Genomic DNA, 243,793 nt, shown 5'->3' on the forward strand with positions numbered 1-243,793 from the left:
GACAAAGAGGTCTCGCGATTTACGATGGGTCTCACCAGTATAGAGGAGGTTGCACTGGGAGCAGCAGATACAGTAGACGACCCCAACAGATTCACAGGTGAAGTGTTGCTTGACCTGGAAGGACTGTTAGGGACCCTGAATGGATGTGAGGGAGGTGGTGAATGGGAAAATGTAAAACTTTAGCCACTAGCAGTGTTAACTGCCAGGAGGGAGACTAGTGGAGAGAAAAGAATGAATAGAGGAGTCACAGAGGGAGCGATGCCTGAAGAAAGCAGGGCATTGGGGGGTGGGGGAAGTAAGGATCTTTTCGGTGGTAGGGTCCTATTAAAGATTGCAGAAGTTGCAAAGACTAATATGTTGGATGTGGAGGGTCATAGAGTGGTAGACGAGGACAAGAAGAACTCTATCCCTGGTAAAATGGTGGGGAGATGGGTGAGCTCAAATGTCTGGGAAATGGAGGAGATATGGTTGAGGGCAGCATGACTGGTGGAGGAAGGGAAAGGAAAGCAACATCCTGGGAAGATGTGTGGCAGAGATGATGGAACTGAGAAATGGGAATGCCATTTTTTACAGGAGACACGTGGGAAGAGATACAGTCAAGGTAGCTGTGGGAATCAGTAGGCTTATAAATTATATTGGTAGACAGTTTGTCTCCAGAGACAGAGAGTTCAAGAAAGGGGAGAGATGTGACAGAAATGGACCAAGTGAATTTAAGGGCAGGGTGGAATTTGGAGGCAAAGTTGATGAAATTGATGAGCTCAGTATGGATGCATGAAGCAGAACCAATGCAGTTGTCAATCTAGCACAGAAAGAGTTGGGGAGCATTACCACACAGCCAGCAAAAAGCCAGGCATAGCTGGGGCCTATGCAGATGCCCATGGCCACACCTTGAGATTGGTGAAAGTGGGAGGAGTTGAAAGAGAAGAACCTATTCCACGGACAGAGGAGGGTGGAGTTGGAGACTCTGTGGAGATACTTCCACAAAACTGGGAAGGAGACAAATGAAGCTTATTAAGCAGCCGGGTGGAGGCTGTGACAGGGAAAACTCGGTTGACCAGGGCAGGAAGATGTGAAATGGGTTACCTGATCATTGGGTGAGTGGGGACAGACAAGAGAACAACAAGAAAAGGATGTGGGAGTTGTAAAATACAGAGCAGGAGGACAAACCTGGCACGGCTCAAACTCCCAGAAAGAAAACCGAATTAGAAGAGGCAATATTGCAGATGGATGACTGAAATAAACCAAGAAATCAAATTACCTGAAGTTGTAGAATTCAGTGTTGTGCATATCAGGCTGCAAAGCACATTCAGCCTCATTGTAATATCTAAATTAAATCACACAAGGCATTTGCGCATCTATCTTTTCTTCAGAGCCAAAATAAAACACTAGTTTCAAAATACTGAAGAAATAGTATAGTGCATCTAACCAACAGATGCAAGAGAAGTCAACACCCTTGATCATTAAGTCCGCCATGCTGGGTCTAAGACCAAATGTAAATGAAACAAAAGTGATGAAAATAAGCTGCACCAGCAATAGACCCACAGTGATGAGCGATACAACCCTGGAAAATGTAAACTCCTTTATCTGGGAAGAATTGTGAGCGTATATAATGGAATGGGTGAGGATGTCAAAGCCAGGAATAACATGGGCAGTGTATTTTTCAACATCTTGAAGAAAGTGTGGACATCCAGAGTCATAACAAGGAAAACCAAAATCAGAATCTTCAACTCCAATGTTAAAATCACTCCTAGTTGGCTATGAAACCTGGGGAGCAACAAAGCAGGCACTACAAGAACTGCAGGCTTTCATCAACCAGTGCCTGAGAAGGATCCTAAATATCAATAGACAATAGACAATAGGTGCAGAAGTAGACCATTCGGCCCTTCAAGCCTGCACCGCCATTTTGAGATCATGGCTGATCAACTACTATCAATATCCGGTTCCTGCCTTGTCCCCATATCCCTTGATTCCCCTATCCATAAGATACCTATCTAGATCCTTCGTGAAAGCATCCAGAGAATTGGCCTCCACTACCTTCCGAGGCAGTGCATTCCAGACCCCCACAACTCTCTGGGAGAAGAAGTTTTTCCTTAACTCTGTCCTAAATGACCTACCCCTTATTCTCAAACCATGCCCTCTGGTACTGGACTCTCCCAGCAACTGGAACATATTTCCTGCCTCTATCTAGTCCAATCCCTTAATAATCTCATATGTTTCAATTAGATCCCCTCTCAATCTCCTTAATTCCAGCGTGTACAAGCCCAGTCTCTCTAACCTCTCTGCGTAAGACAGTCCAGACATCCCAGGAATTAACCTCGTGAATCTACGCTGCACTTCCTCTACAGCCAGGATGTCCTTCCTTAACCCTGGAGACCAAAACTGTACACAATACTCCAGGTGTGGTCTCACCAGGGCTCTGTACAAATGCAAGAGGATTTCCTTGCTCTTGTACTCAATTCCCTTTGTAATAAAGGCCAACATTCCATTAGCCTTCTTCACTGCCTGCTGCACTTGCTCATTCACCTTCAGTGACTGATGAACAAGGACTCCTAGATCTCTTTGTATTTCTCCTTTACCTAACTCTCCACCATTTAGATAATAATCTGCCTTCCTGTTCTTACTCCCAATGTGGATAACCTCACACTTATTCACATTAAACATCATCTGCCAAGTATCTACCCACTCACCCAGCCTATCCAAGTCACCCTGAATTCTTCTAACATCCTCATCACATGTCACACTGCCACCCAGCTTAGTATCATTAGCAAATTTGCTGATGTTATTTTCAATGCCTTCATCCAAATCATTGACGTAAATTCTAAACAGCTGTGGTCCCAAAGTCGAGTCCTGTGGCACCCCACTAGTCACCACCTGCCATTCCAAGAAACACCCATTCACCGCTACCCTTTGCTTTCTATCTGCCAACCAGTTTTCTATCCATGTCAATGTCTTCCCCCCGATGCCCTGAGCTTTGATTTTACCCACCAATCTCCTATGTGGGACCTTATCAAATGGCTTCTGAAAATTGAGGTACACTACATCCACTGGATCTCCCCCCGTCTAACTTCCTGGTTACATCCTCGAAAAACTCCAACAGATTAGTCAAGCATGATTTACCCTTGGTAAATCCATGCTGGCTCGGCCCGATCCTATCACTGCTATCTAGATATGCCACTATTTCATCCTTAATAATGGACTCTAGTATCTTCCTCACCACTGATGTCAGGCTGACAGGTCGATAGTTCTCTGTTTTCTCCCTCCCTCCTTTCTTAAAAAGTGGGATAATATTAGCCATTCTCCAATCCTCAGGAACTGATCCTGAATCTAAGGAACATTGGAAAATGATTACCAATGCATCCGCAATTTCCAGGGCCACCTCCTTTGGTACCCTAGGATGCAGACCATCTGGACCTGGGGATTTGTCAGCCTTCAGTCCCATCAGTCTTCTCATCACCGTTTCCTTCCTAATGTCAATCTGTTTCATTTCCTGTTACCCTATGTCCTTGGCCCATCCATACATCTGGGAGATTGCTTGTGTCTTCCTTAGTGAAAACAGATCTAAAGTACTCATTAAATTCTTCTGCCATTTCTCTGTTTCCCATAACAATTTCACCCAATTCATTCTTCAAGGGCTCAACATTGTTCTTAACTATCTTCTTTCTCTTCACATACCTAAAAAAGCTTTTGCTATCTTCCTTTATATTCCTGGCAAGCTTGCATTCATACCTCATTTTTTCTCCCCATGTTGTCTTTTTAGTTGAGTTCTGTTGTTCCTTAAAAACTTCCCAATTATCTGTCCTCCCAATCAGATGGACTGGCAAAGTAACAAACTGGGAATCCACAGAGATACAGATACGCAAACAGAAAAGAAGTTGAATTGGCCACACCGTGAGAGGAAGCTGATCAACATCGTCACTAGGCAGACATTAAAATGGAATCCTCCAGAGAAGAGGAAAAAGGGACATGGCAAGAACACATGGAGAGGTTGAGGCTGAAAATAGATAATGGAGCTACTCCTGGTGCACCCTTGAGAAAATGGCTCAGAATAGAGGCTAATGGAGACAGGAGCTCATCTATGGCCTAAGAAGACTGCATCTAAGAATGTATAATAAAAAGTTTTACACGAGACAAAAGAAGCACAGGTGCACATAATAACTTTACACTCTAGCTATTACGGCAGCAATGTGATCATGGTTTGATTGCTTCGTGAGTATTTTGAACTGTGGAATAACTACCACACCCTCTGGGTTTCAGCCAGGACAGAGGGATCCCATTCAGATAAGTTACTTTTAACAACTTTCCACTTTAGGGAAAGGTCTTCGACCTGCGGGGAAAATTCTGTTTCACCCACCCCAGCAGACGCTGCCTAACCTGATGAGAATTTTCAGTATTTCCCTTCTTCATTAGTGAAAGATGTCGATGTCTAGATGTTTGGGCCGAGACACTGCTCCACTACTGAAAAGTCATTTCCAGCCAGTTTGATAGCACTGCTAGATCACCTGATTCTAGGGGAGGGGGCGGATCCAGGTGTTAGGGGACTGGGAAAAAAAGGAGAAAAATCTTTGTTAGGTAAACCTTAATGCTGAGTGTTGGAGAGAATGTAAACTGTAAGATATAGGACCAGAATTAGGCCATTCAGCTCATTGATAAAAGAAATGCTATAACCCTAAAACAAAATCAGGAAATGCTGAGAGCTCATCAATCTGGAAAGTGCTGTTTCTCCTCTATTGATGCTACCTGATCTGCTGAGTGTTTCCAGCGTTTTCTGTTTATATATCAGGATTATAACGCTACTGGCAGAAGGGCCTCTTATTTTGATCGGCCAGTGCATAAAGACTGCCATTGCAGAGCACTGGAGCGAAAAGGAAAGGGCGCCTGGGTCCGATTTACACCCTCCAGGAAGTCGAGCTCCCTCTTTCTAACCGGGGCACCTTGTGGCTCGGTGGAAAAAACACAATAACAAGCGGTTGGCCACCTGCGCGCAGGCAGTCTCAGCGGGAGCTTTGCGCTGTCACCCATCACCTGGGCTTTGTGACGGCTCTCATTGTGGCGGCTTCTCTTAAAGAGTGGGGGTGGGGGAAGAGAGAGCGATGGGGGGCAGGCGGTTGGGAAGACCCTCCACCTCCCTGCTGCGTCTCAGCTGCATCGCGTCCAAGAAACTGACCGTCGGGCTGTCTTGTTTCCTGCAGTTGGGCAAAGAGCGACTGCGGGCCATGTTCAAGCAAGTGAAGCAATGGAAATCGATGTGCAAGGGGCTCGTACTGGGGACTCTGCTCACTACCTGTATGATCTTACTGTACTCCTTCGCGGCGCCGCCTCACCAATTCAGCCTCCAGGAGTAAGTCTCTCTCCTCATATTTTCCTTAACTTGACTGTTGGATGGTGATGTGTGCGTTTGGCGAAGTGCGACCTTTTCAGGATGGCATGCTCCGTTTGGAATGGGGGTCTCCAAATTATTGGCGGCGGGTTATGTTTATTCTCTGCTTGTGTGCACTGAATGTCACTGAATGCCCAACTCCCCAACGATTGGCGTACGTTTCACTTTAACCCCTCAGCCGACAGAGGTCGGTCTCTGCGTGGTCTTCACGGTCAAAGTTTACACATTTCGAGAAATACAACTGGGGCCGAAATGCGTCTGTTTCGTTATTGCTTCCTTTCCAAGTATTTCTTCCCATTAGTTTGGTTTAAAATTCTTTTGAAAATAAAAGCTTTTTATTAAAAGGCTTTTTAAAATTAAAACCACTTCATAATAAGGACTGTTTATTTAAAAAATTAAATAATGAAAAGTTTTGGATTGTTGAAGCGACTTTCATTTCTATAATAATTTATAACTAAATTAATAACCTCACTCCAAGAAGGCCATAACCTTGTAGGATTTGGAGGCTTGCGTGCCTCAATGACCCGGAGAGCTGTGTTGGCTGGGTCAGTGCTTTGGGCTTTAGGCTTCGGCTCTTGGTAGGGTCACCCGTGCCAAACAGATCAAAGGGCAGATGCCAGACTAGGAGAGGTCTGCCGGGCCTCCAGGTTCGGGGGTTCAGCTCGGGGCTGACAATCCTGTCTGGTAACGCAGAACTGTTACGGAAACAACAGTTAAGAATCCTTCCACATTTGAGTGTGACGGTATTCCCGAGTCTCCATCCCGGAGACATGACTGACGTGACGATGGAAACCCGGAACGCCACCAGAGATGGAGGACCTTCATTGCTGCCCTCAATGCCAGCGGCGTAATGGGCAGATAAGATAATAAAATTAATAAAGGCGATAAATAATATCGACGCATTCAAAGGTACTTTATCTCTTTTTTATTTTTGCGCTCCCTTACTTAACCTGCTCAGGTTACCGACACGCGTTTTCTATTACATTTATGTATAGTACCTGGATTTAGTAAAAATAAATAGCGTATAGCTTACGTTATATAAGTGCATCATAACACGAGGCGTGATCATGATGGAAAAAAAACATTGTTATAAACAGTGTTTTAAGAGGGCTTGGGGGAGAAGGTTGGAAGTATTCTTATACGCAAAAAGAACAGAAAAGTTCTAAGTAAATTCAAAATGCCTTTCATCAATGTACGTATATGTCACCTTATCTTACCCAGAGATGAATCTTCTTGCGGCATTCACAGTGGATACAAATAGAAACAATGAAAAACGACTCACAAACAACCAATGTGCAAAAAGAAACAAATATATAAAAGTAATAATAATGACTAAACAAGTAATAAATAATACTGAGAACATTCGTTTCAGAGTTAGTGAAGCTGAGTCCATCAGTCGTGGAATCCGTTCAGTGCCGGAGTGAGTGAAGTTATCCGTGTTGGTTCCTGTTGGCCTGATGGTTGGACGTTTGCACCTATTGCGGATGCGATAGGGTCTTTTAAGAGCCTCTTAGATAGGTACATGGAGCTTAGAAAATAGAGGGCTATGCACTGGGGAAATTCTAGCCAATCTCCAGAGTACGTTACATGGTCAGCATATCATTGTAGTCCGAAAGGCCTGTAATGTGCTGTAGATTTCTGTGTTCTATTCCTGAACCTGGTGGTATGGGACCAAGCTCTGGAAGTACAAGGACTTAATCTGCACTTTAAGTTGCTGGTTTCAGTTTAAAAGTTTCAACATAATTCTACCCTAACCTTAAAATTCAGATTTGACAGCTTGCTTGTAGAAGAGACAACCCCTAACAATTTAGTGAGCAAGTGAGTCTGGGGCATTGTACTGGGTTTGATAATGGCATTGTGCCTTTTCTGGGGATATTGAGGTGGATATCCAAGGAATGGGTCTTTTAAAAGAAAGAGTGGTAAAAGATGAAGAAAAGGTGGGAGTAGCAGCAGTTTTAGAAATAAGATATGAACAGTATAAATTACTACTGTCAGCAAACCCAAGATCATTAGAAAGAGGTGGGGGTATGAATTACTCTCACTTGAGGATAGGAAATGAGGGAGGGCAAATGGTTCGATTTAATATCAGGGAATATATTAGTGTGCAACATGAAATTCTTACTCTTCACAGACATCCACAGAAGAGAAAAGAAAGAATGAGTGACAGAAACATCTGAACCCCCCAGCACAAGCAACAGCAGAAGCACTAACCCTCCCCCCACTTACACCAGTAAAAACACTTCCCCACACCCCCCCCTCACAATGCAATGAATAGCAAAAGCCATCAAAATTCACCAAGTTCATTAAAAACTACAGTCCATCCCAACACTTCAGCATCTTAGACAGGCATCTGGGGGGGGGGAGGGGTGTATTAGAGTAATTGTTTCAAGAGGTACAAAGGCTTGGACAGGAGTTTCAGAAGCACTTAAACTGAAGGTGACCAATGATGCAGCAGGTGATTTTGGAGATAGTGTGGATGACGAAGTTTGATACTCACCTCAGAGTTAGATAGCACAACAAGCTTATGCCAGACAATGGAATAGAACAGATGATTTGTAAACAGTTGTGAGAACAGAAGGCAATGGAATTTGTTACCTCATCTTCATTTGGCAGAAACTTCTCATACGTTACTGAGCCCTTCCCGTCAGAGGTGGTACTGAGATCGAGCAGGGTTACATCCACATCTTTATATAATTTGACAATTTTGGATGCTATTACTGGAAGCCTGTGTGTAGATGTGCAATAGGAGAGGGTCAGAGATAATACTGCAGGAATCAGAAGAGAAGGAAAAAAATCAGAAAACTGCTGGAAATCTGAAATAAAAATAAATATTTCTGGAGATACTCAGCAGGTCGGGCAGCATCTGTGGGTAGAGAAACATCGAGAGCTGAAGCACTGTGGTTGGATCCAGATCTGAAACTGTAACTGTTCTTTTATTCCTCAGATGTGACTGACTTGCCAAGTGTTTCCAGGACTTTCTGTTTTTATTTTTCAGGAAAGAATGTTGTAGCAGGGACTTCCGTGGTGAGAGCTAAATAAGTGAGAGTGGAACAAGTCAGGGAGTTACAGAGGTAGTGAAGAGAGATATGGAACAGTGTTGGAAGTTTTCAGACAGCTTGAAGGAAGGGTCCTGAGTTTAATCACAGGTTTATACTGAGAAAACACCCTTAACTGCAATGGCTGAGGATGTTTTGGCTTCTGTTCATTTGCTGTCAGGTTCTTGGGAGAGATTGTTTTCAGAGCTGTATCTATTAACTCACTGAAAGTGTCACAATGTGCACTGGCATCGTTGGAACCCGAGTGCAGAGGAAAAACAGGTAGAGACGGCAACCAGAGTTTACTCATAGGAAATCCAACAAAACATCAGTGGCTTAGCCAAGCGACACCGCGAGAAGTGACATTCTCAAAACTAGGACCCCGTGATTAGTGCTAACCAGGCATCCGCTTAAATATGCAAGTAACACAGAATTCCTGGGCCTATCAAAATAAACTTGTCAAGTCTAAACCGGAAGCATTAGGAGACTGCATTACAAAGAAAAAAACCATAAGGAACTCCAGATGATTAATGGCTGATTAAACAGCAGTAGATCAATTCAGGTGCTTTAAAAACCTCACAGACCATTGCTGTCTGGCTCCCTACACAAGCCTGAAGAGGAAGTTCAGTGAATTAAATGAAAACAGCATTGGGCTTAGCCTGATGCATCTTGCATCAGATAACTTGTTTAACACGATGAGCTGTTTGAAATAATTGTAGACAATCTTTCTGGTATTTTTTTTTTGATGAGAATAAACAAATGACAAGATTAGATTTGTCCTGGTTTTCATTGACAGGAATAGCTGATCAATTATCCATTTGGTTGGTTGGCTGTAGTGAAGCACAGCCAGTTCCAGATCCAAACCTCCTACACTATGGTCTTGCTACTTGTATATTCACATTTGCTTACAACGTTGAAGGCCCATTTGAGTATACGCTAGCTCTCAAAGCTTTTCTATCCATCCATTTATGAATCTGTAATTGACTGTCTCACAAATGGCCATCTGTATTTCCCACCATGCACCCACCCATGGGGAAATTTTGCAATAGTCAATTAACCTAATAACCAGATTTGGGAGGAAACCAGAGTGGCCAGGTGAGACCATCACAGTCACAGGGAGAACATGCTAACTCCACACAGACAGCATTGGAGGTCAGGATCAAAGCCAGGTCACTGGAAGTGTGAGATCCTGCATTATCTGATGCAGCACACTGACACCTTTTGATTTCCTTTCAACCAATGCCATAGTCATAGAATTGTACTGCACATAAATAGAACTGTCAGCCCATCACCTCAATGTTGACTATCAAGTATCTATCTATGCTAATCCCATTCACCAACACTTGGCCACTGTCCCTCGGTATTTCACATTATTGTCTGCTGCAAGAGACTTGGCCTCCACTATCCCCTCAGAGTCAGGAAATTTTGGGGGAGGCTTGGCCCTAACGCAGAGCAGCGGAGACAACTTAGCTGTGAGCAATAACTTTAATAATAAGCTGCAAAATAACAAGCCACAAGGTTAGAGAGAATGGATGCTTCAACACAACGAGGACCACTGAAGGCTTGGAGCAACAGGCTGAGGCTGGCTGATTCAATGAGTGAACAAGGATTGTGGGTGAGAACTGGGTTCAAATAGGCTGCAGGTGATGCGTTGGAAGTGAGTGGCAGGTGATTGCTGTTAGCTGAGTGGAGATTGGGAAGTGCCTGTCTGTGCAGACCTGATGCTTAGGTAGTGTTTTCTAAACTCTAATCACTCCCTTTGTGAAAACAAAATCCTCCTCGGATCCCCTCCAAGCATTTTACCCCTTAGTCTAAAATTATGCACTTGCTTTAGACACTGTTGATGAGAGACTAAGTTTCCTTCCATTTATGTCCCTCATAGTTTTGTTTACCTTAAACATATCCCCCACCCCACATGGTCACCTCTTGCTCCAAAGAAAACTAACTTAGCCTATCAGGTTCCTGAAATGCTCCATTCTACCACCATCTTGGCAAATCTCCTCTGCTCATTCTCGGTACATGTTTCTCATATAGAGTGGCAACCAAAACCGTCCACAGTACTGCAGCTGTGACCCAAGCTAAGTATAATGAAGTTATACCACGACCCTGTTGCCCTTATATTCTGTAATCCAGTTCATAAAGACAAGTATCTTGTATAAAGACTTGAAAGTCTGTAGATGCTGGATATCCAAAGCATCACACACAAGATGCTGGAGGAACTGAGCAGTCAGGCAGCTTCTACTGAAATGAATAAGCAGTTGACAGTTCAGGCTGAGACCCTTTTTTAGGACTGAGAAGGAAGTGGAAAGATGCCTGAGCAATAAGTTAGGGGAAGAGGAAGGCTAGCTGGAAGGTGATGGGTGAAGCCAGGTGGGTGGGAATGGTTAAGGGCTGGTGAAGAAAGAATCTGATAGGAGGGGAGAGTGGACCATAGGAGAAAGGGAAGGAGGAGGGAATTCAAGGGTAAGCGAGAGGCAGGTGAGAAGGGGTAGGAGGTCAGTGAGGGGAATAGAGGAAGGTAGCATTAATTTGTTAACTGGAAGGAGAAATCGATCAGGTTGGAGGCTACTCAGATGGAATATAAGGTGTTGCTCCTCCACCCTGAGGGCGGCCTCATCTTGGCTCAAGAGGAGGCCTTGGAGTGACATGTTGGAATGGGAATTGGAATTGAGATGTTTAGCCAGCGGGAAGTCCGGCTTACAGCAGATGGTTGCGAAGGTGCCCAACGAAGCGCAACCTCCCCCCTCCCCCCCCCCCCCACAGGTCTGACCAGGCACAATAGAAGATGCGAACAGATTCGCAGAAGCATTGCCTCACTTGGAAGGACTGTCCGGGGCCCTGAATGGGGGTGGGGGAGGAGGTGTGTGGGTAGGTGTAGCACAGGCCACTTGCCAGGATGAGCGGCAGGTGGGAGGTTGGTAGGGAGGGATAAATCAACGAGGGAATCACGAAGGGAATGATCCCTGCAGAAAGCGGAGTGGGATATGTTTAGTGGTAACTTGTATGCCTTCTTCACTGCCTTATCTAGCCATGCTGCTAACTTTGGGAACCTTGGACTTGCTTCTATGTTCAATACACCCTAGGGCCTTAGGGTTGCAGGGAACCATTGCAGAGGAGTTAAGGCAAGCAATGATCATATAGAATGGCAGGGTAGGATTAATGAGTCTGCTGACCTACTCCCGATCCTATTTTCTTGTGCTCTTGTGCCACTGATTGCCTCTGCACTGCTCTGATTAGCCCTCCCAAAGAGCATCACCTTATACTCATCAGAATTAAATTCCACCTGCTTTAAGTTCTGCCTGCCTTAGAAACTGACCAGCAGCTATCTAATGCATCATCAGACAGCACAACAAACAGGCATCATTCTGGACACACTCTCAGTAGAGGCTTACAGCCCCAAAGGTACATCACATTTTATACCCTTAAGATCAAAGGTAACAGTAGGTTATTCCATGCAATTTCAATAGTTACAATTGCCTTGTTTACTTCAGTACTTTAGATTGACTAATGGTTCTGTTGGGATACAGTATATAATGGAAGCACGTTGTAAATGATAAAACACCTCTGAAGGTCCAAACCCCTTTGGGAGTAACTAATGAACACAAATATTCGAAAACCTTTTGAAGACAGAGAGCCAGACTCCCAATATTAATGCCAGGGCTGTTTCCCAGTACACAAATATGATAACTACACGAAAGTATTGGTTTTCTATATCTGTGACCATGCTTGATATGCTAAGTGACAACATCTGCCTGGTCTGTCAGCTTGCACTCAAATCACGATGGTGCAAATAACTTAGCCAGTGTTGCCTGGTTTGATGCAAGCCAATTAACACAGCCCCATTGTCTTAATGTTTGGCTCTTGCAGATACTATCTCAGTCTGTGGAGCATCTGTGCTTTTAACTTCGATTTACTGCTTGCAATTTACAATAAGAACAGAAAGCTGATTGCAAGCTTCCTAAACATTTACATTTACAATTAAAATGCAATTTTGTTTGAATTAATTGCTGCTAAATTCACATAATGCCAGAATACTCCCAAACACCACAGCTGGGGCCTTTAAAATGACTTTTGCTTCTGTTCTTTGTGCCTATTTATTAAACCAAAGATCCCACATGTTTCAACAGAGATTAGACAACATCCGCCTTGGGTTTCTCACTTTGTGAAAAACTTCTCTCATTTTGCCCGGGTTGCCTTTCCTGTCATGGCTGATTGATGTGTGCTTAATGTGTTTCTACAAAGATAAGTGTTGGATGACGTGGATGCAATTTCCATCTAAGGGGCATGGAGATCTGCTGAAGTCAAGGGAACTAAATTAATGCAAAACAAATGCAGTTGCCATTTAGTGCTGGTGGCTGGGACAGCCTCATCAATAAATTTATGAGTTTTTCATTTCACCTTTTGTTTGATTTGTTTTGTTAATCATTGTCTAGATCAGCATGAAAAGTATTCCATTTGCAAAGCTCAGCTGGAGGAACAGAAGGACAGTTGTATTGACTTGTGGCAGAAGCGTTTAAATACAGTTGGGGTGTTTAGCAGATGGAGCATTGATCTTACATGGCTTTTTCAGCTGCTCCAATTTTGTGCAAAGTGTCAGCTGGTGTGCGGGTTGCAACATGCAGAATTAGTCTGGAGGGCTTACTGGAATGAATGGCTGCATTTCTGAGTTATGGTGATTTCATTGTACTGCGGTCCTTCAGAGGACTCAGATACCACCAATGGCGATGAGGATGCAAGGCCACGAACGTTCAAAGCAGAGGAAATGAGGTCGAGTTAAAGAAAGTTGTGACGAGTCCAAGGGACAGAGTTCAGCAGGACTGGCGAATTACGAATGGAAACTACCCCCGGGGTACATGGTAGACCTGAATATTCTGGAACTTTAGGTAGAACACATACTTCAAGGGCTAGACCCTGGAGGACTATGGTCCCAGCGCAGGCCATTGGGAGTACACAGTTTAAATGGTTTCAGCATGGACTAGATGGGCTGAAGGGCCTGTCTCTGAGTTGTGCTTCTCTATGACTCTGAGAACATAGAACATTAGAGCATGTACAGCCCTTTGGCCCACAATATTGTGCAACCCTTTAACCTGCTCCAAGATCAATTTAACTCTTCCCCTACACATAATCTGATAAGTTTTTATCTGCAATTTGAGAAGGATAAGGGCAGCTTGGAGGTGTCAGTGTTGCAGTTGAACAGGGGAGACTATGGAGCCATGAGGGGGAAGCTGGCCAAAGTTGACTGGACGGATAGCCTAGCAGAAAAGACAGTGGAACAGCAATGGCAGGTATTCTTGGGAATAATGCACAAGGTGCAAAATCAGTTCATCCCCCAGAGAAGGAAGGATTCAAAGGGGGGAAAGGGGCCACAGTGGTTGACAAAGGAAGTCAGAGATTGCATAGCATTAAAAAAAAGGAAGTATGACAGAGCTAAGGTGAGTGGGAGGACAGATGATTGGGAAGTTTTTAAGGAACAACAGAACTTAACTAAAAAGGCAATACGGGGAGAAAAAATGAGGTACGAACGCAAGCTAGCCAGGAATGTAAAGGAAGATAGTAAAAGCTTTTTTAGGTATGTGAAGAGAAAGAAGATAGTTAAGAACAATGTTGGGCCCTTGAAGAATGAATTGGGTGAAATTGTTATGGGAAACAGAGAAATGGCAGAAGAATTTAATGAGTACTTTAGATCTGTTTTCACTAAGGAAGACACAAGCAATCTCCCAGATGTATGGATGGGCCAAGGACATAGGGTAACAGAGGAAATGAAACAGATTGATATTAGGAAGGAAACAGTGATGAGAAGACTGAAGGGACTGAAGGTTGACAAATCCCTAGGTCTGGATGGTCTGCATCCTAGGGTACTAAAGGAGGTGGCCCTGGAAATTGCGGATGCATTGGTAATCATTTTCCAATGTTCCTTAGATTCAGGATCAGTTCCTGAGGATTGGAGAATGGCTAATGTTATTCCACTTTTTAAGAAAGGAGGGAGGGAGAAAACAGAGAACTATCGACCTGTCAGCCTAACATCGGTGGTGGGGAAGATGCTAGAGTCCATTATTAAGGATGAAATAGTGGCATATCTAGTTAGCAGTGATAGGATTGGGCTGAGCCAGCATGGATTTATCAAGGGTAAATCATGCTTGACTAATCTGTTGGAGTTTTTCGAGGATGTAACCAGGAAGTTAGACGGGGGGAGATCCAGTGGATGTAGTGTTCCTCGATTTTCAGAAGGCATTTGATAAGGTCCCACATAGGAGATTGGTGGGTAAAATCAAAGCTCAGGGCATCGGGGGGAAGACATTGACATGGATAGAAAACTGGTTGGCAGATAGAAAGCAAAGGGTAGCGGAGAGTGGGTGTTTCTCAGAATGGCAGGTGGTGACTAGTGGGGTGCCACAGGGCTCGGTATTGGGACCACAGCTGTTTACAATTTACGTCAACGATTTAGGTGAAGGCATTGAAAATAACATCAGCAAATTTGCTGATGATACTAAGCTGGGTGGCAGTGTGACATGTGATGAGGATGTTAGGAGAATTCAAGGTGACTTGGATAGGCTGGGTGAGTGGGCAGATACTTGGCAGATGACGTTTAATGTGAATAAGTGTGAGGTTATCCACTTTGGGAGTAAGAACAGGACGGCAGTTTATTATCTGAACGGTGTAGAGTTAGGTAAGGGAGAAATACAAAGAGATCTAGGAGTCCTTGTTCATCAGTCACTGAAGGTGAATGAGCAAGTGCAGCAGGCAGTGAAGAAGGCTAATGGAATGTTGGCCTTTATTACAAAGGGAATTGAGTACAAGAGCAAGGAAATCCTCTTGCATTTGTACAGAGCCCTGGTGAGACCACACCTGGAGTATTGTGTACAGTTTTGGTCTCCAGGGTTAAGGAAGCACATCCTGGCTGTAGAGGAAGTGCAGCGTAGATTCACGAGGTTAATTCCTGGGATGTCTGGACTGTCTTACGCAGAGAGGTTAGAGAGACTGGGCTTGTACACGCTGGAATTAAGGAGATTGAGAGGGGATCTGATTGAAACATAAAAGATTATTAAGGGATTGGACAAGATAGAGGCAGGAAATATGTTCCAGATGCTGGGAGAGTCCAGTACCAGAGGGCATGGTTTGAGAATAAGGGGTAAGTCATTTAGGACAGAGTTAAGGAAAAACTTCTTCTTCCAGAAAGTTGTGGGGGTCTGGAATGCACTGCCTCGGAAGGTAGTGGAGGTCAATTCTCTGGATGCTTTCAAGAAGGAGCTAGATAGGTATCTTATGGATAGGGGAATCAAGGGATATGGGGACAAGGCAGGAACCGGATATTGATAGTAGTTGATCAGCCATGATCTCAAAATGGCGGTGCAGGCTAGAAGGGCCGAATGGTCTACTTCTGCACCTATTGTCTATTGTTTATTGTATATTTCTCTTTCATCGATGTGCCTATCAAATCTCTTAAGTATCCCTAATGTATCTGCTCTACCACCACCCCTGACAGCGCACCCACCACTCTCTATGTTATAAAACTAATGTGCGATGTACTCGCCTACTTTCCTCCAATCATCCTAAAAGTATGCCCCCTTCTAGTAGCCATTTCTGCCCCAGGTAGAAATCTCTGGCTATCTACTCGATCCATGCCTCTTATCAGCCTGTACTCCTCTATCAAGTCACCTCTCATCCTCCTGCGCTCCAAAGAGAAAAGCCCCAGCTCGCTCACCCAGGTGGCTGTGTCAAAGCACAGGACAGGTTCAAGTACGTATTTGGATTGAATGGAGGCATTTCTCCATGCAAGCAATTATATAAAACGAGCAGGAGCAAGTAACTCCAACTAAACAAAGTGGTTTGCAAGTAGAAGAGGCATTGCAATGGAAATGTTGTTGAAGGATGTTTAGAAGTTACGTTGGTCCATGGTCTCCTCTTGTGCCAATAGGAGGCCACCCTCAGGGTGAAGGGGCAACACCTTATATTCTGTCTGGGTAGCCTCCAACTTAATGGCGTGACTATCAATTTTTCCTTCTGGTAAAAATATTTCCCTCACCCTCCCCTCTTCCTCTGGCCTTTTAACTCTTCTCACCTGCCTCTCACTTCCCCCTGGGTTCCCTCCTCCTTCCCTTTCTCCTACCAGATCCCTTCACCTCCAGCCCTTGACCTTTATCTCCCGCCTGGCTTTGCCTGCCACCTTCCAGCTGGTCTCCTCCCCCACCCTCCCACCCTTTTGTTCTGGCTTCTTCCCACCTCCCTTTCAACCCCAAAGAAGAGTCTTGGCCTGAAACATGGACTGTCTCTCCATTCCCATAGATGCTGCCTGACTTGATGAGTTCCTTCAGCGTTTGTGTGTGTCGTTCAGCGAGTGATGGAGACGTCCCATGTGTCAGTTGACAGATGTAGTAACAAGCGGAACTTCTCACTGGATTCTGAATCACATGAAAGGCAGGACAGCCTGTGACTATCATTAGGACCACCGTTCATCTCAGTTCTCCCCAGAGGAGGCAGCTCACAGTTCCCGCCATAACAAAGAGGGATACATGGTGCAAGTTTATAAAGGCAGACAAAACACACGTCCCCTGTGAGGGTGGAGGTTAAGAATGAAGCTGATGTCAGGTGAAACATCAGACTGCATGAATTGCCAACAAACCAAGGGTGTATTAGGAGGGGACAGGTTCTCGTCGGATGGAATTGCTGTCTTCTAGGTGACATACAGGACAACACCAGTGAGTATGACCCAGAGGAGATCCTGATGGACTGTTGGCTCAAAGTAGGCTTAAAGCTGGTGAGACCAAACCTGGAGCAGAGAATGTTGAATTCAAGGAAATTCCCAATCGTTACTGAAAAAAAAATGAAATCACTTTTGAGTGGTTTCAAAGATTCAAAGTGCATTTATTGTCAAAGTATGCACACAGAGTACAACGTTTTGATTTGTCCTCCGGCAGGCAGCCACAGAACAAAGAAACAAAGAAACACCTTGGAACCTGTTCAAAGAAAACATAAAACACCCAACGCGTGAAAGAACAAATTGCGCAAATAGTGAGTGGAGAATATCAAACATCACAAACCAGGAGTCCAGGAGAAGTCAGTTTCATTCAGTTCAGCGCCGTGCCGATAGCCAACTACAGGCCGCATAGCCAGTCTGCACCAAAGTGCCGCAGTCCATTTCATTCACCCCGAAGGACAGGGTGTGAAGATCTAGATCTCTTGGCCTATAATGGAAGGCAACAATGAACACAGAGAGCTACAGACAAAGGAGCTGAAGAAAACATACAGTGTCCTGAAGCCAGAGTAAACATTGCGGTGACGTCAGGCGTACAGGATCTGGTGATAGAGTTCAGGAGCTGAAGTTTCAAATCTACACTTGTTAATGTTTACTGCCCTTTTACTTATGTTAAAGAAAGTAGTGTGATTTTTTTAATTGATTGTAAAAGGGAAATAATTTGTTGGAGGTCCTGAACATTGATGAATTGAATTTATTACTTACATCCTTCATATACATGAGGAGTAAAAATCTTTATGTTACATCTCCACCTAAATGTGCAATTTATAGTAATTTATAGTAAATAGTATGTACAACAGGACAATCAATATAACACAGAAATACAATTGTATCAGCGTGAATTAATCAGCCTGATGGCCTGGTGGAAGAAGCTGTCCTGGAGCCTGTTGGTCCTGGCTTTTATGCTGCGGTACCTTTTCCCATACAGTAGCAGCTGGAATAGATTGTGGTTGGGGTGACTCGGGTCCCCAATGATCCTTTGGGCCCCTTTTACACACCTGCCTTTGTAAACGTCAACACTTCCCATTATAGTCAGTGAACCTAACTTCTTGTTTCAAAATTACCAGCACCTTATAGCGAAAACCATGTATTTACTTATTGGGATATGGTACAGAATAGGCCCTTCCAGCCCTCTGTGCCACACCGCCCTGCAACCCCCCGATTTAACCCTCGGCTAATCATGGGACAATTCATAATGACCAATTACAAGTTGATCTTTGGACTGGGGGGGACCAGAGCACCCAAAGGAAACCCACGCGGTCACAGGGAGAACATACAAATTCCTTACAGACAGGGATGGGAATTGAACCCCGGTCACTGGTACTGTACAGCATTGTGCTAACCACTACACTACCATGTTGCCCTATTGTACAATTTTAAATATAGTGAAAGTTTCAATGATAAATCCTTTTATAGAACAAATGGATTCTTAATGAAGATTTAATTTGGAAGAATGTTAATTAGTATCGAAACTTGTAATATCTATTTCTAATAATATGTTTTGTCTCTTAACAGAGTTCCAGTTCCTTACTCCTGCTCGTACAAACCTGCACAATCCAGGAATTTACCCCAAATAAATAATTCCTATTCCACCCAAGAGCTAAGAAAGACCTGTAGTCCCCAGGAAGATATCATGTTTATGAAGACACATAAAACTGCCAGTAGCACCATCCTCAACATCCTCTTCCGCTTTGGTCAGAGGCACCGGCTGAAGTTTGCTTTCCCCAAAAGCAGGAATGATTTCTACTACCCATCCTACTTCGACAGGAGCCAAGTGAAAGACTACAGGCCGGGTATCTGTTTCAACATCATTTGTAATCACATGAGGTTTAACAGCGCGGAAGTCCACAAGCTGCTGCCCGAAGATACCGTCTATTTCACCATCCTTAGGGACCCCGCTTTTCTATTTGAATCGGCGTTTCATTACTTCGGCCGCGTGATCCCTTTCACCTGGAAAATAAGCGGGGAGGACAAGCTGGCCGAATTCTTCAGGGACCCCAACCGGTACTACGACCCAAACGGCTTTAACTCCCACTACTTGAAGAACCTGTTATTCTTTGACTTCGGTTATGACAACAACTTGGATTTTGATGACCCCAGAGTAGAGAAGCATATTAAAGCCATAGACGAAAGATTCGATCTGGTAATGCTTCTCGAACACTTCGACGAGTCCCTCATCCTCCTGAAGGACGTCATGTGCTGGGGCATGGATGATATCCTGTACTTCAAGCTGAACGTGAGGAAAGATTCCACCGTGTCAAGAATGAGCGGGGCGTTGTACGACAAGGCGACGAGCTGGAATAAAATCGACTCCATGCTGTACAAGTATTTCAACGCTACCTTCTGGAGGAAGGTGGGAGAGTATGGTTTTGAGCGCATGGAGCGCGACGTGGAGGCGCTGCGGAAGCGCAATGACCACATGCAGTCCGTCTGCATCGATGGCGGGCGCCCGGTGGACGCCAGCGCCATTCAGGAGGCGTCCCTGCAGCCGTGGCAGCCGCTGGGGGAGCGCTCCATCATGGGCTACAACCTCAAAAAGAACATCAGCAGAAAGCACAGAAAGCTCTGCCGGAAGATGCTCACCCCCGAACTGCAATACCTGACAGAACTGGGAGTTAACTTGTGGTTGACAAAGCTGTGGTCCTATATCAGAGATCTGTTAAAATGGTAGCTGGCCGGCTTTAAAGCTGGGCGCCCTACTCGTGCCTTTGGCGTGACTGCCAGGAGTCGTCGCAGAGAACGATTGTTGCCACAGATGTATGGGCGTTACATTGCAGATTGCCCGTAATTGTAAGGCAATCATTAAAAATGTAATATATCAAACAGAACTGGATTACAGTCAATTAATTTACATTAGTAAAATAGTCATTAATTTGGAACTAAAGGTTCCACTGTACAATGCTCTGTAAAATATCACTCTCTATTTACTGTCCCAGCGATACCTTGTGAATGATCAAAAATTAAATAACTGTGAATTAATAATGTAATCAGAGGAATCAGAACTTCAAGCTGTATGATAGGAGTGCTTAAACATCTATGGCCAGCGCCTCCATGTAGACCCAGGAAAGGCAACAATGAGCCATTAACTTGATTCTTAGCAAATAACATAGACTTTAGAAAGTAAATATTTATAATGAATTTTCTACTGGCCCTTGAAATCCAGACTGCGTTTGTAATTGCAAATAAGGCATTGGCGGTTCAAAAAGACTGAATTCAAAACTGCTTTTTCACATCTTATTACCAGTTTTGAAGGCTTTATGTTATTTCTATGTATGATCATATCAGTGGCAATTCTAAGTCACATAATCACATCCGTAGCATTGCATTGCATTACAGGTTAACAACTCAGTGCATTCTTACAATAATGTAATTTTCCATTGGTATGAAGTTCTCAAAAAATTAACTGAACAGATCAAGCTCATAGTGCACATGTCTCTTTTTTAAATTTGTTTGTTGATATCCCAGGCAAATGTAAAATATTTATTGCATTATCTGCAGAATAATTCTATAGTTTCAGATTTGCTCAATGGAAACATTGGGGATAAAATACAACTCACCCCAATGTGAAATATATATTTCTCTATTTTCAAAGGTTTGGATTAGCTGAGTGGCTAGGATTAATGAACTGGCTTAATGCCCAAGGTTAATCATTCATTTGATCCAGTGGACAGTGATTCAAATTTACGCTGTGCACATACTAACCTTATCACTGATTACTTGCAGCCTGATTACATATAAATAGTTAGCAACAAAATGGAAATTATTTTCATTCATCCTTTTTCCTTATAATAAGTCATCAATCACTTATAAAGTGCCTTTGACACAGTAAGCTCTTATCAGGAACATAATCAAAGTTAAGAGTTTATTAGGTAAATTAGCACTGAGATGAACTTCCCAGTCAGCAGAAGTCAGCAAGGTATTCACCAGAAAGCCAATGCCTTTGTAACAGCAACACTCACAATCATCTATCAGATCTTCATGTGGACCATAAGAATTTGGCCATTCGGCCCATCGAACCTGCTCTGCCACTCATGGCTGAGACCAAGATGTGCATCTCAAAAGAGGGAAGTTGAATCTGAAGCATTAATTTGCCCATGCACTTGGAACGTGTTTGTATTTCAAATCACGTAGCTGAAGCAGTGTTATTTTTATACAACTCAGTATTTTGTATTTCTTTCAGACTCGGACATTGATTATTTGTATAAAATAATTCCGGTGGAAAGGAGAACAGAATTTGTAAGTGAACGTCGTTAGATTTGAAAGTAGTCTAGAAAGTAGTCAAACAGTAGTGGCCTTGTTCTTGAATTAGTTCAAGAACCTCTCCAGATATTTAAGAAGATATTTAAGATATTTAACATAGTACAATCCTCCAAAGCTTCACGAAGGAAATGCTGCTCCTTTGAATGGGTCATTAAACCAAATCCCTTCCAGTCGGCATGAAGACTCTCTAGGACAAGCTCAAAGATCAGAGGAGCTAGGCAAGGTTCATTTGTCAATCAACAAGAGCTGGTCAGGCCACTGCTGTTAGCACAACCCTGCTAGACTTTAAAAACTGCCACATTCCTTAAAATGCAACAGAGGCTGCACTTCAAGAGCAGTTCAAGTGTAAGACACTTTGAGTCGTGAGATATGAATGGCTGACAGAAATGCAAGTTCTTTCCTTGTGCCTTGTCTTGTAACAGACTCACCAACCACCTGCAGAGCAGATATCAGCTTGAACGTCACTCAACTCTTTCATTAAAGGTAGAGAACATTTAAAAGTCTCAGGGTCAGTGTGCAGAGTTTGTTATTGTCTGGAAGTGGTGGATGGTGGGCAGAGCACCTACTTACTCTGTGTTTTGTCCTTCCATTTCTGGGTTTCTGGTTAGAAGTGGTTAGTTACTTTACGATAGAGATGTTCCAGTTTAATTTGAATGGGCATCTATTGAAATACTAAGGAATTAAAAGGTTAAAGCAATGGAAATATGTCAGGATAAAGTAGTACAAGGATACTTATAAATAATTCTTGAACACTTCACAGTAAGACAGACGTAGCTCATGGTTTGTTACTGAAGAACGACTGAAGGCATATGTCTGTTATTATCATCATTATATACCATGTTGTATGACGTGGGCGATCATGGTCTTTCATGACTGTTCTTGGCAAATCCTCCTACGGAAATGGTTGCCATTACCTTTTTCAGGGCAGTGTCATTATCAATACTCTTCAGAGATTGTCTGCCTGGTGTCAGTGGTCACATAAGCAGGACTTGTGATCTGCACTGGCCGCTCATGCAACCATCCACCACATGCTCCCATGGCTTCACATGAACCTGATTGGGGGGCTAGGCAGGTGCTACACCTTGCCCAAAGGTGACCTGCAGGCTACGGTATGGAAAGAGCACCTTACACCTCCTTTGGTGGCGACATACTGTTATTTGCGTATAACCCTGCCCACTGTTATTTGAGCATCTGTTATACACTTAAATAATCATATTGTTCATTAAAATAGTACGATTGTTTTGAAATAATATAAACAAATGGTGCTAATTTATCTCAAATTAAAAACTTCAGAACTATATAATACATTGAATTCCTCTTCAATAAATACACTGAGAAGTACTGCTGTAGTCATGGTTACAAAACACTTAAAATAATGATAATATTAGCTAGGTATCAGTTAATTAACAATGTGTCAGAGAGTACTGTTTCCCTTTATATGAACAATTCAACAAAAGCGTTATTAAAGTATGTACATTGGCCGTGTATATTTACCCAGACATTATAAATACTGACTGACAAATTGCATTGCAAAGGAGTTTAACCAAAGTGTACTTATGGAAGTGAATTAATAAATGAACAGGGCCAGGTGACCATGCCCACATTCCCACAGGATTTATCATTGAAAATGTGACTATATTTCAAATTTTACAATAGGGCTAGTGGTTAGCACAACGCTCTACAGTAGAGCCCAGCACTGCCTGTAAGGAGTTAGTACATTCTCCCCATGGCCACGAGGGTTTCTTCCACATGCTCTGGTTTCCTCCCACAGTCCAAAACCACTTCTCACAGGTCACACTGCACCTTCCATGCATCCGCTCCAAACCAACAACGACCATTGTCATGCTACCAATTCCATTTGTCTTCAACATTTCTTTAAATTTTAATTTATACACATGACAGCTTTGTAATAAACATTATTTATAGTGACACAATTTTAACATCAGAAAGCAGCATAATATTATTTAATAAAGGATAATTATCTATTATTTATGATCAGACTTCTTACTGACACAAACAGACTTTGCATTGTGATCTTGTTAGTGTTTCTTTTCTTTTACGGTGGTTTGATTTATTTTTAGCAGAGAAGCTTACTAATAACCAAGCAGAAATAAATACTCTGAATGTTCCTCGTTGGTGCATGGCACTTTCATAAAGTGATTCCTGATAATAATACAAGGAATCAAAATGAGACTTGTAGACAGTATTAATGTTTGTTAGCATTTGCTGTTTAACCACTTGGTACTTGCTTGTATATTTGCAATGTAATTTATTCAATAAAATGATATTTTACAATAACAAGCACCTGGAGAATGACTTTGAAAGTGAAATTGGATATTTCATTACTATCCAGACATCTGAGTTCTTCCTTAAGTCGTTTGCTTCACATACCTAATCAAAAGATAATGTTCTGCTCATGATTACCTGATAGAGGTTATTGCATGTATCAGTACATAGGTAACAATCAAAGCCAAAATTGAATTCACCAAAGTTACACAGCAAGTGGTTTTAATGAAGATACCAAACCGTCTATAGGACACAATCAAAATTCAAAGTAAATGTATTATCAAAGTACAGATGTGTCACCATGAACAATCCTGAGATTCATTTTCTTGTGGACATACTCAATAAATCCAGAATAGAATAATAGCTATTGTGGAATCAATGAAAGATGGTACTAACTTGGGCATTCAACCAGTGTGCAAAAGACAATAAACTGCAAATACAAAAAGAAACAATAATAATAAATAAATAAGCAATAAACATCAAGAATGTGAGATGAAGAGTCCCTGAAAGTGAGTCCATAGGTTTTGGGAACATCTCAGTAAAGGGGCAAGAGAAGTTGAGTAACGCTATCCCCTTTGGTTCAAGAGCCTGATGGTTGAGGGGTAATAACTGTTCCTGAACCCGGTGGTGTGAGTCCTGAGTCTGCTGTCCCTTCTTCCTAATGGCAGCAGCGAGAAGAGAGCATGTTCTGGGTGGTAGGGGGTCCCCAATGATGGATGCTGCTTTCCCGTGATAATGATTTGTGTAGATTTAAAAGAAAGATTCAAGTTGAGGGTAAGGTTCAGTTTAATATATAGAAATGTACCTGGCTGATGGCTGTCAATTTTGTATCTGGGGGAAGATGATGAGATTGTGGGGTGAATTAACCTGTAACTGGGTGGTTGATGGTTGTACTAGACTTGATGGGCTGAAGGGCCTGGTTCTAAAATGTATCTCTCTATTATATTTATGACTATGACTCTTAAGTAGAAAAACATACACTTTGCCTAACTGTACCAGATGTCATTAAAAGCATTTTGCAAGAGTTACTGGTTGAAAGTGACATAGCAGCGAATGAACTGACTATTATTGGCTTGAAAAATGTCACACTAGAATGTTAGCAGAAGAAGACATTAAAAATTCTATAGTATTCAAGACTGGGGAAGGATGATCAAATAAGAGATTTGATAGCAAATCTCATTTCGAAACACGGAGCTACAGGTGTCCTCAGAGGAGTGGTCCTGACAGGGTTGGTGAAAAGCAATTTACGATTGTTTAAGGCAACATGCACAAAGTGCTGAAGGAACTCAGCGGGTCAGGTAGCATCTATGGAAAGGAATAAGCAGTCAACATTTTGGGCCAAGCTACTTCATCGGGACACAAAAGGAAGACGAGAAGTCAGAATAAGAAGGTGGAGCAAGGGCAGGAAGAAGTACAAGGTGGTAGGTGAAACTGGGAGAGGGGGAGGGGAAGGGGTGAATAAAAGAGCTGGGAAAGTGATTGGTGAAAGAGATAAAGGGCTAGAGAAGGGGGAATCTGATAGGAGAGTGTAGAAGTCCATGGAGGAAAAGGAAGGAGGAGGTGCATGAGAGGGAGGTGATGGGCAGGTAAGGAGATAACGTGAGAGAGGGAAACAGGAATGGGGAATGGGGGGGTGGGGGGTATTACCAGAAGTTTGAAATTAGTGGGGAGGAATGGATGGACAAGGGAGTCACAGAGGGAGCCCTGTCAAAAGATGTGTTTGGTGGTAGGGTCCCTTTAGAGACGGTGGACACTAAGGAGAATGATGTGCTGGCTGGGGAAGCTAAGGTTAGGACGAGGACAGATCCGTAGGGATTCCAGTGGGGGAGGTGTGCGTTTCCAGTTCAGTCGGAGGCCGCAGGCTTCATGCTCCGATATATTCGACTCAGACTGCTAACAGATGAAGAACCTAGTAAGCACGGTAAGCAAGGCTCTCCCACTCTTCCACAAACTGGAGGCTAACTTATGCTTAGTTCTGTCTTGGTAATTACAGAACTATTCTGAAGCAGCTGCCTTAAACCAAACTTTACATGTTAATTAGCTGCTGGCTTGGGGAACAAGTCTGTATATTCTCGGGGACAGTGTGCTGGTGTTGGTAGGAAGGAAGGACTTCACTCTCTCTCATTGACCTAACGTGAGAGCGAGCTGGGAAGTGGGGATACTCAGTCAGAATCAGTGACCTAGTTGTGGTGCTCTGCAGGCCAGGGCTATCGACAGGAACAGAAAGGGTTATGGGTCCGAAGAGAGAATAGCTCTGCGTGTCCCCACTTCACAGTTGGCAATTGGGCCCTGTTGTATTCACCTTCAATTCTGACTAGCCAGAGGTACTGGGGGTCTCGTTCAGAGAAGCCTGGGTGTGCAGCAAGAATCGGCTAGAGTGGATAGACAAGGTTAAACAGAAATTGGGACAGGAGAAGTTCACCCTTCTGTTGCTCAGGTCCAGGGTGTTTGCGATGAATGGTGCACGTCCTGCACCATGGCAGTTACCCGAAGCACCCTCTGTTTCAGCTGGAGATTCCAGGTGGTGCACGTCTGCCATGTTACGATGCACAAGTTCCCAGGAAATGGGGAAAGAAGCATGCCCAACATTGTCCCCGTCCTGGTGACCACCTTAAGGTGTGGCTGCGCCAAGCTGTGAGTAGAAGTGAAGAATGCTGACGTGCTGAGATTTTACCTGTCCCCGGCGCTGTGAAGGATGGGCCTGGCCTTGTTGCCACATAATGTTCTGTCCAGTCAGACTTGGCTGCATTACCCACCCCTCGTAGAAAGCTTTCTGCAGAGAAGCTCCTTTGTCCACAGGTGCGTCAGGAGCAGTCAGTGTGATTTTCCTGCAGAAGGATACAGTCTAGGCAGTGGGATCGTTCCCCGATCAGATTGCCAAGGACATTTAGCATGATGTCCTATTGCCAGAGTCACCAACAAATGCCAAGCCCCTGCCTGTAGCAGTGAGAGAAGCCGTCTCTTCCTGCATGGTTGAGGAGACCTGGACAAAGACGCGAGGTTCTTTATTGTGGTTCCTTCCATAAACACTCAGGACTATGGGCTGTTCCCAAGGACGTACACTGAGGCAATCAGCAACTCAGTGAGAGATAGCAGCGGATTCTGCTACCTGGAACTTCCTGGGATGCAGGAGGTGCTAAGGAAAGTCTGAACACTAAGGCCTGGTGCAGCCACTGCAAAGGTTTTGCAGGGAAGGGCTGAAATCAGACGTTTCACAGGCTCTGAACACTAAAGGGCTGGATCCTGTATGACATCCTCTTAAACATGTAATGGGTGCATTGTTCAACAAAACCACAGAATGTATTGATTGGGATGACACTATGAGTGAAAAGAAAGGCATGCACTTATTGTATTGTGTTTCTTCTGTGTATCTTTTTATGAATAACGTTCATTTTTGAAGGATAATTTCCTGTTTATCTCACACACCGACTTATGGGAAGAGGTGAGTCTGAAACAAAGGACAAGCCTGAACCAAGGAGAAGCTATTGTAGAAAAGGTCAACAAGTGGTTCCGATTTCATCAGGTGTTGAGTGGAGCTTTCTGATTGTATGGAATTCCTGATTTATAATCTCATTATATTAGGCATCTCTGTGTGAGAAAATGATTTGTAAAATTGACCTTCAAAGCACAGTCTCAAGTGAGTTACTTATTGAGATACAATGCGGAGCCGGCCCTTCCAACCCTTCGAGCTGCGCCCCCCCCCCCCCCCACTTAATCCAAGCCTAATCACGGGGCAATTTACAACGATCAATCAACCCACCAACTAGGTAGGTTAATTTGGAGTGTGGAAGGAAACCGGAGCACCCAGAGGAAACCCACACAGTCACGGGGAGAACGTGCAAATTCCTTACAGACAGCGACGGGAATTGAACCGGGGTCACTGGTACTGTAAAGCATTGTGCTACCCACTATGCTACCAGGTCATGTTTAACAACCAGCTAACACGGATCCTTTTGTTCTGTAACCACTAAGTAAGATTAAGTAATAACAATAGCTCCATTAAGTCTGTCATATATGGTTGAGTAGCCATCTTAAACTAGGTGGTAGATTAGATGCCATTTTGCTTGGATGAATTTAGTGTTGGATCGGGGGGCATCCACCAATGAACTTGAGTTTTTTTCGTAGACGGTCCTTTGAAGTTGAAGGTGGCTTGCTTCATGTTCTGTGTGGGTTCGAAGGTGATAGGACCAACGTAGGAATCAAAACTTTATCCACAATGGGGCAGGAGATGCTGGTGTGGTGGGTGGGTGAATAGTTTGCCAAGTGGTCTATTCCTTGCACCATTTTCCTAGGATGTTATATGGGGTCCAGCGTTAGGTGAGAAGGTAACTTGGGTGTGCCCAATGCAGCTAATTGAATGTAATTAGGGCCTCAGTCCTGGTGACTTTGGCCTAGAAGAGAACATTGACATTGGCTCACTTGTCCGGCCTGTGGATTTGGAGGATTTTGCCAAGTTGCATTTGGTTGCATCTTTCCAGTAGAATGATTTATGCAGAAAAAAACACATTTGACCATTAATCCAGTGGGTAGTATCCCAACCAGACGGCAGGATGTCTCATTCCCAGAACTCACCAACAAGACCTTGCTTGAAGCAGTTAGAGAAGACCTCCCTCTCAGATCCTTCCCGCACGGTCGAGGTGTTCTGGAAGAAGATGCGAGGTTCCTTGTTGTGTGACGTTCCAGGCTATGGGCTGTTCCCAGAGAAGCCTGCTTGCTGTTTGTGGCCCAGGTCTCAAAAGAACAGAGGAAGGCAGTGATCATGAGGTTAGTGTCAGGTCCAAGATCTTGAACTTCAAACATCTTTTCCCTCGATCTACCAAAGACTGTGCAAGAACGTTGAAGACAATGGTAAATTTCATCATTGAAATCTGAGCTCTGGTGTGCTGCATTTAGATCGAAGAAGTAAAACATGTTTTCCATGCTCTCACTATGAAATTTATGGTTGGGGGTCCAGCGGGGACAGGGTGGGGGAGGACCTTTGTCTTGCTGATGTTTGTCAAGTGTCTGGTCCATCCTTGACTTTGGGGCAGCCCAGTAGTGTAGTTGTTAGCACAATGCTTTACAGTACAGGTGACCCGGGTTCAGTTTCCACCGCTGTCTGGAAGGAGTTTGTACATTCTCCCCGTGACCCTCACAATCCAAAAACATACTGGTTGGAAGGTTAATTGGTCATTGTAAATTGTCCCATGATTAGGCCCAGATTAAATTGGGGGAATCGTTGGGCGGTCTTGCTCGATGGGCCAATTTTGCGCTGTATCTCAAACAATCGATGAATGAATGAACGATAGTTTTGAGTTTGGTTTCCCCAGTGCACGCACATACTAGCATCATCTGCATCAACCACCAATCAGCTGCTGATGATCTTAGAGCAGTCATCAAAGGGTTAACAGTTTCCCGCCGGCCCTGTTGATTTGTTCCATTCCTGTGGGAAGTTCACTGAAGTGGGAAAAGGTGGAAAAAGAAGTGCCTCGGTTGACACCAGCCTTCACTGAGAGGGCTCAGTTGGTTAGCGATTAAGCCATCATGAAGCACGCACAAGATGCCGAACTGAGTGCACGCTGCAATGTGTGCTCTTCCAGATCGATGGAGTCAAGGTTAAAAGAAGCGGTCATGTGCGGTGACTGGTACCGCCCGCTGCCTTTCACTCGGAGCCGTGCACTGAGATCATGTCCACAGCGCCTCTCGACGGACAGAACCTGAACTGCAACTCGGGGACCATCCAACTTGCTTATCCCGGTACATCCTCCCCTTCCCGGGCAAGGACAGTGAGGTTGTAGATCTGTGACTAACAGTTCCTCTGCCTGGTTTTGGATCCATTCTACTGATATATCAATTCTAATTGATTAGCATAATAATATTAAAGTTTGATATATTTAAGTTTTGAACAAATTATTAGCAGCATTTCAGCTATTCCTTTTATAGAATACATCTACCAGTGCCATAAGTGACACCTACTGACCTGGACTAGTTATTTTCTTAATTCTCAGGACCTGGGCATCCGTGGCAGGTCAGAGTTTATTGCACATCCTTAATTTCCCCTGACAAAGTGTGAGTGAACTTCCTTCTTGGACAGTTTCAGATCTAATAAAGCCTCTCCCACTGGGGTGCTGAGGAGGGGGCAACAGCAGAGACAATGAAGGGATATGAAGGGATTTTTCCAAGTAACAACGAGTATACTCTTCAACAGAGCCACCATGTGGTGATGGTTTCATATACAGTACCTGAAACCTTTGCCCGTTGTGGTAGATGGCATGAACATCAATTTCTCAGACTCCCGGTAATGCCCCCCCCCACCAACCCCCGTTCACTATTTCCCATCCCCTTTTCCCTCTCTCACCTTGACTCCTTGCCTCCCTCTCATGCTCTTTCCCCCTTTTCTTCCTTCCATTGCCTTCTGTCCCTTTCACCAATCAACTTCCCAGCTCTTTGCTTCATCCCTCCCCCTTAGGTTTCACCCATCAGCTTGTGCTTCTCTGTCCCCTCCCCCTTCCCATCCCACCCTTCAAATCTGCTCCCCAGCTTTTTTTTCTCCAGTCCTGCTGAAGCGTTTTGGCCTGAAACATCAACTGTACTTTTTTCTATAGATGCATGTACATTTTGTACATGTTGTACATGTTGCTCGGATTTCCAGCATCTACAAATTTTCTCTTGTTTGTGGTAGAGGCTGGGGGTTTTTAGAGGTACTGCCAGGTAATTGTGGGCAAATAACTGCAGTATAATTTTATACGTGTGCACGGGGAGTACAGGGAGGGGTAACGCCTCTGGTGAAGGGGCTCATTGTGCCCATTCCGGGGCAGTTCACTTACCTTTGGTCCCCACTGGACTCTCAGCTCTCACCTGTGCATCCAAGTAGCCGTTTGCATGCAACGGCGGCCTCACCCCAATACGCCCCTGCGACAGGCGGGTTAAACCAGGTGAGGGCAGCCGGTGGACCTCATACCCCAGTGAGATAGGGACACGCCTGTCCCCGCTTCTCAGCTCTGGTGGATGACATCAGATCCAACAGCTAGGAAGGTGGTGCTGCAACGCCCCGTGGAGATCAATGGGCACGACAAGGTACAGAAGACATCACGGTCATCCTCTGCAACCAAGGAAGACCCCAGTTTGAGACGCTTGTTCGTACCACTGGACTTGGATTTCCAAGATCAGGAGAGTGAAAATGCCCCAGTACACTGTAAAATCCCTCCTACACAGGTTTCCATTCGACCATGAGATATAGGAGCAGAATTAGGCCATTTGGCCTATCGAATTGGCTCTGCCATTTCATCAATGCTGATTCAATTTTCCTCTCAGCCCCAATCTCCTACCTTCCCCCCCCCCACTCCCCACCATATTAGAAACATAAAAAACCTTCAGCCCACAATGCCGTACCAAACACATACTTACTTCAGAAATTACCCAGGGTTACCCATCGCCCATATTTTTCTAAGCTCCCTGTAACCTCTCCAAGAGTCTCTTAAAAGACCTTACTGTATCCGCCTCCACCACCATTGCCAGCAGCCCATTCCATGCACTCACCACTCTCTGCATAAAAAAACTTACCCCTGACATCTCCTCTGTACCTACGTCCAAGCACCTTAAAACTGTGCCCCCTCGTGCTAGCCATTTCAGCCCTGGGATAAATCCTCTGACTATCCACACGATCAATGTCTCTCATTATCTTGTACACCTCTATCAGGTCACCTCTCATCCTCTGTCACTCCAAGGAGAAAAGGCCGAGTTCATTCTATCTATTTTCATAAGGCATGCTCCCCAATCCAGGCAACATCCTTGTAAATCTCTTCTGCACCTTATCTTTCATATTCCTTCATGCCCTGTACAATCAAGAACCTGTTAACCTCTGCCTTAACTATACATAAAGCCTTGGTCTGCACTGCTGTTTGTGGCAAAGAATTCCACATTCACCACTCTCTGCCTTGAGAAATTCCTCCTCGTCTTCGTTCTAAAAGGACACCCCTCTATTCTCAGGCTGTGTCATCTGGTCTTAGACTCTTCCAGCTCTCCACATCCACTCTATCAAGGCCTTTCACCATTCGACGTGGTTCAATGAGGTCACCCCTCATTCTTCTGAATTCTAGTGAAAACAGGCCCAGAGCCATCAAGCACTTCTCATATGACAAGCCTTTCAACCCTGGAATCATTTTCATGAGACTCTCCAGCACATTCTTAAAGATAAGGGGCCCACAACTGCTCACAGTACTCTACTTGAGACCTTTATAAGGTCTCGAATTACATTCTTGCTTTTCTATTCTGGTCCTCTCTCATTAATTGCTAACATTGCATTTGCCTTCCTCACCACAGACTCAACCAGCAAATTAACCTTTGGAGAATCCTGCACAAGCACTCCCGAGTCCCTTTGCGCCTCAGTTTTCTGTATTTTCTCTCCATTTAGAAAATCGTCAAACTTTTCATTTCTTCTACCAAACCACATGACCACTTTCCGACACTATATTTCACCTGCCACTTCTTTGCTCCTTCTCCTAATCTGTCTAAGTCCTTCTGTAGCCTCTTTACTTCCTCAAAACTATCTGTCCCTCCACCTATCTTCATAATGTCTGCAAACTTTGCAACAAAGCCATCAATTCCATCACCCAAATCATTGACATATAATGTAAAAAGTGTCGGTCCCAACACAGACCTCTGTGGAACATCACTAGTCATTGTCAAACAGGACGGACAACCACCGTATTTTATAAATGGTACACAATGCAGCCACTGTGGCAAAGGGAATGAATAAGCATTTATTCAATCCTAACTTAGGTGTTTTCATAACTTATGCCCAAAAATACCCCACTTGTTATCTTTAAAGATATACGCTCCTGAAACCTCTTTCCCATATGGAAAGCATTTTTAATTTGGCATGAATTGTATTGGCATATTTAAATTTTTTAAATATAGACACTATCATTTGCCTCTAAATTCTCTTCAGTTAACCAAGTAATTGACAAACACCAATCTGCAAGAAGAAACAGCCACTAATCCAACTAACTGGAATAAAACTAACAGCCCCAGTAGTGTGATGCTATTACAGTTAGGGGCGCCGGAGTTCGGAGCTTAATTCTGGTGCCTTCTGTAAGCAAGTTTGTGTGCACATGGGTTTCCTCCGGGTGCTCTGGTTTCCTCCCACAGTCCAAAAACGCACCACTTAGTGTTTATTTTAATTTATTTAGCGACAGGCCCTTTGAGTGGAGCTACTCCAACTCCCCAAGACTCTGATTAAACCCTAACCTAATCACAGGGCAATCCACGATGGCCAGTTGAGGTACCCAGACAAAACCAGAGTGCCCGGGGGAAACCCCTGCATTTGAGGACATCCAGACTCCTCACGGATGACGCTGGAATTGAACTCTGAACTCTGCCGCCCTGAGCTGTAATAGAGTCACGCTAGCCACTCTGCACCCCAAGGTTAATCAGTCATTGTAAATTGTCCTGTGATTAGGCTAGCTTTAAATCAGTGGGTTGCTGGATGGTGCTGCTTGAGGGGTCAGAGAGGCCTGCTCCACACAACATCTCTAAATAAATAAACAAGTAAATAAATAAATGTGCCATTAATAAGAAAACTGTAATTCACTGGCTAAGTTGTAAGGTTGAAGGCATACTATTGGAACGCTATACCTAATGATAACATTGGGGAACTAGAACAGAAGAGTGCCTCTCAATACTGAGATCTCTGCACTGAGGGTCCAATTGTTTGAAAAAAGAGTGAACTGAATTCAGATGATGGCAGAGGTTCCTTTGGGCGTGTTCATGTCCCCAGCTCTGCCAGCAACGGAACCTAAGGTTGCTTTTTGTCCTAATTTCAGATTGCTTGCGTCAAAGTTTGCACTCCTAGCAAAGGTACAAGAGTTCGATTTTATTAACCCACGTCTATTATGTCACGTTAACTCAAAGGGAGGAAAGGCTTTGGCATTGGCCTTCTGTGGCTGATCACAGGCTCCACAATAGCACCTGACAGGTCCTAAATGGTGAATAATGGGGCAGTTTACGTGTGGAGTAAAATTAAGATGCGGCATTGCACCTTTGCTGGTTCTTTGTAAAAGTTTTCCATGTGGAGTTTCGTGCCACAGCTGACTGTAGTGGTCAAGTCATTTGGGATATTTTAAGAAGTGGATTGGTTTTTGATTAGTAAGGGTGTCAAAAGAAGGCAGGAGATTGGGATTGAGGGGAATAATAAATCAGCCACGATTGAATGGCAGAGCAGAATTGATGACAGAATGAGCTAACTCTGCTCCAATATCATATGGTCTTACTGTCTTCCAGCTGGCCTCTCCCTGTAGTGATTTTCCCCTTGTCAAGTATGTATCCAACTCCTTTTTGTCACCTATTCTGGGAGTGCATTACAATCTATAAAAACACGTTGCAACAAAAAGATTTCTTCTTAGCCCTACTGGTACATTTAATTATTAATCTAAGTTTGCCTCCCCTGCTTATGTACCCTCCTGTCAGTGAAATAGTTTATCTTTACTTATGGAACAATTCATAACTTGCAGCAAAATGTCTTACAAGTCTCATTGTTTCACAAAATGAATTTGCCTCCACTTGTATGAAAAAGGTGAAAAATATTCAAAATGCTGTATGAAAGGAACCGTTGGTAAGGATCTGGAAACACACGTTAATTACAACAAAAACTTTTATTTCTTGTTACTCTTAATTTTTCTCACTTACAATTTCTACTTGTTATCTCTTGTCTTTGATCCCCTTCACCAAAGGGTATGGTCTCCCATCATCCAACCCTTTACCTTTCCTACATGCCTGGCTTCACCTATCACTCCAAGTGGATAAGGCATTGGTCTAGTGATCTGAAGGTCGCTAGTTCAAGCCTCAGCTGAGGCAGTGTGTTGTGTCCTTGAGCAAGGCTCTTAACCACACATTGCTCTGCGACAACACGGGTGCTAAGCTGTATTTGCCCTTGCCCTTCCCTTGGACAACATCGGTGGCATGAAGAGGGGAGACTGGCAGCAGTAACAACTGCTGGTCTTCCATACAACTCTGACCAGGCCTGCGCCCTGGAAACTTTCCAAGGCGCAAATCCATGGTCCCTCGAGACTAATGGATTCCTATCATGTTCTAGCTATCCTACTTCCCCCTGTCCCCACCTTTTTATTCTGTTGTTTACCCCCTGCCTTTCCAGTCCTGATGAAGGGTGTCAGCCTGAAACATTTAATGCTTGTTCATCTCTATCGATGCTACCTGACCTGCTGAGTTCCTCCAATATTGTGTTGTGTGTTTGCATTGTCTGCTTTGCCCAGATTATCAAATCCTCCCCCCTTAGAATTCTTTTCTCTGAAGAAAATAGTCCCAGCTCCTTGAATCTATTTTTGTAAATAAATCCTTTTTAAACAACTTCACAAACTTTCTATGAAGTGGGACCCAAAATAAACACTAGCTGAAGGTGTGTTATAAAGGCACCAGTATAACTTTGCTGCTTTTCCACTCTGTGCTTGTATTGATAGATCCCAGAATTGTACATGCCTTACTAGCTGTACTTTCATTCTGTCTTCTATTTATTTATATAGTTTATATATTTATTTTTGTTTAGTGATGCAGCACAGAGTAGCTGAGCTGCCTCAGCAGCCCCTAGCAAACCCTATTAACTCTAACCTAATAATGGGACCATTTCCAATGACCGATTAACCTACCTGGTACATCTTTGGAGTCTGGGAGGAAACTGAAGGACTCAGAGAAAACCCACGCATTCTGTGGGGAGGACGTACGGAGACACCTTAAAGAGTGGCGCTGGAAACAACTCCGAGCTCCAGTAAGTCCTGAGCTGTAATAGCGTCGTGCTAACTGCTACATGATGTGTGTGTGTGTGTGTGTGTGTGTGATTCAGCCCACCAGAATGCATTTCTTCATATTTTCCACTTTAAATTTCATCTGCCTCTATGCCAGCCCATTGCACCCGTCTCTTCATTTGGCTCCATTCAATCAATATCCTCTTCACAGTTTACAGCACTGCCAAGTTTTGTGTAGTCCAAATTGTATATATATATTGGATGAAGCATTCTTGTTCCTTTGAATAATTCATTATGAGTTATATGTATAAATACAGGTATTTTATATGCCATCACACTACCGCTTGATACATGCACGCCTCGCTTTTAGTAAACCTGAATTCAGACTGCATTTTGGACTCCCATGTCTTCTTTTGATCTGATTTAACATTTTGAAGTTACAAAAAGCAATGGCGTAACTCCAATCTCAGGGGGACACCACCATTATCTTCCCCCATATGGAGAGGTAACCATTAAACACCACTCCTGGCAATCTGCCAACTTCCTGTCCATGTTATCAATGTCTCTTTTATGCATATACTTCAACTTCGTTGATACACCTCCAGGTGACAACTTATCAAAAGCCTCAGGAAGCCCGTACAAACCAATTCAACTGCATTAGTCTCATCAGTTCTGTTGCTTCATGAAAAAAAATCAATTAAGTTACTTAAGTATGAGTTACTCTCAAATCAATTCATCCCATTTGCCTAATTTAATTTATTTTCCTCCAGATGACTGTTGATTGTATCCTGGATCAATATTTCTAAAAGTGTTCCAACCTCCAAGGTTCAATTGTCCAGTTTATAGTTCTGCAAACTACCTTTATCCACCCTTTTGAATAAGATTAACATTTGATAAGCTGGCACCACTTCCATATCCAAAGAGTATTAGAAGTGGTTGGTCTGTACACCTGTAAGTTCCTCCACTACTTCTGTTAAAATCCTAGAAGACTGCCCTTCTGGTCCTGGCATCCTAACTTAAGTTCAACTAATTTTTTTAAAACCGCCAAGTGTTAACATTTAATGCATCCAGGATCTCAGCTATATCCATCGTCAATATTACTTTGAAAGTACTTTTAAAAAAGAAGAAAAAAAATAGGAACAGGACAATGCTATCTGGCCCATCGAGCCTGCTTCACTATTTCATAACATGATGGCTGAACTGGCCACGAACTCAAGCTGCCTTTTCCCCATAACCCTAAATTTCCATTCTATGCAAAAAAATCTATCTAACTGTGTCTTAAATATATTTAATGAGCTAGCCTCTACTGCTGCTACGGTCAAAGAATACCACAGTTTCACTTCCTTCTGAGAAAGAAGTTTCTTCTCATTTCTTCTCCTGAATTCCTTAAATCATGAGATATGCCCCCGATTCTAATCTTACTTACCAGTGGAAATAACTTTTCTGTCTCTGTTTATCCCTTTCATAATTCCACATGATTCTGCAAGATCCTTTGAATTCCAGTGAGTGTAGTCTGAGGCAACTCAAATCTCTCCTCATAGGCCAGCTCCTTCCCCAGAATCAACCTGGAGAAGCCCCAATGCTCAGCCTCCAAAGCCAGTACATATCCGCTCAAGTAAGGAGACCAGAACTGGTGAATTTTCCTGGTGGAAACAGAGGCAGAGTGTTGACTTCGTACCTTAACACCGCCCTCCCCTGAGCGTGCATGTTCACTTTCTTTTCCATAATGACCACAGTCTTCCGTGCACTGCTTCTAACTCTGTGCAACACCTCTAAATTTCCAGTTACATTGGCAGCTAATATTCTCTCCCTGCTTCTTTATTTACATTTCAGTCATCTGATTCTCTTGTAATCAACATGGTTCTCACTGGAACATATATCTCAAAACTTGACACTGTTCCTTGCTTTTTTAAAAAAAAGTGCATCTCTTTTATTTGCCACAGACCTCGAGGTTTGTTTGTTATCCATTGGCCTTTATGGAACTGTGCTTCAAAGCCTTGAAGATTTGCCTGTCCACTTTCAGTTCCAATTTACCTGGGCCAGCCCCACTGTCAACCTTTTAAAATTAACCGGCATCCATTCAATTAACTCTTACTTTGCAATGCATTTTCTCCTTTTCTCTAGAGATCATAGCATCTTATTATGCTGTGATCACTATTCCTTAAATGTTCCCCAGCCTGGACTTTGTGTTCTTGATCATTTCGTTTCCCATAAATAAGGTCGAGAAATGTCTTCTTCCCCGATGGACTTGAAGGTTATCCTGAATGTTGCTGGTCACCAGTCTGACTTCAATACTGTTATTACCCAAGGTTGCATTGGGCTAGTCAATGTCTTTGGTAACAGCTACCTGGCAGTTTTTGCATTTCTCTACACTTCGCCTGGATATTTGCTCATCTATATCTCTCCCATTTGTTTGTGACCTCTAGACTACAACCAAACTTTCCCACTAACGTTTGTCCTAAACAAACAGATTCTGTCTTTGACATCTCTCTGTGGATGTAGGATGCTTGATCAGTAAGTCTGCAGATGACACAAAGATTGGTAGAGTTGTTGATGGTGCTGGGGGTAATCTTGGGCTACAGGGTGATATTGATGTGTTGATGAAACGGGCTGAGAAACTGCAGATGAAGTTTAATCCAAACCAATGTGAGCTGATGTATTCTCGGAGTATCGGTGAGGTAGGACATACACCATGAGTGGTAGCGTCGAGGAACAGCAGAACCTTTGTGTAGAAGGTCCTTGAAAGTGGCAGCAAATGTAGTTAATGTCATTTTGGAGGCTAGCCGTCATTAGTTGGGGCTCTGATTACAGAAGCAGGGAGGTTGTGTTCCAGCCCTCAGCTAGAGTTCTGCATGCAGCTCGGCTCACCACACCACAGGGAAGATGTGGTAGCTCTGGAGGGGTTGTAGAGGAGATTCACCTGGATATTACCTGGGATGGAACAGTTCAGCAACAGGGAGAGACCAGCGAGGCTGGGGTTGTTTTATCTGGCGTGGAGAAGATTAGACGAGGACATGATTGAGATATATAAATTATGAGGGTATAGATAAGGCAAATTACTAGAAACGCTACCCCCTATTTGAGGTGAATAAAAGTAGAGGACATAGATTCAAAGTAAGGAGTCAGAGACATCAAAGGGATTGGGGGAGGGTCTTTTCACTCAGAGAGTGGAATACTGAGAGAGTGGTGGAGACAGAGTTACTGACAGTATTTCAAAAGAATTGAGAGGAGGACTTGTGTGACTTCAGCCAAGTGCTGGAAGACAGGAACAATACAGTTGGGTAGCCACTGCTGGGATGGGCTGAATGGCCTGTTTCCCTGCTGTTCCACTCTCTGGGCCATGGCCTTTGACTCTTCACTCTCTTCAAGCTCCGCAGTAAGATCTTTGAGCCCGGCCCCACTGGAGGCAACCAACCACTCTGGAGCCCGGGAGCCTTGGCTACGGCCTGTAACACAATACAGCGCCAGGCACATTAGCCCACAGTCATCGGGGTTATCGCTGTACCAGGCTGAGCCGACGTGGGTGCAGGAGCAATCAATCAGATCAAACTTTGGCATAAAGAGCAGTATTAAATGGCACCGCCTGGCAGTGTTCGGATATCCTGTGCCAAGTAACGAAATTCTATGAGATGAAGGGCTGCCCATTTTTTTCAGCTAACAACTGACACTGACAGGCTGAAAATGGTAATGAAGTAACTCATGACAAAATAGTGGAGTATCTTAGGATGATATGTAACTACTCCCTTTTAATTAAAGTATGTAAATCCTTCGCGAACAAGATGTTAATCGCTTTGACCTGGCACACTGTTGGCAGTGATACAACGGTGAAGCAACTGCGGGTACTGATTTTAACTCTCTTTCCACCTACTGACTCCTTCCAGGATGTGTTGGTGGTGTGTCCGGATCAGACCTTTTGCTCTGGCTGTGCCATATCTGCTGCAGGAAACAAGAAGAAGCGAAGCCTTCTCGCTAGCCCCCTCCCCACACACCTTTTTATTCCGGCGTCTTTCTCGTCCTGACGAAGGGTCTCGGCTCGAACTGTCGACTGTTAATTCATTTCCATAGCTGCTGCCCGACCCGCCGAGTTCCTCCAGCGGTTTGAGTGTGAGATGCTTTCGAGTTTCAGCATCTGTAGCTTTTCTCGCGTTTCCAGGCAATGTGCGGCCGGACAAACTTGGGCAACACACACACAAAATGCTGGTGGAATGCAGCAGGCCAGGCAGCATCTGTAGGGAGAAGCGCTGTCGACGTCTCGGGAGTCCTGACGAAGGGTCTCGGGGCCCGAAACATCGACAGTGCTTCTTCCTCTAGATGCTGCCTGGCCTGCTGTGTTCCACCAGCATTTTGCGCGTGATCCTTGAATTTCCAGCATCTGCAGATTTCCTCGTGTTTGCTGGACAAACTTGGGTTGTTTTCTCTGGAGCTTCAGAGGCAATGGGGGCGGGGGGGGGGATCTGATAGAGGTTTATAAGATTACGAGAGGCATAGATAGAGAGTATCTGTTTCCCAGGGGTGAAATGTCGAATACCAGAGGGCTTGCATTGAAGGCGAGAGGGGGTGTGACGGGCAAGTTCTTTACTCAGGGTGGCGGACGCCTGGTATGGTGACCAGAGGCGTTTAGAGTGGCACATGGATGCGAGGAAGATGGAGGGATGTGGACATTGTGGAGGGAGGAGATCTGGTTTTCAGTTGGGTCGGCACAACACTGTGGGCCGAAGGGCCTACTCTTATGCTGTACTGTTCTATGTACAGCGAACAAACGTCTTGTGCGGTGAGAAAGGGTTACACTCTCAACGGCGACATCTCAGGGACCTCGTTGCGCGTTGTCAAATTAGGGACGGCAGCGAATTCCTGCGTGCCCCTCCTTCCGTCCCTGGGCTTAAATGTTTTGATCTTGACTGGCCCAGTAATTAGACCAGCAGCTGTCTGGCTGAGGAATTTTAATGAGCTAGTTAGTAGCGCCTGGTGTTTGCGGGCAGTTTCCTCGTTGGTGAAGATGGTTCTGGTGGCGAGTTTAGCGGTGCTCTTGGTGGCCGCCGTGATGGGACAGGAACAGACAGGTTGTTTGGATTCTGGTGCTTTGTAGCTTCAAACTGCGGCGTGCTCTGTTCCCCAGTGTCACTTTCCTTTTCATTTCAGCTCTTCCGCCAGGTATCGCATACTCCTGCGGTAATTCTACCCTGACGGTCTTTGTAGAGACAACCGTGTTAGCTGACGCTCCCGCCTCGCTCCTGCGGCTGGGAACCTGCCCTCCCTCCGGCTTCAAATCTCCCCACGTTATCCTCTTCCAGTATGGACTCCGGGATTGCTGGGGCGGCCGGCTGGTGAGTGTCACCCTTCCTGCTTTAGTCAAACCCCAACTTGCCTGCCTTTCCTATTTCCCGTTTTGTGTTTTTTTTTCGATCAGATATCGGATACGGAGATAATTTTCTGGAATTACCTGAAATTTGAGGAGAGCCCAGCCCTTGGGATGAATCGGCCACGGCTCAACGCTCGCCTAGAATGTCGCTACCCAGTGTAAGGACTCGGCGCGGCAGAGAAACCCCCGCCGCTGTCTACTCGGTCAAGTAGCTAACGTGGAGCTCGAGTTTGTCTGATTTACAACTCGGTGGGATAGAGGCCACTCGCGATGGGGCAATTTGGTTAAACATGGGAATATTTATACTACTCAAACGGGAGGGATTTTGCAGTTGGTGGGAAATCTTGAGCGCCACTGGCGAGGTTGGAGGAACTCGGCAAGTCGGACGGTATCTCTGAAGGGGCGTTTCAGGACGAGACTCTTCATCAGTTTTGATGAAGGGTCTTTGTCTGAAACGTTGCCTATTCATTCCCCTCCATTGATGCCTCCGAGAGAGCCACAGCCTTGTAGGGTTTGAAGGCTGCGTGCCCCAATGACCCGGAGAGCTAAATTGGCTTGAATCGGGGCTTTTTACTTCGGATCTTGGTAGGGTCACCCGTGCCAAACAGATCAAAGGGCAGAGGCTAGACTAGGAGTGGTCCGCCGGTCCTCCAGGTTCTGGGGGTTCACCTCAGGGCTGGCAACCCTGACTGGTAAAGCAAAACTGTTAGCGAGACGGCATCGAAGAATCCTTCCACATCTGTGTGACGATATTCCTAAGTCTCCACCCCCGGGTCTGGCGTGACTGACATTAGTGAAAACCGAGAGGAAACTACGGGCTTGAAGAAAGCCCTGAACACCAGAGATGCCCCACAATGGACATTAAGTTTAGATGTTGCCTGACCTTGCGAGTTCCTCCAGCATTTTGAGTTATCCTGTTTTAACCAGATGTTTCGTGTTTAAATTTGCCGGTGAAACTCCCATTGAATTGAGGACTCCTCTCTCCCTAGGAATGAGATACCGACGCCTGAGCCAACAGTTCCAGTTACTGGTGTACTATCCGGAGAGGGCAAACTGATCTTTTCCATGAAGATAATGACAGGTGAGTTTTGGTTTAGATTGTGGCATCTCTTGTACCATGTACCTTGAAGTACTTCTTGCACTTCTGTGCTTGGAGTACCTGGCCGCTGGCCTTGCATGGGATCGTCCTGGTGGTGTTTAGATGAGCTTAATGTACTGGTCAAGTACAGTAATGTTCAACTATTAATCTTTCAAATAGGTCTATGAAGTAGGTGGATGTTGTATATCTGGGTTTCCAGAAGGTGCTTATATGGCACATGAAAGATTTATCCATGAGGATGCATGGAGTTGGGGGCAGTTTATTAGCATGGAAGGAGGATTGGTTCACCAGTAGAAGGCAGAGTTGGCTGTTTCTCTCATTGAGCAGAGTGCTGCTGGGGTTGGTGCTGGGCCTGCCACTGTTCTCAATGTACATGATTTGGAAGAGGGATCCAAGCGTAGCCTACCTAAATTTGCCAATGACATAACATTTAGTGGAAAAACAAATTGTGAGGAACTTCTGGAAATAGAGTAGATAGTTAAGGGTCTTGCAGAGGGAGTACTGCTTGGGAAGGAAAAATAACTGATCAGGTTTTTAAAATGGAGAAAGATTGCAGTATGTTCTTATGCAGAGGGATTTGAGATTGTAGATATCAAGAAGGCAAACGGGATGCTGAATTTCATTACTGGAGGGATTGAATTTAAGAGCATAGAAGTTGTGCCACAGCTGTACAGGGTACTGGTAGGCCACTCCTGGATTCCTGTGTAGTTCTGATCTCCTTGAAGAAAGGTGTACTGGTGTTGGGCGTGAGGCAGAGAAGGTTCATCAGCTTGATTCTGGAGGTGTGGCTAACTACTTGGGAGAGATGGAGTTAACTTCACTTCAGACAGCTCAAGCCTGGCTGTGAAAGGAGGGTTGGGCATTGGGATTAGCAACCACATCCTGTAAAATCAGCTACAGAAGTTCCAAAGACCTCATCCCTGGAGAGGAAGGATCTTTGATGGGCTCCACCATGGGACAGCTTCAAAGACTGGCCCAGGACTGGGGAGTCTGAGCTGCTGTTGGTGGCCTATGCCTCAGGACGGGTGATGAGCTGAAGCAGTTGTCTGGGGCTATGCTTGCTGGACTTCAGAGCCATGAGGAGGATTTACAGAATTGTATAAAATTATGAAAGGAATAAATAATAGTGACAGGAAAGTTGTATTAAGTGCAACTAAAACTAGGAGACAACCTTAAGATTAGCACAGGTGAGGAGAAACCGCTTTTCCTATAGCAGTGAATGTGGAATTCTCTGCCCAAGAATGTAGTAGAGGCTACCTCACTAAATATATTTAAGACAAGGTTTTGCATAGCTGGGGAATTAAGCATTATGGGAGGAAAATAGGCAGGTAAATGGAGCTGAGTCTGTGACCAGATCCACAATGATCTTAACAGGTGGTGGAGTGGGTTGGATGATTTACTCTTGCTCCTGCTGTCCTTGAGGTGGGGGACTAAGGTTACTGTTGCTTTGGTCCAGTCGAGTAGTGACCTTTTCTGCACTGCCTTTGCAGTAGGAGAGGCCGTGACTGCATTCTTTACCCTTGTTTAGCTACTTTCCTCTCTCAGTTGCACTTTGTTCCTGCAGCTAGAAAGCTCAATGAACACTGAGGGGAATGCTTATCTAAACAGTTGTCTGGCTTGGCCTCTTGCTGGAAATACTCGCCTCGAGTCTAATTCGATGTATTTTTCGTCTGCAGCAACTCGGAGTGATTGATATGTTCGTGGCCTGTGGAAGGAGTCAATTTTAGAAAACCTAGCGCATTTATTTTTCAACATAGTCTCCTCCTACTTTTACACACTTAGTCCAGCGGTTGTGAAGCATACAGATCCCTTCTTTGTAGAAGTGGTCCATAGTGGGGGTGATTGATAAATTCATGGCCTAAGGTAGAAGGAGATGAGTTGTATAGTTTTCATTACATGCACGTGCAGTTCAACTATGAGTAAAAATGCAGAAAGTTTGAAGTTAATAACTCATCTCCATGAGCTTATCAATCACCCCATGCTTTGGTCCACTTCTGGAGGTCCAAGACGCTGACTTCTACAAAAAAGGGATCCGTATGCTCCAGGACTGCTGGATTAAGTGTGTAAATGTAGGAAAAATAAATGTGCCAGGTTTTCTAAAATGATTCCTACCTTAGGCCACAAACTTATCAATCACCCCTGCTGTGGACCACTTCTACAAAGAAGGGATCTGTACTCCTCGTAGTTTGGCTGGAACCAACACTTTGGATTAAACCCTGACAGATTTTTTTTGCCCCCTGTTGTAGGGATAACTTGTATGTAGCCTTGTAGCAAAATCCTAATGATACAATTTCTGCTGCAGATGACTGGGCCGCTGAACGGCCAGATTCTCTGTTCTTCCTGGGAGCTTCCATTAACCTACAAGCCTCGGTCCTTGCCACATATCACCAAGCACTTCGCCTCTACATGGAGGAATGTATTGCCACGCCAACAAGCTCACTGGGAAAGTCTCTGGAGAACTATAGCATCATAAACAATCATGGGTAAGAGTGAAAAAGTAGAATCACTTGATTGGTTGTTAACTTGACTGTGTCTTGCATACAAGACCACAAGACATGGGAGCAGAATTAGGCCATTTGGCCCATTGAGTCTGTTCCACCATTCCATCATGTCTGATCCACTTCCTTCTCTGCCCCAATCTCCCGCCTTCTCTGTCCCTTCATGCTTTGACTAATCAAGAATCTATCAGCCTCTGCTTTTTAAATATGCTTAATGTCTTTGACCGCCAGAGCTGTTTGTGGCAATGAATTCCACAGATTCACCACTCTCTGACTAAAGAAATTCCTCCCCATCCCTGTTCTAAATGCACATCCCTCTATTCTGAGGCCACCCCCTGCTCTTGGGCTGCCCCTCCATAGGAAACATTCTCTCCACATCCATTCTATCGAAGCTTTTTGACACACAATGCTTCAGTGAGACCCCCCCCCCAAAACCCCCATTCCAGTTAATAGAGGCCCAGAGCTATCAAATGCTGCTCATACAATGAGCCTTTCAATCCTGGAATCATTTTTGTGAACCTCCTTTGAACCTTCTCCGATCTCGGCACATCCTTCCTTGCATAAGGGGCCCAAGGCTCCTCTCATTATTCAACATTGCATCCTTCTGTTTGTCTTCTGCAGCTGTCTAATTGATGGGAAAACTGGAAACTCCAAGTTCTTGCCCAGAAATGATGGGTCACTCCTTCAGTTTGTTGTGCAGGCATTTAAATTCAACAGTCGAGAGGATGCTGATGTGAGTTGGAAAAGTTGTTCAAGTCTAAGGGGGAAGAAACTCTTTATTGGTCAATATAACTGACAGGTGTTTGAGTTTCTTTTGGCATTGTATCAGAATGCATTAACATTGATTAAACAGATTCTGACCACTTTAAGAATCTGAGCAAATGTAGTATTTCAAATCATTATGTACACAGTGCAAGAGTTAACATGAACGGCACTGCATTTTATCTTCCAGATTTTCATCCACTGCAAAGCCTTGGTGTGGGACCCCAAGTGGGATGACCTGTTGCACAAAGCTTGCTCTTTTGACCAGCAAACAGAAAGGTGACTAAGATTTTCAATTTGGTGGACTCCAGCAGGAAAGCCTGCTTTAAGCTTGAAATTATGAAGTGAAGTTCCCCTTGCCAACCCACCTACAAAATCACCAAATTGCCTTCCCCAAGTTCCAATTATTGACGTCTTAAGTTTTGCTTTTTTCTTTCCTTAGTTGGCAGCTTTTGGATGCCCCATTACAAAGCTCCTTGTGTGACTGCTGTAATGCAGTCTGCCAGCCTATCCAGTCCCGTCATAAACGATCCAAAGGTAATATTCCCATTTCTGACGATGGTTTGGATATTGGCTTTCGTGACATTACAATAATTTCTCTTCTTTTAGAAGTGGAGACCAGTGTTGGTCACGTAATCAAAGTGGGTCCCTTGAGAGTAATCAGCAAGCAATCTAGATCCAAAACATTGGGTAAGAAACAAGATCTAAATTTTGTTTAATATTACATTTAACTTCATTTTAACCTAGTACGCATCTGGATTTATGGAATCAATGACACTGAGACTTCAAGACCAAATTTTGGATAGATCCATTAAGCAATTCTTGACTGACTTTTTTTTTCTCACACAGAAAATCAAAGGGTTCTGCTTTTGGCTACACCATTGATAGCTTGTGTTTTGGGAATTGTGCTTCTATTCCTGTATAAATGGAAGATCAGGCATGTACAGCATAGCTGTTGAAATAGAAAAGGCTGAATTGCAGACAAACTTAGTCCTAACTGTGGATTTAATGCTGGTGTTTGAATAAAGTCACATTTTGCAGACTTGTGCATAGTTTCCAGTTTTTTTTAATTTATTTAGCCCTTAACTCCGAGTGGAGTTGTCAGGATGCCATCGTGACTTTTTTTTAAGCAGGCTTTTGTATTTTTACGAGGCAGAGTTGCTAGCTCAATGCTCAACCCAGCACAGATGGAAAGTGTGCAAGGGAGCCAGTTCCCAGTTTTGGCTCTGTTTTAATCAGTCTACCTTTAGATCAGTGAACTTTACACTATTTGAACGGAGGCTTGTTTCGTTACAAACTTTCAGCCAAAGTTCTGAGTACTTTAATCTTGTAACTAATTGTTTAATATTGGATTAGTTCCTTTTAAATGAGCAGTTCTTATGACTATTTGCAAATATCTGCTGTAAGGCCTAGTTTGAACATTTGACTCTGATTATGGCTAGCCCTGGGCCATGACTCCTAGCTACAAACACCAGGCCACTGCCTTCTATGCAGGCACATCTCTGGCACTGCAGGAGATCTCCCTTCACGAGCAACCTTAAACTTCCTTCTGTGTCTCAGATTTACAACCAGAACTGTCCTGAGAGGCCCATTGTTCGTCTGCTTCTACCCCCTTACTCCCATCATTCCTCAATTCAACTGTCTCTCCCCTTCCCCAACCCCCCCAGTGTCTCTCCTTTACTGTGGATGTCCACTCTAAAGCTAAAGCCATCCACTTGCTGCAGTGAAGATCTGACGTCCTACCAACTGCCCTTTTGATTCCTTTCCCTACAAATCAAAGGTGACACTGGGCCCCAGTTACATCTTTCATGGGCTACCGGGAACAGTCTGTGTCCCAAACCTACAGTACCACTCCAACTGGTAACTGGCCACAGGAGAGGTACTTCTGCACAGAACTTGTCAATTGTATCACCAAAACTACTAGTGTCCACATTGCTTTGTTTTGCTTGGATCATTTCTGTCCCTCTTGTCCCCCACCTAAACTTCTGCCACCTTGAACCAAATTTTGGTAGATGAACTACCAACTGACAAGTGCTGTAACTCCATTTATCATTTCTGTCTTGGCTCCATCCACTTCCAAGATGCAGCCTTCCATTCCACACATCTGAAATGTAGATCCTTAATAACAATGGCTACTGGTCTACAGTGAATGATGCAGCATTTCCCCATAAACTTCTTGCCTGGTTCTCATGCTGCTCATTTCAGACTTCCAGCATTTTTTGGACCTATTTCTTTCATTCTTTGATTCATTGCCATTTGTTACTAGACCGGTAGACCTACCAGTTGGTGGGTTGATTGGTCATTGTAAGTTGTCCTGTGATTAGGCAAGGGATTAAATTGGGGGATTGCTGGGAGATTTAGCTCAAAGGACCTACTCTGCACTGTCTCAAATAAATAAATTTTCCTTTATTTTAGGTTTTCTGGAATTGTATCTCAGTACCATTCTGATAATGAACCTTGGAGAAATAGGAGCTTGTATATGGGGCATTTTGCAAGTAATGGTGGACTTTGCACAAAGGTGTGCTGGTTCTCAGCTGCCCATTGGACATGGCATATTTTACAACATTCCTTCTAAGTCCCAGTCTCTAGGAAATTCTGCTTGTAAATTGTGGAGTTCCTGGTTCAGTAGATTAGGCTTTTTAAAGGCATTAAATGATTAATGGAGTTGATTAGATTTTTGAGTTGGTATAGAATCAGTGGGCTGAATGGCCTCCAATAGCATAGGGAGATGTACAAAAGTTGCTTTCAAGTAATCTTGTCCCCTTGGGGGGCTGCTGGTTGTTAGTGTTTTACTACAGGAACAGGCTTTTTTCAGCCCACAATGTCTAAGCATGTGATGCAAATTAATCCTATCTGCCTGCCCATTGTGTATATCCATCATTTTCTGGTTGTTTGTGTACCTAAAAGCTTCAACATTACTATTGTGCCTGTTTCTACATATACCCAAAAACAAACTTGCTTTGAATCTCCTATGCCTGATATTTCTATCCTGGAGAGAGGGAAGAAACACTTATCAACCCTTGTCTATGCCTTGTGTGATTTTGTATTGTCTATCAGGTTACTGCTTGGCTGCTGATGCTCCAGAGAAAACAATCACAGGTTGTTCAGCTTCCTTGGTTAATGCTCCCTAATCCAGGCTACACCCTGCTGAACTTTCTCTGTGCCTTCCCTCCTACAAAGACCCCATGTCCTTCGTGTAAGGTGGTGATCAGAACTGTGCACAATACTCCAGATGTGGCCTAACCTAAAGTTTTATATACAGCAGCAACATGACTTCCTATCTCCTATACTGAAGTGTATGTGGAATGCCTTTTTTTTTAAAACCACACTATTTGTGCTGCCACTTTCAGAGAGCTTATGAATGTGCACGCCAAGATCCCACAATATGCAACTGAGTGTTCAGTAATACAAAAAGAAACACTATTGATGGGAATACTCTGAAGTCGGGCAGCATCTGTGAAGGGGGAAATCTGAGCTAACTTAGACTGGTGTCCTTTCATCAACCAGAGAACTGTTCTACATGCATTTCAAGTATTTACATTTTTGAATATCTGCAGTATTTTTTGCCGCAAGCTCAAATTTAAACACAAATGAAAATGCAGAACACACTCTCCTGACATTAGTTCAAATTATTACAGCTTAATCCATGAAATTATTGAGATTTGCTGAGGCTAAAAAAATGAAATTGTGGACATGTCATCATGCTGCATCATCATGTGCCGTCATATGATGTGGGGGATCATGGTCTCCACGACCGTGATTATCCTTGCCAAGTTTTTCTACAGAAGTGCTTTGCCATTGCCACCTTCTGGGCAGTGTCTTTACAAGATGGGTGTCCCCAGCCATTATCAATACTCTTCAGGGGTTGGCGTCAGTGGTCGCAGAACCAGGACTTGTGATATGCACCAGCTGCTCATAGGACCATGACCCTGATTGGCAGGGTGAATAAGCAGTTGCTACACCTTGCCCAAAGGTGACCCGTAGGCTAGCAGAGGGAAGGAGTGCTTTACACCTCTTTTGTGGAGACATATCTTCATCTAGAGATAGATAGGTTTCCATATTAGGTTGTACTGTAACACTGCAGGGTCTGGCATGTGGCCAAGTGGTTATGGCATTGGACTAGCAATCTGAAGGTCGTGAGTTCGAGCCCCAGCCGAGGCAGCATGTTGTGTTCTTGGACAAGGCACTTAACCACATATTGCTCCACCTAGCTGAAAAAGGGTACCAGCTGGGGGTTAACCTCGCAATGCACTGGTGTCCTATCCAGTTGGGGGAATCTTGTACTCTGTCGCTTCATGCCATGGAAACCAGCATAAGCGCTGACCTGATGAGCCTATAAGGCACGGGACAGACTTTAATTAACTCAATAGGATAACTGCAGCTCAAGCAATTCTTTTCTGCTAAACATTAAAAGATTCTTTCCCCCGAGCCACACTGCACTGGACAGGAAGGAATGGTTGCTTTTGTATGTGTCATGCTGACATTTCAGTTTATTTCCCTTTTTTTTTGCAGTTTACAACCTCCATCTGTTTTCATTGAAAAAATAGTTTACAGGAAGCTATTGTAACTTTTATGTATGTTTATAAATCTCCATTTAGATATATTTTTAATTGCTTTTTCAGGATCAGGCTGGTAGGGGTGCAACCCACACCTACTGCCTATCCCAACTTTCCTTGAAATGGAGGTAGAGAACATGTCCTGTCAAGTTGCAGTAATGGCTCAAAGGAGTAGACTAATGAACCATTTTAGAATTCAACAGCATAGGATGCATCTGGAGTCAAATATGGATCCAATGGGGCAAAAAGAGCAGAATTCCTTCCCTAGTGCTGATGGAATACTTTGGTAGCTTTGCAATCTTGGTAACTAAGCAGTAGTCATTTACAGAATTCCAACTTATGAATCAAATATAAATCCCACCATGCCGTAGTGGAATTTTCTAGTTCAAAGTGAATTTATTATCAAAGTGTATATGTTGCCATATACAACCCAGAGATTTGCTTTCTTGTGGGCATGCTCAGTACACCCAAGAGCCATAATAGATTCAATGAAAGACCACACCCAACAGGGCAGGCGGACGGAAAAACAACCAACCTGCAAAAGACAACGAACTGTGCAAATACAAAAGGAAATAATAAACAAATAAGCAATAAATAGAGAACAAGATGGAGAGGCCTTGAAAGTGAGTCCATAGGATGTGGGAACAGTTCGGTGATGGGGCGAGTGAAGTTCTCCCCTCTGGTTCAAGAGCCTGATGGTTGAGAGGTAATAACTGTTCCTGAACCTGGTGGTGTGAGTCCTGAGTCTGCTGTCCCTTCTTCCTAATGGCAGCAGCGAGAAGAGTGATGGGAGTCCCTGATGTTGGATGCTGCTTTCCTGTGAGAGTGATCCATGTAGATGTGCTCAACAGTGGGGAGAGCTTTACCCATGATGGACTGGGCTGTTTCCATACCAAGCTGAGAAGCAACCAGTTAATATATTCTCCATCAAATGTCTATAGAAGTATGTCAAAGTTTTAGATGTCATGCCAAATTTTTGCAAACTTCTAAGGGATTAGAGGATTTGCTGTGCCTTTGTTGTAATTGAACTTGTGTGCTGGGCCCAGGATACATTTTCTGAAATGATAACACCAAGGAATTTAAAGTTCCTGACCCTCTCCACCTCTGATCCCTCGATGAGGACTGGCTCATGGACCTCCTGAAGTCAATAATCAGCTCCTTGGTCTTGCTGACACTAAGAGAGAGATTGTTGTTGTGGCAGCACTCAGCCAGTTTCTCAGTCTCCCTCCTATGCTGATTTGTCTTCACATTGGATTTGGCCTACGACAAAGTGGTGTCCACAGCAAATATAAATATGGCATTGCTGCTGTGCTAAGCCACACAGTCGTCAGTGTAAACGGAGCAGAGCTGGGCTAAGCACACAGACTTGTGGTGCACCTGTGCCAATGGAGATCGTGGAGGAGATGTTGTTGCCAGTCCGAACGGACTGTGGTCTGCAAGTGAGGAAATCCTGGATCCAATTGCACAGGGAGGTACTGAGGCCAACCTTATTGCTTAGTTTTGTGAGGATGCCGAGCTGTAGTCTGTAAAGAGCATCCTGATGTATGCACCTTTTCATTGTCCAGATGTTTCAGGGTTGAGTGAAGAGCCAAATGAAATGGAACCTGCCGTGGACCTGTTCCACCAGTTGGCAAATTTGAGGAAATCCAAGTCATTGATGTGATTCAATGCCAAACTCTCAAAGCACTTCATTACAGTGGATGTAAGTGCTACCAATGATAGTCAATAAGGCAGGTTATCATGTTCTTCTTAGACACTGGATAATTGAAACCTCCTTGAAACAGGCGGACACTTCAGACTGCCAAAGTGAGAAGTTATAGATTTTGGTGAACACTCCAGCCAGTTGATCAGCGCACGTCTTTAGTACTTAGCCAGATGCCTTCTGCAGTTCCACCCTTCTTCTGTCAGCCTCGGTGACTGAAATCACAGGGCCGTCACGGGCTGCGGGTATTCGTGAAGGTTCCTCCATATTTTGAAGGTCAAAACAAACCTAAAAGGCATCGAACTCAACAGCAACCCTCTTGTCACCCATGTTGCTTGATCTCACTTTACAAGAGGTGACAGCATTACAGCTGCCAGGCATCTTTCAGTGGTTCAAGTTTAGTCCGAAACTTTCACTTCGCATACGAGATGGCTTTCTGGAAATTTCTGGACCTCTTGTATTCTACTTGGTCACCAGACCGGAATGACACTGACCTGGCCCTCGGCAGATTGTGAATCTCATGCTTCATCCAGCGCTTCTGACTTGGGGAGGACTCTGGATGATCATGTGGGGGCACACTCACCTGCAACTGTTTTTATAAAGTCTGTGACAATTGGGACTCAGGTCATTCAACCCTCACCCCAACTACCCTCACAAATCTCAACATAATCCTATATTAATACTCTCACCATTCCTCCCCCACCCCTGCATGCAAATCATTATTCATTCCACTTAGCCTTTCATTGTGATTAATAAAATTGGTCACTGAAGCTTATTGCAGAAGCATTTGCATTGTAGTTCTACTCCTAGTACAATCGTAACTGCAGCTATAGGTGTGCAAGGTTGTGTCTGAAGTTTAGGTACAGGCAAACAATCTCCCATTTTGGTGATTTAGCTGTACAGAAGACAAAGTTCTACTTTATAGTCAGTGGGAAGTCACAGATAAAGACAAGCACAGAATGTTTAGACTTCAACTGCTGGCTTTTTTCCAGACGGCATTTTTGTTTACATTTGTACGATGAACCGACACATCTGTTCATTAAGGCCTGATGTAAAGGGAGTCCTGTCTGAATCTTTTTCATGAAGTATAGCTGTCTAGAAAAGTAATACAGTCTGAAACTCAAGAATTCAGCTCTGTTCTGAATCAAAAAGTGTTGTCTTCTGATGTGTCTAATTTTATTAAGCTGATAAACTTCTGAGCCTAAGAGGCTTTCCAAGGTATTATTGTTAAGATACAAAATTCCTTCTTAGGGTAATGGTTCAGTATATTAAGCCGCTAATAAAACATCTGGTTTCTTTGGCTCTACCTAAGAATTTGTCCATCTCCAAAACCATAACATTCAAACTAAGAGAATAAAGCCCTTCCAATGATCTTGTGGGTAAATGACTTTACGATGAGTAGTTCATCAAAACCACCCATCTCAAATGATATTAGACAAGGAAATTGGTTTGACTCAGAAAGTAATATACATTTAGACTAAGACAAAACTCTAAAGGCTTTATAAGGCATTGGTTAGACTACACGGAGTATCGTGAGCAGTTTTGGGCATCTTATCTAAGATGTGCTGGCATTGGAGAGGATCCAGAGGAAGTTCACGAAAATGATTCCAGGAATGACACGGTTAATGTATGAGGGGTGTTTGATGGTTCTAGGCCTGTACTCATTGGAGGAGTTTAGAAGAATGAGGGGAGGATCTCATTGAAACCTATTGAATATCAAAAGTCCTAGACAGGATGGATGTGGAGAGGATGTTTCCTATAGTGGGGGAGTCTAGGACTCAGAATGGAGGGGCACCCATTTAGAACAGAGACGAGGAAGAATTTCCTTAGATGGTGGTGAATCTGTGGAATTCATTGCCAAGTCATTGGGTATATTTAAAGCTGAGGTTGATAGGTTCACAATTAGTTAGGGTGTCAAGGGTTTTGGGGAGAAGGCTAGAGAATGGGGTTGAGAGGGATAATATATCAGCCATATTGGAATGGCAAAGCAGACTCAATGCGCTAAATGGTCTAATTCTACTCCTAAGTTTTAAGGTCTAAACTTAGCTAAGAGGAGTTAATACAAGTTGATAATTAACAATATACTCATGATGAGAAAGTAACATTTTCTTAACTAAATTGGACAGATGTTGTCATCACTTGAAAGTCTGAACCAATCTTTGGTTGCTAATATATTGAACGCTAACTGTACTTGTTATTCCAACTGCTTATAAGCACTTTGTGACACACAGATCTATGTCCGATTTCTCCAAGAGAGGATGCTGTTACAGAGCTGACTTCTCCAATCATCTCCAGCCACTATAAGAGTTACATTTCTTCCAACTTTATTGAGGTATAAAGGCCGAGGTAGTGCATACTGTACAGTGGACAAAGAGGGATTATGAGCAGTTCACATTTACAACACAATTGTGGCATGTTGTTGTGTTTATTTTCTCTTTAACACATTAAATTGTGCATCTTTAAGATAAAGAACAGTTGGAAGCATCTTTATATAACTTGTGCAAGTGAAGATACTATTAAACTTAGAAGTCACTGAGTCTGTGAATTGCTTAAAAGGAATGGAGTAGTTAACGAGGATGGTACAAGAAACTAATTACCTTATGTGAAAGCTGATGCACTGTTTCCCCCATTAATAGGTTTGAAACATAATGTAGATACAATTGTTTCAGCAAGTTGCTTTGCACGGTGTTAAATCATACAACCATAACTGATTCCATTTTTATTAACATTGGAGTTTTGATCCATACTCACACTCATGACTAGCAGCTCCGATGGGCCGTGCCCCTGGTGTCAGATAAGAGACTGTATAAAACTTTAAAACAGATATGTGGCGACTTCAACAAAACTCTGGCAATTACGCTTAGATGGTTAAAAATAACCAAACCTGTACATTTGTTATTTTAATTGCTATATAAACAGAGTATCTTTTAAATAGAAGAGCTCTTTCTGTTCAATTATCTGTCTATTGATTTTAAAAAATCCTCTTTTCATGTATATTATATAGTATATATATTTATTAGAATCAAAGTTATAATATATATAGAAAGGCACATAACTCTATACTTTGGTAACAGATTTCAATAATGTATCAAGCACCTGGATCTTCATGATAAATCACCTCACACTCACTTGATTGGAAAAAATACAGGTCTCCAGACTTGGAGAACAGGGATCAATGTCTTGCAATGTTACCTAAAGCTACCGCGTATACGAATCTCGCTGTTAAAATTGGCCCATGGCAGAAGTTCCATTTGCCTTGGTTATGGCTTGTGTTCTTCCGTTCCATACAACTTCCGTAACGTAGAATCCAAAAGAAAATCTACTGACCTGGAAGTAGCAATAAGAATGTACTTTAAAAAACACACACACACACTGCTGTAAACCACAGGCTCCCACCCTTTTTTATGCAACGGACCCTTACCATTAACTGAGGGGTCCATGGACCCCAAGTTGGGAATCACTGCTGCAAACAGAGGCACATTGGAATGAGGTAATGTAATTACCCAAAGTACTGCTTTCTTAAGGTTTAATAACTTGCAGAAATGACAAATGACTTCCCCTTACCACCACCTATTGGAATAAAATAACTGATCTTCTCAATAGTTATTTACTTGGGAGAAAATTGTTGAAGGTAAAATCCAAATGCATTCAGGTTCTAAGTGATAAAACAGCATTCTAACTTTCATATTTATCAGGCAACTTCTGCTTCAAAGAAGACAATTCTAACTACATTTTCTTACAACACAGGTGGCCAGTTGGCCCACCAGTTCCCTACAAACTCAGACTGATCCCCTTCTCCCACTGTTGACACTGTAGCTGCCCTCTTCATATGTTCATCACCTTCACCCTGACTTGTCTGTCACCCACTTTCACCTGCGGTCATTTACTGTAGCAATTAACCTACTGGCATGTCTTTGGAAAGGCCTCAAAGCTCTCCAATTCTTTCTCAATCAAAGAAACAGCCACCACCACCCGCCTCCGTCTGGTAGAACTGGTTAACAACTTTTTTTTCAACTCCTCCCACTTTCTCCAGACTCAAGGGGTAGTCACGGGCACCTGCATGCACCCCAGCTCTGCCTGCCTACGTTCCAAGCCTTCCCCAGTAATGCTTCCCAACTCTTCCTCTGTTACATTGATAACAGCATTGGTGTTGCTTCATGCACCCATGCTCAGCTCGTCAATTTCATCAACTTTGCCAACTTGCAACCTGCCCTTAAATTCACTTGATCCACTTCTGAGACCTCCCTCCCCCTTCTCGAACTCTGTCTCTATCTCTGGAACCAAAATGTCAGCCAACATCTTTTATAAACCCACTGATTCCTACAGTTATCTTGACTATACCCCTTCCTACCCTGTCTCCTGTAACAATGCTATTCCCTTTTCACACTTTTTGTCTCCATGCACCTGTTCCCAAGTTGAGGCTTTCCTTTCCGAGACATCTGAGATGTCCTCCTTCTTCAAAGAAAGTGGTTTCCCTTCCTCCACCATTGATACTGCCCTCATGTGAGTTTCCTCCATTTCCTCAACATCTGCTCACACTCCATCTTCCCGCTGCCTTAACAGAGACGGAGTTCCTCTTGTCCTTACCTACCACCCATTGAGTTTCCACAGCCAGCAGATCATTCTCCGCAACTTTCACCATCTCCAAAGGGATCCTACCACCAAATATATCTTTATCTTCCACCCCACCCCCGCTTTCTGCAGGGAACTCATCCTCCATGATTCCCTTGTCCATTCATTCCTCCTCACTAATCTCCCCCCGGCACTTATCCCTGTAAGTGGCCAAAGTACTACACCTGCCTATATACCTCCTCCCTCACCTCAAGGCCACAAACAGTCCTTCCAGGTGAGGCAACACTTCACCTGCAAATCTGCTGTGTGTCTGGTGCTCCCAAAGAAACCTCCTCTGTATTGGTGAGACCCGTCATAAATTGGGGGGGCACTTTTTCAAGCACCTCTGTTCCACTTGAAAAAAGCAGAACTTCCTGGTGGCCAAATATTTTAATTCCGATTCCGAGTCCTGTTCTGACATGTCAGCCCATGGCCGCTCCTTGTGCCGCAATGAAGCCACGCTCCAGGTGGAGGAGCATCACCTTGTATTTTGTCTGGGTAGCCTCCACCATGATGGCATGAACTCGATTTCTCCTTCCGTTTAAAAAAAAATCCTCTCCCCCACCCCTCTTCTTCCAATCCCCACTCTGACCTCTCACCTCTTTTCACCTGCCTATCACCTCCCCCCGGTCCCCTCCTTCTTCCCTTTCTCCTATGGTCCACTCTCCTCTGCTATCAGATTCCTTCCTCTCCAGACATTTATCTTTCCCACCCACCTGACTTCACCCATCACCTTCCAGACAGCCTCCTTCCTCTCCTCCCACCTTCTTATTCTGACGTCCTCCCCCTTCCCTTCCAGTCGCAAAGAAGGGTCTCGGCCTTGACTGCTTACATAGGTTCCACAGATGCTGCCTGACCTGCTGAGTTCCTCCAACAGTTTGTGTCTGTTGCTTTGGATTTTCAGCAGCTGCAGAATTTCTGGTGTTTTATGTCTTTGGGTGGTTGGAGGAACTGCCAGAAGCGATTGAGGCATTTAAAAGACACTCAGAAAGTACACAGACAGGAAACGTTCAGAGGGATGTGGGTCAAACGCAGGCAAATGGGACCAGCTCCGTGTTGATGGGTTTGACTCAGGGGGCTGTTTGTGCTGTATTTCTTAACGGCTCTCAAGGAAAATCTGATTGTGGGGAAAATGTGCAACTTCCACGCGGACAGCAGAGGCTGGGACGGAAAATGGGTCACTGGAGCTAGGCAAGTGTGACCTGTTTTGCCACTGTTCCCAACCTGGGGTCCATGGACCCCTTGCTTAATGCTTTCGGTCCCTGGCATAAAAGAAGTGGGGAAACCCCTGTGTTAAACAGATCCTTTCAGGCTTTGAAAAGCAAAATTACCAGCTGAATGGGAGGATGAATTACGTAGACAACTAAATAGAGTTCCAGTGTGGTTGTGAATTGAGCTTTATAAATGGGCTGATGAGAGCTCGTGTTACATGTGGAAACTTCTTTCTAACAAAAGACAGAATCGGTCAATCCCATGTAAATTCCATTCACCCATGTCTACTTTAAAAGCTAAGCTTCCTTTTAAACTGCAGGTCTTTGATCTTCAATTTTTATGAATCAGACCGAAATGTATACCCTTGTCCCTGGTGGCAACTGTAGAAGGATAATGATTCGATTAGCAGCATCTACTATTACCTTAGCTCAAAGATTAGCTGCACTGAGAAAACCTGTTTAGTGAATCTGTACCAACAGGATAAAAGATCATCCGTATCCTGTTTAACCTAATTCCAGAATCAATTCATTAAAAGTTTTCAAAGCCCTATTTTGAAGATTAAAGATCTTGGTAGCAAACCAGCTACCAAGTGGAACGTGGGGGTAAAACTGACTCTGGTATCAGTAGGGAAGAGATTCTTAAGAACTGAGCACGTAGGATGTTAGAAATGTAATGTGGAATCTCAGCACATCAAGCACATACTTTGGTCCCTCCAATTTTTTTTTGCCCCTCTCCTGAGTTTAGCCTCCAAGGGGACTACAACCTTGTCTTGGTTTGGAGGCTTCTGTGTCTCAAAGACTCGGAGAGCTATGGTGGCTGGAGTCAGGGCTTGATGCTTTGGCTCTTGATAGGGTCACCTGTACCAAACAGGTCAAAGGGTAGAGGCCAGACTAAGCATGGTCCACTGGTCCTCCAGGTTCGGAGGTTCAGACCAGGGCCAACGACCCTGACTGTTACAGAAACAGCAATGGAGAATCCTTTTACATCTGAGTGTGACAGTATTCCCGAGTCTCCATCCAGGATTTGCATGACTGACAGTGGTGAAAACTGAGCTCCTGACACGATGAAGGAAGCTCTGAACACTGCCAGAGATAGAGGACCTTCATTGCTGCTCTGCGCACCAGTGGCGTTACAGGCAGTAGGGAGAGTTTAGGTTCTGCGAGTTGACGGGTCCAGAGGTAGAGGCTTGAAGATCGAGTCTGCAAGTCCCAGCTGGGGGCTGGAGGCCCCATGTCTGCCTGTTTGAGAGTTCGAGGCCAAGGACTGGAGGCCCTGAGGCAGCCTGTCCTGGGCTGAAAGGACGGGTGCTTTGGAGGGTGGGAAAGGGGCTTGTTTTCCTGAGGTGGTCTTGTTCTGTTCTGTTGCAGATGTTCGCATTGTTCTACTGAAAATTGTGGGCGAGCCACACCTGTGGGCTGCACCTCCCCCCCCCCCCCAAAACCGCTAGGGTGTGTTGGTTGTTAATGCACGCGATGTATTGCACTGTATGGTACACTATGTGTGTGAAAAATGAGTTGGAATCTGATGGTAATCTCCACCAAAAAGCTGTGGCGGGCTTTTGATTCGTGAGGTCAAACGTGGCTCAAGACAAGGCCTTACCTGTCGATGGGAGTTATGATAACCGGAATGGCAGACAGTCCAATTGCCGTGGTTGTCCACTTCCTCACAGGCAGTGGCCACCTCGTAGTTTTCCGCAGGAGAAAAAGGGAAGCTGCGCACAGTCGATTGATGGTGAAACCTGGAATCGCAACTGATGCCAAAGCCTGCCAGATAAAAGTATCCACGACTGCTGCACCAACCTTCAGAGTTTTCCCAGGCCTGTCTCCGTGAGCCTGGGGAGGGGTAGAGTGAGGACGGTCAGCTTCAGAGACACCATCAAAAATATTAAACCTTAAATCAGTTTTTTTGGCAGCAGCACATTATGACTCTCTGCTACATTATTGCAATTGCACTGCAGAAGTTAACAATAGTGAGCTTTAAGATTCCATTACTGTTGAATGGTGTCTATCTTTACTTTCTCCCAGTATAGTGCTTACTTAGCAATTGTCTCTTTCCTGCCTCGGCCCGAAACGTCGACAGTGCTTCTCCCTATAGATGGTGCCTGGCCTGCTGTGTTCCACCAACATTTTGTGTGAATTGTCTCTTTCCTCTCTGTTAAGCTGGCCCCATCTTACATTCTTGCTGTGAGGTTGTGTTGGCACTGAATATCCCAGTCACTCAGCTCCCTTACATACTTCACAAACTTTAACCACTTTTAAGTTAGCTCTTTAACTGTTTAAGTTAGTCAGCTGCTGTAACAAATCACCAACATTGCTTCTGTGACTTAGCTCACAAAACAAGGAGAATTTGTGAGCGCTATATACAGATTCATGTGATTCCCCCATTACATCTAACTCGTTACCAGGTGCTGCATGGAAACTGTACAGAATGTGCATTGCCATCACTGCACCGGTTAAAGACCCTACAGTACGGCAAAGTAGCAGTTAGCCTAAAGCTATTACGGAGCCAGCCGTAAGATCGGGGTACGATTCCTGCTGCTGTCTACAATGAGTTTGAATGTTGTCCCTGTGACAGAGAGGGGTTCCTCCCACATGCCGAAGACATACGGCTTGGGGCTAGTAAGTTGTGGGCACGCTCTGTGGGTGCCAGAAGCAGGGCAACACTTGCGGGCTGCCCGGCACAATCCTCGCTGATTCGACTTGACGTAAAACAACGCATTTTGCTGCACGTTTCAATACAGCAAATACCGCTAATCTTTAGGCATTCTGTGTGGGACGGATTGTTCAAAGTTCATTGTCATTTAAACAAATACCTGTATGCAGGCGTGCAATGGAAAGTTGAGTTCCTTACGAAAATGGTTTAGTTTCTTTTTCTTGTGAATGCTGTTTTATGAGCCTGCCTGTGATGCTCAGTGTGAAAGCCTCTGTATCCTGGGTTTGGCTGCTCTTATTTCCCCCTATTTTATGAACTTTCCTACATTGTTAAGTTCTGTCTACAACCTATTGTGAAAGACTGTAAATGCTTCAGTTTACGATGAATGCATAAAGTTACACAGCTCATTGTTCGCAACTTTGCTTACCTAAATCAAAACCTGTAATGAGCTCAAGTACAAACCATACTCACTGCTTTCAAAGTGGTTAAATTAAAATATTTTCATGTTTTATTAAAATCTATGTTAAGGACCATAGAGAAAAACATTAAAGTTCAAAGTACATTTATTATATACTTTATACAACCTTGAGATTTGTCTCCTTACAGGCACCCACAAAACAAAGAACCCCAATAGAACCCATTAAAAACAAAAGATCATAAAACACCCAATGAGCAGAGAAAGAAAAAAAACCAAATCATTATTTATCAAAGCTAAAATATTAATGAGAATTACTCCTGACACTCTTGAATTTCTGGCGTACTGCTGGTGTCTTTTACAGTGAAGACTGATGCAAAATACTTAAGTTTATCTGTTATTGTTTTTGTCCCCCATTACCTCATCTCCAGCGCCATTTTCCAGCTGTCCAACATCCATCTCGTCTCTTTTACTGTTTATATATCTGAAAAACACTTTTGCTATTCCCTTTCACCTTTACAACATTGACCCATCTACCTGCCTCCTGCATCTCAGGAGTGACTACCTCCCAGTAGCTTCTATCACCTCCTCATTCCCTTGTATGAGCCGAACGTCATTGAGTTGCAGCTCCAGTTTCTTACTGTGATCTCTAAGGAGCTGCAGCTGAATGCACTATGCAGATGCAGTTATCACAGAGACTGAAGGTCTCCTTGAATTTCCACATCCCACACAGAGAAGTAACCCTGGGTCCATTCTCAACACACTAGCTATGTGCTAGTAGACAAAGAAAGAAAAATAAAAACTCAGCAGAAACTTATTCAGAGCATTCACCTGTTCTCACTGAAGCCTGTTGAGCCAAAGTCTCTCTCTCCAACCCTATTGGCCTTTACTATACAGGTAGTCCCTGAGTTACGAACATCCGACTTACAGACAACTCGTACTTACGAACCAAGGAAGGAGAACGCCATCCGCCATTTTAAGTCGTTGCTGTTGACACTGTGTTAACTTTGTATTTGGCTTAAATTTTTCTTAGTAAGATTCACACTGACCACCCACCCGCTCCGGTCCGGCTGGTGGCGCAGTGAGATCAGTGCCGGCTTGAGAACGAAGGTCCTGAGTTCGACCTAGTGACAGACCGCTCCCGTGCCGGGTTGATGTCAATCCTCTAACTCCCATACCATCTGTGCCGGGTTGCTGTCGAGCTCACAACTCGACCTCATAAAAATAAACACTGCCACCTCCAGTTTAAATTCCCACGCAGAATATTGTGGAGGATCAAATACCCAAACCCAGCACAGCCCCCACTTGTCCCATTTAGCCTGTCTCAGTGCGGTGGTCCTTAGGACCCAGCGGACCTCGGGAGCCGCTGCCCGCAGTGTTTCTGTTCCATTGACGGGAAGCTATTGCAATTGAAAATAAAGTGGAAATAATAAAGCGTCTGGAAAGAGGTAAAACGCCATCGGTCACTGGAAAAGTGTTAGGCTACAGTCGGTTAATGATCGGAACAATTTTAAAGGATAACGGATAAAGTGAGAATAATGGAGCATGTGAAAGGCCCTGCCCCGATGAAAGCTACAATTATTACTGAGCAACGCAGCGGTTTAATTATTGGAATACATGCGTTTAAGTGTTTTATATGCAAAAGGTAAGATATATACTATAGAAAGGTAAAATATATACTATATACGAAGACAAATGTTTGACTAACACTAAATAATACCAGATGTACTTGTTCCGACTTAAAGACGGATTCAGGAACGGAACCCGTACGTAACCCGGGGACTGCCTGTATCACTAATAACCCAAGCAATCTTCCGCTCCACAGACAAGCTATACTTGTAGGTTACAGCTCTTCAGGAGCTTGTCTACTTTCTGAATACAACGGGGATTCCTACCAAATCCTCAGCAACTGTTTTTCCATTAAATTAATTACAAGAAGGGGAAACAGTATCAGATGGTATATTTCTCTCATCTTGAATGCCTCTTGTCTGCACCAAGGTTGGCTCTGAGCAGAGCAAATTTCTTTCTGACGCAGAACGGAACCTATGACCTAAACTGTTCATGCTGGCTCTAATAGCTATCAACCCTAATCCTATTTGCTTACAGTAGGCCTGAATTCTATCCAAATACCTTTGTAAACGCTGTGATTTTATCTGCCGCCACCCCTTCTGGCAGGTTGGTTGAGGATCTTTATTTTGAAGGTGTTAACTGCAAAGTCCATCCTATAATTTGTTTATAGTGAGTAATTTGTTGACTTACCACACCTCCAGGTTCAGCAGCAGTTGTTATCCTACAGCCATCAGGCTCCTGAGCCAGCATTAAGTATAAACAGAGCTTGGGGCCTTTCGGCAAGCTTCAATCTTAATGATCTATTTAGGCACTTGGCGACGGCCAATAGAAGGAAATGAAGTGCAGGTGGAGCAGCCATTGTGGGAGCGGACTAGTGTTACACTGGTCAGGCTTTCGTTCAGCAAGGGAGGTAAATCTGAGACTCTAGTTTCTGTTTGCCAAGGTTTGGAATGTCAGTGGGGATGCCTTTTGCTCCCAATCTCTTCTTTACACTTCGTATATGGCTTTTCACTGTCTTGTCAGTCACAGGTGACAGCAAGGCTGGACAAGATAGTTTGCAGAGGGGAGAGAGTTGGGGACACGTGTAAAGGTCAGTAACGATTAAGTATGTCTTCACCTTCCTTGGTCCCCCAAGTTCACTTTCATTCACGGGTCTCGGCAGAATGAGCCCCTGGATATTTGGACCAGGGATGGCCTTAGAAAATCCATGTCATTTGGGGTTTTTAATTTGTAAAATGTTTTGAAAAACTAATTTAAAAAATTTAAAAAAAAGAAAGAAAGAAAGAAAGAAAGAAAGAAAGCAAATCCGGAAAATCCGTGTCTGCCACTGGAGAACTTGAGGCAGAGCTGTGGATCTAATCCTGTCGGGATACTTTGATGCCAGGGTCAGAAATGACGCAAGTCACTGGAAAGGTGTGTTTGACAAAGAAGTCAGCTCGAAGTGGAAACTCTAGCAGCATCGAGGGAAAGGAATTGGGCACCTGCAGGCTGAGGTCCAGCAGAAGGTCTATGATCTAAACAATACACGGTGGAAGAAAAGAGACACAGTTTCTTACTGAGTAAAACTACTGAAAAAACAAATGGGATCTACTGAGGTAGAGTTTGGGAACAGGTTCGAAAGTGTGAAACAGTAGGTCCGTAGGTACTGCACTTGTTGTAGCCTCGATCGTGAGCATCTAAGTAGCAGATGAACAGAAAATGCTGAACTTTGGCCAACCTAATTTAAAATGGCCTGCTGATAGGAATGTAAGAAGAAAAGCAATAGTGTTCAACAGGTTAGATTTTGTACACCAGTACTTACGGCAGCTGCTTTCTTTCCCTTGTCCACTGCATCAGCTGTCACATATGCAGTTGATATTCCATAACTGGCCCAGACCAGACCTACAGGTACCAGTGCCCGGAATGCTTCACCAACTTCATTAGCATATCCTAAAGCAAAGAGAAGACAGTAAAAAATTTGCTGCAATGAACAGTTCTATATGTCTAATAAGATACATTTTGCATTCATGGAGTCACAGAATTGTAACCATCACCACTAATCTTGTTCCCCAAAGCAGAAACCAGGAGATGCAACCCCTCTTGAAGTCCAGGACTGTGGCATTCAAGTCAAGTGACCTTGACCTTTACAAGGAATTGAGATATGACCTCCATTAAGCTATCAGGGAGCCCAAGAGACCATGCCAGTCCAAAATAGAACTCCAGACCAGCGGTCAGCTCTGGCAGGGCTTACCTGCTATAATGGGCTACAAAACAAAGTCAGACAGCATTGCCGACAACAGTGCATCGCTTGTTGGCGAGCTTGACGCATTCTATACCCATTTTGAATGGAAGGGGATTGGAACGTCACCACCTGCCCCAACAGCTTCCATTGCAGACCCAAGATCAGTCTTTCGGAGAATGATGCTCCAGAAAGCCCCTGGCCTGGATGGTGTTCCTTGATCCTGTTTACATCCGCATGAGGATACGCAGATATTTTTAACCTCTCCCTGTTTCAATCTGTAATTCCCACCTGCTTTAAGACCACTATTACCTCAGTATCCAAGAAAAACCAGGTAACCTGCCTTATGACTACCACGCAGTGGTTCTGACACCCAACATCATGAAGTGTTTTGAGAGGCCGGTCACGGCACACATTAATTCAAGCCTTGCAGACACTTCAACCCTGGCTATACTCCTCTCTGGAGCTTCTGGACAGTAAAGGCGCCCGTGTTAGACCACTGTTTATTGACTACAGCTCCAGCTTCAACACCATAACTCCAAGCAAACTCATCTCCAGACTCTGAAACCTGTTATTCAAAGTAAATGTTATTATCAAAGTACACTTATGTCACCTCATACAGCCCTGAGATTCATTTTCTTGTGAGTGTACTCAGTGAATCTATAGAAGAATAACCATAACAGATTCACTGGGAGACCGCCCAATGCGGACATTCAACCAGAACTGCTCAATAGCTCCCTTTGTAATGGTATCCTTGCCACCCTGATCAAGAGACCACTAACACTTCCACCATGATGATCCTCAGCACTGATACTCCACAAGGCTGCGTCCCCTGTTCTAACTCCATCTACAAGTTTGCAGATGATACCACCGTAGTGGGTTGTATCTCAAGTAACAATGAGTCAGAACAGGGAGGAGATTGAGAGCCTAGTAACATGGAGTCATGACAACAACCTTCCCCTCAACGTCAGCAAAAAAGGACCAGTCATTGACTTCGAGAAAGGGTGGGGTGTGGGCAGAGCACGTGCTCCTGATTATGTCAACAGCGCTGATGTCAAGAGAGCTGAGTTCCAAGTTTTTTGGCAATGAACATTACCACATTACTCTTTACCTGTGCTGTGCACTTCACGATTTTTGAATTATATTTTATCATTTTATTTGTGGTAATATTTTATGAGGGTGCACTGTGATCCAGAGGAACTGAAATAAAGAGGCTGGTCTGGAGAGGCAGAGCCAAGTGACACAAGCTGTCCTGGGGAAGAAAACCAAATAACACGAACCACTTCCAATCCTTTCCATGATTAGAAAGACAAATTATGTTCGGAAAAATATTTTGGCATACAGTTTTGGGGCTATAAAGGATACAACATAGAATAGTAGAGCACATTACAGGCCCATCGGCCCACAATGTTGTGCCGACCCTCAAACCCTGCCTCCCATATAACCCCCCAATTTGAACAGATAGACAGACTTTATCCAGGATTGAAATAGCTAATGCCAGGGACCATCATTTTAAGGTGATTGTAGGAAAGTTTGGTGGGGTGTTGGCAGAGGCAAGTTCTTAATACAGTGCATGGTGCAGGTGCATTAGGGACATTTAATAAACTCTTGGATAGGCACATGGATGATAGAAAAGTGTAAGACGGAAGAGTTAGAACATAGAACAGTACAGCACATTACAAGCCCTTCGGCCCACAATCTTGTGCCGACCCTCAAACCCTGCCTCCCATATAACCCCCCACCTTGAATTCCTCCATATACCTGATTGGTAGTCTCTTAAACTTCACTAGTGTATCTGCCTCCACCACTGACTCAGGCAGTGCATTCCACGCACCAACCACTCTCTGAGTGAAAAACCTTCCTCTAATATCCCCCTTGAACTTCCCTCCCCTTACCTTAAAGCCATGTCCTCTTGTACTGAGCAGTGGTGCCCTGGGGAAGAGGCACTGGCTGTCCACTCTGTCTATTCATCTTAATATCTTGTACACCTCTATCATATCTCCTCCTTCTCTCCAAACAGTAAAGCCCTAGCTCCCTTAATCTCTGATCATAATCCATACTCTCTAAACCAGGCAGCATCCTGGTAAATCTCCTCTGTACCCTTTCCAATACTTCCACATCCTTCCTATAGTGAGGCGACCAGAACTGGACACAGTACTCCAAGTGTAGCCTAACTAGGGTTTTATAGAGCTGCATCATTACATCGTGTCTCTTAAACTCTATCCCTCGACTTATGAAAGCTAAAACCCCATAAGCTTTCATAACTAACCTATCTACCTGTGAGGCAACTTTCAGGGATCTGTGGACATGTACCCCCAGATCCCTCTGCTCCTCCACACTACCAAGTATCCTGCCCTTTAGTTTGTACTCTGCCTTGGAGTTCGTCCTTCCAAAGTGTACCACCTCACACTTCTCCGGGTTGAACTCCATCTGCCACTTCTCAGCCCACTTCTGCATCCTATCAACGTCTCTCTGCAATCTTTGACAATCCTCTACACTATCTACAACACCACCAACCTTTGTGTCGTCTGCAAACTTGCCAACCCACCCTTCTACCCCCACATCCAAGTCGTTAATAAAAATCACAAAAATTAGAGGTCCCAGAACAGATCCTTGTGGGACACCACTAGTCACAACCCTCCAATCTGAATGCACTCCCTCCACCACGACCTTCTGCCTTCTGCAGGCAAGTCAATTCTGAATCCACCTGGCCAAACTTCCCTGGATCCCATGCCTTCTGACTTTCTGAATAAGCCTACCATGTGGAACCTTGTCAAATGCCTTACTAAAATCCATGTAGATTACATCCACTGCACTACCCTCATCTATATGCCTGGTCACCTCCTCAAAGAACTCTATCAGGCTTGTTAGGCATGATCTGCCCTTCACAAAGCCATGCTGACTGTCCCTGATCAGACCATGATTCTCTAAATGCATACAGATCCTATCTCTAAGAATCTTTTCCAACAGCTTTCCCACCACAGACGTAAGGCTCACTGGCCTATAATTATCTGGACTATCACGACTACCTTTTTGAACAAGGGGACAACATTTGCTTCCCTCCAATCCTCCGGTACCATTCCTGTAGACGAGGACATAAAGATCCTAGCCAGAGGTTCAGCAATCTCTTCCCTTGCCTCGTGGAGCAGCCTGGGGAATATTCCATCAGGCCTCAAGGATTTACATACAAGCCATTTTATACTTGTAAATTTAGTATCAAAGTAAATATATGTTATCATATACAACCATAAAATTCATTTTTTCACAGGTACTTCCAGGAAAAAAATAACTACAATATTGCCACCGTTGGTTTTCCGGTGACATCATCGTCGAGAATGGCAGCTTAATTCACAAGCTCCTCCGGAAAAATGCGTATTAAGCCCCATTAACTCGTCAAATATAATATTTTTCAAAAAATATTTGAACTGAAAAGAGGGGCAAGAATGGGGAGAAGAAATGGAAATAAAAAAGCGACACTGCAGAGCCTGCGTCCGAGAGGAGTGCAGCGAGCGGCTCTCCAACCCGACCGCGTGCGAGCGAGGCAGCCGCTGGGCCTCATTCAGTCAAAGCAGCGAATGTCTTCGAAATCCTGAAAGAAATAATGGAGGTCCAGAAAGATATAAAGCAGCAGCTCCGTGATATTAAGGCAGAGCTCGCCAGCGTTAATCAAAAAATCGTGGTGGCAGAGACTCGCATTGAGAAGGTGGAAGATCGCGTTCAAAACGTGGAATGGATACTGAGGAAGACAATATAAATCATACATCACCAAGAAGGTAAGCTGCTTGATCTGGAGGGAAGATCACAGCAGAAAAATATCAGAACCTATGACGTTCCCAAAGGAGTGGAGGGCCCATCTATGACAGAGTTTGTCGGAAAGTTACTGCGGGACGCACTGGAGCTTCCCCCGGCTATGAAGCTGGAAATCGAGAGGACGCACCACGTGCTCATCCCAAAACCTACCCAGGATAGAAAGCCACGATCAATTATAATTAAATTCCTTCTGTACAGCACCAAGGCGGAGATTCTACAAAAGGCCTGGGGTAAGAAGAGAGTGTTTTATGACGATAAATTAATATATTTCAACCAAGATTACCCCCCCCCCCCGCTGTCCTCCAGAAACACAAAGAATAATCCGAAGTAAAGCGAGTATTAAAGCAAAATAAGATTAGATTTCAAACTCTGTACCCTGCTAAACTTCGAGAGTTTTATGACAACAGGACGCAGTTGTACCAGACAGTGGAAGAGGCAACTACAGACATGAAGGCCAGAGGGTTTCCTGTCAGTATGACCAAACGAAAGAAAGCCTGGATGAGGAATTGTCTCGCTGAGCTTGGGAAATTGTGCGAGAATCGAGAAGGCAGGAGACGGGAGGAGGCCGAGAGAAACATATCAGGAAGAGACCGGGAGTTTCCCAAAGACAGTCCTCACCCCCTTCAGAAGAGCCATAAGGTTTGGCTAACTTTAAAAATGTTGAGAAGCTAAACAGAAGCAAAAGTACACGGTGATATACCCATCTCGAGAAATACTTATTATAATGTGGATTTTATATTACTTAGTTGTTATTCTTTACTCGCTCACTTACTCCTTTTCCCCACCAAAATGAGAATATATGTGTGCATATATGTGTATGTGTGTAATGTGTGGGTGTATATATATATCTGTGTGTGTGTGTGTGTGTTCATATATGTATGTATATATATATATATATATATATATATATATATCTCTGTGTGTGTGTGTGTGTGTGTGTGTGTTTATATATGTATGTATATATATATATCTCTGTGTGTGTGTGTGTGTGTTTATATATGTATGTATATATATATCTCTGTGTGTGTGTGTGTGTGTTTATATATGTATGTATATATATATATCTCTGTGTGTGTGTGTGTGTGTGTGTGTGTGTGTGTGTGTGTGTATATGTGAGTACACAGGGAAATCTTTTCTGTGTAATGGTTTTGTTCACTGACTTTTATGAATACTGCAATGGGGGCCCCTCAACTCACAAATGGGAGGGGTTATCCCCCACAGCTAAACATTTCCTCTAGCTCAACGCAGGGTCATTTACTAGAGACCTCAGCCTTGGAATCACACGTTCGTTGCCATTTATGTTATTATTTGAGTTTCTTGGTTCTTATTTGTTCAGGGAGTAGATCGATTAAGTTTTATTCTAATTTCAATAATACATTAACAGATAAATACAGATGGCTAAGGACAAGGTAAAATTCATTTCTTTTATTGTACATGGGCTATTAAATCCAATCAAACGTAAGAGAATTTTATCCAAAAGGAAAAAAGAACAAGCCCATGTAGTATATTTACAGGAAACTAATTTAAGTGATAATGAGCATAAAAAACTAAAGAGAATGGGCTTCACTAATCTGTTTTTCTCCTCATTTAAATCAGGACATAGGAGAGGAGTTGCTATTCTTATCTCAAGTAAGCTAAATTTTGAAAAAATATTCGAAATGGGAGATAAGGAGGGCAGATATATTCTGGTAAGGGGGAATATAGACGGCAATTCAGTTACTCTATTGAATATATATGCATCCCCGGGAAGTGATATTGGTTTCTTTCAGAAAATTACTGATATTATGGTAACGGAAACAGAAGGTCTCCTGATATGTGGGGGACACTTAAATTTACAATAACAACCAAACTTAGACTCTTCCAATAGAAAAACCTATGAAACAAAATCTTTACATAAGAAAGTTAATTCACTTTTTGAGGATGTTGGTTTAATTGATATATGGAGGGACCTTTTCCCTGACAGAAGGGATTACACTCATTATTTTGCTCCACATTCTGTACATACAAGAACAGACTATTTCATAACATTTGGAAAAGACAAAGGCAAAATAAACACCTGTGGAATTGGGACAATAGATGTAAGTGACCATGCACCTATATATTTATCTGTTGATTTTGACCTGCAACCAAAGAATACTATTTGGAAACTAAATTCAAGTCTACTCAATGATCTGTACTTTAAGGAACAAATTAAAAAAGAAATTGGTCTCTACTTAGAATTTAATGATAATGGAGAGGATTCACCTCCCATTTTATGGGATACTCTGAAGGCGGTCTTAAGAGGGAAAATTATAGCGATATCTTCATATAAGAAAAAAATAAGGAATAAAACATTAGAGGAATTACAAAATAGGCTGAAGGAACTAGAGAAAAAACACGAATTGAATTTGGCACAGGATACATTAGGGGAAATTAAAAGAATTAGGAATGAAATAAATAATTTGGCTACGCAAGAAATTAGGAAAAACTTAATGTTTCTGAAAGAGACATTATGAAAGTGGATCGAAATCTATGAAAATACTGGCATGGAAACTGAAAAAAAAGATAGCAGAAAATACAATTCATAGTATTAGGGACTTAAGAATGAAAATGATAAAAAAATAAGATAAGTGAAATTCAAGAAGCTTTTGAAGTGTTTTATAAAACGCTATATTCCAAAGTTCCAGGGGGAAGCATAACCCAAATTGACACCTTCTTGAATTCTCTAGAGTTACTCACTTTAAGCGAAGAACAAAATAGAATGATGACTGCTGACATAACTGAAGTTGAATTAAAAGCTGCAATTAGTCGGCTTAAATTAAGCAAGTCACCAGGATCAGATGGTATACAGCAGAGTGGTACAAAGAATTTAAAAATGAGTTCTTTCCTGTTTTACTCCCCACACTGAACTGGGCTCTAAAAAAGGCACAAATGCCACCCAGTTGGAAGGAAGCGATAATCTCAGCTATACCGCAAGAAGGCAAAGATAAAATGGAATGCGGGTCATTTAGACCAATATCCGTTCTTAATGTAGATTATAGGTTATTTACCTCCATCATAGCCAAACGATTAGAGGAGTTTCTACCCATACTGCTACGTAATGATCAGACAGGTTTTATACGACAATGCCAGACACAAGACAATATACGAAGGACATTTCACATTATGGATCATATACAAAAAATAAAATCGAAGCAATAGTGATAAACATGGATGCTGAAAAAGCATTTGATTCGGTTAATTGGAATTTTCTTTACAAAGTTTTACATAGATTTGGTTTCCAAGACACAATTATTAAAACTATACAGACACTATATGACAATCCTACTGCTAGGATTAAAATCAATGGATATTTATCAAATAGTCTTACCCTAGAAAGGGGCACGAGACAAGGTTCCGCATGGTCACCACTACTCTTTGCGCTATATCTAGAACCATTAGCTCAATACATCAGACAAAATGAAGATATCAGGGGAATTACTATTAAAGGGACAGAGCATAAATTGGCTTGTTATGTGGATGACATTTTGATCTATCTAGGGCGGGGGTCGGCAACCTGCGGCTCCCGAGCCATTTGTGGCTCTTTCACCTCTGTGCTGCGGCTCCCTGTGGCTTTGGGAAATAATTGGTCAGTATTTAATTAAAATGTATTTTATGTTAGTTTGTTAGCTTTTGAAATGTAATTCTAAATTTGAAGATTATGGTGATCTTGTACAATCTAAGTGTGGCGACACATTTCCTCACAATTAGCCAGCATTCCGGCTAAGGGAGATAGCCTACGGGGGTTTGTGAGTACGCGTCTTTTGCAGCATCTGCGTCCATGGGGGCTGGGTTGAGGGAGGCTTAAAAGCAAGGCTGTTTAGTTCGAATAAAGTTATTCGACTGCAGTTTACTGACTGCGTGAGCACACCGCTACAACGTGTTTTTATCGCTATTAATATACGTCACCACTGCCAATACCTGACACCCGCCAGTGCGCGATTTCTTTAATTTTTCGATCCAAGGTAAGCCAACTATGGAGAATTCTAAAAAAAGAAAAGTGACTGAAGAAAACAGAACGTTTAATGATACGTGGACAGATTCATTTGCTTTCACTGTTGACGAGACTGGTTTACCGGTATGCTTAATATGCAATGAGAAACTAGCAAACAACAAAAAGTCAAATGTCGCAAGGCATTTCCAGAATAAACACGCAGCCTTTGCTCAAAAATATCCGGATGGAGATGAGAGAAAAAAAGCCGTTTCGGAACTGATGCGGAAGGTTGATCTGAGCAAAAATCATTTCCAGAAATGGATGAAGTCTGGAAAATCAATGACATACGCCAGTTATATTGCCGCTCAGGAAATAGTCAGGCACGGGAAGCAGTTTACAGATGGTGAATATATAAAAGAATCTTTCATTAAGATTTCAGAACATCTATTCACGGACTTTAAAAACAAGAGTGAAATTGTGCAGAAAATCAGGGATATGCCCCTCTCTGCAAAGACTGTCAAAGACAGAACCATAAAAATGGCAGAAGACATCACAAGACAGCAAATTAAAGACATCAATTCAGCTGTGGCCTACTCGATTGCCTATGACGAGTCTAAAGACAAAGGTGATATTGAACAAATAGCGTTGTTCTGCCGGTATGTAAACTCTGCCGGGCCACAGGAAGAACTGATTGAGTTGATACCTCTAAAAGACCAAACACGGGGGGAGGACATCTGTGAGGCTGTCTTGAATTGTTTAAGAGCCAAAGGAATAAAGACCACCCATCTGGTGTCAGTAGCTACTGATGGGGCGCCGAATATGACGGGAACGCACAAGGGATTTGTGGCTTTACTGCAGAAGTCGCTGGACAGAAAGCTGCTGACTTTTCACTGCATCTTGCACCAAGAGGCACTGTGCGCTCAAACATTTCCTCCGGAATGCACAGAAGTAATGGATGTTGTCATTCAGATTGTCAATAAAATAATGGCAAAAAGTTTAAATCACCGTCAATTCCGTTTGTTACTGGACTAGCTGGAAAGCGCATATTCTGATCTCCTGCTGCACAACAAAGTCCGGTGGCTGTCCAAAGGGGAGGTGCTGAAACGCTTTGTCGCGTGTCTGGAAGAAGTGAAAACTTTCCTGGGCAGCAAAGGGCTCACCTTTCCTGAGCTGGAACAGCCAGAGTGGCTGGAAAAGCTACACTTCATGGTAGACATGACAGCACACCTGAACACGCTGAACACAGCTCTTCAGGGGTAAGGACGTACAGCCCTGCACATGTTGGAGGATGTTTTGGCATTCGAGCGCAAGTTGACAGTGCTTGCCAGAGATTTACAGAAAGGCACATTGTCTCACTTCCCCAATTTGACAAGAGTTCAAACAAGGTCACGACATGATAATTTCGGAGTATTTACATTCTGCAATCATCGCAATGCAAACATCGTTTGGGAAACGCTTCTGTGAGTTCAGAGAGGAAAAAAACACATTATCCTTCCCGGTCACTCCCTTAAGCATCGATCCTTCCCTACTGAATACAACTGCATTGGCAGGTGTGAGTCAACCTGATCTTGAGATGGAACTGGCCGACATAGCCGACAAAGACATATGGGTGTCCAAGTTTAGACGCTTGACAGCAGACCTTGAAGATGTTGCCCGTCAGAAGGCCGTTCTTGCTCAGAATCACAAATGGAGTGATATTGAAAACCTTCCAAAACCGGACAAACTTGTGTTCGAAACATGGAATGCTATGCCCGACATTTATGTAAACATGAAAAAGTATGCGCTTGGAGTCCTGTCGATCTTTGGATCCACATATGTATGTGAGCAGGTGTTCTCCAACATGAACTTTATTAAAAACAAACATCGAGGAACACAATTTCCTCATAATCCAATATTATTTTTACTAGGTGATATTGAAGGGATAAAACCGAAACTCAAACTAAATAAGTATCAGAAAGAATTTATAAAAATTGCACTGGCAGTAGCCAAAAAAGCTATTGCAGTTACTTGGAAATCGGATTCACATTTAAGTATAGATTCTTGGAAGAAAGAAATCTATGGTTGTATTCCATTAGAAAAAATTACTTATAATTTAAGAGATAAATATGAAACATTTTTGAAAATTTGGAGCCCTTATTTACAAAAGACAGGATTAAATATATAGATGCTTTTAAGATGAAACAATTGGTTACTAGGGGAAAGAAATAAATATACATATTAAAATTATTACGAACTCCATGGAGCATGTGGAGATCTTCCAACCACCAGGCATTCTTTCTTTCTTTCTTTCTTTTTTTTTCTAAGGGGTAGTTAGGGGGGAGGGGTTAAGGGGAGGGGGTATGGGTTATATACATTGTTTTTTCATACTTTGTAATCATTTAAAAATGCAATAAAAAATTATTTAAAAAAAAACAAACATCGCGCACGCCTCACAGATGACAGCTTGCGATCCTGTGTAAAGATGAAGGTGACGTCATACAGCCCTGATGTGCAGACGCTGTGCGCTGAGGTCCAGGAGCAGAAATCCCATTAACCAAGTATGATAAATATTTTAATTGCCTATTATTTTACGTATATTCATATTTTTTCATTGTTCAGTGAAATAGTCCTTTAATTTTTCAGGCTGACAGCTGGCTGATGTTATTTTTGGTTTGCTGCTGGCGGAAAATTTAAGTTCGGCGTTTTTCATAAATACAAGAAGGACTCAAATAGACATTGAGTATTTTACTTAAAAGTAACCTTCAACCCAACGTCTTTTTTTCGGAGTTCAAAATGTTTTTGTTGCATGCAGAAATGTAATTTCGTTTTCTCTGCAGGAGTTCATCAATTTCATAAATGCAACACATTATAGTTTGTTTATACATAGCATAAAGGCAAAAAAAAACGTTGTATGCAGTGTTATTTCATTTTAAATGTCAAACGGGTTTTGCGGCTCCCAGTGTTTTCTTTTCTGTGGGAAACGGGTCCAAGTGGCTCTTTCAGTGGTAAAGGTTGCTGACCCCTGATCTAGGGCAACCAACATACTCTTTACCTAAATTGATGCAATCGTTTGAACAATATGCTCAATTATCAGGATACAAGATCAACATAGATAAAACCCAATTACTTCCATATAACTATATCCCACCAAGAGAAATTGAAAGTCGATACCCCTGGGCATGGCACACAGAGTCTTTCAAATACTTGGGCATCATTATGCCAAAAGATTTGGCAAAATTATCAGAATGTAATTATCAGCCTTTATATAAAAAAATTAAGGAAGATGTGGCAAGATGGAGCCTGATTCCTTTTTTCAGTCTCAGTTCAAGGATTGAGTCTATTAAAATGAATATACTGCCCAGACTGTTATATCTCTTTCAGACCCTACCAATAGAGATTAATCAAAATCAATTCAATGAATGGAACAAGATGCTATCAAGGTATATTTGGCAGGGTAAAAGGGCTTGCCTTCTCTTAGAGATTATTATTTTGTAGCACAGTTGAGAGCTGTGATATGTTGGTGCAACCCATCATATGACACTCAATGGAAAAACATTGAGGAGCGGGTACTTCCCATCCCCATGCAAGCAATTTTGGCTGATAACAACCTGCAAAGGTACATAAATACTATTGATAACCCATGGGTGAAATTGACTCTTAAAATATGGAAAACCACTATAAAAGAATATAATCTAGAGGGAGATATTGCAATTCTTAAATGGTGTGCATATGACTCTGATTTTACACCAAATAAATTGGATGCTAGATTTAAGGACTGGACAGCTAAAGGAATAACAGTTCTTTGCAACATAATGAAAGAAGGAACACAGTTCAGTTTTGAAATGCTTAAAGAGAAACACTTGTTAGAAAAACAAGATTTTTATTGGTATTTACAGATGCGACAATATGTTAATAAGACGCTTAAAAATTTAACCAAGGCAAATACATGCTTGATAGAGCTCCTTAGAAAAGCATATAATTCAGATAATGGTAGTAGAATCATTTCAAGCATGTATAAGGGGTTGTCAAATCTTAAAACACATTCAACTTCATACATTAAAACAAAATGGGAGAAGGAAGGAGGGATAATTATATCTGAGGAAGAATGGACAACAATATCAATGGAAGTGTACCAATTCACAGAAATGGAGGGAGTTTGGATGGAAAAACGATAAGATATTTTATTACACCCTCTCAGAAATCCGATTATGACAGTAACCTCCCTGTTTGCTGGAGAAATTGTGGAAATCAAAATGCAAATCATTATCATAATTTTTGGGACTGTCCTGTTATCAAAAACTATTGGAGGGGGGATACACAATGCCCTACATCTTTAAATGTGAAATACCCTTGGAGAGTAAGACCATATATTTTGGATATATACCTCAAGAATGGTTGAAAAGAGATAAATATTTAATGAATATACTGTTGGTGGCTGGTAAAAAGACTCTTACTAGGAAATGGTTATCACAGGAGAACCCAACTTTAAATACATGGATGGAAATTACAATGGACATTTACAAATTGGAGAAGATAACAGCATCTGTTAATCATAAGCTGGAACAATTTGATTCATACTGGGAAAATGGTTTAACTACATAATGCCTCATGGGCCTGATTTTATTCTCACAAATCAATGAATCTGTTGTAAAAAAAAAAGGCACTCCCTGCTTGTACATAGTTCTTTCCTTTTGCTTGTTTTTTCTTTCCACTCTTTTCTATAAGTATATACCCCAGATAAATACTTTGTGGAGATTTGTGATATATATGATCATATGATGTATATGTACAATGTCTGAAATCCATCTTATTGAAATGTTTGTTTGATAAACTTCAATAAAAAAATAAATTACAAAAAAAAATATTGCCACCGTTGTCTGTAAGGGGTTGGCACGATTTCCCCGTGACTGCGTGGATTTCCTCTGGGTACTCCAGTTTCCTCCCACAGTCCAAAGATGTACTGGTGAGTAGGTTAATTGGTTCATGGTAAATTGTCCTATAGTTAGGCTAGGGTTAAAATGGGGGATTGCTGGGCGGCATGGCTCAAAGGGCTAGAAGGGCCCTCTCTGCACTGTATCTCAACAAATAAAATAGAAGTCAATGAAAAACTATACATAAACAAAGACCGAAAAACAACCAATGTGCAAATAAAAATAATTCTCATAAGTAATATTACTAACTTCAACAGCAGCTATTCATATATAAGTAGTATTTTGTCTGAAACTTAGGCATACAAATTTCAGCTTCTTTAATGAAGATAAATATCTTCAATCAGGAGCTTGAATTAATGTATGAAATTATTGATGCTGGTGTTCTAAACTAAAAGCTGAAATAGCTTGAAATACTTACAGTTTTAAACAGCAGATACAAATTAATGACATTTCAGTTTGGTTAACTTTTCTATTTCCAGGATGTACCTTAACACTTCTTTCTTGTTTATAAGGCACTAAACCCCAAACAGATCAGATACATAGGCATTCTGATACTGCTTCAAGTTGCTAATTGCAATTGTGCATAGGTGTATTTGCACATCGACAATAAATGACTTCTGATTTGACTTGCTTATGCAATGTAAACTGCTGATGTGATGTAAATTGGTTTGGAAATAAGAAAGAGAACATGAACCATTTTAAAATCACTGTGATCTATCGCAAGGGTAATGCTATCCGATTCTATGATAAACCAGCAAAAGATAAATTGGACATGTTAAAAATGATCAAATTATAGGCACATGGGAAAGGTGAAAATTGCATTTCTCTTCCAGTCAGAATCAATCTAAATGGTCTCCTTCACTGCCAAAAGATTCAAACTTATTAGGTAACTCACCTGATGCATATCATAAATTGTTATCACTTATATCACCTTAGTATCTGGGTATTTTTAGTTTATGTTAGTGTTGACCACATACTGAATGGTCACAAGATAATGATGACAGAGGAAATAATTCAGACTATTTTAATTCAAGTATGCAGAAATACCCTAAGTTTCCTCATTGTGCAACTAATTGGTTCTTCATAAACACAATAAGGTCTGCTGATGCTGGAACTCCAAAGCACCACACACAAACTGCTGGAGGAACTCAGCAGGCTGCCTGACCGGTTGAATTCTTCCAGCATGTTGTGTATCAGTTTAATTGGTTCTTGAAAGATTCCAAGTTCTCCATTTTCTGCTTGGAAGTCAGTGCATTTGTGATACTTTGTGCCAAGAACCCCCAGAATTTAAATATGAAATTTGCTTTTTATTAGGATAAAGTTCCAAATTAATTTTTGTCTTGAAGTATTTCTAAGATGTTGCCTTATTCTCTACAACTCCCTTAAGTTTCTTTTTAACTGCAATCTGGCTTCCGCCACTGGCAAAAGCAGCAATTATTTTCCATCCCTTTGGTTAATGGTTAGGGTCCATGGCAGATAAAAGTTGGGAACAGCTGCAGTAAACTTTGTTGAACCTATAAAATGACACAAAAATGAGTTGGTTAAACTATACAAATGGGTCTTCAGTTGAAGAACCTCAAGTTCCTTTGATGAAGATCCTCCGACAATGCTACTGGACAGGAAGTTCTAGTACTTAAAACAGCTGTAACAAGGGTCACTTCCAAGTCAGGATAATGTGTGACCAGAAAGGGAACATGCAAAGAATACTGTCCCCACAGGCTCGTTGAACCTGTCCACACAAGTGGTGGATGTCATTAGAATATCACGTGGCGAATTATAGTTTGCTTGTGAAACTTTATCTTGTAATTATACCGTCAGCAGAACTGCGTGGTGATCTTCAAAAATGGGACTGCAGATATAGACTATGAATTAGCTAGCATCGTTAACCTGTTTCTTTCAATAATGCGCAGGTGGCACCAAAGGTTAATCTTGGGACCACAATCAATTTACTGGTTAATTTTGCCAGCAATCCCTGTCAAAGAGCAATAGAAGCAGGAGTGCGGAAAGCAAAGTTGAACGACATGTACAAGTGGAAAGGTTCTGTTAAGGAATGCTAGAAAAAAATGGCTGAAGTGTGTATTGTAAAATCCACACTGCAAATAAAATTAACTGTTCTTGCAGAAAGAGGATGTTTAGTGTGGAGGATCAGCTGTTTTGTAACTCTACAAATTACATTTATGATTCTTCCATATATTGCACCAGAACCTGGAGAAGTCCCTTGCCTCTCAGTGACAACAAAGAGACACAGGCAAAACTAATACTACATGTTAATAAACATGATGTTTGCAGATGACGGAAATCCAAAGCAACAGTAACAAACAAATAACGATTCGGGCCAAGACCCTTCTTCAGGGCTGAGAAGGAAGGGGGAAGACCCCAGAATATAAAGGTGGGGGGAGGGGAAGGAGGCTAGCTGGAAGGTGAGAGGTGAAGCCAGGTGGGTGGGAAAGGTTGGGGGCTGGAGAAGAAGGAATCTGATGGGAGAGGGGAGTGGACAATATGAAAGAGGGAAAGAGAAGAGGACCTAGGGCGGTGAAAAGCAGATGAGAAGAGGTAAGAGTGGGGAATAGAGGGGGGGGGGGGAGGAGATTTCCTATATATTTAATATTCTGGCTCTTATGTTTAGCATTGCTGACAAATGCTATTGATTAACTGAACATATCAAACATAAAACTGTTGCAAATTTTGAGGCCTTTCATGTCCTGGAAAACGGTGTACCACCCACTTCTCTGAGCTATCCATAGATTGAACAGTCAAATTTCGTCTAGTCTTTACTTTTAATTACAGTATTTTACATCCACTCCTGGTATTTGATGCCACAAGAGGTCCAGGTACGATCTGCAGAAGGCCAATGTCATGGGCACATTGTTGCAGGAAAGCAGCATCCATCATCAGAGACCCCAGCCACCCAGGTCTGCTCTCGTCTCACTGCTGCCATCAGGAAGGAGGTACAGGAGCCCCAGGAATCACACCACCAGGTTCAGGAACAGTTATTACCCCTCAACCCCTCAGAGGAGATTTACAAGGATGTTGCCTGGATTGGGGAGCATGCCTTATGAGAACAGGTTGAGTGAACTCAGCCTTTTCTCCTTGGAGCGATGGAGAATGAGAGGTGACCTGATAGAGGTGTATAAGATGATGAGAGGCATTGACTGTGTGGATAGTCAGAGGCTTTTCCCTGGGGCTGGAATGGCTAGCACGAGAGGGCACAGTTTCAAGGTGCTTGGAAGTGGGTAGAGAGGAGATGTCAGGGGTAAGTTTTTTACACAGAGAGTGGAATGGGCTACTGGCGGTGGTGGTGGAGGCAAAAACGACAGGGTCTTTTAAGAGACTCCTGGATGGCTACATGGAGCTTAGAAAAATAGAGGGCTATGGGTAAGCCTAGGTCGTTCTGAGGTAGGGACATGTTCGGCACAGCTTTGTGGGCTGAAGGGCCTGTATTGTACTGTAGGTTTTCTATGTTTCTAACCATCAGGTGGAGGGAAATAACTTCACCCAACTTTATTTCCTCCATCACTGAAATGTTCCCACAGTCTATGGACTCACTTTCATGGACACTTCATCTCATGTCCTTGATATTCATTGCTGAATAATAATAATTCTATTTTTCTTTTTGTATTTGCACATTTTGTTGTCTTTTGCACTCTGGTTGTCCACCCAACTGGTGTGCTCTTCCATTGATTCCACCATGGTTACTGAATTCATTCAGAGTGCCCACAAGAAAATGAATCTCAGGGTGGTATATGGCGACATACAAGTAATCTGACAATAAATTTAATTTGAACTTTGACCTGGAGTTTAGTATTTTTGCAAATTGAAATAAGTTGTATTGATAAGTGGTTTTAACGAGCTTCATTTTGATGCTCCCACCCTTAAACAGTTCGCCTCAACAAACATTTTAAACAGCTGAATATATTGCAAAAGGTATCAGCAGATAAAACTTATCTACTGACTAACACAGTGGTGTTAACTGATACACATAGCTTTGTACTAGTGTTCAGTTCTGTCCCAGGAACAGTCATTGGCCTAAAATATTTAATTTCTCTCTCCATAGATGCTTCCAGACCTTTTGAATATTTTCCAACAGAAGCTGTTCGGATTTTTAAAAAATCCATTCTCGGCTGAGTAACAAGACCTCCAGAATTTATAATTACCAGGGAGGCTAAAACAATTAAGGGTTTTAGTTCTGCATATAAAGAGGGAAGAGCGTGATTCCGGGCCGGAGAGCGGAAGCGTTTGGTGTCCGAACTTCTCAGTCACTCAACACAGGAACTTTTACACAACAAACAAGAACTGGGATTTCTGAGAAGCGACTGCAGACCGCAGATTAACTATCAGTGATTTTAGGTTAAGTCTCATTAATACATGTTTGTACACAGTGCTTGGCCGGGACTCGCAACATCTCCGAGTTCAGGGCCGGGCTTGTTCGGCGCACACAACTGCAGACAATCTTTATACGTGAATTATACGGGTGATGCCGGAGGGTGGGAGGACCGAAATGAATTATCGTATCATTTGCTAGCTGAGGCCGCCAAGGAGTGCGGCCTTACAACTAGCTTTACTTGAGGCCATTTGCTGGACAAACGACTGAAGGATTGGGCCGTGAGTAAAAATTAAAGGCGTCCCTTTCGAGGGGGGACTAGTGTTTAGCGGGCCGGGATTAGCCCGATTTATTACGGATTCCTCTCTCTACCCCGAACGCCGATCCTTTCCACTCAAATTGCCCCAGCACCCCTTACCAAGGAAGCGGACCCACGTGTCTCGGTAGATGTCGACCTTCCGCTCGCCGGCCGCAGATTCTGGGCCGTCCATCCCGAATCCTCTCACTGGACTCCCCGTCCCACCCAAAGTGAGCGCCGGGGCCGCGGTTACTTCCTGCCCAGAGGCTCACGTCGGAAATACCTCCGCTCTGGAGTGCCGACTCCTTGCCGGACGCCTCCCCGCCCCGGTTTAAAACAAGTTCTGAGTCACTCGATGGCGCTGCAGCCGCTGTCGGGGATGCTGGATCGGGCGAGCGTGATCTATTCCAGTCGCAACGTGCCCGCGCACATTTAATCCCAATGACCTTGATGAACACACACGTTTACACAGAGCAACAGCAAAAATGAGGCTCACTCAATGAGCGGGCGAGGACAGCCCATTGAAGAGCCCGCTGCAGGAAACGTAATGCATCCTCCCTCATCACCCAGCTCCCTCTCACCAGTGCAGTGCTTGCAAGATCAGTGGAAAGTTAGATGCCAACGGGCACCCCCGAAGCTAGCCCAAGGCAATTTCTCCATTTCTGTTGCACCATTTATAGGGATGGCCCCTCTCACTCGTGTGCTTCCCATTTTCTTTCGTGAGGTAACTCCCTCATCGTGGTTGGCGGAGCTCTTCCATTCATCACGCCCCGGCAAGGAGTCGCACTCCCTCCCACCCCAGCGACATTAACACTTAACCTCCGTCATTTTCACCCGGTTTACATCTCCAGGCGTGTAATCGGCTTTCTGCGTCATTCCCATGACAAATCAACCCAATTAACACAGGAATTCCCCTCTTCCCAAATAGACTTTCCAGCTAAATCGTTGAATTTGTTTCAATGCAGTAGATCGCGCCTGCTGCTCACAATGACACTCCTTTACACCGAGGCGGCCAAACGCAGACTGGGTGGGTTGCCTGTCGTTTGCAGATGTGATGGAGGCGATTTTAATCCGCCGAACGCTTCTCTCATCTCAGCAACACATACATAATGCTGGCGGAGCTCAGCAGGCTGGGCAGCAGCTATGCAATCGACGGTTCGGGCCAAGACCCTTCGGCATCCTGGGAAGATTTAAACTTCTTCAGGGTAGGCATCCGTGAAAGGGACTTCACAGCGTAGTAAACCATCAACTTTGATCCCTCTGTCTTCACTCTCCTGTACCACAACGTTGCCATGAAGATCAACCTTGGGACAGTATGTCATCTTTTAAATGGACATTTTGAAGTCCTTTGGGCAATAATGAGTTCAAGAATTTCGGATACAACCAATGCCTCAATTTTCTTTCAGTCTCAATTACTAGTATTTCCATTTTCACCTCTTCCAGGCCTTTACTGTGTTTTAACCAGTCTCCCTTACGACCGTTTGCCTTGGAGGATCATGAGCTTTTGAGGTTAATTGAAGTATCATGGCAGATATTTTCTTTGACTGCCACTGAAGTTAAAATCGTATTCTTAAATGCACAGAAGTACAGACAGCATATTACTTCAGTGAAATATTTGATGAAACTTCCATCAGAATTTGGAAAAGTTAGAAGTACATTAGTTTAAAAGTGAGTTCAGGGGAACTGTATTGGTAGGTGGGGGTAGCAGTACTGTGCACTGCCCCTTGGTTTTTTTCCTTCCCTAACTTTCTCCCAGCTCTCTCCTAAATTACTGTATTTCTAACCTGGTTTCCTCCACGTGTCCCAGTTCCCTCTATTTTCCAAAGACATACAGGTTATTGTGTTAATTGGGCACATGGGTGTAATTGTGCATCATAGGGTTGTTGGGTTGGAAGGACCTGTTGTCATTGCTGTGTCTCTAAATAACAACTTTTCCTAATTCTGATGAAAGGCCGTTAACTAAGTTCACCTCTCCTTCCTTCCTCAGTGATGAATTGGGATGGTTTCAACAGAGTCTTCCAGCTGTTCCCAAAGATGCTGCGCCTGGACAAAAACAGCTCCAGTTGAAGTTAGGGATGGAATCAGATGTACATCAGCTCTGGCTGGGTATGCAGGCGAAACCTAACTCCCAGATGAGCTCAACGCCTTTTATGCACACTTTGAAAGGGAGAGTAAAACTACAGCTGTGCAAATCCCTGCAGCTTCTGGTGACCCGGTGATCCCCATCTTGGAGGCCAATGGCAATACATCTTTCCAGGGGGCAAACTTTTGCAAGGCACCAGGGCCCGATGGTGTACCTGGCAGGGCTCTGAAAAGCTGTGCCAACCAACTGGCGGGATTGTTCAAGGACATCTTCAATCTCTCACTGCTGCAGTCGGAGATTACCACCTACTTCAAAAGAGCAACAATCATAGCAATGCCCAAGAAGTACAGGGTGAGCTGCCTCACAACTATCACTCAGTGGCATTCACATCTATGGTGATGAAGTGCTTTGAGAGGTTGGTCATGGCCAGAATCTTCTACTCCCTGTGCACAGACCTAGACCCAATTCATTTTGATGTTTCCACAATAGGTCTATATTGGATGCTCTCCACTCAGCCTTAGATTACCTGGTCAATAGTAATACCTACATTAGGCTGCTCTTTATTGAATACACCACAGTGTTCAACTGTTATGTACCCCGTAACTGGGTCACTTACCAGCAAAGATAGAGAGGTCCGTTGACGTCTGATGGTACTATTTTTAACAGTATTTATTGATAAAAATACACAAAAATAATATCAATGCAAACATACAGATAATATATGTAATCAATACTAAATCTAAAAACGTGGGTATAATAATAATCGATAAGGAATAGCTCTATCGTTGTCTAGGGGATAATGTAGTGTCCGATGGAAATATAAAAGTCACTTTAGTTCATTCAAGCTGCAACTTTTTGGTTGGAGAGAAAGACGGGTTACAACTTGCCCGTTCCTTTTATGATGTCAATCCTTCGAGAGTTGTTGGGAGTTGATTTCCCCGTTGTTAGCTAAAAACCGTTCTTCCGTGGTAAAGGCCCACCGATTCTGGGGCAAATGGAAACAGACGCACATGGCCTTCCCACCGGCTTTCGCTATTATGGGATTGCTAGCGTTTCTTCTGGTGCATCTGAGGGGCTGTTCCCACAGACCCTCTTTTTATCCTGACTCACAGGGTCTCAGATGTCAATCAGGTTGGGATGATGCAAACCCTCCACCAACCTCCCCCTCGGTTCATTGCCTGGGGCTTCAATGCATCGTACAGGATTCAATACACAATTCCGTCTCCAAGAGACAATAGCCAGTATCAGTGGTTCCGCCTTTCCGAGGCCAGGACACATTCCAAACTCTTTGTGGATTCTGCATGTCTTTCTCTCATTTCCTGGGTCTCCTGAACTGACTCAATAGTGATCTTGCGATTCTCAAAAAGGAGGGGGCTACCCCGCACCCTTCGGCCCCTCAGAGCTGTGGCACATTTGTAACACAACACAATCATACTCTCATTTCTAATCAATAAGCTCCAAACTGTGAGCCTCTGTACCTCCCTCTGCAAATGGATCCATGACATCCTTACTGGGAGACCACAGTCAGAGCAGATTGTGAATAACATCTCCTCCTCGTTGACAATCAACACTGTCATAACTCAAGGATGCTTGCTTAGCCCACTGATTTAACCTCTCTACACCCACAGCTGTGTGGCTGGGCACAGTTCAAACACCATCTATAAATTTGCCAATGACACCACTATTATTGGCAGAATTTCATATAGTGATGAAGTGGTGTACAGGAACAAGATGGATCAGCTGGCTCCTTAACTCTACCTGCAACAATTCTATATTTTTTTCCATCCTATCTCCCCTCTTTCTAAGAATTTAATTTCATTTTTTATCAACAGAGCCACAGCACCCCCTCTGCCTACCTGCCTGTCAATACAGTGTGTATCCTTGGATGTTAAGCTTCCAACAATAATCTTTTATCAGCTACGACTCAGTGATGCCCACAACGTCATACCTGCAATCTCTAACTGTGCTACAAGATCATCTGCCTTATTCTGTATACTGCATACATTCAGATATAGCACCTTCAGTCCTGTATTCATCACCCTTTTCAATTTTGTCCCGTTACATTGTATCTCATTCCACTGACTGCAACTTTACTTTATCATCTGCTTGTGCTTCCTGCTGGTCTCATTACACATTACCCCTGCTGGTATACCAATTGCTCCATCCTCAGCCCTATGATGCAGTTTCCCATTCCCCTGCCAAATTAGCTTAAGCCCTCCCCAACAGTTCTTGCAAACCTGCCTGCAAGGGTATTGGTTCCCCGTGGGTTCAGGTGTAACCCACTCCTTTTGTACAGGGCAAAGATTCAAAATACATTTATTATCAAAATGTGTATACAGAATACAACCCTGAGATTCTGGTGAAGTGTCATACCTTCACTAGAAGAGATCCCAATGATCCAGAAATCTGAAACCCTGTCCCCTGCACCAGTTCCTCAGCCATGCATTCATCTGCCAAATCGTCCCACACTTGCCCTCACTGGTGCGTGGCCAGTGATTACTACTCTGGAGGTGATGATTTTCAGCTTTCTACCTAGCTCCCTAAGTTCTTTCTTCAGTACCTTTGTCATTGGTGCTCACCCTTCCCCTCTAGAACGCTGTGCTCCCGACCTGAGTCATCACTGACCCCGGCGGCTGCAAGCCAACAAACCATCCGGGTGTCTCTATTGTGTCCTTAGAATCTCATGTCTACTCCTTGAATTCCCTATCATCATTGCCATCTTCCTCCCTCCCCCCCCACTTCCCTTCTGAGCCTCAGTGCCAGAGACCCAGTAAGTAGCTCCCCCCCCCCAGTAGGTTGATTTCCTCCCTCCCAACAGTATTCAAAACAGTATACTTATTATTGAGAGGAATGGCCACAGGGTACTCTGCACAGGCTGCTCATTTCCTTTCCCACTCCTGCCAAGTCATCCAGGTACCTGCCTCCGGCAACTTAAAGGGTGACTATCTCCATGTAGCTCCTATCTATCATTCCCTCAGTTTCTGGTATGAGCCAAAGCTCATTGAGCTGCAGCTCCAGTTTTTTTACCATGTTCCCTGAGGAGCTGTAGCTCAGTAGACATGGTTATCTGGAAGGCTAGAGGTCTCCCAGAATTCCCACATCTCACAAAAAGAACACAAAACAGCCCCTGGAGGCAGTCTCACTGCTCCATTTACAAACGAATGAAGAATGAAGAAGAAACTTCCCAGAAATCAGAAACTTACCTCGCTCAAGCCCATTCTCGACGAAGCCTGATGAGCCAAAGCCTCCTCACTCTAACACTGGTTCACTCCAACAATGGCCGCTCTGCTTGTCCCTGCCTTATTTTTATTTGCCCTTGCTAACGAATCGTGATTTGATGGGGCTGCCAGAAAATTCCTAAAGTCCATGAACATTGCCTCTTAAATCTCACTCATGGACCTGTGAGTCATCTCCTCTCTTGCTCCTGTTTTGATCGAGTCACTGGAAAAATGCTAAAAGCTGGCGAACACTCCTTTTAAACCTCACTTGCAGAACTGTGAGTCATCTCCTCTCTATCAGCCTTGGATGATCAATCTAATATTTACACAATGAGGAAAAGATTTTTTAGGGAGGAGGTTTTGGAATATTACAGATTCAAAGACTGCTGAATTGTGAGAAGAGTTGAAATTATTGTGATCATACTAGAAATGCAAAATGTTCAAAGTAATCCTAAAATGCAGTAGATCCGAATGGTAAACGCAAACTGATTTATAGGGAGGGGAGAACAGAGGTCATGGCTAAATGAATGGAGAAAAGCTATAAACAAAATGGACCTGCCAAAGGAACTCGGCCCAAAATGTCGACTGTACTTTTTTCCATAGATGCTGTCTAGCCTGCTGAGTTCCTCCAGCATTTTGTGTGTGTTGCTTGAACTAAACTCAGTATAAGAGGCAACATCCTTGCATTTAAAATTGTCTTATTTTGACCAAATACCATCTATTGGATATATTTTTTTTACATATTTTTATTTACAGTAGAAGATCAAAAACAGAAAAAATGTTGAAAGATCTGATTCTCCGGGAAAGGATATTAGAGGCCATTAGATCATCTGAATAGTTTTTATTCCACTTCCACATTCTTGTTTTGGAAATCAAACCAGATACAGTAATGGTTAATCCAGATCAATTGCATATTATTTCTCTGTAAACAGCAGCACAGATATGACAGTCTGATAACTCTTCTGTGACCGTAAAATTGAGATACACATATTCAAAACAGCAGTAATTCAGAAACTGGGTTATTTTAGATAAAAGTGAACTCCTGGTGGCTAATATATTAATTAACTGACTAACATAATCCAAAATGAGTCCAGCAAATACTTTGAAGAGTACATTGTCATTCAACTTTGCAGACACAAGATCATGATACAATGATTAAGATAACAATTACAGAAAACATTACTCAGCCATACTATAAGTAATGCATTTAAGGATCTGGAAAAAAACAAGCTCAGATTTTTGGAATTCTAATAAATTATTCTTGATATCTGTGATCTTATAAGAACCAAGGCTCTTATACCATAGTATTTCAAAATTACCTGATGTCAATAATCCATTCATATTGTCAAGTAAGAAAGTAAACCTGGAGAAATTCCAAAGTCTATTTTTTAAAAAATATCTCTTCATTACAAATTACCCTTCAGTTTTTTTTAATATTAAATTACAAAGTCTCAGTCTAGACACATAAATATTAGGTACTTATTCTTTTGTAGATTTTGCATTAAATAAACTCCAAAATTAATGGCACTTCAAATAACAGGGGTAATGAGATGAAAACAGTTATGTATAATGGGATCCTTTCAGTACTGTGCAATGCACATCTGCAGCTTCAAATCAATATACTGATGCAGAACCAACTGTTGTCAATCCTCTGCTCTCATTCACCTGAAGCCAAACTTTTGATTACTTTGGAATGTAGTTGCCAATAAAGAAAATAAGCATAAATTATATGTGTTGTTCTTGCAGGGAGAGCTTGCATTCAGAATGAATGATTACAACATATTAAGCCAAATTAGTCCTCCTGTTAGGTGAAAGGAGAGCTGGAAATTTATTATCAATAGTCTATTTCTTTAAAGGTAATGACTGGCATGCAACTTTCATAAAATGAGGGAAAGTAATAGCTTTTGATATCCCTGGTGTTCCATTTTCTTTTAATTTCTTGATGTTGTGGGTGCATGCTGAATAGACAATACCACGAATATCAATCCTTCACCACCTTGCCCCAATGGTCATTCAGTCATGAATCTAGATAGGAAGGTCAGCAGGATAACAAATAGAAGAGCAATGAGGCCAAAGCAAATCAAGTGGCACCATCTTCTGATTTGAGACCAGCCAACTCAGAATACTGCAGAAGAATACTTGAAAACTCCTATAGGGAAGATATGAACCATTGAGACAGATAGAATTTTTAATTTGGCCCCAAGTTGGAGCACCAGCAAATTAAATGAACTTTCTCTTGGAAAGGCACAGGCCATTGTTGCTGATTTATATCAAGCAGTTATCAGTTACATAGTCTTGATGAGTAAACAAAAGTAGTGCAGCTGTAGATTTAAAGACTTTGAGTACTTGTATCATCCGTGGCAGTCCTCTGTTAGAACTTGGTGCACTAGAGTAAACTTTCTCAGTCTAAGCTTAGTTAGCCTATTCATTGCAGATCAGCACTAAGGCAAGTATACTATTAGTGCAAAACAAAGTCTGGCTTAATTTGGAGGTCTCAATCCAGCTACAGACCCTGGAAATTATTAATGCTGTTTGTGCCGATCTACATAGCCTCACCTATCATTTCTTACTGAATGGAAGAAGAGAAAGCTCAGTAAATATTGATGTATCAAACCTGAAAAGAAAAAATAAATGATCCTTACAGTTTCTTAAACAATAGAGCAGCTTTAAATGTCTACTGAACTAAAATCCTTCAAATAGAATAATTCCTAGCTAGAGACATGTACTTAAGTGCAGGATTGTTATGGAGTTAATTCAATACATTTAGTTTACCTAGTCAATTATTTCTCATGTTGCAAGCTGTGGGTCCAACAACAGATTTAAATTTTTTTTTGAAGTATGAAGTTGAGAATGTGAAGATTTTAATGTAGTGGATAATTAATGTAAAAGGTCATAAGTCTGAAGGACCAATTCCAATGCTGCCTGACATTTAGCTAGAGATATAAAGATTTTTACTCCTCATGTATGTGAAGGATGTAAGAAATAAAGTCAATTCAATTCATATCTATGTTTTTTTCAGCATTTCTGTTTTTCAGATTTCCAACATCTTGGAATTTTACTTTTTGCAAAGCGAGACCAGATTTCCTAAGGAAAGATGCCTGATAATTTAATCCAGTTGGCATTCATTAAGACTTTGAAAGACAACTGAACATGTTGTGTATTGCCAACGGTACTGATGGGTAGAATAAATGGACCAGGCAAGTGCAACAGTTAAGAGGACAAGTAATATATTGGTCCCTATTGTAAAATGGTTGGAACTTAGAAAACAGGGAAATTTGTAACTATTGCACAGGGTGTTGTGGTCCCCTTACCAAAAAAAGGATATAGTAGCATTTGAGGTGGTTCAGAAGAGATTCACTAGGCTAATTCCTGAGGTGAAAGTATTGTCCTGTCAAGAGAAGCTAACAGGCTGGGCCTGTATTCTTTGGAGTTTAGAAGAATGACTTTCTGAAACATATAAAATCCCAAAGAGAGCGTGACAGTAGATATTAAGATATTTTCACCAATGGGACAGTCTCATTTAAGGGGATGTAGTTTAAAGATAAGGGTCCAGTCATTTAAAGTCAAGTTAGATGACATGTCTTCTTGCAAAGGGTTGTGAATCTCTGAAATTCTCTACCCCAGAGAATAGTGGAGGCTAAATTTTAATAAGTATTTAAAGTAGAGGTAGTGTTTTTTTTAAAAAAAACAAGATCAAGGGATTTGTCATTGAGGAGTTGAGGCCTGGAGTGGAACAGCATAACTTATTAACTGACGTAATAGACTCAAGGGGCTGGATAGTCTATTCTAGATCCAAGTTTCTTGTGTGACTTTGCAGCTATAGTTATTCATGATCTGAAATTTGACAGCAAGAAGGGGCATTGAAAGGCATTAAAATGAGCCAGTGAATAGAAAAGTTCTCTATTAATAAAGAATTTGATCTATGTGGAAAGATATGTTTATAAGTTACTAGAAATCCATAAAGAAACAATTAATTGTGGTAATATTTTTGTTAATACCTCAAGACCAATTCGTCACTGCCCATTTAATTTGACACAGTAAAATGCATCAGTAATCTTTGCAAATCCTTCTACATTGGATCATAGGTAGGCCTCCAAGAGAAATGAGAGAGGGACAATGGGATTGTTGCAGATGGCTGGTTGGTAATGGATGGAAGAGCCCATTTCTATCCTGAACAACTATGACTATGGCACTAAACAGTTCAAAAGCCAAATAATTCTAATATATTCATAACTGCAGACCAATTTGGCCATTTAGTTAAAAATAATAGACTCAATGCAGAATCTTATATGAGGAAATACTTGTCAAAAAGGTTTGGTGTATCCTGTTGGTCCTATTTATGGTAAAATTAGCATGCATAATTTATATATTCCAACTTTGGCTCAATCATTGTAATCCATAGCTCTGCCACGGCCGGTCCCAAGCCCAGCTGCAAAAGGAGCAGGGTTGATCATGGGGCTAGCAACTCTATCCTGTAAAAACTCAGAGCTGCAGAAACACCAACCAAAGCTCCAAAGACCCCATCCCTGGGAGAGGAAGATCTTTGCCTCAAAGCCGAATGAAGTCGCATGGTGAAAGCGGAAGCCACAGAGCCAATCAACCTTCAGTGCAGGACAGGGGACCCTGGCGAGCTGCTGTCAGCAGCCTATGCCCCAAACAGGGGTGATGTGCTTCAAAAGAAGAATGATAACCCATGGATTATTCAACAGCATCCCACTTAGGACAAAATGTACACGTTACTGATAGCTTTTCACGAATCATTACTACATGCCATTGCAGTCACTGTCCACACAGCACTAAAATAAAAGTCAATTCATTGTAAAATAGCCTCACAGACTCCTTTAATCATGATGTTGCAATTTTTCATTGACATCCATTTCTTTTGTCTTCTTCCCAAGGTCATCCATCTGTGCTTCCGACCCCTTATCCGGCAGCAGCACTTCCACTGAGTAGCTAACCTTCTTGGAATGGATGATGCTGTATGTATTGTCAAACCTTAAAACATCTGGGGAAAATCAAATCAAAATGACAATAAGACAAATGCTCTAATTTATCACTTGTGAGGTCATTTAAATAAATCAATGAAATTCTGCACAGTTTTTATTAGGACTATTTATTCCTTTAGTGATACAGCACAAAGTAGACCCTTTGGGCCATGTTGCCTCAGCGATCCCACAATCCTGTTAATCCAGACCTAATCATGGGGCAATATACAATGACCAATTAACATTAGGACTGTGAGAGGAAACCAGTGCACCTGGGGAAAACACATGTATTTCACGTGGAGGACGTACAGAGACACCTTACAGAATGGCGCTGGAATTGAACTCCAAACTCTGGAAGACCCTGAGCTGTAATAGTGTCATGCTAACTGCTACGCTACCAAGGCAATAATTTAAAAAAGGAAAAGAAAATGATAGTTGGTAAAGTATTATTCTTAAATAACTTGTGAGTAGTGTGCATAGATTGATGATTAATTTCCACAGTCATGCTGTTTGTATTGGAGATGGTAGGTGTTGGTGCATTGATATAGGATTCAAGCTCAATTTCAAATTCATTTTATTGTCATTCAGCTATACACATGTATAATTGCCAAATGAAACAACGTTCCTCTGGACCAAGGAGCACAACACAGTACATATAACTCACACACAACACAAAGTAATATTACCACAAATAAATTAATGAATAAATGTATATACAAGTTAAAAATAAACACCATAACACTAATGGTGCTTCATACATGATGAGACGTGGGTGGTGGTTGGGAGTGCAGTAGCCTTATGGGCTGGGGCAAGAAGCTGTTTCGCTTCCGAAAAGTTCTTGTCCTAAAGCCATGGTACCTTCTGCACGATGGTAAGGGGTCAAAGAGATTGGTGGACGGATGGGAGGGATCATTGACAATGCTAAGAGCCCTGCATGGTTAGTTCTTTTTGTCAAGCCCCTGCTATTTCCTTCAAAGTTGGTATGCCCTCTCAATGGAGGTATACCTGTGTCATATCTACCCATCTGCATTAATTTAGAATACTGTGCTGAAGCCAGTGATCAATGAACAAAGCATGAGAAATCAGGATGTAAATCTGTCGTGATGTTAAAATCCATCTGGACTTTTTCCAGAGGTGCACATTAAATGGCAACTTTTTGCTGGCAGTTGAGAGGGGATAAATAGAGAGGTAACTAGAACAAAAAAAATTACTTTAAAAACATTGGGGACAATGTGCTGGTTAAATGATCCTATTAACTGAAGATCACACCTCAGTATACTTTGAGAAATTGCAAGATGAAATTTACATTTGTAACCAGCCGCTGAAAAACTTTACTACCTATAAAGTTCAAACCTGATCAGATGTAAAGAAGCATGTTTAGGTAATGGTGCAGGATCTGAAAATAATGGACCTCCTGCATCATCATGATTTTCAGCACATGGTGCGTTTGGTCTCTATACATCAACGTACAGAAAAATGAAAAATAACAGTGAATATCTGGAATTTGTAATGATCAAAAATGTGCTAGAGACAGTGTGCACTGAATTGTTTAGAACATAGAACTGTACAGCTTAGGAACAGTCTGCACAGCCCGCAATGTCCACACCCTAATCCTGTACTGCACATTTCTACCTCCTATCCAACATTCACAAACAAAACTGTTCAGGTAGGCCCATTGTTTCTCTCTGCTGTTGCTCTATTTAACTCTTCTCTTCATAACCATATCTTGTAGCTCCTTAAATAGTCCCTCCCAGCCCACACCAAAAACACCTCACATGCTCTCCACTATTTTAACAACTTTCAATCCCTCAGCCATCTTTCCCGTCCCTATACACTTCCTTCCTCCTTCAGGAAAGCTTTGGGGCTCTCGGATTCTTCCTAGAATATTTCTTCCACATCAGATGAAGGGTCCCTCCACAGATGCTGTCTGACCTCCTTTCCTCCAGCAGTTTGCTTATCGCTCAAATGTATGCAAATTGTTTATAATATTTACATATTATTTGTCTCCTTCCAATCATATGAATAGAACTAGCTTGACATTGTCAGCCAAATGTACGGGCAGTTTTTCCGATGGTAAATGTTGGGCAATTACTGCAAATTGACAATCTGATGCTGAACAACAAGAGGTATCCTATTTATATATTGACATACTGTACACTCTTTCCAGTCCCTCGATCCTCATCGCCCAGCAATCCCTGATTTAATCCTAGCATAGTCACCGGACAATTTATAATAACCAGTTAACCTACCAACCGTACAACTTTGGACTGTGGGAGGAAACCCACGCAGCCACAGGGAGAATGTACAAACTCCTTACAGGCAGCGGCGGGAATTGAACCAGGATCAGATTTGAAGAATACCACTTAAACCCATTTCCTCATCTGTAGCATAACCTGCAGTTTAAGCATTCTACTCTGAGCACTAAACGGTAAACAAGGGATTTTATTGATACATTCTATAGTTTACCCAATCTTACTCCAGTTAATTAAAAAATTAATTACATTTACTACCAGCAGCTCCTCTGCATTTGCCAGCACAAGTGAAACAAAAACTAGATTGAACATTGCTGTGGAATGACTTTCAGAGGTTCCCCTTTCACTTCTTGCCTTCATACTGGTACTTTCCTTTGTTCTATTCACACCCTCTGCAAGTTAAAACAAGCTTGTTTCCTCTCTTCCCAATTTTTGACTTGAAATGTTAACTAAATTTCTTTTTCAACATCCACTGCACAACCTGACAAGTCAATCATTTTATTTTATATTAGATTAACATCATCTGCAAATATTTTTTTTCAAATGACAGAAGGAAGTTGCAGAGGGGGATACAGACATAAAGGACAAAAGGAGTCATCTCTGTGATCGGCTGGAGAGCAAAGTTGCTCAAGTGACACCATGCTTTTGCAGTGACCTTATTGATCTGATGAATGTGAGACTGAGATAATGATTAATTGAGAAGGGAGTGGGGGGGGGGAGAGGGGAGGAAGAGAGCGAGAGAGAGAGAAAGAAAACAAAACACTTTGCTGCATACATCAGAGAGAAAAACCGTGCTTAAGGTGGATATTTATACGGTAGAACTGGCTAGTCCTGAGACAAACAAGAAAAACCAGTAAGCTGAAATTGCTGAACCTGATATTTAGTCCTGGGGGTTGCTATGTACCTAGGCTGAAGAGATTTTCTAGAATAGTGCAGGAGGCCAGAGACAGAGAATCACAGTGGAAGCATAGTGCACAATTAAAGTGACAGGCAATTGGAAGCTGAGAGTCACACAGGTGGACTGAAAGGAAGAATTCAGCAAACTGGTCACACCCAAACTGCATCTGGATACTCCAGCGCAGAAGTTCATACATTATGAGTACTGAATGCAATACACTAAACTGAAAGATGTCCAAGCTGCTTCAGCTGAAAAGATTATACAGATCCTTGGATTGTGGGAAAGCTGTACAACTAGTAGAGCTGTGTGGAAAGTGTAGAGACAAGGGAAGTGGCTGGTGATGATGGAAGAGCAAAGCAGAGAGTCACAAAGGGAAGAGTCCTTTCAGAGTGCTGAAAGAGGAGGGCAGAGGAGGTGTTTTCAATGACAGTGAGGTCAATTAGGGAGGATGATTTGTTAAATTTGGAGGGTGGTGGGCCAGAGGCTGAGGACAGTGGGGAACCTTGCTATGTTCTACATTAGATGTCTGGAGAGATACAAGAAGTTGATGGCAGATTTGGAGAAATAGAGATATAATTGAGAGACAAGTTAAGGTGAAGACGTATCAGAGACACTGAAAACAGATATAATGCAGAGAGAGAACCTGGGAGAATAGAGTCGTTAGAAGAAGCAAGAGCAGGGGAAGATGCTATTGAGATGCACGTTTTCATACTCAATCTTTTTATAATGAAAAATATGAGTGGAGTTAAAGGAAAAGTTATTCAAGATATGAATAAGTTCAGTCAGATGAAGGAATGTAAAGGATGAGGTAGAATGGCTAGCCATTGAATGAATAAGTAAAGGATCCTCAGTTCATCTCTGTGTAGGATAAAGATGTAGTCTCGAGAAATAGTACATCTTGTGAAGGTAAGCCAATTGCATCCTGAAAGAGCTAATATGTAGAATGGTGGAGGACATCAGAGGTGTCACAAACAATGACAATAAAACAATACAATAAAACAATACAAACAATAAAACAATGACCTCTCCTTGTCCCAGAAAACCCAATACCAACAATAGTCCAAAAACCACTCTTTATGCTGAAGTTTAGTGAGCATTTTCCTAGGAGAGGTCAGATATCAATTAAATGAAGGCATTATCTGGTAAAGCAAGTAGTTGGCTTGCTTTAGTAATTTGCCCAGCCTTCTGCCTACATTTATGAGTTCACTACAGAAAGAATTAATCAATGAATTGGTCAGTAGGCTAAGGCCTAGGTCCTAACTAGTATGATGGCTGTTTTGACAATTAGATTGTTTTCATAACAGACCTCATTACAGAAAAGAGATGCTCAGCCCAACATTAAATAAAATTGGGGTTGAGCTATAATTTAACTTTGGTTAACTAAAATCTACCAGTTTCATGTTTAAAGTTAACAATTGATCACTTGTCATTCAGAAAATGCTTCCCCACCATTCGCTACCACAAATTATACCATGCTTTGCAGACTTATGCTCTAAATTCACTTCTGGAAAGACTAACCTCACTTTTTAGACAATGAATTCTAGCCCCAGAGTTTCAGCCAGTAAAGTAGATCCATTGTGTTATATCAATTAAGTCGCACCCCAACCTTTTACGCTCTAAGGATTTCAACCTAAATTTGCATATTATTCTCTTGTAATTTAACTGCTAGGATTCTAAGTATTTTCCACAAATCTACGTCACACTTTCTCATAAGACCATTACCGTCTGACACCTAAAACATTTCCCCGTACACAGGACATGGTCTAATTATGGCTCTGGATAGTTGTCACAAGAATTTTTTTTCTATTTATTCTAGTTCTCTAAATATATGAACAACAGTATTCCTTTCCTTTTGATAATTTACTCTTCCAGTCCATGATCTTCAAGTTTCTTTGAATCTCTATACGTTTAAATTGACAAAATCAGCGCAGACACCTGGTGCACTAGACACCTAGTGGACTACTTTCAAACACTGCTTATGATGACTGCATCCTCCAACTCTTCATTTTCATTTAATGTTCAGATGATTGTTGATACCTTCATATTCTTTGTAATTTCCAACTTGAAGGAGTGCAATCATTTCATTTTCACTCCTGGCCTTTTATGGCATCTTTAGGAGGGATAATGGCACCTAACAGTGACTCCTTTGCTTACATCTTCAGAAACAGCTCTATTTCTACCTTTAATATCTTTATTTTTTCCTTTCAGGGTTCTTTTGAAGACTCTTATCCTGGCATTACATGCAGGCTTCAGTTCTTTGCGGGAATGGGACCCGTTCTTGGGGTTCCACGACTGGCCGTTATTTGACATGCCATGTTTGGCCTGGAAACCTAAGATCTCGGGGCTCTGGAGACGGGCAGATCGAGGGTTGGTGTCACGGCAGGAGACTTATGTGTCATGAGGGAGGCCAGAAGATCTTTCGCTGTGGGCCCAAAGACCCAAGGTCTTTGCGATCTTTGGACACAGAGCTCAAAAAAGTGACAAAACAGACTTTTAACATCGTAAGCCAGTGGGTTGTTGTTATGTCTCCCACTCGCTCTGAAAATGGGGGGACACCTCCCTCTCCCTTATTAGGGAGAGAGAGAGAACCTGTGGTTTGTCGAATTTTGGAAGAAATGCAAAGCCTTTGGGGTGACTTTGGTCTGTGTCTTTGCTATTGCTTAGCACACGTTTGGTCTCGGTGATGGTACCGATGCACTTTTTTTTGCCGTTGGGGGGAGGGGGAATCGTTGCTTGCAGCTGCTTATGCGCGGAAGGGGGAATCTTGGGAGGGACTTTGGGGTTCTCACGTTTAACTGTTTTTCATTCTTTGGAGCACTTCTCTGTTTTTGTGAATGTTTGCGAAGAAAACATTTCAGGATGTATATTGTATACATTTCTCTGTCATTAAATTGGACCTTTGAAACTTTGATCTTTGAACCTTTAAGCCTGAATGCTTGAAACACAGTCAGCAAACCAGTTCTGATTGTCTTACTCTTATTACAAGCTGAGTACCCCTTATCCAAAATCATAAAATCCAAAAATGTTTGAAATCTGAATTAAGCGCTGATTTGATGTCATAAATGGAAAATTCCACAAGGCGCTGAGAAGGATGCTGGGTCTCTGCACATCACAGACTGTTCTGAGAAATGACTTTACATATGTAAGGAACAGAAGTTAATGAAAAACAGAAAAACACTGCATAAAGCAAAAAATGAAGATCTTGATCGTGTATCCTCCATGTCAGAGTGAACATATGCCGCTTAAAGGTATGCTGATCATGAAACAAGCAAAGATCTATCACAACAAACTGAAAATTCAAAGTAACTGTGAATATTCAGCAGGCTGGTTGCAGAAATTTAAGGAAAGGTACAACATTAATTTTTTAAAGCATCCGCTGACCATGAAAATCTAGCACCAGAACAAGTCTAAGATGCTGGTTATTTTTATACTTTAAATAATGGCATTAAATTCTTTAAGTGTCGCTGATTAAAATCTAACACCAGAACAAGTCAGCAATGCTAAATGATTTTATACCTCACATAAAACCTAGAAAAAAAGTAAAATACAAATGCTATGTACTGTAACCTTTTAATCAAAACACAGCATCGTGGATGGAGACAGAAAGCCTGCTGTTGTGTGTTATTGTTCAACAGCTGATACTTCTGTGCTGCTTTGGTTACAATGCATATGTTATATTTTCATTACATTAATGGTATGTATTAATTTTTACTGTTAAATATGTATGTGTGATGAACAAGTGCAAGACAAAGACTGCTTACCAGTAGCACAAAAGTTCAGAATCAGAAATGGTGGTGATCCCAAGCTATCTCATTATATATTCTAAAAATCCAAAAAATCTAGAAATCTGAAGCAGCTTAGGCCCCAAGCGTTTCAGATAAGGGGTACTCAAACTGCACCTGCCAACTCTCAGTGACAAAGATCATGGCTTTTTGAACACATACACACGCAAGTGACCTTAATTAAAAACTGTTCAGTTCAGGTGAACTTCAGTAAGGTGAAAACACCTTGTATTCCCATCTCCATCAAGGGAACGGGTGTGGAAGTCATCTGGGACTACAAATACCTGGGAACTCACCTGGACAATAAATTGGACTGGACTGAAAATCCAGATGCTCTGTACAAGAAAGGACAAAGCCAACTACACTTCCTGAGGAGGCTCCAGTTATCCAATGTCTGCAGTACTATGCTGCAGATGTCCTACAACTTAATGGTGGCCGGCATTCTATTGTGCGCCGTAGTCTGCTGGGACAGCAGGGTGAGAGCAGCTGATGCCAAGAAGATCGATAAGCTTGTCAAGAAGGCTGGTTCTGTTCTGGGGATGGAAGTGGATTCCCTGATGGTTGTGTCTGAGTGAAGCTGCAGAAGCTATGCAACATTATGGACAATTCCTCTCAACCCTGCCCTAACATACTGGACAAACAGAGGAGCACCTTTAGTACAGACTGATTGGACCAAGATACACCACAGGATATCCTTTCTCCCTGTGGCTATAAGATGCTACAACTCCTCCTCCTTCAGTATATAAATATATGGTTTCAATGCACATCTGTATTTTGCACTATTACTTTTTAATGCACATTTTGTTTTTTTCATACCTCACTGCTTATATTTTGTATTTTAAAGCATACATCTCTGATTGTGCAATCCTGCAACAATAATTCCCTTTGGGATAAGTAAAGTTCTATCTTATCTCATCTTATCTTCACTCCAGGCACAATGCAGTGTCTACCAGCCACACAACCTGTAAATGACTGACACTAGTTAGAACCTGTTGGACAACAATCTCCTGTCCCAATTAAGTGGCATAGTATCCCAAATAAACAGAATCCCAGCTATTTGCTTGATTTGTTTTTGTTCTTCAAGAGTTGTCCTAAATAAGTGGCTGCCCCGATTAATCGATGGCCCAACTAAACAGAAAAAACTGCATATACAGTGGATTCCGGTTAACTGGGACACCTCAGGACCAGTACATTTGGGCCCAATTAAGTGGCTGCCCCAAACAGCTGAAGTTTCATTGAAATAGTTTTTAAAAAGCTACCATTTAACTGAGTAACAAATTAAGTATTTAAATGAAATACAGAACAAATTAGAACACTACCAAAACCACTACAATCTTATTAAAACTGTGTATTAGTTCCTAATAGTTATCAACGGCAGATTTAATCTAGTGCATGCTGATGTATTCTTTTGATTGACTGTAAATGAACGAAATCAGCATAGCCTAGACACCTAGTGCAGATAATGGACTGCCTTCAAACAATGCTTTCGACAATCGCATCCTCCAAATCTTCACGTTTATAGCAACATTCAAGGTGATTGTAGTTGCCTTGAAATTCTTTGTAGATCCTAACTTGCAGTAGTGCAATCATTTCATTTTCACTCCTGGCCATTTCTGGCATCTCCATGCTTGAATGCTTGAAACTACAGTGAGCAAAACAGTGCTCAATTGTTTAGTTGCTTAACACTTGCAAACTATCAGTGACAAAAGTCTCTGCTGCTTGAACACAAACACGTGCAAAAAAACACTATTTAAAAACTGTTCACTTTAAGCACAGTGTCTAATGGCCACACAATGTGCAGGCAAATGATGCTAGTAAGAGATTAAAACACACAAAATGCTGAAGAAACTCAGCAGGCCAGGCATCAATAGAAAAGAGTACAGTTGACGTTTCGGACCCTTGTCTTGGCCCGATATGTTGACTCTACTCTTTTCCATAGATGCTGCCTGACCTGCTGAGTTCCTCCAGCATTCTGTGTGTGGTGCTTGGATTTCTAGTATCTGCAGATTTTCTGTTGTTCGTTCCTAGTTAGAAACTGTTCAGTAACAGTGTCCTGTCCTAATTAAGTGGCAGAGTGTCCCAAATAAACAAGGCAAATCCCAGCTACTTTCTCAATTTTAGTTCTTTAAGACTTGTCCCAAATAAGCAGGTGCCCTGGGTAACTGATAGCTCAATTAACTGGAATCCATTAATATAAAAAACCATCCATAGATACTTCTTTTTCCAATTTAAAAAAATTAAAAGTACAACGTGCTTTGTCAAGCATAACAATAAAGAATACTATTCCATTGCCACCTTGACTACAATGGAATTAAAGTTATCAAAACATTACCATAGGTCTAAGAACAATTCCCTGGACTTGCTTTACTATTATAAACAGCAAAGCATCAGTGGGAGAAAATGTTTAGAAACTGTAACCATATAACAATTACAGCACGGAAACAGGCCATCTCGGCCCTTTTAGTCTGTGCCGAACCGTGCCATAAATGTTGATGATCAAGTATTATCAAAATTGGCAAATACAGTATGTCAAGGTATTATAAATACACTCAAAAGTTTTTAGAAGTACTACAGTAACTGAGACCTGAAAACACTGAAAGGATCTGGTTTGGAATTGAAAGAAGGCACATCATTGTTAAGCTTACTGACGTACAGATTCCAGGTTCCACGCAGGTGAGTGTTCCATCCTCAGGGACCAGGTGACTATTGTATCGCTGGTTGGTAACCATTTCCACCATTTCTCCAGCCTTTTGTCGTTCTCCAATCTTTGTCTTCAGATATACACCAAACCCAATGTCTGCATTCTCAGTCATGAATTGCCACCTAGAAACCCAGAATAAGAAGTCAGAGACCATGAAACAGCCCGCCACTTTATAGTTAAATTTTCACCACTGTATTTCAAAACTTCTCTATCCTTTTAACATTCTTCAGTTCTATAATCTTCCATGAAATGCTGTCTTCTAACTCTATCCAACTGTGCATCTCATAATCTTGTTGCCACACCATTAATAGATGTTCGAGGATATTTGACTGTCTGCAACACAAACTCTGGAATTTCCCATCGATACTCATCTTTTTCAGAATGATTCAGATTCTGGACATTTTCCTGTCCTCTCCTTTAATCTGATGTTGACTATTCTCAAATTATAGTACTAATTCAGTAAAATATATTTTCAGAACTACTGTATTGACCGAATAAAAACAATGTATAACAAATTAAGTCATTATGTAAGCATGCAGAACTAATTAAATATAACCATGAGTTAGATCTATAGTAAATAATAAATTTGTAATTTGAATTCTTCTGACACTCCAGTCCACATAATTCTGCTACTGTTACTATTCTTCCCCTTAGCAAGAAGTGAAGAATTCTTTGCTCAGAGCTGCCTGTTCTCTGTAGTTTGCAGAAATTTCCATTTTATCTGACTGCCCAATAGGTGTCTCACTATCTAACAGATAAGAACTTTAACTGTGGGAGGTGCCAAGATTCATGTGCCAGTGAAGCATAAGATTCAAACTCAGCCACTGTATAGCCTTTCAGAGAGTTGAATGGTATTTCTATAGGGGGAAAGTGGAAAAATACATATTGAAATAAAAACAAGTAACAATTCCAAGCAATATTTAGAATTTCTCTATCATTTTGATACAACCTTCAGGAAGAGTTTTTTCATTGTTGATACAGGATGCAAAAAGCATACATTTTAAGTATCATGGAAAAACATTTATTCTGCCAAGAACTTCAACACAAATAGTACAATAGGCTTCATCTCACCTCAAAACACAGCCAGGGAAGAGAATCTCATATTCAGATTGAAAAGAAGATCCTCTGTTCACTGTGACTATGTTGTCATATTGTTGTTTAATAGACTCAAGGATGTAATATGACTTTGGTACATCACCACCAACGTTTATCTAATTAATGAAACACAGATTTTTAATTGTATACATTTCAATATTTTTAGAGGCGACTTTTAAGTGAGCATGCATGGTTGCTAATATGAACTCTGTACACGTACCATCTTATTGTCCTGTTGTGTTGGGCCTATCTTCTAATTTAAAGGCATCACGTAAATAGAAATCGTTTTTGAAAATACTATCTCTACATTTTTATTAACAGCAATGTTTGAAGTTGCTCACAAAAGAAGCTTATTTGCATATATATCCATGCCATTTACTAGAGCAAAATGCTTTACACAAATTATTTTCCTACATCTTTGACGTTCGGTCTAATTTTTGCTGTAATTCAATTAAGAGGCTCAGGGTTTTTGTTAAACATAATATCGAAGAATAGTTCTAAAGAAAAAGGAATAAAGCTATACTGGCAATCTGATGCAATGCTAAGGAAGTGCTGCACTGTTGGAGATACTACAGTTTGAATTAGATGTTGAAGCTTTTTTCTCCCCATTTTCAGATGAATCTAAAAGATTACATGACATTATATCAAAACTATGAAGAGCTATCCTTGATTTCATAATCAATGTCAATTTCTCAAGCTATATAATTATAATAATAGTTGTATGGGAACTTGCTATTTGCAAACTGGCCATTGCATTCCTAAACTACATGAATACTTGCACACAAATTTACTGAATGTAAATGGCCCAAAACTTCTCCTTTATTAACTACAGCAAAATGTTATGGTCAGATTTAGTTATCAATAAATAGTATTAAAAGCTAATTTGTTCTAAACATTAACCAGAACATGTTGTCAACCAAGTCTACTTTTCCTTCCATTTCTAAAGATAGTACTTTCAAAACCAATAGGTTTGAAGTAAAGTGAGACAGTTTCAAAGAGGTTTATTTCTTGCGAATTTACTTTTTGGATTTCCTAATTTACAATTCCGTACATTCACTATTGAGCATGCACTTAACTTGAACATTTGGCTGCAGTTCTCAATAACGTTCACATGAAAGCCATTGGTGCCTCAAAATTTAACTTTAATATTCAAAGTTCAAACTGAATTTATTATCAAAGTACATGCTTGTCACCATATACAACCCTGGATTCATTTACTTGTGGTCATGCTCAATAGATGCAATAACCATAATAGAATCAATGAAATACTGCACCAACCGGGTGGACAACCAGTGTGCAAAGATAACAAACTGTGCAAATATACAAATAAATAAATAAAGCAATAAATATTGAGAACATGAAGAACCTTTTAAAGTCAGTCATAGTTATGATTTGAAAATATAACATATATATAAATAAATTTCCTCTAAAACTAATCAGAATTCCGGTGGATAATTCTTTATTGGTGTGGTTAAGGAGTTTTTGTCCAATCTTACACTCCATCATAAATCTCAAGTTTATAAGTTTCCTGATGTTGACAGCTTTTCCCCAGAGACAGAAGGAGTAATGGACAATTGGTAAGTTTAGTCATCTTTTTCTCAATGTGGGACAGAATCAGACCTCTGCTCACCTAGTGGCACAATCAAAATCTGGAATTCATCAACTGATGAGCAACTGTGTGAATTCCTGTTTTATCACTAGGTAAGTTATTGCATCAGTGATTCTGTGATAGACAATTACATGCTTCCTACCACCTTTTCATTTATATAACTACATGTTATTGAAACTGTTAGTGCCTATTCTATAGGAGGTAAGATTACAGCAAAATTAACTGAATTTAGGGATTAAAAGAAACACTAAAACTTGTTCATAAATGAACACATTATTTAATGAGTTGTCAATTTCTGCAAAATCATTCCAAAGAGAAACTAGGTATTTACAGGAGTGAAAAGTGAAAGTTGAAATGCTAAAGAAGAGAGAATGGAGCTAGACTTGTGAAGTTTGGGTTAGACAGAACCAGCCAGACTGGTTAGACTAAATGTACCAATTTCTTTGCTGAGACAAGAACAAGCATATCAAACTCTAATGATATTTGTTAGTTTTTGTTTATTGAAATACTACAAAATTTGTTGTACACTGATACAACAAAGGTCTTAGCTTAAACTATTATGAATATTGCTTATCCAACACATTCTATAAATCTCCCTCTCCACCCACCCCATAAAAAGGCATACCAACACAGGCAATGTTTATATACACAACTTAGGAAGTGCCATTTCTCAGTTAACTAACTTATGTTGCACTGCAGATCTAGAATACAACATTGAACATCTTTTAAGATCTGTGTCAGGGACATAGTGTATTAGAACTGACTGGACTCTGAGATTTAATTTAATGAAATAACAGGACTAATAGGATAAGAATAACAAGGCATAAGGAGTATGGGTTTGGCAACTTGAAACTAAGATGAACATTAATCAAAAGTTTTTTTCAATAATATTAATATGGATTTTATTGAGGAAAAATGTACTATTTTGTTAGATTCTTCAAAGAGTACAACATAGATAGCATTTCTCAAAACCTGTGGGTATTCTTCTGTCCACAAGGAGCTTCAAAATGAAGAAAGAATTTACCTTGGATGTACACCGAGGATTGCCATCTGGATCTGTAAGAGTTCCACCATAATAAACCGGAAGTTGTTCTGCATCAATATTTTGTAATAGGACCTCCTTCCAATTACCTGCAAATCAATAACAAAGTACGCAGGGACTGAGGACTGAGCTGCAGGTTAGCACAGATAAAACAGTGTCACTTGTTTTTAAATTAGCTGTAACACATTCCTGCCAGAGATGAACGTGCTCACTACTGAGCCCCCATCTGCCTGAAAGTACTTTTGCCCAGGAGGAGCTGTTCATATGTTCAAACCCAACATGAGGTGAATTCCAATGTAAAAGGTTCAAAAGAAAGGGAATGATTGTTAATGTTGCTTAAATATAAAAATATTATTGTACATATACAAGGGCCTCTATTGGATTGTGAGGATTTTCTAACTCAGGATTGGTATAAAACTGGATTACACTCTACAATTTCACAAGGAAACAGTTTCAGATTGCACTTCTAGAATCCATTTGACATCCACATGAAATCCAGATCTCTTTGACTGATGACCTGAAGCCTCAAGTATGTTACCACAAGAGCCTTGCCTAAACACCTGCTCAAACAATTCTCCCAATAATTATCACTCCCACAGAGTAGGATAAGGCCCAATAACACACTGTTATTCTAGCACTATCCAGCCCAACAATCCTCACATCACATGACCTGGATTGACCTCACCTCACTTTTTTTCCTTTGGAGGACATGGGTATTACGTGTGTTCCCCATCGAAGTTTGGCTATTTATATCACAAATGTCAGACCACCTTCTATTGTCTCCAAGGAACTGTTTGTAAAAGAACAAAGTGACCCTGTGACCAGCAAAACAAGACTGTGGCCTGCCAAACTTCTTTTCAACATGACTTAATTTACTCCTGACCCTGCTGAAATGGGACAACTGAACTGAATCATCGTGCTGCACTTTCACTGATAGCTTTACACAAATTAGTCTGTACAATATATTCGTAACTGGGGTTGGCTGTCAGTTTGGGTAATGTTTTGGCTTCCTTCCATTCCTCCAATCCAGCTTGGTTCTGCTGTTAGTGAAACTGTCAATTTACTGACTGATGACTAATTGGATTGAGAGCATTGGGTATAACAGCAATGTTATATGCAGGAGCCTGTGGTTAAATTTAGTAAACTAGAAGCCAGAAATCAGAACATTGGTGGAGGGACATCACACACAAAATACTGGAGGAACTCAGCAGGAAAAAGGCAGCACTTTTGGAGGAGAATAAATATTTGACGTTTCGGGCAGAGGCCCATCATCACGTTATGATTTTGAATCTCACCATGACAACTAGGCAATTTAAATATAAATAAATTAATCCAATTTTCTTAAAAAAACATGTATTCTCAATAATGGTGCCCATTAAACCTCAGATTGTTGTGAACAAAACCAATCAAGTTTTGTAACATCAATCAGGGAAACTAATCAGTAAATCTGTGATACAGACCCCATAAGATTTACAAGTGACTGCAGACCCAGCAATATGTTTGACTTATAAAAGTTAATTTCAATGGTGGCATAAATGAAACAATCTTGAAAGTTAGATTAGAGAATAATTAGTATAGAATAATTGTGAGAACTAACGGTAAGAGAGTCTGAAATATTTATAGCACATTAGTATTGACCATAAGGGTTATAACATTTTAGTCCAGTACCCTTGCACCCCACTGATCCATTGAAAATTCAGACCATAGAAATTGCCTGCAATCATCTTCCACTGAGTAGGAGAACTGTTCTTTTGAAGTATAGTGCAGATAAAACAATGTCAGGTTCTGGACCTTCTCGGTGGTGCTTGTAGGAGTTGACTCTGGGTCTGTAGGAAGTGGTTCTGATAGTGGTGGACACCTTTCTTCTGGATGTGCTGGCATCCCAAAAGGTGCATGGTGACCTGCTGATCTATACCCAGGCCATCAGACAAAGCTTTGAGCCAACACTTTCATTGACACACGTAGATGACTGGCATGTAGTTCCTCCAACACTATGGCTCTCAGCTTGGATGGTTTAACTCGCAATCCCCACATAAGGCAACCACAGTCAAGGGCAAGTTCATCCCAGTACTGGTAAAAATAAGGGAATCGGAATTTTTGCTGCACGTGGGTTGCCATGTAGACTTAAGACAGTGAAAGTCTTTTCTGGTTTCCATTTGGCTCATCTCTGCCATGATTGGGAGTCTTTCGATTTACATTTGGGAGAATATATCAACAAGAATGTCCTGTTTTATAAATTTTTCAAGTATATCCTTTTCTAAAGGTAAACAGTACAGCCCATCAGCATTTCCATTATCAGTTAGACTACTTTACTTCAGTGTTTCCCTTCAGAGAAGTTTGCAAAGATATCCTCTATCCTGGGCAGAACTTTCAGACCTTTCAATCACCAGAGATCCTGACAGATCATTCTTCTTGGCTACTGGGACCACTGGTGTTGCCCATGGGCTCCACTCAACCAGGGAAATAATTCCTTCAGCCTCATGTGATCTAGTTTACTGGCTATTTTATCACAGAAGTTATAAGGAACTGGATGGGGTTTGTAAAACTTCAGTGTGGCATTTTCATTTAACACTATTTTACCCTTGATATGTCTGAGTTTTCCAATTCCAGCTTTAAATACTGCTGTGGCATCATCCAGTTCCTTTAATTTGTTTTCAGTTAACTCTATTGCAGGAAATGTGGCATGCAAATGGTGAATGGGTCCCCAATCAATTTGTAGTTAGCTCAGGCACTCACACTCCCATAATAATGGTTCTCCTGTTTTCATCATATCTCAAAGTGGCTCATTAGTTGTTGTATTTCACTGTTACAAATGTCATTCCTACAGGAATTATAAGTTCTTAGTTGGATAACCTACAGGCTTAGTTCAGTACCTTTGAAACGGTGTTCAAACTCAGTTTTGGAATGAATGAAACAGCTAAGCAGACGTCCAATTCCATTTTAGTTGATTTGTCGTTCACTTATGGTGTACTTGCTTAGTTTTCACATTATATGTTTCAAGGCTACCTATTCCTGTACTGTTCTCATTATCAGATTTTTTTCATCAACAGCATGCGGATTAGTGCTCTTCTTGAAACTGCAGCTTGACTTTTTATCTGTATCTCTTCACTGTGCAGTCCATTTATTTTTGTCTACCCAACATGCTCTTTATATGTGTCCTACTTTGTTGCATTTTCTGCACATTTTGCCATTAAACCTGAATTGGTCTGATGTATGTGAGCCCCTGCCACAACGGTAACGCAATTTGTTAGGCTAGGCAGGTTTCTGTTTAGATGTTGCAATTTTGTTCACACTCACTTTCATTCCTGACTGCAACTCAATTGCATGTCTGGCTGCCATTTCTACTGATACAGCGATTTCAACTGCTCTTTTAAATGTAAGCTGTTTCAGTTAGGAGCTGTTTTTGAATGCTTTCTTGTAAGATTCCACAAACTAAATGATTTCTCACTGCATCATTAAGCTCATCACTAAACTGACAAATGCTCAGACAATCTCTTTAGTTCAGCCACAGCCATGTAAGATGAAATGGACTTCCCTTCCTTTTGATTCTGCTATTGAAACTTAAGTGTTCTGAAGTTAACAATGCTTTTGGCTCTAGTGTTCCTGCATTATGTTCCTGATATAATCAAAGTTCATTTCAGCTGGTTCGACTTTGCCTGAGGTCTTACCAACATCTGACTCTACAACCTCTTCACTAACTGTTCTGGCACTCTGGTTCCCATGCTCTTGCAACTCTGTTTAAACTCCGCCACGCAGAATTAACAAACTTTTCCACTAAGATATTAGATTTTCACCCCAACCCCGTCCCCAGTTCAGATGCAAGCCATCCCTTCTGTACAGGTCCCACCTTCCCTGGAAGAGAGCCAATTGACCCAAACATCTTATGCCCTCCCTCCTACACCAACTCCTTAGCCACTTATTAAACTATATAATCTTTCTAGTTCTGGTCTCAGTAGCACATGGCATGGGTAGCAATCCTGAGATCACAAATCTGGAGGTCCTGTCATTTAACTTAGCACCTAGCCTCCTGAATTCCCTATGCAGTCAGTTACTATAGATGTACACTACAGATTTAAAGCATGCCAGACCACAGAATGTCAGTACTCTGTTGTGCTGCTCTACGTTACGTGTTCCAAATGGTTTTTTTATGAAGGTCTAAAAGCAGTGGTTTCTGCCCCTGACATCAGGGGTTACATTTCCACTGAGAAGGTAGAATCATTATCCAAGGATACAGAAGGAGTAAAGAGAAACTAGTCAGAGTCAAGTCAATTAAGACCATGAGACATAGGAACAGAATCAGGCCATTTGGCCCATCAAGTGTGTTCCACCATTTCATCATGTCTGATCCATTTTTCCTCTCAGCCCCAATCTCCTGCCTCCTCCCTGTATTCCTTAATGCCCACACCAATCAAGAATCTATCGGCCTTTGCCTTAAATATACCGAATTATTTGGCCTCTACAGCCTGCTGCAGCAACAAATTCCACAGATTCACCACTCTCTGCCTAAAGAAGTTCCTCCTCAGCTCCATTCTAAAAGGACACCCCTCTATTTGGAGGCCGTGTTCTCTGGTCCTAAACTCTCCCACCATGGGAAACATCCTCTCCACATCCACTCTATCAAGGCCCAAGTTGGGCATTATGAAAGGAATCGTCAAATCAGGATATACTTTGACCACTTGAGTAAGGCTGTATACTCTACATTGTAAAGTCAGGGAGCAGTTATTTAGATGGCTGGTAGTTGGCCGCTTGTGCCTGGTTTATTAATGGAGTGAAATAATTAAGAGTGATGAACAGACTAGCTCTTCAAAATAGAGCATTTAACATCATGCAAACATGATGAAAAGAGCACAGCCACTTTGACACAACTAATGCTAGTTCTGCTTTAACAGCTTAATGGAAATCAAAAGGATTTCAACAATACCATTGTTGCTGCCTCCATTCAACACTGAGGCACTGAAAACCAGCAAACTGAATCAGAATCAGATGTAATATCACTGCATATGTTGTGAAATTCATTATTTTGCGGCAGCTGTATATTGATAAACAAAAAAACTATAAATTATAATAAATATTTATATATCAAATACATTAAGTAGTGCAAAAATAGTGCAAAAATGGATGGGTTCGTAGAAACAACTATGACAAATGTATTATATCACAAACAAGAGAGAATCTGCATATGCTGGAAAGCTACGTAAGACCCACAAAATGCTGGAGGAAATCAGCAGGCCAGGTGCTCTCCTCTATGGAAGAGAGTACAGTCGACATTTCGAGCAAGGATCCTTCAGCAAAAATTGGAGAAAAGAAAAGTATTATATTGTACTGTTAAACTCTGATGATCCACTATCTGACTACTCAGATATCCCCGTGGTTTGGCATTAGGCTCATCAAGTGAAGATGGTCACATTCCCCATTCACTCACTGAGTCCCAGGTCCTCTGCTCCCTCTCCACCCACTAGGGCCCTGGTTTCATTGTCCCTTTAGATTTATTTAAATGTTACTGTGTAACATCTTTAAAAATGAACTATAAATGTGAAGTATTAATAAAATAACATTCAGCAGTCTTAAATATCTCTGGTCCAGTACACTACAGTCGCAAGCATGCCAGATTAATTGAGCTTTACTGTATTGTGATAATTATTCTAAATGTCACTTCTTCATGTGAGCAAATAAACCACTGTATTTCTTAAACCTTTGGATAACCCTTGATCCTTTGTAGAATTAAGATCTTACACATGACTATATACAATGTGATTACTGCTGTTCCGGATATACCTTGACAATCACAGTGTTTACAAGGTCCTTTATTCCAATTAAATCAAATTTTACTTAGAATAACTCTTTTAAGGGGTTTGTCTAGCAGAGTCTGCTTCAAACACAGCAAAATGGAGGGAGCAGATTTCAATGATCAATCATTAATAATGCATTGGAAGACATGCAAGAGCAATTGTTATTTATTGTTATGCTACTGTGCTTTAAAGCTAGTTCAAGAAATCCAGTAATGACAGCAATGTGACCATGAATCCTACATCACAAACTGCTCTACTACGACACACATTTTGGCAGTGCTCTAGATAATAGGCCACAGTTTATAACATCACACAGTGTGTAAATAGGCCCTTAGCCCCACCAAGCATCCATTTATACAAACCCATTTTATTTTCCTCATACTCCCTTCAATCGTTCTGGATTCTATCACTCACCAACACCCCTGGACAATTTACAGTGACCAGTTAAGGAAATAACCCACATGTCATAGTGTGTTGTGGTGTACTAAATTTTATAAAAATATTGGACTCGGCAGGACTCAGCCCAAAACATCGATTGTACTCTTTTCCATAGATGTTGCCTGACCTGCTGAGTTCTTCCAGCATTTTGTGTGTGTTGCTTGGACTTCCAGCATCTGCAGATTTTCTCTTGTTGTGATTTCTTACACTCTAGGTCTGTTCAATGTTTGCTAACAGTGGCCAGATTCTTTTTGGACTCGGGTATTAGTGGCATGGGAACAAAAGACCAAAGAGTTTATCTGTCTCCGCGCGTCTCTCAATGCTGGTGGATTGAAACCCAATTTATTGAGGCATATTTGCTTGGTTCTTGGGTCTTCACCTAGACTGAGAGATCAAGATTGGTGCCTTAGATGGACCCAGGGTGATTTCATGAGTCATAATTTGGCATTCCCCCAACAACAGCGATAATTGATTTCCCCCGGACAAGTGGAGACTACGAATCGTGAGCCCTGAAATCTCTGTAACTTACTATATTGTATTTAGTGTGGTTTGTTTGTGCTTTCTGTTTTATAATGATAAATTAGGCTTAAGTTAATTTTTGTGCTGGTATGCTTATTACCACATTTGCTGGACACTCACATTGGTTTGGGTCTGATCAACACAGCCCATTACATATAGTTATCTGCGAAGAAACTGGAGCCTGCAGGGGAAATCCATGCAGTCACAAGCAGAATGTGCAGTCTTCCCCTGGTCATCACTGGAGGTCAGGATTGAATCTGGGTCAAAGGATCCAAATTCGAAGTAGCAGCTCTACAAGCTCCAGACTAGTCTTGGTTCACTCAAAGGAAATGGAGTATTTTGCATTACAGTTCTCTGTGCCTCGGAGATGGTGAAGAACAATCAACCTTTGGCATTTTCTGTCTGGTTATTGATGGTGGAAGATGTAACAATGATAATGCCAATGGACTGTAGCAGGGGAAGTGGAGAATGGGATTGCTTCAAGTGTTGGCATATTCTCAATGGTCTCTTATCTTGATTAGAAAGCCTGATATATGAAATAATGAATATGAATATCATGGGGTGACACTCATTGCCTTAAGAAGCTTGAACATTCATTACCCTACCATTAACACTGTATACCCGGGCCAGTACCTTGCTTGAGAAGCACTATTGCATCTTCTTAAGGCTTCTTCAATAGCTCCTCCAAATACACCTCTAGAATGTTCAGGATAATTTATGCCTTGAATTTCAAATGAATAGACTAATATGTACAGTTTATAATAACTGTTGCAAAATAAGCTTACCACCTAGAACCTGGATTTTCTTGCGTGTGTCTTCACTAAGAAAATGCTTTATAAGGTTGTAGGCCACAGGGAAAATTTTTGGTGCTGTAAAAACATAGGAAGAGTTAGTAACCAAAACACTGAAAATCCATTAATAATTCAAACTAACATAACATTTGTCTCCTCATGTTTCCTGAAAGCAACAATTCCCATTAGCAACTGCAGTTCAGCGTTATTCTCCAGACACTGGACTGGATTTTAAGTGAGCTCACCCCGAGTGGGACAACTTAGGACTAAAATTGTTATTCTCTTTCCCAGTTTCCCTATGCACAGATTTCACGTTACCTGCTGATAGTTTCCAACATTTTCTGGTTTTATTTCAGTTGGATTCTTTCTGCTGTTGATAAACCCCAAACAAAATTGCATATATACATGCATTGTAGCTTGCACACAATACCAACTCTAAATCGAAGAAAGCTCAACACAGTCACGGAATGGAAATTATGATCAGAGGAGATCCAAGTAAATATTTTTATTTGAAATTTAATTCTGGACCAGGAATGTGGTTTTCTCACAGAATTTCTCAAGAGAGCAACAGTACCAGAGTGTGGAGACTTGAGTGAGCAGGGACATAGAGTCATAGAATATAAATAGGCCCTTTGCCTCAGCGTGTTCTGGTCAAGCTTTTTGAGTGCCTGCTCATATTTGCTTGAATTAGGTCCATACCCTTCTATGCCTATTCAAATGCCTGTCTGAATGCCTCTTACATTTGGTAATTCCGCCACTTTCAGCTATCAACCGTTCTCAGTTTTAACCTATGCTCTCTTGTTTTTGATACACCTACAATGGGAAAATGATTCTGACCATCTAGCCTATTGATAACTCTTATCATTTTATCCTTTGCTCCAGCAAAAACAAACCCAGCCTATCCAATCTCTCCCTATAACTAAAATCCTCCAGTTTCAGGCTGCAGCCTGTTGAATCACCTCTGCATTGTCTCCAGTGCTACCACATTCTTCCAACAGTGTGGCAAACAAAACAGCACACAATACTCCAAGCACAGAGTAACCAAAGTTTTGTAAAGCTGGAAAGTAATGTCCCAACTTTTACATATCATGCCCCAATTCATGAAACCAAGCATACCTTCTTCACTAGCCTAGTTACGTGTGTTGCCATTTTCAGGAAACAATGGACTTGAACCCAAAGGTCTATCAGCATTCCTTAGCGCCTTAATTGTCATACATTTTAACAACTTTTTTAAAAGAATTCAGAAAGTAAGATTTGCAGATGACTTAAAAATTGCAGTTGGTAATAATGAGTTGGATTATCTTAGGCTACAGAGCAATATTGCTGACGGCAGAATGATTGCTGATGGAATTTAATCCTGATAAATATGCAATGACACATTTGGGAGGACTACATTGTAAGACATACACAGTGAAGGGTGGGACTTTAGGTAACAGAGGGTCTTGGTGTACAAATACTAATATTCTTGAAAGTGGTAGCACAGGTTGATAAAGTACTGAAAAAGCATATGGGATGCTTGAGTTCATTAGACAGGGCACAGAATACAAGAACAGGAAAGACGCAGTATAATTCTGTAAAGCATCAGGTGAGCTACAGTTGTAGTATTATAGACAAAGCTGTACTAGAGTCCTACTATTTGTGTACATTCACCATTCTATGCGGTGGATGCATTGGACTGCAGAGATGGCAGAGGTGATCCATCAGGATGTTGTCTGGGATGGAATGTTTCATCTACAAGGAGAGATTGGACAGACTGGATTTGAGGAAACTGAGGGGGACCTAATATCATACAAAATTATAAGGGGAATGGGTAGATAGCAGGAGACTTTTCCACATATACTCTAGGGTAAAGGGTAAGAGGATTACTGGGGTTCAGAGGAGCAATGATTTCTATCCAGAGAGTGGCTAGATATTGGAATGCATGGCCTGAGAGGGTGGTGGAGCAGGCATCTCACAATGGTGAGAAGTATCGAGACAGGGATTTGAATTGCCAGGGCAGAGTAGGTTTCAGACTAAGTGCTGGTGTAAGGAGCTAGATGGGTACTTGATGGTGAGTATAGACATGGAGGGCTGAAGGGCTTGCTTCTGTGCAGATTGACTCAATAAGAATTAGCAGTCCAATAAACAGTTTAACTTATCTTTTATTCATGCCTGATCCTCTCACATTCTGGATCATTGCAACAATGTGCTGTCTCATGTAAAAATAATTAGCAGAATTACAGTAATTCATCTTGAGTGAGCATGTAATGACATAATGAATATGCATAACCACTTTTATATCCTCAAGCTATGCCAAAGTGCCTCACAGTCAATAAGACTGTTGACATTTAATCAATGTAGGTATTTCATAAACAGCAAATGAAATCAATTATCACAAAATCTTTTCTGAGTGAGAATGACTATCAGCCCATTATTTAAAGAACACCTGTGGGACTTTTACATGATCTATCAAAGCATCATCCTGCAATCCCCATTCATCATAAAAGATAATCGTATTCTTATTCAAATAACACTGCATGGATTGGGTAAAATAAAGCCTATACCATAGATCTCTTTGACAATACAGTATTTTGATTCTCACTACTCTTGATATTAGCTTTTAAATCTAGATTATATAGTTATTTAATTTAACTTCAACTGTTGCTCTTGTGGAATCTGCCAGACTCTTAATCTGATAATTTAATCACTTTGTTTGTTATGTGCCATGTTGTATGCTGTGGGCGATCATTGGCTTTCCATGACATGATTGTTATTGGCATTTTTTTTCTACAATAGTGGTTTGCTATTGCCTTCTTCTGTGCAGTGACTTTACAAGACAGGTGACCCCATCCACGATCAATACTCTTCAGAGATTGTCTGCCTGGCGTCAATGGTCACATAATCAGGACCTACGATGTGCACTAGTTGCTCATACAACCATCCACCACCTGCTCCCATGGCATCATGTAACCCTGATCGGTGGGGGGGGGGGGGGGGCTAAGCAGGTGCTACACCTTGTCCAAGGATGAACTACAGGATAGCAGTGGGAAGATGTGCCCTACACCTCCTTTGGTAAGGATGTACCTTCATCCCGCCACCCAAACTAAACTAGCCAAGAGCTCCCCCAATGAATAAATCATCTGACTGCACTATGTACAAAACACAAACTTTGGAGCTGCTCTCTTCAACAATAAACATCATCCAAGGGAAAGAAGCCCAGCCGATTAGCAGCCCATTCACTATTTACACATTCATTACCTACACTGGTTACATACCACGGCTATAGTGTGTACCACTTACAAAATGCGGGATTTGATCAAGTCTTTTACAATTCCTAAACTCACAATCTCTACCTTCCTTGAAAGACAAAGTGGGGTATGTGGGAATGCTGTCTTTTTAGTTGTTGACCATTTTGACTTTGTTTATCACTGTACTGAAGTTTTATTTATGCATTTATGCTCCGGGAACTTCAGGGTATTCTAATGCATTAATGATACTACATAAATACAAGCTGTTAGTGGAGATAAGAGATGCTATTGTCCATTCAGCAAGCTGACACTTAAATTCAGCTAGTAGCCTAAGGAAGTTGCCTTTCTCTAAACACCAAGCAAAGTTTATACGCCTTCCACTATATGTAAAGCACTGAGGAGCTTGGAACATGGCTAAATCCCATCATTCATTTGCAACTGTATTCATACAATTCACATTGCTCTTCTCACTGTTTCTAACTTCACCACAGACCTAGTCATTGGTTTATAATTAAACAATTTCTTTTTTCATTTTCTACTGATGGCAAAAGCTTTTTTCCCAGTAGGAACAATTCAGTAGTGCCCAAAGCTTTTTGCCACTAGTGCTATAGAAATTAAAAGTGGGCACTTACAACCAGAATGGTCATTGTCCTACCAAGCAGCAACTATTTAATGAGCTTATATCACTCCCACAGCCCCCAATGACCCTGTGATTTCAGTCTCTGAGGCCAACGTGAGATCATCATTCAGGAAGGTGAACCCACAGAAAGCATCAGGCCCAGATGGGGTACCTGGCCAAGTACTAAAGATCTGTACTGATCAACTGGCTGGAGTGTTCACCAATATCTCTAACCTCTTGCTTTGGCAGTCTTAAGTACCCACCTGCTTCAAGCAGGGTTTCATTATGCCAGTACCCAAGAACATGGTAACCTGCCTCAATGACTATCATCCAGTACGACTTGCATCTACTGTGATGAAGTGCTCTGAGAGGTTGGTGATGAAGCATATCAACTCCTGCCTGAGAAGTGACTTGGATCTGCTCCAATTTGCCTACCATCACAACACGTCCTCAGAAGACGCCACTTCATTTGATTCTGCACTCAACTCTGAAACCTCTGGACAGCGAAGGGGCATACATCAGGATGCTCTTTATCGACTACAGCTCGGCATTTAACACTACCATCCCCTCAAAACTAAACAATGAGCTTCAAGGCCTTGGCAACAATATATCCTTATGCAATTGGACCCTTGGTTTCCTCAGTTGCAGACCCCAGTCAGCTCTGGTTGGCTACACAATCTCCATCAGCACAGGGGGACCATAACCCTGTGTTTACAGCCCTCTGCTCTACTCAATTTATACTTACCACTGTGAGGCCAAGCTCCATTGCCATACTTAAGTTTTCTGACAACACCACTGTTGGTCAAATCAAAGGTGGTGATAAATTAGCACACAAGAGGGGGATTGAAAATCTGTCTGAGTGGTGCCAAACAATAACCTCTTATTCAATGTCAGCAAGACCAAAGAGCTGATTATTGACTTCAGGAGGAGGAAACCAGGCATGAGCCAGTCCTCATCAGGGGATCAGAGGTGGATAGAGTCTGCAACTTCAAATTCTTCAGTGTTATCACTTCAGAGGATCTGTCCTGGGCCCAGCACGTAAGTGCAATTATGAAGGAAGCACGGCAGCACCTCCACTTCCTTAGAAGTTTGCAAAGATTTGGCATGACATCTGAAACTTTGACAAACTTCTATTGACGTGTGGTGGAAAATTTATTGACTGGTTACATCGCAGCCTGGCATGAAAACACCAATGCCCTTCAACATAAAATCCTACAAAAAGTAGTGGATGAGGTCCAGTCCATCACAGGTAAAGCCTACTCCTCCACTGAGCACAACAACAGAGTACTGTCACAGGAAAGCAGCCTCCATCATCAGGGACCCCCACCACTCAGGCCATGCTCTCTTCTCACTGCTGCCATTAGGATGAAGGTACAGCAGCCCCACTAGGTTCAGGAACAGTTATTACCCTTCAACCATCAGACTCTTGAGCCAGAGGGAATAACTTCACTCGACCCATCACTGAACTGTCCCCACAACCTTTGGACTCACTTTCATTGCTCTCAATATTTATTGCTTATTAATATTACATATTTTCTCTTTCATATTTGAAGTTTGTTGTCCTTTGCACATCTATTGGTGGTCCGGTCTTTCATTGATTCTGTTGTGTTTCTTGGATTTACTTTGTACACCCGTTAGAAAACAAATCTCAGGGTTATATATGGTCTCATACAGTATACAGTATGTACTCTGATAACAAATTCACTTTGTACTTTGAGTTTAATTGCATTAGCAAAGATTTGCACTGCACCCTGGTTAATAGGGCAATAAACCAATCTGAATCTGAATTTCTGTACTTACGTGAGAAACCTTAGGAACTCGTACTTCTTAAAAATGTATTTCACTGTAATCTAGACATCTGGACCATAAACAGACACAAATTTAGAAAATTCTCAAGCATTCTCCACCCATGTGGGAATGTAGTCAATCTAAAACGGCTTACCTTTGATAATAAACAATGACTTTAATCCCTCAGGGTAATTGTCCTCAAACATGGTAAGCACCTGGTTAAATCACAATAGTTATGATTGATTAGTTTCAGTCAATGTCTGTTGAGAAGACCAGTCTGTTCACTTTTGCCTCACAATAGACCTAGAATACTTCCTGTTGTAGCAGGGATTATACTGCAACATACAGCAAAGAGATCAAGCATTGTTGAGGATCGCCACCACCCATCCCACAATCTCCTTGACCCACTACCGTCAAGAAGGAGGTTCAGAAGCATCAGGACAAGGTTTGCCAGACCGGCTAACAGCTCCTTCTCTCAAACTGTGAGACTAGTAAATACCCTGCCACCACTGAGGTCTCGTCACTAGGACAGCGAGATGTTTACTGCTTACCTGTGCTGCGCTCTGCTACATGCATGTTGAATATTTTATTAACTTATTCATAGTATAATATTTTGTTTTGTGTGCTGTGTGTGATACATCTTGTGTAGGTGCACTGTGGTCCTGAGGAATGGTTGTTTCATTTAGTTGTATATCTGTACAGTCAGATGACGTTAAACTTGAACTTGAGGCAGCAAGTAACATCCTAAAACCTTTGTGTATATTGATAGTCACTGTATGATATGATAATTCTACACTAGGTAAAGCAAGTTCTAAAGGAACTCACCAACAAATATTAGAAAACTATAGTACCATTGTAATCTGACCTCCAGAATCAGGTGACAAATAATATGTGGATTAATAGAACACATTATTTCCCAGAATCTACACAATTACTATCATTGTCACCTTTCTCAAAGAAATTATCAGACACAGCTAATGGATAACTGCCTATGAACACATCACCTTTTAATACATTGTTTATATAACAAGCTACCAAAAACCTTGGATTAGTATCGTTTAAACATTATTCTTCAGTACAAATAGATTTTTTACATGCTGAATTATATGTTGCCTTACTTCTCCGTACAGTTCAACTGCAGGTTTCCATAAATGCTTCATTCCTAGATTCTCACAGTCATAGATCATTGTGATTGTTTCAATATGCTTTCCATGCTGCAAGAGAGAAAAAAACAATCACAGAATCAATATTAGCTGGGAAATTAATATGTCAACCATGTCAGTTTTTTATTATTCCAAACAAAAACTCTCTTTTGGTGTTCAAGTGTAGTTTGAATTAATAACTGGCTTTTGGCATAATGAGATTCAACATTAGCTCAAGATATTATTACTGACAGAATTGGCAATATTTACAAACACAGGAAATTCTGCAGATACAAAATGCTGGTGGAATGCAGCAGGCCAGGCAGCATCTATAGGGAGAAGTGCTGTCGACGTTTTGGGCCGGGACCCTTCATCAGGACTAACTGAAAAGAAAGATAGTAAGGGATTTGAAAGTAGTGGGGAGAAGGGGAAATGCAAAATGATAGGAGAAGACCGGAAGGGGTGGGATGAAGCTAAGAGCTGGAAAGGTGATTGACGAAAGTGATACAGAGCTGGAGAAGGGAAAGGATTATGGGATGGGAGGCCTTGGGAGAAAGAAAGGGGGAGGGGAGCACCAGAGGGAGATGGAGAACAGGCAGAGAGAGAGAAAAAAAACAAACAACTAAATATGTCAGGGATGGGGTAAGAAGGGGAGGAGAGGTATTAACAGAAGTTAGAGAAGTCAATGTTTATGCCATCAGGTTGGAGGCTACCCAGCCGGTATATAAGGTGTTGTCCCTCCAACCTGAATGTGGCTTCATCTTGACAGTAGAGAAGGCCATGGATAGACATATCAGAATGGGAATGGGACGTGGAATTAAAATGTGTGGCCACTGGGAAATCCTGCTTTCTCTAGTGGACCGAGCGTAGGTGTTCAGCAAAACGGTCCCCCAGTCTGCGTCGAGTCTCACCAATATATAAAAGGCCACACCAGGTGCACCGGACGCAGTATACCACACCAGCCGACTCACAGGTGAAGTGTCGCCTCACCTGGAAGGACTGTCTGGGGCCCTGAATGGTGGTAAGGGAGGAAGTGTAAGGGCAGGTGTAGCACTTGTTCCGCTTACAAGGATAAGTGCCAGGAGGGAGATCGGTGGGAAGGGATGGGGGGGGGGGGGGGTGGGAATGAGTGGACAAGGGAGTCTCGTAGGGAGCAATCCCTGTGGAAAGCAGAAAGAAGGGGGGAGGGAAAGATGCGCTTGGTAGGGGGATCCTGTTGGAGGTGGCGGAAGTTACAGAGAATTATATGTTGGACCTGGAGGCTGGTGGGGTGGTAAGTGAGGACAAGGGGAACCCTATACCGAGTGGGGTGGCGGGCGGAAGGGGTGAGGGCAGATGTGCGGGAAATGGGAGAGATGCGTTTGAGAGCAGAGCGGATGGTGGAAGAAGGGAAGGGAAAATGGGAGAGATCCATACCTGGTCCATTTCTGACACCTCCCTCCCTTTTCTTGATCTTTCTGTCTCCATCTCTGGAGATGGCTTATCTACTGATATCTACTATAAGCCTACAGACTCTCACAGCTTCCTGGACTATTCCTCTTCCCAAAGTCTCTTGCAAAAATGCTATCCCCTTCTCACAATTCCTCCATCTCTGCCGCATCTGCTCTCAGGATGAGGCTTTTCATTCCAGGACAAAAGAGATGTCTTCCTTTTTTAAACAAAGGGGCTTCCCTTCTTCCACTTCTTCAAGAAGTGCTACACCTGCCCTTACACTTTCTCCCTCACCACCATTCAGGGCCCCAGACAGTCCTTCCAGGTGAGGCGACACTTCACTTGTGAGTCAGCTGGTGTGGTATACTGCGTCCGGTGCTCCCGGTGTGGCCTTTTATATATTGGTGAGACCCGACGCAGACTGGGAGACGGTTTCACTGAACACCTACACTCGGTCCACCAGAGAAAGCAGGATCTCCCAGTGGCCACACATTTTAATTCCACGTCCCATTCCCATTCTGATATGTCTATCCATAGCCTCCTCTACTGTCAAGATGAATCCACACTTAGGTCGAAGGAACAACACCTTATATACCGGCTGGGTAGCCTCCAACCTGATGGCATGAACATTGACTTCTCTAACTTCTGTTAATGCCCCTCCTCCCCTTCTTACCCCATCCCTGACATATTTAGTTGTTCTTTTTTTTCTCTCTCTCTGCCCATCACTCTGCCTGTTCTCCATCTCCCTCTGGTTCTCCCCCCTCCCCCTTTCTTTCTCCCGTGGCCTCCCATCCCATAATCCTTTCACTTCTCCAGCTCTGTATCACTTTCGCCAATCACCTTTCCAGCTCTTAGCTTCATCCCACCCCTTCCGGTCTTCTCCTATCATTTTGCATTTCCCCTTCCTCTCAACTACTTTCAAATCCCTTACTATCTTTCCTTTCAGTTAGTCCGGTCTGAAACATCAACAGTGCTTCTCCCTATAGATGCTGCCTGGTCTGCTGCATTCCACCAGCATTTTGTGTGTGTTGCTTGAATTTCCAGCATCTGCAGATTTCCTTGTGTTTGCTCTTTAAATTCTGCAGATGCTGGAAATCCAAAGCAACAGACACAAAATGCTGGAGGAACTCAGCAGGTCAGGCAGCATCTATGGAAAAGAGTAAACAGTTTACGTTTTGGGCTGAGACCCTTCATCAGGGCTGAGAAGGAAGGGGGAAGATGCCAGAGTAAAAAGTTGGGGGGAGGAGAAAGAGGCTAGCTGGAAGGTCATAGGTGAAGCTGGTTGTGTGGGAAAGGTCAAGGGCTGCAGAAGAAAGAATCTGATGGGGGAAGAGAGTAGACCATAGGAGAAAGGGAAGGAGGAGACGACCCAGGGAAAGCAATAGGCAGGTGAGAAAAGCAAAAGCTCAGAGTGGGGAATAGAGTAAGGGTGGGGGGGGGTGGAATTTGTTTACTGGAAGGAGAAATTGAAATTCATGTCATCAGGTTGGAGGGTACTCAGACAGAATATAATGTGTTGCTCCTTCACCCTGAGGGTGGCCTCATCTTAGAACATGAAGAGGCCATGGATCAACATGTCAGAATGTGAAGTCCCAATTGTGGGAGATGGTGCAAAGGTGCTTGATGAAATTTACAACAGGTCTCGCCAATGTCCAACAGGTCAAAACCACAACTTTAAAACCAAACCAAAAGAGATTTCAAGGATCATACACAGCCAAGAAGGCAACAAAAGACATAGGCTCAACAATTAGATATAGATTTCATGTATGATCATAGCAGGAAATGAACAATTTTTTTCACTTCCTTTGTTATGATCATATTTTCTTACCCTAGACACTATTGACTTGTATGGTAAACGTTCCCCAAAAAATTAATAGTTAATTCACAATTATAATAACAGAAATCTGAAGCAGAATTTCTTTAAAACATTTAAGTTCACAATGCAATCTACAGTTAAGTTGGACTGAACTATATATGACTACATCTATACATGAAAAATTGTGCCTTGGTTACTAAATGTCAAATTTTATTCTATGCTAGAGAGAAATTGAGATGAGAATTAATGAATCCCAACAATATCATCTACTTTCACTCTCACCTCATTGTTGCTTTTATCTTGCTGTTAAGAACCTACAGAAAAACTGTGTACCTCTCTACTGAGAGATTCTAAGAGTGCCTGACCAAGACAGTAAATAAAGTCATACTAAGAATAAAGTAATTCTGAAATTGTAATGGATCAGATTTGCCTACTTTTATAACAATGCACCAGATCCCTATGATGCAACCACAGAGTGCTGTGACTTTGATTAACAAATATTCTTTCTTAAGCTTATCAGAATTATGAACCTGAAACCTCCATTCATTGACATTATTATGTGGAGATTTCATCATTTCCCAAGCATACTTAGAACACCATATTTTCATAATCTTTTATATGATGATTTTGTTCTGTTGTTTTAAACTCCTTCATTAGAATAAAAATAACTTAAAGTTTACTTTTAAAATCCTGAATTGCTTAATATTCAAAACTAAAATGATTATTCCAGCATTAATAATACATGAAAATCAATGTACTAGATTCCTTAAGAGTTAAAAAGTTATTTTTTATTGCACTACTTTGAAAGAAGTGTCAAACTAAAATGAGACATCTAGAATACTAATTCAGCATAATTCAACTTTTAGCCTGGAGGAGTTCCAAATTTCTAACTTTATGCCTAAATTCAAAAAACTAGTGTTTCATAATTCTGCACTCCTTATCCAGATGACTTCCATTTTCAAATTTCAAAGGACACCTTACCTTTTTTGATTGTTTAATACACTCTTCTCGCAGCCGTTCACAGTCTCGAATTTTTGTTTTTAAAAAATCCTGTTTAGAAGCTGAATGCATCAACCCTTTTGCATCCAGAGGGCCAATTACATCATACCATATAGGGCTGCCATCTTTGTCATAGCCACACATACCTCCAGAAAAGTAACGAGTGATAACCTGCCAAAAATATCCCACAGTCAACATTCTTTTAAAACATTTTAAAACATTTAGCTTTCCCGGATTTCCAATATTTTCCTACCCATCTTAAGATCTCCCAGAAAGAAGTGGGGTTTACCACAGGAAATTCTGCATTGGTAAGTCAAATGTGTACAGAGCTAACATAGTTAATGCTATCTCTAACTTCTTTACTTCTGAGGATATCAGTTTTTTAAAGCTGCCCTCTTTAGATTTTAAAATGGATTAAAAAACCAGCAGATGTGGCTCACATTTGTCAAAAATGCATTAAATTAAAAACCCCTCAATAGGATTAGAAAAGATTGCATAAATTAGGAGGCCCTTCCAAACATCTAACTAATCCTTCCATAATAACTTGAAGAGCTCCTCCCTCATTAATCTACCTTTTATGTAAACATGAACTTGTCGTTTTATTAATCTTTCCAAATGCACCCATGTTCTTCTTACTCACTTATTAAAATCATTAACAAGATACATTTTCTATTGCTTCTTGTAACTCAGTCCTTTGATACTTATCAGTCAACAAGCTGATGGCAACTCTCTTATGCCACAGAGATAAAAAAATCGCTCAACTTACAAATTAAGCACAAATTTTACTCTCTTCATCTACCACCATCAAATGGAAACTATTATTCAGAACAGTTTCATCTTAATTCCTGCCTAATTACTCAGAGTATGCACTATTTTTTTACACCTGCCTGTTTGATTTTTTACTGCTACTGTCAACTAACTTCTAAGTTACTTGCCTAGATACTAATTTATGATCATTTATTCACATCAAAAACAGTAGCAGTCATTAACACCATGTTCTGGAACAGTTAGTTTAATTCACTGACCCAGTCCAACATCTCTTCCCTAAACATTATTTCTCTTTCAACTATTTCTCATCCATTTTCATTTCTTCCCTGTAATACTCACTGTATTCATTTCAAATAGTAACTCTTCACAAGGAACTCAAGACCTTATCTTTTGCTAGTGGTTGACTTCCTCAATTAAAACAACACACATACAAAATGCTACAGCTCCCCCAGCATTTTGTGTGTATGGTTCTGGATTTCTAGCACCTGAAGAAATTCAGAGGTAAAGCCATTTCTCACCTGCCTATTACTTCCTCCTGGGACCCCCCTCCTTCTCCAATGGTCCACTCTCCTCTCCTATCAGGTTCCTTCTTCTCCAGCCCTTGACCTTTTCCAGCTGGCTCCACCTAACACCTTCCAGCTAGCCCCCTTCTCTTTCCCCACTTTCGTTATTCTGAAGAAGGGTCTCAGCCCAAAACGATTATCTGTTTATTTCCATAGATGCTGTCTGACCTGCTGCATTTTGTGTGTGTTGATCTGCAGAATCTCGTGTTCCTCAGTTAAATAATGCCAGTCAAACAGAAACTCCCCATTTTGAAATCAAATTGGCCACTATTTATTTGCTTCTTTTTGATGAAAGTGCTCCTCAACTTTGTTCCCAATTACAGGTTCATTTGCCTGGTCAATTTATTGCTTTCCTCAAATGTTGGTAACCTGTCTTATTCATGACTCATTTCCTCCAGTATTTACAGCATGGCAGGGTAGAATGGCCTGGTATGCCGCCAGAATTACCAAGAAGGGCAACGGTCCTACAAATTTTATAGCAGCATTCAATAGAATGTTTTGTTCCATTTCACAACCAGTATCAGGAGCTAACTCAAAAGGTTGCCGTTGCCTGTAAAAAGTTTGTACATTCTCCCCATGACCAGGTGCCCTGGTTTTCCTCTCACCATCCAAAAATGTACCACTTGGTAAGTTAATTGGGCATTGTAAATTGCCCTGTGATTAGACTAGGATTAAATCACGGGGGGGGGGGATTGCTGGGTGTCACAACTGGAGATGAGAGGGACTCAGTAAAGATGGAGGTTTGCATTGCACAGAATATGTTAAGAAGATGAAGGGGGTTGTATCATGAAAGGGTTCATAAAGAAAGCAGAGATAGGTAGGGATTCCAAGAAGCAAGAGAACATAGATGAAACAAATGTGCCTGGGGGTGAGGGGGGGGGGGAGAGGAGTGCAAATGCAGGAGTAGGAGCTGCAATAGTCAAAAGCACTTCACTCAGTCTCTTTCCCAGCTGTTATTGCAAATAGCTCCCGAACTTGAAGAAGAGCATCCTTACTCACTGCTCCACAGATATATCCAAAACCTCTACAGCTGAAACAGAAGACAACAGATCTGTGCTGCACTAGCAAGTTTCAACTTAATCCTCAATCCACTTGTGCTTATCTTGGAGGTGGAGTGAGTGCGTGCATTGCTTTGGGGTGATAAATATTTCCTCATTACCGTGCTGTTTAGGATTTGGATTATACCACCCAATAAACTGGAAGGTACATTGCATATTTAATAGATGCGTTCAGAACAATATATAATTGAAGAAGGGATACAAGGATAAAGTGGGAGTTTGGCTGCTCTTCAAGTTCACTGATGTTGACTCAATGGACCAAATGAGACCCTTCCGTTTGCAGCATCCTATGAGTTCACCATCAATATCCCCACATTCATAAATTTTACTTCAGATGGCTTTGTTCAGGCGAAAAGCAGTACAGTCAAAATATGCACACTTCTCCTATTTTCTGCCAAGTAGGCAGCTATCGATCAAAAAGGGAAGAAAAACTGTAGCTGTTGGAAAGTGGAAATAAAAAAAATAGAAACCACTAGAAATGCTCAGCATATCCATAGAGTGAAGAACCAGCAACAAACAAAGCTGCTGGAAGAACTCAGCAAGTCAAGGGGTATTTGTGGAAGGAGTGGAGATCTGATGGCATGAAGATCATCCAGCCACCTTCCCCTTCACCTAGTCTCACCTATCACCTGCTAGCTTGTACTTCTTCCCCTCCTTACTTTCTTATTCTGGCTTCTCCCCTTACTTTCCAGTCCCAATGAAGGGTCTTGGCCTGAAATGTCAACTGTTTGTTCCCCTCTGTAGAGGCTGCCTGACTTGCTGAATTCACCAGCATCTTATGTGGTGTTGCCTAAAATTTCAAGCATCTGCAGAATCTCTTGTGTTGATGGTGAGGCCTTGACAGTTGCAGTTGATCATTACAGCGGGCAGAAGAACGAGAACACAGGGGAAAGGAGAAAAAAAGATACTCCTAGAATCATGAGTTACAGAGCAAAGTTCAATCATTGAATTTGTTGCTGATTTTGTAATATGCCTAGGAGAAAGATGAAGTGTTGATTTTTGATCCTACACCATTCCAATTAATCTGATTTAAGAGGCCGAAGAGAGAACTCTAGTATCAGTGCTCAGTTAGATTTTCAGCAACAAGGACTTTCCAGAAAATCTGGAACTTATGTGTTGGAGCAAATGCCTCTCAGAAGTGATGCAGATCCAGCTGCCGCTAAAAGTGCCCCAGGGCCTCTGTACCTCCCTCTGTAACTGGGTCCTCGACTTCCTAACCGGAAGACCACAGTCTTTTCGGATTGGTGATAACATATCCTCTTTGCTGACGATCAACACTGGCACACCTCAGGGGTGTGTGCTTAGCCCACTGCTCTACTCTCTGTATACCATGACTGTGTGGCTAGGCATAGCTCAAATACCATCTACAAATTTGCTGACAATACAACCATTGTTGGTAGAATCTCAGGTGGTGACAAGGGGGTGTTAAAGAGTGAGATATGCTAACTATTGGAGTGGTGCCACAGCAACAACCTGGCACTCAACGTCAGTAAGACGAAAGAGCTGATTGTGGACTTTAGGAAGGGTAAGATGAATGAACACATACCAATCCTCATACAGGGATCAGACGTGGAGAGAGTGAGCAGCTTCAAGTTCCTGGGTGTCAAAATCTCTGAGGATCTAACCTGGTTCCAGCATATCAATGTAGTCATAAAGAAGGCAAGACAGCGGCTATACTTTATTAGGAGTTTGAAGCAATTTGGCATGTCAACAAATACACTCAAAAACTTCTGTTGTTGCACTGTGGAGAGCATTCTAACAGGCTGCATCACTGGTATGGAGGGGCTACTGCACAGGACTGAAAGAAGCTGCAGAAGGTTTTTAATCTTGTCAGCTCTATCTTGGGTACTAGCTTACGAAGTATTCAGGACATCTTTAGGAAGCAGTGTCTTAGAAAGGCAGCGTCCATTATTAAAGACCTCCAGCACCCAGGGCATGCCCTTTTCTCACTGTTACCATCAGATAGGAGATACAGAAGCCTGAAGGCACACACTCAGCAATTTAGGAACAGCTTATCCAATTCCTAAATGGACTTTGAAGCTTTGGACGTTACAACACTTGTTTTTAAATATACAGTATATCTGTTTTTTCACATTTTTTTCAATAACCTTGTTTATTTATTATGTTTTATTTTTATTCATTATTTTTCTCCTCTCTCTCTCTCTCTCTCTCTCTCTCTGCTAGATTATGTATTGCATTGAACTGCTGTTGCTAAGTTAACAAATTTCACGTCACGTGCTGGTGATAATAAACCTGATTCTGACTCTGAAGTACTGCCCACCACTATTCCAGATTCTCAATTAAAGGTCTTAAAGGATGCAGCTAGAGGATTTAAGACCTACAAACCATAAAAGCAGATTAATACCCATACCAAATTTAGCATGGGAAGATAGTTATAAAATCTTGAAATGTGACAATACCATTTGTGATTCTCAGTCAAACCAAGTTATCACAAAACAGGTTTGTAGTTCCTCAAGTCATTATGCTGCTGGACTTCCCACGGCATTAATTGTATTCTATTTCATTATAAAACAAGCAATTACTTTTCCATAAAGTGTAGACTGAATCAGGTATTTCGTGCTAACCTTTAAGAATCTTAATAGCATTTAATCAGAGTTAGGTAATGTAACTTATAAAATTGCTGATTATAGCATTCAATTTCTTGTTCAAGGTTCACAGATCTGTTTAATCAGCTTTAAGTCATATCATAAAGTTCCCTCCCCCAACACACACAGAACTTCAGTATTACCTCCGGAGATTCCCAACTGCTAGTGAGTGTGTCAACTTTCATTTGTCTTCTGAACTCTACATGCTAAAAATAAACATGAAGACAAGTTAACTTCCCATTCAACACAGCGCCATGTCAACCAGCTGAACTTAATTATCATTAGCATAAAATTAAATAATTGAGTCAAGCAGCTTTGAGCTTTCTGCAGCATAAATTTAATATTTCCTTAGGTAATGAAACAGAACAGGGATAACATTTAGGTATGAGTATGAGGTGGAAAATAAAATTCACATCACACAAGTACCAGGTACTGACCAATCTGGGAAATGGAAACTAAATTGGTTTATTATTGTCACATATACCAAGTTACAGTGAAAAGCTTGTCTTGCATTACAGATCAAATCATTACATAGTGTGTTCAGTTAGTTTGAAGTATGAATGCAGAATAAAGTGCACCAGTTGCAGAGAAAGTGCAGTCAGGTAGACAATAAGGTTCAAAATGGGTAGCATCGCAGTTAGCACAATGCTCTACAGTACAAGTGACCCAAGTATAATTCCTCCTGCTGCCTGTAAGGAGCTTGTATGTTCACTTCACGACTGCATGGGTTTCCTCCCACAGTCCAAAGGAGTACTGGTTGGTAGGTTAATTTGTCATTGTAAATTGTCCCCGGTTAATCAGGAGACTGCTGGGTGGTGCAGCTGGAAGGTCCTATTCCTCACTGTATGTAAACAAGCATACATATAAATAAATCAATCATAATGCTCTAGCGTTAAAAGGAGCCTAACCACATTCTCTTGATGTTCACCACTTTAACCATCAGCATCAGTATTCTGGGAACTCATCACTGATCAGTCACATAAATATTTCAGCTTCTCACGAGCTGCTCAGATACTACACAGAGAGTGACTCATTTCCTGACTCTTTTAAGTCATTCCAATTACAAGGCAAAAAACAGGACCATTATGCAATACACTCTAAAAAAACTGTTTTGCAGTAGATCAACTCTATCCAGGCAGGTGAAAGAACCCATTCACCATTCTAAATGTTATTTCATCACCAGTGCAACACGACTGTAAGATGTACCAACACGGTGTCAGCACCTCCAAAATCTGCAACATGTATCTTGAATCATTGAGCTGTGCAGCACAGAAACAGCCTCTTCAGCACACTACAGTCATGCTATCCTTTTGGGCCATCTGCACAAATCTCATTTTCCCACATCAAGTTTATATCCTTCTTTGTTTTAATCACCGGAACAAATGTCTCTTAAACGTAACGAGAAGTATGATTTCATCAACTGTACTTGCAGCAAGTTCCAGATTCTAACTACTCTCTAGGTAAAAAGCTTTCCCCTTAAATCCCATTTAAAAATTCTTCTTCTAACATTGAATCTATGCCTTCTTGCTCTTGATACATTTATCATGGAAAAACGGTACCATCTACCCAATCTTACAATTTTATACATATCAATGAGGTCACATATCTGCCCTTCTTTGCTCAAGGGAAAATAAGTCCAAGCTATCCAAACTTTCTTCAGTAATTAAATTTCTCCAGTCAAAATCTTAGTGAATCTCCTCTACACTCTCATCAGTGTAGCCACATTCTTCCTTTATGGTGGTGACCAGAAACACATACAATAGTCCAAAGTTCATAAATTCAAAGTTCAAAGGAAATGTTATTATCAAAGTACATATATGTCACCATACACAATCCTGAGATTCATCTTCTTTGGGCATACTCAACAAATACATAGAATAGTAACTACAACAGAATCAATGAATGGGCACCCAATCATTGGCATTCATCCAGAGTGCACAAGACAGCAAACTGCGCCAATGCAAAAAGAAGAACCAACAATATAAATAGGTAAGCAATAAATATCAAAAACATGGGAGGAAGAATCCTTGAAAGTGAGTCCATTGGGAACATTTCAATGATGGGGCAAGTGAAATTATCCCCTTTGTTCAAGAGCCTGATTGTTGAGGGGTAATAGTTGTTCCTAAACCTGGTGGTGCATGTGCCATGAGCAGAATAATCAATGTTTTATAAGGTTACAACATAACGTTTCAACTTCCAGACGAAATGAAATGTCTCAACCTGAAACGTCAACTGCCCATTTCCTTTTACAGATGTTTCCTATTACAGTTCCTCCAGTGGTTTGGTTTGTTTTTGCTCTAGATTCCAACATCAACAGTCTCTTGTTTCCAACTTTTATATCATATGCTCCAACCTATGAAAGCAAGCACAAAGTAAACTTTCTTCGTGGCCCTGTCTATCCCTGTTGCCATTTTCAGGGAACTTAGAACTTCAACCCAAGGATCTTCAGTCTGCAATATTTCTTAGCACCCTGCTACTTCATGTATATTCATATCACTGACTGAATGACTGAAATGCATCACCTCACACCTAAGATTAACTTTAATCTTTTTATACTCCACTCAACAGACTCAATATTTTGTCTTTAATTTGTTATTTCTGAAATTGATATGAACATTTGCAAGTAGAGTGAAACTGTGGTCTTGTTAGTAAATGTGAAGACAAACCCTGGTTTAATACTATCTGTGTGCCTACCAAATTTATCACAACATTCAGTGAATCATTTAAATAACCAACTAAGAAATTGATAGAGTCCTGAAACATCTTTGGAAATATATGAAACTGGAGATCTCCAATGGGTAAGATGAAGCTACAAAATAACTTGATATATGAATCTAACCAGTGTTAGTGCTCATACTTTGCAAAACATGATAGGATAAAGTTATGAATCTTAAATGACCCAAACAGCAAGCTAATGATTTTGGCCAGTCTAGTGACTAGAGTTTCAATCATGGAGTAATGGAAATTTAAAACAACCAGGGCATGCACAATTAACTTACAATAGGACTCAAATCTGTGTTAAGAATTTTACCATTTAGTATTCTTTCTCTGCTTTTAGAGTCCAAAGTAAATGATTTTAACATTGGTTTAACAATTAAGTGCCACTTTTTTTAACCACTTTTTTTTCAATTTAATCACAGCTTTGGAAATACAATATTTGTCAATTACTTCCATCAGATCTAGGAAATGAATTGAGAGGAATGGAGGAATGGCTGCTTTACCCCAAAAAAAAGTAGGGAAGGTCTGGCTCCTGCTGAAGAAAATGAGAAACACCAGCAGTAATATATTTTGACAGATTTTCCTACCTTGCGAACCATATGCTCTGCCTTCTGAAGGTTGAAACTCCTGGCTGTAAATACAAGCTTACAGTTACTTTCTTTTATTCTCAGATTAAAACATATTTCTTACTTGGAATGCAAATAAGATGAAGCTTTAGATTAAACAGAATAGGAGATCAGTTTTAATTTATAAAACTCTTCGGAGATTTAAAGTAGTAAAGTAGCATTTAAAATAGTTATCCAGATAGAACACACTTTATTTCCTCAGCTATAGTTAGCTAGTCACTATTTTAACTCACATACTTGGCTTCCTCAACCTAGGATTACTGGCCATTTGTTCCCTACTTCTGCTCATATCCACTGCTTGTCTGGAAATCCAGCATCACTTTCACTCACCTGATATTTACTTTCCTCTTCTGATCTTAAAAATTGTGAAAATCTAAAAATATATTTAAGATACAAATTCACTTATTCACAAATCCCATTTTACGTATTTCAAAGCACTGGAGCAAAATATGTTTAATGGAAATTGTAATTTTCTACATACTACAAGTCCCATTAATTGTCAATATGTTTCTGCCATTACTTTAAGTTTATGTTATAGAAAGTAAATACAAAGAATATCACTTATCCCACATTATTTTTTAATATCAGTGTTCCATATTTATAATTTTCTTGGTTGTTGTGATAGTCACATATAAAATATTTAAATGAAATATTTGCCGCATGAAAACTATCATCTTTTCATTTAATCCAAACTGTTCAAGCTCAGAATTATCATTTACCCGGCCAATGTGACAAAAGTCATTCTAAAACTCAGTCACTTCTTTATCTTTCACCTTAAATCATGTGTAATCAAAATTTCTACATGCACATAACTGATACCATAATCAATGCAAAGGTCAACCATTTATCAATGTACGGGAGGAATATGGAAAGAAAATGAAGTAACACAACATTGCTTTATGGATACTCTATTAAGCATAGTTTGGACAATTTTAATGGCATTAGGCAGAAATGTATTGAGGAAGTTTCTATGAATCACCAAACTCTCCACTATAAGTAGTGATAGTTCTTTATAGATTACAATTCACTTATTGGGCTACAAAGTGCAGACTTCGACTCATGGTTCCAAAGTGAAATGCCTGCATTCAGCAGATCCCATGTATTTAAGTCTAAGATTTACATGACACATGCATTTTTTTTTTAAAAGGTCTGTAGCTACTGGAACCCTGCAGTAAAAACAGAACATACTGAATACTTAGGAAGTCAGGCATGATCTGAAGAAGAAAAGAAAAATATTAATGTTGACATTTCTCTCTCCACAGATGGTGTCTAATCTGCTGAATATTTCCAGCATTATCTTTTTTCATTCAGGATGCACAGCAGATCCAGAATGTGTTCTGGGAGGCAAATGCTTCTGAATTTTCACACATTTTTAAGGGTTTATATTTTTATTAGAAACTGATAAAACTTGACATCTTGGACAGAATGCACAGCTCTAACCCAGTGTAATCTCCTGTCAATCAGGCTATTCTTTGGGTGGGGCTCAGGCCAATCTCAGCAACAGTGGGTCAGCTCAATTTTCCCCTCCTTACTGAAATGTGCTTTAGACTTTTCTCTAATAATAAGTCATATAAACATATCTACATCAATAAAGCACCTCATCATATCAAACCTGCTTTTCTCCATTTATTATGTTTTTGCAATCCGAACCAGGATGGCGCATCCTTTGGAAACTGCAAGTGGAAGCATACCCACACGTTTGCTGCCTTTGTTCATCGAGGTTTTGGTGATGCTGTCAGGATAGCCAAGGCTAGTCACTGTGGTGCCTCTATAAATGACACACATTGCAGCCAGATGCATTGGAAGTGGAGGGAATAATTGTTGAGGTTGTTTGATGAGGTACCAGTCATATGTACATAGGTCATATACAACCCTGAGATTCATTTTCTTGCTGGTATATGTAATAAATCCATAATAGAATAATAACTAAAACAGAATAATGACCATAATAGAATCAATGAAAGACCACACCAACCTGGGTGTACAACCAGTGTGCAAATACAAAAGGAAATAACTAATAATAATAATAATAGTAATAATAAATAAGCAATGAATATTGAGAACACGAGGTGAAGAGTCCTTGAAAGTGAGCCCATAGGTTGTAGGAACAGTTCAGTGATGGGGCAAGTGAAGTTGAGTGAAGTGAGCCATTTTGTTCTGCATGGATCCAATTTCTTGAGAAATGTGGGAACTGTAACCTCCCAACTGCAGACTGTTTCAGCAAACTCCTGAAATGTGCCTCGCAGACAGTAAAAAGATATTGATAAAGATGATCTGAATTTGCGTGGTACCTTTAATTAAAAAGCTTCTTAATTTTTCATAAGCTCCCCAGACTCAACCAGCTAATTCATAATACTTTTTTATCTAACCTGGTCTTTTGTTACTGTGGACTTTAACCTGTTTCCTAAAGCCCTACTGTATCGCAACCTCCTGCAGATACCCATGCTGAAAAAAAAGATGTCTTTAATCAACTTGCTTTTATCACTTAATGCCATTAATCACTTTAAGTATTACAACACCTGTCATTTTAGCAAATACAACAGTTACTCTTCACCCTAGGTCCAAAAGAGACCAGTTAATCTATTTCTGATGCAGCTGGTTGAAAAAGGCAGGTAAACCAAGATGGTTTGTTCCTCTGGTTCATACCATGAGAGCTTAAGCATTTAACTAATCAGGTAAATACAATGCCATCTTAACTAAAGTATAATGTGACTTTAATGTCTTTAATGACTTCAAGTATAATGTGTATAAAGTATAAAGTATAATATTGTCAATGTGGATTGCTAAAGCAAATTGAGCATCTGCCAAACACATTCAGTTAAAATTATCAACCAAACGCCTGACGTCGGGTTCAAGTACAAAAGCAGCCTATTTGATTAAATTGTGTAGTTGTTTTCTCACAATTTCTATAGATGCACTGTGGAAAGCATGCAAACTCGCTGTGTCACTGCCTGATATGGGGTATGGGGGTACTACTACACAGGATCAAAATAAGCTGCAGGAAGTTGTAAACTTAGACAGCTCCATCACGGACACTAGCCCCCACATAGTATCCAGGACACCTTCAAGGAGCGATGCTTCAAAAAAAGGCAGCATTCATCATAAAGGACCCACATCACCCAAGTTATGCCTTGTTCTCATTGCTACCACCAGGAAGGAGGTACAGAAGCCTGAAGGCACACACTCAGCAATTCAGGAACAGCTTCTTCCCCTCTACCATCCAATTTCTGGACAGATATTGAACCCAGGAACACTACCTCACTACATTTTTATTTTTATACTGCTTGTTTAATTTAACTATATATTTTTTTCACTGTTTTGCTCTATTATTAAGCATTGTGCTGTAGCCACAAGGTCAACAAATTTCACGACGTATGCTGGTTAAAGCAATCCTGTTTCTGATTCTCATTATGCAGATTGACTGAGTTACTGTGATTATGAATGGGGCAGTATGGCAGTGTTTGATGAATAGTTTTCAATCAAGAAGCCCATAACATTCTCTTAATTTCTATTTCAAAGAATATCAGAGAAGACAGAAGTGTGACACATGTGCATTAGCATGATGTGCAAGTGTTGCTGAAGGTTGATGAATGTGATGAAACTTTAAGGCAATGGTTTTCAAACATTATATTTTTAGGTGACCAAATGGCTCATAGAGAGGACACAATAGTAATAACCATAGAAAGTTCTCTGGTCAGCAGGCTAGCATTTATTTGGAGGGTGGAAATAATTAAACATTTTTTAAACATCCCTCATCCTTCCTGGGAATTATTCCTCTCCATACTGAAAAGTCGCTGTTTTAAGGTCAACTATTGCAACCTCGTCTGTACTATGCTATTAGCAATGGGAGTCAAGTGTAATAAATAGATGTTTGTGATAATAAACTACCTGGTACAGCCGCACCACACTCCAATCAACAATAAATCATAAAAGTTGCATGCTACTTATAAATAAGGGAGAAGACGTTGTGCCTCTTGAGGTTCTGAAATTTGGTGAAGAGAAAATCCAGTCACAAATTCATAATTTATCTTCATTATCTAGGAAGACAAGGGCACAATTGGGGAACTCAGATACCATTAATCATAAAAGAAAGAAAATGAATTCAATTACAGTAATCAAGGAGGTCATCACAGCAAGAAAGATCATTGCCAGGGTCTTCCTTGGTTACCTTCTTTTGGCAGCTGAAGAATTGTCCCTAATATTACAAAGCAGATTCTATCCAGAGGCAAAAGGGCAGGAGGTCCATCACATATAAACTCCAAGACAAATGCAGGAACAGGACACATGGCCTTTTTTCCCACCTACCGATGTATTTAATCCATCATTCAACGAGTGGTTAGTTGCACATGTAAATGTATCTCTGCTTCAGGTCTGCTTCACGCATTGCATGCAAACAGTGAATCTCTCCAACAATCTCAGTGCAAGGTTGCATTGCATCACTGCCCCAATCCCTTCCTCAGTGCAAAGCTACACCTCATCTTCAACAAGCTGCTAAATTAAAGAGCTAATCCTCAGGACAAATGGAAAACAGTTCAACCAACACTCAGTCCACCTCAAAGCTAAAATCATCCCAACTTCAGTTATCAAATTGCAGTACATAGATGACATTCCTTATCAGTCAGGGCATCAAAGGATATGACAAGAAGGCAAGTGTATGGGGTTGAGTGGGATCCAGGATCAGCCGTGATGGAATAGCAGAGCAGAGTTGATGGGCTGAATGGCCTAATACTGTTCCTGTGTCTTATGATCTTATGTTCATATTTAGAAGCCAAACTCAGTCATCAATGACTCATTCAGGAACATGAAGGAAAGAACTGGCCTTATATTTAACAATTGCAAAACAATGATTCCCGAGCAAATTGTCCTTGCTGTATTGTAATGGTCCACAATAAGCTCCTAAATATGTGGACCACTTCCCATCTCATGAGCCACCTCTCAATGACAAAATTGCTAATTGCCCTCAATACACCAGCATGGTCATCTGCCTGTCTAGAGAAAAGAACAAAATGATCAAGACCTCAGTACCTTCAAAATGCTCGTGTTTACCAGGTAGAAGTGACTGCCATCCTCCTGTGCACTTCTGAATCATGGGCTACTACTGCAAATATGTTGTCTCTGCAAAGACCCCTGTATTCATCAGCAGGTTTAGTGTACCAACATCATTAAGTTCTCCCAGGCCAACATTCCCAGAATTAAGGCCCTAATTGCATTTGGTTGACTTTAATGGGCAGGCCACATTGCCTGCTTGCTTAATACCACACTCCTGAAACAAATACTCTGCTAAAGCTTTGTCAGATCAGGAGATCAGAATCAGAATCAGGTTTAATATCACTGGTGTATGCCATAAAATTTGTTGCTTTGTGGCAGAGTACATTGCAATACATAATATCTACAAATTATAATAAGTATATATTAAAATTAAATTAAATATGTAGTACAAAACGAGAGGGAAAAATACTGAGGTAATGTTCATGGGCTCATTGTCCATTCAGAAAACCAATGGCAGAGGGGGAATTGCTGTTCCTGAAGCTATGAGTGTGTGCTTTCATGCTCCTCCTCTTCCTTCTCGATGATAGCAGTGAGAAGCGAGCATGTCTTGGGTGATGGGGGTCCTTGATGATGGCTGCTGCCTTTTTGATGCATTGTCTTTTGAAGGTGTCCTGTTTGCTGGAGAAGCTAGTGTCCATGAAGCATCTGACTTTACGAGTTTACAACCTGCTGCAGCTTTTTTTGATCCTGTGCAGTGGCCCTCCATACCAGATGGTGATACAACCAGTTAGAATATTCTCCATGCTACATCTGTAGATATTTGCAAGTGTCTAGAGTAACATACCAATTCTCCTCAAACTCCTACTGAAATAGGCCACTGTCATACCTTCTTTGTAACTACATCAAAAATGTTGGGCCCAGAATAGATCCTCTGAGATGCTGACACCCAGGAACTTGAAACTGCACACCTTTTCCACTTCTGATCCCTTGATGAGGAAAATTTTCAAGGGTGTTCTCAAAGCCTCCTTGACAATATGTCTGCAGGCCCTGGATTGTGCTTGCAGCTCCTCTTAAATAAATTTTGGCCACCTTCTAGTTTTCTGGTACCTCTTTCTCAGCTTTTCACAATGCCCTAGAATATACATGGTCAGGCCTAGAGATTTACCGATCTTAAAGCACTTTAAAAACACCTAAATCTCCTCTGTCGTAATGTAATTGCACTTCAAAACATTGCAACTCTCTTTCCCGAATTCCCTATCTTCCATAACCTTTTCCACTCTAAATACAGATGAGAATTACTTACTTTAGACCTTATCCATCTCCTGTGACCATAGTGATCCTTTACGAAATCCATTCTCACTCAGGTTACCCTTTTATATTTAGCATCCTTACAGCATCTCCTAAGACTCTCCTTTATCACTTTTGTCAAAGCTATCTCATGTTCTCTTTTTTCCCTTCTAATTTCCCTCATGTATATTCCTACATCTCTTATTTTTGATTCTCTTAATCCCAGCACAGCCTTGAACTGACACGTGCCTCCTTTTTCTTGACAAGCATCTCAATATTCCTTGTCAACCAAGGTGCCCCCCAGCTATGTGGAGTACTTCACCATGTCTTCAACCTGAGCCTGAGTCTCCAGAGGGTTCCTGTGCTGTGGAAGACGTCTTGCTTAGTCCCTGTACTGAAGATGCCACACCCCAGTGGCTCCAATGACTACAGACCGGTGGCATTGACCTCCCACATCATGAAGACCCTGGACAGACTTGTTCTAGAGCAGCTCCGGCCTATGGTTAGGCCACACTTAGAACCCCTCCAGTTCGTCTACCATCCCCAACTAGGAGTTCAGGATGCCATCGTCTACCTGCTGAACCGTGTCTACGCCCACCTGGACAAGCCGGCGAGCACTGTGAGGGTCATGTTTTTTGACTTCTCCAGTGTGTTCAACACCATCTGCCCTGCTTTGCTGGGTGAGAAGCTGACAGTGATGCAGGTGGGTGCTTCCCTGGTGTCATGGATTATTGATTACCTGACTGGCAGACCACAGTACGTGCGTTTGCAACACTGTGTGTCAGACAATGGTAAGCAGCACTGGGGCTCCACAGGGGACTGTCCTGTCTCCATTTCTCTTCACCATCTACCCCTCAAACTTCAACTACTACACAGAGTCTTGCCATCTTCAGAAGTTTTCTGATGACTCTGCCATAGTTGGATGCATCAGCAAGGGAGATGAGACTGAGTACAGGGCTACGGTGGGAAACTGTCACATGGTGTGAGCAGGATCATCAGCAGCTTAATGTGAAAAAGACTAAGGAGCTGGTGGTGGACCTGAGGAGGGCTAAGGCACCGGTGACCCCTGTTTCCATCCAAGGGGTCAGTGTGGACATGGTGGAGGATTACAAATACCTGGGGATATGAATTGACGATAAACTGGACTGGTCAAAGAACACTGAGGCTGTCTACAAGAAGGATCAGAGCTGTCTCTATTTCCTGAGGAGACTGAGGTCCTTTAACATCTGCTGGAAGATGCTGTGGATGTTCTACAAGTCTGTGGTGGCCAGTGCTATCATGTTTGCTGTTGTGTGCTGGGGCAGCAGGCCGAGGGTAGCAGACACCAACAGAATCAACAAACTCATTCGTAAGGCCAGTGATGTTGTGGGGGTGGAACTGGACTCTCTGACGGTGGTGTCTGAAAAGAGGATGCTGTCCAAGTTGCATGCCATCTTGGACAATGTCTCCCATCCACTCCATAATGTACTGGTTAGGCACAGGAGTACATTCAGCCAGAGACTCATTCCACCGAGATACAACACTGAGCGTCATAGGAAGTCATTCCTGCCTGTGGCCATCAAACTTTACAACTCCTCCCTTGGTGTGTCAGACACCCTGAGCCAATAGGCTGGTCCTGGACTAATATCCACTTGGCATTATTTACATTATTATTTATGGTTTATTTTGCTATATTTCTACACTATTCTTGGTTGGTGCAAATGTAACGAAACCCAATTTCCCTCGGGATCAATAAAGTATGTCTGTCTGTCTTATTCCTGTCAGTGTTGCCCTCCACTCTAATAGGAAAATGCTAGGCTTGAATTCTTAAAGCTGTTTGAAGGATGTTCTCAAAGCCTTCTTGAAAATGTGTAACTTGTACAGGTTGACTAGGAGAGCTGTTTGAAGATAAAGAGATGTCTGGCAAGTGGGAAGTTGCTAAAAGTGAGAGAGGGAGAGTTCAGGTCATAAAAGATCATGAACAATTAAACAGCAAATTGGAAGGATGCATCTGAAAACACCCATCGTCAATAATGTGCCAAAGATCATTTATGACCATGATCAGAATCGGAATCACTGGCATATGTCATGAAACCAGAAATATTGAATGGATGATCAACCTCAGCTTCCTTCTAAGATTCCCATCATCACCAGGTAGCCATCCATCAGGTAACATGACAGTGCACATCATTTCAAGGAAAAGCTAATAGGACTGAATACGACATAGGGTGTGAATAAAGGTAACATCTGAGTTGTAGGAGTGAAACTTGCATTCGAGAACTAGCTGAGTCTTCAGGCAAGTTATTGAGTATGGGTATAAAGCTGGCATTTTTTTGACCTTGAGGAATATCGTCTTAGTAGATCAGCATCAAAATGGTTGTTGTGATGCATCTAGTGTGGTAGTGTAGTGGGTAGAGCTTCCACCGCTGGCTAGCTGACTCTCCCTACCAGTACGTAGCCTCTCCAACAGCAAGCCTCATGTAGTGCCTCCTCACTGGCAACACACAGAAACTGAACTCCTTTTAAACTCAGGCTGAACCTCAGAGGACAGGGAGGAGGTCTGGCCCCTGCACACGTAGCGCGCAGACCCACCGGCATGTGGAGACACCCTGCTGCTCATGAACTAGATCCGCAGCTTTGAGTAAATAGCCCCACTACTTCATGGGCGGCCTTGGGAGGAACAAAAGCTACGGTAGTAAATCAAAACAGCAAATCCAGAGTGGAGACCCTAAGGCAGCTGGACATCTTGGAACATCCTTCCGGCAGCTCCTGTAGCCAAGCTAGTGCCAAACTTATTGCTTCATAAGCTTTCCTTAGGACTACACTGATGAGGCCGAGAGGGAGATCTTGATGACTGGGCATCTCAGGATCTCCATACCTTCTCCCCAGGCTTGTGATGATGATCATCGTCACCCATTTTCCTTCAAGACAGATGGATGCCAATCAACCTTATCCTATTCACAATATATGATCAGTTTATTCTCAATCATGAGCAAAGTGATGCAAGGTGTCATTGCTTGATAATCCTTCACCAAAAACATGCATGCTCTGCAGTTACTCACCCTGGCTACTCAAACAGCACCTTCCAAACTTAATGACCTCTCTTAGCAGGGAAAGTAAGGCTCAAGGAATATGAGATTACCCCCAGTCTAGGTTTCTTTTCAAATAACACAACATCCTGATTTGGAAATAGATCTCTGATACTTCACAAGAGCCACATTTAAGACCCCAATAAAAATCTTGGGTACCTTCATTAGAAGAACTACAATGGCTCAAGAGCATTTTCACTGTTATTTTCTGAAGACATGTTATAGAAGGCCAATAAATGCTGGCCTTGCAATCATTGCTCAAATGCTAAATATCAACACTTCTTTAATACATTCCCATGTTTTAAGAACATTTAATTTAATGTAATGTGAAGCACTGTTTAATATGCTTCCTGGAGGAGTGCATTCACTACCATTGTTTCCACTTGTAGCTATTCATAAATTTCTGCTCTACATTTCTGAAGATAAGCTGATTTTCCATGAATCAGAGTATAGGAGTTGTAAAGTACAGAAATGGACTCTTTGACCCAATTTGTCCATGTCAACCATGATTCCTGCCTGCGCCAATCCCATCTGCCTGCAAGAGATTAGTATTCTTCTACTCCTTTCCTATCCATCCAATACATTTTAAATGCTGTAATTGTATCTGCCTTGGCAGCCTGTTCCATATAAACCCCACCCTCAGCATGAGGAACCTTTGCCCCTCTGTTCTCCTTTAAATTTTTCCCTAGGCAGTTTCTAGAGTAGGTTACATGGTCAGCACAACATTGTGGGACAAAGAGCCTGTAATGTGTTGTAGATTTCTAAGTTCTCACCTTAAACCTAAGACCTCTAGTTTTAAACTGCCCATCCTAGGAAATAAAACTCTGACCATCTAACCTTTATGCCCCTCAATTTTATAATCCTCTATGAGGTCACCTCTCAGTCTCCAATGGTCCAGTGAGAATAAAGACAGCCCACCCAATCTCTCTTTACAACTAAAGCAAGAACTTCCATACAATATCCAAGTGAATCTCTTCTACAATTTTTCCTAACTTACCACATCCTTTCTGTAGCATGGTTACCAAAAATGCTCACAATTCTCCAAGTGTGGCCTTGTTCTGTACAACTGCGATGAGAAACCCCCACAACTTACACTCAATTCATGAAGCCAGGCACATCACATCTTTATCATTACCAATTTACCTGTGTCACCAATTTCTGAAAACTATAAACTTACATCCCAATATCCCTCCCATATTTCCATCCCTAAAAGGAAAACAGATTAAAAACCTTATTGCTTTTAACTTAATTGAATTTCCCAGAATTTTCCAGTTCTACAGAAAAACAAAATGTAAGTCAAACTCTGAACACGTTTTGGTAGTCCTCACAAAACTTCTAAGTCTCTGTGTTGACCATAAGAACATAAGAAACAGTAGCAGTAGTGGATCACTTGGCCCTTCAAACCCATTCCACCAAGTAATAAAGCTATAAAAACACAAAATGCTGGCAGAACTCAGCAGGTCAGACAGCATCTATGGAAGGAGGTAGTGACGACGTTTCGGGCCAAAACATCGTCACTACCTCCTCCCATAGATGCTGTCTGACCTGCTGAGTTCTGCCAGCATTTTGTGTTTTTATTTATTTCCAGCATCCGCAGATTCACTCGTGTTGCCAAATAATAAAGCTGTTGTTTTACATCAGCCACACTTTCCTGGACTGAGCCCGTATTCCAAAATCTTGAAAGTACTCAGTGACTGAAAAGCCAGAACCTCCTTGGTTAGAGAATTCCAAAAATTCCCAACCTTGTGAATGAAGAAGTTTCTTCTTATATCTAGAATATTATGATTATTTTGCTTCCGTTATGCCCACTCGACTATCTGAAAAGACTCGACATTCAAATAGATGAAAATACTATTCTTGCATCTACATACCCTGTCAAGCTCCTGAGTAATTTTGCATGTTTCAATAAGATAACCTCTTATTGTTCTCAACTCTATATAGACCCAGTCTGCTTAATTGGTCCTCAATGGACAGACAATCCCCACATCTCAGTTAAACCTTGATTGCACTTCTGTTGCATGTATATCTTTCCGTAAGAAGGGAAACCTGATCTACACACAATATCTTATGTGCAGTTTTACTAAGACAGACAGACATACTTTATTGAATTTCAGCAATCAACTCCAACATCGTGTTAGTCTTCTTAGGTGCTTACTGTACTGCAGATTACTTTAAAATGATTCCTGGAATAGGATAATCAAACCTCTCTGAATAGCAATACTTTACAACTTCTCGCCCTTTAGAAAATACTCCATGTAGAAGACCTTGCACTTTTCTACATTATTTGCAATCTGCCACATCCTTTCACTGAGCCAGCCTACATCCTCCTCGTAACCCACAATCTCACTCATTTGTCATGGCCTCCGAAGCCAAAAATGACTTTTTTAAAAAAATTCCTACTTCTTGTTCCCAGTCTGTTGTCCATTTCTACAACCAACCAGTTCATTACTCCAATTTAATCCTCTAGTTTTGTTAAATAATCTCTTAGTTGGCACTTTACCTGTAATTGCATATAGCTCATCCATTTATTGTCCTTTATCAATTATGATTAAACCTCAGAAAACCATAAACAGATCTGTCAAACCTATTTCCTTTTCATAAATGTACATAAACTCTGCCCAATCATATTTTTTAAATTCCTGAAGGTTCCAATTATTGTCACAGTTTTGTACTGTTGTGGTTACACAAATAGGAGGGAGAATGAAAATCTGGTTAAGTGGTGACACAACGACAGCATCAGCAAAAGCAAAGAGCTGATTATTGACTTTAGGAGGAAGAATTCGAAAGTCCATGAACCAGCATTCATTTGGGGATCAGTGGAGAGAGTCAGTAACTTTAAATTCCTTGGTACTAACATTCAAAAGAATCTGTCCTGGGACCAGTAACTAAGTGTCATCACAAAGAAGGCATAACAGTGCCTCTCCTTTCTTGGAAGTTTGTATAGAATTGGCATGTCATCAAAAACTTTGACTAACTTTGATAGGTGCACATTGAAGAATGTCCTAGCAGGTTGTATCACTGCCTGGTATGGAAACACCAAGGTCCAAAAATGGGGGGGAAAAAAACTACAGTAAGTGGAAGGTACAGCCCAGTCCATCACAGGTAAAGTCTTCCCCACCATTGAATATATTTATATGGAGCTTTTATCAAAGACCACTGCCATACAGACCATGCCTTCTTCTCACTACTACCATTGGGCAAGAGGTACGGGACCTTGATTCCCACATCTGGGATAGTTACTGCTCTGCAACTACCAGGCTCCTGAACTGGCATGGGTAACTTCATTCACTACTACTCTGAATTGATTCTACAACCTACTGATTCATTTATAAGGACTTTTTTTACAACACATATTCTCAGTATTATTTGTCTTGCACATTGATTGTTTGCCAGTCTCATCTGTTATGTCCATTTTTTTTGTAAAATCTATTGTATTTCTTTTTTCCTGTAAATGCCTGGAAGAAAATTAATCTCAAGGTAATGTATGGTAACATATACGTACTTTAAGCTTACTTCGTACTTTTGAATTTTGAACTTGTTTTCTGGCTTAAAGGACTATACAAAAGCACGTTATGTTCGAATAACTTTCCCAAAAAATGGTAAAGATGTAGTGGCAATTGAAATATTATGCAAAGTACAAGTTTATATTCCAATAATATTGATTATATTCATTGGGTCATGCTTAGCCTTAATACTTAGTAAGATTTTAGCTATTTAATTAGTTATTAGAATCTCAGTAGTTAATGAAAAATCTAGATGACAAACATATATTGATGTGACCTGCAAAATCACGCAACTGACAGAAATGCTGAACAAGCAGATTTGCTAGCATTGTATTGAAAAGTGCCCTGTAAACCCACACAAATGAATCAGTGGCCTTCAACTATAAGGCTTGCAATAGTGTCAAAAGAATTTTCTATATAGTCAACAATGATAACAATACCTCACAGTAAAATAGACTGATTGTCAGTGAAACACAATCTGGTATTCTCCAATGTTGGCAAACCATTAAAAAAAACAAATATTTAAGTAGGTTGGCTAAAATTAACTAACATAATGGGATAAATTATGATGACGAGTCATTTAGACTTTTAGAGATTATGAAACAAAGTGTTTGAATTGCCTAGAACCTGAGAAAGCAAGTTGAGCCCGACTCTGCTAGCACTTCTAGCTTTTTGTTTCTGAATTACATGGATGCCGATCCATGTTTTCCCTGAGCATGATAAAATATTGATAGTTTACCCAACGCCACATATAACATGAGAACAGTCTCACAGCTCAGGCAGGGGCCTCTCAGTCTGGTTATTTTTTGAATTTTTGGTGTACTGTACAGTTCGGTGAAAACTAAATCTATGCGCAAAGCACGGGAAAACAAGGAGGACAGAAACAGCAAACACAAGGAAATCTGCAGATGCTGGAAATTCAAACAACACACACAAAATGCTGGTGGAACACAGCCGGCCAGGCAGCATCTATCTATCAGGTAGGACAGAAACAGTATCATTTGCGATTTTTTTATATAGTTAGTAAAAGTTGGCACCTCTAAGCCATCGCAGCAGGAAGTGGTCATCCTGAACAGGAAGATTGGGTAAGATATCTTGAACATTCTCTCGGAACTGTAGACATAGAGAAAAAATATAATATCAGACTGATATCACACTTATAACTGAAGTTATAAATGCACAACTATCAGCAGTATGTAATGTTTGCCAATACATGCAGAACTTAAAGTGCAGGACAAACTAGAGCAATGCTTCACAAGCACTTGACCCTACCATATAGCTAATTCCATTAAACAGCATGCAAATAGGATCTCTTAAGCTTTGATAAATTGTTTTCTATCCATGCCATAAAGAGCTCTGTGTATTAGCACACCCACCTCTGTTTGGCAAGCACCACAAATATTTGGAATTTAAAAAAGTGCCCTATCATGGCCCTTAGGAAATACAGAACTTACCCTAAACTGATGATGTCCACATGTAGTGTATTTATTACCAGATGTAAAACAACAGTCATTAATGTGTGTTCTATTTGAAGTATGCATCTAAGTAAAACACTGGAATCTTAAATTAATTAAGCACAAACCAGTTTGTTACAGTGAGAGACTAATGAAGATAAACTAGTGAGCGCAGATTTGTGAGAAGATTAAAGTCCAAATATTTCAGTACACTTGCAAATTTAATTACAAATTGGATTAATTCCTATAAGTTTTTGGGACATTTGTTATGGGTGGAGGGTGCATTTTCAAAATGTTCATGTTACCTTTAGCTCAATGAAGAATTAGCTTTATTGTATAAAATTACATGCTGATTTTTTGTTACTGAAAACAGTTAAGGTTAAGGTCAGATAATATTTATGGAAAGAAAAATCAATGATCATTTCAAGGCAATTGCATATTTGATATTTCAGTAACATTTGAGTAATATTGTAAATATATTGTTGGATTGAGCATTCTTTGTTGTTTACATAATTCATTACGGATTATATGTAAAAACACGTGAACAACATACGTTATTATGCCACCATGTCATAAGTGCGCACATCACTAAAGTGATAAAAGAAGTAGACATGAATTTCCCAGCTCTACATTTTTATGTTCTGGAGTTACAAAATTTAACAGCAATGAGCTTCTGACAGAGCGTTCAAAATTGAGCAAGTTGGTTAATTGTTGAGCGACAATGTTAATGCTAATAATTATTACTGATAATAGTAAATAAAATTGATTTAACAAAACCTGATGACCTCCTCTATTTGAAAACTACACTTTCACATTTTGTTATTTTGAATTTAAATCAGCCCAGGTACTTCTGAATGATCAAAATTTCTTCCACGCTAATTGAAATTTCAGATACTTTTTGGCTTATGGCATACATGAGTAATAAAGACTGCAATGATTGGCTGTGCATGGAAAGGAAGCACCACTCAGATGCAGTGAGTAGCTCCAGGTACTCTAAGCTGATGTCTTTGAAGTGTAGGATGGACTGTACACCATACATGCTCATGTAGCACAAGCTCGAGGAGTTTTCAAGGCTGTCTAAAAGAAAAATGTTTCTTTCCCAACACTATCATCTCTCACCGAGATCAGCATAAATAAAATGTGTTCCTTCAGCTAATTTTGTATATTTTGTTCAAGCAGATCTCCATGATTTCCGGGAGGTGCCAAAGGGCAAAGTTCACATTTTGCTATTCTGCACAACTACACTATCTTGTCACACAATTAAACGGAAATCTATTTCCCAGAATTCACAGTGGTGGAGATACCGGCGATATCATAAATTCAGCTAATGTACTTGTCTGATATTTTATTTGTACAGTAAATCTGCACTTAGGTCCAGAAGAGTGTAGGGCTGAAGACACATCTTACCATGGCAACAACAAATTTAAATTCAAATAATTAAATAAATCTGGAATAAAAAACTGATTTTAGATCTGTCGGCTGTGAAATCTTTTGGTTGTGTCATCTGATAAAATTTAAAGAAAAGGAAGTCTGTCATTTCCACAACAGCATGCTTAACTCTTTGATGGACCTCACAAGCTCCTTTATCACCCAAAATGTATTTCATGACAGATAATAAATGTTGACCCTGCTGGAAAATTATGTGAATTAAAATGTTGGAAACATGAATTACAGTTGTGTCATGCATGAAAAAAAAACACCAAGCAGCGTTCATTTGGGAAAGGCAAGTGTGCTTTTTGTGTTTTGCTCTTTGTGAATTCTACCACAGAGGGACAATATCACAATTGTAAGTTTGCTTGGAAACCTAGTGCTATTCCTTCAACTATGAATGAACAGTGTTGCCACACCATAGATGTTGAATACAACAACCTCCTGCAGTTATGGTCGACTACATAAGGCAAGCAGAGTAAGTGGTAGTGAGTATGGGAATCAGAGTGTAAAGATCAGATAAATGTATGCCTATTGCTTTAGTCTTCTGGATCAATGGGACCAGTTTAAAAGTTCATAGTTCAAATTGTATTATCAAAGTACATTGTACTTTGTATTATCAAAGTACATATATATCACCATATACCATCCTGAGATTCTCTGCAGTACTCTGCAAATCTATAGAATAAGAACTATAACAGAATCAATGAAAGATCAACTAGAGTGCAGAACACAACAAAATACAAATCAACAGTAATAAACAACTAGAACATGAGATAACAAGATAAAGAGTCCTCAAAGTGAGATCATTGCTTGTGGAACATCTCAATGGATGGGCTAGTGAGTGTAGCTATCCCCTTTTGTTCAAGAGCCTGATTCTTGAAACGCATGGTGTGGGTGCTGAGGCTCTTGTACCTTCCACTTGGCAGCAGCAGCGAGAAAAGAGCATGGCCTGTTTGGTGTGGACCTTTGTTGATGGATGTTGCTTTCCTATGGTCGATGTGCTCAACAGTTGAAGGGCTTCACCCATGATTTACCGGGTCAAATCCATGACATTTTGTAGGATTTTCCACTCAAAGACATGGGTGTTTCCATATCAGTAAAGACAGGATGGGTTGCATCTAAACAAAAATGGGACTAATGCCCCAACAGTAAGATTTGCTAGTATTGTAGGGAAAAGTTTAAACAACTTGGTTGGGGAATGGACCAGAAAAGAGATGTAAAGTTGAGGAGATGGAGCAGTCAGAAATAGAAATTAAATTCAGTCCAGTAGTCAGGACAGTAATGAGGATGATAAGATTTATGGGAGAAATGAAAGACTAAATTGCATTTATTTTAATGTAAGCAATCTGATGAATAAATTAGGCAGAGATTGTTAACCAGCACATGGGTAGAATTTAGGTACAAAAAGGGAGGTCAGGTACCTAATAGAGGAGTAGATGGAAGAATAGTTACATAGATGAATTAGAGAGATGCAAGTAAGATTCAAGTAATAGTGGGTTTCAATATTGATTTTCAGTGTCAGAGGGGATGGATTTTTTAAACTACATCCAGCAAAGGTATTTGAGCCAGAACACAGACCAAAAAAAGGGCTATTATTGCCAGGATAGAAATTGGGGGACCATTGGAAGCTGCAGGGCATGGCAGAGAGATGTTCCTGCCACTACTCCACCAACAGGAGATGCACCAGGGCTAAGGGAACGAAACGTCACCGCCCTTGAGCTGGCTAATGGAGCCAGCTGGTGGTGTAGTGGCATCAGCACTGGACTTCAAGGCAGATGGTCCTGAGTTAAAACCCAGCTGGGTCCCAACTTGGACAGCAGTAGTATCTGCACGGAAGAAAGGTCTGGCAATCTACTTCCACATCTTGCCATGAAAACCATGAGGTCATGAAGAGTCAGACTTGACTTAATGACTGAACAACACCAAAACCTGGCTAATGAGCCTACAGCTGACCCAAGGGCACTGTTGGAGGTGCAGCAAGCAGCGATGCCGAGCAGGAATCAACATCCTGTAAATCTCATTGACCAAATGGTAGAAATTATAGCCAGCTTATCTGAGACAGTGTCTATAGCTCAAACACTTTAAGTTAGCTATGGGACAAGACAAGGATCATTCAAAACTAAGGGCCTGGTTTGTGGAAGGCTGTTTGCCGAATAAAAAGATAGAACCCGGCAAAAGTAGATTGGGAAAAGCTATATACAGCAAGGTCTACTCTGATAGGTGGAGAGCATTTATATGCAAAATTACAAGAATTCAAGGCCAATGTGCTCCCAGAAAGATGAAAATACAGGGAACCCTAGACATCAACGGATATCAAAATCTGGAAAACGAAACACTTGGAAGCATATAACAGGAATGAGAACTGAAAACAGAGGAGACCCTCCATGAGAACAGACACAATAAAAGGTCAGGGCAGCAAACAGGGTGCATAAATTATCATATTGAACAGAATTAAGAAAAAGTACAAACAAAGGTATAATTAAGGCCAAATTGGGTAAACAGGGAATGAGAAGGGCACATTAGAGACCAAAGCAATAATCTGTGTGTAGAGTTCAGAAGACATACTTCTGGTGAAGTTGTAAATGAATACCTGTCATGTTTACTCACTATGGAGAAACACAATGCAACTCGAGAATTCAGTGACAGGAAGAGTGAAATTCAAAATGTTAGCATTAAAAAGGAGGTATTAGGTGTCTGGTGTGCTTAAAGGTGACCAAATCCCCAGGGCAAGGGTAGAGATTTTGTGGGTCCTGATTGAAAATTTTAAATCTTTGCTAGACACAGATTTCAAATGACCAGAGGATAACAAATGTACTACACTTATTCTAGAAGGGCCACACAGACAAGTCTGGTAACTACAGGCCTGAGAGCTCAACGTCAGAACTGAAGCAGTTATTAGAAATGGTCTGTGGGACAGGATTAGTCTACACATGGAAAGACAGGATTAATTAATTATGGTCAGCGTGGTTGAGCTATGGGTAGATCCTGTCTGACAAAGTTGACTGGATTTTTTGAAAAGCTAACAAATTAAATTGATAATGCATTTGAAAGCATACCTAGACATAAGTAAAGTCTTTGACAAGACCCCATAAGAGGCTATTTACAGTCATTCTGAGACTGAACAGATTTGATACTGCTTCCCCATATCAGCTGGTGGAAATCTTGCTAGTAAATCAGAAGGTTGCCGCTCAGTGTGGTACACTCAAAGATGAAAGAAATGAAGTCCACCCTACTTTTTCAGCTGGACAGAAAAGTCCAGGACAATTCTTAATGAACAAGAGTTATCCCTTGTTTCCTGTCTAATACTTATCCCTATTTCTTATTTAATAATTTCCCATTCTGGATCTATAAAGTACTTACTATTATTATTTTACCATTGCTAAAATAGTCTATTTTAAAAGAAGCCATTTTAAAATTCACCCTACTCAAAAACAAAACACCTGTCATTATGTGAACACTTATTTTAAAAAATACATAAAATTTACTTGTTTTCTAAACTAATCACTTATAATTTTAAGGAGTTCATGAATATTTTAATGATTTTTTTGGCGTGGATTCTTCAGGATACAGTCATAACACTGGCTGTCGGCTAGTTCACTCTGTGACAGTGGTCAAAGAATTGTCAAATATACAAGTTAGATAGTATTATAGACTTTGGGTAAAGCTATAGAACAAAATCGCTGTTTTTTCTTACAGGAATCACAACAGAGTTGTGAATCACCCCAGGAAATTCTGATAAGTTTGTAATCCCTTTATTAATATATCAATTGTATTTTGTACATATTATTAATGATAATAAAAAGATTGAAAAAGAAAGAAAGGAAATTCTGGTATGCTATAATTACTAGTCCAGATCATTTGGTCACACTATCTTGGAAATGGCATAGAGTGCACCATAAGGTCTTTTTAGGCAATCCCTCAAGATTGAGTTTTGTGAGATAGGAGATGACTGGTAAGCACTAAAAGGGAATTGCCACCCATGGGGCAGATGGCATTTGATGGTTTTTATATTATTTATACCTTCTATTGTTGTGTGCACATTTGTTCCTTGTTCGCCCGTCACAGAAATTCAAGGCACTCAGTATGTTCACATATATATCCCTTTTCCATGATGAAACTTTTATGTAGTTACAGGTCAAGATCAAGGTTTTACAATTGTTTCAAGGGGATTTTGAGAACATCCTTGAATTAATTTTCCATTCTGGGAAGTTCTTGCTGTGATGAAACTTAAAGTAAAATGCTTTTTCAAGATGGTACTGAGCTGTGGTCTCCATTGAGGTTATGGCTCAAATTTAGTTGCTTTTGTTTGGTTTGTAGGATTGGTTTTTGGGGACAGAAAGGAGGTTAAGGTTTAGGGACAGGGATGTGGGGAAATTAGAAGTCAGGTCAGAATCTAAGCCTCCACTCTGCACTCAAAGGCCAGCAATGTGGATGTGGGACATCCGTAGTCAGATACTGGGCTGGCTGACCAACGTGGACGAGAGTCAACGATTTGTCGGCAAGTTCTGGAGTCGGAGTTCAATGCGGACAGGAATAACCAGGTCCGAAGTCTTCCCTCCACCCCCACCAGGTATGCAAATTGGGGAGATCGGAGCTCAAGACCTAAACTCAGAGGGTCCTGTCATCCGCAAGTCTGAAGTTCGAGGCCTAGTGTTTGCAACGGGGTCCTGGGGACAATGCTGAGAATAGAGGTTCGAGGGTCAAATCAGAACTTCAGAAATCAAGGCCAATAGGCTGGAGCATGAGTTTGCTAATCTCTGCAAGTCTGATGGGGAGGTCAAAACCTGTCAGCAAATCTGTGTCCAAGTCTGCTGCAAGCTGCAAACAACCTGTTCTGGGATTGGAGGGCTGTTTTGTCTTTGTTGTTTTGTCACTTGTTGTGCTCTATGTTGTTCTGCCATGCATTGTGGGCATGCTGTGTTGGTACCAGAATGTGTGGCCACACTGGCATGGCTGCCTCCAGCACATTTTTAAATCCCACTTAAGGGGAACAGAAGGGGAAACTTCTTCACTCAGAGGGTCGTGGGTGTGTGGAATGAGCTGCCAGCACAAGTGGTGTATGGGAGCCCAATTTCACCATTTAAGATAAGTTAGAATAGGTACATGGGTTGCAGGGATATGGAGGTCTATGGTCTCAGTTCGGGTTGATGGGAGTAGGCAGTTTAAATGGTTTCAGCATGGACTAATTGGGCTGAAGGGCCTGTTTCTGTGCTGTACTCTATGACACATTTCACATATATTCTGGCTGTACATATATTCTGATGTACATGCAATAAATTAATTTGAATATTGAATCTTAGTTTGGAAGTCTGCTGTCATGGTTTAGCCAGTGCAACCAAAAAAAACCCACCACAAGAGCCTCACTGCTGAAGCTGCTTTCCCTAACCTATGAGAGAATTTGTAAAATTATGCACAGTCAGCACAAGTGCTTTAAGGTTCCTACTGTCCATTGTCTATGCCACCGAAGCAGTCAGTAGACCACAATGCTTGACCTTTGAAAGCATGTCCTTGACTGACTGCTGAGAATGATGAATTTCGTCATCAGTTGAAAAGACCACATTAACAGATAACTCCCAAGATTGGAAAGTACCCCATGTCTTTGAGTCTCATCATCTAATCCAATTACTGGGTGACAGGTTTGCCTGGTGAGGGCAAAATACTGAAGATCTCTGCCTTTTGAATGTTTAATGCAAGATCCATCCTCTAGTTTGTTTCACTGAAGGAGCTAACAATGCCTCAGCCAGGTCTCCAAATGTGCACATGCACAAACTTTGTCTATGAGCTGTAAAGCAATGACTGGATTTGAGGTGATTTTTGCTTTTGGAGCCTAAATGTGGGGTTTCCAGTTCACCCTGTAGACCAACTGCACTCTAAGGGAAGTTTGTGGGAGGTAGTGTTGTGCAGTAATTCTGGTGGAGAGAATCCTATTACATCTCAAAACCTGTGCCATCAGCTGGACATCTTCAATTCTCACTACTGCATCGAAGGTTCCCAACTGCTTCAAAAGGACATCAATCATGAAGAGCAGGGTGAGTGAGCTTCCTTAACAGCTATCGCCTAGTAGCACTCACATCTATCATGATGAAGTGCTTTGAAAGGTTAGTCATGGCTCGAGTTAACTCTTGCCTGAATAAGGATCTGGATCTGCTGCAATTTACCTACCGCCACAACAGCTCTACAATGGATGCGATTTCATTGGTTCTCCACTTGCCCTTGGACCACCTGGCAACATCAGGCTGTTATTTATTGATTATGCCCCAGCATTCAAAACTAGCATCCCCTCAGTACCTCCCTCTGCAACTGGATCCTTGACTTCCTTATCAGGACACCGCAGTGCGGATGGGAAATAACATCTCCTCCTCGTTGACGGTCAACACCGGCACTCCTCAAGGATGTGTGCTTAGCCCACTGCTCTATTCTCTCTACACCAACAACTGTGGCCAGGCACAGCACCAACACCATCTATAAATTCACTGATGACTCAACTGCTGCTGGCAGAATCTCAGGTGATGACAAGGAGGCATGCAGGAGGGAGTTAGATTGGATGGCTCACTGGTGTCGCAACCACAACTTCCCACTCAGCATTGGTAAGACGGTACACCATGGTAGTGTAGCTGTTAGCTCAGGGCGTCAGAATTCGGAGTTCAACTCCAACGTCATCTGTAAGGAGTTTACCTCCTCCCCAAAGAATGCACAAGTTTTCTCTGGGTGCCTCTAGTATGAAAGATGTACTGGTTAGTAGGTTAATCGGTCACTGTAAATTGTCCCGTGATGAGGCTAGGGTTAAATCAGGGGATTACTGGGCGGTGTGGCTCAAAGCGCCAATTCCACGATGGATGGATGAATAAATAAAAGACCAAGAAATTGACTGTAGACTTCAGTAAGGGAAGACACACCAATCCTCATTGAAAGATCAGCAGTGAAAAGGGTGAGCAGCTTTGAGTTCTGGGAGTCAACATCTCAGAGGATCTTTCCTGGGCCCAACATATTGATGCAATCATGAACAAGGCACGACAGTAGCTATATGTCATAAGGAGTATGAGGAGATTTGGTATGTCACCATAGACTTGAGCAACTCTCTACAGCTGCATTCTGAATGGTTGACTCACTGAATGACATGGAGGTTCCAATGCAGAGGAGCAAAAAAAAAACTGCAGAGGACTGTAGACTCTGCCAGCTCTATCATGAGCACCAGCCTCCCCACCATACAGGCCACCTTCAAAGGTAATACACACAGCGGGAGGAACAGAGCAGCTCAGGCAGCGTCCATGGATGGGAATAAACAAACAGTAGATGTTTGGGACCGAGACCGGAAAGGAAGGGGAAAGATGCCAGAATAAGAAGGTGGGGGGAGGGGAGGAAGGGGTGGTGTGCCTCGAGCATCCGTTGTTACAGACGGTCAGCATCCAAGAGAATATCCTTTCCTCATTACTACTGTCAGGAGGGAGGTACAGGAGAGCCTGAAGGTGCACACTCAGTATTTTAGGAACAGCTTCTTCCCTTCCACGATCAGATTTTTGAACAGTCCATGAGCGCTACCTCAGTATTTTGTTCTCTGCTTTGGACTATTTTATAAATTTCTTATTGTAACATATTGAACTGCTGCAAAGTAACTAATTTCATGACATATGCCAGCGGTAATAAACCTGATTCTGACTTATGAACAGTTTTCTTCATTTCGAATTTCTGATATTTTATGATACCTGTGGTATATACCTGTCTGGACACGTCCCCCGCTGACTGTTCCTGTGACTCCTCCCACAGACCCCTGTATAAAGGCGATTGGAGGCACTGCTCCTCCCTCAGTCTCCAGGATGTTGTGTGGTGGTCTCTTGCAGCTAATAAAAGCCCGTCTCCGAGAGTTATTGATGGTGCATCAATACCATAACCAAATATCTTTAGAATTTCTTAAGTAATGACATACCAATCGACACAACGAAAATTGAGCAGCATTGATTGCACGGCTAGAGGCGATACTTTCTACAACAAGGACAATAAATTAATTCCGTAAAGCCACATTTGAAAGTGAAGGGATAGCCATGATCTTCGATCGCCTTCAAGCTAGTCTCATTTCCAAAACTTCCAGTTCAGATCTCAGCACTGGAAAGCAACGCCATCTCGGAGGTTATGAAAAGCGGAGTGTGTGCAAACATTTGAATGTCATTCTATGACCACGGATGACCTGAAGTAACTTTCGCCCTTGCGTTTTGCTCATGAATTCTTCTACCTCGCAACCGGGTTTAGTAATCTTAATCTGACTGATGTAGTATTGAACTCTGCACGCACAACACTTTCAATCTTAATACTGTCCTCGGTTTACTTTCCATTCCTACAAGGCCTGGGGATCACAGCCGGCATACATCTTCCTAGTTCAATTAAGGGGTGAGCCAAAAGGTCCCTAACCCCGCGTGAGAGAATCTAATCTTGGGTTATACATACAATATAAACCCCGTCCTGACCGAAGCTGGTTGGCTTGATTCATCTCTGACCTGCACTCTGCTTCATCCGCTTACCTTAGCGAGAGTTTCCGCTTGCTTGGGACTTAGGTCGCCGACTCTGCCGCTCATTGCAGCTTCTGTGGTTGAACTGACAACACGCTTCTGGGTGAAAATGTTGCTACGCTTCGCCTCGCCCTTGACGCATCGCACCGCCTCTCCAACCTATTCCTCCCTCTGCTGGTCTGACCCGAGTGTTTATATAAATGAAAACGTCATGCTGGATTTCTCAGAAAACAGAATCTGTTCCAAAACACAAACAGTGCCATCTATTTAAACTGAAAAGATTGTTAAAGCTACAATTATATCACACGGCGGGAGAAGAAGAGCCTTCAGTGTTTCAAAGCGAAATGCACGAAGCTCAAGTGCAAATATCGCGCCGAACTATTTAATAACAAGCAGTCAGCTTCCACAAACACGCTGGTGACACCCGGCTGTTCGGCGCTACCGTTTCCTTCAAGCCGCCGCTTCTCCGCTTGTCCAAACCGGGATGAAATGCAATTACCTAATAAGGGAATAACGAAGTAATTGCCTTCGTATCACAACATAAAACGCTGTATCACTGAAGTTAACTGTTTCTTCCACCACAACGTCTACCTCTTTCATTTCGATTGGGTATATCTACCTTTGAAAGTCATCTCCATTTCCCGTCCCGTTTGACTATTACAATGCTCATACACTCTGCACCAAATCCCTGTGGGTTCACCACCCCAATACCTGACTCGCATTTCTTCCGTTTGCCATTTAAAGTACGCAATTTACATATCGAAGTACCCTCTGCAAATCTATCCACTTTTCACGTCAGTCCTCTCCTTAAACCCTACTTTTAGAACAAGTCTTAGTTCCGCCCTTTGTTGATTATACATCGCAGAATCAGATTCCGGTTTAATATCACCAGCATACGTCGTGAAATTTGTCAACTTTACGGCAGGAGGACAATGCAATACATAATAGAGAAGAAACAGAATTACAGTATATTTATATATAATTTAACTATATATAATAGTTATATTAAACATGTAGTGCAAAAATAGATATAAAAAAGTAGTGCGTTCATGTTCATGTGTTCCATGTCCATTCAGAAATGTAATGGCAGCGGCGAAGAAGCTGTTCCGGAATCGTTGAGTGATCCGAGTCTTGGATCACTTTGGTTCACAGAATGAGTAATTGTTAACATCAGTTGTGGCATTGTTGTGGGCTACCATTGCATATTGTCTAACCTGAAGTAAATAGATGTGTGCTGTGGTGCAAAACGAAAGCGCTCGTTTATTCTTTCACGTATGGGGTGGGGTCATTTCCCCGTCCATCTGGGTGACCCAGCTGTCCAAGTGGGAGTCTGTAAATGTTATTAGTACCAGTGTTGAAAGGTTTCTCACAAAGCAAAACATTTATGCTGACTTTGGTTCGCAGTTTTGGCAAATGATTCCATGTGTTGGTTTAATGACTAGCGCAACGCTTTACAGTACCAGCAACCCGGGTTCAATTCCCGCCCCGTGAAAGCATGGGTTTTCTCCGAGTGCTCCAGTTTCCTCCTACAGTCTAAAGAACTACCGGTTGGTCATTGTAAGTTGTCCCGTAATCATATAAAATAATGAAATAAACATATTGATTAAAGTTAAACTCTCTGTATATATCTTTAAACATTAGCAGTTCTTCGATGGTGTACTGCAACTGGCCTATATTGTATTTCCATTTTTTTGCCTTTTGTTACCCTTCATACACTGTATCAGCCCCACTCCCAGCCCCAAAGTGGCTTGAGACGTGCCAGGCTCATCCTTTCTCTTCGTGGAAATCTGTTTCCTCTGAGCCTCCTGACACCATTCCCCAAAGATCTACAATAATGTTTTAAGTTACATGTCCCAATTTAGTTTATTTAGCTTAAATATTATTTTCTTTCCTAATTTTTTTTTGCCCTAGTTCGGAGACCATGTTTTCCTCATCAATATCTGATACATTCTGAAAACGCTCCCTTAGTTCCCCCATAAAATCTGCAGACGCGTTATAACAAAAAAAAAATTATGTGAGACTAATGAAATCAAATAGATTAAACAAAATCAGAAAACGCTGGAAACCCTCAGCCAGGTGAGCTGCATCTGTGGCAAGAGAATCAGATCTAATGGTTAGTTCCACTTTGTTTCCTCCCTGACAGATGCTGCCTGACCTGCTGACTTGTCCAGCCGGCACCTTCCCCTTTTGTTTCAGTTGTGGCATTGCCGAGCGAGCAGGTGAAACTCTATCGCTTTTCGAGGCCAAATTCTTTATCGCACCTTATAGTGAGGCGTTGCAAAGACTTTGATCACTTGCCTCCAAAGGATGTCCGTAATCCGGCACACACCTGCCAGGCAAAATTAAGACATCTTAATATTTATTTATTTGCGGGTCTCTGATTCCAACAAAAGACTAATTTGACCTCGGGGGGACCTTTATCTTCCTTGACCTCGCTAAAGCTCCCTTCGAGAGACCGGCCCCGGGAAGCTCAGGCTGCCGTCGCCCCGGTAACCGCCGATTCCATCCGGTATCAAGCGCCGGTAACCCGGAAAGCGATGCGCTTTGATTGGCAGGCGACCTGTTTTGGGCGGAGGGAAGATGGTGGCGGGCACTGGTCAGCGGCACGGCTTTTATTTACTGTTCGCCGGCTGCTTCCTGCGTTGGTGTGCGGCGGCAGCTGAGAAGGTGGCGTTGGTGGACGTTTTGCTGATGGATTCCCGGAGAGGCTGGTCCGCAGAGCTTGGCTTCAAGTCGGGCAGCAACTATCGTCTGCAGGGTACCGTGTTAGCCCTTGGCAGCGGGCCTGACAACCCCGGCCAAGGTAACGAGCGGCTGGGCTCCTTTCCCAAACATAACCAGGACAGCTTAGAAGGAAGCTTAATATTAGTAAGTGTTGCATTGCGTCCCTTTGTGGATGTCCGATGCATAAAATGTTAACGCAAATGCTCTCATTTTGGTGTCTGTCTATATCCTCCACCCTTTTCTCTCTTCGCCCAGTTCTCTGAAATTTGCAGTTTTATTGTGAGTTGGCTATCCTTTTCTCTGGTTCTTAAAAAAATGCCACAAATACTTGACATCATCTCTGCACCCTCTAGTAATACCTCACATCTAAAGTCATCTTTTTAAAGTATTGTTGGCACATTATTTGTTACAATTTTGTGGGTGCATCCTGGTCGCTCCATTGGGGGAGGGGGGAAATTGCTGTACTCGCCAACGAATCCTCATTGTTTGTCAAGCTGCTTTTGTACAATACAGTAGTGAACGTACGTCTTTCTTTCTGTAACAGTAATGCGATTGCTTAGAGTAATGTTTTCACATTAGTGATCTTGTAAAATTTGTGTTTTGTTGGGATCACCTTCGGAATACCCAAAGGAACAGTAAGGTGTTTACGTTAACAGACAAAGAAGCGTAGACTTTTTTTCCTCCAGTAACTGCAATTTTTATTTTATTCAGAGGATGTTCTTTATAAATTGAGGAGTTTTTGTTTGTTTCATTGATTTTTGGAATATGCTGTCACTAACAAAGGCAGCTTTTATAGACCATCCTAATTACTCACAGAATAATGCCGAACGATCTTCTACAGAGGCGGTCTCTGTAGCAGAAATTGACATAATATTTAGATTCAGTGATAGTCGAGGAAGTGCCAAGTTGGATCAGTATGTCATGAAGGAGAACTTGCAGGTAGTGGAGTTTAGGTGCCTTTGTCCTTCTGGGTAGACAGTTGGAAGTGTTGTTGAAGAAGCCTTGGCAAGTTGCTGATTGTACATTTTGTGCTGGCTGTGGATGGAATATGAGTCAGATGGGCTACTTGTGTTGGAAAGGTGTTGGGTTTCTTAGACTGTTGTTGAGTTGAACTCCTCAAGGCAACTGGAGAATATTCTCTTTAATTTTTAATTTCTTGTAGCTGATGCATTGCTTTCCATAGAATATCTTGTTTCTGCTATAGTCAGCTAGCCGCCTTTTCATGCAGTTATTTGTTCGTTCAATATGTATCGTGTCAAATGACGTGGGCAATCGCTGTCTTTCCATGACCAGATTGTTCTTGGCAAATTTTTCTACAGAAGTGGTTTGCCATTACCTCCTTCTGGGCAGTGTCTTAACAAGATAGGTGAGACTGGCCATTATCAATACTCTTCAGAGATTGCCTGGTGTCAGTGGTCGCATAACCAGGACTTGTGATATGAACCAGCTGCTCATACAACCATCCACCACCTGCTCCCATGGGTTCACTTGACACTTTGCCCAAGGGTGACCTGCAGGCCAGCGGAGGGATGGAGTACCTTGCATCTCCTCTAACTGGAAAGGTCAGTTACAAGCCAAATTGAGGCAACAAGGTCCAGGCCCCAGACCATAATGATTCAAGTGAACTCAATGTTTGGACGGAGACTTGCGCACTGTGCTGCATCGGAAAGGTCGGTTACAGGCTGAATCGAGGTGGTGAGGTCCAGGCCTCAAAGCGTATTGAGGCTCTTCAACCTGATGTTTAGTCATAGATTTAGGCACCTAGCCAGATTGAAAATGTCAGGGTGTTGGGGCCCTGAGGCGAGGGACAGGTCAGTTCAGATTGCTCCTCTGTGAGGTTTACTGGGCTTTGCACTGAACTATGGGACTCCCTTGCTGACTTCCATTTCAGGATGCTATTTACTGAGGTTTTTTTCTCTGTACATTGGGTTTCTTTGTTTTGTGGCTGCCTGTTAGGAGACGAATCTCAAAGTTTTATAACTTCGATATTAAATGTATTTTGAACCTTGATGGAGATGTATCACCACACCACCACCCAAGCTTAAACTGTTAGCCAGTGATAATTTCCAGGATGTTTCTGGGAAGTCCAGACTTATTAAATTCAAAGGGTGAGTGATACTTTTTTTTGTTGTTGCTGTTGAGATGGTCATTACGCAGCAGTTGTGTGCCATGAATGTTACCTACCACTCATCTGTGCTCAAGCTCAAGTGGCTTTATATGTGGATTCAAATCTTTTAAAATCATTTGCAATTATTCTCACTTGTTGTATATGATGACAGATAGGCCTTTCATTAAGAAGCTTAAAATGATTGGGCATAGGACACTGCCTTGAGAAACTCCCGCAGCAATTCCCTGGTGCTCCAGCAGTCCTGTGCATCTTATAAACATGAGAAAGTCAGCAGATGCTGGAAATCCAATGCAACACATACAGAATACTGGAGGAAATGAATAATCAGTCGATGTTTTGGGCCCATCCTGAAGAAGGGTCTCGGCCTGAAACGTTGACTGTTCATTCATTTCCATAGGTGCTGCCTAACCTGCTGAGTTCCTCCAGAATTTTGTGTGTGTTGCCATCTTACTAGCTAATGAGCAAGTTATTTTCAAGCAGCAATTTACTGGAAAAGGATAGCTTTTGTCCTACCTATATTAGAATGTACTATCTTGATGTAATATAATTTGATTCAAAAGATCTAAAATGTCCCGTGTACAAAGGGAAGAGTAGCCAATTTGATGTTTTATGACCTTAGATGGAATTTGAAGTTTTTGTTTTCTGTAGAAATTCACCATAATTTCAAATTTTATCATTTGCTTACAATGTAGGCCATTTGGCCCATCAGATCTGTGTTGCCTCTTGGTGCAATCCCATTCTCCTACTGATTTCCCTATAAACTATTCTATCAGACGTGCCCAGTAAGGCCCTCTGTCCTCCCAGACATCTATACAAGGGGTCATTTTTATCACAAATTAAACTGACATTCAGCATATTTTTAGGATGGGGGGGGGGGGGAGACCTTGAAGACATAAGGAAAATGTGCAGCCTTCACATAAATGGCTTTTCTGTTCTGATCCTGGAGATTAACATTTCCATACCAGATTGTGATGCAACCAGCTAGGGTCCTCTCCACTACAGAAGTTTGTCAAAGTTTTATATGACATGCCAAATCTTTGCAAATTTACGAAAGTGGAGGTGCTGTTGTGCCGCCTTTGTGATGACACTTGGGTGCTGGTCCCAGGACTGATCTTCTGATATGACAACACTAAGGAATTTAAAGATACTGACCCTGTCCACCTCCAATACCCTGAAGAGACTGCAGGCTAAAAACAGGCACATTAGAAGCTACTTAGCCACATTACCACCCATCTGTAAGTTCAGCTGCTTTTTCCTTTTCACCTTGCACAATGTAATTGCCTTTTATTTAAAGTTTTGGAATTGCATTTGCAACTCTGAAATAGAATGAGAAATTCTATCATGTCGCTCTTAAAGATTTTTAATCATGTAATTGCTGGTTCATCCAATCTCATTATACATGTTACAAGCAAGAGAGAATCTGCAAATGCTGGAAATCCAAGCAACACACTCAAAATGCTGGAGGAGCTCAGCAGGCTAGGCAGCATCTATGGGGGAAAAAATTACAGTTAGCGTTTCAACTGGTGAAGGGTTTCAGCCTGAAATGTCAACTTTACGTTTTTCCATAGATGCTGCCTGGCCTGTGTAGTTCCTCCAGCATTTTGTGTGTGTGTGTGTGTGTGTGTGTGTGTGTGTGTGTTGTACATGATAAATTTAGGTAAGTTATGTTTATCGTGTTTTTAATGTACTGTGCTGCTGCTTCAAAAAGCTAATTTTCATTGCATTTATATCTGGGATATGTATGCTCATAGCTGGCCTGTGGTGTAGTGGCATCAGCACTGGACTTCCAGGTGAGTGGCTTCAGATTTGAATCCAGCCAGCACTTTGAACGCTTCCCATCCGTGCTGGGTTGAGCATTGAACTAGCAACTTGGCCTTGTAAAAAAAAACTGGCAAAATGCTAAAGGCATGGAGAGCAATGTATACTCACGATGAAAACTTTGAACTTGAGATGTACAATAGACTGTTTCCTGTTGGGTCCACAACATCAGTTGTAAGTACAGGTTGATGTGAATTTTCTGGTTACTGCAGTCCCATCATCTGTAGTCCCTTTTCTGTGCTGTTGTCTCCAATCTTGCAGACTTCATTAAAAAAAAAATTACTTCAGCAATTAGGCCAGCCGTGATGATACTAATTTAATTTTAATTGCAAAGTAAGCTTTTATGATTTCAAAAACTTCTTGGGAGCCCCACAACAATCTCCCACTGGGCTGTAGTGTCCTGACTTAATTGGCTTGTGGACTTTCTTTTATTAGCCTGTGGGAAAACATAAATGTATTTTTTTAAATGATATAGTTTAATGGTTTATGATTGTTCACAAACCTTCAATGCATAATGAGAAACTAACCCACCTTGACTGTCCATCAGCCTTTTAATACTTCCATTGTGGTTAATCCATTGCAACTTGCTGATCTCAAATCAGTCAGAAGTCTGCACTTTTCACCTGTATCTTGGACAGACTCTGTTGCAAGGGTCCCCAGCCTGGGGTTTGCAGACCCCTTGCTTAATGGTATTGGTCCATGGCATTAAAAAAGGTTGGGAAACCCTGCCCTGGTGTGCGTTCTGCAATATGTGCATTGTGTTTTAAAAAATGTTACGAGAATTTGATAGCATCTTAAGGCATTACTTCATCTGGCATTTCAGAAGAAAGCGATTAAAATTTCTGATTGGCTAGAGGCTGCTGCTTTGCGCCATGTAACTACAAAGTTAATTAACCAGAGTATCACAGAATATGTTTGCTTGTTCTGAATAATCTAAAAGCAGGTCACAGGCTATCACTGCTCATCCTTTGGCTGATATATTGTAGGTCGGGTTTTGGTTAATGGACAGTTTTTATTCAGCCAGCTGGTGATGTAGTGGCATTAGCTCCCGAGTTCAAATCCAGCCAGCTCCCTTGCATGCTTTCTTCTTTCTTTGGAATAAAGATAGTGAATTCTGGCCAATTAAGTGGCTGCTTCAATTAGCCAAAGTTTCATGGAAATAGAAAGGTGTAAAAAAGGCAAACTGTCATTTAACTGAGTAACAAATTATGCATTTAAATGAAATACAGAACAAATTAAAATATTACTGATATTATTATAGTACTATAAAACTATGTATTGGTTCCTAATAGTAATTGACAGATGAATTCATTCAGTGTATACAGCCCTGTTCTTTTGATTGACTGTAAATGAACAAACTCAGTGCAGATGATGAACTACCTTCATACAATGCTTTCAAGGACTGCATATTGCAATTTTTTATTTTCATTCTAGCATTCAGGATGATTGTCAATACCTTCAGATTCCTTGTAGTTCCTAACTTGTTGAAGTAGTGAAATGGTATCATTTACTCTCATGGCTGTTCCTGGCATCTCCTGGGCAAAACAATTCTGAATTGCCTTACTGCTTATTTCTCACCAACTATCAGTGACAAAAATTCACAGCTTTTTGAACACAAATGTCACTTAGTGTCAAGCAGCCACACAAATGCACATAACTAGTTAGAAAGTATTCAGCTAGTCTCCTGTCCCAATTAAGCAACACAGTGTCAAACATAAACAAAGGAAATCCTGGCTATTTTCTTGATTGGTTTTTGTTCTTTAAGATCTGTCCCAAATAAGTGGCTGCCCCTATTAACTGTTGGCCCAACCAATTAAAAGAAATCTACTATGTGTGTGTGTGTAAAAATGATTAAACCTCTCAGTATTAGGGCAATCAAGTTATGAAGGTGGCTTGGTATTTCCATATAAAATGTGAGTTCATGTTTCGTAGAGCTATATATAAAAAATTCTTGTGTAGATGCTTCAGAAAGTTACTTACTAGATAATATGTTTGCATTTCAAAGGGAAACTGCCTTGAATTATGTTTTTTTTATTGTACTAGAATAATATTGAGCATGTATGGTGAAGTATTGCATTTCAAATTTCTTAAAGCACTATTTTAATACAATTTTCCCCAGCTTTCAGATTTTTTTGTAAATAAAGCAGAGGTTATTGGTTATTTTAAGGTTAAAGATGAGCCATTGGATATCCAGCCAAACAAGGGAGAGAAATGGATTGGAGTTGTTTCTGTTGATGAAGACCAGGTTGAAAAAAAAGGAAGTAGCAAACAGGAATCATTTGCTGCTGCAGTTATCAGTAAGGCAAGTATCACAATGTGCTTTTAATTTTGAAATAAGCTTGCTAAACCATATTTTGTAATTCTTAAGTGCAGAGTGGTATACTATGTAGAAATTAACCCTCTGGACTTTCATGCTTATGTAAATACTGTTCTGACCTCCACTCCAGTAGATATTACAAACAAAAAAACATCTGAAAATGCTGGAAATCCAACACACACACACACACGGCTGGAGGAATTCAGCAGGTCAGGCAGCATCTATGGGGAAAAAATATACAGCTGACGTTTTAGGCTGAAACCCTTCGGCGGGACTGGATGAAAAAATATGAGGAATAAATTAAAAGGTGGGGGCAGGGGAGAGGGAAACACCAGGTGATAGGTGAAACTTGGAGGGGTAGTGATGAAGCAAAGAACTGAGAAGTTGATTGGCGAAAGAGACAAAAGGCCATGGAAGAAAGTAAAAGGAGGGAGGAGCGCTAGAGGGAGGCGATGGGCAGGCAAGAAGACAAGACAAGAGAGGGAAAAGGGGATGGGAAATGATGGTGGGGGGCATTACTGGAAATTAGAGAAATCGATGTTCATGCTATCAGGTTGGAGTCTACTTAAACAATATAAAGTGTTGTTCCTCCAACCTAAGTATGGAATTAAAATGGGTGGTCACTAGGAGATCCCACTTGTAGATATTACACGTGTCCTCGCCTTTTTGTTATACTTTATATGTTGTAAGAAATCAGTCCTACAGCCTCATTCTAAGGTAATTTCATTATACACGTTATTCTGTATCAAAAAAACTGTCATGTTACAAGATTCAATAGTTATCATATATACTTTTCTAATGACCCTTTTAAGTGACCCCTTTAAAGTACAATAATCAGAAATAAGGTACAAATACTTCAAAAAGACAAAATTTGTCTTAATTAGCAATTTTATTTTAGGAACTCAGTTCAGGGTGCAGTTACATCCATAGGTTTGGAGAACTGTCTAATTATGCCTATTGTATATGGATGGAGTTTCCCATCATAGTTCTGATTGTGAAATCTCTAAACTACGGTTGAACTAATAGGAGACTATAAATCAGTATTATTGGTGCAAGACAGTTATTAACACTCATTAAACAAAATTATCTGTTATTTGGACTATACTTCCATGAGTTTTTTTTCCCATTCAGTTCAATTTTCTCACTTAAAGACAACATTTCAGGATCCTGGCAAATCCTGTAAGGATTTGTCCATAGGCGTGTTATATCATATGTGGGAATTTAGATGCCATTCAAAAATTGGTGTTCTTAAGTTATTAGCTCTGTAAATGTCCATATTTCATTACTGCATTCATATTTGGCATGGAATATGACGGAGGTTACTGGAGAAGATTCTTTGGGATAAAGTTATTTTGTAAAAGTATGGATTTATTAGGAATAGTCAGTATGGCGTTGTGTTGGGGTATTGATAGCTTGATAGCTTTGAGAAGCTGACGAGGATGCTTGTCAGGATAAGGCAGTGGCTGTTGTAGAATTGGACTTTAAATCATAGTAGACTGACCTAGAACGTTACAACACATGGGATCGAAGGAGATTTGGTAGATGGGATTAAAAAATTGACTTCGCCATAGAAGACAGAGTGTAGTAATGGAGAGATGTTAGTCTGACTTGAGGTCTTCGATCAGTGGTATTCAACAGGGACAACTTTTATTTGTGAGATAGAAATGACTTGGTCAAAATACAGCTGAGCTGATTAGTAAGTTTGCAGACAACACAAAAAAATTAAGAGTTGTGGATAGTGAGGAAACAACAGGATATAGATCATTTGGAAATATGGGAAGATACATGGCAGATGTAGCTTAATCTTAGCTAGTGTGGAGTGCTTTGCTTTGGGAGATCACATTTAATGTGAAATATGCAATAAGTGGCAAAGGCTGTTGGGATCATTGATGTAGAGGATCACTGATGTAGAGGGGGATCTTTGGGTGCACATCCATAGCTCCTTGCAAGTGGGAATACCAGTATATAGGGTGGTAAAGAAGATATACAACTTAATTTTCATTGTTGTGGGGGCATTGATTATTTTAAAAAAATGTTATGTTGCACTCTGGTTCGGCCACATTTGAAGTATTGTGCAAATTTCTGATTGCTATATTCAGAAAGGATGTGGAGGTTTTGGAGAGAGTGCAGAAAAGATGCACCAGGATGTTGACTAGCTTAGAGAGCATTAGCTACAAGTAAAGGTTGGACAAACTTGAATTGTTTCCTATGATTGGAGGCTGTTAGACAACATGCATATAAAATTTACGAGAGCTATAGATACAGTTTTATCCCCAGGGTGGAAATGTTAAATACAAGGGAGCATAGGTTTATGGTGAAAGGGGAAAAGTTTAAAGGAGATCATGAGTTAAGATTTTGTTACGGAGTATAGTAGATGCTTAGAACATGCTGTCAGGGATAGTAGTGGAAGCAAGTACCATAGCAATGTTTCAAAAGGCAGATGAACAGGCAGACGGGATGTAGACCATGTGCATTCGATGGGATTAGTTTAAATTGGCATCATGGTTGGCACTGACATTATTGGTTGAAGGTCCCAATTCCTGTATTGTTGTGTGTTGTAAATGACAAATAGCATTAATGGCACACAACTTCAAGAAACAGCTGTGTTCAAAGGGCAATGAGTATATTTAATCACTGGGCGGTCAATGACTGCTACTTTAACAGGTATTTAACAGATATTCTGTGAGGAGCAGCTTACATTGTGGTTCCCAAATGCCTTTTCTCTTCTTGTGCTGTATTTTAAAAACATGATAAAATTCTCTTCCCCACCCACCCAAACATAGCACAAATAATACTCATTTAAAAGTTTAAAATGAATACTTGATTAGTTGTCAAGCATGCAGGAACGCAGCAAAACCACTTCCTAGGTGCTGTTCTTCTGCCACTTGGCACAAGTATTGGAGCAGCAAGATGGGTACATCACTATGGCTCAATTCCCCTTCACGCCACATACCCTCTTCACTTAAGGATTTGCTGCTCTATCATCAAACCCGGGACATCTTCCTGGCTCCGCAGACTGGAAGCAGTTTAGGAAAGCAGTTTGTATCTGCCTTCTCAATGGCGATTGGAGATGGGCCTTAAATTCTGACCATACCACATTCCGTGATTGAGTAAATCTAAGATAGTTTGCAAATCTAAATTGGTAAATTCAATCTACTGTCAATTATATTATTCAAGGAAGATTGTTGTATTTGTTTCATCCTCAAGGATCTTTTAAATCTTTTTGCTTGTAATCATTTTTCTTGGGTGCATTTAAAGCTGAATATTATCATTTTAAATACAAGAACCTTCAATCAAACAAAACAAATATTCTGAAATTGCTGTTCGGATTTTAAGATCTTCTAAAGCCGTTAACTTGTTTCCTGAAAAGGGTCTCGGCCTGAAACATTGACTGTTTCGGAATCCGATTCAATCTCACTAGCAAATGTCATGAAACTTGATAACTTTACGGCAGCAGTACAATGAAATATATGAGAAATATAGAGAAGTTCATTTATTGTGTAATGTTGATTCACTTCCATAGATGCTGCCTGACCTGCTGAGTTCCTCCAGTTCTGAGTAACTCAAGTCAGAATAGGTTTATAGACTAATATTTGTTGAATTGATTGCCAAGATAATGTTTCAGCTTTGCCTTACTTATTCAATGTTGAATTGATAAGCTGTAAACACAACTTTGCCCCTGCAAAGATGTTTAATGGCATGACTTTGCATAAATTGTTAAGGATATAGGTCTATTATTTTAAGTTTTTCTAAGATTGAATTTGCTTCTTTGATAATTTATTATTAGCTTGTATATTAATCCCAATTCTTGTTCAGCAAGTTATATTCGTCACTGAACCCTTACCTGAACTTCAAATTTGATGAATAGAATCAGCAGGTCTTTCCAGTTAAATAATATATACTTTATAATTTCAGATCGCAATTAAAAATAAAAGCAGATGGTGGTTTGTATATTTAAGAAAAGTGTATAATCATTTACAGCAAAGCCTAAAGCCTGTTAATCTGATGTTTTATAGTTGTGTATTTTGTCAGTCTTGATGCCAAAATGTGCTTTCTAATAGTTCAGGTGAAAGGTGACTTTTTTTTTTGCAGATGAAGAGAGCCCTTGTTTTGGGAGCATCAGCCCTGTTTATTTTGGTTTTAAATCAAAACACCTTCACTGAGGTAACTTTTTTAGTTACACACATTTTATTCACTGTGATCTACATATTCCAGTTGAATTGTCTAAATATACAGTTATTTAGTTTTGCACTGATTTGTTTTAATATTACTTGATAAATCCAGAAACAAATAGCAATTCAGCCTTAATTTTATGAAGAATGTAAGAAGATGCAGCAATTTTCTAATCAGATGATAGTTGTGAAATGTTCTGAAACTTGTGTATTTGTGCATGTTGTTATCATAATGAGAGATTTCAAAAATTCTTATTAAGATGGACATCTCCCAAGTGCTTTCGAAACCTGTGGTTGTAATGCAAAGCTCTGAAAATGTAACCAAACTTCTGGGAGCCTTATTAAGGTGAGCCAATACATGATGGTGTTCAATTGTATTAAGTGAATCTCATTTACATTTAGCATTGTGGTCAGTCTGAAATATTTTCATATTATGCTAGGAAGTATTTTTTCCAAATAAATCCACTTATTTAAGTACAAGATAACTCCAAGACACTTTTTCTAATTTTTAAGTCATTATATAGTTCATCTTATGACTTTAGTCTTGAAAAGTTAACACATTAATACCCACTTTTTTTTGCTTAATGGTATGGTTCTTTTTTTTTGACTGGTACAGTGTTATTTTCCCCTTTTCTCACCTCACTGGTGCAATGACTGTAGCATTTTCTATCACACAATCAACGCCTTACTAAATTCATCTAGGAAGTAATGAGGATGGCTGAAAGAATACCTTGGATTCCAGTTAATTGGGACACATCAGGACCCATTTTGGCCCAATTAAGCAGCTGTCCCAATCAGCTGAAGTTCTATGGAAATAGTTAAAAAGGTGTATAAAAAAGACAAACTATCATTTAACTGAATAACAAATTAGGCATTTAAATTAAATATGGAAGAAATTAGAATACTATCAATACCACTACAGTACTATAAAACTGTTAGTTTCTAGTAGTTATTGATGGAAAAATTCATTCAGTGTATGCAGCCATGTTTTTTTGACTGTTAATGAACAAAATGATTGCGACACCTAGTGGGACCACTTTCATACAATGCTTTCAACAACTGGATCCTCCAAATCATTGGAAAATTCAAGATGATTGTCGATACCCTTAAGTTCTTTGTAGTTTCTAACTTGTTGAAGTGTAAAATTGTTTTATTTTCACCAACAGCCGTTTCTTGCATCTCCAATTCTGAATGCTTGAAACCACAGTGAGCAAAAGAGTTCTGAATTGTCTTACTGCTTATTTCATGCCAACTGTCAGTGACAAAAATCACTGCTTTTTGAACACAAACACATTCAACTGACAATATATAAAAACTCTTCGCTCAAAGCATTGTGTAGTGTCTAACAGCCACACAAGTGCATGTGACTGGCATTAGAAACTGTTCAGCAACAGTCTCATGTCCCAATTAAGTGGCATAGTGTCCCAAATATATGAAGGATATCCCGGCTTTTTATTTATTTTTGATTCTTTAAGATTTGTCCCAAATAAGCTGTTGCCTGAATTAACTGACAGCCCAATTAACTAGAATTAACTGTGTTGTCTTTTCTCTTAATCTCAACATTTTCTTGCTGGTTGAATTGAAAAGGGAAATAAAAATTTCCTTAAGGAAATTTATGTGAGGGGAAAAATAACTAAATAAATATGAACTGTGAAAAAAGCAACAGATTTTGTCAGTTTTTGTCATGGGTTCGCATTATAAGATAATTGTGATACGAATGGTCTTCTTGGAACGCAACCCCTCTGTACCACAGTGTACAGTACAAAGGAAGAAAATGTGCCCTAGTCCTGTCTGCTCTGAATAGAGAAACAGGAAGTATTAGTTCATTGATGAGTTTTTGTATGGGTAATCCTGAAAACTTAGCACTTAAGTCAAAACCTTTGAGTCATTACATATTCTCCAGACAGCAGAAAAATATTGATTTTTATAGCAGTGTTGACCTACATCTCAACCTACAAATACTAATTCTGCTTTTGAGATCTGTCATAGTTCAAGAGTATCAATGGGTTATTAAATTACTGTTTTAAAGTTGGGAGTACATTTTTGCATTATTGAAGATGTACAGTTAAGTCAAGTTTATTGTCATTTAACTATATACATGTATATAACCATATAATGTATATAAAAACCTTTCTCTGAACCAGGGTGTAAAGCATAGTGGTACATATAACACACAATAACTTACGGAGTTAGGGATAAAATCTACAGATGAATCACATATAAATAACAAACTAAAGTGCATTAATATTAAATATTGCAAGAAACGGAACAGATTAACCAGTGACACTTCGAATACGATGCGGCAGGGAGTTCTGAAGCCTAATAGCCTGGGGGAAGAAACTGTTTCCCATCCTGACAGTTCTTGTTTTTGTGCTTCGGAGTCTCCTGCCTGATGGTAGAAAGTAAAAGAGGATGCTGGATGAATGGGAGGGATCCTTAGTAATACTAAGGATATTCAGTAGAATTCTTGCTGCTCTTTAATAATGCAGCAGATATCTTAACTGGAGATTAGGGCAAATTGTGCTGAGCATAATATCCTAATTTTTATGTAAATGAACTATGATACAAGCATACAAAAAGTGTTTTTCATTTTTTTAATTGCAGTGGTCTTCGTGCATCTGCTAAAATAACTTTTAAAAGCATAATTCAGAATGATCTGGTATGTTAATTTATTTCATTTAAAGATAGCAGTTTAATTCCTGAATAATTATAAAATGGTTCTACCTATTTATTTTATTTGTGTCATGAATTTATCTAAGTTGTTGCATGTGCCTTCAGATGAAATGTCTTCAATTTTGTATTTTTATCAAATTAATATCTCCTCTACACAAGACAGTAAATTCTAATGCTTGTATATACTGTCTTCTCCTGACAGATTTTCATTATCATCATGGAATTTATCACCCATTTATCTTGTACTCTCCTTTTTTCTTTCCAAACTTTTCACTCGCCTGAATGTGCTGTATGAAATATATTTACAGCCCGAATGCTGCTCCAAACCCAATTCAAAGGAAATCTATCCCAAAGGAGTGGTTTCCTCTTTCCTCTGTACAAGGGCCAGCTTCTGCCACACAATTCATTTCTGCCACTACAATTTTTCTGCTCGTTTAGCACAACATCCTTTTCCCCATCTCTGTTATTAGTTCTCACATGGAAAATTATGACTGGATCCGCCCCCTTCTACTCCATGTTCCTCTCCTGCCCTGAGATGTCCTTTAACCTATCATGGGGCAGACAAATCACTATCCTCTTGCCTTGTACTCCTAGTTACGGAAACCTGTGTCTATCCATCTCAGTATACATATATACTAGATTCCTTTCTACTGCTGGGTAGTCCATATACCACTTATTCTCTGTGGATCAAGGTGGTTTTCATTAACTGCCACAGAGTACGTTTGCAACACGTAATTTGCCCTGCTGTATATGTCTTAATTTGATGTAAAGCTACACCATTGCCTTTGGCTCAGAGTCCACATTCTGTCAACAGTGCATTCTGTGGCAAAACATGAAATGTGGCAAAACATGAAATGCACCAAACCTGAATTTGATCATGACCAACTTCGCTGAGTCCTCCTCACAAGTGTGGAGACTGGTATGCTTCTGCTACTAAGAAGGCAATGAACACCTAGTAATCCCACTAAATGTAACCTCAATGATTTGGAAATGCATAGTTGTCCTTCAATGGCACTGAAGCTCAAGAACTCCCTCCCATTTGAAACAGTACCTTAACCAGAGGACTGCAACAATCCACTGAGTGGTTCACCTTTAACTCTGAGGAGCAGTTATAAGTGGACAATAAACTTTATTTTTGTCGAGATGCCTGTCATGTAAAATGGTTTTAATAATCATCTTTCTCATTACTATCAGGGAGTAACATTAACACTGTGGTCAACCTGTGGGCGTTCACGAGGCGGACTTTATGGGGAATGGCAAGGAGTTATTTGTACAGGAGAGAATAGCTCTCAGGTTCAGGTAAGGAATGAAATAATATCTTTGCAGACTTGCTTGAAGAAGATATTCATTTCTGGTGTAGCACCCTTTTCAGTAAAAAGTAAGAAAAACCAAGAGACAGTGTGAGATTATAGTGCTGTTAAATAACATAAAGATTGGCTTTATTTGTCACATGTACAGCAAAACAGGCAGTGAAATGTGGTGCTTGCTTCAGCAACCAACACAATCCAAGGATGTGCTGGGGGTAGTTTGCAAGTGTTAGCATGCTTCAGGTGCTAACATAGCAAGTCCACAACTTACTAACCCTAACCCGTATGTCTTTGGAATGTGGGAGGGATCTAGCGAGAATGTGCAAACTCCTTACAGACAACGGCAGAATTGAAGCTGGGTTGGTGGCAGTGTAATAGCGTAATGCTCACCATGTCGCCGTTAGTAATTGTTTCTGAATTATTGTGTGGATTATAGATCTGTCATCACTAGTGCTCTGCATTGGTTGATGAGGTGTTCAGTAAGAAGCCAAAATATTTCAAATAACTTAAAATTGAGAACAGCTTAATAAAATAAAATAGAAACTGACTCACAAGGTCATAAGTGAGAAACTTAATGCATTCCAATCAAACAAAATATTTTAAACTATAGTTAATTATGTTGTCTCATTTGTGGTTTGAGGAATGTATTTTATTTTCCTTTGCAGAAATATCTACATCAGCTGTGGAACACTATCCTGTTGGTGGGTTTAATCTTATGTACTGGAGTCATTGTGCAGGCCCAGTGGCAGTATAGACACTATGAGTCAAGCACTGAAGATTTGGAGGTTTGTGTTGCGACCCTGTGTAAACAGACTAAGCTGTGCTTAAAGATGCAATTGTATAAATGGGTTTTATAATAAATTATTTTTGTAATTTTTGAGTCAGGGAAAATGGGACTTTAAATATGTTTAAAAATATAAAGATGAGAAATTGTATTTAGTACTTGGCGAATTTGTGGAGTTTATCTGACATAATGTTAATGGCTTTAAGGAATTAATCTGGCCTGTCAATCATTTTTTGTATCACCAAACTTTTCTCACAGCTTCCTGCAGTTCTGACTGAACTGAAGGCCTGTCTGTCATTGCCATAGCCAATCTATGAAACAGAGTGGGCAGCAAGCAGCCACCTGATCTGGCAGTCCTGTTCCTGACTGCCTTGATGGTTATTTTGATATCTTGCTTCTATAAAAGGCCTTTGCACTGTTTTGATCTCTGATATTCAAATAGATTAAAATAATTTCTTGTAAAATGTAAATTTCTTTCAGCACAAGCTGCTGAAAGAAATTTACATTTACTTAAAAATAATTAAAGTTTAAATCAAAACCAACACATGCTCAGTCTTAGCTTTACGGTCAAGGTTGACGAACCAATTCAAATGAATGGTTTAATGCCATATTAACCACGCCTGGTGTAATGTTGAGTAGCTAGATGCGAAGTATGTCCTGCCCACTGAACTTCCAACACATTTGTAATCAATGTCTTGTCTCAGTGCAGAGTCAGGGAGTGATGAAGGAGGTCAAATGTGCTAATATGACCTCCAGCTTGTCTCTAATCTCCATGCTATAATGTACAGGTATGGAAGTTAGAGATCTGTTAACGTAAGAAACGATCCTTGCTTGTAGTTCTCTGCTGAAGTAAAAGTGAGAGTAAATACTTCTCAGGCCAATGAAATCTGTTTTACAATTTAACTGAGTACTATTTTAACGAGAATAATGATTTCTCTGTTCAAATATTTATAGATGAGCTTGAAGCAACAAATATTAAAGCAGCTATCAGCATTGAAAACAAGGAAATATTTTCCAAACAAAAGACAGAAAACACAGTCACAAGAACATGAGAATTGTGCAGTGTGCTTGGAAGAATTCCATAAAAATCAGGTGTGTTTCATTTTCATCATATAAGGACACAAATGATTGAAATGTTAACTTTCACATTTTTAGATTTTTAATTTGGTTACATTTTGCTGTTGAGCATCACAATGGGTTAATAGCTCAGTGACTTTAAATTGAGAGTTAAAACACTAGCTGTGATTTAATAGTAACCTATGAAGTCAACAATGACCTTGTATTGTGAAACCAATATACACAGATACAGTTAAATATGGAAATGTGGATGTTTCTGTCAGTGATCTGCTACTCCTTAGGATATAGGAGTCGGTTCCTACTAGTATTTTCAGTTGTAAGTTCCTAGGAATCAAATGAATTGATGAGAATTAGAAATATAATACAAATAATTCTCACTGTAAGGCATTATGAAAATGCTATTCTTTATTGTATGTAGTATGAGTGTTACTAAGTCATAATAATCGATTGACAGCCCCTTTTAAGTTATCTGTGCGTGGAAATACTTCCCTCAGATCAATATTGTAAGATTGATATTAAGTTATTTAAACTTTTGCCTTAATCTCCTGTATGTTTTGGTTTTCTCACTTATAAAGTATTGTTTGCCGTATAAGAATTCTTCACTGCATAAACATGAGATTCTGCAAATACTGGAAATCTTGAGCAACATGCACAACACAAAGGAGGAACTCAGCATGTCAGGCAACTTCTACGGAGGGGAATGAACAGTCACCGTTACAGGATTGCAAAGGAAGGGGCAAGATGCCTGATAAGGTGGGGGAAAGGGAGCACAAGCTGGTGGGTGGTAGATGAAAGATGGGTGGTTGGGGCAGGGGGAATGAAGTAAAAAGCTGGGAGGTGATGGGTGAAAGACAGGAAGGGTTAAAAAAAGAATTTGATAGGAGAAGACAGTGGACCATGGAAGAAAGGGTCAGAGGAATGTGATGGGCAGGTAAGAAGGAAAGGGCTGAGAGGGAAACCAGAATGAGGAAAGGAAAAGGAGAGAGGGAAGGGGATGAAATTAGCAGAAGCTTCATGCCATCTGGTTGGAGTGTACCCAGACTGTAGATGAGGTATTGCTCTTCCGGCCTGAGAGTGCCCTCACTGCAGCAGTAGGGGAGGCCAAGAATCGACATGTTGGAAAGGGAATGGGAAGTCGAGTTAAAATGAGTAGCTACCAGGAAATCCCATCTTTTGTTGCAGATGGAGCAAAGGTGAATTCTTCAAGTGATTTCTTCACTTATTAATTTGCTGTGAGTGTTCAATGTGATTGGCTTCTCAAACTGTGGAATGGAGATCTCCTTGATTTAAATGTTAGAAAAGGGGAAGTCCATGGTACAGAGAATGAAAGCTATTTATGAAAAGTTTTCTTCAAGATCTGCAATGAGTGCTTCTAACAGCAAAATCCTGGACATTGGTTTCTGGTTGAACCTTCAGACCATTATGAAAATCTGATTTTTCTGTTGAAATGTCAAAAATCTCTGAAATTTTCAAACTATTGTGCATCTTTATTTGATATTCACACCATTTAAGTCTTCTGTATATCTTTTTTATTCTTTATGATTTGGCTTCCCTTAACTGGATGAGGTTATGGTACAAGCTAATAATGTATTTAAGCCAGACTAAGATGTTTGAGGGTTATTTAGTAAATTTATTGAGCATGTTAATTGATTAAAATTACTGTTAGAAGAAAATTAAGGATGTTTGATTCAGCTTTTTTTTATTCAAAGAAGAGTAACACGAGTTTGTATGATTTTTTTATTTCTAGTGTTTGCGAGTACTACCTTGTCTACATGAGTTTCACAGGGACTGTGTTGATCCTTGGTTGCTACTTCAACAGACTTGCCCCCTGTGTAAGCGAAATGTACTGAGTAAGTGTTTATTTGCACAAAGGTTATCAAACTAGTATTAATAAAGTAGCTGAGAGGAATGTGTTGGATTGTAGGTGGCTAAGGTAACTCAATTTAAGACAACTTCTGAAAAGGACTGTGTGACACCTGGTTTCTGAATAACGGTTATGGGATACAGTGACACATACAAAATGCTGGAGGAAATCAGCAGGCCAGGCAGCATCTATTGAAAAGTGCACAGTTGATGTTTCAGGCCAGGCCCAAAATGTTGACTATACTCTTTTCCTGGCCTGATGCCTGACTGGCTGACTGAGTTCCTTTGGATGTGTGTTGCTTTGGATTTCCAACATCTGCAGAATTTCTCGATTGTGATGGGATGCAGTGAGTTATTTCCCTTGCTTCTTTACTAATACTGCAGACTTAAAATTCACCATACCATTTGCAGGATCAGCTGTCAGTGAACAAAGCAATACCATAATATTTTACATCAATAGTAGAAACCATTATTAGCTAAGAAGTCAAACAAGTCAGTGATTTTCTTCCAAAAACTTTTATTGTTACTGCTCTCTGGTGAACAGAAATTTTTTTTTAAAAATAGGCTGAAGCAACACACACGAAATGCTGGAGGAACTCAGCAGGTCAGGCAGCATCTATGGAAATGAACAGTTCGACATTTGGACTGTGGCACTTTTTCAGGACTGGAAAGAAAGGGGGAAGATGACAGAATGAAGAGGTGGAGGGAGGGGACAGGATAACTGGAAGGTGATACGTGAAGCCAGGTGTATATGAAAGTTAAAGGGGCTGGAGAGGAAGGAATCTGATGGGAGAGGAGAGTGGATCTAAGGAGGAGGGGACCCAAGGGGGAGATGACGAGCAGATGAGACAAGGTAAGAGGCCAGAGAGGGGAATAGGAGGAGGGAGAAGGTACCTTTTTTTAACCAGAGGAAGAAATTGATATTCTTACCAGCTGGTTGGAGGCTACACAAGACAGAATATAAGGTGTTGCTACTCCACCCAGAGGGTGACGTGACCTCGTCATGGCACAAGAGGTGGTCATGGACCAACTAACATGTTGGAACAGGGATGGGAATCAGCAATAAGATGTTTGGCCACTGGGAAGTTCTGCTTTTGGTGGATGGAGGCGCTTGACAAAGGGATCCCCCAATTTATGATGGGAACTAATACTAAAAAAAGCCAGCTGGTGGTGTAGTACATCAGCACCAGATTTTGAGGCAAATGGTCCTGGTTCAAATCTGACTAGTTCCTTGCAGTTTCCATCTGTGCAGGATTGAGCCTTGGCTTACAACTTGGTCTCCTTTAAAAAAAAAGGACAAGCACTAAGAAAATGCCAAAGAGCCGTACAGTTTACCACATAGCGCGGAAAGGAATATATACAGTTTTTAAAATGGGTTAATTGATCTGACTTTTCCTGTAACTGACAGGAAAAAGTCAGAGTTGCTAGCTTGACGCTCAACCCAGCAGGAATGGAAAGTGTGCAAGGAACCAGCCAGATTTGAACCCGGGACCATTTGCCTCAAAGTCTGGTGCTGACGATACTAGGCTAGTATTTTTTTAGTATTCCAATCATAAATTGGGGGACCACTTCATTGAGCACCTCCACTCCATCCACCAAAGTGGAACCTACCAGTGGCCAAACGTTTTAATTTTGACAAATGTTTAGAAAATTCTGGGGTCTTGTTTCATTTGTTAAAGATACAGGTACTAAATTTGCGATGAAATTGCTTCTCTTTGGCTCATTGGTAGCTGGGAATAAGTTACTGAATTCTACAGAATAGCAGCATCGCAGACTTGGTCTACATGTCTTATCATGGAATATTGGGATTATTGCAGGGAGCCTTGGCATTCCTGAGTTAATACTGTATTAGGTGCCTGTTACGTCTTTTTACTATACAAAGTGACCAAGAACAATGCCATTTCTCCTTTGAACTTTGCCGTCCTGCATTCTCTTGAGACCTGTACACAGAAGAATTTATTTTATGGTCATGGGGCCATCTGAAGTCCTGCAATGTTACAGTATTCGGCAAAGTTCTGGAATAAGGAAAAGTTCACAAAATTAACCTTTACCTGTTGTCTTTTTTTAATAAGGTGATCCATATGGGAACAGTTGACTTTATTCTTCATTTGAAGAGAAGGAAAAGCAGGAAACTACCTTGATTCCATTTCTGTAAACAATTTGAAACTTTTTATATTGCACTTTATTTGTATAATTCTGCACAACCAATTAAATTTGGGGAATTAAGTGAACATTTGAACTTAAAATTCAGAGCAAGATAATCTCTGTAATCGTGTCTGTATTCTAAGTTTATTGACTTGCACAAACATGATGTGAAGTATACCAGCTATAATAAATCTGTGATGCAAAGTAGACCTGTTTTGGGATTATTCAGGAAGAGCTAGTTAGTGTGTACTTTTGTGATTTGTGGTTAAGTTCTTAGAGCACTGTAGATACATTCAATATTCACACTAAAAGTAGAGATGCTCATTCTGCTCTTATATTGTGAATGCATTCTTTATAGCTATTTTTGTATTGCAAAAATGCACTGAAATTTATTTGGTGTGTATTGATAAACCATCCGTGGGTACTGTTGGAGAAGAATATAACCATCTATCTAAATCCTTACAGACAGATGATGGATACATCTGCATCTGAAAGCTGTTATTAGCCTTTAGTAATTTGAGAACCGGGCTTGTGGTTTAACTGTTGCTGCACCCAAGAGTAAATTATGAACAACTAGTTTAGTATCCCCCAAACAAGATTGTATGCTATTATTTGCAGTCTTCAGAAATGACATCAAGTTACTGAGAAGCTTGTTGTTACCATCCAACCCTCTAAAATTTACAGTACAATTGGAAAAGGTCTTGTTAGCTGATCTTCCTCATGACAACTGACTGCTGTAAACTGATCAGGCACTTGTAGAGTTAGCTACATGACCACTGTAATCAGCATTTTAAAGAAAAATAGAGGCTCACCTGAAGAAGTTGCTCAAAGGTTTCTTTAACAGACAATAAAATAAAATTGGGGAATTCCATATCTGACCAATTATTTTTCAGCAAGGGTTAAAACATTCTGTAATAGTTGAAAGCATGTATTTTGACAAGAAAATGCACATTCCCAAAGTATGCATTTTGCATTGTAACACATTTTTAAATTTTGTGAGCGGAGGCATTAGCAAGTTGATGATTGTGATAACAAAATGTTACATTTTTTTATTGTTACCAGAAAAGTACCTGAACTCAAATCTTTAGTGGCTCTCAATATGTATTTTCCTTCCAGTTCCTCATTTTCTGTCATGTTCTGCCACTAATTCTCTATATTTTTGGAACACTATATATTTTGTGGTAACCTACCCTCAAACAGACATTAAATGAAGTGAGCAGATCAGTGACTGTCTTAAAGTAATTCTTTAGCACTTAAATATGGTTTAGATAATTTAAACAGTTGCAGTTCAAATATTATTTAAAATCCTAAAGCACTTTGATAATGTAGCAAAGAAAAGGAATGCAGAATTTCAATGTAAATTGAGACCACAAATGAGCACAAGAATTAATGATTGTTGATTTAATTTTAAAATACCATAGGTATATGTAATTAAGTTTAAAAAAGTAATAAATGCAAACTATTATATTCTGTTCATTAAATGGAATGATTCTCTAAAATTATACTCACATCCCATTTACCTTCCTGTTTTTCAAATATTTACTCGCTTCTCAATGAAGTAACCGACTGTGCATGACTTGGCACTTGCTTTTGGGCTCATCTATCTGCAGATTGTTCTAAGAGTTTTGTGATGCTATAGCTAAGGCTGTAACACCAGATAGAAATGTTAGTGGATAAGGTCAGGCAGCAAATCCTGGCCTCCTCTCCCTGCATCACCCTGAAGGACTTCTGACAGCTTGTGCTGTCTTTCCATTCTTTCTCATCACTTTTAAAATGCATTTAATTAACTGCACACGGTAGTGCAGCAGTTACTGCTGTTGCCTTGTGGTTCCAGAGACCTGTCTTTTCACCATAAACTTGATTCCATTTCTGGAGTTTGCATGTTCTCCTGCAAAGACATGATGGCAAATAATTGGCTACAATTGGCCCCATCATGGTGCGATGTCAGGATTTATGTAGATGGGTGTTTGATCGTCAGTGCAAACATGGTGGGCCAGAGAGGGCTCGCTTCCATACTATTAACATTAATTAATTAAAGAAGAAGAAAACTGCAAAATTCTTGTCCTTTTCCATCCAGGTTGGAGATTCCATTTGGTTGAATGAGGTTGTGCAGTTATGTCAGTTGTGGATACCACGAAGCTGAAACTTATCTTTTGCCCGTTACCCTGCTGGCATTTAGGGCAGCAATGAAGGTCCTCCATTTCTGTCTGTCCATATAGTCACACACAAACATAAAAGGATTTGTCATTGCCGTTTCCATAACAATTTCTTTTTTGACCAGTCATGGTTTTTGGCTCTGAGCTGACCACCCCCCCCCCCCCGCCCCCCAAAACCTGGAACTGGTGGACCAGTCTTCCACCCTTTGACCTGTTTGGCATGGGTGACCCTACCGAGAGCCAAACACAAGGCCCTGGCTCCAGCCGACATAGCTCTCCGGGTCATTGAGGCACGCAAGCCTCCAAAGCCTATGATGAGGTTGTAGTCCTCTTGGAGGATGAAGCCGAAAGGCCACATAAAAATCTCTCCCACCCCTTAGCTTAGCATCTTACATAATTTGCATTGACATTTTGCTGAAGTCATGTACAAAAGAGGTCAGGTACGCTAGTAGAAATAAGCAAAGCATTAATCTATGCACTGCAGCTGGTCAGCAGTTCTCTATAGATTGGTTAGCTCAACATTAGTGCACTCCAGATGTATTTGCCATCTGTAGCTTTTGATCTTGTTTGTACTTTGTGCATGAAAATAAATCCATAGATTTTGTGATTTTCTTTGCCAGTAGAACAAATGTTTGATTATTCACCCTGAAAACATTTCATAATTTTACCAAGTTCTGTCAGATCTTTATGAGCAGTTGGTAATTTTTGTACCTTTCTCTCTATGTACTTCATTTCTGTTATTGCTCTGCTGACTATTTGTGTTAATTTCTTCATATCTTTAATATTATTTAAATTAACACGTCCCATGAAACTTAAAATAAAATCTCAAATGTATCTTTTCATTTGTTGTCATTATACATAAATATAGAGAGAATCAATTATTTTCTTTATCTTTAATTTCTAAGCTTTGAGCTAACTAAATTCTTTATTTCTGGGATACAGTAACAAGTTAAAAGAAAGATGTTCTAAATTAGGATCTCTGTTCAAATACATGTTAACTTAATGAAACAATGCCATTTAAAAATTATAAAGTTGAAATTCTGCAGATGCTGGAAATCCAGAGCAGCACACAAAATGCTGGAGGAACTCAGCATTCATTTTTAAGGAATCCATACACGCTACCATCCACTAATTCCTTGGGATATACAATGCCGAGAACATCAGCAATTTATTATGCAGGTTCTTGAATGTGAAGAGTCACCTTCTTGAACCACCATTGTAAATTTGGTGAAGACACTTGTATGGTACCATTGGTTGGAAGATCCACAACTTAGAACCAATGACAGAATGACTCAATATTTTGTAATTCAGATGTTGAGTAAATTATATTTGATGGTGTGAATATGTGATTGAAATACAAAATACTGAGTTATTCTGCCATTATCACTGGTTCTCAGTTGTCTAGGGGGCTTCTTCCCCTCTGCCATCTGATTCCTAAATGAACATTGAAGCTTTGGGCACTACTGCTCTTTATTATATAGTATTTCTGTTTTTGCACATTTTTAAAAAGTCTATTCAATATACGTAACTGATTTACTTGTTTATTATTATGTTTTATTTTATTAATATTTTCTCTCTGCTAGATTATGTATTGCATTGATCTGCTGCTGCTAAGTTAACAAATTTCATGTCACGTGCTGGTGATAATCAACCTGATTCTGAACTCTCCACAGAGTACTCAACACAGTAAATCTTGCATTAAATTGTCAAAAGAGATTGCATGAATATTTGTTTTCGAATTGGTCACTGAGTACTTCTTGGGTGGCAAATAGCTGGTCATTTTCACCAACTAGCACTACAAAGGGAAAGCAATTTTTCTTGAAACTTACATCTTTCTCCAGTTTTACTGATTTAATTTGCTTAACATTGTACAGCATAGTTGCTGTATTTAAAATAGGATTAAGTTGCATCATTTCATATCAAAAGCAAATTGTTTCTTTAGTTTGGGACCATGAGCCAACTTTTTTCATACAATATATACTTTCAAGTTGTTTTAACTAAGAGGACATAAATTGTGATTTTCTCCATTTTGTTGTTGTACCTTGTATAATACAGTAGACTTAGCCATGGTAATCTTGTTTTATCATCCAATGCTTATTGCACAATATTTTGGTAAAGATAAATTAGTTTTGCAGATTTTTATTGACTCAGGATGAACTTCATTAAGATATTTATATTTCTGCTAAGTAGGATAAAGTTCAATTGGCAGCAAGAAATAAAATGCACCAAAATTAAAATTAAGTGCCACGAAGCACTTACAGCAGAGATATTCAGCCCAATTGTCAACAACTGCATTAATGCTTCATAGAACTTTATCCTGTGTGATTCACCCAATAGTTTTGCAGTTAAACATTATTCAAGATTTAAGATTGTTTAATGACATTTCCAGTACACAAATGTAAAGGAGAATGAAATAATTGTTACTGTAGATACGATGCAGCACAAAAAACACAATAAGGTAAAGAGCATAATGATTAAAGAATACTGTACATAAAATAGCTTATATACATTGACCATATGTACGTAAGGAATGTCTGTACATAAGGTGACTGACAGGAAATCATAAAATAGTGGTAGAGGGGTGGGTGAGTGGGTGAGGGTGTTGATCTGACATACTGCTAGGGAAAAGTAACTTTTTGAGTCAGGAGGTCCTGATGTGTGTGCTGCATGGCCTCATCCCTGATGTAGAGTGGGATAAACAGTCCATGAGCAGGGTGGATGGGATCCTTCAAGATATTGCTGACCTTTTCCGACATTTTTCTGTATATACATCCTTGATGGCAGGCAGGCTTGTGCCAGTGATGCTTTGGGCAGTTTGACTATCCATTGTGGAGTTTTCCTGTCTGCCATGAGGATGCATTCTACTATGCATCTGTAGAAGACTGTGAGTATTAATGTGCATAGTCCTGCTCTCTTCAGCCTCCTCAGACAGTAGAGGCAACAGTGAGCTTTCTTGGTTATGTAGGATGTTTTCTGGGAACGTAAGAGGTGCACTCTTGGGATATGTTGCATTATTAGCTGGTTACTTTATTCTCATATTTTCCTGTCTTAACCAACTATTCAAACTATATTCCATTTAAATCTACTGGATGAAGTATTATATTTGAACTCCAGTAAGTATGTATTAGCTTATTTCATCAGTGATCTGAAACACTTTTGAGATCATTGCTGCTTTAAGTATTAGTTTGACTGCTCTTGTATTTATATGAAATTAAATGAAAAAAAGTCAGCTATAATTAACAAGCAGCCGAGCTCTTTATCTTATTTGATAAACTGAACACAGATTTTTAAAACATAGATCAGTCCCACCATTTGCTAGTGTTTGACAAGCATAGATTCAATTTTTAAAATTCTGTGGATTACTGTGGGGCATATATGTTTAAAGCAGTTTCTTATTGCACTAAAAGTTGTAGTTATGAAGCACAGGAATAAAATGTTCCAAGCATGCAGGCAGTGGATTTCAATAAATGTAGAATAATCATTTATGGCCTTTATTCTGCATTGGAAATGAACAATTAGCCAGCAGCCAATTTGGGCAATTTCTTCCCCTTCAATCTTTTTTTTAAAGAGTGATTCTTCCATTCCAAGTTTTTGTCCTGAGTATAACAAAAAACCTATATTACACTAGTTATCCTCTAGGGCAGAGGTTCCCATGGAGCCCTTGGTTAATGATAAGGGTCCATGGAATAAAAACGTTGGGAAGCCCTGTCCCATTGTATAGTATTATTAACATAATTACATAACCCTAATGTAATTTTCTGTGGTGATTCTTTGTATTGTCAGATACAGGTTTGTTACCCATTAAAGCCCCAACCTTTTTAAGCCTTGTATAAATACCAATAGCAGATATTTCTGGTGGATTGAGGACATCTGTTGCAGGCTCATTTCGCTGTTTGGTAGGAGGGGAAGATTCCCTTTGCTCATTCCAGAATCTTTGGTTGGATGCTGGTCTGATATTTACATCTTCACTTCTTGTAGCTTTTGTTGTCCCTCTGTAAAGATGATATTTAAATTGTTTACATTTTGTTGTTATGATGTCAGAGAAGTGCCTATCTCTTTTTCAGGTTCTAGCCGCTTCAGTTAGTTTCAATATTGTCCCTGCATTAGACCTGCTGAAGCTCTCTATGAACTCTAAGTTTTAATGAGGCCTCTGAGGTCTGGAGAGAGAACCCTTGTCTACTCTGTCTCTTTATACAGCAAATCCATCATCCCTGAAACCAATTTAAGAAATCATCTCTGCACATCCTTTTCAACAAGTATATCCCTTATTAGCTAAGTAGATCAAAAATGGTACGTAATTCTCCAAGTGTCATCTCACCAATGGTATATATAGTTGCAGTATTACATTTTCACTCCTGTAGTCACATCTTCTTGTAATGCAGCCCAACATACTGGATGCATTCCTAATTGAGTGTTATAGCTGCATGTTGGCTTTCAGTGACTTGTGTAGAGAACGTCCTTTGAAAAATCACCATTTAAATAATGCCTGCCTTTTCTGTTTTGTACACCAAAATGGTTAGTTTTCACATTTTCCAAAACTAGATTGTGCTTGCTATGTTCTCGCCAATCATTCACTTTGTATCATCATTAAGCTTCTTTACATCCTAGTCTGTTTCTTAGATCCACCTGATTGTGCGGATCATCAACAAATTTGATGTTTCCTGTAGTGGGGGAGTCTAGGACCAGTGGACACAGGGATACAACCTCAGAATAGGAGGTTATCCCTTTAGAACAGAGATGAGGAATTTCTTCATCCAGAGGATGGTAAATTTGTGGAATTCATTGACGCAGATAGCTGTGGAAATTAATTAGTCAAGGTGTCAAATGTTACAGGGAGATGCAAGAGCATGGGGTTGTGAGGGGTAATAAATTAACCATGAGGGAACGGCGAAGTAGACTCAATGAGCTGAATAGCCTAATACTGCTCTGTCTTTTGGTCTTTTTTTTGTAGAGCCTCCTTTGTCAAATTGTTATATTCTGTGAATACCAGGGCACAAGCACCAATTTCTGTGTTACTATAGTAGTCACAAACTCTCAATATGAGAAAAATATGTTTCTTTGCACTCCTTGCTTTCTGTCCAGTCACCAATAATCTCTGACCAACCTCATAGGAGACCTTATCAAAAGGCTTCTGAAAGTCCAAATACATCACATACATTGGTTCACCCTTGTTTAATGTACTGTAATATCCTCGAAGAACTGAAATTGAGTCATTGTACATGACTTCCCTTTCATAATTCCATACTGGCTCTGTTCAATTCCTCTTTTCAAGGTTTTCTGTTTCTATAGCCTTCATTATAGAATCCAACACCTTCCCTATCACAAGTGTTAGGTAAACAGGCTAGTATCACCTATTTTCTCACTTATTTCTTAAATAGGATCATATTTAGTAATCCGCAAGAACAATTGGAGAATCTACAGAATTTTAGACAGTAGCCAGAGAACAAGATTCTAAGATCATTAGGTCCTTGAGATTCTTCATCTTTTAAACTAAATAATTAGATTATTATAGTATCATCACAATTATAGTGTTATAATTATATTAATAATAATCATTAATTATTACATATAATTATATATTGTATATAATATATATTATGTAATTATATATTATGTTATTATATAATATATTGATAAATATTATAGATTATAATTAGAGCACTTTTCTATTACTTAAACTCAAATCCTCCAATACCTCAGTTTCACCAGACCTTTGGTTCTCTGAAAGTTCTAGGGTATGTTTTCCATGAATATAGATACAAAGTAACACACACAAAATATTGGAGGCACTCAGTAGCTCAGGCAGCATCTATGGAGTGGAATAAACAGTTGACGTTTCGGGCCAAGACCCTTGTTTAGTTATCTCCCTTTTACAGATACCTCTAGAAGCTCTTTCAACCCATGTTCTCACCAGTTTACTCTTTCATTCTAACTTAAAGTTCTTAGTGAATTTGTTGGTCCTGATTTGCCGAGTTCCACACATCCAAGGAAGAGTGTCAAACAAAACTAAAAGTTGACGCCTGCTGGGTTTGTATGTCTTAAAGGAATATATATATATATTCTGAAAAATGCTAGTCACTGCCTGTCTAAGTTATGACTAACTCTTCCCTCATACCTTTATTGTTTCCTTTCTTTAGATTTAATACCCTAGTTTCAGATTGAACTACATCAATGCAAACTTATATTTTAAAAGTTATTATGATCACTCTTCTCTACTAGTCCCTTTACAAGATCAATAGCTGACTCTTTCTCATTGCATAAAACCAGATCTAAAATAGTCTTTACCACAATATATTAATCTAAAATAAATACTCATATATATTCCCTGGATTTGTCCTCTAGCTTATTACGAATGAATTTGATTTGTCTTGCTCAAATGTAGATTAAAGTCCTCATGTTACTTCTGTTACATGTTCCTCTAATTTTCCTGGTTTCCACTCAGCCCAAAGTTACAACTAGTTAACTCCTCCTAATCTTTTCCCACTTTGCTGTTTTGTAGCATGACATATTCTCGCCACCGGACTGGTTGTTTGAGGTTTTGACTTCTCACAACCTCTTAACACTTGAATATATTCATATTTAATTAGTATAAAATAGTAATGCTAGTATTTTGCAATTGTTAAATTGTAATAAAGAATTTAACGGATTCATGCTTTCCTCCCTCACCCACACCAACCACCCTGGAAAGTGGAATGTGGTTCTCTTACATTGTGTTATGCCTGTTCCTCTCTTCACTCCCATCTGGTTTTAGTCCATCTTCTGATAGCCCTGTGGATGACCAAAGTTTTGTCTGTGGAATGACCTTAAACCATGAGAGGAGAAAAAGTTCATATTAAAATGAACAATTTTTTGTATTATGTATATTGTATTATTACAGTATATGATGTAAAATTATTACAAATATCATGCTAAGAAATGTTTTTATTTTGCTAGAAATAAGTTTCCAGTAAGAATACAGCACCATCTCATCAAACAAGGAGATTCTCTGCAGTTTTATTTTGATGATTGCATATTAAAAAGTTTTTAAAACGGTACTATATAAAGTACTGGAGATTTTGACTGATTTAGAACTGTTGGATTTCACCTTCAAAACTCCTTGTTGTGCAGTTTTTTGCAGCATTGTGAGTGTGTTTCTCAATCGAGAGTTCTCTTCTTCCAGGATATTAATACGTAAGCTGTTTGCTTGCAACTGCTTCTCCATGTCCAGTGCGATATCACCTGTACCTAACAGGAATAAAATTACAATGGCTAAACTGCATTTATATTCTAAACTTAAACCACATCATTTTTCCCTCTTTGCAATATTTACAGCTCCATTCTCATGACACCTTTGGCCCAATTAGTGGAGTTGAGTTACGCAGGTCAATCATCCTCCAGTACCTCGCCCCACTGCCTGTTTCAATATGTGAGCTTTCTCACTGAGTATAAGTGGGACATGCTGTTACGAATGAGGAGCTACTCTGATGGGCAGAAGGGTGCAAAGTCGCCCCCCCCCTTTTGAGAATTGCAAAATCGCTATTATTTCGGGTCTGATACCAAGGAAATGAGAGAGATAAACAGCTCATGTCAGTAATGAGAGAGAGACAATGCAGGGATACACAAAAGTGGAACAGAACCACTGATTACTGCTATTGTCTCTTTCTGGTTGATGGGTTGCATCATGCCAACCCGATTGACACCTGAGACCCCATGAGTGGGGATAAATGTAGGGTCTGAGGAATAGCCCTCAGACGCACCAGGAGAGACGCTGCGAGACCGGTGGGGGCTTGTGTGTGTGTCCATCCTTGCCTGGGTGACGCGTCCTCCACGGAACGGTCTAGCTAAAGGATGGAGGGGTCATACGTGAATGGCCACAACAACAACGCATCGATGGATCAAGATCGTAAAAGGAAAGTTGGCAAGTCTCTCTCTCTCTCTCTCTCCCTCTCTCCCTCTCTCCCTCTCTCCCTCTCTCCCTCTCTCCCTCTCTCCCTCTCTCCCTCTCCTCCCCCCCCCCAACAATTGCAACACCGCAACCCACAACTACTGCAGCCTGCATGAACTCAACTGAACTTTATATTTCCATCGGCCAATTCATTATCCCCTAGACAACGATAGAGCTTATTTCTTATTGATTATTATTATACCCGCACTTTTAGGTTTAGTATTGATGACGTATATTATCTGTATATTTACATTGATATTATTTTTGTGTATTTTTACTAATAAATACTGTTAAAAATAGTATCACCAGACTCCAACGGATACTCCTATCTTTGCTGGTAAGACACCTAGTTACAGGGTTCGTAACAATGCAAATATTCAGAATATAAGGATTGAAAATCAGTCACCCTTTCACACCTCTTCATTGACTTAATTAGCATTGCTGATGTGCCAATAAAAAAAATTCTAAAAATTTAAAAATTAAGAAGCTCAGGACAAGATCTTTTAATGTGATGAACTGTTACACCTAGAAAAACTGCTCAAAATATATTTGACAGATGGCTAATCCATGCCACCTTGCATGGCCAAATGTGAAAATTCTCCAAAACACCACTTATAAATGTATGACATTTGAAAACAGCCTTTAAAAATAAAAATACGTAAACATTATTATAACATCACAGAGTTGTACAGCACAGGAACAGGATTTTTGCCCCACCTTGTACAGGTACATGTTGACCATTGTACTTAAACTAGTCCTATTGACACATTTTGGTTTTATAACCTTCCATGCCTTGGTAATTCATATGCTTGTATATAATTAATATATAATATAATTCATATTCAGATGCATTTTAAATACGTGAGAGTACATGGATCCATTACCTTAGGCAGCCTATTCCAGGTCTGAATCTTCTTTTGTGTGTGTGTGTGGGGGGGGGGGGGGGGGGATGTTGAGGGAACTCCTTCAGTTACCCTCTAAATCTCCTACCTCTCACCTTATACCTATGATGTCTTGTTTAAGGAATTTCCACCAAGCAAAAACACCCCTATATTTAAGCAAAAACACTGTTATATTTTCTTTACCTCTGTTAGAAAATGTCTCAGCTTCCTCCACTTCCTGATTAATAAACCCAGTCCATCCAGTCTCTCTGAGTGAAGCAACATCCTGCAGAATCTCCTCTGAAACCTCTCCAGTGTAAGCTAAGGTGTGGTGACATTCCAGTGTGGCCTAACCAATAGTTGTGAAGTTGTAACATGATGTTCTTGTTGCGATATTCAATGCACAGCTGATGAAGGCAGGATCACTTGGGGAGCATGCCTTATGAGAATAGGTTGAGTGAACTCGGCCTTTTCTCCTTGGAGTGACGGAGGACGAGGTGACCTGATAGAGGTGTATAGGATGATGAGAGGAATTAATTTTGTGAATAGTGAGAGGCTTTTTCCCGGGGCTGAAATAGCTAGCATGAGAGAGCACAGTTTTAAGGTGCTTGGAAGTAGGTACAAACAAGATGTCGGGGTAAATTTTTTACCCAGAGAGTGGTGAATGCATGGAAGGGCTGCTGGCAATAGTGGTGGAGGCGGATATGATAGAGTCTTTTAAGAGACTCCTGGACGGGTGGACAGGTACATGGAGCTTAATATAGAGGGCTATGGGTAACCCTAGGTAATTTCTAAGGTAAGGACATGTTCAGCACAGCTTTGTGGGCCAAAGGGCCTGTATTGTGCTGTAGGTTTTCTGTGTTTCTGTCACACATGCCCATTCTCACTAGCTATACTTCCACATTCAGGGACCTATGGACCTGTACCCCAAGGTTCTTCTGTTCACCAGTTCTCTCTTAGACTCCATTATGTCTTATCCATATTTGACCTTCTAAAATACATCCATTTGCAATAACTATTAAACAAAATAAGTACATAAGAACAAAAGTGATTAAAAGATTTTTATCAACTGTTAATGCAAAGGAAATTAATATTCTATTACTGTTTAACACTATGTTAACAAGTAAAATAGTCTTTTTAATTGCTTGATGGACCTTATTTTTCTGTATAGTAATGTGAACACCTTTCAGTTTCCCATTCACTTATCAAAGGGCAGCCCACTGTTGCTCCTCATCCACATAATCAAATTTACCATATACTTTGAACCTCCATGATTTAAACATCTTAAATTTAACATATTGGTGGGAATATATTTTCTCTCACATTAACCATAATAGTTGGACTGCAATCATATCAAGCACATATTAAAAGTTCATTCATAAAATATAGATCTCCAAGTATCATTCATTGTTGGGAAGGGAAATGGGCATTCAGCAACTTTATCAAAAAAGGTCTAAAACTTCCTCCCAACTATCATGGAGAACTGGATTTATCCAAGAGCAAAAAAAAAATGCCGGACAAACTCAACAGTTTGGGCAGCAACTGTGAAGGCAGAAGGATAGTCAAATGGAGACACAAGAACACAAACTGTTTGCGGAGCTCGGTGGGAAATGGCTTTATCCAATATGTCCAAGTCAAGAAGGTGTGTGACTTGAGGGTGATAGTGTTCCTACATACCTGATGGCATTGTCCTTGGAGGTTATAGATTCGGCTGTTAATATGTGCATTGTTTATGATGTCCTAATCTGCATAACATCTATCAGTATTTCTCAATTTGGCAAAAGGTTTCATTGATCAATCAAAGTAACAAATAATTCATGTTTCATTTTGAATATATTATTCTTCAATGTTCAGATGTTTATCTTGCACTGCTATTTGCATATTTAAAATAATCTCTTACTCTCACACTGTGCTTCATCTGGCATGTTCAAGTCTGGAAAGGTTACTAGAAGCCTTTGCTGCTCTCTATATTGTTGAACCTGATTTTCCAGCTGGGTCACGTTATGTTTTAACTCCAACATGGTTTTCTCCAGACCATGCTTTTCTTCCTGTAGGTGCTCTGTGTGCTGCTGTGATAAGAAAGGGAAGGAAAAGCAATTAATCTGCAGACTGCACACTTGTCATTTCAAGATCTTGATTTTCACTACATGATAGTGTCTGGTGGATGAAATAATCCTAGGAAAGGCATTAGTACATACTGTTTAAATGTTCCGTATTTAGTCCATCTGACATGAAGATTACAAGTAATTCCACAAAAGGGTTGTGTTCATTTATAGTTAGGCTAGAATTGAGGCTCAAGTGAGGCTCTTGCCTTCCCCACATTCGATGATGGATACAAATTGATTATGAGTGAATATTGACTCAAAGGCTGCAGTTCATCTTAACTTTTAGGCCACCAGGTGAGGATATTTTCTAGCAGATCAAATTGCTACAGTAACACTGTACCAAATAGAGAGGCATGATAAAATGGAGAATTCAAAGGATCCAAAGTACATTTATTATCAAAGAATGTATAAATTATACAACCTTGAGATTCATCTGCTTATAGGAAGCCACAAAGCAAGAAACACCAAAAGAGCCCAATTAAAGAAAAGAGCAATACCCAATGTGTAGAGAAAGAGGAAAAAAACACAATCGTGCAAACAATAAAAGCAAGCAACAGCATTCTGAACCAAATTGGTTCCAGAGACCCAGAGCAGCTGGAATAGGCTCGCAGCCTTGACCTCAGTTCATCATTCTGTGGCAAATTGTTGCAAAACTCAAAAGTACGAAGCACATAGCAGCTAGAACAGTCTCACAGCCTCAGTACTGCAAAGAGAGGAGTGAACATCAGAGAAGAGCGAGTGGAATTGGCCCAACCTTCACCTCTGGTCCCAACATTGTCTTTTCTGCCTGTCTGGGCTGGCGTTTAAATCATTCAAACACTGGATCATGCCCCACACTAGGACCAGGGCCCTACCACAGTGATACACATTGAGAGAGATTCCAAGCATCCTGACCCATTCCCATTAACTCTGCCCACCAACTGCCCTCCACCCCCCCATATGCATTTTAAGTAATTTACAATACAATGATAAATTAGCCGAGCAAGCTGCACATTTTTGGGAGGTGACAGGAAACTAGAGTATCCAGAGAAAACCCACATGTTGTAGGAAAACGGCAAACTCCATGAACCAATGGTCACTCTTGAACCAGGTCACTGGAACTGTGAGGCAGAGGTCGCTCTGCCACTGAGCTGGCCAAGTGCACCACTGTGTTGGCAATGCACATTTACTGCCTTTTAAACCACTGGTGATTAGGGAAACAATGAAGATCCTCCATATTTGTCTGCTTTTGGCCACCTTCTCTACTGTGCCTCAGGTGTGGTTCAGGATTCTCATTTCTGTCTCTTTGGTATGGCACCAAGTTGTCTTTAGTCTCCCACACTTCCTCCTCCCTTCAGGGGTCATATGAAGAGCTGGCTTGATGACAGAGTTGGCCTCTCTTCTCATCATGTGCCCAATCCCTCTCCAACATTTCCTCATGTTGATTGTGGCCATGTATTCTTGATGACACTGAAAGATTAGGGCGTAGTTAGAGATCTTTCTTGGCCAGAAAATATGGAGGATCTTCCAGGGGCTCATGATGTAGAATGACAACAACTTGGCAAGGTTGCTCTCTGTCATTCTGACCCATACAAGAGTGGGGATAGAAAACAGCTCTGGTACAGCTTCAGCTTGGTGTAGATGCCGTACTTGGTTAATCCCCAATTGATCTGAAGACATTTCTGTCTCTGATGAGTCTGCACCGGATGTTGTCCTTGAACCCACCATCCTGCTAAATGATGCTGTCCAGGGAAGTGAATTTGCCAGTGCAGGGTAAGTCGATGTTTTGTGCCTTGACAGGAGGAGGAGACTTTGCATTCAGGGTCATGGTCTCAGTCTTTCTCTGGCTGACTCTGAGTCCAGCCTGTCCACCAAAGGTGCACAGGTGCTGAGTTTTCTCTGGCATGGTGTGCATGATAATAATGCAAGGTCGTCTCCAAAGGCAAGGTCTTCCAGAGAATAGAATCCACCTAATGCCTCTCTGCTTATCTTTCATTGTTTGCCTAACCCAGTCAGCTCCCAGGTTAAATAATATCACTGACATCACACAGCCTTGCCCGACTCCTAAATTGACTTCAAAACTGAAATTGCAATTGTGCAGGTAAAATTAGCATAGAAACTTGTTGCCAATGTCCTTGGATAAATTTTTCTAGATATGTTTGCATTTGCCAGTGAAGAAAGAACAAAATACTCCACTACTCCTGAATGTTCGGAGTTGCCATTTAACATAATATAGAGTTATATTGATAGCAAAATGCAGGGAGCTGCAGGGTGTTGTATCATAAAATACTACAAGTGGTACATGGGATTAACTTCATTTACTCTGAAACTGTAATTTGCAGGGAAACATAAGGAGAGGAAGAAAATATCAGAGCATTAGTAGCCCCACCTGTGACACATTGTTCTTTCCTGTTGTCTGGTATTGTGCTAGATGAAGAACATCCTGCATAGTCAGAGGTAGATTTTAGAAGCCTAAAGGGAAAATAACCAAGATAATCGAGAGAGGGTTGGAGTTGGAAAGGTACCCAATCCAAGTAAAGAAATTAGTTTAAGAGTTTGCAACAGGAAGTAAATTCAACATTATTAAAGATAACCTCAAAGTCTGTGCACCTACCAGTTGTTCTTGGAGCTGGTGCTGTAGTTTGCTTCTCTCTTCATTGACTCTCTTTAACTGCTCCTCCAATTGATCAATTCCAGCTTCAGACTCGGCTAATTTTGTGTTCAGCCCTACACGTTCTTCATCTAATACATCAACTTGCTGTAGCAGAGCTTTAATCTTACCTTTCAGAGACTATGAAATAAAATAAAACAAGCCATAAATACTTTCCTCTGCATCCTTAATGTCCTTTTATAAAATTTGTAACAGTTTTTTGTATTTAACAATACCTTTTCAATGTGAATACATTCAAACTGTAATCATAAGAAGAGTGTATTTTCTTAGGCCAAACCTTTCCAAGATAAAGCCCTTTTTCAGATGTTTAACCCCTTTCCTTTCCCACCAAAACAAATTCCTAGCCTACTTCATGCACTGTGTAGTTGAAAAAGGTAGAGAGGTTGGAGAAATGGAGAGAATCAAGACTAAATCAAGATTTTGTAAGACTTTTAATAGAAAACTGACATGAACTCTGTGTGAGAAAACAGATGGAAGGAGAAAGGTAGATAAAGGTTATCTACATATAGGACCATAAAGTCCATTAATTAAATTCACAATTCACCTTCACAGCGGTGGTGTTTGGTGATGACTATGCTTTTGAAGTATTTTTCCTCTAAGGCATTTCTTTGGGATCAGAAATAGCATGTTTCCCTGCTGGGAGAGAAGAGTTCTATTTTTTTAAGATGGAGTTTGTTACAGCAGTGGGTGCATGTGTTAGCAATCTGAGGTATCTAGGTGGAAATCACAACTGGAGCTCAAGGTGGCAGATGGAATGGGAAGAGTAGGAAGTTTGTGAGGTGGAACATTCCTTCCATTGCTTATTCAAGGCTTCAGTGAGCTTCCAGTGCCTTAAGGTTCTTAGTACCATCCAAAATGGACTTCCTCTGTATTGTGCTATCATTGGACAGAGGTTCCCAGATGTCACTGGGGATGTTGCATTTCTTCAAGAATCCTTCCTTTAATCTTTTACTTTGTCTGCCTACTTATCTTCTGCCAATGATGAGTTAGAAATAGTGCATCTGTTTAAGGAATCCGGTGTTTGGCTTATGAACGATGGGACTGAGAGTAACCATACCTCAATGCTTTTGATGGGAGAGAATTCTCACATGCTTTATTTAACTTTTAAGTGAATTTGGAAGATTTTGGAGTGGTAGTATTGGTGGTATTTTTCCAACACCTTGATAAACTGCTGTAGGCCATATACATCTCAGAAGAACATAGGAGAAGGGGATCACTGATATCCAATCAGTGGTCCATGAAATATGTGCCAGGTTTTCATAAAATCAGTTTCTCAATCAACCAAAGGTTGTGCTGATGCTTTGAGGACAATGATGAATTCCATCATTAATGTCTGCTTGGGAGCTGGTTCTCAACATATGGGTCCACATTTTCCAGGGTCTTACTGTGAATTTTTATAGAATCAGGGCATTGTAGTGATAGATTGGTAGAGGATCTTTGTCATGTGAATGCTGAATGTAAAGGCCCATCCTCGCAAATGCTTCTGTATAGACTTCCTGACTGGGAGACCTCAGTCAGTCCAGATCGGGAGCAGCATCTCCAACACCATCACACTGAGCATGGGGACCCCCCCCAGGGCTGTGTGCTCAGTCCTCTGCTGTTCACTCTGCTGACCCATAACTGTGCTGTGTTACGAAGGATGAACAACTCTGATTGGCAGAAGGGTTCAGAGTGACCCATGCCCCCTCCCCTTCTGGAAAATTGCAAATCTCTATTATTTCAATGCTGCTAACAAGGAAGTAAGAGAGACAAAAGGAAATCTGCCAGGGCAGTTGTTATTGATAACAGCTCATGAAAGTTAATGAGAGAGACACAGCTAACAAAAGGAAAGCGGAACCATTGATTACTGCTATTGTCTTTTGGAGAAGGATTGTGTACTTGGTACTGTTCTATTCATTGAAACCCCTCGGGGGTAACCAGAGTGGGCTGGTTTGATGGGTTACATCATCCCAACCTGATTGACACCTGAGACCCCGTGAGTGGGGATAAAAGTGAGGTCTGGGGTAACACCCCTCAGATGCACCAGGAGAAACGCTAGTGAGCATCAGAACTCCCACAAGACAGGGTGGGAGACCGGAGACCGAACGAAGGTTCGGTAAATTTTAACTCACAGTGCTTTGTAGCGAGACCGGTGGGGGCTTGTGTGTGTGTCCACCCTTGCCTGGGTGACAAGTTCACCACAGAAGAACGGTCTAGCTAAAGGACGAAGGGGTCATATGTGAATGGCCACAACAACAACGCATCGACGGATCAAAATTGTAAAGGAAGGTTGGCAAGATAATAGCTGTTATTGTTCACACGTTTTCTCTCCCTCTCTCTCTCTCTCTCCAACAATTGCAACACATCGACAAACAACTACCGCAGCCTGCATGAACTGAACTGAACTTTATATTTCCATCTGACAATTCATTATCCCCTAAACAACGATAGAGCTTGTTTCATTAGTGATTATTATTATATCCACACTTTTAGGTTTAGTATGGCTAACGTATATTCTCTGTATATTCGCATTGATATTATTTTGTATATTTTTGCTAATAAATATTGTTGAAAATAGTATCACCAGACTCCAATGGACACTTCTATCTTTGCTGGTAAGACACCCAGTTATGGGGTACGTAACAGCTGCAACACACAGCTCAAACCACATCATCAAGTTCGCCAATGACACGACCGTGGTGGGTCTCATCAGCAGGAATGAGTCAGCTTACAGAGAGGAGGTGCAGTGGCTAACGGACTGGTGCAGGGCCAACAACCTGTCTCTGAATGTGAACAAAACAAAATAGATGGTTGTTGACTTCAGGAGGGCACAGAGCGACCACACCCCACTGAACATCGACGACTCCTCGGTAGAGATCGTTAAGAGCACCAAATTTCTTGGTGTTCACCTGGCGGAGAATCTCACCTGGTCCCTCAACACCAGCTCCATAGCAAAGAGATCCCAGCAGCGTCTCTACTTTCTGCAAAGGCTGAGGAAAGTCCATCTCCCACCCCCCCCCCCCCCAACCTCATCACATTCTACAGGGGTTGCATTGAGAGCATCCTGAGCAGCTGCATCACTGCCTGGTTCGGAAATTGCACCATCTCGGATCGCAAGACCCTGCAGCAGATAGTGAGATCAGCTGAGATAATCATCGGGGTCTCTCTTCCCGCCATTATGGACATTTACACTACACACTGCATCCTCAAGGCAAACAGCATTATGAAGGACCCCACCCCCTGCACCCCTCATACAAACTATTCTCCCTCCTGCCGTCTGGGAAAAGGCAACGAAGCATTCGGGCTCTCACAACCAGACTGTGTAACAGTTTCTTCCCCCAAGCCATCAGACTCCTCAATCCCCAGAGCCTGGACTGACACCTTACTGCCCTATTGTCTTGTTTATTATTTATTGTAATGCCTGCACTGTTTTGTGCGCTTTATGCAGTCCTGGGTAGATCTGTAGTCTAGTGTAGTTTTTTTTCTATGTTGTTTTTTTACGTAGTTCAGTCTAGTTTTTGTACTGTGTCATGTAACACCATGGTCCTGAAAAACATTGTCTCATTTTTTACTATGTACTGTACCAGCAGTTATAGTCAAAATGACAATAAAAAGTGACTTGACTTGACTTGAAACAAGTTGATGATGGATCAGAACTCAGCTCCTGAATATGTACAGTACATGTACATGTATCATCTTTGTACTCTCATTCGATGGTTGAGGTTTAGGCATCACTGGCTCTACGTGTAATTACCATAAGACAAAGGAGCAGAAGTCGGCCATTCGGCCCATTGAAACTGCTCCACGATTTCATCATGAGCTGATCCAATCTCCCCTTTAGTCTCATTCCCCCACCTTCTCACCATACCACAGGTTAACCAGTATTCCATTATTTCTAAAGATAAGATCTACTCCCACAGGACATTTGTCGGATGTCAGGTGCACCGTCACGGTGATCAAGATTGAGAATAGTGTGGGAAAAGGATGTGCTCTTGTTTGACACCAGTCTGCACCGTGATTAATTCAGCTGCCATGGTTAGTGAGATTGAAGAAGATCATGTATTTTTCTTAAAGGTCCACATCTGGACAGATAGAACCCTACTATGACGTGGGAAACAGTGCTTTGTCCTCTGGGATCGAGTGGTTGAGGAAGATCCTGTCAATACATGAGATCACTTTTCATGTGGAAACAACAGCAAGACCCCTTTAATAGTTAGCACAGTTAAATCAGTTTCCTTTCTTGAAGATGGTCATGATACAGCAACTCCATGATATACCCTCTTCCTAGAAACAGAGAAGGAGATGGTGGGTTTGTGACTGAAACAGGTCACTGCTAAGCTTTAAGATTTCAGTAGGATTCTGTCTGCTACTGAGGACTTGTCATTTTTTCAGCTGGAAAATGGCATTCTTAACTTCTTTCTAGAAACAAATAGTAGCAACACAACTCAAATAAATTGCTGTGGGATAGAGTCCAGGGTGCTCATGTTAAGCTAAAAGTTGTGGTTAAGGAACACTGTAGTGTTCTTTACCATGGGCATTGACCCTGCACTTGGCTGTCAGTGGTGAGGCCTGGGTGTTTGGACCATAGGTGACTCTTATAGGTCAGGTTACAGATGTTAGTGATTTTCTGAGCCTTGGTGCTTCCTTCATCAACCACTCTTTCTTTAGTCCAAGGATTTTCTGTCTGACTTCAGGTTCTCTTTGAGCTGTTTCTTCTCCCTTTAATAAAGATGGAGCTTTCAATCCAGAAAAAAAGGGATCACCTCCTTGTCATTCTCACCAAACCAGTCCTTGCTCTTCTGCATAGAGAAGCCAAGAGTAACTTCACAGGTGCCATTCATGGTGAACTACCGGAAAGCCCATAACCTGTGGACATTTGGAGATGACTCTGATGGGCTGGGATTTAAAGAGTAGGTTGCTGCAATGGCGCAAGAGCCAATATGATCCAGCACAAGCATTTTACATTTTAATACGTTATTATGATATCTCTCAGATACAAGTTTGATTAATACAGGTTAAAATTATCACTAGTACATTTTAAAATAAGTTTTATCTATGACTCTCAATAAACCTGATTTTTATATAACTGGAAATAACTTTTTAAAAGCTTAAACATGATCTTAGAATACATTTGTAAATTAAAAATAAAAGTAATTTAAAACACTTCAATGCCAATATCCTTGCACCCGAAAGTTCCAGTTTAATTTTAAGCACAAAATACACTGCAGATGCTGGCGTCAAGGCAACACGTATTCATGCTGGAGGAACTCAGCAGGTCAGGTAGTATCCATGCCAGTTTAATTTGGGAACTTCCTTAAAGGCCCACAAATGACTCTAATTAGCAGGAACCTGGATATTGATTGATTCACACTGGAAATAGTGGTAATGTTTACATTTTTGTTTGCTAAAACTGTTATTTATTATTTAGTGCACGGAATATATAACTTAATTTACAAACTTTTGATTTGACTTTCTTGAATCTTCAATTTACAAACTTTTTCTTTGCAACAAGTAGCATGTCACTCTGTGCATAAGGATACACTGTACAAGACTCATCTGTTTGTAACTTTACTAAATTAAATGTTATAGGAATGTAATCTGTGTATATCAAGTGATGTACTCGTGTGTACAATTCCGGGATCATTTTCATAGGTTCTTCAAATATCAGAAAATGATGCCAAAGAATAACCAAGTAACCACAAATGTATTGTGCTTTTTATATTCCCATTTACCTCTTCATGTCTCAGCATGTTGTTAATTTTCATTTTTTCCTTTTCCAGTTCTTTGCTAGTCATCTTAAATTGCTCCATTGTCCTCTCGAATTGATTAGTTGTTAGTCTAAGTTGTTCTTCAAGAGCTAACACCTCACTTCTATCTGCCATCTTGGTTCTCATTTCTTCCAGCAAACTCTGCTTAGAGTCCTCTGTCCAGGAATAACAGCCAAAATAAGAATGATTTCTCCTGTATTCCTCAGAGCTCAGTATTACTGAATACATTTTTGGCATATGTAACTAAATGCTTGATCTCAGACAGTATTATAAGCACATAATACAGGTTACATCTAAGATGATACCATATTCTGCGGTGTAAATGCAAGGAACTGGTACATAGATGCCAGTATTTCCTGACTACAAACTAAAAGGCACATTATAAATATTGTAAACTATTAGACAGTTTGGTCCAGAGAGGAATGATGGATCTTACTTAGAGGCATTCTTATAAGCTTCCAATCATTTCTGGAATACGGGGATCTCTAATCAAGATGAGGAACCTGCATAAGATTCTATCAATGATGATAAAGTATCAAATTTTTAAGAGACATTGAAACTTTATATTGTCCTGTTTTGCAAGTATCCCAAGTGCTTCTTTAAGTCTGTGTCCTGCATTAATCAGGGAAGCCATATTCCTTGGGTTTATTTGAGAGAAACATTTTCCCTTGATTACATTTTAACATTTTGCTGTTTATAGCCTTCAGACATAGCCTCTAGTGTGTGTTTATGAGAAGTTAAACTGTAAAGTTATTCTCACCTTTCCGGCTAAACATAATCCACAACATATGTACTTTATGTACAGACACTCCTGTACCTGGTGTCACTTTAAGCACATTCAATGTATATATACTATTTTATTTATATTTATTGTGTTTTTATTATTGTGTTCTTTATCTTATTGTGTGTTTTAATTTGTGCTGCACTGGATAATGGAATAACAAAGATTTCATTTTCTTTTACACCTGTGTACTGGAAATGGCATTAAACTAAGGATTTCAGCGGCCACTCTGGAGCTGATTATCTGTTATTTGTGAAGTGGGGTGCTGTGCGCAGTCATAATCGGATGAAAAACGGACATGGGAGCACAGAGGAACATCTGGAAATCTCCAGGAAGACCTTCTTTGCTGCTGCTGCTGAGAGGTCCGGGTCTCTGCTGGGAAAAACAGACCCCTAGTCCTCGGGGTCGCGTTGCCGATGGCCGTTGGCGGGGGCGTCTTAATATGCTTGGCAGAGGATGGTGCTCAGAGAAGCTGTGCCGGAGGGGATGGTTGGAGGCTCGGAGGATTGACAGACTCGGAGTCCGCTGCAGTAGGAGCGCTTTCACTGTGTGCTGTGTCTGTGAGGCTGTGTCAGGTGGCGCCATGGAAGTCCATAGCGGGGGCATTCCCTTCTGCCGCCTGCATGGGATGATGAGTCTATCAGGACCCTTGTGGAAACTGTGTGGTGGTTTCTTTTGAACTTATAGTCTTTTAACATCTTTGGACTATTTTTACTGTGCCCATGGTCTGTTTTTTTTTATCAATTATGCTATTGTTTGCACTGTTGTAACTATGTGGTTTTGTGCAGGTCTTGTAGCTTTAGTTTTTGGTCTTGTTTTGTCTGGTGGAATTAGAGTTCCTTTCCGGGGAACGCGCTGAGACGGTAGCGCGATATTAATAGGCAGCAGCCTCTCCGGACTCTGGACTGGGGATTGCCAAACGTTATGTGGATTTTCTGGTGTAGTCTGTTTTGTCATGCACTTTTGTGATATCATTCTGGAGGAACGTTGTCTCATTTTTTTAACTGCATTGCATTTGTGGTTTCTAAATGACAATAAACTGAATCTGAATCTGAAATAATCTTGAATATGCGTACTGGATTTTGTAAGCATTGGGTCTGTTGCCAGTCACTTCAGGTTAATCAGAATATCACCAGATACTGTCCATAATCATATGGTGATTCAGACTTGCTGTTGTGGAGATGTGGGCTTTGAAAATGTGCAGGCATTACCAACTGATGCTCACTGATATTTCATTAGATATGCTGCCATCTGCTCGATTTTAAAAATACATAGCTGGTAACTAGGTGTACAGAAAATTATGGAGCACAGGTGAGCTAATAGTGAAAATTAGATGATATCAAAGCAGCACTGAGGGAATGAAAGAGAACAAATAATCCAGGTACGCACTGACGATCAGGTCCAAACACATACATTCCACAAAATCTGATAAATCAAGATTTTTTTCTTAAATTTCATTCATAGCTGCTTCCTCCCTAAAGAATCAAAAAAAATGAGGAATGGTACTTTGCAGACTTACCAAGCTCTCTAATGAGCACATGTTGTGCCTGGATTTCCTCCTTTAGAACTGATAACTTCTCTTCCAATGTAGCATTTCCTACAACAAAGCTGTAGAATTAACATCAGGGGATCTAAAGACAATAGTTCATAGATTTCCAACCTACTAGACATAAATTATTGAATACCAGACTACAAAGGGAAGCAACCTGTTATTTATGGTGGGAGCGGCAAACAAATTTTTACCTAATTATGAAAAGCAGTTTTAAAATGACAGTATTGTTTGAAATAAAGTGGATTTGCCCAATGCATTAAGTTGAATAAAGATTAATGCCAAATGATTCCCACATTATTTAAAAATATACATTCTATTTTCTCACCATCTAGTAAATATGTCAAATCTTGGTTTACCTTTTCTGAGTGTCTCTTTATCCTTCTCAAGTTTTGCGACTGTCTCAGAGTTGTTCTTTTTAATCTCCTCTATTTGGTTGTTAAACTCTTTTATCTTCAAGAGCTGCTGCTCTTTCTCCTTTTCCAGTTCTCTATTAAAATTATCTACCTTTTTCTTCATTTTGTTTTGCTGCTCTTCGGTGGCTTGTAGCTCAGCCTTCAGTGGGTTAATGCTGTTCATGAGTTCAGTGAGATGTTTGTTGATTCGTGCCAAGTCTTTGTTCTGCTCAGAGGCCCAGTAAGCCACATCAGTTGCTGTCATTATTCCATCCCCAAGGGTTTCCTTCACCACATCCTGAAATCTGCTTACAGCAGATGGAATATTCTGATTATGGCAAATAGTGATAATGGAACTGCTGACTTTTTTAAGGGTTGCTTGTGTGCGGGCACATGCATCACATGGTACCAAGGCTGATTCCACTGTCTGTGAGCCAGTGCTCCGAGTGTCCGTGGCTATACCTGATACAGAATTCCTTGGAGTTCCACTTAGTGCAGAATGAAGGGTAGGTGTAGCAGACATTGGCAACTGTGTAATCACAGCAGATTTCATGCTGCTGCTGGTGGAAGATGAACTGGGAGATGTAGGTGAACAACTCTTCAACCTTTCAATCTCTGCCTTGGAATCCATTAAATCATTCTGTAGTTTAGCAATGTCATCCACCATTAACTTTTTCTATTAATGGAAGGCATGATTCATCAGATTTAGAGGCAGGAGCAGTATATCCTATTCAAGTTCAACTATAACAAATGCATAGTATAGTACTTTGGCAAGGTAGGTAATGTTTCATTATTTATGTAAAAATAATGCAAGACTAGCCTTTCACAATTCTTTAGCCAGTAGGATGGATGGTCTAATTACAGTACTTTTGTGTGTTGTTGTGAAGTCTGCCACATAACCCCACCTTGGTAATTGCACTCTGAGTAAAAATCTTGACTGATACTGTTACCATTTCCAATTCTCACATCAGATAAGTGCAATTCTTCCCAAACTAGATATCATCAAAATAAGTTGTTACACCATCAGCATAGCCAAAGAGTAACAGTGTAAATTTGATTTTATTTGCAGATTGGGAAGACTTGTATCTGCTGGAAATTGATGTAAATGTGAGAAATTGCAAATCCGTTTCTAATCAGAGGTATGTTGTCTGCATGGACTACCAAGAATTTTGGAAAGCTATGTGGCTAAACTCTAGATATATCACATAAATTAATCTGTCATGGTGCGTAATTGAGATGCTACAGTTTTACAGTGATGTTTTTCTACTAAAATGTTAAAAGGAATCCTTAAATGTCTCCCTTATAAAAGATTCAAAGAAGAGCAGAGGGTGTTTCCCCTGTGCCCTGTCAATCTGATATTTATTTCTTAACCAAAATCTCCATTATACCAAATGTATTTGTCTCATGTTGTACTACATGGTCACTATACTTTACAAGACTGCAGAATACCAGAAGTGCTAAATAAATATATTTTTATTTCCTTTTTACTGCATCATTGAAAACAGCTACAAATTATCTGGATCCTGTGAGTGAGAGAATTATCCAACAAAAATATTGTGGTTCTATACAGTAATCTAGATGAAAAATAAATAGGCATGAATTGTATAAGGAAATTATTTGTGCAATGTTTTTGTTTTATATAGCAGATCCAGTTTGATGAATTTGTAAAAATTTATATGTGATATTTAATTAGCATTGATTTATTGATACCTCACTACCACATTTCAAAGGCAGTAGTCAATAAATGGTGGTCAGTGGTGGCCAGGGCTACCTAGATCCTGAAAATGAATAAGAAAGATTTGTGTGATGGATTAAGCTGATGACAATAGCAATCGACAATGTCTCTGAGTGAAATAATACATGGACAATCTAAGTTCACACATAAGATGCAGGAGGAACTCAGCAGACCAGGCAGCATCTGAGAAAAGAGTAAACAGTTGATGTTTTGGACCAAGATGCCCTCATGAAGGGTCTCGGCCTGAAACGTCGACTGTTTACTCTTTTCCATAGATGCTGCCAGACCTGCTGAGTTCCTCCAGCATTTTGTGTGTGTTGCTTGGATTTCCAGCATCTGCAGAGTTTCTCTTGCTTGTTATTCAACAATCTAGGTTCTTTGACCTTAAAACTGTGCCTTCCAGAAGAGGTTAATGTCTAAGGAGTAACATTGTTACATTGAAAAATGTTACATTGGAATACTATACATTAAGATTTTCTACTTTCAGTTTGTATTCAATTTTCATCTTTGTTACCATGAATTAAATGCAAATGAGTTTTACAAATATTGTAACAATGAATCCTAAGTTACCTCAGTGCTTACCTTCTGATAGAGGGAAGCAAGTTTAAGCATGCTGTTCCAATATTTTTTCACTACCAGGCCCACAGACATAGATGGACCAACTGACTTAGAAACAGGGATAGTCTGATCCTTTATTAAAACATCAACATAGTGTGTGAAACTCTGAAGCAATAGCACCAGCCTAGAAAATGAAGTACAATTATATTAGTATCCGTTCTAATATAATTTTATTTTAGCATAAGTTGTTTGATTAAGCCAGCTATATGCAAATAATGCTAAATTGTAGAGTGTAGTTACATTTTTCAACAAGGGTAACTTAAAAATGTCACAAAATAATTTTATTTGGTTAATGGCTTGGAAAAAAGATAGCATGTTGATTACTGTTTTAAATAGATGTTAGTATCTAATGAAGCAAATTCATTCTGAGTTATCTGCTTATCCTGTTGGTGAATTTCCCTTATCTGTCATGTTTAAAAATTCCTACTACAAAAGCCAAATGAATTATCAGAATCATTTGAATATTTCATATGAAGTAGTGCTAGCAGATAAATCTTTTTTAGGATTTGTGGATCATGTCCATTTAGGTTTGTATAAAGAAATCTCTAAAGAGGAGGGATGTCTAGACAGTAAACTTTCATTACAAATCTAATTATTGGTACCTACTGGGTCAGGTGCCTCTGGTGATGTTAAGAATGGCAACTAGTTCCACCAAATTTTGAATGGCTTCATTGGGGAAGAGAAGGCATGTTCAAACCGATCTGTTAGCGATTTCAGAGAATAATGTCTTATATCAAAGTCTGTAAACCCAAAATGTTAAGCAAGTTTAAATATGATACTGACCTTCGAGCTCTGACTGAAGTCATAGTCCTCCTTTACTTCCATGCAGTACCAGGTCATCCCACTCCAAACTGTTTTCAGACTTTTTGAATGTTCTCATCAGTTTAATTTATATTGAGTGCAGGAGTTTTAGATATTTAATGCTAACTTTGTATGCTACCAATGGTTTCTATAATTGTTGCTCAATTTCTCTGAAACTAGTGAGTATAGTCATGTAGAGAGGACAGAAATCTTATCCAAGTAGAAAGTACTTATCAAAGTTCAAAGTAAATTTATTATTGAAGTATGAATATGCCACCATGTACTACCCTGATATTCATTTTCATGGAGATGCAAAGAAACACAACAGAAACAATGAAAACCCCCAAATGACATAAATGGACAAAAAAACAATGTGCATAATAAGGCAATTACAAAAAAACCCATTAAAAATAAATAAATAACAAATAATACAGAGAACATGAAAGGGAGTCCACAGGGTATGGAGGAGAGTGAAGTTATCCACGCTGGTTCAGGTTGAAGGGTAATTAAGTCTCCTGTACCTCCTTCCCAACAGCAGCAGTGAGAAGAGAACCTGCCTTCGATGGTGGCGGCCCTTGGTGATGGATGCTTCTTTCCCGTGGCAGCACTCCCTGTAGATGTGCTTCAATGATGGGGAGGGGTTTTCCTGTGAGGGACAGGGCTGACTGTATTCACAACTTTTTATAGGCTTTCCTGTTCATTGGTGTTTACTTAGAAGAATTCGCACCAGATTGATTTTAAGATTCCTGTGCACTGTGATTATTTCCAAGCTATAAAATTACCTGGAAATGTTATTTTTATTGGTTTGGTTTGCTTTTGTACATTTCACTGTGAAATGTTTCAAATATTCACTTCTCAGACACATTGGCAATATACTGTGGAAATTTTGAAAATCTGAAACATAAGCAAGAATTCTGGAATCACATTTAACGATCCTCCCAGCAGTGAGTGTTGCCAGGTCTCAGGAGAAGAAAGAGCAGCACACCTGTTGAAATCAGGCCTCAGTCAGCACCTTGACTTCAGATGCTCCATAATCTCAGCCAATGTTTTCCTGATAATGTACCTGAGACTTTTTCTCTTTAATTAAATCTGTTCAGTTGGAAGGCAAACCAGCTGAGTGATTGGAGCAGCACTGTATCACAGCAAAGCTGTTACATCCATGTTACTATGTTGAAGTCATTTATTAAACACCTGTTAACAAACTTATGAATTTAAAAAAAATGTATTTTTCAAAATATCTGAAGTGATTTGTCCCTTTCAAAATAAAGAAAAAAACTATAGGCACTATGGTAGTGTAGCAGTTAGCGTGACACTATTACAGCTCAAGTCATTTTGGATTTCATTTCTGGCATTGTTCTGTAAGCTGTCTATGTACATCCTCTCCTGGAATGTGTGGGTTTTCTCCAGGTCCTCAGATTTCCTCCCACAATCCAAAGACTACTGGGTAGATTAATTGATCATTGTAAAATATCCGTGATTAGGTTAGGGTTAATCGGGGTTGAAGTAGCTGGGGCATCGTGACTCAAGAGGGCCAGAAGGGCCTACTGTGCTGTATCGCTAAATAAAATAGATAAATAAAATAAAAGTTGCAGTATCATTAAAGCAAATTTTAAATGAATATAGAAGCTGTGACCTGGAGAAAAGAACATAAGAAGATGGAACACACTATTTGACCCTTGATTGACTATTCTGTCATTCAATGGGAAATATGTGATAAGGTGGAAGATAAAAGAGATTAAATGGCAAAAGGCAAAAGATGATGAGGCAAGAAAAGTGAGAAAGGTAAACAAATTAAAGATGCATCAGGAAGTGTAAATCATTACTATGACAACTTAACTGAAAAATAAGGCACTATTCTTTGAGTTTCATTGAAAAAGTGTGAAAACTTGATGATAGAGATGAAAGAGCTGGTGAATTAAAATGGTAAGTGATCGGTAGCTTGGGAACCAAACAGAAGTGTAAAATGATTGCTTATGTTTCTTTGGTCTTCTCACCAAGGAGGAAACCATATCATGAGCATTAAGTAGAAGAGTGGTATACAATATACGGACAGGGAGTTCGATTCAACTACACACCTCTATGACCTGTCTCTGTTCAATACTCTCTTTTGCACTTATCAATACAGTACTGGCAGCCAGCCTGTGATCTGTGAAGCTCAGTGCAGGAAACTGTTTTTATACTAAAAATAACAAGGTTCCCCAGCTTGGCAACAGTCAAAAATTTTGACTACGTATCTGTCTGCAAATGTCTGTGTAATTCAAAGACAATCAAGAGTAATAAAATATTTAATGGAAAACATTTACTACAAAGAGTTATGTAATACCTGGAATTTAACCCATCACTTGGAACCATCTCTCCCCATTGAAATAAATTAAGTCATGTTCAGAGAATAAATGTCTCAGTTAAAGCAAAATGAATCAAAACACTATTGTCAATTCAACCTGGAACATTAACTCTGTTTCCCTTCCGACAGATGCAGCCTGACCTGCTGAGTATTTCCAGCATTTTTGTTTAATTTTCGAGCATCCGCAGTTTTTAAAGCATATGTGCACTTCTGGAACAGAGTACATTAAACTAAAGTTTCATCTGGAAGGGAAATTTTGGGATCATGATGGTGAGAAAAGAGGATGTGAAAGTGTGGATGTCTAATCTTCTACCTCTGTGTGGGTGAGTATCAAGAGAAATAGAGTGGGCATTGGGAGTGCTGGATGAGTGGCCAAGATGTTTGTTGTGCAGAGAATGCTAGGAGGGGAAGAGAGAAGATTTTGTGCTAATGCAGAAATGTTGGAGAATATTCTGTTGAATGTTGAAACTGGGAGCAGAGAGGGATCAGAGGTAGTTGTAATTGGTAGTGCAAGGTTAGGGTAGGGCAGGAAGGGGTGAATAGAAGTGCAGTGAGGCAATAAATGGTGATCTTATATCTGGCCATTGATCTGAAACGTTAGTACTATTACTCATTCCAACATGTTGTGTATTTTTAGCATTTTCAGTTTTTAATCTATCTTTCAGAACCATGATATTATTAATCTCGCAGTGACTTTTGGATAGTATGACACTGGACCCTACTTATTTTGCAACCCAAGCCATTTTCAAAATGCAGCAGTGACATCTGCTGGTGAGAAAGCACATTAAAATTTTATTCAGCAAAATGTAATATAATCAAAATCAGGTTTATCAACATTGACATATGTTATGGAATATGGTAACTTATAACTCAGAAGTATTTTAAATTCAATAGATATTCTCGAAAGGTGCATGAACACTTACAAATTGGAAGGATATGGACATTGTTTAGTGGCACTAAGGCACTAGTTTAGTAGGGCATGTGATTATTTATTTAATTAGTTCAATACTGCATTGTGGACTGAAGGGCATGTTTCTGTGCTGTACTGTTCTATATTCCATTTCATAAACATTTCCTATTGGTGAAATGTACATAAAACATGAATACAAGAGCTGAAGAATGGAAAGTGGGTTTCTAAATGTAGATATCATAGAAGCTGAACAGAAATATTAATGGAGTGGAACTTAGGGATTTAGGTTACGAGAGCATCGTCATTTAAGGTTGATATAAAAGAATCCTTCACACTATTATTTGCCAGTGTTGTGTGATCAAAGGGTACAGGCTGATATATAGATACAGAATCAGTAATCACAGGAAATACTCAGCAAACAATGTTTCAGATTAATGTCAGTTTTCTGCTTTTTTAAACTGCAAATTAGGTCTAAATGTATTTAGAGAAATAGGCTGGTATAGATCAGGTGCACTGAAGTTGTTGACAATTAGGTCCCTGTATATGACTATATTGAACTCCGCCACGGACGGTCTCTAGCCCAACTGCGGAAGGAGGAGGGTTAGGCATGGGGCAGAATGTTAGGCAGAAATGCCAACAGAAGCTCTAAAGGAGAGAAAGGATCTTCACCTAGAAGACATATGATACGCTACACCTGGGGAAGATTGAAAGACTGACCCAGGACAGAGGATTCTGGTGAGCTGCTGTCAGCAGCCTGTGCCCCAGTAGGGGTAATGGGCTTAAGAAGAATATGAGTATATTGAATCTGATAATGTTTGGACAAAGAGCAAAGAAATCTATTACGGGCTTGCATGATAGAAGGGCTGGACTTTTCTTTGGGGCCAAAATGGAGACATGATGTTTGTGCATGAAAAAGTTAGGGAAAAGGTCAATAATTTAATTTTAAAAAGTACCCTTGATATAAAAGGAATGCTGGTAAGCAATTCAGCACCATTAGGCTAAGCCAGGCAGAAATGGTGAAGCTGCAGAGAAGGTGATAGACAGAGACAAAGAAATAGCTCTAGAACTTTGATAAGTCATTGAGTACAACCTTATTCCATGAAAAATAGAAGTAAGATGTGGGCATGAAATAAGTCCTTAAAGAATAGTCACTGCGTGTACATTGGTCAGAATTCCACTGCAGCCCAGTGCATTCTGAAGCGAAAAGCCAAAGAACAGATTGTATTTTACCTGTCAATCACTAGTTCAAACAGCACAACATGAGAATGCTGTGTGTATTCTGGGTCACCTTCCATATAATCAAAATGCTCCAATAAAGTAACAAGATCCAAATCACATGAAGTTTTGTCTGGAAATTTCCATGATGGATAACGAACTGCACCAACCCGTGAAAACACATCTACGATTATTCCTTGTAGATCTGTGACGTCCTTGCGCAGACCATCCAAACAGTTTTGATTTCCTAGAAGTAGCGTCATTTTAAATATCCTTTGACACTCTATTTCACCACAAACTTAGATTATTTAGTCATAAAGGAACTCCTTATGCAGCAGTTGAACGATTAATCTGTAAGAAATAGAAAATATTTTGCACAAGAACATTACTTTCAGTAAAACAAGTTGACATTTCAACAAGAGCATACTTTCCTTACTTTCTCCTACACAATTTATGCACAAAAATTTAGAAGCTATTAACAATAATTAAAATAATCTGTTTTCTGAAAAGCTATCACACCACAGCCACAGTGAAATCAAAGGCATGTGGCGACCCACTTCCTAGCGCACTCAAACCAGCTCACAAATAGCCAGCGCGCCAGCACAAAGGCCAGTCCCAAAAGGGCGCCAGGTCTGCTTCACCAACAAAGGGAAAAGCCTGCGGGGGATTGTGAGTACGTTCCCCTACAGCATCCGCGCTCAGGGAGGGCGGGATCAGGGAGGCTTTAAAGCAAGGCTGTGAAGTTCGAATAAAATCTTTCTTTAACTGCAGTTTACCGACTCCGTGTCGTTATTTTAGCGCTGCGTGTAGCACACCACTACAGGCAGTCCCTTAGAAGAGAGGAATGACTTGCTTCCTCTCCAGTTCTGTGAGTTCCATGGTGGCCGATTAGGCCAGTGTGAAACCTACAGGCTCTATTACACTGGGGTAGTGGGTCCACAATGGGACGGGTCCTCAAATTAATATTTTCATATTTCCTTATGCTCTTTGGCCCTCACAATACACCTGTCAGTCCCATTCCAACATTTATTTGCCTGAAATATCTTTTTTCACATACCTGTCAACTCTCTTTAGTTTTCCTGACACCCACCTGCACCACAGACAATTTACAGTGGTCATTGAACCTACCATCCTATCTTTGAGATGTGGGCGAAAACCCAGACTACCTAGAGAACTCCATGCAGACACAGTGTTCAAATTCTACACCGACAGTGGCAGAATCAAACCCAGGTTACCAGAGCTGTGCAGCAGCAGCACTGGCTGAAGAGATGCTGCACTCTGTCTGTCACTTTTGCTGGACTTTTGGTGCTTCCGAGAACCATTCCAAATGCTCCCTCTTCACTTGAATAGCCAGGGGCTATCAGAGATGTTACATTTTTAAAAGGGGTTTTGAGGACTTCATGGAATCATTTTCTTTGCCTGATGATATCTTTCCAAGATTCGAAATTTGTTTGTAGTATACAACCCTGAGATTTGTCTTCATCATAGACAGCCACGAAACAAAGAACCACTGAATCCATTCAAAGAAATGTCAGCCCCCTCTCCCCCATGTGCAAAAATTCATGCAAGCGCAACAAAAAAATGAGCAAAAACACAGGATATAAAACTCATAATCAAAAGGCATATTTCAGTTTAACTCAGTGTTCATTATCAGCAGGTTGCCCGAATCAAAATTTCCCAAACTAGCAACAAAAAAGGAGCAACCAGAAAGTTAGAACACATCATAAATGTTCACAATCCACAAACCAAGTTGATTAAACCCTGTTCCAGCACCATCCTCCAACAGCATCGAGGGAGAGAGAGAGAGATTATTTGAACACAACAACCTTCCCTCAGGAGCAGTGAGCGAGAAGGAACGAAACTCAGAATAGAGTCTCTGTTTTGGGAGTCTGCTATCAGCCATATGAGTGAAATGGACAAGCCAGAAGAGCTGATTGAATGAAATTAGGGTTTTGATGTGGTTAGGGCAGCAGTGAAGGTCCTCAGATCATCTCTAGCAGTGTTCAGGGCTTCCTTCATCATATCAGTTGCTTCCCCTTGGTTTTTAGCACTACCCCGGTGGAGATTCAGGAATACCATTGCACTCAGAGGTAGTTGTTTCATTGCTGGTTTCCATAACTTCTGGTGTGGGGCCTGCTGATTTGCATTTGCATCACTTAATGGTTTCTTTACAGTATTTTAAGTCCACTGCTGTAAGTAGCAGAATTCTCTGAAGCCAGCATCACTGCTGCCAGGCAGACCATGCCTCAGACGAATAAAAGTTGTATTGATGTTCTGAAGACCATGATGTATTTCATCACCAACATTTATTTTCACTGATATCTGGTTGTCTTCCTATGGATCTTTTTCATGGGGGAAAATCATTTGAGGACCACTACTTTTTGAGCATTGAGTATATGACATATTCTTTCATACGCTTCAGTGTACAAATAGTGACAGCGGCTTAGAGCCGAACCTCAAAGTGCGGACTAAATCAGGCACTGTTTGCATTCCTCTAATGAGACTACCGAGAATGGGGTGATCTCGATTCTTGAGGACAAGTAGTGCAAGTAAGCAATTTCCCATCGTTGTTGAGATTAGTTCCATTCTGGCATGGAGTTTGCTGGAAGAGAGGTGCAGCATCGCGGTGAGAAACATTGACAAAAGTGTTGGGCTGTTGATGCAGCCCTGTCTAATGTCTATTTGCACCAAGATTAGTCCTGTGTAGTCAGGTTGATGGCTTGCTTGCTATTATCAAGCAACTATGGAATTAGGAAATGTCTGTGGGCAGCCAAACTTGAGGAGAATGATCCGCGGTATTTCCTAATTATCGGAATGACAGATTTCGGTAAATTTGAAGAAATCCGCATCCTCCGGATGTTTTATTTCCTGCATTTCTCCTGGAGCTGTCATCTGATTAAGATCAATCTCAATATGCCTCAAGATAGATGGAATCTACATGAGATTAAGGTAGTAGCTCATTAGTCACTGGGAGGATTTGTTTGAGAAGGACCCTGGTGATGAAATTCCTAGTGGTATTATATTCTTTGTAATATTCTTTCCAAAATGTTTCTGACAGAATTTTTCTGCCCTCAAGCATATGGCTGGAACCTATGTTTTTAAATTGATCTTGTGGTTTGTAAGCCATTATGTATCCTTTGTATGGGGTGTCCTGGGAGGGGCAGCACCTCTGGTGAAGGGGCTTGTCTTGTCCATTCTGGGACAGCTCATTCACCTTTGGGCCCACATCAAACACTCAGCTCTCACCTGTGACTCCGAGTAGGAGGCGACAGCGACCACACCCCAGTACACCACTTCAACAGACGGGCTTAATCAGGTGACGGTCACCAACGGGCTTGATACACCAGTGAGATAGGGACACACCTGTCCTATTGTATGAAGTCAGCTCTGGCAGACAGGGCAGATGAGATCAACAGTGAGATCCAACGGCCAGGAAGGCAGTTCTGCCACACTCCATGGAGACTGAAGAGCACGTCAAGGCACAGAAGTAGTCATGGACATCTACTGCAACCAAGGAAGAACCCCAGTTTATGATGACTACTCATACTGCTGGACCAAGACTTCTGAGGTCAAGAAAGTGGAACTGCCCCAGTGCAACGGCTTTTCCATTGTGAAAACTCTCCCTCACAGGTCTCCAGTCATTGTTGGACATGGTGAACAACCAACATGTACCCTTTACACAGAGGGAGTTCATTTCAGCATCAATGCAGTAAATTTGTACCAAAATCACAATTGTTTACATGGTCCACAGTTGGATAGTTTCCTCTAGAGAAAGATCTTATTTGTCACTTAATGCACTAAATGTTATGTCACCCCTGCTCTAATTAAACCTAATTACACCTGACTATTCTAGATTTATGAAACCCAAGGCATCTTTTTACTAGTCTTGAATGAGTTCATTGTTTCCAATAGCAATTTTTGTCACTGTTGAAATTGATTGTAAAAGGCGATTGGGACCACAAAGAGATCCTTGAAACCGTATGGCAAGTTGGAGTTCAGGGAAAGCTCAATGGATGGCATTTACCTAAGCTATCATAACAGTATCCAGACCAAAATCAACAGTTCATATTGTCATTGAACACATTAGGAATAGTAAAAATAATCTGAACCTTTACCTTTAGATTCATTGTTCAGTTTTATGAGATTGGTTAACAGAATATGGATATATGGAAATACAAATCACTAATTATAACTTATACAGTATATGTAAATGAATTTGCTAGCACCCTCTCTAAAATAATTGTTCAGCATAATTTTGTAACAAGATCCACCCAACTTTCCACTAAATTGTAAACAAATTAGTAGCTTGGTCATAACTATGTCCTGTATTTCCAGTGGAATGAGACTAGAACATCACAATGAAATCCATTCTACAAGTCTGTGAGTAGTTTTTTTTAGAAAGGATAATTAGATAAAGCTTCTATTCCTGGTTAGTATGCATGAACCTCCTACTTTCAAGTGTTTCATGGTGGACCAGAATGAGGACAGGATTATGTTTGGCTGCAGAGTCATTATAATTAACTACGGAACACATTTTAAAAGGAAAGAAATGAGGTGGTGAGGGTTACATTACATTCCTGGTCTTCAGTTTTCCTCAGCGGGGTGTCATTATGCAATAATACACTTTTATATTTCTGGGGACAAACAAGAGAAAATCTGTAGATGCTGGAAATCTGAGCAACACACACAAAATGCTGGAGGAACTCAGCAGGCCAGGCAGCATCCATGGAAAAGAGTAGCAGTCGATGTTTCGGGCCGAGACCCTTCTCTTTCCCATAGATCCCGCCTGGCCTGCTGAGTTCCTCCGGCATTTTGTGTGTGTTGCTTTACGTTCCTGAGACACGGACTACCTTCAGCAGCCATGTCAAAGCACTTGAAAGATACTACCACTAGGTTCTTCACAAAATCTTCCAAATTCTTTGGAAGAACGAGTGAATCAACGTCCTCTCCAAGACCAAAACCTTTATTTGATTCAATGGGTTGCTTAGGCAGATCAGGTTGTTTGCATGCCCCAGATCAGACTTTGAATCTCGAGATCGCCAGGCCGAGGAAAAGATTGAAAGATGCGCTGGAAGTTTACTTGAAGAAATACAAGATTTTCATTCACTTTTGGGGATCTCTGACTCATGGCTGTTCAAAGATACATTGGAAGCGCACCGAAGCCCTGCATAAGCACCAAACTTACGCGTTCCCGCCCGGCATCTGCTGCTTCATGTGTGAAAGATCCTCATCGGCCCACGAAGGACCCACAAAAACCAGAGCGTCGGCAAGTCATCCCCGATCCAGAAGAACTATTCAAGGAGAGTAAATCACGTTCTTCCCTCCAAATTAACGAAGCACTCAACTGGCCGGCTCCCGAGAGCCCACCGTTCAATAATTATCGGGACCGTTCGATACCGACGACAAACCGCCGTCTTTTTCTCGATGTTTGGGGCGCGTTGTCATGGGAGCACGCAAGCATGTAATACGAGATGACGTCTCCCCGGTGCGTATGGCCGTCTGGGTTGTACCATTGAATCCTACAATATACTTGGAAAGGTGAGGATGATTATTTCAAACCTTAGTTTATAGCAAAATTAACATCAAAAGAGAAAATCACAAAATAATTCTTATAATTTTCCATAGCGAATTGTTATTGGAGGCTCCTACGTAAGCAATTCTGGTTAAAGCACTGATTATATAAGAAATTCATCCACTTCTTCCCCGTGTTCGGGGAGCGGGTGGTACAGTCGGCGGTCGCCATCTTGTTTACGAGCAGGTTTGGCGCTGGCGGACTCTTTGGTTTGAGGCCGTCTAGGTACATCGACGATGCCGGCCGGACCGGTGCAGGCGTTGCCTCCCCCTCAGACCGAAAATCAGGTGTGTTCTTCAAGTAACAATGAAACGTTTAGCACCGGTGCCGAGGTCGGGCCAGGCACGGGGGTGAACACGACAGGCCATGGTGGAGGCCCAGCGTCTGTACTCCGGGCCCCCGTGGCCTGAGACCTGCAAGGATTCGGGGTTAAAGTAATGTGCAAAAGCATTGCACCTGTGACCCCCTATTATATTACTGTGCGAAGTTAGCCAGTTCTGCTGCCACCAGTCACCAAGGTTCCCTGAAACGTTGAATTCCTCTAACGATTTATGCGTTGATTCAGATGCCAGCAGTTGCGATCTCTTGTATCTGGTCAGCGAGGCTCATTTGCATTTGCGTCCTTGCTCTGTCTGTCCATATGAAGGGCCTCTACCCGAAATGTCGACAGTCCATTTCTCTGGGTAAATGCTGCCGAGTTCCTGCGGCCTTTCATTTGTTGCTCCTGGTTCCAGCAGCTGCGGTCTCTTGTAACTGCATCAGTGCAATGCTGTGAACAAATCTACGGATACAGTAGTATAATGTTAAAGGATACGATAAAAGGTCTAAAGTGAAATGCATTATAGAATCGTTAAAACAATAATTGTGATGGAAAACTTTTTTCTTTACTGAACGAACAATCGTATAGTGTCAGTATAATTGGAGTAAATATGAATATGCCTTGCAATAGAGAAGGAAGAAAACTTAGAGAATTTGGAATAAACCTTATTGATACCAGTCAAATTGTGATAGAAGTAAAGCAGTTGTGAATGGAGTATGCATCTTTGAAAGCAGCAGTTTCAACTAGATCGATTGATTGTGGCACTGACTTATGGGGTAAAAAGGATGTGAAGGACCAGGAATTGCATCTCCCATGCTTTGACAGTAATCTGCGAGGTAGATGAGTGTTCTGATGGTTTGGGCTGAAGGGGGCTCCTTTGGAAATCTTTACAAAGATTACTGCAAGATCTAGTGGCCTTCCACTGTAAAGTGTTGGAAAAGATAAAGCTGAACAATCAGGGTGGAAGAGACTGAGGGAGGAGATCTTTTGTGGCTGTGTGAAAGGAGAAAGATGAAGGAGACACATTGGAAAGTAATCACTCTTTGAGGCACTAGGAGGAAATTGAAAGTGTTCATACAAAAAGTGGCATTGTTAGAACAGTTGCAGTAGAGAGCTTGGAAGAATGACTAAAATCCTTACTGGAAACATGGTTAAAGGAATCAGTATAGTTGAGTGTTGAATGAATTGTCATCTTGTTCATTTGAGATGGAGGAAGACAGGAGTTGGCTAAATTGGAGAAAGGTTTAGGGAAGATCAAAATTGAAGCATTTTTCTTTCATCCATTTGTTGACATTTTCATAATTATTTGGAGAAGTATGAATTACTGTTGATACAGTCATCGGTGGTGCTGAGAAAGGTAAAAGCAAGTTATGATTTGATCAAAGAATGCCCTACTGTTAAATGAAAGGCTCTATATACCAAGGCTGAGGTGGACAGATTTTTGAACATGGGTGGCTGATGATATGGAAAACTGGTGGGAAGATCAAGCTGAAGCCAAGGTCAGATCAAAGTGATCTGATGAAGGAGCTGGTGTGGGGGGAACATATGACCTCTTCCTCGTATTTCATGCTATACAGGTGTCCACCCTCCCCTTTACAAAGGTAGAGTGTTCCAATGAAACCTCTCTTAAGCCGCAGTGGTGTAAAGTGAAGAACCATTAATTTATATGGGAAAAATTTTTGTAAAATTGAAAATCCTCTTTGTAGTGTGAAAACAGGTTACTAATGTAGGTCTTTTGTAAAAGCAAAGTGGCATAAAGCGGGGGCACCTGTATTAGGTTGGTAGCAGTTCCCTCAACTTGTTGGATGACTGATGTTAGTTACATTGCTGTTTGAAAGAAATTAGTGGTGTCTGCCATTCACATGAGAGCTGAGATTTATGCTTATGTGATTATTTAATACATAAGGATAAGGTTGGAGATGAATTCTGTGTTCTGACCTGTAAAGAGAAGAGGGGGACCTACTTTAGATGCTTTTGTTTCAATTGTTTGCATGATTTGTGTTTCTTCATTCTCTTGCACATTGGGTGTTGGTCTTTTATTCTTTTATGTTTTTCTTTAATTGGGTTCTTTCGGGTTTCTTGTTTTGTGGCTACCTGTAAGCAAACCAGTCTTTGATGATAATGTACTTACAATCTTCGTCCAGTAGTGTGCAAAAGCCTTGGGCACATGTATATAGCTGGGGTGCCTGAGACTTTTGCACAGTACAGGATGTTGGGCATGGTGAGGATGAGCACCTATGGAGGGGTGTGGGACAGGTGGCAGAGAAGAAATGCCAGTGGTGGGGGGGTGGGGGTGACTCACCAAACCCGGAGACACCAAGCAAGTTCATTAGATTCCAAACAACTGGTTTAATGATCATCTCTCTGGTGCTTCCCACTCTCTCCCCTCTCCCTTCCCCTTTTCCCAACCATGTCTCTCCCTGCTCCCTTTCCCCCACAGTCCAAAATGGAGACCCAAATCAAAATCAAGTTTATCATCACTCGTGTATGTCATGAAATGTTTCTTTTTAGCAACAGCAGTTCAGTGCAAGACATACAGTTACTATGGTACAGTGCAGTTATGTGATATTCTAGTGTATTATTGATAATTGGGCAAATGGGTCACTGGTACAGGAAAGGTCTTTACAGTGCTGTAATTTGTGCATCTAACTAGGGACAAATAAAAGAATAAATTTTATAGTTGTGTAATTCTATACTTTTAGCTAATTAGAGATTCGAAGCATCCCAAAACATGATAGAAGAGTTTCAGCTCGGGTTTGAATAAGTCTATACTTGTAGAGTATTATATTTGTTTCAAATTAGGCAGCCACCTGGCATGGGATTACCATGATCTTAAACACAGTAATCAGCTGGCCAGTGGTGTAGCAGCATGAGCAATGGACTTCGAGGCAAGTGATCCTGAGTTCGAATCTAGCCGATTCCTTGCACACTTTCTATCCATGTTGGGTTGAGCGTCGAGCTGGCAACTCAGCTTCATAAAAAAACAGAATGCTAAAGAAATGGTAAGGTTGCTGCCTGATGCGCCACAGGCACAGAGAGGAATAATAAACACAGTAGTGGATTTACACACACAAGTGCCTGGCTCATTTCTTTTTTGAAGTACTTGTACGAGTGTGGAGCACAGCTAGATTATTATTTAATTCTGTTACATCTTTATTTTAAAGATACCAGAAGAAACAAAAGATGAAACTTTATCTTCCAAACCAATTGTTGGTATTATCTACCCTCCACCTGAGGTCAGGAACATTGTTGACAAAACTGCTAGTTTTGTCGCCAGGTAAGCAGTAAATTCAGTCGAATGTATGCATGGATTTGCTGTAGCACTATTATGGTCCAAGTTTAAATGTGCGTGTTCTTTTGTGTTGACCAGAAACGGCCCTGAATTTGAAGCCCGTATTCGTCAGAATGAAATAAACAATGCCAAGTTTAATTTCTTGAATCCAAATGATCCTTATCATGCATACTACCGACACAAAGTTAACGAATTCAAAGAGGGAAAAGGACAAGAACCTTCAGCTGCTATTCCAAAGGTTATGCAACAACAGCAGCAGCTGCCACAGAAAGTAAGTCATTTCTTTTTCAATATTTTTATTAATTTCTTACATAAAAGAATAGAGTACAGTAAGATATATATTGATTACAATATATTGAAATCACTAATGAAGTGTACTTGCCCCATATCCATACAGATTAAATTTAAACATAACATTAAAAAGACATAATTTTATTATACAAAAAGTCTAAATCCACTACCAGAAAAAACATCTGTTTGGTTTTAAAAAAAGGAAAAAATCCTTAACATATAGTAAAACATATTATTAGCCAATATTTGTGCTTAATAGCAAATCAAAGATTTTGAAAGTAATTCACAAAAGGTCCCCGCAATGTTGAAAAAATCTTGTCTAGGTTCAGAAATTGCACAGCAAATCTACTCTAAGTTTAAGCATGACATAACATCATTTAACCAATGAGTATGAGTAGGCAGAGTGGCATCTTTCCACTTAAGCAACAAAGCCTTCTAGCCAGAAGAGAAATAAAGGCCAAAAAATGCAAATCATGTGTCTCCAAAATAATATAATTTCTTCCAACAATACCAAATAAGGGAGTCAAAGTATGACCTATACGATTATATGATATATATGTACAATGTCTGAAATACATCTTATGGGCATGTTTGATGATGAACTTCAATTTTAAAAAAAATTACAAAAAAATTTACTTTAAAAAGCACCAAAAAAGTTTGAAATATTTCCTCCCAATATTTTTCAAGACTCAGACAAGTCCAAAACATATGGATTAGTGAAGCTTCTCCATTATTACATCTATCACAATAGGGAGATATTTCAGAATAAAAATAAGACAGCTTATCTTTAGACATATGGGCTCTATGAACCACTTTAAATTGCAGAAGGGAATGACGGGCACATAACGATGTATTAACCAATTTAAAAATTTCATTCCAAGTGTCCTCAGAAATTGAAATCTGTAAATCTTGTTCCCAAAGATTTTTAGTTTTACCTAAAGGAATATTTCTCATTCCCAACAACATACCATAAGTATTAGATATAGATGCATTATAGAAGGGTTTCAGATTAGAAATGTTATCAAGTACATTTTTATCTGGACTTTTAGGAAATGTATGTACTTGAGAATGCAAAAAGTCTCTAATTTGTGAATATCGAAAAAAGTGAGTTCTCGGTAGACTATACTTAACTGACAGTTCTTCAAATGAAGAGAGACTATCTCCGACAAACAAATCATGAAAACAGTTAATACCCAATCTATTCCACTCTTTAAAAACTACAGATATAGAAGGTTTAAAAAAAAAATAGAAAAAAATGGGACTGGAAAGTGAAAAGCTCAGTAAAAAGTAAGTAATTTCACTGGCAAGAGTGAAATGCACAACTAATTTCTTGATATGTTAAAAATTTAAAAGACAAGAAACAAAACCTGGAGTGGAAGTTGTGGTTAAACAGCCCTCAATGGATGGTGTGATATACATCCATTTATGAGGTGTAAACACAGAAAATACACATGTAGCAAAGGCAGAGGATTTTAAAGCATTCATTTAATGGAGGATTGAGAGGAGATCATCTTTGAAAATTAGTACATTTACTGTGTGCATGACTATTTTCTAGAGGTTATTTTCACGAGGAAGCTAATAAGCCGCTGGCATAGGTGTTAGCACGGCACTTTACAGTACAGGTGACTCAGGTTCCGTTCCTGTTGCTGCCTGCAAGTGACCATATGGGTTTCCCTCCCACAGTCCAAAGACGCATCGGTTAGTAGGTTAATCAGCCATTGTAACTTGTCCTGTTGTTAAGCTCAGATTAAATCGGGGACTGCTGAGCAGTGTAGCTCGAGGGTCCAGAAGGGCCTATACTTTACTGTATCTCAATAAGTAAAATAAATGAATATTGCTGAATAAGTTGATCTGTTACATTAGTACAAGGAAAATAATAACATTAAGGAGGCATAAATGGTTTCATTTCATTGTTTTAAAAGGAGCGTTTCCAAATATTGTTGAGGTCGTAACTGATTTTCCAAAATGCTTGCAGTTGAAAAATTCAGCATATCACTGCACTGTTCAAGCAAGGCGAGAGGATAAACCAAGGAATTCTGATATTTTTAATCTTTGTCAGGAACTTAATAGAATCTGAGGTTTAGGATGGGTTGGCTTAGCATCTCTAAAGTTTTCAGTTGCTTGGATAGAATGAGCAGGAATTTTTAGAATGTGCATGTCAAATGTGAATAACTTGTGTAGGAGTCAAGTGAATATTTAGGAAATGTCAGTGGAAGTTATTTCAAGACATTTGATAAAAATCTTTTGAGAGACTTGTCTTAAAAGTTGAAGCTTGTAGAATTGAAGGTATCGTATTCATTTGGTTAGGAAACTGGCAGAGTGCAGGAGGCAGAGAGCAAGGATAATGGTCAGGCACTCTGATTATCCAGAGTGACTAGTGATGTCATGCAGGAATCTTTCTTGAGGCCTTTCTTATTAGAAACCACATGGCCAAATTTGTTGATGACCTCATGATAAATGATCTTACAGATTCTGAGATTTCTTTTCCTCTTCCATGAACGTTAAACAGGTACAAGCTCAAGTGATTCAGGAAACTATTATCCCCAAAGAACCACCACCTGAATTTGAATTTATTGCTGATCCTCCATCTATCTCAGCCTTCGATCTGGATGTCGTGAAACTAACTGCCCAATTTGTTGCACGGAATGGTCGTCAGTTTTTGACTCAGTTGATGCAGAAAGAGCAACGAAACTATCAGTTTGACTTTCTGCGACCACAGCACAGTTTGTTCAACTATTTCACCAAACTAGTGGAGCAGTATACAAAGGTAAAAACTAAACAGAATTTGTTATATATGAATGAAATCAAGTGCAGTGAACTAAGCCACACTAATAGATCATGCTCTTCATAGGATTGACCTGTGATACTTGGGTTATGACTAGAAGGGTCTGAGTATTTACAAATATGTGGTCATTCTTGATAAAGGAAATAATTTCTACTAAATGGGGCTTGTTAGTGAATTGGTGAGTACTGTGATCAACTGGCAGGTATCTCTTATTGTCAGAGATGATTTTTTAAAATATTTTTACAGATCTTAATACCTCCAAAGGGCCTACTTCAGAAGTTGAAAAAGGAAGCAGAAAACCCTAAAGAAGTTTTGGATCAGGTGAGTCATTAGTTTTTTTTTGTTGATAATATTTAACCAGCCACAGTGATTGCTTAAATATTTGAACCATCTGTTACATTTAATATTTATAATTCATTATAAGATATAAATATCTCATAATTACTTTAGGAGGTTGATAGTCCCTTTATTAGCTTTTAAAGTATAATAATTTTAAAAGGTTTAAATATTAGTTTTATTTGGGACACTGCCTTTCTCATCAATACATAGAGATGAAATAAAACAATAGATTTCTCAAACCTTCTCTAGTGTTCAAGTAAACCAACCTTTTTTTATGCCATGGATCAATACCATTAAGGAAGGTGTCAATGGGCTCCAGGTTGGGAGCCTTTGTTTGATCTGTATCTCTTCATCTACGCAGCCTCGTGTTTTATTTTGCTTATACCTTTTGATTTGGAAATTTTAATTGATCCGAGTCTCAGCAGCTTTTTTTTTGCAAAGTATATTTTAGATTCTGAATTGCTTTTCTTGTAAGCAGACAAGTTTGTATTTGAAGAGTTCTAATTTACCTTTTTTCTAGATTTTTCCACCAGACTAGGTCAAAATTTAATCTAAAATACCTAAATCACATTACACAGTAATCTTCTACACTCAAGAACAGAAAGTTGATCTCTTAACAATCTGTAACCATCTTGATCAGCATTTATTTCCTGAAATATATGTACTGGCGTTAAGAAGACTCATGAGCACAAGGCCTTGCTGCTGAGTTTAAACATGGTACTTTCCAGTAATCCATCACCGAGGGATTATGTTTGCTGGTTTGCATTCATTAAATCCGCTTATTCCTGAACGTTAGTCATAATTAGTTCTGTCACTCCATTATCTCTTAACTTCCAAGTTACTAAACCCCAGCTGCCTGCTTCGCCACAGATACCGTGTGTTATGTATGAAATTATTTTTCATGAACAAAGTTTTATCCCCACTGGGATGATAGGCCAAGTCTTTTAGCAGTGCTTGAATTGTTTTCCATGACAGGTGAGATACCGAGTGGAATGGGCCAAATTTCAGGAGCGTGAAAGGAGGAAGGAGGAGGAAGAACGGGAAAGGGAGAGAGTAGCCTATGCACAGATTGACTGGCATGACTTTGTGGTAGTGGAAACTGTTGACTTTCAGCCAAATGAACAAGGTAAATACTAATATGATTGTCATTTGATTTTGCATTGAAACACAAATAAGTACATTCTAAAGTGACCATATTTTCATTGCGTTTCTCATAGCCTAACTTGGATATCTTGCTTAAACTTGTTTTGGTTTTGCATTAAATTGGATTGAAAGATCAATTTTTTAAAAATTATGTTTTAGACATTTGGGGCTGCTTATTTCAAACATTTAAATACAAACAGTTCTAACCAGTGATGATTTTAAGCATAAGTTGCATTTTTAAAAAAGTATAATTATGCATTTAACTTTTGGGTTGCCTGAAACTTGCCCAGTTACTAAAATTCATTATGCCTTGTGTATAATAAGAGTTAGAAAGAATCTTTGTGCAAATCAATTATTTTCAAATGTTTAGTTTGAATTCCATAAAGTCTGATTCATTTTCATTCAACCAAAAGTGCAATTTAAGTTGTATGTCACACCAAATTGCTATACAGTATTATTAACTTGTGCTTCATGTACAATCTTGGAGTTTGGCAAAAGTGAGATTATAAACCTTGGAAGACTTTGGCAGTGAAGGTCAGCCTTTTAGATCTGAGGTGATTTTTTTTTTGTTTTTTTTCCAACATTTGTAAATCTGGAATTCCTTGCTGGAGGATTCTGGATGCTTGGTTGTTGAGTATTTTGAAAACTAAGATAAATAGATTTTTGGACACTTAAGGATATGAAGGTTCAAGAGATTGGGTGGGAAATGAACGAGGTAAAAGTAAGTCATAATATTTAAAATGGAAGAGCAGGCTCTGTGACCTACACTTTTTTTGTGACTACAGTTTTTTTTTTAGTAAAACCAGTTTTTCCTCCAAGTCAGTCCTTCCAAGAATGTAAGTTGATACTGAGAAATCTACCGTGGACACGTGAGGCTCTGCTAGATTATGCAACTCTATTGAAACCATTCACGACCTTTTGATTGCTTTGGAGATCTTGAAGCAGAATTCTTTTGTATAATCACTAAACAGCTTTCTAATCCAGTTTCTAATATTGTCTTTGTCAAGATGAGCAATTATGGAAAGATTGCCTTCTTTGCTTGGCAATATCATCCTTGATTCTCTATATATCCCAACTCCATACTACTCTAATTTATCATTGTTATTTTCAGTGATAATGACATTTGCTTATCAATAAATTTGATCCACACTTGATTTTATTGGCATTCATCACCGTCCCACAACTCATGTGCTAGTTTATTTTGCAAATGAGTCCTTTTCCATTTTACAACAGCTGACACTAGTTTTCATTTTTGTTCACGAAAAGCTAATTCTTTTGCTTCCTAACCTTATTAAGAACCGCTCACCTTCCTTCTCATAAGACCCAAGATTCCTAGTTATTGTAGCGGTGTGCTACATGCAGCGCTAAAATTACGACACGGAGTCGGTAACTGCAGTTGAAGGAGAAAACTTTATTCGAAATCCTCAGCCTCACTTTTAAGCCTCCCTCAACCTGCCCCCCATGGCGCAGAGGCTCCAAAGCTCTGTGCTCACAAACCCCTGTAGGCTATCTCCCTTAGCCGGAAAGCTGGCTAATTGTGAGCCGGTTCGGATGTGCCAGGAAATGGGTCGCCACATAACCCCCCCCCCGAGAACCAGGCGATACACCCCCCAATGTCCACAGTCTGGGCCGAAACCTGCTTGGGAGGTCGGTCTCTGTGCCGAGGTGCTGGAAACTCGGCCGGTTGCGCCAGGTCCACATGGGCCGGTTTGAGTCGGTCCACCGTGAAAACCTCCTCTTTCCCCCCAACGTCCAGCACGAACGTGGACCTGTTGTTCCGGAGCACCATAAACGGCCCCTCGTATGGCCGCTGCAGCGGTGGCCGATGCCCGCCCCTTCGTACAAACACAAACTTACAGTTCTGCAGGTCTTTGGGTACGCAGGTTGGGTTCCGCCCGTGCTGTGAAGTGGGTATGGGGGCCAGGTTACCGAGCTTCTCGCGTAGTCTGCCCAGGACTGCTGTGGGATCTTCCTCTTGCCCCCGTGGGGCTGGTAGGAACTCCCCGGGGATGACCAGGGGTGCGCCGTATACCAACTCGGCCGACAAGGCGTGCAGGTTGTCCTTGGGCGCTGAGCCGATGCCGAGTAGGACCCAGGGAAGCTCGTCCGCCCAGTTGGCTCCTCGCAGGCGGGCCATGAGGGCCGACTTCAGGTGACGGTGGAAACGCTCCACTACCCCGTTCGACTGTGGGTGGTAGGCAGTTGTGTGGTGCTGCTGAGTCCCCAAAAGGCTGGCCATAGCTGACCACAGGCTGGAGGTGAACTGGGCGCCTCTGTCGGAGGTAATGTGGGCCGGTACACCAAAGCGAGATATCCAGGTGGTGATCAGGGCTTGGGCGCAAGATTCGGAGGTGGTGTAGGTGAGCGGGACCGCCTCTGGCCATCTTGTGAACCGGTCCACGATAGTCAAGAGGTGCCGCGCTCCGCGCGACACTGGCAGGGGGCCCATGATATCCACATGAATGTGGTCGAAAGGCCGGTGGGCGGGATGGAACTGCTGCGGTGGGGCTTTGGTGTGCCGCTGCACCTTGGCCGTCTGGCGGTGCATGCACGTTTTGGCCCATTCACTGACCTGTTTGCGGAGTCTATGCCAAACGAACCTGCTGGAAACCATTCGGACAGTCGTCCGGATGGAGGGATGCGCCAAGTTATGAATGGAGTCGAAAACACGGCGCTGCCAGGCTGTCGGGACGACGGGATGGGGCTGGCCGGTGGCGAAGTCACAGAGTAGGGTCCTCCCACCCGGGCCTACGGGGAGGTCCTGGAGCTGCAAACCGGAGACTGCGGTTCTGTAACCCGGAATCTTCTCATCTGCCTGCTGTGCCTCTGCCAGTGCCTCAAAGTCTACCCCTTGGGAAAGGGCATGAACGGTAGGGCGAGAGAGCGCATCCGCCACGACATTGTCCTTACCCGAGACGTGCCAGACATCTGTCGTGTATTCAGAGATGTAGGACAGGTGGCGTTGCTGGCGGGACAACCAGGGGTCGGATGCTTTCGTAAACGCAAAGGTAAGCGGTTTGTGGTCCGTGAATGCGGTGAAGGGCCGACGTTCTAGGAAGTACCTGAAATGCCGGATTGCCAGGTAGAGCGCCAACAGTTCCCGGTCGAAAGCACTGTACTTGAGCTCGGGTGGCCGCAGGTGTTCGCTGAAAAACGCCAGGGGTTGCCAGCGACCTGCGATGAGTTGCTCCAGCACCCCACCGACTGCTGTGTTAGATGCGTCCACTGTGAGGGCAGTAGGGGCTTCCATTCTGGGATGTACTAGCATTGCGGCATTCGCCAAAGCTTCCTTCGTTTGAACGAAAGCGGCGGCGGACTCCTCGTCCCAGGTAATGTCCGTGCTCGGACCCGACATCAGGGCGAACAGTGGGTGCATGATCCGGGCAGCTGAAGAGAGGAAGCGGTGGTAGAAATTGACCATACCCACGAATTCCTGAAGGCTTTTGATCGTGGTGGGTCAGGAGAAGTGGCGAACCGCATCTACCTTTGTGGGCAGAGGGGTTGCCCCGTCTTTAGTAATCCTGTGGCCCAGGAAGTCAATGGTATCGAGTCCGAACTGGCATTTGGCGGGTTTGATTGTAAGACCGTACTCACTCAGTCGGGCGCAGAGTTGACGGAGGTGGGACAGATGCTCCTGATGACTGCTGCTGGCTATGAGGATGTTGTCCAAATAGATGAACGCGAAGTCCAGGTCCCGTCCCACCGCATCCATTAACCGCTGGAACGTCTGTGCAGCATTCTTCAGGCCGAACGGCATGCGGAGGAACTCGAAAAGGCCAAACGGGGTGATGAGAGCCGTTTTGAAAACGTCGTCGGGATACATCGGGATTTGATGGTACCCTCGGATGAGGTCTACCTTGGAGAAGATCTGTGCGCCGTGCAGGTTTGCTGCAAAGTCCTGAATGTGCGGCACAGGGTAGCGGTCCAGTGTGGTAGCCTCGTTCAGCCTGCGGTAGTCGCCGCACGGTCTCCAGCCTCCCGTCGCTTTGGGCACCATGTGCAGGGGGGAGGCCCATGGGCTGTCGGACTGCCGGATGATCCCCAATTCCTCCATCCTCTGGAACTCCTCCTTCGCCAGTCGGAGCTTGTCTGGGGGAAGCCGCCGAGCGCGGGCGTGGAGGGGTGGTCCCTGGGTCGGGATGTGGTGCTGTACGCCGTGTCGGGGCATGGCCGCTGTGAACTGCAGTGCCAGAGCCGATGGGAAATCCGCCAGCACCCTGGTGAAGTCATTGTCGGACGGCGTGATGGAGCCAAGGTGAGGGGCTGGCAACTGGGCTGCACCCAGGGAGAACGTCTGAAAGGTCTCGGCGTGTACCAGTCTCTTCCTGGGCAGGTCGACCAGTAGGCTGTGAGCCTGCAAAAATTCCGCACCCAGAAGCGGTTGGGCTACGGCGGCCAGTGTAAAGTCCCACGTGAACTGGCTGGAGCCGAACTGTAGCTGCACCTGACAGGTGCCATAGGTCCTTACTGTGCTGCCGTTCACGGCCCTCGGGGGGGCCCCGGTGCCCTGCTGCGGGTGTCGTAACTCATCGGAGGTAAAACGCTGATCTTGGCACCAGTGTCGACCAAAAACCGGCGTCCCGACCTTCTGTCCCACACATACAGGAGGCTATCCCGATGGCCAGCCACTGTAGCCATCAGTGGCGTCTGGCCGTGGCGTTTCCCGGGGACTTGCAGGGCGGGCGACAACGGCGGGCTTCTGCGCCCCACCGCTGGTGGTAGAAGCACCAGTGTTCATTGAGCCGGGGGTTGGTGGGCTCTGTGGCCGGGCCTGGACTGGTTTGCTGCTGGGAGTGTGGCTGGGAGATCTGTGCGACGGACGCCCCGCTCACCTTTTTGGCGTTCCACAGCATGTCCGCCCGGGCAGCCACCTTCTGGGGGTCACTGAAATCCGCGTCGGACAGCAGCAGGCGTATGTCCTCGGGCAGCTGCTCCAGGAATGCCTGCTCAAACATGAGGCAGGGTGTGTGTCCAGAGACAACATCTCATTCATTAAAGCCGAAGGAGGTCTGTCGCCCAAGCCATCTAGGTGCAGTAAACGGGCAGCCCGCTCGCGCCGTGAGAGTCCGAAAGTCCTGAGGAGCAGGGCTTTGAATTCCGTGTACTTGCTGTCTGCCGGGGGCGACTGTACGAACTCCGCGACCTGGGCCGCTGTGTCCTGGTCGAGGGAGCTCACCACGTAGTAGTAGCGGGTGGCTTCTGAGGTGATCTGGCGAACGTGGAATTGGGCTTCCGCTTGCTGGAACCGTAGGTTTGGTCGCTGTGTCCAGAAACCCGGCAGTTTCAACGAAACCGCATGAACAGAGGCGGCGTCGGTCATTTCTGATCCAAAAATCGTTTGGACTGTCGGGGTCACCAGTTGTAGCGGTGTGTTACATGCAGCGCTAAAATTATGACACGGAGTCGGTAACTGCAGTCGAAGGAAAAAACTTTATTCGAAATCCTCAGCCTCACTTTTAAGCCTCCCTCAACCTGTCCCCCCCCCCCCCCCCCCCCTGTGGCGCAGAGGCTCCAAAGCTCTGTGCTCGCAAACCCCCGTAGGCTATCTCCCTTAGCCGGAAAGCTGGCTAATTGTGAGCCGGTTCAGATGTGCCAGGAAATGGGTTGCCACATTATGATATTTATGATACACATTTGTGCTAATTTCTATTGCCTTTCTGTTGGAGTCTCTTCAATCAGATTTCCTTCCTTCCTACATATATGGAAATATCCTGACCTAAGTTCTAATTTTCTGAACATTCTGATACTTCTCACTAATTCAACCTTAAACATATAAAAATCAGTCCTTTTATTTTCTTCCTCCTTTGACCTTTCTTACAACCTACCCATTCAATTATTTGTTGCCTCCATTCCTTGGAAGAATTCAAACTTCTCCTTGTACTTTTTTCCCCTCCACATTATGTCATATAAACATGAATTTGTTATAGTTCATGCAAATCATTGAATATATTGCAATTGTCAACTTAATTCTGGAGAAAACAAGTTTATTATTAAAACAGTGTTCAGTTTGAGTTGACAAGACAATTGGTTAAGTGTTCAAATGGTGGAAGTTGTCTTGTGTGCATAATCTACATTGAAGAACTATGGCTTGTTCTTCAACAACCATGGCTTTGCCAGTATTGCCCACTTCCAGTTAGCGAATAAGATGAGATGTTAAACTGCTATTTCCTGATGTTGGAATGTCTGTGTCAATATTCTCTGAGAATTGGTAGGCCTGGCACATGTTCTCTCAACAAAATTTTCTATGAGGATGTGGATAAATCTATCTACTACAATAAAATGCAAAATTTTAAAAAATGATAATTGAGTTCCATTCTCTTGAAATTCTCCCTGTAACCAAATAATGGAATGGCATTTTCTGCTCTGAAGAAAATATTATAATTTGGGATGGGCCTTTTTGTGGAGAGAGAGAAACCGATGAAGTAGAGAAGCAAAAGGCATGCAATATTAATAATTAACCTTTCTACTTGAAGGACATTTCCCTCCACCGACTACCCCAGAAGAACTTGGAGCGCGTATTTTGATGCAGGAGAGATATGAAAAGTTTGGTGAGAGTGAGGAGGTTGAAATGGAAGTAGAATCTGATGATGAAGTTGAAGAAACAGAAGAGAAGACGGAAGAGGCTCCAGCACAATTGGATCAAGATACTCAAGTACAAGACATGGATGAGGTATGCTTCTATATTTGATCATGTTGTATATTTAAATTGTGCTTTATAGTTGAATATTTCTGGATCACTTTCCTTATCTGAGAAAGGGATGCTAGCAAGTTGATGTCCACTTGTGGAATAGCTGATACAACTGTTAAAAATCTGGATTGATTTCAGTCTTCAAAATAGGAACAGAATATTAATAATGGTGAAACTGCAAACATGTTTATAATTTTGTATCTATATGTTTTCCTTAGGGATCAGATGAAGAAGATGAAAGTCAGAAAGTGCCTCCACCACCTGATAATCCAATGCCTCCACCTCTTCCTCCTACTCCAGATCAGGTTATCATTAGGAAAGACTATGATCCAAAGGGTGAGTTTGCAAACACCAGAGGAAATTTAAGTTACATGGATCTATACTGGATCTACTGATCCATCTGAAATGGTTGTAATCACTCAAATGCACTGGTAGTTTGAAAGTTAAGGGAATGGGATACATTTATATTATATTATTTATATGTACATAATATTTTTCTACAAAGCTGGCGATTTTTCTGCATGTATTTGGAATATCATTAAGTTTCCATTCTAAAGCTAAAACTTAAGTCAATCCTTTTTCTACCAGCTTGGTAATGTTAAATGCCAATTTCTCTTGTTGCTTTGTAATTTTTTAAAATCTTTTTTCCCCGATCCATTTGACATTGGAAGCATAAAATTAAAAAATGGGAAATTGGTGATCACTGAGTTCTATCAAAATGCACAGGAGAATGAAAACCCAGAAACAATTGCTTACAGTTGATTTGCCCTGCCCCACGTTAACTACATCTACCATATCAGTAAACTGAAAAAAAAGTGAATATCAGTCATTGACTTGTGTTTTTATGGTCTGTATCCTTATTTAATGCTTTTATATTTTGAAAAATAATGTAGCTTTCTATCACCACCATTTCTGATCCATCTACCTTGAGTATAACTATCCCCATTCCACAAAAGATAGATCTTTTATGAACAGGCAACACAGGTAGTCTTGGTTTATCACACCTTCATTTTGAACCAGAAGATGAATCGTTCAAGAAGTATTATAAAACTTGATTTCATAGCCCAGTATTCAATGGCAGTTGTTTCCTAGCCAGAGGAATAGTCCTGAATTTGCTCTTTTGGACATGTGCACCAATTTTGATAAATGCCTTGCAACACAGTGGGTAATACACTTAATTTGTATACTTAGAAAATATCTGGCTTTATTTAGTAACAACAAAGGAAACAACTTATTTTTAAAGATTCTAATTGGCCTCATGAATAATGATTATTACATTGGGCAACACTATTTCCTGCTTACTCTAGGTTCTCATATATATTAAGATGGCATGGCAATATTGGGTTGAGAAGGGCGTTCTACCAAAATGCAAAATTATGAAGCTATCTACCATCAGGAAAAGCAATTTGTCATTGCTTTTGATTTCTACCATTATTTTCAGTACTCCTGGAAAATTTGTATGGTGTTAACATTGAAAGATGCTCATGCAATATTACAGATCAACTGTGTTCAGTGGGATTGGTGTCAGAGGTGGGCCAGAACACGTGCGTGTGTGTGTGTATACGCGCGCACACACACACACACCTCCTTAACTTTTATTAAATTGTACAGTTTGGGTTTGGAGAATGTATGCTTATTTTCTTACCTTGGATTCACTTAGCTTCTAAACCAGTGGCTGCCACTCCTGCACCTGATGAGTATCTCATCTCTCCAATCACCGGAGAAAAGATTCCAGCTAGCAAAATGCAAGAACACATGCGAATTGGGCTGTTGGATCCACGTTGGCTAGAGCAGCGTGAACGCTCCATTAGAGAGAAACAGAGTGAAGATGAAGTATATGCTCCAGGTGAGTATAAGTAATGATGAGCACTTTGGAGCACTGCCTAAAATTTGTATAATGTTAACATTGAAAAAGACTTGTCTTCTTTTTTGTGTGGGTGAAGGTAGGGGGGAATCTTTCCCATTGCTCACCATTGTTCACACTTGTAGTTGAGACAATTTATCCAGTCTTTTTTAAGTACAATTTGCGCATACAATGATGGATACAAATCAGATAGTTATCTTTGATCCCTTTGTATCACCCTCATTGAGAGCTCTCAGCCCAGGTTTCTGCCAATGGTGCTGTGTAGCTTCTGATCCTGACCACCTCATGATGTCTCTTGATTAAAGAAATTGATTTTGTCAGGGAGTTATGGGAACTTTGTGCTTTCATTGAATTCTCAAAAATGGTGTAATCTGTGAAAAACCCTAAGTATTTTGACCTTTTCAGTATTCACTGTCTACTGTGCTTTAAACAATTTACTGGCAGCATAGTAACGTATGTTTTATGTAGACTGGCGTAGTGTCAATTTGGCTTTATTGATTTATTAATGGAAGACGTAGTGACATGGAAGAGGGCTATTAGGTCCATGCTGGCTTCCAGCAAAGCAATCCTGTCGGCCCTAATACTTTCATTTCTCTGTAGCCCTGCAGCTTCCTCGCTATCAATTCCCCTTTTGATTCTTTTGACATTTACTTGCACCAAGGGGTAATTTACAGAAACAACATAACCTTTCAGCAAAACTTCAATTCAGGCAAAACACAAACAATCACAGTAAACGCGGGTTAACTCTGAATCGAAACCAAATATCTCTAAGTTAGTAACGTCAACTGCTGACAACCCCTACAGATGCATAGTGACATGCACTCACTGACCAGTTTTTTAGGTACACATTAATGCAAAAATTTAATCAGCCAATCATGTGGCAGCAACTCAATGCATAAGAGCATGCAGATGTGGTCAAGAGGTTCAACTGTTGTTCAGATCCAACATCAGAATAGGGAAGAAATGTGATTTTTGTGACTTACCATGGTGCGATTGTTGGTGCCAGATGGGGTGGTTTGATTATCTCAGTAACTGCTAATCTCCTGGGATTTTTCTAGCACAACAGTCTATGGAGTTTACAGAGAATGGTGTGAAAAGCCAGAAAAACTTTCAGTGAGTGGCAGTTCTGAGGCTTTGTTAACGAAAGAGCTCAGAGAAGAGTGGCAGAACTGGTTCAAGCTGGCGGGAAGGCGACAGTAACTCAAATAACCTCACATTGTTTAATAGGTCTGGATATTGAAAGCAGCCTGAAGCAGCTGGCTGAACGACGTACTGATATCTTTGGTGTGGAAGAAACGGCTATTGGAAAGAAGATTGGTGAAGAAGAAATACAGAAACCAGAAGAGAAGGTATGAATTCCCATCACTTCGCTGCTTGTATAGTATTTTGGAGTTGCTTGTTAATTCTTCAATTGTACAAGAGTAATCAAAAACTTTTTCTTGTAAAATCTCCACAGAAATAAACACTTAACGCTAATCTAAATTCACCGACTACTCTCACAAAACTGGTACCAGAAATGAGTGGCAGTATTGTAATTGAATGTCTTCTCCAGTTGTCAGAGAAGGTGGTTAGCGATGTAAATTAAACTATGAAAATGCTGTCACAGTATAGAGAACAACATATATAAAGTTTGATTGATTAATTCATTTGGAATTCATTTAGATGAACTCATTTAGAAATCAAACATAATTGTCAATTGCCTCAGTTAAAGGAAGCAGAAATCGTAATTTATGTGGATAAATTATAGCAGATTGATTTGATAAGAAATTATTCTACTCTGAAGTAATATTCTTAAGTATGTGTGGATGTGGTTTTTATGTCTATTACCTTAAAAGTATATAAACACATCAGTAAACTTGGCTTGTACTCGTTCTTTCTTGTGGCCAAGGTTACTTGGGATGGGCATTCTGGCAGCATGGCACGTACACAACAAGCTGCACAAGCCAACATCACACTGCAGGAGCAGATTGAAGCTATCCACAAGGCCAAAGGATTAGTTCCAGAGGATGACACCAAGGAGAAAATTGGACCCAGCAAACCTGCTGATTTACCACAACCCCCACCACCTTCATCTGCCCCAAATACTTCAATGAATGCTCCTCCAATTACATCAATGCCCAGACCACCTTCTGTAAGTTTGGCAGATATTTTGAAAATGTTTGCATGTTGTTTACAGTTAAGTTGAGATGCTTAGGATTGTGAGAAACAGTAAGGCACACAGAAGTATTATTGCCACTCTAAAATGAAATTCCTCTGCATAGTTGGGGTTTCCACATGTGGCAAAATAGCCACAGCCCCAGTATTTATTAGTTGTAATTGTATTAAATAAGCAGTTGAATACTACTTTCCCATCTGTCTTGTGGTTTCAAATATGGGACTATTTCCAGTACATATTTCTATTTCTGGTGCTGCATATGCTGATCAAATGAACTACATGATGCAGTGTAAGCAAGCTACAATTTTACTTATTCCTTTCATCAGCAACAGAAGAGGAAATCAATGAGAATAACCCTTTAAAAGAATATTGTTGAATCACTTGTATTTTTCCACCTTTGAGGTTATTTAATTACACTGTATTAATTGTATTTATTTTAATTACCTTATAGTACACTATTGTGAGTGCAAAATATTTTGTCAGCTATTGAGAATCACATACCTGTATAATATCAATGTATAGGAAAATGTGAAAGTAATTTGACCTTAACAGCATGGTTAAATGTTAGACTTGTCTCAGTGACACAGAAAACAAAATCAAGATTGGATATAGTTTTATCAGACCAGCCAAATTGTACTTCAGATCCTGTTGTAATGTGTATACATATTTTTCACTTAACATGTTAATTAATATTAATTTATATTCAAATACAAGTATTGGAAGTGCTACTGAACCATTACAGCATGATCAGTTCATAAAGAGCATAATTCTCCACAGACGGTGAAAATGGAGAAGTTGGCTTTAAATTATTGTATTTTGGATAGTAAGTGAAAGTACAATTATGTTGTTTTTTTGTTTGTTCAGATGCCACCACCTGTACGCAATATTATGTCGTCAATGCCTGTTATTCCCAGGCCACCAATGTCTCCTGTTATCCGTTTAGCACCAAGTCCTGTTTTATCAGCTCCCATGCCACCAATGATTCCTGGACCACGGATTAATGTAGTACCTATGCCTTCTTCGGCGCCACCTGTTTTGACTCCCCGACCACCACCAATGGTGGTACCATCTGGTAATGTTATTTAAAAGATTGTACGGTCCTTCAGTTTAAATCCATTTTGACATTTATGAATATGCATCTGAACTTTATTTATCAGTCTTACCAGCAAGTGTAAAATTGGTTCACATGAGGAAATTCATATCAGTGAAATGTGTATCTGACATAGAACTGTAGTCCTCATTATATATAGATTAAGAATTTTGAAAAGAAATGAGGAAATAGGAAAGTTTTTTTTTGGTCTTGGGTGGCAGCTTGGGAAATTAATAGAAGTTGCTCTTTTATCAAAAAAGTCTTTCAGTCTGTATGAGGAATGGTTGGAGGATAGGGGTGGGATGGTAGTGAGGGAGGAAGAAGACTTGTAAGGCCAGAAGCAGGGACTTAATCATATCTTCTAGATTAGCACAAGTGAAACATTGGAAAGCTGGGTTCAGATTATGCAATGCTGGTGCTTAGTCTGTGCTCGCTGATGGATGTGAAAGTCTAACGGGGGAGCCATTTAATGTTCTTTCCAACAGCAATTTAGTTTAGCCAACTCTACCCAAAACATACTATAAGCCAGGGGCTCCCAATCTTTTTTGTGCCATAGACCAATACCATTAAGCGAGGACCCCAGATTGGGAACCCCTGCTCTAAACTATAGTTTGCGAATAGGATAGTAATTTTCTACCATAAAAATTGCATAAAAATTCACATGGAAAGATGTGACCTATTGATTTTTGTTTTAACTGTTTAAGATAAGAATGATGAAGTTCTAATGTGATTCTTTCACTTTCACATTACAGCTTTTGTACCTGCACCTCCAGCAGTTCCTGCCCCAATGCCTTCTGCAATTCCTCGACCTCCTCCTCCACTAGATGATGAACCAGCAACAAAAAAGATGAAGAGTGAAGATAATCTTATTCCAGAGGAAGAATTTCTACGAAGAAACAAGGTATGTCATACCACTGATTAAAGATAAAGCTCAATGTCCTTACATCTGAAGGATATTGGGCAATAACTCCAAACTCCTATTTCACACAGTTGCTTAATCATTTGTGTTTTTATGAATCCCATTGATATTTCAGTAAATATTCACACTTTATCTATGATTGTCTGAAATTTTCATTTGACTTTAAGCTAAATTTATTTTTGATATTTTTTTTAAAGCTTAAAGGCATAGTGTTAGAATTGACAGGTTCTGGCTAATTATTTTTTAAAATTCCAGTGCTGGAGGGTTTCATCCCCTTAGCATGGTCTCTCTGTTGGCTTGGGAATTTCCCACAGCTTTGTCCTGATGTTGACCCAGATGTTCCAGCAGTACTCTACATCTGGCTCTGGAATGGTGGTTACTGGAGGGCATCATTTTGATAATTGGGTATTTATTGTTTTATATTGTTAATTGAAGTGACAATTAGTTAATAACAATATACTAAATTTTCTCCAAATTGTTTCTTCTTATCTTTACCATATTCATTTTCTTAGCTAAAGAACGTGCATTACCTGGATACATTGGTGAATCAATGCGTTAATACATTAGACTAATCAAACCTAAATAAGCCTCATTTACCTTTTTAAAAAAAATATGATAGAACTGTACAGTCTAAAAAAAAAAGGAATTCATCTCCTTACAACTTTGATTTCATGGAGTAATCTGACATTAATTTGGTTTTTATTTTTTACCCACCTAAATCTCCATACCTTGTCTGTCTTGAACTCATCTAAATTTTAAAAAGATACAATGATCTGTACTTCAGCAAAGCATTGCCAGAGAATTAACAACAATTTGCCTTCTCAGCCCTTCGTTTTTTGTTCCTGTTGTGCTCCATGGGTATCTGTCCTTGGTTCGCTTCTGTTTCTCATCCATGTGCAATACCTTCAGCTTCATTATGTGTCAGTTTTCCTGTGTGCACTGATAGTGTCTAGCTCTCCTCTATTAACAGATGTTGACCTGTCCTCTGTCATTAAATTGTCAGGCTACTTCACCAGTACTCAATACAAGGGAATCAGAACATTTCTGTAATTAGATATTTGGAAAATCAATCATGTTATCTTTGGTCCCTGTCACAAGATCCACTCCATATCTCTCTTTATGGCAAATGTCTAAAATTGAACCAGGCTGTAGCTGTTGTAAATTTAATATATTTTTTTTTAAAAAAGGAAAATATTATTACTGGAAATGCTCAGGACTGACAACATCTCTGGACAGAGAATAACAATTAACATTTCGAGTTGAGTTGCTTTCATTGGATGCAGTCTTAGCCAGGTTCCTTCTTTTTCTACTCTTCTTGAATCTGAGATGATTGAAAACTTTTATAACCAGGATAAAATCTTATTCATTTAGCTCCTAGTTTGGCAATATCTTCTTTAAAACATTCACCCTTGTTCTCAATCTTTCTAAAGCTTTACTTCTCCCTGCCTGTGTTATCTTCTGTAATGTTTAAGATATTTTGATCTATTTATCTTCTCTGAAAATAAGTATGCCATCACCTATGATTCTTAACACGCACCAAAGCTCTAAATTCAAATTCCTTTCATACACCTGATGCCTGTTTACCTTCTCCTCTATATATATATATATATATATATATATATATATATATATATATATATATATATATATATAAATCTCTACTCTGGGGATATTGGGGGCCAGATCTTTGGGGCTATTTAATGATTTTTAAAAATCAAGGAATATGTGGAACGGGAAAATGAGGCCTGGAGTAGATCAGCTATGATTATATTGAATGAGGGGGCAGCTTGCGGAGTTAAGTTGCCCTCTCCTGCTCCTAAATTCCTACTATTATGGATGATTCTATATAAATGTTTTAAGTCATTTATTTGTTTGAATCCTGAGGTGTCTGGCCAGTCTATGTCCTTGTATATACTAATTTTTAAATGTTTTGGGGGTATTAGTACTTGTTTTTTTTTAATTTAAAAAGTAACATTATAATGTGCTAAGTATGGCAGCATATTAAAATAGTTTTATTAGCAGAAGGTAAGATTCTTAATCCAGCTTTGTCTGTTTAATAGTCATGGTGATCACATTATACAACTGTTTCTATTGTCATAGTTTTGAATTAGATAAAGAATTGTAGGAGTGTGATTATAGGTTCATATGAAAAATTATGATGCATATAATCTGAATCTTTATCTTAAAGAAAGTTAGTTGTAGCTTCAACTGTATCCCCTTGTTTTTCTTTCAGGGCCCGGTCACAGTCAAAATACAGGTACCTAACATGCAGGATAAGTCGGAATGGAAGCTGAATGGCCAGGTCCTTGTTTTCACACTTCCTCTAACAGATCAGGTATGGATTCATTGGGTAAAAGGGGAAATGTATCAACTGTAATAAGGATTACAGTACTAGCAAAATAATGAACATTAATATCTGCAATTACTACCTTTTGGTTTTGTGCATGGCCACTTCATCATTTTATTTTATCTAGTCATCTCAAATTTCTCTTGTAATAACAAGTTCAAGGGAACTTCGTGTCAATTTTTCTGGTAGGAAAGCCCACTTTAACAGGCAAAAAAAAGCATCTGACAGCCTGCTGCTTGAACGCAGAAGTCACACTTTTCTAGTGGTTTCTTTATTGCCGACGCTGACTTTGCTCTGATACTGGATTCCTTATCTGGTCCAGCAGCAGATACCATTCTTCAGTTTCCCAGCAGTTGTACTGGCAAATTTGCCTGCTGAACCTGGGCGGCAATAGATGTTGCCTGGTTTGACGATGGCATTCATTGCAATAGAAAATGAAGGGGTCACAAGGAAAGCAAGCTTTGTTTAATTTATCTTTGAATTAATTAAATCAAGAAGTTTAATTGTTAATTTAGATGTATTTGAATGTCTTTAATTAGAATTATATAATGATTCTGACAATGAAGCCTCCTTAACAAGTCAATGCTGACTCTTCAGTAATTAATGTCCCATTCCTCCACTCTTTTATTTCCCTTTGCCTGTAAATTATCTATGCTGTCAAAAGATTTGTCCAGTTCTGAAATAAAATAAAAAGATGAGAGCATTTTTGTTTACTACCTTGCCGAAAATTTTAAATCTGAGTCCCTGGTCCATTAACCATTTTTTAATTGGACAGGCTCCTTCTACTACCTAAACCAGTCATATATTACTTCACCTCTATCTTTGCTTCAAAGAAAAAACCTCTCCATGTCCATTCCGATTTGAAACCAGATATTTTTTTAACTTTTTTTTGATTTGTAATGGCTTTTGATTATTTTCATTATACCAGAGATATTCCCAAACATATTACATTTGATGGCCATTCAGACAAGGGGCACAAGTTTATTGGCTGTCAAAGCATTTTCAGGCATAGGGTTTTCTGTTTTCAGCAGGAAACACCATTTAAAGCCTAATTGCAAGCAGGGTCAGTAAGTGGTGATGTTAGGTTGCTTGTCACTTACTAATACTGAACAGGCTTTATACTCTACAAACTAGGAAAAAAGGTTTTTTTTCCCCCAAATTCTTGTGCATTATTTTCCAAAATAAATTGTATCATTGCAGTATTTTGTTTTGTATTGTAATTAGAAGTGTTAAAATAATTTTTCAGGTGTCTGTTGTCAAGGTGAAAATCCATGAAGCCACAGGAATGCCTGCTGGTAAACAGAAGCTTCAGTATGAGGTAAGTATTGCATTTGTTGTCATTTGTGCAATGACATACTTCTGGAGTCTGCACTTGTTCAGGTAAACATAGGGATATGTATGTTGGTATCATTGATGGCCTGTTTCTCTCCACATTATGTTCATTTAAATTCTTGCTAGCAGAAATGTTCTTGAATGATTAAATTGACGAGAGTGTCAGCTTTGTAAATTGTTCCTCGCTTTTGTTTTTCTAAATAGCCCATTATCTAAGGTGCTTATGTTTTTAAGATGAGCAATATCTCTGAAACTAAAAACTAATTTAAAAATTATTCTTTAATTCCCTCATCTTTTTCCATAATTGAACTTTTCATTTTGTAATTTTTAAGTTTGCTTATTTACATCTTCTAATTTAATATGTTTTCCTTCCCCCCTCTAAAATAAGATCCATATTCAATTCAGTTCAAGATACAGGAGTTCTTTTTTTTTGTTGTTTCTTGGTTGTGAGAATTATTCAGTACTAGTGAATGATATTGTTGCTGGGCACTATGGATCCTCCATAGCTGAGTTATCACAAAGATCATTTGACCTTCTGACCAGCTTTCATTGAGGATAACAGCAAGTATGGGCACTTCACTCCTAACTACATATTCATAGTTGGATCTAAGAAATTCTTGCTCTTTGCACAACAAACAGTGAAAATGCCTGCTTGTAAACATGCCAGCCAGAATAAGGAATTAGTCCATTAAGTTGATTCAAAATAATGGTACACAATACTTAGGTTTTTATGCACAAGGTTAAGTTTTGTTCTGATTCTACATTCTTAAGGTGATTAATTCTTGGTGATGCCATTACTTCTAGTTCTGCTTTACCTTTTTTTTTTCCTCTCCTGAGTACTGCTGTTGAGTGGGTTCGTCAGAAGATCTTAAATAAATTGGGACTTCAACATGTATCCTTAAATGCTTCTATATATGCAGCCTGACCTGTTTAGTTTATTTTGTGTATTTGTTTCAGGTTTCTATTATCTACTTTTTTTTCCCCAATTTTCATTTCTAATTTGTTAGTCTGCTTAAAAGTTTAACTACCTTTTTTTTGTTTTAGGGTATCTTTATTAAAGATTCGAACTCTCTGGCCTACTATAATGTTACAAGTGGTTCAGTTATCCATCTTGCCTTCAAAGAACGTGGAGGTCGAAAAAAGTAGCAAGTTACTGCAAATTATCACAATCTTTCTCCGCAAATGGGAATTTGAATCCATGCTATTCATTCTTAAATTAAAAATATTAATTTGATTAGCAGGCTATTAGTATGCAGCTTTTTTGTTTAGAAAATGAAGCTATAGCAGAAATTAAAGAAACAAGAATTTTAAATTATATTTCACGTAGTTTCTTTGCTATGATAGCCTGTCATCATAAAGTCTGAAAAGATGTGACAATTGAACTAAAATTTGGTTTGACTTCTGGTGCAACTCCGTTCATGACACTTGAATTTGTTATGTTTTCTTCCCTGTTCCTGTGTAAAATTGTTGCATTGTGTTTAGCTCTGAATATTTTTAATAAAACAATATTGTTTCCTGTGACTATAGATTGATTTGTGTGAACAATTTTATAAATTGTCTTCCTTCACTGTACTTGAGTTACTTCATCCATTCCATGATCCCAGTGCCCTTCTGTTGCGAAATCTAACCACACTAAAATGTTTTTGGAACTTTTGCTCAGCCTCTGACTTATGCTTCCACATCTTGAATATAAATTTTCTGTCAGTCCTGAAATTGCCTTTAAGTTCTTTATCCTGATTCTGCATTTTAAAGTAATTTTCTGAATTAGTTTTTTTGTTTTGATCAAGATGTTGAGTATATATTTCTATATTACTCTGTTCCCGTTTGTTTTTTTTTCTTTAGATACAAGTATTAACTTTTATTTTTCCTCCATTATATCCCCCTCATTCTGCAGTTTAAGAGATTTGTATACATTCCAGTCTTCCTTTATACCACACTGTAGCTTCATGTAACAATTATTTCAGTAATATAAAATATACCCTTTCCTTATTATTAGTGGATTTATTTGGAAGTTGTGACTTTTCACAACAGCATCTTTGAAGTACTGGGAAAAATTATTCCTGTTATTAATTATTGTCTGTATAAATATGGTGATTAGTTACCAGACTGCTTGTGTTAACATTGCAACTACTCTTCTAGTAGTGGCTGGATGCTGGGGGACTGTGCAGCCCAGTTAATTGATGTTCTGAAAGACATCGGTATCCCTCTGGAACAGTCTGCTGTCCCCTCAGGCTTCAAGGTGATCGTCATTCTGGTGCCCATGGCCACAGTAACCTGCCTCAATGGCTACCATCCAGTGGCACTGACCTCAACAATAATGAAGTGCAATGAGCAGCTGTTCATGGATTGCATTAAAACCCACTTTGCTGCTACATTAGGACATTTCCAGTTCATTTATCACTCAAATCAGTTTATGATGATACCATAGTCTCGGCACACCGCTGTCCTGTCCCACCTGGGGAAATGTTGCCTCATCTAGCAGGATGCTGTTATACCTAAGTGTTTAATATGATCATCCCTCAGAAGCTGGTGGGTAATCTGCCCTCCTTTGGTCTCAACACAAACGGATCCTAGACTATTTGACAGCAAGGATACATTCTGTGTTGGCAGAAACCTCTCTAGCTCCAGCGCTCCCCAAGGCTGCATGCTCAGC

The 243,793-nt window shown here is 40.8% G+C and overlaps 8 protein-coding genes and 2 long non-coding RNA genes across 22 annotated transcripts in view; 6 read left to right on the forward strand and 4 right to left on the reverse strand.

The window, feature by feature from the left end:
• Positions 1 to 23,725, forward strand: part of gal3st1a (galactose-3-O-sulfotransferase 1a) — a 31,734-nt gene extending 8,009 nt beyond the window's left edge. For both annotated transcript variants that reach the window (XM_059988094.1, XM_059988095.1), the window contains exons 3-4: positions 5,190 to 5,338; positions 18,680 to 23,725. In XM_059988094.1, coding sequence (XP_059844077.1) covers positions 5,214 to 5,338; positions 18,680 to 19,835 — 1,281 coding nt within the window. In that variant the 5' untranslated portion in view covers positions 5,190 to 5,213 and the 3' untranslated portion in view covers positions 19,836 to 23,725. The remainder of the gene's footprint in view (positions 1 to 5,189; positions 5,339 to 18,679) is intronic.
• A 16,402-nt stretch (positions 23,726 to 40,127) lies between these two features.
• On the forward strand, positions 40,128 to 53,990 carry LOC132404086 (zona pellucida sperm-binding protein 3-like). Of its 3 annotated transcripts, none has more exons than XM_059988099.1 (10): positions 40,128 to 40,505; positions 40,585 to 40,769; positions 40,853 to 40,962; positions 41,794 to 41,885; positions 44,206 to 44,386; positions 45,023 to 45,134; positions 45,354 to 45,442; positions 45,606 to 45,700; positions 45,776 to 45,853; positions 53,653 to 53,990. In XM_059988099.1, the coding sequence occupies exons 1-10, from the start codon at positions 40,175 to 40,177 to the stop codon at positions 53,757 to 53,759; spliced, it is 1,380 nt and encodes a 459-aa protein (XP_059844082.1). In that variant the 5' UTR covers positions 40,128 to 40,174; the 3' UTR covers positions 53,760 to 53,990. The 3 variants fall into 3 exon arrangements, with proteins under 3 accessions (XP_059844082.1, XP_059844081.1, XP_059844080.1); XM_059988098.1 differs by having other exon boundaries at positions 40,129 to 40,505; positions 45,773 to 45,853; XM_059988097.1 differs by lacking the exon at positions 53,653 to 53,990 and adding an exon at positions 46,013 to 46,196 and having other exon boundaries at positions 40,131 to 40,505; positions 45,773 to 45,853.
• A 137-nt stretch (positions 53,991 to 54,127) lies between these two features.
• mtfp1 (mitochondrial fission process 1) lies at positions 54,128 to 81,958 on the reverse strand. The gene is made up of 4 exons (XM_059988112.1): positions 81,510 to 81,958; positions 63,682 to 63,809; positions 58,844 to 59,076; positions 54,128 to 54,748 (listed from the first exon to the last, which is right to left on the reverse strand). Exons 1-4 carry the CDS (start codon positions 81,580 to 81,582, stop codon positions 54,682 to 54,684), a joined length of 501 nt encoding a protein of 166 aa, XP_059844095.1. The 5' UTR covers positions 81,583 to 81,958; the 3' UTR covers positions 54,128 to 54,681.
• LOC132404093 (uncharacterized) lies at positions 81,081 to 83,492 on the forward strand. The gene is made up of 3 exons (XR_009515422.1): positions 81,081 to 81,372; positions 82,355 to 82,594; positions 83,377 to 83,492. It is a non-coding gene; the product is annotated as an uncharacterized LOC132404093 (long non-coding RNA).
• Positions 83,493 to 91,523: 8,031 nt separating this feature from the next.
• Positions 91,524 to 158,650, reverse strand: LOC132404088 (SEC14-like protein 2). 9 transcript variants are annotated; one of them, XM_059988107.1, is made up of 13 exons: positions 158,447 to 158,650; positions 145,837 to 145,912; positions 131,914 to 131,957; positions 130,829 to 130,961; positions 128,752 to 128,814; positions 123,596 to 123,784; positions 119,344 to 119,439; positions 118,380 to 118,440; positions 112,586 to 112,669; positions 105,037 to 105,143; positions 102,380 to 102,519; positions 101,261 to 101,430; positions 91,524 to 91,695 (listed from the first exon to the last, which is right to left on the reverse strand). In XM_059988107.1, exons 5-13 carry the CDS (start codon positions 128,791 to 128,793, stop codon positions 91,532 to 91,534), a joined length of 1,053 nt encoding a protein of 350 aa, XP_059844090.1. In that variant the 5' UTR covers positions 128,794 to 128,814; positions 130,829 to 130,961; positions 131,914 to 131,957; positions 145,837 to 145,912; positions 158,447 to 158,650; the 3' UTR covers positions 91,524 to 91,531. The 9 variants fall into 9 exon arrangements, with proteins under 9 accessions (XP_059844090.1, XP_059844091.1, XP_059844088.1 ...); XM_059988108.1 differs by lacking the exon at positions 130,829 to 130,961 and having other exon boundaries at positions 158,447 to 158,514; positions 158,601 to 158,641; XM_059988105.1 differs by lacking the exons at positions 130,829 to 130,961; positions 158,447 to 158,650 and adding exons at positions 156,198 to 156,422; positions 158,341 to 158,430.
• LOC132404094 (uncharacterized) lies at positions 91,551 to 97,734 on the forward strand. Its single transcript, XR_009515423.1, has 2 exons — positions 91,551 to 91,669; positions 97,034 to 97,734. It is a non-coding gene; the product is annotated as an uncharacterized LOC132404094 (long non-coding RNA).
• Positions 158,651 to 158,733: 83 nt separating the features above from the next.
• On the forward strand, positions 158,734 to 179,709 carry rnf215 (ring finger protein 215). Of its 2 annotated transcripts, none has more exons than XM_059988110.1 (10): positions 158,734 to 159,053; positions 165,023 to 165,157; positions 169,265 to 169,336; positions 169,605 to 169,690; positions 171,949 to 172,003; positions 173,212 to 173,316; positions 173,990 to 174,109; positions 175,063 to 175,200; positions 176,933 to 177,035; positions 179,121 to 179,709. In XM_059988110.1, the coding sequence occupies exons 1-10, from the start codon at positions 158,766 to 158,768 to the stop codon at positions 179,141 to 179,143; spliced, it is 1,125 nt and encodes a 374-aa protein (XP_059844093.1). In that variant the 5' UTR covers positions 158,734 to 158,765; the 3' UTR covers positions 179,144 to 179,709. The 2 variants fall into 2 exon arrangements, with proteins under 2 accessions (XP_059844093.1, XP_059844094.1); XM_059988111.1 differs by having other exon boundaries at positions 158,734 to 158,988; positions 165,003 to 165,157.
• Positions 179,710 to 181,501: 1,792 nt separating this feature from the next.
• Positions 181,502 to 205,830, reverse strand: LOC132404085 (coiled-coil domain-containing protein 157-like). Its single transcript, XM_059988096.1, has 9 exons — positions 205,699 to 205,830; positions 203,346 to 204,057; positions 202,957 to 203,034; positions 200,621 to 200,811; positions 194,853 to 195,029; positions 192,055 to 192,223; positions 188,434 to 188,573; positions 188,057 to 188,151; positions 181,502 to 185,341 (listed from the first exon to the last, which is right to left on the reverse strand). Exons 1-9 carry the CDS (start codon positions 205,765 to 205,767, stop codon positions 185,095 to 185,097), a joined length of 1,878 nt encoding a protein of 625 aa, XP_059844079.1. The 5' UTR covers positions 205,768 to 205,830; the 3' UTR covers positions 181,502 to 185,094.
• On the reverse strand, positions 205,699 to 216,444 carry LOC132404091 (coiled-coil domain-containing protein 157-like). The gene is made up of 2 exons (XM_059988113.1): positions 216,190 to 216,444; positions 205,699 to 211,355 (listed from the first exon to the last, which is right to left on the reverse strand). The coding sequence occupies exon 2, from the start codon at positions 211,265 to 211,267 to the stop codon at positions 211,016 to 211,018; it is 252 nt and encodes an 83-aa protein (XP_059844096.1). The 5' UTR covers positions 211,268 to 211,355; positions 216,190 to 216,444; the 3' UTR covers positions 205,699 to 211,015.
• A 276-nt stretch (positions 216,445 to 216,720) lies between these two features.
• sf3a1 (splicing factor 3a, subunit 1) lies at positions 216,721 to 242,661 on the forward strand. The gene is made up of 16 exons (XM_059988114.1): positions 216,721 to 216,863; positions 220,060 to 220,172; positions 220,266 to 220,458; positions 222,988 to 223,245; positions 223,510 to 223,584; positions 224,578 to 224,728; positions 231,219 to 231,415; positions 231,652 to 231,769; positions 233,094 to 233,279; positions 234,525 to 234,646; positions 235,186 to 235,428; positions 236,317 to 236,524; positions 237,295 to 237,443; positions 239,695 to 239,796; positions 241,055 to 241,126; positions 242,185 to 242,661. Exons 1-16 carry the CDS (start codon positions 216,813 to 216,815, stop codon positions 242,284 to 242,286), a joined length of 2,340 nt encoding a protein of 779 aa, XP_059844097.1. The 5' UTR covers positions 216,721 to 216,812; the 3' UTR covers positions 242,287 to 242,661.
• The last annotated feature ends 1,132 nt before the right edge of the window (positions 242,662 to 243,793 follow it).

This window comes from Hypanus sabinus, chromosome 13 (genome assembly GCF_030144855.1).
Source record: "Hypanus sabinus isolate sHypSab1 chromosome 13, sHypSab1.hap1, whole genome shotgun sequence".
In the NCBI taxonomy this organism is placed as follows: Eukaryota; Metazoa; Chordata; class Chondrichthyes; order Myliobatiformes; family Dasyatidae; genus Hypanus; species Hypanus sabinus.

Bases quoted from the DNA above. Each gene is read 5' to 3' on its own strand.
- LOC132404086 (XM_059988097.1), top strand. From the start codon at position 40,175: ATGCTGTACTGTTCTATGTACAGCGAACAAACGTCTTGTGCGGTGAGA. The intron at 40,506-40,584 runs GTTGTTTGGATT...TTTTCATTTCAG, and splicing joins GATGGGACAGGAACAGACAG to CTCTTCCGCCAGGTATCGCA. The intron at 40,770-40,852 runs GTGAGTGTCACC...TTTTTCGATCAG, and splicing joins ATTGCTGGGGCGGCCGGCTG to ATATCGGATACGGAGATAAT.
- mtfp1 (XM_059988112.1), bottom strand. From the start codon at position 81,582: ATGGACGGCCCAGAATCTGCGGCCGGCGAGCGGAAGGTCGACATCTAC. The intron at 63,810-81,509 runs GTAAGGGGTGCT...TCTTTGCTTTAG, and splicing joins CACGTGGGTCCGCTTCCTTG to GATATGCTAATGAAGTTGGT. The intron at 59,077-63,681 runs GTAAGTACTGGT...ACCCCTCCCCAG, and splicing joins AGGGAAAGAAAGCAGCTGCC to GCTCACGGAGACAGGCCTGG.
- LOC132404088 (XM_059988105.1), bottom strand. From the start codon at position 156,251: ATGAGCGGCAGAGTCGGCGACCTAAGTCCCAAGCAAGCGGAAACTCTC. The intron at 131,958-145,836 runs GTGCCAACTTTT...TTGTATTTACAG, and splicing joins CCTGCTGCGATGGCTTAGAG to CCAGGAGTTTCAACCTTCAG. The intron at 91,696-101,260 runs GTACGTCAGTAA...GATTTTCCCCAG, and splicing joins CTGCGTGGAACCTGGAATCT to ATGTTTTAAGGTTTGACAAT.
- rnf215 (XM_059988110.1), top strand. From the start codon at position 158,766: ATGGTGGCGGGCACTGGTCAGCGGCACGGCTTTTATTTACTGTTCGCC. The intron at 172,004-173,211 runs GTATGTTAATTT...CATTACTATCAG, and splicing joins GCATAATTCAGAATGATCTG to GGAGTAACATTAACACTGTG. The intron at 174,110-175,062 runs GTTTGTGTTGCG...AAATATTTATAG, and splicing joins CAAGCACTGAAGATTTGGAG to ATGAGCTTGAAGCAACAAAT.
- LOC132404085 (XM_059988096.1), bottom strand. From the start codon at position 205,767: ATGTCTGTGGGCCTGGTAGTGAAAAAATATTGGAACAGCATGCTTAAA. The intron at 200,812-202,956 runs GTAAGTCTGCAA...ATTCCTGGACAG, and splicing joins TGTGCTCATTAGAGAGCTTG to AGGACTCTAAGCAGAGTTTG. The intron at 185,342-188,056 runs GTAAGAGAACCA...TCATCTTTACAG, and splicing joins AGGAACAGGCATAACACAAT to AGGGACAACAAAAGCTACAA.
- LOC132404091 (XM_059988113.1), bottom strand. From the start codon at position 211,267: ATGACGCTACTTCTAGGAAATCAAAACTGTTTGGATGGTCTGCGCAAG.
- sf3a1 (XM_059988114.1), top strand. From the start codon at position 216,813: ATGCCGGCCGGACCGGTGCAGGCGTTGCCTCCCCCTCAGACCGAAAAT. The intron at 231,416-231,651 runs GTATGCTTCTAT...TGTTTTCCTTAG, and splicing joins AAGTACAAGACATGGATGAG to GGATCAGATGAAGAAGATGA. The intron at 233,280-234,524 runs GTGAGTATAAGT...ATTGTTTAATAG, and splicing joins AGATGAAGTATATGCTCCAG to GTCTGGATATTGAAAGCAGC.